Genomic DNA, 227,998 nt, shown 5'->3' with positions numbered 1-227,998 from the left:
CGGCCCACAGAGGTAGACAGGCCCGGCGGCAGAGACAAGCAGACGCAGGTAGGCCTGCGGCGGCGGCCCTCGGAGGTAGACGGGCCCAGCAGCAGCCCGCTGAGGTAGACGGGCCCAGCGGCGGCAGCCGACAGAGATATTCAGGCCCGGCGGCAGCCGGCAGAGACATTCAGGCCCAGCGGCGGTCCACAGAGGTAGACAGGCCCGACGGCGAAGACAAGCAGACGCAGGTAGGCCTGCGGCGGCGGCCCTCGGAGGTAGACGGGCCCAGCAGCAGCCCGCTGAGGTAGACGGGCCCAGCGGCGGCAGCCGACAGAGATATTCAGGCCCGGCGGCAGCCGGCAGAGACATTCAGGCCCAGCGGCGGTCCACAGAGGTAGACAGGCCCGACGGCGAAGACAAGCAGACGCAGGTAGGCCTGTGGCGGCGGCCTGTGGAGGAAGACGGGCCCAGCGGCAGCCCGCTGAGGTAGACGTGCAGCGGCCGACAGGGACATTCAGGCCCGGTGGCGGCCCCCAGAGGCAGACAGACCCAGCGGCAGCTGACAGGGACATACAGGCCCAGCGGCGGACCGCAGAGGTAAACAGGCCCAGGGACGGAGACAAGCAGACACAGCTTGGAACAGGGACGCCCCTAACCCCAACATCTGGGGAAGAAGCTATCTCCGTGGGTCATTACCAGAACGAATCTGAACACTCCGTCTGAGGACAACCCAGGGCCCAGCTGCTGATCCTGTGAAACCCAACAACTTGGAGGTGTTGGTGAGACTACCCTGCTCAGCTGAAACCCATCTGGGAGAGGATTCAGATGCCTACAGTTTAAAGTCTGAAGAAACAAGATCAGCTGAGGAGTTGACAAATGAACAAAAAGTGACCTGAGAACACAGAAGAAGGCGCTACCCAGACACCAAACCAGATCACCAGAATCATAAGTATATAATTCACCAATCGAAATCAGCAGCCCCTGAAGAAATAGCCCAAAAGCACCAATTTAACCAAGAACCCCTACTAAACCAAGACTAAAAATTAGAACAAGAGAGGCACTCTCAGACACAGACACCACCTGCACCTCACAGAGGAAGAGATGAGTAGGCGCCAGTGCAAAAATACAGGCAACAACATAAAGACCTATATGGCAACATCAGAACCTAGTGATTCTACACCTGCAAGACCTAAACATACCATGACAGAAGAAACAGAAGAAATCAACCCTAAAAATGACATTAAGAAGATGATAGAGGCCCTTAAAGAAGAAATAAAACATTCCCTCAATGAGGAAATAAAAACTTTCCTTAAAGAGGAATTGAAAAACTACCTTAAAGAGGAAATAAAAACTTTCCTTAAAGAGGAAATAAAAAACTCCCTTAAAGAGGAAATAAAAACTTCCCTTAAAGAGGAAATGAAGAACTCCATTAAAGAGGAAATAAAAAACTCCCTTAAAGAAATGGAAGAAAAAACGAACAAAAAATGGGAAGAAATCAAAGAAAGCCAAGAAAAAGCAATTAAACAGATGAAAGAAACATTCCAAGATCTGAAAAATGAATTTGAGACAATAAAGAAAACACATGCTGAGGGAATGCTGGAAATAGAAATCCTGACAAAACGAACAGGAACTACAGAAACAAGCATAACCAACCGATTGCAAGAGATGGAACAGAGAATCTCTGACACTGAAGACACGATAGAGAAAATAGATTCGTCAGTCAAAGAAAACAATAAAGACAAAAAAGTCCTAACACAAAACGTCCAGGAAATTTGGGACACCATGAAAAGACCAAACCTAAGAATAATAGGGATAGAAGAAGGAGAAGAATACCAACTCAAAGGCACAGAAAATATATTCAACAAAATCATAGAAGAAAACTTTCCTAACCTAAAGAAAGAAATACCTATGAAGATACAAGAAGCTTACAGAACACCGAATAGGCTGGATCCAAAAAAAAAGTCCCCTCGCCACATAATAATCAAAACACTAAACACACAGAATAAAGAAAAAATATTAAGAGCTGCAAAGGAAAAGGACCAAGTAACATATAAAGGCAAACCCATCAGAATAACACCAGACTACTCAATAGAGACTATGAAAGATAGAAGATCATGGACAAACCTCATGCAGACACTAAGAGACCATGGATGCCAACCCAGACTATTATACCCAGCAAAACTCTTAATCACCATAGGCGGAGTAAACAAAATATTCCAGGATAAAACCAGATTTAATCAATACCTGTCCACAAACCCAGCCCTACAGAAAGCACTAGAAGGGAAAATTCAACCCAAAGAAGCTAAACACATCCATGAAAAATCAAGCAATAGATAATCCTACACCAACATACACCACAGAAGGACAACACAACACAACCAAAAAAATAACAGGAATTAACAATCACTGGTCATTAATATCCATCAATATCAATGGTCTCAACTCACCTATAAAAAGACACAGACTAACAGAATGGATTAGAAAACAGGACCCATCCATATGCTGCATACAAGAAACACACCTTAACTCCAAAGACAGACACTACCTCCGAGTAAAGGGCTGGGAAAAGGTTTTCCAAGCAAATGGACCTAAGAAACAAGCTGGTGTAGCTATCCTAATATCTAATAAAATAGACTTCAAACTAAAATCAATCAAAAGAGACCAGGATGGACATTACATATTCATCACAGGAAAAATCCACCAAGATGAAGTCTCGATTCTAAACATTTATGCTCCAAATACAAAAGCACCCACATTCATAAAAGAAACACTACTAAAGTTTAAAACGCACATCAAACCCCACACATTAGTAGTGGGAGATTTTAACACACCACTCTCACCAAAAGATAGATCTACCAGACTGAAACTTAACAAAGAAATAAAGGACCTAACAGATGTTATGACTCAAATGGACCTAATAGATATCTACAGAATATTCCATCCTAACACAAAAGAATATACCTTCTTCTCAGCACCCCATGGAACCTTCTCAAAAATTGACCACATGCTTGGACACAAAACAAATCTCAACAGATACAAAAAAATTGGAATAACCTCCTGTATTTTATCAGACCACCAAGCCTTAAAGTTAGAACTCAATAACAACAAAAATTATAGAAAACCCACAAACTCATGGAAACTGAATAATACCCACCTGAAACATCAATGGGTCAAGGAAGAAATAAAGACAGAAATTAAAGAGTTCCTAGAATTCAATGAAAATGAAAGTACAACATACCCAAACTTATGGGACACTATGAAAGCAGTGCTAAGAGGAAAATTCATAGCTCTAAATGCACACATAAAGAAGATGGAGCAATCCCATACCAATGAATTAACAGCACAACTGAAAGCTCTAGAACAAAAAGAAACAAACTCACCCAGGAGAAATAGATGCCAGGAAATAATCAAATTGAGGGCTGAAATCAACGAAATAGAAAACAAGAGAACAATACAAAAAATCAATGAAACAAAGAGTTGGTTCTTTGAAAAAATCAACAAGATAGACAAACCACTAGCCAAATTAACCAAAAGGCAAAGAGAGAACACCCAAATTCACAAAATCAGAAATGAAAAGGGAGACATAACAACAGACAATGAGGAAATCCAGAGAATCATCAGATCATACTTCAAAAACCTGTACTCCACAAAAATGGAAAACCAGGAAGAAATGGACAATTTTCTGGATAAATACCAAATACCAAAATTAAATCAAGACCAGATAAACCATTTAAATAGACCAATAACCCCTAAAGAAATAGAAACAGTCATCAAAAGTCTCCCAACTAAAAAAAGCCCAGGACCAGATGGTTTCAGTGCAGAATTCTACCTGACTTTCAAAGAAGAACTAATACCAATCCTCTTCAAAGTGTTCCACACAATAGAAACAGAAGGAACACTACCAAACTCTTTTTATGAGGCTACAATTACCCTGATACCCAAACCACACAAAGATGCAACAAAGAAAGAGAACTACAGACCAATCTCCCTCATGAACATTGATGCAAAAATACTCAACAAAATATTGGCAAACCGAATCCAAGAATACATCAAAACAATCATCCATCACGACCAAGTAGGATTCATCCCAGGGATGCAAGGATGGTTCAACATACGGAAATCAGTCAATGTAATACACCATATAAACAAACTGAAAGAAAAAAACCACATGATCATCTCCCTAGATGCTGAAAAAGCCTTTGACAAAATCCAACACCCCTTCATGATAAAGGTCTTAGAAAGAATAGGAATACAAGGAACATTTCTAAACATAATAAAAGCAATTTATAGCAAGCCAACAGCAAACATCAAATTAAATGGAGAGAAACTCAAAGCGATACCACTAAATTCAGGAACAAGACAAGGCTGTCCACTCTCCCCATATTTATTCAATATAGTACTAGAAGTTCTAGCTAGAGCAATAAGACAACAAAAGGAGATCAAAGGGATACAAATTGGCAAGGAAGAAGTCAAACTTTCACTATTTGCAGATGATATGATAGTATACATAAGTGACCCCAAAAACTCTACCAGGGAACTTCTACAGCTGATAAACTCCTTCAGTAAAGTGGCAGGATACAAGATCAACTCAAAAAAATCAGTAGCCCTCCTATACACAAATGATAAAAGGGCTGAGAAAGAAGTCAGAGAAACATCACCCTTTACAATAGCCACAAATAATATAAAATATCTTGGGATAACACTAACTAAACAAGTGAAAGACCTTTTTGATAAGAACTTTAAATCTCTAAAGAAAGAAATTGAAGAAGATATCAGAAAATGGAAGGATCTCCCATGCTCATGGATAGGTAGGATTAACATAGTAAAAATGGCAATCTTACCAAAAGCAATCTACAGATTCAATGCAATCCCCATCAAAATCCCAACACAATTCTTCACAGACTTGGAAAGAAAAATACTCAACTTTATATGGAAAAACAAAAGACCCAGGATAGCTAAAAGAATCCTATACGATAAAGCAACCCTTGGAGGCATCACCATCCCGGACCTCAAACTCTACTATAGAGCTATAGTAATAAAAACAGCTTGGTACTGGTATAAAAACCGACATACGGACCAATGGAATCGAATTGAAGACCCTGACATTAATCCATGCACATATGAACACCTGGTTTTTGACAAAGGAGCCAAAACTATACAATGGAACAAAGAAAGTATCTTCAACAAATGGTGCTGGCATAACTGGATGTCAATATGTAAAAGATTACAAATAGATCCATATCTGTCACCATGCACAAAACTCAAGTCCAAGTGGATCAAAGACCTAAACATAAATCCAGTTACACTAAACTTAATAGAAAAGAAGATAGGAAGCACTCTTGAACGCATTGGCACTGGAGACCATTTCCTAAATAAAACACCAACAGCACAGACCCTGAGCACAACCATTAATAAATGGGACCTCTCAAAACTGAGAAGCTTTTGCAGGGCAAAAGACACAGTCAATAAGACAAAAAGACAGCCAACAGATTGGGAAAAGATCTTCACCAACCCCACATCTGACAGAGGATTGATCTCCACAATATATAAAGAACTCAAGAAACTAGACATCAAAGCACTGAACAGTCCAATTAAAAAATGGGCTAAAGAGCTAAACAGAGAATTCACAAAACAAGAACTACAAATGGCTGAAAGACATTTAAAGAAATGCGCAACATCCTTAATCATCAGAGAAATGCAAATCAAAACGACTCTGAGATACCACCTTACACCTGTTAGAATGGCTAAGATCAAAAACACCAACGACAACCAATGTTGGAGAGGATGTGGAGCAAAGGGAACACTCCTCCACTGTTGGTGGGAATGTAAACTTGTACAACCACTATGTAAATCAGTATGGCGGTTTCTCAGAAAATTAGGAATCAAACTACCTCAAGACCCAGCCATCCCACTCTTGGGCATATACCCAAAGAATGCTGATACATACCATAAAGATACATGCTCAGCTATGTTCATAGCAGCACTATTTGTAATAGCCAGAACCTGGAAACAACCTAGATGCCCATCAACGGAAGAATGGATGAAAAAAATGTGGTACATATACACAATGGAGTACTACTCAGCAGAGAAAAACAATGAAAGCATGAAATTTGCAGGCAAATGGATGGAACTAGAAAATATCATCCTGAGTGAGGTAACCCAAACCCAGAAAGACAGTTATGGTATGTACTCACTCATTGGTGGATTCTAGATATAAAATGAACAATCAGACCACAACCCACAGAACCATAGAGGCTATATATATATAGCATGGAGGTCCGTAGGACGACTGTGGCATATAATAAATTTCAGTCTTACTCAAAAAAAAAAAAAAAAGAAAAAAAGAAAATACAGGATGCACATATGGATTACATGGATACAAAGCTTGATTGTGTTTTGTTTATTTTACCCTCTAAGCATTCTCCTAGAGGATTTTTTATGCAGAGGGAAGATATTACATTGTAATAGATGTTGCTACCAAATAAACAGAGTAAAAAATTGAAAACTTATGTGGAAAAGATCTCTGACTTGATTTTTAAAAGGAAAATTGAGAATTCATCAATTAGCAGAAATAGACCCAGCAGGAATTGTTGTAACTCTAACTAATGATGAAATTGACAAAAAAGTAAACCTTGGCAAAGCGCTTGCAGTAATTTTTGGGGGGAGATTAACAACAAATATCCCAAAGTGATAGAATTTAACTAATAAAGAGAACTGATTGGATTGTGCCTCACATTGTATGGGAAACACCCATAGCTGGAGCTTGTACATTTTATATAGATGCAAACAAACAAGGAAAGTCAGGTTATAAATCAGAAAATTTAAGTAATGTGGCTCAAAGTTCTTATTATTCAGTTCAAAAATCAGATTATGTGCTATTCTGATGGTATTAATGGGTTTTTCAGAAACTCTCAACATAGTTACTGACTCTCAGTATGCTGAAAGAGTAGTCTTACATATTGAGACTGCAGAATTTATCCCTGATGAGTCAGAATTAACTTTGTTATTTATTCAGCTACAAGATATAATCAGATATAGGAAGCATCCTTTATACATAACTCACATCCGATTCCATATGGGTTTGTCAGCCCCTCTAGCACAAGGTAATGACAAGATCAATAAACTATTGATAGGAAAGGTGCTGAAGGCCTCAAATCTTATAAAAATTCATGTCAATTGTCAGAGTTTTAAAAAGGATTTTTCCATAACCTGGCAACAAGCCAAGGAAATTGTAAGGAAATGTCCTACTTGTCCTTTTTACAGTCAGAATCCAATACTAGCAGGATGTAACTCAGAGGGCACTTGGAAGAATGAAATCTGGCAGATGGATGTGTTTCATTTTGCAGAATTTGGAAAATTGAAGTATGCACACCACACCATTGCTATCTATTCTGGATTTTAATGGGTAAAAGCTCTGAGTTCTGAAAAGGCTGATTCTGTAATTATACATTTTCTACAAGTTATACCCATCCTGGGTATACCTGTACAAATTAAAACTGACAGTGCTCCAGCATATATCTCTGGTAAAATAAGACAGTTTTTTCTGTTTGTTTGTTTGTTTGTTTTTTTTTTTTTGCTTATTACAATATAAAACATACTACAGAAATATAACACCATCCTACAGGCCAGGCAGTCACAGAAAGATCAAATTGAACTCTGAAGGATATGCTAAATAAATAGAAAGAGGTAGCAACAACTCCCAGAAATAGATTACATAATGCTCTATTAACTTTAAATTATCTCAGTGCTAATGAGAAAGGAACAACAGCTGCAGAGAGACGTTGGATAATAGAAAAAAAACTACAGAGTTAAATCAGCCTGTATACTTTAAAGATGTGCTGACCTCAGAATGGAAACCAGGATATATATTACACTGGGGACAAGATTTTGCATTTGTTTATACAGGAGAAGAAGAGCTATGGATACCATCAAAATTGATAAAGGACAAATTGAACAAGAAAGACATCTTAATTAGAAGAAGAGATACTTCATCAACCAGCATGACCATCCAATTTAAACTAACTTATACAACTAACAAGTGCTTTTCATTTAATCAGATATAACTTGCTGAAAGTGAACCTCCCCATAGTTATTGTTGGGGAAGGGTTTTTTGTTTTTATCTTTCAGGAGAATAAAGGCTAAGGAATCTGAAGAACACTGTATATATCAGACATCTGAAGAATGTTGAAATCATCCTGAAAAAAACCCATTAGATAGAGACTGAACAACAAATGATAAAGCTCCCTCTCCTAGGACTTGACAACTAAACCAAAATTTTTCTTTTCAGTATCCACTAAAGATGCCTTTACCCCCAGATGTCAGAAAGTAATTCTAAGAAAACCACACACACGTTCCCAAGAGGTTAGGTGGGTAGTTTTTGGCTATTCAATGGGTTATGGATAATTGTCATTGATTAGGATGGTTAGTTACAAGTTGTTATTTGTTAATGGTTAGGAAAAAGACTAAACAAAGGAGATTAGTTTCAGAGTTCTTGTTTGGAAAAAAAAAAGAAAAAGAGGACTTAAAAGGTAGATTATTGAATCTATTCTGAAAAGAAAAAAGAGAAAATATAGATATGATAAGATAAAAAGGTAGATATTAAATCTACTTTTTTTTATTATTTTACAACACCATTCAGTTCAACATAATAGCCACAGATTCCCCTGTTCTCCCCCTCTCGCCCACCCCTCCCCCCAGCCCACCCCCCATTCCCACCTCCTCCAGATCAAGGTCTCCCCCGAGGACCAGGGTTGACCTGGTAGACTCAGTCCAGGCTAAATCTACTTTTAAAGGCAACTATGAGTTTTAAATATTTTCATTGTATTGGATTTTTATATATTGTATACAAATTATGTTTATTGCTACAAATTTGAGATTGATTTATATAGATATGATAAAATAAAAAGGTAAATGATTGAATCTACTTTAGAAGGCAACTACTAGTTTTAAATATTTTACATTGGATTGGATTTTTGTATACTCTTTATAAATTTTGTATATTGATAAAAATTTGAGATTAATTTTGTTAGAAAATATTGAACATATATTTTTAATCTTGTTCAAGGTATTGTAACAAGATTAATGTAACTTGTAACATATAACAATTAATGCAAATTGCTAGTCCTTGAAAGTTATTATTACCAACTAATTAGGATATAAATAAAGGAAAGTTAGAGGTTAGTCATTACAATCAAACTTGTAGTCATATTAGGTATGTTTTCCAGGTCAAGCAGAGATATATTTAGATAGACAGATAAGGTTCAAAACTACCTGAATTTGGACTGTGTTTTGTGGCCCAATTTCTGAGTGCAACCATCTAAGCCCTCCCAAACAGGAAAAATGCAACCTCAACCAATTCCAGAAAAAACATGTTGGGGCTAGTAATGCTTGGCCTAGGAAGCCAATACTGACTTCATTCATCCATGAAAGATGACCCAGTAACGCGGTTTGGGCATGTAGGTGTCCACCTCTGTGGACCTCAGAGAAATAATATCTGGTCCTTTTAAGAATGCAAATAGAAGCTGACTCTGAAAAAAATTTAAAAGGGGATGGAGGCTGGAGAGATGGCTCAGTGGTTGGAACCAATGGCTGCTCTTAAAGAGGACACTGGTTCAATTCCCTGCATCCATGTGGCAGCTCACACCTGTATGAAAATTCAATCCAGGGCTTCAGACAACCTCACACAGACATACATGCAGGCAAAACACCAATTAACATAAAATAATAATAATTTTTAAAAAACACACTGGCCCCTGATCCTCATACTAAGAGACTGCCACCTCTGTGGATCCTATAGTAGAAACCAAGCAACAGCTATAATAACCTAGAAAAGAGTTGGCCAATAACTCCATCCAGGTACAGGGCCTCCCTCCTTCCCAGGTTCCAGAACTGGAGGAGTTAGTTCTGCTTGTCTGGGGAGGTGAAGCAGTGGGTCCCCTCAACTTGAAATGTTGTGCAACAGCTCCACCACAACAGTTACATTCCAACTCTGCATACAGTAGAGAAGAAGCCAGCTTCAGTTTACTTGGGAAATCAGACAAACACTCAGTTAGGCTGAAATGCACCACACAGCTCTGCCCCAGAAGGAAGGCAATCAACTGTTCACAGATAGAGTCTGGTCCTTTGCAGGTCTGGTGCTGTGGAGAAATGACTCTGAGCAGGATACTCTACCTCAGAGACGAGTCTGCAGCTTTGCTCAGTGTCAGGTACAGTTTGAGAAATTGCCTGACCAGAGAAGTTAACTTGTGACTCCCTGGACCAGATGCTGCTGTAATATCCAGCCAGCTACTTTGACAGTGTTGTCACTGGACAGTAGTGATTGGCCATCTGATAACCATTCAAAAGCAGAGGCCCATCCAAGTAGAGAAGTCAACATGAGCTCTGCCTCCTTGAGGTTGTCACTATTTGGTCTTTCTAGAATAACAGGTTAGTATACTTAGGTGTATCTCTGTCAAAAAAACAAACAATCACTTGAGAAAAACCAGAAGAAGTTGAATCCTGAAATGCCTGGAACACAAAGCAGGGCCACAGGTGTTAGAAAAGCTATAGTGGGCCTGCTCAAAAAAGGTACAAAAAGTCCTTGTTGTTGTATGGAATCCTACTGTATTACACAGGTTTACCGACTCCATTGATGGGAGACAATACCATATATGTCTGGAGTCCCCAGCAGGAGTCAGTGGGTGAGCTCCCACCAATATTGCTGAATAGTCCTCATCAGGAAGACAATATGGTTCATTGAAGCACAGCAATTCTGAAAGCTCCTGCCTGTGAAGATGTCAGTGATCTGTTACCAATCAAAGTACAAGATAAGTAGCAGTATGCTACACCAATAACTAGATATAATTTTAACCAAGTAAATAGAAAATAATGCGTCACTTACATACATCTATTAAAAATAATTTCAAAAAATTTCTAAAAGGTTCAGACTTGTCTCCTGGAGCACTTTTGTAGGCAAAGATCCTAAGGATGGAATAACAGAGTGGTTTGAAGGGATGGATATGAAACTAGTATTTTTTAAACAACCTGAAAATTATAAATAACAAATTTGGCTGAACACACAACACACAAGTGGAGAGGTGTAAAGCTTCCTAAGGAAATTGGCAAGAAATATTTCACTGGATCAGACACAAACACAAATGACAAAAAGTTTAATAAAAAACCGTTTTCCCTCTAACATCCAAATCAGGCCTCCCTTCCTGTGCTAAGGGACAGATAACACACTTGGGAAAGTGACTAGCCCTGGTGGCCCTTGATCTCACCAGGGAGACCAAGTTGAATATCACAGGATGGGATGGTCAAAAGTAAAGTCAGTGCCTGACACCAAATGGAAATGTCCCTGTAGAGACCATTGTCACAGGGAGTTGGAGAAATTCAGAGGTGATCTCCATGAGAAAATAATTGCTTAACCAAAAAATGAAAATAATTCCCACTCTGACAGTCAGGGTATGTGGGAGGCGGTGCAGAAGATGGGGCACACGGGAAAGGGACTGGAGCCCTGAGTGCTTCCTTCAACATTACAGCAAGACATCACTCTGCTGACCATCCGACCATCTCACGTGGACGGGAAAGATATTTGGTAACAACTAAGTTGCACACATCCAAAGGGTCCACAAAAGCCTAAAACAAAAACAACACAAAAACAGAACACTCTGCTGTGGGTAAGATATTAACTGCCTTTTGCTAAACAGACTCCTCCACAGTGAAAGATGATGTCATAGAGAAAGCATAATGACCTCCAGAGTTTCCCACTGAGTGTCAGCAACAACCCAGACTCTCAGTCAAAACCCTCCCGAGAGTGAGAAGCTGAGTGACTGTTCCTCATATAATACAGTCTCTTGATGAAGAAATACCATGACCAAGGCAACTCTTACAAAGGAAAACATTTAATAGGGGTGGCTTAGTGTTTCAAAAGGTTAGTCCATTATCATCATGGCTGGACATGGCAGCACACAGGCAGGCATGGTGCTGAAGAACCTGAGAGTTCTACAACTTGATCAGCAGGAACCAGGTTGTAAACAGACACTGAGATTGGCTTAAGCATAAGAATCCTCAAAGCCCAGTCCCACAATGACACTCTTCCTCCAACAAAGCCACACCCACTCCAGCAAGGTCACACCTCCTAATACTGTTGGTCCTTTTGGGGGCCATTTTATTTCAAACTACCATATTCAGTGATCTTCCCCATTGCCCTCCCACTTCTGACAACATCACCACTAACTCAAGGCCTCTGTGGTACAGTTCATACAAAACAGATTTTTATGGTGAACCAGTGGCTCCCATCCACAGTCAACACCAGCAGCCTACCAGCCTGGACAAAGCCAGAGGGCAGCGCACACACACACACACACACACACACACACACACACACACACACATACACATACAAATACAGAGAGAGAGAGAGAGAGAGAGAGAGAGAGAGAGAGAGAGAGAGAGAGAGAGAGAGAGAGAGAGAGAGAGAGGAAAAACTACAGGAGATGACAGGACAAGTCTATCTCAGAGCAATCCTGCCAGTCAGGCTCTACCTCTCTAACAAGACAGCAGGGAAGGTACAGGTACCAAGGCTACCTCAATGGAGACATGTGTTTATATATTCATAGATGAAGTTACACTCAGTACCAATGATTCATCCAGAAGAATAATTAGTGAAATGGTTTTGCTGACTACCTAGTTGTGTGTTTTCCACAAAAGGAAAGCTTGTGACCTTTATCTTGGGATGATCACACCCTCTATTGCATGATAGATTTCACACAGTCATCAAGTGATGTGCTTGAATTTTAGAATTCAGAAAAATGAAGAAACCGTCCATAAATAGTCTCTGCCTCTGTAATGTGCTTGCTTGTTTGCACATCCTAATGTGGACTAAGGAGGGTGGGTGGAGAGAAGTGAAAGTTAGTTGGCAGGGAGAAGGAATGAATGCTAGAGATGGTCACAGAAAAGCAGGCCCCTCACTAAAGGACACCTAGTGTAGGGAAGGGCTGGTGCAGAGCCAAACCAACTCTGAGTTACTCCTGTGGCTATGACACCTCCATGGAGTCACCATTGCTGTATGATTTAATTAATCCTGTGTAATGAAATCTCCAGGGAAACTTCTCAGTGTTGTGTAATAACCATCATCAAAGTCTCTATGCCCGAAGTCTGCACGCATATACATGCCCAGACACACAGTTTCTCATCAGTGTTTTCTTCTCAACACACAGGTTTTACTCCACCCATAACATCTATTCCCTGGCAGCACACTGTATGGGAAACATGGCTGCAATATGAAATAATAGGATAGAGACAAACATGTCATAGGGTTGTTTTTATTTTGGATGTGTGATTGTGCTGTTTATAAGTTCTTTATCAACAGCCCTGCATGACCATATATCTGTTTGTATGTGGTCGTGCATGGTATGTGTGATTTAGTGTGTTGTGTGTGAGACTGAGGGTAGTGGTGGTGCTGCGTGTGTGTGTGTGTGTGTGTGTGTGTGTGTGTGTGTGTGTGTGTGACTAAGTATGTGGGATGTGAATGAGTGTGACATGTGCCCAGGCATATGACCCAAGAACTCAACTTCTTGCTGGTGGGATTACAGAACAAGAAGGTATTAAAGAATGGTCAGCACAGTCTTGTTCACAAAAATAAAAGTGGGTAAGCTAGTAGATATCACTAATGATCACTGAAAATATGAGGACAATCAGTGAAAATACTGTAATGTTATCTGCCATGGTCCATGGCATATTGTAGCAGATGACAACTAATAATTCAGATGTCAACCTAGCAGATGAATAACTCTCTGCTATTATCCTGTTCCAAGCAAGGTTTTCGGGGGCACTGACACTGAAAACTGATTCCTTTTGTCTGTCATTTCACATGTGCAAAAACAGCTGTGGAATCTCCTATTACCGTGCATTTTCATGTAATGTGTACCTGTAATCTCATGATTACATCTCAACCTAAAGAGTACTTATTCTGTGGACTGTCTAAAGATGATTTGTTCTTAAGCTGTATACTTTTGATGAATAGAAATAATACCAGGATATTTTTCATAGCTCAGGATGGCATAGGAAAATAGTATTCTCAGCTTCAAAGATAGTTTTTTACACAATTAGCTGATTGAAGACCTCAGAGCAAATTCAAAGTAGACTATTTGCCCCCTGCAAATAAACCACAAAACGACGGATTCCCAGGTGTCTTGTTTGAACCAAGGTGAGGCATAAAGCAACTTTGGTGCCAGTTTCCCAATAGCTCAACTCTGGCTGCTAACATTAAAGACATAACTCCCTGCACAAATTCTCTCAGTGTCTGACTCCTAGATGCACCATCTCCTAATATATGGTTTTATGAGACTAGATTCAAGGTTCAACTAATTTGTTTTGGTCTTGGGGTACTTTTAAGGTCACTGTCCCTCCAGAAACTGGGGAGCACTTGAGCACTACAGGCCTTCTGCCTGTTCACCAGGGAGCTTGGCTGACAGCCATTCCCAGCCATGCTGGCTGCCTGGTTGGTCAGAATAACATTCCAAGTCCTAGAGACCCTGTGATTGCATATGTGTTATCAGAATGGCTCTGCTTCTTATTGTATTCTCAAAAAATGCAAAGTGACCCTCAAAATGTAACATACATTATCCAGGGATTTCTGATGGATATATATATATATATATATATATATATATATATATATATATATATATGAGAGAGACAGAGAGACAGAGAGACAGAGAGGGAGACAGAGACAGAGACAGAGAGACAGATAGATAGATAGATAGATAGATAGATAGATAGATAGATAGATAGATAGATAGATAGATATAGATATAGATATATAACTATATAAAGAAAAACGTGGTAAGAAAGAGATGTTCAAGATGGAGGAATAAAGAAAGTTAGCATCAAAATGGGTGTGTTCCTTCCCTACCTCTCAGACAGAAAAGTTTTGTTCTCATTGATATCATAGATTATTTTGCATACCCTAGATGTGATCTTGGAACAAGCACTCAAAAGACCATGATAGTTACCAATAAAGGAAGATGTCAAACCTGTTAATTTTTGGTTTTGACTGTGTCTAACTTAATGGCAAGTGAAATGCAAGGAAAAGAACTTCGTTTATCTTTATGACTTACAGATTGTCCACTCTTCCAACACCTATTCTATATAGTACTTGAAGTCTTAGCTAGAGCAATAAGGCAACTGAAAAAGATCAAGGGGATACCAATTGGAAAGGAAGAAGTCAAATGCTCTTTATTTGCAGATGATATGATAGTGTACATACGTTACCCTAAAAATTCCACCAGGGAACACTTACAGCTGAATAACACATCCAGCAAAGGAGCTGGATACACAGTCAACTCAGAAAAATCAATAGTCCTGTTGTATATATATAAATGACAAACAGACTGAGAAAGAAATCAGCAGAACAGCTAGCTCCCTTCAAAATAGCCTCAAACAATATAAAATATCTTGTGGATAATTCCAACCAAGTAAATGAATGAGTGATATGATAAAGACTTCAAGTCTGTGAAGAAACAAACTAAAGAAAATAACAAATGGAAGATCTCCCATGCTCAGGGATTTGCAGGATTAACACAATAAAAATGCCCATCCTATTAGAAGCAATCTGATTCAATGCTTTCCCCATTAAAATGATAAAAACAACTCTTCCCAGACCTTGAAAGGACAATTCGCAACTTCATATGGAAACACACACAGAAACATGCACGCACACGCGCGCGTGCCCGCACACACACACACAAATGAAAATTAAAAAAAAAAAACCACAGGATAGCTGAAAGAGTCCTGAACAATAATAGAACTACAAGAGCTCTTACCATTCTTGACCTCAAATTATACTACAAAGCCATTGTAAGAAAAACAACATGGTATTGGTTTAAAAAAAAATAGACACATTGGTCAGTGAAATCAAATTGAAGATCTGGACATAAAACTCCAAACCTATAAATACCAGGTATCTGATAAATAAGCCAGAAATATTGACTGAAAAAAATTCACAGTATCATCCAGACATTGTGCATGTAGAATAATGAAAATAGATTCATACCTATCACCCTGCACAAAACTCAACTCCAAATGGATAAAAGATTTCAACATAAAAGGTGATATATTGGACCTCCTAGAAGAGAAGGTGGGGAATAGCCTTGAGTACCTTGGCTCAGGAACAGACTTCCTGAACAGAACCTAGTGCAGAGCAGTTTATATTCCTGTAATATATGAAGGCAATCCTAAAGGAGTCTCCAAATAATGAGGGAGAGGGAACCTCTACTGGCCATATCCTGTTATGAAACAAAGGTTCCTTTTTGGGAAGGGTGCCAATCCAATTCAGTTGTTGGTCAAAGGGGTCCCATGGAAATTCCCAAACAACACAGGCTGTGGCCAAGACAACAAGTTGATCTCCACAAACTTTCAAGACCCCATTGCTGAAGACAACACCTGCACTACTCATTGAACATGGAGAGGTTGAGCTGGTGCCTACATCAAACCTTCACCCCATGTTCTAGTGTCTATGACATGGAAATGTCTTCAAGTTACCAAAAGAGAACAAGAAACACCAACCCAACCACAAATCCTGTGACCTACAATCTGTCTTGTCTGCAAAACACACCAGGGCAATGGAGACACAAACCTTGTGGGAGTAACCAAATAATGCCTGATTTGAATTAAGGCCATCATCATGAATGGAACCCATACCTGCACTGATTGGGTGACCAAGAACCAGAGTCAATAAGTCCAGATAGCTAGGATAAAATCAAATACTCCTGTTCTTAAGGGGGAAAGTAACAAGTAAATGACTCAAAATGATATTCTGCTATATTCATGGATCAGTGCCTTAGTCAGCCATCATCAGAGATATTTTGCTGGGGGCCTCATGCAACAGATGGGAACAAGTACAGAGACACACAGAAAGTCATTACATAGAGAGGCCTTGGAGCACACAGCTCTAAATGAGACGGCTCTGCCAAATCCCCTCCCTCAGAGCTCAGTGAACCCCAAAAAAGAGAGGCAGAAAGAAAAAGGGAGAAAGAAGGGATGGAGGACACCCTGAGAACAAGGTCCTCTAAAACTACTCAGCAATGCTCATAGGAACTCACAGAGACTGAAGCTGTATGCCCAGGGCCTGCACGGGTCTGCATCAGGCCCTCTGAATATACACCATAGCTTTCTGTTTTAGTGCTTTTATGGGACTCCTGACTGTGTTAACAAGTGAGTCTCTGATTCTTGTGACTTCCTTTCATGACCATCTTTCTCTGTTGACTTATCTTGACCCATTTTTATATGGTGGTTTTTATTTTATCTTATTATACTTTATTTTGTTATAAAACAAATGTACCTTCCTTGCATCCTATATATCATATCAGTAATTTTGCAATTTGGAAAAACTACATATGCACTCATATAGAGCAACTGACACATAATGAGGTCTGCTTCATGGTTTGATGTGTATGTAAACATCTCCAAAGAATAGTAAAATGAAGCTTCGAGGGTGTGTGTGTGTGTGTGTGTGTGAGTGTGTGTGTGTGTGTGTGTGTGTGTGTGTGTGTGTGTTTTCAAATATCTTTCCTAAGTTAGCATACAACTTATTTGGCGGCATTATGGCATTTTTCAGATATGGTGTATTTTCTCCTTTTTATTCCATTCTCTTTCTAGCCAGCCTTACACTCCATATGTTCTCTTCCTACTCCCGAATATTCCCCTCTCTGTTTTCATGTGACATGTCTATCAGGACCATTTTGTTCCTCCTCAGCAAACTTTTCTTTGTCCCCTCCCCTTTCTAATGTAATGATCCTGACCAACACACACAAATAGGAAGGCACACAAATATATTTAAATTTAGATTGTATCTTAGAAGGTATATGCAATTATGAAACAGGTGTACACATGCATATCAATAGGGACATCTCTATAGATTTTTCTAATTAGTGAATTGTCACAAAACAATTCTATAACCAGGAAAAAATATGTATTATATAATGAATTGATGCCAAAGGTAAATCACAACTCAGTAAAGAATATTCTTTTAATGGCCTAAACCTAGGCCTGTCTTCATGTGCTAAAGAAGAGACAACATACCTTGGAAATCGGCTTTCTTTGTTGGCAGTTGATCCCACCAATGAACACCATGTTGGGCATCACAGGTCTGGGGAAATCTAACACAAAGTCTGTGCATAACAACCAAATAGACACTTGGCTGAAGAGGTCATCCATAGTCACTGGGGTCTGGAGAACTTCAGAGGCAATGTCTGTAGCAGCTTTGAACAAGTAGTGACAAATTGCCCACTCTTCCATGTAGAAAACAAAGTTTGACACTCTCTCTGTGAAAGTCATGGTGTCTGTGAATTTTGAGAAGAGTCTAGGAACATAAGACAGTGGACTTGGGCACTGATTGCCCACTTCAAGATGGTGGCAATAGAAATACCTTGAAAAGACCACTGAAGGGAGCGACAAATACTTGGCCAGAGTTAAGCCACACACCTCGAAAGGATCCAGAAACACAGCATCAAAAGAACTTTGCTTCAAGTACTCCACTAACTTCTTGTCGTTAAACAAACTCCTACAGTGTGAAGCTCTTAATTCAAATAACACTTTGACTGAGCCTATTATTAAAGAAAGTATACGTTGTTCTGGAGTTATCCATTGAGTGTCAGAAAAATAATTGAACATATGATTGAATTCCTCCAGAGTATAAGGAGTTGAATATGTCTTCTCTGTCAAATTCAGGGATTTTCCCAGTTGCCAACTCACCTCTGGCACAACTGCCACCACATCATGCCCTCTGTGGATGAGTTTCTCCACAACCATCTGCATGGTGAACCAGTGGCTCCCATCCATGGGCACCACCAGGAGCCTGCCTGCCTGGGCAAAGCCAGAGGCCAGCAGCAGACACACACACAGAGGAAGGGAGGCTGGGAGACCTGCAGGAGCCATGGGAGAAGTGGAGCCCGGGACAGTCCAGCTGCTGAGACTCTCAGCTCTTCTTATAGAGCTGACTGAGCAGAGGCAGAAGACCTTGCTCAGTGGACACATGTATTTATATGTTTCCAAGAGAAGTTAAATTTAGTGCTAATGATTTACGTAAAAGAACAATAATTAATGAATTTCATTGGCTGAAATCACTAGTTTTGTGCCTTCCAGATTAAAAAAAAAATGTATGACTTTGTTTCAGAAAGATCATGACCTCTATTGCAGACATAGTTTTGCAGAGTTGTCAAACAATATGTTTTGTTTTTTAAATTAAGAAAAATTAAGAAGCTGCCTATAAGGATCCTCTACATTCATCACATGCTCATTTATACTTCATAAGAAGGGAAATTAAGAAGGATGGACAGTGAAAGTCACCAAGAAGAGGTAGATAGAGAAAGCTAGAGGTCACAGAAAAGCTGGTCCTGCCCTAAAGAGCACATTATGGTACATAGGACAGGCCAGGGTCAAATCAATTATATTTTGCAGTGATTTAATGGATCTGAGGGTGTAGGAGTCTTGACTGCCAGGCACTGAGCCTTGGGACTCTGCCCTGCTGTAGGATTCCAGTAAACCAGTATTACACAGCCACAGTATTCCCCATCAAAATGGAAACATTCTCTGTGTTAAATCAGTTTCTGTTATTTCAGTATCCTTTCTAAGACAGGATGCCTTTCTTTCTGAGCCTGGCTTTTAGACAGACATCCAGACAGAAGACAGAAGATGAAGAGCTAAGCCTCTGAAAGCTTGTTGCCTCCAATGAAGATGATCACATTAATTTACTCCAGCCACAATGGCCAGGGGCTCTGCTTTCCTACGAACAAAGTGATCAGAACTTAGGACTTGTATCTTTCACCACAATTCCAGGAAGAGACTCATGTTGAACCTAGTCCTGGCATTAAATAATGAGTCAGGACATGACAGTGTATCCAGTGAGTTTGTAAACAATCCCCTAATGACTTACTGCTTCTGACAAACATTAGTCAAGGGAACCATTCGACTTGGGTCCACAACAGTGATGCCCAGTGTAGGCACAGTGTTCCATCTCAACATACAGGCACCAGACAACGTGACCTCTTTGCAGAGACTCTGAGAGCAGGTTAATGACGATTTAACCAGATATTGTAAGTTTTGTGGTGTTAACTTTTCTATACCATCATGCATCATCTTGAAGCTAATTTCTCTGTGTGGTGTAAAGGTATAATTTTATGTCTTCTCTTGTGTAGAAACAGGCCTGACATTTCTGTACCTCTCTCGTGCTACATCCACAAATCACACAGAACAGCAACAGATGGGGTGAGTGTCCCAGGCCTATGATGTCAATAAGAAAAAAACAGAGGCACTTGTAAACTTTTCCTACCCTTTCAAGACCCTTCCCAGAAGGTCCTCTTTGGGAAGTAGAGTGGTAATGGATTAATGATTCCACCTGGGGGAGGACATGAACAAAAAGGCAGTGATCATAGTGACCAGCCTCCATGTCTCAGTGGTATCTCACTGTGGCTGCCACATATGCCAACTCCACAGGCTATCCCTGAAGCTGAGCTGATTGCCTTCTCTATCAGGAGAGGAGGTTCAAAACTACCTGGAGTCCTTGGACTGCTTCTTCTAGCCCAACTTCTGAGTTACCCTACTAAACCTACCCAAATAGGAGAAGTCCCACTCAACCATTCCAGAAATATGTTGGAGCTAGCAATGCTTGGTCAAGGAAGCCGATAGTGGCTTCTTTATCCATGAAAGATGACCCAGCAACCTGGTCTGGTATGTAGGTGTCCACCTCTGTGTACATTAGATGAGCAAATTTTGGTTCTTTTAAGAAGGCAAATAGAAGCAGAACTCTGAAAAAAGTTTAAAAGTGGGCATGGGAGCTAGAGAGATGGCTCAGTGGTTGGAAGCACTGGCTGTTCTTTCAGAGGACCCAGGTTCAATTCCCAGTATCTCCCTGGCAGCTCACACCTATATGTAAATCCAATTCCAGGGTTTCTGACACCCTCACAGACACATACATGTATGGAAAACACCAATAACATAAACTAAAAATAATTTATTTAAAAATATGCTGGCCATGATCCTCATACTAAGAGACTGCCACCTCCATGGTAAGAGACTCCATGGTAAGAGACATACTAAGAGACTGCCACCTCTCCTATTAGTAAAAAAAAAAGAAGAAAGAAAGAAAAGAAAAGAAAGGAAGAAAGAAAGAACAAAACAAACAAACAAAAAAACACAAGCAACAGCTATAATAATCTAGAAAAGAGTTGGTCAATAACTCAATCTGGAATCAGAGCCTCCCTCCTTCCCAGGTTCCAGAACTGGAGGACTTAGTCCTGCTTGTGTGGGGAAGTCAAGCAGTGGGTCCCCTCAACTTGAAAGGTTGTACAACAGCTCCACCCTGACAGCTAAATTCCACTTCTGCTTACTTTAGAGAAGGAGCCAGGCTTGATTTATTGGGAATTCAGACAAACAGTTTAGGCAGAAATCCACCATACAGCTCTGCCCCCAGAAGACAGGCAATCCGCTGTGCATACACGCGGTTGGTTTTATTGGGGGTGCCCACCACTCAGCTCCCTAATAAATACACCGAGTCTTATTCTTATTTATGAATGCCCAGTCTTAGCTTAGTTTGTTTGTAGTCAGCTCTACTAATTTAACTTAAATTAACCCATTTCTCTTCTTCTACATTTTGCCTCTGGACTTTTACCTTTCTCTATTCTATATCCTTTCATTTTTTTTCTTATTCCATGGCTGGTTGTTTCCTGGGTAGCTGGCCTCCGGCGTCCTCCTCTCCTTCTCCTTTTCTTGCTCCTCCCGCTTCTCCTGAACCTAGATTTCTCTTCCTATTTATTCTCTCTGACTTGTAGTTCCACCTATCCCTCTCCTGGCCATTCAGCTCTTTATTAGACAAATCAGGTGTTTTAGACAGGCAAAGTAACACACCTTCACAGAGTTAAACAAATGCAACATAAATGAGTGCAACATAAGTTTGCATCATTAAACACATATTCCACAGCATAAATGAATGAAACACATCTTAAGCCAAAAGTCCACAACACATAGATAGTGTCTGATCCTGTGCAGATCGGCACTGTGAAGATCTGACTCTGAGCAGGATACTCTAACCTCAGAGACTAGTCTGCAGCTTTGCTCAGTGTCAGATACAGTTTGAGAAATTGCCTGACCAGAGAAGATAACTCGTGACTCCCTGGACCAGACACCACTGCAAGAGCCATCCATCTACTTTGACAGTGATGTTTCTAGATAGCAAAGACAGACCATCCAATAACCAGACAGGGGCAGTGGCCCATCCGGGTAGAGAAGTCAATGTGAGCTCTGCCTCCTTGAGGTTACACTACTTGGTCCATGCAGAATTACAAGCTAGTATACAGAGGTGTAACTCTGCCAAAAAAAAAAAAAACAAAAAAAAAAACACCAAAAAAACAAAAAACAAACAATCACTTGAGAAAAACCAGAAGAAAAAGCTGAATCCTGAAATGCCTGGAACACAAAGCAGGGCCAAAGGTGTTAGAAGAGCTATAGTGGGCCTGCTCAAAAAAGGTACAAAAAATCCTTGTTGTTGCATGGAATCCCACTGTATTACACAGGTTTACCGACTCCATTGATGGGAGACAATACGATATATGTCTGGAGTCCTGAGGAGGAGTCAGTGGGTGAGCTCCCACCAATATTGCTGAATAGTCCTCATCAGGAAGACAATATGGTTCATTGAAGCACAGCAATTCTGAAAGCTGCTGCCTGTGAAGATGTCAGTGATCTGTTACCAAGCAAAGTACAAGACAAGGAGCAGTATGCTACACCAATAAGTAGATATATTTTTAATCAAGTAAATACTGCATCACTTATATACATCTATTACAAAATAATTTCAAAAAATTGTGAAAGCTTCAGACTTGTCTCCTGAAGCACTTCCGTGGGCAAAGATCCTAAGGATGGAATAACGGAGTGGTTCGAAGGGATGGATATGAAACTAGTATTTTTTAAACAACCTGAAAATTATAAATAACCAATTCTGCTGAACACACACACAAGTGAAGATGTGTAAAGCTTCCTAAGGAAATTGGCAAGAAATATTTCACTGGACCAGAAACTATAAATGTTACAAACACAAATGACAAAAAGTTTAATAAAAAACCGTTTTCCCTCTAACATCCAAATCAGGCCTCCCTTCCTGTGCTAAGGGACACTTAGGAAACACACTTGGATAACACACTTGGGAAAGTGACTAGCCCTGGTGGCCATTGATCTCACCAGGGAGACCAAGTTGAATATCACAGGATGGGATGGTCAAAAGTAAAGTCAGTGCCTGACACCAAATGGAAATGTCCCAGTGGAGACCATTGTCTCAGGGAGTTGGAGAAATTCAGAGGTGATCTCCATGAGAAAATAATTGCTTAACCAAAAAATGAAAATAATTCCCACTCTGACAGTCAGGGTATGTGGGAGGCGGTGCAGAAGATGAGGCACACGGGAAAGGGACTGGAGCCCTGAGTGCTTCCTTCAACATTACAGCAAAACATGACTCTGCTGACCATCCGACCATCTCACGTGGAACGGAAAGATATTTGGTAACAACTAAGTTGCACACATCCAAAGGGTCCACAAAAGCCTAAAACAAAAACAACACAAAAACAGAACACTCTGCTGTGGGTAAGATATTAACTGCCTTTTGCTAAACAGACTCCTCCACAGTGAAAGATGATGTCATAGAGAAAGCATAATGACCTCCAGAGTTTCCCACTGAGTGTCAGCAACAACCTTGACTCTCAGTCAAAACCCGAGAGTGAGAAGCTGAGTGACTGTTCCTCATATAATACAGTCTCTTGGTGAAGAAATACCATGACCAAGGCAACCCTTACAAAGGAAAACATTTAACAGGGGTGGCTTAGTGTTTCAAAAGGTTAGTCCATTATCATCATGGCTGGACATGGCAGCACACAGGCAGGCATGGTGCTGAAGAACCTGAGAGTTCTACAACTTGATCAGCAGGAACCAGGTTGTAAACAGACACTGAGATTGGCTTAAGCATAAGAGTCCTCAAAGCCCAGTCCCACAGTGACACTCTCCCTCCAACAAAGCCACACCCACTCCAGCAAGGTCACACCTCCTAATACTGTTGGTCCTTTTGGGGGCCATTTTATTTCAAACTACCATATTCAGTGATCTTCCCCATTGCCCTCCCACTTCTGACAACATCACCACTAACTCAAGGCCTCTGTGGTACAGTTCATACAAAACAGATTTTTATGGTGAACCAGTGGCTCCCATCCATAGTCAACACCAGCAGCCCACTTGCCTGGACAAAGCCAGAGGGCAGCACACACACCACACACACACACACACACACACACACACACACACACACACACACACACATCACAGGGGGGGGGGAGGAAGGGAGGCTGGAATAACTGTAGGGGCTGACAGGACAAGCCTATCTCAGAGCAATCCTGCCAGTCAGGCTCTACCTCTCTAACAAGACAGCAGGGAAGGTACAGGTACCAAGGCTACCTCAATGGAGACATGTGTTTATATATTCATAGATGAAGTTACACTCAGTACCAATGATTTATCCAGAAGAATAATTAGTGAAATGGTTTTGCTGACTACCTAGTTGTGTGTTTTCCAGAACAGAAAAGCTTGTGACCTTTGCCTTGGGAACATCTCGCCCTCTATTGCAGTGCCAGTTTCCAAACACAGTCATCAAGTGATGTGCTTGAATTTAAGAATTAAGAAAAATGAAGAAACCGTCCATAAATAGTCTCTGCCTCTGTAATGTGCTTGCTTGTTTGCACATCCTAATGTGGACTAAGGAGGGTGGGTGGAGAGAAGTGAAAGTTAGTTGGCAGGGAGAAGGAATGAATGCTAGAGACGGTCACAGAAAAGCAGGCCCCTCACTAAAGGACCACTTGTGTAGGGAAGGGCTGGTGCAGAGCCAAACCAACTCTGAGTTACTCCTGTGGCTATGACACCTCTATGGAGTCACCATTGCTGTATGATTTAATTAATCCTGTGTAATGAAATCTCCAGGGAAACCCCTCGGTGTTGTGTAATAACCATCATCAAAGTCTCTATGCCCGAAGACTGCACACATATACATGCCCAGACACACAGTTTCTTTTCTCAGTGTTTCTTTCTCAACACACAGGTTTAACTCCACCCATAACATCTATTCCCTGGCAGCACACTGTGTGTGAAACATGGCTGCCATATGAAATAATAGGATAGACACATACAAGGTCATAGGGTTGTTTTTATTTTAGATGTGTGGCTGTGCTGTTTACAAGCTCTATATCAAGAGACCTGCATGACCACATATGTGTTTGTATGTGGCTAAGCATGCTGTATGTGTATTAGTGTGTGGTGTGTGAGACTAAAGGTAGTGGTGGTGCTGTGTATGTCTGTGTATGTATGTGTGTGTGACTAATGTGTGGGATGTGAATGAGTGTGACATGTGCCCAGGTATATGACCCAACAACTCAACTTCTTGCTGGTGGGATTACAGAACAAGAAGGTATTAAAGAATGGTCAGCACAGTCATGTTCACAAAAATAAAAGTGGATAAGCTAGTAGATATCACTAATGATCACTGAAAATATGAGGACAATCAGTGAAAATACTGTAATGTTATCTGCCATGGTCCATGTTATATTGTAGCAGATGACAACTAATAATTCAGATGTCAACCTAGCAGGTTCCAAACAAGGTTTACGGGGCCACCGACACTGAAAACTGGTTGCTTCTGTCTGTCATTTCACATGTGCAAAAACAGCTGTGGAATCTCCCTATTACCATGCATTTTCATCTAATGTGTACCTGTAATCTCATGATTACATCTCAACCTTATGGGTATTTGTTCTGTGGACTGTCTAAAGATGATTTCTTCTTAAGCTGTATAATTTTGATGAATAGAAATAATACCAGGATATTTTTCATAGCTCAAGCTAACATAGGAAAATATGTCAGCTACAAAGATAGGTTTTTACACAATTAGCTGATTTAAGACCCCTGAGAAAATTCAAAGTAGACTATTTGCCCCTGCAAATAAACTGTAAAAGGAAAGATTCCCAGGTGTCTTGTTTGAACCAATGTCAGGCCTAAGAAACTTTGGTGCCAGTTCCCCAGTAGCTCAACTCTGGCTGATAACATTAAAGACATAACTCCCTGCAAAAAATCTCTCAGTATCTGATTCTTAGATGCACGAACTCCTAATCTAAGTTTTATGATACAAGAGTTAAGGTTCAACCAAATAATTATTTATGTTTAGGTCCTGGGGTAATTTTAAGGTAACGGTTCCTCCAGAAACTGGGGAGCACTTGAGCACTACTTGTTTCTGCCTGTTCTCCAGGGAGCTTAGCTGACAGCCATTCCCAGCCAAGCTGGCTGCCTGGTCAGTCAGCATAACATTCCATGTCCTAGAGTAACCCTGTGATTTCACATGTGTTATCAGAATGGCTCTGATTCTTATTGTATTTTCAAAAAAATGCAATGTGACCCTCAAAATGTAACTCTTACATTATCCAGGGATTTCTGTTGGGAAATATATATATATATTTCCCAAATATATATATATATATATATATATATATATATATATATATATATTTCCCAAATATATATATATATATATTTCCCAAATATATATATATATATTTCCCAAATATATATATATATATATATATATTTCCCAAATATATATATATATATATTCTGTTGGAAAATATATATATTTGTAAATAGTTATATATATAACTTTTAAAGACAAACAAGGAAAGATATTTTCAAGATAGAGGAATAAAGAAAGTTAGCATCAAAATAGGTGTGTTCCTTCCTTACCTCTCAGATAGAAAAAGTTTGTTCTCATTGATATCATGGATTATTTTGCATACCTGATGTGATCTTGGAGCAGGCACTCTAAAGACCATGATAGTTACCAATAAAGGAAGATGTCAAATGTGTTAATTTTTGGTTTTGACTGTATCTAACTTAATGACAAGTGAAACACTATGAAAAGAACTTCGTTTATCTTTATGACTTACAGATTGTCCACTCTTCCAACACCTATTCAATGTAGTACTTGAAGTCTTATCTAGAGCAATAAGGTAACTGAACAAGATCAAGGGGATACCAATCAGAAAGGAAGAAGTCAAATGGTCTTTATTTGCAGATGATATGATAGTGTACATAAGTGACCCTAAAAATTCCACCAGGGAACACTTACAACTGAAGAACACATCCAGCAAAGGAGCTGGATACACAATCAGAAAATCAGCAGTCCTCATATTTACAAATGGCAAACACCCTGAGAATGAAAACAGCAGAACAGCACCATTCATAATAGCCTCAAACAGCCAGGCGGTGGTGGCGCTTGCTTTTAATCACAGCACTTGGGAGGTAGAGGCAGGCAGATCGTTGTGAGTTCCAGGCCAGTCTGGACTACAGAGTGAGTTCCAGGAAAGGATAAAAGCTACACAAAGAAACCCTGTCTCAAAAAACCAAAAAGGACAAAATGAAAGGTCACAACAGCCTCAAACAATATAAAATGTCTTGTGGGTAACTCCAACCAAGTAAATGAATGACTGATAGGATAAACACTTCAAGTCTTCAAAGAAACAAACTAAAGAAAATAACAAATGGAAAAATCTCCCATGTTCATGGATTTGAAGGATTAACACAGTAAAAATGACCATCCTACCAGAAGCAATCTCCTGATTCAATGCAACCCCCTATAAATTATAAAACACATTTCTTCACAGACCTTAAAAGGACAACTCACAACTTCATATGGAAACACACACACACACACACACACACACACACACACACACACACACAACAGCATAGTTGAAACAATCCTGAACAATAATGGAACTACAAGAGCTCTTACCATTCTTGATCTCAAATTATACTACTAAATCATAGTGGGAAAAACATCATGGTATTGGTTTTTAAAAAAATAAATATATAAACACATTGGTCAGTAAAATCAAATTGAAGACCTGGACAAACAACCACACACCTATGAACACCAGGATTTTGATAAATAAATCAGAAATACACACTGAAAAAAATCACAATATCTTCCAGAAATGGTGCTAGTTAAACTGGATGACTGCATGTAGAATAATGAAAATAGATTCATACTTATCACCCTGCACAAAACTCAACTCCAAATGGATGAAAAACTTCAACATAAAAAGAGATATATTGGACCTCCTAGAAGAGAAAATGAGGAATAGCCTTGAGTACCTTGGCTTAGGAACAGACTTCCTGAACAGAACCTAGTGCAGAGCAGTTTATACTTCCTGTAATATATGAAGGCAATCCTAAAGAAGTCTCCAAATAATAAGGTAGAGAGAACCCTTACTGGCCATATCTTGTTACCAAACTAAGCTTCCTTTTTGGGAAGAGTGCCAATCCAATTCAGTTGTGCATCAAAAAGCTCCCATGGAAAATCCCAAACAACTCAGGCTGTTGCCAAGACAATAGGTTGATCTCCCCAAACTTCCAAGACCCCATTGTTAAAGACAATACCCACACAACTCAATGAACATGGAAAGGTTGAGCTGGTGCCTATATGAAACCTTCACCCCATGTTCTAGTATCTATGACATGGAAATGTACTCTGCAAGTCACTAAAAGAGAACAGAAAACACCAACCCTACCACAAATCCTTTGTTCTATAATCTGTCTTACCTGCAAACACACTAGGTGTGGTGGTGCACACCTTTAATTCCAGCACATGGGAGGCAGAGGCAAGTGGTTCTCTGAGTTCAAGGCCAGTCTAGTCTACAGAGTGAGTTCCAGGACAGGCTCCAATGCTATGCAGAGAAATCTCATCTCTAAAAACAAAACAAAACAAACAAACAAAAAATACACCAGGGAAATGGAGGCACAAACCTTGTGGGAGTAACCAATTGGTATCTGATTTGAATTAAGGCCCACATTATGAATGGAACCCATACCTGACAGTGATTGGGTGACAAACATCAGAGTCTGTAAGTACAGACAGCTAGAGTAAAAACAAATTCTCCTGTTCTTAAAGAAAAGATAACAATTAAATGACTCATAATGATATTCTGCTAGACTCATGGATCAGTGCCTTAGTCAGCCATCATCAGAGATGCCTTGCCAGGGGCCTCATGCAACAGATGGGAGCAAGTACAGAGACACACAGCAAGAGACACTTCATAGAGAGACCATGGAGAACACAGCTCTAAATGAGACGGCTCTCTCAAATCCCTCCCATCAGAGCTCAGGTAACCATGAGGAAGAGAGGCAGAAAGAGGTGGAGAGAAAAAAGGGATGGAGGACACCCCGAGAACAAGGTCCTCTAAAACAACTTAGCAATGCTCATATCATATCAATGATTTTTTAAAATTTGGAAAAATCACATGTGCACTCCTATAGAGTGCAGCCGACAAATAAGGACTGCTTCATGGCTTGAAAATTCTCAAAAATTTCTAAAAAATAGTATAATGTAGCTTGAAAGTTTTTGTCTCTTCAAATCACTTTTTAAAGTTAGCATACAGAGTATTCAGTGGCATTAATCCATTTTCCAGGCATTTTGTCTTTTCTGTTTACCCCACTCTTTTCTAGTTACCCTTACTTTCCATATGTTCTCTTCTACCTCTGAGTGCTCCCTTTTCTGTTTTCATGGGACATGTGTACCATTATTGTCTCTTTCACTCCACAGGAAAGTTTTCTTTGTCCCCTCCACTACCTAATTGCATTGCCCCTGCCACACACACACACACAAATAGGAAGGCATACATAGATATTTAAATTTAGATTGTAGCTTGGAACGTATATGCACTATTGCCACAGGTGTACATGGACATATGAATAGGGCACCTATATAGAATTGTTTCCTAATTAGTGAATAGGCACAAAACAATTCTACAACCCAGGAAGAAATTCCATATGCAGTGATATAAACAATAAATTACAGCTCAGTAAAGAATTTCTTTTTTATTGTCGAAACCCAGGGCACTCTTCATGTGCTAAACAACAAATAACATACCTTAGAAATTGGCTTTCTTTGTTGGCAGTTGATCCCACCAATGAACACCATGTTGGGCATCACAGGTCTGGGGAAATCTAACACAAAGTCTGTGCGTAACAACCAAATAGACACTTGGCTGAAGAGGTCATCCATAGTCACCAAAGTCTGGAGAACTTCAGAGGCAATGTCTGTAGCAGTTTTTAAAAAATGGGGGCAAAATGCACGCTCCCCCATGTAGGAGAGGTGGTTCCACACTCTCTCCTTGAAAGTCATGGTGTCTGTGAATTTCGAGAGACCTCTGGGAACATAAGACAGTGGACTAGGGCACTGGGCACCTTCTCCCAGATAGTGACAAAATATATCTCTTGCGATGATCACCGAAGGGAGCGACAAATACTTGGCCACAGTTAAGCCGCACACATCAAGAGGGTCCGTAAACACAGCATCAAAAGAACTCTGCTTCAAGTACTCCACTAACTTCTTGTCATTAAACAAATCTCTACAATGTGAAAATAATAATTCAAAGAAATGTTTGGCTGAGCCTGTCAGAAAAGAAAACATACTTTGTTCTGAAGTTTTCCATTGAGTGTCAGAAAAATACTTGAACTCACGGTTCTTATCTTCCAGAGTGTAAGAAGTTGAGTATGTCTTCACTGTCAAATTCAGGGATTTTCCCAGCTGCCAACTCACCTCTGGCATAACTGCCACCACATCATGCCCCCTGTGGATGAGTTTCTCCACAACCGACTGCATGGTGAACCAGTGGCTCCCATCCATGGGCACCACCAGGAGCCTGCCTGCCTGGGCAAAGCCAGAGGCCAGCAGCAGACACACACACAGAGGAAGGGAGGCTGGGAGACCTGCAGGAGCCATAGGAGAAGCGGAGCCTGGGACAGTCCAGCTGCTGAGACTCTGAGTTCCTCTACTAGAGCTGGTTGAGTAGAGGCAGAAGACTTTGCTCAGTGGACACATGTATTTATATGTTTCCAAGTGATGTTAAATTTAATGCTAATGATTTACTCAAAAGAGCAATAATTATCGATCCTTAGTGACTGAAATGATTACTTTTGTTCCTTCAAAACAGTTCTGGAACCTGGGAAGGAGGGAGGCTCTGATTCCGTCTTGAGTTATTGACCAACTCTTTTCTAGATTATTATGGCTGTTGCTTGTGGGGTTTTTTTTTTTTTTTAAATAGGATCCATGGAGGTGGCAGTCTCTTAGTATGAGGATCATGGCCAGTATATTTTTAAATAAATCATTTTCATTTTATGTTATTGGTGTTGTCCCTGCATATATGTCTGTGTGAGGGTGTCAGAAACCCTGGAATTGGCCGGGTGGTGGTGGCGCATGCCTTTAATCCCAGCACTCGGGAGGCAGAGGCAGGCGGATCTCTGTGAGTTGGAGGCCAGCCTGGGCTACCAAGTGAGTTCCAGGAAAGGCACAAAGCTACACAGATAAACCCTGTCTCAAAAAAACCAAACCAAAAAAAAAAGAAAAGAAACCCTGGAATTGGATTTACATACAGGTGTGATCTGCCAGGGAGATACTGGAAATTGAACCTGGGTCCTCTGAAAGAACAGCCAGTGCTTCCGATCACCAAACCATCTCTCTAGCTCCCATGCCCACTTTTAAATTTTTTTCAGAGTTCTGCTTCCATTTGCCATCTTCAAAGAATCAGACTTTGCTCATGTGAGGTCCACAGAGGTGGACACCTAAATGCCAGACCAGGTTGCTGGGTCATCTTTCATGGATAAATGAAGCCACTATTGGCTTCCTAGACCAAGCATTACTAGCTCCATCATATTTCTGGAATTGGTTGAGTGGGACTTCTCCTATTTGGGAAGGCTTAGTAGGGTAACTCAGAAGTTGGGCTAGAAGAAACAGCCCAAGGACTCCAGGTAGTTTTGAACCTCCTCTCCTGATAGAGAAGGCAATCAGCTCAGCTTCAGGGATGGTCTGTGGAGTTGGCATATGTGGCAGCCACACTGAGATACCACTGAGACACGGAGGCTGGTCCCTATGGTCACTGCCTTTTGGTTCATGTCCTCCCCCAGGTGGAATCACTAAGCCATTACCACTCTACTTTCCAAAGAGGACCTTCTGGGAAGGGTCTTGAAGGCTAGGAAAAGTTTACAAGTGCCTCTGGTTTCTCTTTTTCTTATTGACATCATAGGCCTGGGACACTCACCCCATCTGTTGCTGTGTTGTGTGATTTGTGGATGTAGCACGAGAGAGGTACAGAAATGTCAGGCCTGTTTCTACACAAGAGAAGACTTAAAATTATACCTTTACACCACACAGAGAAATTAGCTTCAAGATGATGCATGATGGTATAGAAAAGTTAACACCACAAAACTTACAATATCTGGTTAAATCGTCATTAACCTGCTCTCAGAGTCTCTGCACAAAGGTCATGTTGTCTGGTGCCTGCATGTTGAGATGGAACACTGTGCCTAAACTGTATGTGGAGAGCAGACTCTGGGCATCACTGTTGTAGATACAAGTCAAATGGTTCCCTTGACTAATGTTTGTCAGAAACAGTAAGTCATTAGGGGATTGTTTACGAACTCACTGGATACACTGTCATGTCCTGACTCATTATTTAATGCCAGGACTAGGTTCAATATCAGCCCCTTCCTGGAATTGTGGTGAAAGGTGGAAGTACTAAGTTCTGATCCCTTTGTTCCTAGGAAAGCAGAGCCCCTGGCCATTGTGGCTGGAGTAATTTAATCTGACCATCATCAAGGAGGCAACAAGCTTTCAGAGGCTCAGCTCTTCATCTTCTGTCTTCTGTCTGGATGTCTGTCTAAAAGCCAGGTTCAGAAAGAAAGGCATCCTGTCTTAGAAAGGTTGCAGAAATAACAGAAACTGATCTAACACAGAGAATGTTTCCATTTTGATGGGGACAGTGGCTGTGTAACATTGGTTTACTGGAGTCCTACAGCAGGGCAGAGTCCCAAGGCTCAGTGTCTGTCAGTCAATGTGATGAATGTAGAGGATCCTTATAGGCAGCTTCTTATTTTTTCTGAATTTAAAAGTCAAAACATTTTATTTGATAACTCTTCAAACCTGGGTCTGCAATAGAGGTCATGATTTCTCTGAAACAACGTCATAAATGGTTTTTTTTTTTTTAATCTGGCAATCCCCTCAGCTTGAAAGGTTGTGCAACAGCTCCACCCTGACAGCTAAATTCCACTTCTGCATACTTTAGAGAAGGAGCCAGGCTTGATTTATTGGGAATTCAGACAAACAGTTTAGGCAGAAATCCACCATACAGCTCTGCCCCCAGAAGACAGGCAATCCACTGTGCATACACGTAGTTGGTTTTATTGGGGGTGCCCACCACTCAGCTCCCTAATAAATACACCGAGTCTTATTCTTATTTATGAATGCCCAGTCTTAGCTTAGTTTGTTTGTAGTCAGCTTTACTAATTTAACTTAAATTAACCCATTTCTCTTCTTCTACATTTTGCCTCTAGACTTTTACCTTTCTCTATTCTATATCCTTTCTTTTTTTTCTTATTCCATGGCTGGTTGTTTGGCTGGGTAGCTGGCCTCCGGCGTCCTCCTCTCCTTCTCCTTTTCTTGCTCCTCCCCCTTCTCCTGAACCTAGATTTCTCCTCCTATTTATTCTCTCAGACTTGTAGTTCCACCTATCCCTCTCCTGGCCATTCAGCTCTTTATTAGACAAATCAGGTGTTTTAGACAGGCAAAGTAACACACCTTCACAGAGTTAAACAAATGCAACATAAATGAGTGCAACATAAGTTTGCATCATTAAACACATATTCCACAGCATAAATGAATGAAACACATCTTAAGCCAATAGTCCACAACACATAGATAGTGTCTGATCCTGTGCGGATCTGGCACTGTGAAGATCTGACTCTGAGCAGGATACTCTAACCTCAGAGACTAGTCTGCAGCTTTGCTCAGTGTCAGATACAGTTTGAGAAACTGCCTGACCAGGAAGATAACTTGTGACTCCCTGGACCAGACACTGCTGCAATAGCCATCCAGCTACTTTGACGGTGTTGTCACTGGACAGCAAAGACAGACCATCCGATAACCAGACGGGGGCAGTGGCCCATCCGGGTAGAGAAGTCAATGTGAGCTCTGGCTCCTTGAGGTTGTCACTATTTGGTCCTTGCAGAATTACAAGCTAGTATACAGAGGTGTAACTCTGCCAAAAAAAAATCATTTGAGAAAAAACAGACTAGGAAGCTGAATCCTCAAGCTCCTAGAAGACAAAGCATAGCCACAGGTGTCAGGACAGCTATAGTGGGCCTGCACAGAGAAAGGACACAAGAAAACCTGTGGTGTCTCATGTGATCCCGCTGCATTACAGAGTTTCCAGATGCTCTCAATGGGAAACCGTGTGATGTGTGTCAGGAAACCTGAGGAGGAGTCAGGGAGGGGTTCAACAGGCAATATTGCTACCCAATCCTTATTAGGAAGACAATACCATTCATTTAAGGAACCTAAACGTTACAAGACCTTGTCCTAGGCACCAAGTGGCACTTTCCATCATTGTCTTTAAAAATCAAAACTAAGGACAGTGATTTCAGCAATTGGTACAATCTGAGTTCTCACATTCCTCCTGCTCACGATATACTCCTTAACTGAATTACTCAGAGACCAGGACGACTTTGCCTCTCATACACTTAGACAGAAGCCTCAGCTAGCTTCACGGACCACAGAACTGAATGAAATTCAACTGAGAACCATCAGAGGAACATCTCAAGCATGTCAATCTACTCTCTTCCCCAGAGCCATACACCAATATTTAGGGATGGGGCAGGGAGGGGGAGTGTTCTTGGCTGGTAGTTTTCTCTCTTAACATTCTGAGATACTTCTGAGGCACTCTCTCTTGTCACTGTCCAGGGAACACTCATTTAAGCACCACAGCTATGCAGCTAATAGAAAGAAGAAAGGACATGGTGTTCACAGTGGGCAGCACCCACAGCTCAGCAGTATGTCAGGGTTGTTCCTGTGTGGTGCCTGCCCAGTTGTCTGTCAACTCCAAAAAAGTCAGGGCAGAAAGGTCAACCTAGCCTTTGTCCCTGTGTGGTTTTTCTCCCCACCTAACCTCAGACCCCATGACAATAATTTCTGCAAAGCTAACAAGAAGAAGAAACACATCACACACCAAGTGTGGCCTCAATGACTTAGAGCAGATTTTTTTTCAGCCTAATCTCTTGAAGACTATGAAATGTGAATGAAGGAATTTAAAGGAAAGCATAAATGCAAGATATCTTCTGCTCACTAGTAAGATAAATCAGTACTGTTGAGATGTCTGTAGTTCTCTGTGCTGGTTGGTTTTTGTCAACTTGACACAAATTAGAGTCACCCAAAAAGAGGGAAACATCAGTTGAGGAATTGCCTCTATGCTTCATAGGTAGTCTGTGGGGCATTCTCTAGATGAAATGATTGATGGAAGAGGACCTAGCAGCATCACCCCTGGGCAGAGGTCTTAGGTTGCATAAGAAAGAAAGCTGAGCAAGTCATAAAAAGCTGGCCTAAGAGGCTTGCCATGGGCTCTGCTTCAGTTCCTGCCCCCAGAGTTCCTACCCTGCTTGAGTTCCTGCCCTGACTTCCATTCATGATGGACTGCCATCTGAAAGTATAATAAACCTTCCACCTACAGCTGCTTTTGGTCATGTGGTTATTCGACCAACAGAAACCTCACTAGGACATCCCCATAGCAGTCTACAGATTTAATGTCATCCCTATTAGAATACCAATGGACATGCTTCACACAAAAGGAGAAAAATCCTACAGTTCATAAAGATCCACAAAGGACTCTAGTTGGTGAAAGAGAAAGAACAAGACTGCGCTGTTCCATTTCTGCTTTCCAACTACATCACAAACATATGGCAACTAAGTAGCGTAGCACTGGTGTTATGAATTATTATGTGAAGGGGAACCCCAGAGGGTATCCCTAGTGTGCAGGAAAACATGCTGGGCAGATGCATGCCATTCTGGCAATGTGGTGACGGCAGCCGTGATGGCCAGTAATTGATAACCAAGACGCTGCGTCCACATGGAGAAGTTATTATAATAGAGACATGAAGAGAAAAATAGGAGAGAAAGACAGAGAGAAAGAAAGAGAAGAAGAGGAAGAGGGTGAGGGTGAGCACCTCGTGTGAGGAAAAGCAGAAGAGAGAGGAGAGGGAGTTTTTCCTTAGAATGGAGCAGGGCTGCACCAAGAGGGTGGGATTTCAAGGGGCCGGTCAGAATACTAACAACTGGCAAAATGTACTCACAATCACTAGGACCAATAGCAAGTGGAGCTTTTGCCCTTGGGCATTAGTATGACTCCCTGATCCTAAGCAATGACCTGGATATGAAGAGAAGCCAACCTTGAAATATGTAGACATATTTCACATCCCACTTGCTCATGGCTCCAGAGACATGGGACTCCTTTGAATGTCAGTGGACCCAAGATCCTACTTGTGACAACCAGCAAGGTTGGCTGTACCTTCTGGCTGATGATGAATGGAATACCATTGTGCAGGAGGTGATCTCTTTGTGGAGCCAGGCAGGTCTGAGATGAAAGAGTGAGCCAAGAGAGCAGAGTACTCTCTCACAGCCCACAGTCACTCAGGGCTTCTGATGATAAATCATCATCATCATCATCATCACCACCACCACCACCACCACCACCACCACCACCACCACCACCATCATCATCATCATCATCATCATCATCTCACTGCACTAAACACACAAGATTGCCTGGGCTATGCGTGCCACATACCTTTAATCCCATCACTTAAGAGGAGGAAGCAGGAAGATCAGGAGTTCAAGGCCACCCTGGGCTATATGAGATTTATCCATTCTAAAAGAGAAACAGAGCCAGGCTGTGGAAGTTCACACCTTTAATCCCAGCACTAGGGAAGTGGAGACAGTAATATAAGGCAGGAGGAGACATGAGCTTGCACCCCTTTTGGTCTGAGGATTCGGTAGAGGTAAGAAGTCTCTCTAGTGGCTGGTGCCTTTACTTCTCTGCTCTTTCAGCATTTACCCTGATGTCTGATCCAAGATTTTATTATTAAGACTAATTAGAATTCATGCTACATCTGGCATCCAACTTTTGGGGGCACAAATTCACGAAAAAGCCGCTCCCTGTGGCTTTGCAGCCACCGGCACAGGCCGGAGCTGCATGTTTCCCGAGTCACTACCTTGCCGGCTAAGTTTTTGTTGCAGCCTCTCTGCAATAAACTCCACAGGCGTGTGGGCTCAATATGCTGCCAGAGTTAGCCCCTCCCCACCAGCCAGCTCGGCCTTTTAGGCAGCTCCTGCCACATGTGTTTCTTCCCCATGATCTCCTGTGTGCATTTTTCAGTCAGTGGGTCCCTCTCCTGGTGGGTTATGGACTTTCCCTGGCCCCCCTCCTCAGGCTGCTGCCACACTAGGTACTTGCCTTGACAACTGCTCAGGCTTCTACAGTTCTATGCAGCGGCAGTCAGCCTCACATCTTCACCATCATTGTCACATTAGCACCAGATTTGGTGAGATAATTGGGATTTCCTAAAGGGGTAAATTAGTTAAAAAAAAAAAAGACGAGAGAGAGAGAGAGAGAGAGAGAGAGAGAGAGAGAGAGAGAGAGAGAGAGAGAGAGTTTCCCACATTAAGAAATGGGAAACACTATTACAATGGAGGGATTTAGTTCTCTGTATGATAATATGCTGGATGGTTTGAAAATAGAGCAATTAAATGAGAGGATAATTAATTTAGATGGGATTTATGTAATGTAAACTATCAGTTTTATCATTTTTGTTTTATTACTAAAGAGGTTGGTTAATATGAGTGCTAAGATATAAAAACTTATTAGAACAGATCATAAAGATATTCAGACCCAGACAGAGGAATTTGAAGTAGAACTAATCTCAACATTGCATTATAAGGTTAGAGAGGAACAGCTTAAAGTTTTCAAGCAACCAACTTTAACTTATCCAGTCACCTCACAGGAACTGCCAAGTGATAGATATCCCCAAGGCTGCGTAAGAGCTGTATGGACTCCTGTAGAAATGTTAGATTTAAGGAGATTAAAGGAAGCTATAGTCACATATGGCATGCATTTACCTTTTGTGAAGCAGATGTTAAACTCATGGTCAACTTGTAATAGAAGTATCCCTCAAGACTGCAGAAACTTGGTTACAGCAGTCTTAGAGGCTGGTCCTCAATTACAATAGAGGAACTGGTGGAAAGATGAGGCTAAGACCATTGAACAACAAAGTAGGGCTAGAGGTATGGAAATATCTCAAGACCAATTTGTTGGAGAGGGAGATTATGCTAATGTACAAGATGACCACACCCTGGTACAATGGCCTTAAATGCTTGGGACAGAAATGAAGAAGTAGGAAAGAGAACTGAGTCATTTACTAAAGTTATACAGGGCCCAACAAAAACCTTCAGCAGAAAAAATTTTAAGATATATATATATATATATATATATATATATATATTCATATATTTTAAACTTTTTGTCATAATATTAATGGTCATATAGAGTACTAATTCTAGAAAAAGGCTTCATCTAGCTTCCTGTACATGATTTCAGGTTTAAATGTCTATCAGGTAACTAGGAATTACGTTTTTGAACTTTTAATGTATATAACAAATTATGGTCCTTTTAACCTATTTGAGATCTGCTACATATCACATTTAAAATGTTTAAGTTTTCTGCAGTAAACCATGACCATACCTAACAGAGACTTTTGAAGTCTCCAAAAGGAAGATGAGGCTACACAATGATTCCACCACAGCTATGATAATGCCACTAAGCTGACAAACACCACCCAAAGATTAGCCTTGGACTACAAACTGTTGAGGACAATTTGGATGTGACTAGTTGAGATGGTGAATCCTCACAGACTACTCTAGCCAGGACTTGAGACAAGTCCTGCACTTTCCCATTACGTAGAGACTGGATAACAAATGATACAGATATCTCTCCCAAGACTTGACAATTAACCCAAATTTTTCTTTTCAGGATCCCCTAAAGATGTTGTTACCCCCAGACAGCAGGAAGTAATTTTAAGAACATAATACCCACATTCCCAAGTGGCTTTTGGTCTTTCAGTGGGTTATGGATATTTATCATTTTTTTAGTGTGGTTGGTTATAAGTTGTTATTGGTAATGGTTTTTAAAAAGCTGGACAAAGGAGATAAGATTCGGGGTTCTTGTTTTGAAAAGAAAAAAAGGGGATATAGAAATGATAGGATAAAAGGGCAGATTATTGAATCTACCTTTAAAAACCAACTACTTGTTTTAAATATTTTACATTGATATGGATCTTTGCATATTGATACAAATTTGAGGTTATTTTTGTTAGAACATACTGTACATACATTTCTACTCTTGTTCAAGGTATTGTACCTATACAACTCATTTAACAACATAATGCAAATTTCTAGTCTTTAAAGTTATTATTACCAACTAATTAGGATATAAAGAAATGCAAGTTAGTAGTTAGTCATTACAATCTAACTTGTAGTCATATTAGGTATGTTTTCAAGGTCAAGCAGAGATATATTTTTAGATAGACAGGCCGTCTTCAAATACTTCAGAGATCTACAGAATACAACATATAAGATGTTTTAATAACATAGGTTCATTTGCTTTTTTTTTAATGACAATGAGACATGTCTGCTCCTGGAAGCACCAATCTACTTCAGAGAAGATGATGGGCATTGAAGAAACTCCATATGGAGTTTACTTTCATTGTGGCAAAAGTGCCCTTGCCTCAACTGCTGACAGTATGCTGTCCAAATTGGACAAGCAGGAAACAAAAGAAAAGACTGCAGAAGTTTGCCAAGACAAGATAGGACAGCCATTCAGAATATCCTGCTTCACAGTAAAGTGTGTCAGATAAGCTAGGCCTGTAGGCCAAAGATGGATGCCCCAACATTGCAGAGGAATCTCGGGTGACTATCCAGGAAACCAGCTGTGTCTGTCATTTCTCACATTTTTTGGAAATTGCTTTCTTGTACTTCCTTCTTACTCAGGGAATATTATTTCCTTCTCAGGTCTCTCTCTGAGTGAGTTGAAGACTAGATAGTTATACATTTCCTTGTTAACAAATTAGGAAAAGAAACTCACTAAAGAGATGTAAAGTGTATAGGGTTGAGAGATATCAAAAGATAGTTTGAGGTTGGTAATGTAAATTAGGATAGAATGTGAATTAAGTACAACCCTTTGGACTCACCAAGATAGGATAGACAATGGAGTATTTTCTCTGAATTTGTCAAATATTAATGGACTAGACATTGTTGATTATTTATTGCCTGTATATATTTATATATAGTTGTTGTACTTATTGTATAGATTTTCTTATATTAGCTATATAACCTTTTTTTGTTTTAGACAAAAATGTGGTAATATTTTGTTAGTGTTGTAACAAATACAGCTTGCCTGAGGATCAGAGGGTGGAGCTAGCCATTATTTAACTATAGAGGTCTGAAGGTCTATACAGACAGGAGACAAGAAGTGATATGGCTGGGTGGAGAGAAGAAAGTCATAAGGTGGGCAGAGACAGGAGCTCAGCCCCTTTTTCAGAATGAGAAGTCATTGAGGTAAGAGGTGACTATGCTTCTCCTTTATTTCTCTAATATTTCAGCATTTACCCTGATATCTGACTCTGGGTTTTTATTATTAAGATTAACTAGGATTGTGCCACATCAAGATCCAGCCAAACCACTCTTGGGCATATACCCAAAGGTTGCCTCATCCTACCACAGGGACACTTGCTCAACCATGTTTGTTGCTGTTCTATTGACCAGAAATTAGAAAAAAAAAACAACCCTAGATGTCCCTAAAAGAAGAATGGATCAAGAAAGTGTGATACATTTATATAATGGGGTAATTACTCAGCTCTTTAAAAATGCGACAACAGGACATTTGTAGGCAAATGTATAGAACTAGAAAAAAATCATCGTGTGTGAAGTAACCCAGATCAGAAGATAAATATGATATGCATTGATTGATATTTATGATATCAATATTTATGATATTGATAAATATGATTGCATTTGAACATTATAGAAATCATAACCAAGCTGCACTCCAAAGACACAAAGAGGTTAGGCATAGAGGAAGACACTGGGGGGACACATGGATCTCACTGGGAGGGGGAAATAGAATGGATTTTACAAGTGGGCGGAGCAGGGGAAGGGAACAAGAGCAGGAGTATCAGGCGGGAAGGAGGAAGGATGGAGGGATTGAGGGAAGCAATGAGGGGAGAGATGGCTAGAATAAAGAACCTTTGAGTGGCAGTAAGGAAACCCAGTGCCGCGCAGTGGAAACTTCCTGTAATATATAAAGGCAATCCTACAGAAGTCTCCAAATAATGAGGGAGAGGGAACCGCTACTGGCTATATCTTGACACCAAACTAAGCTTCCTTTTTGGGAATGGTTCTCATCCAATTCAGTTGTTGGTCAAAGGGGTCCCATGAAAATTCCCAAGCAACCCAGGCTGTAGCCAAGACAATAGGTTGATCTCCACAAACTGACAAGACCCCATTGCTGAAGACAATACCTGCACTACTCATTGAACATGGAGAAGTTGAGCTGGTGCCTACATCAAACCTTCACCCCATGTTCTAGTGTCTATGACATGGAAATGTCTTCAAGTTACCAAAAGAGAAAAAAAACCAACCCAACCACAAATCCTGTGACCTACAATCTGTCTTGTCTGCAAAACACACCAGGGCGATGGAGGCACAAACCTTGTGGGAGTAACCAAACAATGTCCGACTTGAATTAAGGCCCACATCATGAACAGAACTTATACCTGACACTGATTGGGTGACAAAGAACCAGAGTCAATAAGTCCAGACAGCTAGAGTAAAAACAAATAATCCTGTTCTTAAGGGGAACGTTAACAATTAAATGACTCATGATATTCTGCTATACTCATGGATTGGTGCAGTGCCTTAGTCAGCCATCATCAGAGATGCTTTGCCAGGGGCCTCACGCAACAGATGGGAGCAAGTACAGAGACACACAGAAAGACATTACATAGAGAGACCTTGGAGCACACAGCTCTAAATGAGTTGTCTCCCTCAAATCCCTCCCCTCAGAGCTCAGGAAACCCCAAGGAAGAGAGGCAGAAGGAGTTGGAGGGGCAGAGGAAGAAGGGATGGAGGACACCCCAAGAACAAGATCCTCTAAAACAACTCAGCAATGCTCACAGGAACTCACAGAGACTGAAGCAGTATGCCCAGGGCCTGCATGGGTCTGCACCAGGCCCTCTGAATATACACCATAGCTTTCTGTTTAGTACTTTTATGGGATTCCTGAATGTGTTAACAAGAGAGTCTCTGATTTTTGTCACTTCCTTTCATGATCTTCTTTCTCTGTTGACTTATCTTGACCAGTCTTGGTATGGCGGTTTTTTTTTTTTTATCATATTATATTTTATTTTGTTAAAAAAAAAATGCACCTTCCTTGCATCCTACATATCATATCAATAATTTTTGCAACTTGGAAAAACTGCACATGCACTCATATAGAGCAGTTGACAAATAATAAGGACTGCTTTGTGGCTTCATGTGTTTGTTAAACATCTCCAAAAAAAAAAAAAAACAGTAAAATGTAGCTTGAAGTGTTTTTGTCTCTTTAAATCACTTTTTAAAGTTAGCATACAGAGTATTCAGTGGCACTTTGGCATTTTTCAGACATTTTGTCTTTTCTGTTTACCCCAATCTTCTCTAGTCAGCCTTACTCTCCATGTGTTCTCTTCCTACCCGTGAATGATCCGCTTTTCTGTTTTCATGGGACATGCCTACCATTACTATCTCTTTTCCTCCTCGGGAAACTTCTCTTTGTCCCCTCCCCTTCCTAATTTCATGGCCCTTGCCACACACACAAATAGGAAGGCATAAATAGATATATAAAATTAGATTGTAACTTGGAATGTATATGCACTATTGCCACAGGTGTACATGGACATATGAATAGGGCACCTATATAGAATTGTTTCCTAATTAGTGACTAGGCACAAAACAATTCTACAACCCAGGAAGAAATTCCATATGGAGTGATATTTACAATAAAACCCAGGTCAATAGAGAATTTCATTTTATTGTCCAAACAAGCTCTCGTCATGTGCTAAAGAAGAAATAATATACCTTGGAAAGTAGCCTTCCCTGGTGACAGTTGATCCCACCAACGAAGACCATGTTGGGCATCAAAGGTCTAGGGAAATTCAATGCAAAATCTATGTGGAACAATGAAATGGCCACCTGGCTGAAGAGGTCATTCATAGTCACTGGAGTCTGGAGAACTTCAGAGGCAATGTCTGTAGCAGTTTTGAAAAATTAGGGGCAAAATGCACGCTCCCCCATGTAGAAGAGATGGTTCCACACTCTCTCTGTGAAAGTCATGGTGTCTGTGAGTTTTGAGAGAACTCTGGGAATGTAAGGCAGTGGACTGGGGCATTGGCCCAGAAAACCCATAAAACAAGAAGCGTGACAATGGCTAGCTAACATCACTAGGCTGTAGGAGCGCTAAGGCTCTGAGAGGCTGCCAGTCGAAGCACGCAGTTGTTCAGGATTTACAAAACGTTTTCTCTAACTGATTAAAGTCCTGCATGAACCATTTGACTCAGAAACTCTACTTTATACCTGGTACTCAGATAATGCAAAGAATATAGACACATACTCATGTAAAAGAAATGTCAAAGAATGGGTAGCACAGACTTGTTCACAAAAAAAATTATAAAAGGGCTAACCAATGTAAAGATTTTGATGTGATTAGTAAAGTATTGTACTTATTAGTTTATCACAGACATGGTGTTTGTCTGTGATCATTGTCAAATGCCAATGCATAGTAAATAAAATTGTGTGTGTTGTTGTTGTTATTTTATGTAATGGAATGAATGTGCCAATTTGGTTTATGTGCAATTTCTGAAAACTGGAAAAATTTATAAATACAGCTAAGAGTGCTTTCTTATGGAGGGTAGACTGGAACTAGGAAAACGAAAACTTTCATGACTTGAAGTGTATGTCAGTGATTCTTAAAACAATATCAAAATGTAGCTTGAAAGTGTTTTGTGCCATTTTAGAATTAAATTTAAAGTTAGCATACAAAGTAATGGGTGGCACTGTGCCCTTTTCATGCATATGTGTGTCCGATGTGTCCTCATCTATCCCAGTCCTCACCCATCCTACTATGTCCTTTGCATCTATTTGCTTATCCCCTTCCTTCCAACCAGCTACCCCCCCCCCTTCTGCTTCATGTTACGTGTATCTTACTCCTGTCTCTTTTCCCTACCCCTCCCCTTCAGGTCACTCCCTCCACTTTCAAGGTACCTTTTTTATTTTCATGTTCTACACAAACGTACATACACATGGGGCAAAGAAGAGGAGATACACACACACACACACACACACACACACACACACACACACACACACACAAATTTAAACCCAGACCATAGTTTGGAAGTTACATGCAATTATGCCATAGGTATACACATCCATATTAACAGGACACCTGTATAGAATTTTCTATTAACCAGCAAGAGAATCCAGATGCAGCTAGTGTAAATATGAAATCACAGCTCAGTAAAGAATTTCTTTTTTGTTGTCCAAAGGTGGACCTCTCTTCATGTGCTAACAGAGAGACATCATACCTTGGAAAGTGGCCTTCCCTGGTGACAATTGATCCCGCCAACAAAGACTATGTTAGGCATCACAGGTCTGGGGAACTCCAAGACAAAATCAGTGCGTAACAACCAAATGGACACCTGGCTGAAGAGATCATCCATAGTCACTGGGGTCTGGAGAACTTCAGAGGCAATTTCTATGGCAGATTTGTAAACAAAAGGGCAAACTGAATGCTCCGCCATATAAAGAAGATGGTTCCACACTCTCTCCTTGAAAGTCATGGTGTCTGTGAGTTTCAAGACACCTCTGGGAACATAAGAAAGAGGACTGGGGCACTGAGCACCATCATCAAGAAAATAACAAATACTCCTCTAGTGAAGATCACCGATGGGAGTGACAAATACTTGGCCACAGTTAAGCCGCACACATCAAGAGGATCCAGAAACACAGCATCAAAAGAACTCTGCTTCAAGTACTCCACTAACTTCTTGTCATTAAACAAGCTCCAACACTGTGAAAATAATAATTCGAGATACTTGCTGGCTTTGTTGTGTAATATAGAATAGAAGGTTTCTTCCCAAGATCTCCACTGGGAATCACTAAAAACCTTGAACTCGCGGTCCAGATCTTCCAGAGTGTGAGAAGTTGAGTACGTCTTCACTGTCAAATTCAGGGATTTTCCCAGTTGCCAACTCACCTCTGGCATAACTGCCACCACCTCATGCCCCCTGTGGATGAGTTTCTCCACAACCATCTGCATAGTGAACCAGTGGCTCCCATCCATGGGCACCACCAGCAGCCTGCCTGCCTGGGCAAAGCCAGAGGCCAGCAGCAGACACACACACAGAGGAAGGGAGGCTGGGAGACCTGCAGGAGCCATGGGAGAAGTGTAGCACAGGACAGTCCAGCTGCTGATACTCTGGACTGTTACAACACAGACAGAAAAGCAACCAGCAGCTAAAAGTGTCTGTATATGCATAATGAAAGTTAAATTCAGTGATAACGATTCACACAAAAGAATATTAATTAATGACTTTCACTGGCTGAAATATGTACTTGTATGTTTTTCTGATAATGACAGTATGATCTTTGCCTTGGAAAGATTATGTCCTCTATTGCAAAACCAGTTTTGAAAGAGTAATAGAACAATTTGTTTGGATTTTCAGAATTCAGAATTTGCTACCTGTAAGGAGTCTCTGTATATATCATGTGTTTGTTTTAACATCGTAAGAAAGTAGGCTAAGAAGAATAGACAGTGAGAAATGAGTTAGTCAAGAGGAAGAGGTGTAAAATGCTAGAGAAGGTCACAGGAAAGCCAGTCCCTCACTAAAGGACACTGTGTTAGGAAGGGCTGGGACAGAGCCAAAACAACTCTGCATTGCTCTTGCAGGTATGGCAACTTCACGGATCTGAGATTGCAAGAGACTTGGCTGATCAGCACCGAGTTTGGGAACACTGTCCTACTTACTGCAGGACTCTTGTAAACCATTAAATAGGCACGACATGTGCTAAAAGCAGCATCTCTGAAATACTGGCTACTTGGTAGTCATGGAAAGATTCCTTTCTCTCCTTCAAGGAAAGGATGACTATTTCTGAGCCTGGTTTCTGGATCGTCACCTAGACGGAAGGTGGAAGAGTGTTGAGCCTCTGAACTCTGATAAGCCTCTGAGCCCTCCAATGATCATGGCCAGGTTTCTTTGCTCCAGGTACAACAGCCAAGGACTCTTTTTTGCTGAAGACCTTAAGATCCCTCTAACTTAGAACTTTGAGATGTCACCACAGATTCAAAACAGAAATGTTGCCAGGTGCCCAAACAGGTAATGAGAACAAACCTGGATAGATACCAGACTTTGTCCTACTGTTGAGTCATTAGTCAGGACATTTGGCAATGTACTAGCGTGTTTAACTAAGAACTCTAATCTCTCTTACCTCTGCCTGAACAGTAGTCATGCAAACTCTTTTGCTTGAGTCCAAAACAGTGCTGCTCTGGGTCTTCTCCCAGCACACAGTGTGGGTTCAGCTACCAGGGCAGGCGATGCAGCACTTGTGGTGAGGACCTCAGAGCAGCGAGCAGTGAGTGCTGCCTGGTCAACTAAGTCCATCACCTGCCTGGTCAACTAAGTCCATCACCTGCCTGGTCAACTAAGTCCATCACCTGCCTGGTCAACTAAGTCCATCACCGGCCATCTCATATTTTCTATCTTCTGTATTTTCTATTCTATAGGCGCTCTATTATCTGTGATAAAATAATAATAGCCGGGCGGTGGTGGCACACGCCTTTAATCCCAGCACTTGGGAGGCAGAGCCAGGCCGATCTCTGCAAGTTCGAGGCCAGCCTGGGCTAGAGTGAGTTCCAGGAAAGGTGCAAAGCTACACAGAGAAACCCTGTCTCAAAAAAACAAAATAAATAAATAAATAAATAAATAAATAAATAAATAAATAAATAATGAATTTTGAGTTGCTCTTGATTTTCCTTAACCCAGGTAGCTTTGTGAAGCACTGGTGTAAAGCACTGGATAAGATCATGGTCCTCTTTTCTGTTACAGGATGTGCTGACAGATGAGATGCCATGTCTGGCTAGAGTCTTTTCAAGGATTAGCTATTCTGAATCCTCTTCTAAGTTTCCTGGTGGTAACATCCTCCTCCCCTCTGGCTACTGCATTACTGACTCCATACCCCAACTTGGAGCTAACTGATATCACAGGAGAGGGCATCTGCACACAGCCTATCATAAGCATTTTATGACTGGGTCTCGCACATTCCCAGTGGAAATTTGGACCTTTCATCCCAACAAAAGACCAAAATGGGATGAGGCAGATACTTCTTTATGGTGACCCCTATGCATCCACTGTATGATCATCAGGCTGACGAAAATGGCTTTGGAAAAGAAGCCCTTGCTCCCCATCCCTCCTTGTGATAAACAAACTCACCTATTTACCATTCACCCCTTTCCCTCTTCAAACATTAATGAAGCACCTGAGCACCCATCTCTACTTGCATTGATCTTTATGTTCTCTTACCAACAAAGTTATGATCATATTTAAAAATGTTCCCACCTCTTTCCTTTGGTTATAAGGAAGAGGAGAATATAGAATTCTTATCACAGGAATTTTTCTGTTAACTTTAAACATCACTGATTAAGCCCACCCCTAACCAGGATGTAAAAACTCAAAGTGGGACTGTTGTCTTTATGGACTGGAAAGAGATAACACCTCCCACCTTGACAGCCCTACAAACTGTGGAGATACCCCTGCTCCTGTTCCTCACACTAGGGTCTTTGGAGTAGAAATATGAGTTTTGAGGATGTAAGACAGGGGATGGGAGCACTGAGTACTATCATCAGTATAGAGGCTAAGACTCGGCTGAAGCCCATGGACAGGAGTGGAAAGTACTTGGCCACAGTTAAGCCGCACATTTGAAAGGATCCAGAAACACAGCACCCAAAAAACTCCGCTCCAGGTGCTCTAATAACTTCTTGGGTCCCAGAAATTCTATTTATAAAAAGTCAGATTTGTAGTTATGCCATATCCATGCTGTGTACCAAAGGGTCTTCATTTGTGCATGTATCCATTTCTAAATTTAGGGTGAGGAGGCACATTCATATGTGTGTTGGGGTACACTTAAGGTCACTGACTAAAAGACTGGACATCTACCACCAGCAGCATTTCTTCTCTAACCCAGGAAGAAATCCAAGATGCAACTAATATAACAACAAATCACAGTTCAGTAAGAAATTTTTTATTATCCAAAGCCAGGCCTATCTTCATGTGCTAAAGGAGAGATAATATAACTTGGAAGGTGGCTTTCAGTAATCAGATATTTTTTGTCTCAACCATCCAGTCCCAAATAACCAACTCAGAGGCTGAATATGAATTATAAATAAATGATCAGCCAATAGCTCAGGCTTGTTACTAGCTAACTCTCACACTTAAATTAACCCATAATTCTTATTTATGCTTTTCTATGAGGTGGAACCTTTATTAGAATGGCACCTTCATCCCCTGCTTCCTCTGTGTTTGGCTGGAGACTCCTGACTCCCACCCTTCTCCTTCTCATCATCCTTAGTTTGGTTGCCCTGCCTATACTTCCTGCCTGGCTACTGGCCAATCAGTGTTTTATTAAACCAATTCGAGTGACAAATCTTTACAGTATACAAGAGGATTATCCCACAGCAGCTTTCCCTGGTGGCAGTTGATCCTGCCAATGAAGACTATGTCGGGCATCACAGGTCTGGGGAACTCCAACACAAAGTCAATTTATAACAGCCAAATGGACACTTGACTGAAGAAGTCATTCACAGTCACTTGGGTCTGGGGAACTTCAGAGGCAATTTCTACAGCAGTTTTGAAAAAGCTGGGTAAAATGCATGCTCTGCCATGTAAGAAAGGTGGTTCCACACACTCTCCTTGAAAGTCATGGTGTCTGTGAGTTTCAAGAGAACTCTGGGAGCATAAGAAAGGGGGCTAGGACATTGGGCACCATCTTCAAGATTGTGACAAAATATTCCCCTGCTGAAGACCATGGATGAGAATGAAAAATACTTGGCAGCATTTAAGCCACACATACCGAAAGGATCCAGAAACACAGCACCAAAAGGACTCTGCTTCAAGTACTCCTCTAGCTCTTGTCATTAAACAAACTCCTTCAGTGTGAAAAACACAATTCAAAAAAAACCACTGGATGATTGTTGTAATAGAGAAAATATGCTACTAGTTTTCCAGTGAGCATCCAGAAAAACATTGAACTCTTCATCCAGATCCTCCAGAGTGTGAGAAGTTGAGTACGTCTTCACTGTCAAATTCAGGGATTTTCCCAGTTGCCAACTCACCTCTGGCACAACTGTCACCACCTCATGCCCCCTGTGGATGAGTTTCTCCACAACCATCTGCATGGTGAACCAGTGGTTCCCATCCATGGGCACCACCAGCAGCCTGCCTGCCTGGGCAAAGCCAGAGGCCAGCAGCAGACACACACACAGAGGAAGAGATCTGCAGGAGCCATGGGAGAAGCAGAGCCCAGGACAGTCCAGCTGCTGAGACTCTGAGCTCTTCTTACACAAATGGACAAGTACAAGTATAAATGCCCCCAAGGGGAGTGATTTCATATTTGCATATTAATAAAAAATGTAATACCCACTGCCAGTGATTGAACTCAGAAGATCAATGATTAATAAATTGTAATTGCTAAGATACTTATGTGTTCCTGATAAGAATAGCATATGCTCTTAGCTACAGAGAGAATTATGTTTGCCTTTTTGGAGGTTCTCCAGAGTAGTTATTGGACAGTGTGTTCAGAGTGATGAAAACTCTCTGCTCAGAAACAAGTTGGCAAACAGCTTCCAAGGAAGCTGTGGGGGATGTTCCTTCCTGACCTGCCTGGCAGTGGCATTGTTTGCCATAAGCAGCTCTGCCATGGAGAGGCACTGCTGCTTGCTCTGGCCTGTTTGCAGCAGGATTCTTCTATTCTTTCCAGATGCCATCCTCTCTTCATGGTAATGGAACAGTAACTAATGCACCTGGCATATGCAGCAGGGAACAATGAAAGACCCTGTCACAAAAGGGGTGGATGATGAAGATGGACACTCAAACTGCCAGGGAGGAAAAATGTACCAGGGTTCCAACACCCCACTTGAATTTGTCCTGTCACCACCGGCATCCTGTGGTCCCCATTGTAGTTTGGGTCTCATCATCATTACTTCATGTGATAGATGCTCAGAGCCTCCAAATAGAAAATCTAACCTTGCTGTACCTTGCCTGGTCTCAGCAGCTTTCTTGAGCCTTGGTGCAAACCTCCAGGATCCTCACTCTTGCACCTTTTTTTCCCCAAAAAACAACAAACAAACAAACTAAATACTACCTTGTAGACGATGTCATCAAGTTGCTCAAGATGTAGCCTGACCCCTCTGGACCATGTTGATCAGCTTCTGTGTACTGACCCAGAGGTTTCCTTTAAAGGTGAGAGAGAGAGAGAGAGAGAGAGAGAGAGAGAGAGAGAGAGAGAGAGAGAGAGAGAGAGGGAGAGAGAGAAAGGGAGAGAATACTTTCAATACTTTCAAACATCTTTCATTACACTGATACCAACTCAGAAGAAACAGAAAATTAAAGGCCCATATTCTTGGTGAACACAAATGCAATTCTCCCCAATGAAATAAAAATTCAACAATACATCAAAAAAATCATCCACTGTAATGGTTCATTTTGATTGTTCAATTTGGCTGGATTTGTTAAAATCAACAAGGAAATATGCCTTTGGATGTGTCTACAAGGGTGTTACCAGAAAGGCTTATCTAGGAAGGAAGCCCCACTCTGAATGTAAATGGCACCTTCAAATGGGCTGGGGTTTGGGACTGAATAAAAAAGAGGAAGTGAGCTGAGCATCGGCATCCGTCTTTCTCTGCTTCCTCATTGCAGACACAGAGTGGGCTAGCTGCCTCACATGCCTGCCTTCGCAGCTAGAATTGCCCTGACCACTAAGTCTTTTCCATGATGATGGACTATCCCTCCAACTATGAGCAAAAAAGAAACTCTACTTTCCTTAAGTAGCTTTGGTTAAGTATTTAACGCAATAATGAAAAAAAATAATTAATCCAAAAGTTAGTATCAAGAAGGGGGCCATTGCTGTGACTGACTAGGAAAGCCTTTGGAAGCAGTTTGAGACAAGAATTTGGAAGCAGGGGCATCATACTCTACATTGCTCTCAGTATCACTGTCTTCCACCCTCCTACAAATAAGGCCCATTCTTCCATTTGATTCCTGTTCGTCAGCTCTCAGGCTCTCAGCTGAAATAAAAATTAGGTTTCTCTACTTCCTTCATTCATGACTTGATAGGGGTTGGGTGACCAGGAAGATACAAGCAGGGCCTATACAGAGGCTGGGAAGTAGCCTCCCATCCAAGTGCTCAGGCAGGATAGACCATTTTGAAGGAAATATGTGTGCACACATGCTTGCATGCTTATATATAAACTGCTTAAGGTTGATAGAGATTAAATAACGATTGAGGACGATGTAAGGTTCACGGGACGTACAATATTTTTCACAAGTTTTGTATTGGATATATGCTTGAAGGAAAAATGGTTTTTAAGGTCCCTTTGAATATTCTAGAGCACAGGATACACATTGCATTTAATTGGTGAAAGCACTAGAAACATATGGCCCCAATGCGTTAGTCTTTAATTTTTGCAGGTTGTAATAAACGTAACTTACAAGCTGACTGGAAAGAGCAAAGCCTCCCGGCCCCATCCACAATCTCTTTAGCAATAACTACATTGCCCATAAATCTCCGCGTGGCGCGAAGCATCCTGGGAAATGTAGTCCTCACATGGGGGGGTGGAATCATTTTCCAGAGACCCGCCCTCGCCGGCATGGCGGTACCCGATCGGAGCGAGTTCGTTTCCTCTGTGTTGTGGCCGGGGCGGGGGTCTGGGCTATAGGCAGTAAGTGGGGCTGGGGAGCGGGGGGCGCAGGGAGGGACGACGCCGGCGGCCTGAGGCAAGACGCCCGGCCTCTCCTGGCGGCGCGTCAGGGGCCGGGCCACGGGGACGCGCGCCTGGTTGCGCTCCTGGGCCCTGGGCGTCTTGGTGGGCGGGAAGGCCTCCGTGAAGGGCATGACGGGAGTCCAGCTCGCGAGCTCGAGGCCTGACTCGCGGGTTCCATTTCTTGAGCTTTTCTTCAGGGGACCTTGTGGAAAAGGGCAAAAACTGCATTTCGGCCCTTCCTGTCACTTAGAAAGTGTCCTCAGCGTCTTACCTCAGTTTCCCCTCTACCACAGGAGACACAGAGCAGGCTCCCGCAGCTCCCCAGTACTAACACTGGGCTCTAATGGCCGGAGTGTGTCTTCCTTCAGGTACCTACTCCAGACTCTAGTTGGGGGCCGAAGTGCTGAGACTGCCATCGAGATGATTAACGCGATAGGTTTAAATCACTGAAACTGTGGTCTGATACAGCATGTGACGAGATGGGGGAAGCTGAGATTTCAGAGTTATTGATGATCCTAAGGTTGCTGTCAACTTGCTTTTTTTCTCATTTAGTGGCGTGGAATCCAAGAATAGTTATCGGTTCCTGTGGACCATGCCCTTTGTACCTAGTACTGGTTAAACTACCCTATAAAACATGTGCAGCCACAGTTTACATAGAAGTAAATATTAGCTAAATTACTTGTCCAGGGTCATACAGGGTAATTAGGACCCCTGTAGGTATGAAAGAGAAGTCAGATCTTGCTATCTCCAAACACAAACTACTGTATTTTTCTGAAGAAGAGTTTAACAGAACAAGGAAGATTAGGGGTTGGGGGTTCATTTTAAGAATAAAAGCATTTATGTAACATGTCATTTTTTTTAAAGGATAGTATTTGGTTCCACAATGTTTGGGAACCTATTTGAAGAGGATTATTCCAGTGTGTCAAACAGTCAGTATGGAAAAGGGAAGAAATTAAAGACTAAAGGGTTGGAGCCACCTGCCCCTAGAGAATTCACCAATTTAAGTGGAATCAGAAATCAGGGTGGAACCTGTTACCTCAATTCCCTTCTTCAGACTCTTCATTTCACACCTGAATTCAGAGGTATGCTATGTTACATGCATTTGAATAATAATATATACCATGGATTTTATATGTAATTAATTATGTAGAAAACATAAAAGAGAAAGTATTTTAAAGGTGGATTCACCAATATGTGTTCATTGTCACAAAGTAAGACATGCACTGACAGTTCTCAAAAGAAAATTGTGAAGCTTAAATTTAAAAAATCTATTCTGTGTAGTGATTGTAATGTTTCATAACAAAAAAAAATAAGGCAAAGTTTTTCTAATTCCCATAATTTAAAAGACAACATAATGACAGTTCTCTCATCTTTCTCCAATGTAACTAACACAAGTCATGGTTACACAAAAAACCTTGACTTCTGCAGTGGGAAGTTGTGACATTATTTATATATATCAGTACTTATTTGCATTTCTGAAATTCAGAGAACTCTGATTCTGAGCTGATCTGTCCTGAATTTGTTTGGCCTCAGAACCTGACCTGGGTGAAGCTTCTTGGGAGTTTTAGTTCTCTCAGAAGGGTGACTATATTCATTATATTCATTAATTAACCAGTATTGTCTGTCCAAGACCGTGGTGGGAATGAAAAGTAATGTACAAATTCCTCCATCATTCTAAAATCTAGAAATTAAGAATTTCAAAGACCCAAAAGAAACATAAACCCACTCAGATAGCTCTATTAAATGGGTGTGGGGAGTTACTGTGATGAAAGACTATTTCTCCGGAAACCAAATGCTGGAAGGCAGCCAGTCTGCACTACAGCCTGATTTCTTGCCCTTGTTTCTCAATACATTGTTTCATTCCCCTCTCTCTACTCCAGCTACCTTCATTAGGGTCTCAGCGCCTGTTCTTGATTCCAGCATGAGCCTTGTTTGGCCTCTGCATGATCCTGATTGGGGGGCCCAGTGTACATGAATATGTAGCTCATGTCTCCACAGGTTCTCTCGAGGACAATCTAGTTTGTCTTGTATTTGAATGCCAAGTTCCCACTACCACTCAGCTTATCAGATCTTTGGAAGATTCTTCTGTTGGTCTAAGCTTTGAAAGGCTTCTTTCTACAAAGATCTAGGAAATATTTACTATTGTCCACTTCTAGTGGGCCATTCTAGTGGAGTGAGCTGACACTTCAGAGTGGTATCTTGTGCCCTTGACTTCAACCTCTACACAAAGTTGCCTCCCAGCCCTTAGAAGTTTTCAGCATTACTAAGCAGATAACTAAGAGGGATAAAGATCTTCCAGGTTTTAATATGGTTGAAGTTAAAAGGCAGCTTGAAGCAGAAAATAGCCTTAAGAACAGACTGAGAACATTTGGGAGATGAAGGCAAGAGGAGGATCAGAAGTTCAAGGTCACATGAGTCACTCTAAACAAAATGAAAAAAAAAACTGAGTAGTCAGCTGTATGGCCCACACCTGTAGTCCCAGCACTCAGGAGGTTAAGGCAGGAAGATTAAAAGTTTAAGGCTAGCCTGGGCTATATAGTGAGACCTTCTTCAAAAACCCAAGAAAGAAAAAGAGAAAGGTGAGGGACAGGGCTGATCGTGGAGAATACCAGGAACTTGAGAGCTGCAGGCCAGCTTCCTCTTGTCTGTTCAAGCATGTAGTTTGACATTGTAGTGTGCACTGTGCACTCTACTGGGACTCTAGAAAAGACATTTACACATCAAAAAGCAAAGGATAGGATATCAAGATAAAAGACACCCAGTCTGGCCCTTGACTTGGAAGATTGCGTAGCAGCCTCACATGGGAAAATATTCACCTGTGACATTTTTCTATTTTCTGAGACTCCTCATAACTTTTGAGTCCCATAGCCAAAGGAAGTTGAAACCAATCATTTTTTGTTTGTTTGTTTTATGTTTATAGAGGTTTTGTTTGTTTGGGGGCAGTACCAGGTCTTTGCTCTTGTTAGATAGGCACCTACCTTTGAGCTATGTCCTCTTAGTCTGTGGATTTTAAAGGCAAGGTCTTGTTATATAGACCAAGTAGGCCTTGAACTTGAGATCTTCCTGCCTCTGCTCCAGGAATTCTAGGATTAAAGGATGTCCCATAGTGCTTTGCCTGCTTATATTTTTATGTCCTATGGATCTGTCATACTGATGGTCACATGCTCATTCATCACTTGATGTTCTTCGATCCAGTGGACAACAATGTTAAGACTGCAAAATGTGTACAAATATTGACTTAGTAATTTCTAAATCTTTTGCTGATGCTGCTTAATGGAGGTCTTGGCTTCCTAAACAATTTTCTAAGATGAAATCATATCATTTACATATCTGACTCTACTTTTTTTGTTTAGAAGCTTTATTTTCTCTTGGTCCAGAAGAGCTTGGTTCTTTAGAGGATAAGGATAAGCCTGATGCAAAGGTACTAAATCTATAATTTATTGAGTCTTTGAATATTCAGGAAATGTTTGGTTTTTTTTTTTTGCATGTGTACATGTGTGTTGTGTGCATTCCTGTGCATTTGCATGTTTGCTTGTTGTGGGAGTGTGCATGTATATGCATGTGAGCATACATGTGTGCATATGTGCATGTCAGAGGTTGACATCCTCCATCACTTTCCACCTTATTCATTGAGGCAGGGTCTCTCACTTGTATTCTCACTCCAGCTAATTTACCTAGCCCACTTGTCCAGGGACCCTGGCTCTGCCTTCTGAAAGCAGAGATTAAGGCTTGTCATCACACTCAGCCAGCCTGTAAATGGGTGCTAGGGATTTGAACTCCAGTGCTCATTCTTGTGTGGCAAGCACATCTCCCTAGCCTAGGAAATGGTTCTTAAGGAAGGAATTAAGGTCCTTATCCATAGAAAACAAAGTTATTTATTACAAAGTATTGTCTTTATTGACAGAAAGTGACTTGCCTCATACTAAAATTAGAAATTTTCCTCCAAGAAAGAATGGTTTTTCAAAATACCATGCTGCTGCTGCTATCACAAACATGTCTCACTTTGCTGTGCTTATTTTCAAGGCAAAGGAGAAGCTTGGAATCTATCCATGCTAGCTAACCAGAACATCCATTCAGCGCACTTATTTGCAGTAATAAATACATGGGGGAAACCCTAGAGACCAGTATTTTCTCACTTTAGTGTTCTGGAAATACATTAAGGAGAAATTAGTACATTGTCTTGTACGTTGCTGTGGTGAAGTTGTTTAAAACACAGCTCTAATTGTGTTCTTCCTGCTGGAACCTCACTCAGAAGCCCCTCATCACACGCAGGCTCAGGTCTGCGAAGAATGGTGATTTGTCTCATGCTTCAAAACCAACTTTATGGCAAGAATGACTTTAGTGGGTGTCAATTTCTTTCCAATCTGTTGCAGAGCAGTGCTTTTGAAGTATATATTTTTAATGTCATGGGAGTATAGAATTGTCACAGGACTTCCTGAATGCTTACTCTTTCTTTGAGTCTTTAAAGTTGGCCTGCACACTGGACTGTGAGAGGTCCTGCTCACTGGCCTGGAGCTAGCAGAAAGGGAGGCAGGGTGTAGCCTAGCTTCTGAAGTTTCAGAACTCCATACTGAGATCTGTGTGCCTAAAACCTGCCTGCATTCACCTGGATATGTGTGTATGGAGATATTGTAGAGGACAAATGAACTATGGGAATTGTATGTCTGTGATCATTTGTGTGGTTCGTTAGGACCCATTTGAATTTTTAATATTGATCTGAACTGTGTCATGGGAGAAAACTCCAGATCACTAAAACCTTTTGGACTGAATTAGAATTTTCAAAGAACTGAATCTTAATTAGTTCTCCCTGTGTAATGAGGGATTTTCTACTTGGTGAGCCAGGAGATAGGAGAAAACCAGTCTACAGCTTTTGAAGCTTCACTCCACACATGAATGCTCATCTGGGAATTTTCACTGTCTCCCCAGGTTCGGATCATACCTTTGCAGTTACAGCGCTTGTTTGCTCAGTTACTGCTCTTAGACCAGGAGGCTGCATCCACCATAGACCTCACTGACAGCTTCGGATGGACCAGCGAGGAGGTATGAAGGTGCCAGCAGGGAGGCTTCCTGTTCTGTCTCATGTCCTTTAATTTTGTCTCAGCAGCTCAGCCTGTTGGGAAGTCTTTACACATGAATAATAACAAGGCACACGTGGATGTTTAGATGCTTACTGAATATAGGCTGTTACAACTGCCTATGCCTTGGGGTTGGGAAGAATGTTGTTAATACAGGGAGAGATACAGGAACTGATTTTTGAAATTTGTACTCCATAATTTTTATATAGTTTAGTTGAGCTTTAACACCTGTTATATCAATGTTATTTACTGTGTAGATGTCAGACTGCTCATCAACTTTTCAGTCGTCAGTGATAGTCCATAAACTATTGGATGTTCAGAGTGTTTCCTACCTTTGGGATGGGCTTCTTGCTTGATCTGAGCACCCTGATGAGAATGCACTGCAGCCAGATCAGTGCTTTGCCTGATTTTTTCATTTTCCTGTCCTGACCCCTGAGTTTTAATTTCCTCCACCCTGACTCCTAACTTTTCATTTTCTTCCTGTATCTGCTGTAGGGCATGACTCATTTTTCTGTTTGTATTCCTAAAAGGCATTCTACCACATACGGACAAACATCTGTAGCAACAACTGAGGATCTTGTTGTCAGTACTGATGGGTTGTCAGTATATCAATTCAGACAACACAAGGTCTTATTTGCAGAATAGGTACATTCCTGTAAAGCTCTCACCTGTGGCCTTCTAACTAGGAACACTCCTTAATCCAGTGGTACTGCCCTATGGTATTAAAGAAGTAGGGCTTGGACTTTGAAGCAGGTAATAGCACATTCTCTACAAAGCATGTTACATTTCAGGCATAGGACTGATGCGTGGGGTGTATTCCTGTACCCTTCCCTTTAAAATTATAACCACTTCATTGAGGTTTGTATGCCATAAAATCCACTCTTTTAAAGGTATAGTTCAGTGGCTTTTAGTATTTTCACAGAATTGGGCAACCGTCACTACTACCGTCAATTTTAAATTGTAGGAATAGAGTTATACATTATGTTATCTTTTGTAACTGATATGTTTCACTTAATGTCAAGGTTCATTCCTTCTTACTGCCCAGTGAGCCTCTGCTGTGTGGATATGCCACGTTTCAGTGAAGGCTTCTCTTTGTTTTTGAGTTTCTACTAAGTTGCTGGCTTCATAATATTTTTTTTGAAAATTTAATTTATTTATTGAGTCTTTGTGAGTTTCACATCATGCACCCCAATTCTGCTTACCTCCTGGTCCCCCATATCCTCCCCTTAACCCCTGCAGTGCCTCCCCACAAAAGAAAATTTAAAAAAAAAAATCAAAACAAAATGAAGCAAGCAAGCAAACAAAAACAAAAAACAAACAAAACAAAAAACAAAAACCCTCTTCATTTCTCCTTTTTTTCCACCTCTCCAACACCTCTTCATTCATCCTGGTGGCATTGGGAGCCTCAATGTATAATATAGCATACCCTTTTGTCCGATAAGCTTTATTAGCAAATGTTAATTGCAGTGAGTCATACTGAGCCCACCCTGCCCTTTCCTGGCCCAGGGAAAGATGGCATTGCCTCTCTCTGGATACTGCAGCAAGAGAGCTGGCCCTGACCCTTACAGGAGTGCTAGCCCCTGCACTCAGGAGAGATGGCCCCACCTCTCACCACAGACAAGGGTGAACTGACCTTGAGTGCCCCCTTGCCTGAGGTAGGTGGCCCCAGTGGCCCAGACTGACCCAAGGTTTCTTTGTGTAGCCCTGTCTTGGAACTCACTTTGTAGACCAGGCTATCTTAGAACTCACAGAAATCTGCCTGCCTCTGCCTCCTGAGCTGGGATTTAAGATGTACACCACCACCACCTGGCTGAAACACTTTTCTTAATTCTTTTATGTTTTGTAAGTAAAGAACCGAACCTGGGTGGTAGAAGGTCTTTGAGGTACCTTTGCCAGATAAATGGTTGCTCAGAAACAGACCTTGAAGTTTTTCTTCCCTTTCAAACCAGTGATATAGGACAGATTTACATCCCCTGGTATCTTATACTTTAATGGGCAAGAAAAAGATCACCAGTCTCACAATGCTTCAGCTTTCATCCCCTTGACCTGCCACCTGTCACATAAACTTATTGTTATATCGTTCCCCTGGCTGCCTCTCTTTCTACACCTGAATTGTTCCTCTGCCTCCTTTTGGCTTTCTTCAGTGAAGGCAACAGGGACATCAAATGTGCCAAGACTGAAAGGCACTTTGCGGTGTCTGTGACACTCTTATGTCAGTGGGGTGGCTCAGTAGCACTTGCTGTTCTGGTGAAGGCCCCCACTCCTCCTGGTGCCTTGGACTTGGCCCTTCTCTGCCTGCCAGTGGTAGAGCATGTCTCGGAGGTACAGCTTATTCTGAAAGACTAGTTCACACATGGCCAATGACTCCAAATAGACTCATGTTAAGAGGCAGTTTGAAGTTTTCTCAGCAACACTACAGTACTCTTGTTTTTGTTGGTTTATGCTTTGAAATACTCATTTCTGATTTCTGCTGTCTCCAGCTGTTGTGATCTAAGTGAGGTTTACCTGTGCACACACTGCTGGCTTACACACTGTCTAAACCTGTCCTGCTCTTTCCTTCTGTCCTCCTGTGACATGGGCAGGTGGGTGCTCTCTCATAATTCAGAGTGCACTTCACAGTCACTGAGGGAGCTGAATTGTGTGTACACACTAAACACTGCCTAGCTATATTTTTATTTTGTATAAATAAAAATAGGTGGTATTTTAACCTACTTAGTCATCTATACATCTATCCAAAGTTTTTCTTATATGTTTAATTGATAGTATTCTTAAAAATCCGTTCTTACAAATTTGAAGTAAAAGTTATATTTAAAAGTCAGCTGTTTTAGCTGGACATTGTACCTGTAATACCAGCAGCACTCAGACTCAAGCAGGAAGATTGTAAATTCAGGGCCAGCCTTGACAACCCAAAGACCTTTTCTTCAAAACAAAAACCATTTCTGGTTTTTAGGAAATGAGACAACATGATGTACAGGAACTGAACCGAATTCTCTTCAGTGCTTTGGAAACTTCTTTAGTTGGGACCTCTGGCCATGACCTCATTAATCGTCTATACCATGGCACCATTGTGAACCAGATTATTTGCAAAGAGTGTAAGAACATCAGTGAGAAGCAGGTGAGTGGACAAGAGTTCCTCTGCTAACAAGTTTTTGTAAATTATAATCCATACAATGAAATCTGCTATGCTTCTTCCACCACACAGGTCCTAGGGATTGAACTCAGATTGTCAGGCTTGGTGGTAGGGACCTTTACCTCCTGAACCTTCTTACCAGCCTGCAAATTCTTGAAAAAAGCAGTTTGGGGAGATGTTTGCACATAGACATCTCATGAAAGAAGCTAGTGTAAAGACAGTTCACTAGGGAGCTTGAAAGATGCCTCAGTGGTTGAGAATGGTTGCTGCTACTCTTCCAAAGGACCAGTGTTCCATTCTCAGCACCCATGGAGGGCTGCTCACAGCTGCCTGTAGCTCCAGCTCCCAGGGATCTTCTGGGCCCTGCAGGCTCTGGCACACACATGACCTACACACACACAGAAAAGAAAATTAATTGGGGAGGTAATAAAGTCAGGATACCAAAAAAATATTTAATTAACAAATCTCTAATTAAATAGGTTTAGTGTGTTAATATCCTTTGGGAAGTGTATTTGCAGTGTGTGCTTATATTTATATGATATATAAACTGTCATTTAGAGCTGGTACAGTTCTGTTTGAATTATGACTTTAATTTCTTTGTGATAATACAGATTGCTGTAGCTAGAGTTTTCCTGCCTGGCCCACAGTCAGGACAAATCTCTGTCACCTGCCAGTCCCATAGCTGTTCAGACCCAACCAAGTCAACACAGAGACTTATATTGCTTACAAACTGTATGGCCATGGCAGGCTTCTTGCTAACTGTTCTTATAGCTTAAATTAATCCATTTCTATAAATCTATACCTTGCCACATGGCTCATGGCTTACCAGCATCTTCACATGCTGCTTGTCATGGCAGCAGCTGGCAGTGACTCCTTCTTCCTTCCTGTTCCCTCAGTTCTCCTCTCTGTTAGTCCCGCCTCTATTTCCTGCCTGGCCACTGGCCAATCAGTGTTTTATTTATTGACCAATCAGAGCAACACATACAGACCATCCCAGAGCAGATTGCCAATTCAGTTTGACAGGGAATTTGTTTATGTCAATGAAATCATCTCTTGCTTTTCAAGTCCTACTCAGCAAATGGGTTCATTACTGAACATTTAATGAAAATCTCCTGTTATTATGGTAGGAGTTGTAGGAAGTTTCTGTATCTGACTGAATAGAAAATTTAATACCATTTCCCAAATGCATTTGTTGCTTTTTTTAGAAATAGATACAAATATATATTAATAAATATGTGTTAAATATATCTATGGTTTTTACATTTATTTATTTATGTGGGTCTGTGAGTTTGAGCCCAGGGCCTTACATAGTTACAAATGCTGGGCAGAAACACTGCTGTAAGGTACAACTCCAGTCTTTTTTATTTTGTAAGGAAGAGTTGGGGATAAAAAACGGTATATCTGGCTGGCCCTTATTATCTGTGCTAGTAGAAGCTGTCTTGGTTAGCCTAGTTTGAAAATACCTAAGGTGTCCTCCATGTCTTTGATTGACTGAGCTCTAATGCAGTGATTAACAAAGCAGTGGTAAAACATGAAATACAAAAAGCATATTGAAACTATAAACAGTAACTTTCCATGTAAACAGCATATTGTTAACATAAAGTATTAGTTCTATTACTTAAGAATTTTGACATAAAGTAAACTTATGCTCTGCTACTTTTCAGTCTCCATAATCCCTTTAAAAAATTGTAGTACATGCATAAACAGAATTAGAAATGTGATTTAAACTTGCAAAATTATAACAGCATTTATTGCTAGAAATACAATTCAGATGTAGTTTCAGTAGATTGTGGAATGCCAAGGAGTGGAGCAAAGACCTACCCCTAGCTCAGCCAGGTGTAGACCCTTCCAATCACCTAGTAACCATGCACATGGCCAAGCAGTCCTCTAATGCAGCTCTGCTGGGTAAAGCAAGCTCAGATCTCACTAGGAAAACTTTGTGGGCCTCCACAACTCCCCCTTCTTGATATAATAAAGAGTCCCTCCCCCCCCAGGCCCCTCAGAGAGACTGTGCCTGTCTTCGGTAATTCTTCATTACTTTTACATAAGCATGTTTAGGAAACTATCAAGAAGAAAGTTGTCCATCTTTGGCTACCAGCCCCTGGCAGGAGTGGGTACAGAGCCTAACTCAGCTCTGACTCAGCTCCCTGCTAAGACTTGCAAACATCCACAGTGATCTTTATAGCTGCCACACTTCCCTGTAAAGGAGTAGAGGATAATAAAGATGGAATATCCTTATTGGAATGGGTCTAAGGTGACTACAGCAGTCTTAGCTGCACTAAGCCCTTTTTAAATCAAAACTCTCTCCTAACAGATGTTCAATAAAATTTTCAAGAGGCTATTTTAATTCCCAGAAGAAAACAGTCATTTCAAATCACTTCAAAGTATCCACTCAAGTAAACAAAAACCCATGCTAATTATAAAGACACTTTTACAAACTAAGTTGAGTGTGGGAAGCTTATCCCTTTGTGGGAGGCCTACCCCTTTCTAAACAAAAACAGAAGGAGTAGAAACTTCTAGAAAGAAGACAGAAAAGCTCTAATTATGACACCTTCACTTAAGTTTTCCAGAGGCTACTGAGACCATAAGATTATATTTTAAGCTATCATAAAAAGTATTCAAATATATGAGGGTAAAAGAGTAATAAAAACTTCAAGATGCCTCTAATTTGATTTGGTTTATCTTTTAAAAATTAGTGTTACCTAACTTGTCCAGACTAGACAGATATTAATGGAGTAATAAAAATAATTCTAATATGAACATCACTATACACTTTTTATAAATTTACATTCAACATTTACACTTTTTACATTCAACATTTACACTTTTTACATTCAATGTTTACACTTTTTACAAACATATTCAAGAGGAAACTTTATAAACCTATTTTACAAACTTATTTAGAAGAATCTCTTAACAGAACTAACTTATACTAGAAAGAATCTCTTTTTTTAAAGATTTATTTATTTATTATGTACACAGAAGAGAGCGCCAGACCTCATTACAGATGGTTGTGAGCCACCATGTGGTTGCTGGGAATGGAACTCAGGTCCTCTGGAAGAGCAGTCAGTGCTCTTAACCTCTGAGCCATTTCTCCAGCCCCTAGAAAGAATCTATTAATATAACTTACATTCAAAAGCAAACTCTATAGCAAACATCTAGAAAATATTTCTTAACAGAACTATTAACAAGACAGGAAGTACACAAATCATTTCTAAAGTTCAGAGTTTATAGTCTGCTTTGATATCATTCTAAAAGTTTTCCTGACAGTTTGAAGTCAGAGCCTAATTCATCAGTGGCTCTAAGTTTGACTGAGGGTAAAATTTCCTCTTAATTTTTGAAAGCTGCCTTTTAAGATTATCGTGAGCGTTTCAGTGATGCCAATGTTTCTCTCTTGGATTTCAAGCACAACCCAAGTTTCTTATTTTTTTTTTTTTTATTAGCCTGTAAGTTTTCTCTTTTTTCACACCCAAAGCAATTTCCCAGTGTATGGTCCTCTTTCCCTAGTTTTCTAAAGGGTTTCAAAGTGACTTGTTGACAAATGGTATTAGCATTTTAATTGCCTACCTGTTTGTAGTTCTTGAGAGGCAAGCTAACAAAGCTTGTGGAAAAAATAGCATTTTGAGCTGGGGAAAAAAACAACAACCAGAGTTTGGGGTCAGTGCAGTACCAGTATCTTTTTTACGGACTACATTTCCCAAGCTGCCTTTCTTTATATCGTCATACTGTTATGAACTAATTACATTTCCCATACTGCCTTTCTGGTCCACCACACTCCCGTTTCCGTTTACACGGTTTGTGTTCAAGCTTTTGCTTTTACTACGGGAGGTTTCTGAGTCAAGATTTTGCTCTTTTACTACGGGAGATTTCTGTTCTCCCTGAGCTGGCACTGATAGGTGTATTTCCTTTACCTGACACTTTGCCTAGAGCAGGTCACGTTGGTCTGCCCATGCTCATTCAGACAGGAGCTTTGGTGCCAGAAGCAAAGACCCATCGGGGCTTGCTCCCCTGTCTTACCAGGTCAGTGAAAGAAGATGAAAGTACTTGAAATAAAAGCTTTTTCATCCTTTTCAGAGAGATTCCCTCCGGGATAGATCTTTGTCTTGTTCTGGCTTGTCTCCTCCCGCAGATGAAGTCCCTGTCACTGACGCAATGCTCAGGCTCTGCTAACTGCTTTGTCCACACCAGCAGCCCCTCCCCGGGTCCTGCACTGCCTCTGCTGCAGCCCTCCTCAGCTTTCTGCCTGCATTTTCTTGGGCATAGCTCTGGCTGCAGGGTATTCTGGCGGCTGTTTTTCTACTACTGGCTTGAAGGAGAGACAGGACTAGCAGAGAGGATTTGTCATATTCCAAGAGGTTTTTTGTTTTTTTCTAGAGCAATTACAGGTGATTTTTCTCATTCTGATAGATTTTCCAGGTGAGTTTAATTCTGCCCTTACAGGAAGAAAAAAAACCTGAAAATGAAAGACCTGAAAAGCTTTCAATTTTTTAGAGAAAGATTACTAAGTTTTTCCCAAGAAAGCGGTCAGTTTTTGAGAGAAAGATTACTAAGTTTTCCCCAAGACTTCTGTTCCCTAAACTTGGCTTCATGGCCAAGGAAACTTAATTCTGATGGTATGATGTTTTCATACAATTAACAATGTCAGTGGAGTGAAGGGTTTTATTTCACTCATATCCACCTCAGGGAAGATTCTTTCCTCTGCTGCTCAGGACTGAAATCTAAGCTGTTCACAGGCCAAAAGCTTCCACAGGAATCTTTTTCTGCCCGTTTTTTCTCATCTTTGATATATTTTATCTGATTCTTCCCCAGGAGTTTGCATTCATAGACCCAGAGCTGGAAATTCAAGGACATAGTTCCTCTATCCTGTTGCTTATCTTATCCTAAGTTTTTTCTTACACTATATTCTACCTTATTTTTTTTCTTCTTGCCCTAAGTTTTTTTTCTATACTATATCCCTACATTCTACCTTATTTTTCTTTCTTTTCATAGGTAGAAACTAAGAGAGAAAAGGAAGAAACCTAGATAGAGAGAAATATTCACTGCAGCCTCACTTTTCAACTTTGGCATTCAGCCGCCTCACTTTCACTCCTGACAATAAAATACTATCGCCTTTATTTTTAATTCCTTATCAGGCATGCTCCCCTTACACCCATGATGCCCCTTCTCTCCCTTTGCAAAGTCCCCTGTCTCTGTTCCTGGCACCATTTGTGGGAACCCAGCTGGGAGACTAACTCCCACATTTTATGACAGGGAACTCTTGAGCAGAGAGGGATAAGAGATATTAGATAGAAGGATGGAAGGGAGAAAAACAGAAATACAGGATAGCCTGAGGAGGGCCTGGATCATTATCCACCAGCCCCTTCTGTTTCTTCTAAAGTGCTATTTATAGGAATGCCAAGGGGTGGAGCAAAGACCTCCCCCTAGCTCAGCCAGGTGTAGACCCTTCCAATCACCTAGTAACCATACACATGGCCAAGCAATCCTCTAATGCAGCTCTGCTGGGTAAAGCAAGCTCAGATCTCACTAGGAAAACTTCATGGGTTCCCACAGTAGATTTAGGAGATTTCCTTTTTACAAAGTGCCATCTTTTTAATTTTCATAGAAATACCTGTTTAATCTGTATCAAGATATTTTTTCTTGTCATTTTCTCGGCATATTTTAAACCAATCTTAGCAAAAGAAAATGAGGAAGTTTACATTAGAAAAATTCAACTCTGCCTAGGGGTTGCTGTTATCATTTTAAAGATTAAAGCAACACTAACCAACTGTGTGTATGTGTGCATGTGTGTGAATATGTGTGTGTGTGTGTGTGTGTGTGTGTACATACGCATATGCGTTATGTGTTGTGTGTGTGTGTTGCTTAAACTCAGGTTTTACAGTTTATTTCCTGGGGAAACATGAGGTTTATTGCATCTACATTTAAACTCATAAACCTTTTTCTTATAAACTATTTTCTTAATGTACTTGAAATGAAATTATAGTTTGACTTAGAAAGAATAATAATTTAGTGATAAGAATTTACAATATATAACCATGGCATATATGTCTTCTTATGTGCAAATAGAAGAATATATATATTTGATCGTTCCAAATATATATTTCAGTTGTAAACTTCTGTGAAATCATTTGTTCTCTCAGTATAATATTCTTTTATATTTCAGGAAGACTTCTTGGATCTGACAGTAGCAGTCAAAAACGTATCTGGTTTAGAAGATGCACTCTGGAACATGTATGTGGAAGAGGAAGTTTTCGACTGTGATAACCTGTACCACTGTGGAACCTGTGACCGGCTGGTTAAAGCAGCAAAGGTAACCATGCCTTCCTTCCGTCCTTCGTGCCTATAGACAAGAAGATATACCAGCTGAAGTCATCTGTGTGAAGTCAGGAAGATACACTTAATTGCTACAGATGGCAACACCTCAGAATCTGAAAACTGGCCTCATGCTAGTGTGTTATGCCAGTTAGGGGAAGAGTTCTGTGTCCTACATGAATTTACCTACTTATTCTCCAGGAGTCTGGCCTATGAATGGCTGTCTTCAGAAGACAGATTTGGAAAACCTTTTTGAGTTTGTTTTTCCCTCCTTTATCTCCTCTAGCAACCAAGTTTATTTTTTTTCCAACATACTTGCACAGCTGTTTCTGATTTCTATGTGAAATGGGTTTTTAATGTTTTTTACATGGTTAATTTCCAACAAAACCTAGTGTTAGCTGATCTGCTAAGTATTAGTAATTCTTTAATATTAATATAAAATTATTATTAGAGGTTGTGTGTGTGTGTGTGTGTGTGTGTGTGTGTGTGTGTGTGTGTGAGAGAGAGAGAGAGAGAGAGAGAGAGAGAGAGAGAGAGAGAGAGAGAGAGAGAGAGAGAGATATTAGTATATTTTCCATTCGTCTGACTTGGATGTGCCATTTGCTGTACCTCTCTAGCCTTCCTCTCAGCTCCTTCTCTACCTGTGACCACTGTGGCACTCTTTTCTAGCCATATTAGAGTTGAGTTACTTGTTTATTTTAGGTGCGTCTTTGGAATAAGTTTAGAAATCTTTCATGTTATAATGATTACTTTTTTTTCTTTTGTTGTTTTTAGATTGTCTTTCTGTGTAACCCAGGCTGGCCAGGAACTTGCTATATAGCCCAGGTTATCTTCAGACTCTCATTCTTCCTCCTTCTAAATCCTGGGATTATAAGTATACACTACTATTCCTAGCCTTATTTCACCTTTTTTAACCCATAGGATATATGAAATTGTAACTTTAAGTATGTATTTAGTAATGTTAAACATATATAATTATTGATTTCTGCAGAGAAGTATTTTTCTTCCCTAAGGCCACCAGTGCAAGAACATTGGGGACAGCTGATGACTCTTAAAAAGCAACTTAATTAGTATTTTGTTTTAAAGTGAAGAATTAAAACAGCAATAAGATGTCTGCTTTTGAACTTAGGAAACAACAGATAGGGGCTGGTTAGGTGGCTCAGTGGTTAAGAGCACTGGCTACTCTTCCAGAGGACCGGAATAGATTCCCAGCACCCACCACTCTCAACCATTTGTAACTTCAGTCCCAGGGAATCAGACAAAACACCCATACACAAAATAAAAATAAATCTTAAAAGAACAACAAGCCATCTAATGACAACTATGAATCTTCTCTCCAGAAAAAAATATGTATACATGTACAACTTTGAATCATTCAGAGTTCTGCTTCTTCACTGAATAAGACTATGTGTTTGCTAGGTAAAGCAAAGGAGCAAGGAGCAAGGTGAAAGGCCAAGGGCTAGGCAGGAAATGAGTTATGACAGAGAGGGAGCACCCATTTAGGACACACCCATCAAATAGTAATTTTGGATAGCAACCCCAAAAGCATAAAACTGGGGCTTGTAAATGTTTTTTCTGTAAGCGTAATTGCACAATACCATCCTTCGTTCTATAAAGTAAATGAATTTATATTGAATTCAGAATCTGCTTGTGTGATTTAAGTTTATATTGAATTCAGTATGTATTTGTATGATTTAAGGACATATTTATGTCATTTTTTACTATTTTATGTAGCATTGTGTATCCTTTCATTTTTAAAACTTTGTTATTTTTTCTTTTTACAGTCTGCCAAATTATGTAAGCTGCCTCCTTTTCTTACTATTTCATTACTAAGATTTAATTTTGATTTTGTGAAATGTGAACGCTACAAGGAAACGAGCTGTTATACGTTCCCCCTCCGGATCAATCTCAAGCCTTTTTGTGAACAGGTTTGAACTTTTATTTTTGAATTCTTTCTCCTTTCTTCCTTCCCAAGATTAAAATACTCAGTTTATTATAGGATTTCTCAACCATGGTCCTATTAATATCTTGAGTTAAATAATTCTTTGTCATGGTGACTGCCCCCTGAATCGTATAATGTGTATGCATACCTACTCAACAGATAAGGCAGAACATCTTCAGACATGGCCGAAAGTTCACGTCTCCAAGGAGGAGAAAGTGGTCCAAATTGGTTTTCTTGCACTCTTTTTGAATTTCTCCTTTTGTTCTTTTTTTTCTTTGAAACAGGATCTTTTACAGCCCAGGTTGGCCTTGAACTCAACCTCTATCTTACGGGTTAAGATTACAGGCCCATGGTACCATGCCTGACAGTCCTTTTGAATGTCTAAAGTATCTCAGTTTTCTTTGTTAAATTCTTCTTGAGAAATCTTTAAGATGAAAATTTATAAATCAAACTATAAATTACCTGCTTTTAGAAAAATGACCAGTAATTTTGTTACTTTGCTGTTTAGATTTAGTGTAATTTGAGTGTAGTAATGAGTTCATATCTAGAACTTGCACAGGCAAATGGAACTTTCCTAGAGTTTGCAAGGCCAGGGTACAGCTACTATAGAGCACTTGCCTGGCAAGGCAAGAACATGGCTTCATCTGCAGTGCCACCAAACGGTAGCAGCAGAACAGTAGAATCCTTAAGATGCAGGAAAGAAAATATTTTGAAATCAAATTAATTATGAAATTAGCCTACTTTATAAGGCATTTTAAAATATTTTATGTCACTCTTATATATACCAAAATCAGAGTGAGGACTCGTGCATTTCTTTTTTTAAAATAAACTTTATTATTAAAAAAAAGTTGCAAATAAAAAAGTCATACACTGAAATTAACCAGACCCCCCAAGTGTTTAGAGCTCAGTGAACTTCTATACAGATAGCCATTCTAAAGCTGTGGAGCTTTGCATTGATTTTACACTTTCACGATCAAATATACTTTTATGAACCTGCCCACCACCAAAAATGAAAAGCCCATGGCAAAGTTAAAACTAGAAAAATAATAAACCTTATATCCTCTTTCATAACTCATAGCCATTGCCTACATTCAGTTCTTCTTCATCCTATTATATCTTCCTCATCCTATTATATTTAGCCTTTCTTCTTCTCTTTCCCACTTGTTATACTGTACCCACATATGAGGTATATATCCACATATGAGGGATACCATGTGGGATTTTTCACGCAAATTTTGTTATTATATTTTTTAGAGCTGCTTAATATTCATGTATATATATGAATATATACACATATTTATATATATATTTGGTATGTATATATACACACCAAATTTCCATTATCCACTTGTCTGTTGACATCTTGGTTGATTGATTCCAATTCTTTGTTATAGTGAAAAAAGCAGTAATAAACATGGGGGTGCAAATATCTCAATAATAAATGTTCTAGCTAGTTTTTATGTCACCTTCATACCTGCTAATATCATCTGAGAGGAAGCAAGTTCAACTGAGAAAATACCTCCATAAGATCTGACTGCCGGCAAGCCTGTAGAGTGTTTTCTTAGTTAGTGATTGATCTTGAAGGACCCAGCTCATTGTGGGTGTTGCCACCCATGGGGTGGTGGTGGTCCTAAGTTCTATGTGAAAGCAGGCTGAATAAGACATGAGCAAATAAGTAAGCAGTACTCCTCCATGCCTCTGCATCAGCTTCTGCCTCCAGGTTCCCATCAGGTTCAAGTTCCTGCCTTGGCTTCCCTCAGTGGACCATGCCTCCAGATATGTAAGCCAAATAAACACTTTACCACCCAAGATGCTTTTGGTTATGGTGTTTCATCAGAGCAGCAGTAACCCTAAGATGGAAATTGATGCCAAGATTGTAGGGTATTGCTGTGGCAAACCTGACCATGTTGTTTTGGGGAGGACTTTGGAACTTGGGCTAAAAAAGTCTTTGAGCGTTGAGATCTCTGTGGGTTTTCTGTTGGAGCTCGGAAGATAATACTGAGAACAGTGCAGATGGCGGCCTGGCTTATGAAGTTCTGGGGGACGTTTAAAGACTCTTTCTTGGCTATTTGCTATTTTGAATTAAGTCAGTGATTGTGGTCAGCTGGGGCTGAAGACTCAGCATGATTAACAAAAGACCAGAACCACTAAAGTGAAACCCTTGCTTTACTGGGACAATTGATGCTGGTCAGCTAGAGCTGAGTAATTAGCAGTGATTAAGAAGAGAGCAGAATCATTGAGGCGAAATCTTCTGGGGGCTTTTTCCTTGGGGTCAACACACAGAGGCAGCCAAGGTTGTACCTTGAGCTGGCAGGTGAACTGGTATTATGTAAGAGTCTCCCAGATAGTACTTGTTTTGAAAGCATGAAAGGGTCATAGAGACCAGCTGAGGCTTGGTACTCTGAGAGGTCAAGAAAGGTCATTGGTGAAAGTGCAGCCTCTGGGACTTCAGTAGCATTTGGAGCCCCATCTTTGAAAGGGTCATGGAGGATAGTTAAGGCATAGTGCCATGAAGAGAGCCCATGAAAGGCTATTAGAGAAAGTGCAACCCAGTTGCAGCATTGTGGAGATGCCAGTACCATGAGAAGATCACCAAAGACAGCAGGAGCCATGGAGTGGGACTGACCTGAGCCTAGAAGACAATCTGTGTGAGCTGAAGAAGGTAGAGCTGGAGAGGTGACCCAGGCCCTTTGCGGGAGCCTAGATCATGAGTGAATCCCAGACATTGAACACTGAGTTATTTATACTGTTCAAGTTGGTTTAGCTTGGTTCAGATTGTGAATGTGCCCTGGTTCTTCCCTCTCAAAGTAAAGTGTTTAACTTATTTCTTATTTTATAGGAGCCCACAGTTGAGAGCCTCTGAACTCTTAAAAATACCTTGGATCTTTAGAGTTTGAATATTTTAAAGACACTGAAGTTTTAAGTGTTATTTATTAAGCAGTGTTTTTTACCATTCGAGAAAAGCCACAAGGCACAACAAAACCCACCATAAGAGTTTATTAAGAGAAGGGAACAGAAGGGGTGTGCAGAGGCCTATGGAATGATCATTCAGGAACAGAGGGGAGGAATAAGTGAAACCTGCTTTTATAGGTTCCCCCCTCCCACACACATGCGCATATGGGCTTACGTAGCTATGCCACGTATGTGCATAAACTACATGATCACGCTGGGCACAAATTATGTGATCATGCAGTGCATGAATTACGTAGGACATAAGGCCCTAGGATGACTAAGCATCTTGCCTGGCTAGTGGACAGCGCATGTGCAGTCATGTAGCTGGGGGAGTGGCTGGGAATTCTAACATGAAGTGTTTGAATTTTTAAAGGTTGTGGGACTTTTAAAAGTTGGAATGTTTTATATTAATGTGTGATCTTGGGGATGAACAAGAAAGAGTATGGCTAAACAGTGTTATATTGGTATGTCAAATTGACAAGGGGTTAATTGTCCTGTCTAGTTTTTATGTCAACTTGACACAGCTAGTGTTATCTGAGAGAAAGGAACCTCAATTGAGAAAATGCCTCCATCAGATCTTGCTGCAGGCAAGCCTGTAGGGCAGTTTCTTAATTAGTGGTTGATTTGGAAGAACCCAGCCCATTATGGGTGGTTCCATCTGTGGGCTGGTAGTCCTGGGTTCTATAAGAAAGCAGGCAGAGCAAAACCTAAGCAGCATTCCTCCATGGCCTTTGCATCAGCTCCTGCCTTAGGGTCCCTCCCTGTTTGAGTTCCTGCCCAGGCTTCCCTCTGTGGGCTGTGACTCCAAATAAGTAAGCCAAATAAATTCTTTCCTCCCCAAATTGTTTATGGTGTTTCATCACAGCAGTAGGAACTCTAACTAAGACAATAAGGTACGGAGTTCTCTGGGTATATTATATCCCCAGGAGTGAAGTAGCTGGGTTGTATGGTAGTTATAGTTTGAATTTTTTGAGAAATCTCCAAACTGATTTCCACAATGGCTGTATTAACTTAAACCTCCAACAACAGTGGCTAAGGGTTCGTTTCTCTCCACATCCACACCTGTATTGGTTGTCACATTTGTTGATGAGAGCCGTTCTGATTGTGGTCAGGTGGAGCATCTCAAAGTATTTGGCTAGGGATTTGAGCACTTTTAAAGTAGTTATTGGCCATTTGTGTTTCTTTAGTTATTTTATTGAAAATTAACTGTCTATTAAATTTGTCTGTCTTTCTGTTGACTGGCAGTTTTATTTCCTTGGCATTTAATGTCTGCATTTCTTGGTAAATTCTGATATCAGCCTCTTGTCTGAAGTGTGGCTGTGAAAGCCTTTCTCCTATCCTGTGTACTGTCTGTTAATTCTGTTGATTGTTTCTTTGCTGTACAGAATCTTTATTTTTGTGTAGTCCCATTTTTTGATAGTGGGTTAGTTCCTGTGTATTAGTATTCTATTCAAAAAGTTTTTGCCTTCTCCATTATCTTGAAAGATATCCCCTTATGTTCTAGACATTTCAGGGTTGCAGGCTTTAAATTAAGGTCTGTGATACATTTTGAATAGATTTTTGTACAAGGTGAAAGATAAAAATCTAACTTCATCTTCTACAAGTAGGCTAGAGCCGTTGTTGAATTGGCTGCCTTTTATCCAATGTATGTCAGAAATTAAGTGGGCATAGTTTTGTCATTTATTTCCAGGTTCTCTATTTTTTCCGTCATTCTACCTATTTCTTATTACAGGTAATTGTTTTGTTTACGAACATCCAGCTGTCGAATTTCTGTGTTAAAATATATGTAAATAATTTTTTTTAACTTCATAGCTGAGCCTCCCTCTATTTTGGGCCTCACTGCTGAGCTCTGTGCTATTTATTTGTTTTGTTACATGAATTACCATCCCTCGAATCTAGTAGTGCCTGCTGGCTCTAAGCCTGTTACTGAAACACTCAAAAAATGATTTTCCTAGAGCTACTAATATACTTGTTTCTCCTTTTACAAAAGGCAGTTTGTCACATAATTCTAACATATTTTAATATATCAAAAACAGGCACTTATGTAGAAACTCCACATTAATTTTACTTTTGAATTTCTATATTGAGAAAAAATGTCATTTTTTATCTTTCTGTGTCTTGTCTTTTGCCTTTTTTAAATGTTGCCCACTTAAAAACTATAGTTAAGGAAATAAATTCTTCCAGTCACTTGTATCTCCCAGGTAACACCCATGTGCACATTTTACATTGCAGATGACACTGAGTTCAAAGCCAGAAGAGACCTCATATCTTATGTCCTGTGGTTCACGCTCCTAGAATGAAAAGACTAAGGCTTCATTGCCTCCTTTCCTCCCTTCCCTTGCTCTCTCCCCCATCTCTCTTTTCTTTCTCTGTCTTTTCTTCTTCCTTTTCGTTGTTGTTTTTATAGACAGGGCCTCATGTAGCCCAGGCTAGCATAAAACCTTCTGTGTAGCTAAGGATGGTTTCCTAAGTACTGGAATTACAGAGGTGTGCCACCATGGCTGGCTTTTCCTTTTCCTTCTGCATCTGGAATTTAAAGTATCTCTTAAATATAATATAATTTTTTCATTGTTACTGTAGGAGTTTACTGTTGGGTTACTTGTAATTGATTGCATAGTATATTATAGAAGAGGTTGATCATAGAGGAACCTGTTCATTCCAGTAAAGTAACCGTCTCTGAACAAGACCAGGTGATGTTTACAATTGCTGAGTTCCTATTCTGTGCAGGGAACTAACATGCCAGGAGAGCCTTGACTTGAAGGTACACAGCATCCTTCTTGGGATATCAGGCAGTTTGGGTAGGAAAAGAGCATGTGTCCTAAACAGCATGATGGGCATAATACAAAGATGGCTTTCTTTACTAACAGTCTCTAACACAGACTCATTAACTTAGTGAATGCCAGTAAAAATAACATCTTCAGATGCATGTGCTCAGTGTGGCATGATTGGCAATAAATCTATAAGTTAAGACTTAAAATTCAGCTGTGCATAGTGGTTCATGCCTATAATCATAACACATAAGAAGCCAAGGAAGGAAGATCTCCAAGAATTTGAGGCCATCCTCCAACACAAGAAAAAATTTTAATTTAAGCCCAATTATTTAAAATGTATGTTTATTTATCCTTAAACACAGTGATAGCATTCTAATCATTATGAGACTCAGCAGCAAAGGGGCATTACAGTGAAATGTGAATACTACAAGGATGTTTCTTACTAGTTTCAGGGGTGGGGGGTTCTCTTCCCTTTGATTATGTATCTCACCTTATTAAACTGTATCATTGTTTATTTTTCTTTTAGAGTGAACTGGATGATACAGAATATATGTATGACCTCTTCTCCGTCATTATCCACAAAGGTGGCTGCTATGGAGGTCATTACCATGTGTACATTAAAGATGTTGATCATCTAGGAAACTGGCAATGTCAAGTAAGCTTACAAATTTGTTTAGAAATAAGTAATTTTGTTACATTTCTGTTCCTGTTACAGTATTCTGTTGATCATTTTGCCTTTAGTATATACCCCTCCTTTAGAAAACTTGGATAGTCCTGAAGGTTCATTTTACATGTACAGCTCCTGTGTACCCTCTACCTAGAATCTCCAGTTGTTTACCTTTGTCATATTTGTGCACGTAGCATAGACTCCTACACACTAGTAGCCTCACTCTGGTGAACAATTTGGATTAAAGTTGAGAGTGTCTGGCCCCTTTGCTTGTAAATGCTTTGTGTTTGCCTACTAAACACAAGGATATTTTCTTGCCTAGCCCCCCATCAAATCCACAGACCTTTAACATGGTCTGTTTCAGCCTTTTTCAGCAGCCCAAGGCCCTGCTCTGGACTTGAAAGGCGCACCTGCCTCTGAGCCAGTCCAGCCTGAGGGCGCTTCTCTCTGCTGTCCCCTGTAGTTTTGCTCGGCTGCTGTCAGGGTGTGTCATTTTTCCCGCTGGCAGCCTATTAACTCCTGAAACAGTCACATGGTATTTTATTTTCAGGTTTAATGATTCTTCTGTCTTCCCTTAGGGTTGTGGGTTCTAGATCTCTTTGAAATTTTGTGTTCATCTCTTAAGCAGTGACTTGCTCTTCTCTAGAAGTGTTAGAATCTTCTGCTGTTAGTGTGACTTGAAGGAACAGGCTTTGTGTTCTCTCATTGCCTATCGGGTGGTTTGATTTTGTGTTTTCTGTTAGTCTGTCTATTTGACACTGTCTTACTTTGCAGTCTATGGTGTCTTGTCGCTGACACTCATCCTGCCTGTCCCAAGCGCTGGGACTCCAGGCATAGGGGTGGGCTGTCACACCCAGTTGCTTATCTATTAAAGTCCCGTCTCCTCACAAAATCAAGGGTACTCTGAAGAAAGTGGGCATAGTGGCACACACCTATAAGTCTAGCACTTGGAAGGCTGAGTCAAAAGAATCACCATGAATGAGTTTGAGGCCAATCTGGGCTACAGAGAGTTTCAAGCAAGCCTAGTCAACAGAGTAAGACCCTGATTCAATACAAACAGAAGAGAATAAGTAGAATAAGGATTTTTGTGTGAGCTTGATATATTTTCTTTTCTTTTTTTCTGTGGGTTTTGTTGTTTTTTTGTTTTTTGTTTTTTTTTTTTGAGATGGTGTTTCTCTGTGTAGCCCTAGCTCACTCTGTAGACCAGGACCAATCTTTTGAGACTGACTCCTCAACAGGTGGGATCTATTACCACATAGCTAGTGTCAGAATTGAGTGGAGATGTAGGACATTCAGTTGGTGCCAAAGATTGGAGAATTGGTTGTTTCTCCCTGATTTGAGTCCGCCCTAGGCTTCCCTCCCTGAAGCTGTTCTGTATGAGCATTGAAATGGATACTGTCAGCAAGGCGGGGCTTAGTTACTGCCTTGTTACTGTGCTAAAGGAGGAAGGGTGCATCATGGCAGGAAAGTCATGGGGTCAAGAGCTCGAGGATGCAGCTGCTCACAGTACATCTTTGGTCAGAAAGCAGAGGGAGATGAATGCTTGTATTCAGTGCACATTCTCTTTTATACAGTCTGGGATCTCAGCCCAGGGAATGGTGCCACCCATAGTGAATGAGTCATCCCACCTCACTTAACCCAATCAAGATAATTCCCCACAGGCACGCCCAGAGGCCTACCTCCCAGGTGATTTTAGAATTTGTCAAGTTGACAATGAAAATTATTGTTTTGTATACTTACTAAGAAAAATCAGCTTAAAAAGAAAAAGATGCTTTTGTTTTGTCTGCTTTATCATTTTTAATGAGTTGCCAAAGATGATAGATCCGGTCTGCCATAATCTGTTATTTCTTAACTACTTTTTTCTTAATGTTATCAATTAGCAGTTAGCTAGTTTTAAAATACTTTTTAGCTAGTTTAAAATACTTTTTCAATGGACTGGAGAAAAAGCTCAGCTTGCTGCTCTGGAAAAGAACCTGGGCTCAGGTCCCAGCACTTCCATGGGAACACACAACCATCTCTAACTCTAGTTCCAAGGGATATAATACCATCTTCAGGCCTCTGAGGGCACCAACGACACATGAACTATAAGCACTAATACATAAAATAAATAAATCTTTCTTAAAAATCAGAAATCTAAGAAAGTTATAATTTACAAAGACAAAATAAAGCAAAAAACTTGTAGAGCTAATGCCTTTGATCCCAGCACTCTGAAAGCAAAAGAAGCAGGTGGATCTGAGTTCAAGACCATCTCAAAACAGAAACAAAACAAAAAATACTTTTGCAAAGTGTTATATGTATTTTTGGTTTTGTTTTGTTTTTGAGACAAGGTTTCTCTGTATAACCCTGGCTGTCCTGGAACTAGAGATCTACCTGTCTCTGCTTAGTGCTGAGATTAGAGTATGCCACCACCGCCCAACTATATGTATGTTTTTTAAAGTCAACAAAATTTGCCTAGCAAGGGATATGTGCCACAGTGCACAACCTGGGCTGTTAACTTTTTGAATGATAAGGAAATAGAAGTCAATGTTTAAGGTGAGCCTACAAAAATGGGTAGGATTTCCTTAAACCAAAATAAGAAACTGTAAACATACTAGTGAAGACCAAAAAATATTTTTAAATGAATGATAATGAACACAAATTTTATGAGCCACCACGTTTCTTAGCTGGAAAATGTTGGAACCTACTCTGTATTGTACTATGTCTTAGTCACTGTTCTGTTGCTGTGATAAGACACTGTAATAAGGCAAAAGAAAGCATTTGATTGGAGGCTTGCTATAGTTCAGAGGTTTAGTCCGTCATCATGGCAGAGAGCATGGAGCAAAAAGAGAAAGGCACACTGGGCCTGGTATGAGCTTTCTGAAACCTCAGAGCCCACCCCCAGTTATATACTTCAGTCAACAAAGCCACACCTATTCCAACAAGGTCACATCTCCTAGTCCTTCTCACATAGTCCACTCCCTAGTGACTAAGCATTTAAATATATGAGCTGATAGAGGCCATTCTTACACAACCACAAGCTAGAGTCTTTCTTTGTCTCATAGTCCTAATTTGTATATAAAACCAGAGAGACTAAGTAAATTGTGTAAAATTGCCTGATAGTTTTACCTTTCATCCTCCAGTGGCTTAAACATTTTTATTTGGATATTTCCTTTAAACTGGCATCTGTGAAACACTATTTTCCTTCTTAGGAAGAGATAAATTATACGGATGTGCATTTGAAAGATCTTCAGAATGAAGAAGAGGTTGATGACCCATTGATGATTCTAAAAACAATCTTATTGCAGGTAAAGTGGGTCTTTGTACATATTTATGTGCAAATAAGTATTATATATACATGTGTGTGTTGTGTTTGTGTATGTGATGTAATTTATATGAGGATATCTAAATTGAAATATGATTTCCTTTTAACTTTTTTTTTTTTAAGACAAGGTCTCACTGCTTTGTAGACCAAGCTGGCCTTGAACTCACAGAGATCTGCCTGCCTATCCCTCCTCAGTGCTGGGATTAAAGGTGTGTGCCACGACACCCTGATTCATTTGAACTTACTCATTAGGTATGGTGGCTCTTTCCTTTAATCTCTCATTTTGAGAGGCTGAAGCAGAAGAAACATCTTGAATTTGGGGCCAGCCTGGGCTACAGAATCTATTTGTCCTGATACTGGAAGCACTTGCAAAAAAGACAAGTACCAGGAATGTGGCCCAGTTGGTAAAATGCTTGTCTAGCATATACAAGACCCAGGTTTAAAATTTAGTACCACATAAAGTAGTGTATGAAGTGCCACATAATCCCAGAACTTGGGAGGTAAGAGGGTCAGAAGTTCAGAGTCATTCTCAGTTACAAAGCTAGCCTGGGCAACATAAGACCCTATCTCCAAATAAACCAAAGAGCGTTTTAACCTGCGTCTTTGGAGTCCTTATTTCTAAGCACATCCTATTCTGAAGTATTGGGGGCTAAAGGTACAGCCTATTAATCTTAGGAAGATATAAAACCTGTGTCAGCAACATCTTCCTTCTTCCTTGCTTGTTCTTCCAAATCATAAATAATGTTAGGAGTGTGGCAAACTGCAGAACTCCCTCTGCATGGTGCTCTTTGAATTTCTGTCTGAGACCCTTGGCAAATGGGTTTTCAAATTGAAGGTCTTCTAAACTGGCACTTAAGGTTACTTTAAAAACATAGAGTCTGATTGATCTCATTATAAGTTGTGCTCTAGGGAAGAGAAGCAGGTGCACTCCTTTTGATCCCTCTGAATTTGTAGTGTCGTCATTTCTCATGAGATGTTAACTGACTGTATTTCTTTCATAAGGAGGAGACCAATCAAATTCCTGTTGATCAGCTGGGCCAGAAACTCTTGAAAAAGACAGGAATATCTTGGAACAAGAAGTACAGAAAACAGCATGGACCATTGCGAAAGGTAGTGCTGGTGTCAACATAGGCAGTCCTCATCCCAGGAACCATATGATCCTAGCAACTTGAGTTTAGTTCCTATGTAAAAGGAGCTTTAAAACAGATAAAAAGTAATCAGTCTTTTTGTTTAGTGGTTAGAATTTGCTGGTAGGTTACAGATCACATACATTGTATTTAGGTTATTTACGAAGACATAAGCAGGAAAAGAAGCTGTTAATCACTAGGAAGTTACTCTAAAGCTCAAGGGAGTAGTCAAGCCAGGCATTTGGTTCCTGGGTTTAAATCAGACTCAAGAACTAGTGTTACAAGAAATGCAGCAACTTCACAGAGAACAAAGCATTGACCTGCTCTTCTGAGTGTTAAGTGAGTAATTCAGCCATCAGAAAGGCTCACTTTCCACTGCTTGAATTTGTTTGTAATGATGTTGTTTTAGAGACTCTGTCTGTGAGCTCTAATTTCCTGGCATAAAATTGGTTCAAACTGTCCCATATTGTCTTTTTCGTGTCTTTAGAACTTGAAGTTTTGGTTTCTTTTTCACTTCTCATGAATAAGATTTATATCCTTGCTTCTTTCTTCTCATCAGTGTTCATAGGGGGTTATTGAGATTGTTGTGGAAAGGCTTTTCAAAAAAGCCAACCTTTGCTTTTGATGCAATTAAATATAGCTGTTGATGTTCTCTGTTATCTGTTTTCTATTTTATTATTTATGTTCTCACTTTTAATTGTTTCTACTTTAAGAAATTTAATTTAGCACCTTTCTGTAGTTAAGTCTTCTGATACATGCTTGTAAAGTTAAGACTTCTTGCTAAGCACTAACTTACCTGTAACTTCACCTTATCACTCAGTTTAAAATTGTGTAATTTCCCATGTGTGAAAGTGTGGTGCTTAATTTCCAAATATTTGGAGATTTCTAGTAACTTTTAATTTTATCTACAAACCAATTTTTTTTTTTTTGGTTAATACTATTGTGCTCTAAGAACTTATTAGATGTGACCTCATTGAGACTTGTTTCATGACTCAGTTTTTGAGACATTGTTTTCTGCAGTTGGTGATGTCATATTTCATGAATATCAATGAGGGGGCTGTAGAGATGGCTCAGCCATTAAAGGCTAGGCTCACAACCAAAGAGAAATATCAGTGAGATCAATTGCTTAAAAGTGGTTTTTATTCTCTGCCTTTACTAATTTTTTTCTTTTTGTCCTATAAATTATTAAAAGAGGTATTTTTATGTCTTCCAGTTATAATTATGGGCTTGTCCCTTCCTTCTTTAGTTATGACTATTCTTTGTATATCTTGAAGCTGTATTACTAAGAATATGGACATTTAATATTGTTACAGCCAACTGACATCAAATGTCCTTCTTAATCTCTGCTTATACCTGTCCTGTGAGGTATATTGGTCTGGTATGAATATAGCTACTCAAGATTCTTATGCATGTCTGTTTCTTTTTGCAGGGTGGAATAAGGTTTTTAATTAACTTTTTATGGTTGTTATATTTGTTGTCATAATGCTATTTGAAAAATTACCATGTTATCCTTTTAAGTGTTGAAGGCCTGGAATTATGTCTCCTTTCCATTTATGTATTGATAATGTATACTATTGAGTTCTTTTTCATTGGTCTTGCTAGAAGTTTACATGCTTTTAAACTTTTTAAGAAAACAACTTTTTCCTGATTCTCATCACTTCCATTCTGTTTGCTGTCAGATGAGAGTTTGTCAACATCTTTCTATGTTTATTATTTATTCATTTGCATTTAATGTAATAATTGATAGGATTGTCCTTGAATCTTCTAGATCACTAATTTTTCTATTTTCTATCTTGTTTTTCCTCCTCACTTTCCTTTGTAGTTAAGCAAGTAATTTTAGTTTATTTTAATTTTTTTACCTGTCTGTTTAATTTTTAGTGACTGATGTCTAGATTACATTTTACATTTTATTACTAATTATCGATGAGCAACTGAATCTGTCCTGTGTAAGATGCTAGTAACCATCTTACATCTCACCACTGCATGTGATGTCAGTTCTGCTACACATACTAATTTTACTTTTAATATTTAGGGGACTTTTAAAGAAATTAGAGGGAAAGTTATTTTATATGTTCAATCTTGTTGTTCAGTGCTTTTTCTGTTTGTCCAGGTTTATTTTTAGTATCCTACCCTGCAGCAGTTCTTAAGACTCCAGACTGTAGTGGGAAACATACTCAGCCTTTGTTTATCAGAAAGTTTAAATATATATAATAATCTTACAAATTTTAAAATAATATTTATACCTTAAGAAAAGTTGTTGTTTTTGGGGGGTTTTGTTTTGTTTTGTTTTGTTTTTCGAGACAGGGATTTTCTGTGTAGCTTTGGAGCCTGTCCTGGAACTCACTCTGTAGCCCAGGCTGGCCTCGAACTCATAGAGATCCACCTGCCTCTGCCTCCTGAGTGCTGGGATTAAAGGCGTGTGCCACCACCACCGGGCAAGAAAAGTTTTAAAGAGTCAAAATTAAACCAAAGAAAAGTTTTAAAGAGTCAAAATAAAACCAAAGGATTATGAAATTAGTGACAATGGAATAGTCCCTTAAGGAATGTTTAATCATACCACAAAGAAACATGCTCAACTATGTTCATAGCAGCATTATTCATAATAGCCAGAACATGGAAACAACCTAGATGCCCATCAACTGAAGAATGGATTAAGAAAATGTGATACATATATACAATGGAGTACTACTCAGCAGAGAAAAACAATGACATCATGAAATTTGCAGGCAAATGGATGGAACCAGAAAATATCATCCTGAGTGAGGTAACCCAAACTCAGAAGGACAAACATGTTATGTACTCACTCATAAGTGGATACTAGATGTAAAGCAAAGGACAATCAGACTGCAACCCACAGATTCAGGGAGGCTACCTAGCAGGGTAGTAGGTAGGTAGCCCCTAGGATGACTGTGGCTTATAAGTTTTGGTTTTACCCAATCACAGGGCAAGCTTTAATGAAACATTTCACTACTAGAATAAGAATTTGTACTGTATCAAGCTGATGAAAGAAAATGCTGGCTGTTCTTTCAGGAGGGGAGGCTAAAATCTTTTTAGAATATGGATTAGCCTATAGAAAAATGTCTGCCGTAAATCAAACAGTGAAGGGGAAGATGAATAGGAAGCTCACTTACACAACTTAAGTAAAATGTAGCTCTCTGAACAGATGAAGATAGGTTTCTTCTGTATCCCAGAATCTAATCAATATTTATATGTACAATTCAGCTATCATTTGGCTTAAAAGGGCCTATTGGAAAATATTATAATTTATACTGTTTTCTACAGAGAAAATATTTTACTGCTTAAAATAACTGTGCTGCTCAAAACCTAAATGCTTAACCAGCCAAATGCTTAACTAGGCCAAATGCTTCTAGTTTCTGGTCCTCAAGCCTTATATACCTTTCTGCTTTCTACCTCCACTCCCTGGGATTAAAGGCTCGCTTTCTGGGATTAAAGGGGTGTGTCACCATGCTTGGCTGTATCCTTGAACACATGGATTTCTGCCTCTGGAATGCTAGGATTAAAGGCGTGTGCTACCACTGCCTAACCTTTATGTTTAATATTGTGGCTGTTCTGTCTCTGACCCCAAATAAATTTATTAGGGTGAATAATATTTCGGGGAACACAATACCACCACATTGGGATTAAAAAAAAAAAAAAAAAAAACCTGATAGATCCAAAGAACAGTAGAGAAATGATGAGCTGACCCTAGCTTTCACAATACACAGATCAAAAAAGCCATGAATCATTTTAAGCCCCTTCCTATATCTTCCTGTGCCCCTATATCTGGGTCCTCCAAACCCATATATATTAATATGACTAAAATTAATATTTATTAATATTGACTGACTCACTGACTTCACCCTCTGTGGGCAGAGTTTTTCTATATCAGAAGCCGCTCTTGAATAACCATTCAGAGTCTTAATATTAATTGTAAATGATCAGCTAATAGCTCAGGCTTGTTACTAGCTATCTTTTACATTTAAATTAACCCATATTTTTTATCTATGCTTTGCCACTTGGCTCAGGACCTTTTCTCAATATGGCATGCCCATCTTGCTTCTCTCTGCCTCTGCTGGCAACTCCTCTGATTCTACCCTTCTTCTTTCTATCATTCTCCATTTGGCTCTCCTGCCTAATTTTATCCTGTTCAGTTATTGGCCAGTCAGCTTCTTTATTAAACCAATCATAGCGATATATATTCACACAGTATAAAGGAATATTCCACAGCCCTCTGATTCAAGGAAAACTTTATTGGTAGTCAAGGAGTGTCAGTGTGAACAAATGTCCTGCAACAATGGTTTCCTTTCTTCCTCCTATTATTCCCAACTTCCATTTCTTATTGCATATATTCTTTACCATCTCTATTTCCCACTGCCTTTAAGATCACTTGCTCCTTGCTCATGACCATGTATAAATATGCATATAAATACATACCTATTAATATATGGAGATATATATATATATATGTATATATATATATATATATTTAAACCTAGATTCCACATATGAGAGGAAGCATATATTATCTGTCTTCCTAAGACAAAACTTACTTTGCTTAATGTAATGATTTCCAGTTATATTCATTTTCCTACAGATGTCATGACTCCATTTTTCTTTATGGCTATATAAAAATTTATTGTATATATGTTCCACATTTTCTGTTCATCTCTTGACAAACATCTACTCTGGTTCCCTTGGCTATTGTGAATGAACATGGATGGGCAAGTGACTGTGGTGTGCTAGAGTCCTTCCAATATATGCTCAGAGTTGGCATAGCTGTCATTTTTAGAGGAACATCCATACTTATTTCCATAGTGGCTGTAAATGGTTACTTACACCTCTTCCCAAGGATCCTCCAGCATTTGTTGTCTTATTTTCTTGATGACAACCATTCTGACTGGGGTTAAGATCAAATGAAGTGGTTTTCATTTGCATTTCCCTGATGACTAATATGTTGATTACTTTTTAAAGCTTTTATTGGTGTTTATGCTTTTTCTAGTGAGAACTTTCTGTTCATATCATTAGATCATTTATTGATTGGTTGATTTGGTGGGGTTTTGTTTGTTTGTTTGTTTTGGCTATTCTTCTTACATGCTCAATATTAATCCCCTGTCCGATTTGTAGTTGGCAAAGATTTTTTTCCTTTAGACTTTTTCACTTTGGTTATTGCTCCTTTGTTTTGTGGAAGCTTTTTAATTGAAAACACTTCAACATATAGGTGTGGGCAAGAGTTTTCTGAGAACTCCAAGAACACAAGACTCAATCTCAAGAATCAGCAAATGTGAATCTGTAGTTAGATGGCTTCTGGATAGTTGAGAAACGTTTGTTCTTCCCCATTGAAGCACTAGTTGAAACACAGTGGTGATAAATGAAGTGCTTTCCCACTGTGGCTTGTCACTTTTTCCCTCAGCAGAACTGTTAACGTGTGACAGTGTGCTCAGATTTCATCATGCCCGGATGAGTATCCCTGCACACACCCAAGGCTAGCAAAAAAGAAAGGGAAAGTTAAAAACATCTAAACACACTATCTTATCTAGTTAAAAACCTTTTTATTAAAACTTTTTTAATAAACCTAATTTTTGTTTTTGTTTGTTCTGAATAGTTCTTACAGCTCCATCCTCAGATGTTTCTGCTCAGCACAGATGAAAGTACAGTTAGTCTCCTGAAGAGCCATTTTACTCAGGCCCCGTCTGATCTCCAAAGGAACCAGGAACAGATTCTACATACACTTGCTTCAGAACCCCCAGGGTTAAGTGATAACACCAGCTGCCCCCACTGGTTTGATATCAATGATTCCAAAGTCCAGCCAATCAGAGAGAATGCTATCGCACAGCAGTTCCAGGGTAAAGAAAGTGCCTACATGCTGTTTTATCGGAAAGCCAAGCTGCAGAGGCCCTCCGAAGGTACGAGAGAGAAGTGTTCTGATTTTTCTTATTAGTAACTCCAGCTGACAAGCTTCCAGTGCTGCCTTACGTTGTGTCTTTTGAAGAGATGGGTTTGCCTGGGTGTCTTTACATATTTTAAAACTAACACTGGGAAGTCTAGTATGCCAAATGAAATCTATCAGCTTGTCATTTAAGTTTTCCTTACTTGTGCATTTCTTTCTTTAAGCAGGAAATCATATGTTAATTTTCAGTTTGTCATTTTATGAGAAAATGTCTTACATTTTTCTCCTCTTGGTCATAGTTCCATTTTTCAAAATTGAATGTTGTTGGATGGCATATGTTGTTATTGTGGTGGCAAACTTGAGAACAGTTGCCCGGGTTTGCACTTGGCTCTCATTCCGCCACGTGTTGCTCTTGAGTTGAACGTGGTCTGTTTCCTTACTTTCCTTTTCACACTCTGGTCCCTTCCGTTTCCTCCGAGTATGTGTTCTTGAGCAGCTGAAATATACTTGAAGCACTCTGTTAACCTTCTGAGAGAGCTCCTACCTTATAGTTTAACCATCCCAACCTCATCACAATAAATAATATTTATAATAGAAACTATTACCAGGAGTAAATCAGTAAGATGGTTTGATCCCTTGCCAGAGTTCTCTCTCTCTCTCTCTTTTTTTTTGGTTTTTTGAGACAGAGTTTCTCTGTGTAGTTTTATGCCTTTCCTGGAACTCACTTTATAGACCAGGCTGGCCTTGAACTCACAGAGATCCACCTGCCTCTGCCTCCCGAGTGCTGGGATTAAAGGCGTGCGCCATCACCGCCCAGCCAGAGTTCTCTTAAAAGTTAAAAAAAAAAAAAAACTGCTGCTGAAGGTGGTGGTTTACACCTTCAATCACTGGACTTGGGAGGCAGAAGCAGGCAGATCTCTCTGTGAGTTCAAGGCTAGCCTGATTTCATAGCAAATTTCTAGCCACCCAGGGTTATTTAATGAGACCCTGTTTCAAAAAAAAAGAAAAAGAAAAAGCTTCATAGATTGGCAGATATGATTAGCAGTTAAGATAATGTTCTTAGAAAATGGAAATAGTGATCCTTTTTATAAATAATAAAATAGTTATTAATTTGCATGAGAATTAAAGAAAAATTAATTTTCTAGATCTTGAATATACATGACAGCTGCTAACCAGAAAGCTTTTGTCTTTGAAAGAAGGAAAGAGATCCCAACCTAGTGGCATAGACCTGTAATCCCAGCTACTCAGAAAGTGAGGCAGGAGGATTACAGTCCAAGGCCTGACTGGGTGATAGAATGAGTTCAAAGCCAGCCTGGGCAACCTAGTCACTCTGCAGCGTAGTGGGCTGCAGATCAAAGTGCAGCAAGAGAGAGGAAGAGGTCAGATCAGTGGATGAGTACTTAATGTTTAAAGGTGTCTGTTGCCATCTTTATAATCTTTTATATATCTTTATACTCATGACTAGCTAGAAATCACCTTCATCTGTCTTAATTATTGCTGTGAAGACACGTGACCACAGCAGCTCCCATAAAGGAAAACATTTCATTGGGGCTGGCTTACAGTTCAGAGTTTAGTCCGTTATCATCATGGTGGAAAGCATGGTGTCATTCAGGCAGACATGATGTTGGAGAGGTAAACTGAGAGTTCTGTATCCGGATAGGCAGGCTGCAGGAAGAGAGAGTGACACAGGGCCTGGCTTGAGCCTTTGAAACCTCAGAGTCCACCCCAGTGACACATTTCTTCCAACAAAGCCACATATACACTAACAAGTCCACACCTCCTAATATGCTGTTCCCTGGGGACCAAGCATTCAAATCTGAGTCTGTGGGAGCCATTCTAATTCAAACCACCACACTATCTAAGAGAAAAAGGTTAGGGACTGGACGGGTGGCTCAGTGGTTAAGCTTACTGGCTGCTCATCAGAGGATCTGGGTTTTGATTCCCAGCACTCACATGACTCAAAACTGTCTGCAACTCTAGGGAATCTAATACCCTCTTCTGGCCTCCAAGAGCACCAGATATGCAGGTGGTACAGAGGCATACATGCAGGCAAAAAAACTCATGCACATTAAGTAATTTTTTTCAAAATAAAGAAAAATATTAGACTAATTAGGCTACTTCCTAAGTACACAACTGTTTAGTCACATATTTAAGCCTGTGGGAATACGAAGTGAAAAAGCAATCTACCAGTTTGCTGACTACATTTCAGTTTTTATAAAATGTATGTGTGGGTGATGTCTTGGGGGTGATGTCTTGGGGGTGAGACTCCAGGTCATCCCCTAATATACTTTGAAAATAACTTTCACACTAGTCATGGTGATTCATACATATAACCCAGCACCTGGGAGGCTCAGGCAAGAAGATTGTAGTGAATTCAAGACCAACCCAAGTTAAATAGTTTCAGGCTAGCCCAGGCTATAGTGGGATCCTCTATCAAAAAAATAAAATAAATAAAATAAAATAAATGATTTCTGGAATTAAAAAGATTTATGTATTTTAAGTGTGTGAGTGTTTTGCCTTGTGTGTATATGCACCATGTGTGTGCCTGGGGGCCCTGGAGGCCAGAAGAGAGCATTGGATCCCTTAGAACTTGAGTTACAGAGAGTTGTTGGATGCCATGTGGGTGTTGAAAGCCAAACCTGGGTCTCCTGGAAGAGAAGCTCTTAACTGCTGAGCTACCTCCAGCCCTAATTTCTGGGTTTTTACAGTAACCAACTGTTATATTTATAATAAGGACAAAACTAGCGAGTGTCCTTTAAATGACAACAACAGAATGCTCAGAGAGAGTTGAAACAATGGGATTCTTCTAGATCAGCTTAAAACAAGTTATTCTCATCTTTTGGTTGGTGGTGGTGCTTATCCAGCAAAACTAAGATTGAGAGAAAAATCTATTTTCATTTAACTAGTCAATGATAGTGCCCCTGGCTTCCAGCACAGTTGTGGGTGTGTATGTCTGCTTGCATGCACATATGCATGCATGTATCTGAGGGCATCAGACCCCTGGAATTATAGGCAGTTGAAGCTGCCTGAAGTGATAAGAACCAAACCCCAGTCCTATGCAAAAGCATCAAGTGCACCTAACTTCTAAGCCATCTCTCTAGCCCCTCATATTTATTTGAGAGAATGTCTTTCAGTGTATCCCAGGTTGGCCTCCAACTCCTTGTGTCTCAGCTTTCCCAGTGCTGGAATCACAGGTGTGTATTATCACATCTGACCTCAGATTTTCATCCTGCCTTTTAGCAACCCAATTTTGTTCAGTCAAAACAAATTAATGGACAGTTCTGTTCACAGCTCGAGCCAATCCAAGATACAGGGTTCCATGTCATTTGCTGAAGGAAATGGATGCAGCCAACATTCAACTGCACATGAGAAGGTAGTTTGAATACATTTGGTGTTTGCAAAGTGTTTCTGGAAAATACTCATCAGTTTGGGACATAAGCATTAAGTATGAAAGTTTACCAAAATATGTATACCTATCAACTAGTTATAGTAAAGATACTATTTATCCATATGTAAGTATGAGTAATAACATACAGTAACTGTTGCTAAGTAGCGGTCAGAGCCTAGGAAGTCTAGAGACATGATCACAAGCTTGCAGTTGTGCTACAAGAATTGTGCTCTGCCTGGCCAAATGATTCCCTCAGTTTTAAGTAGTTGTAAGAACTAACACATAGTGACTGAAGACTAGAGGTTGATCGATTGCAAAGGGGCTTAATATCAGTCTAGGGTAGGTGGGTGGGTAGATGAGGACTCAGTGGTTAAGACCACTGGCTGCTCTTCCAGAGGAATCTTGTTTCCAATACCCACACTATGCACACAACTGTAACTCCTGTTCTCTGGGATCTATGCTCTCTTCTGGCCTCTGAAGGTACTGCACACATATGGCCATGCATATGTGTGTGTGTGTATATATATATATATATATATATATATGCGCACATGTGTACATATAAGCAAAATACCCAAAATAAAAATAAAGGCTTAAAATAACTGAAAGCATGACTTGAGAGTATGGCTAACCTTGGGCTTTGGAGACTGTTCTGCTGCTGTATTTGCTTTCCAAGAGTGTCAGCAGAGTATTAGGGGAGGGAAATGGATGTTTCTGTGATCCTCCTGGGTGTTGAAGGGGCAGATAATGTAGCAAGCTGTGTTCAGAAATTTTATCTTGGACTTGTAGCTGGGAGTGAATATAGCAGATCCAGCAAATGAGACACCAAGATCAATGGAACTCTTAATAAAAGCTAAAACATTGAAACATGTTAAATGCAGAAAAAAACCTGTTAGGTTAGCAGTTACAACTTAAGAAATAAAAACAAAACAGCAAAAGCTAAAACTAAAGTCCTTGGTGTGGCTTTATTAATGTTCCTCTTGATCAGAATAGAATGCATCTAAAGTACTGAGTCTTGGTGGCAGCCTCATTCCAGCCCAGCACTGGTCATTCTGCCTAGGAGGATGAGTTTGGTGCCAGGCTTTGAGTCAACTGAGTGTAGGCAGAGAGAAGCAGGAAACAGCTTGTCACTCAGGATTTCAGCCTGGAAATAAATGCTGGGAAGAATCTTCTAACAGTTGTTGGCATCTTCTGGAAAAGCCTCGGGAGCCTAGTGGAAGTTGGGAATCCACCTCTGAACATGTGTGTGGGCATTCAGCATTCTGTCTGTCAGTGTTTGTGACAAGGCTGGAGATGGCTAACAGTGTGCAATTTCCATGGAAACAGTTTTCTCTTAGAATTCATGATGCACTTCCAACTGAATGTATGCTTTGTGTTGAAAGCCAAAATGAATCATTTTGGCAGGCAGAAGAAAAAGATGTTACCAAAGTAGAATGGAGAACTTGCTTGTATTGGTAAGACAACTATTTTTGGTTTGAGATAGTGTGTTACAAAAACATAGTAGATGTATGTTTTTTATGTCCTAAAGGGCAGAATGTGACTCTGCAAACAACAATTTTGAATTGCATCTCCATCTGGGTCCTCACTACCGTTTCTTCAATGGGGCTCTGCACCCTGAAATCTCTCAGACAGAGAGTGTGTGGGATTTAACCTTTGATAAAAGAAAAACTTTAGGAGATCTCCGTCAGTCAATATTTCAGGTAATTCTTATTTTTCTCTTAACAGAAACATTGAGGTCTAAACATTGAGGTCTATTTCAGGCTGACTGTATCTGCCGGTGCATAAATGAACCAAACCTTCTCTTACTTGGAAGTCTGGGGTTTTGTTGTTGTTCTTTGTTCGATTGGTTGCGTAGTTGGTTTGATTTGTTTTTAGATAGTATCTCACTATATAGCCCAGGCTGGACGTGAAATCACAGTTCTCCCACATCAGCCCCCTAAGTACTGGGATCACAGGTTTGTGCTACCATTGCTGGTATTTGTAAGTCTTCAGAAATGCATTTCTGTGTATTTTCTCAGCAGCTTTTGAGGTGACTGATGGAGCCTGGTAGATGACAAGGTAAAATTGTCTCTGCTTTTGCAAAACAGAGGAAAGATAATTGCTTTTCAAAGAAATGAGAGGAAAAGTTGAGCTTAATACTTAAAACAAGAACCACTGAACAAATGAAGATAACTAGCTTTGTATTGTCTGGTGTTAAGTCACTTGACTGCTAATATTCGTATTTGTTGTTCTGGTGTGAACATACTAGGCAAGCCCTTAGTAGATCCTTTTGTTTGATATTTAGCTCTTGTTTCTGTGTTTTTGAGATGGTGTCACTCTATAGCCCATGCTAGCCTCCGACTCACAGTAATCCTCCTGCTTCAGCCTCCCGAGTGTTGGATTTACAGATGTGATTGACTAGACAGGGAGTTTCATCTAGTGTTCATCTCCAAGTCATTGATTTGCCTGTACTTGAGTCACAGGACAGTGGAGAGGATTCTCATTTTTACTCATGATGCTTTCATAAACATCATTTCATTTGGCTCTTCAGCCTCACCATGGCAAGCCAGCTCGATTTTGAAAATAAATTATATCTGAAAGCATCCAGTGTTGCACATGCACAGACATCTAGTTAGTATGGTAGTGCCAGGACCTCAGCCCTGGTCTCTCCTCCTTCTACTTGGTGTCCTGTCCCTTAGCCCCACTTCCTCACCCCTCACTACTTCCTGATCAGAGGATTTAGAAATGGAAACTCTGGCCAGGCTTAGTCACACGTGTCTATTATCCTAACATTTTCAAGGTACAGGCAGATCAGGAGTTCAAGGTCAGCCTCAGCTACACAATAAGTTTGAGACTCCATGTCAAAAAAGAGGAGAAAAAAGAAGAAAATGTAAACTTGGGGCAAGAGTGCCCCAGAATAAATTTAAATGAATTCTCTAAATATTTGTATCTATCACCAAAAGTATCAGCTTTTTCTTTTATTTTCTCCTAAGAAAAGCAAACTAGTATCTTTTTTGTTGTTGTTTTGTTTTTGTTTTTTCGAGACAGGGTTTCTCTCTGTAGCTTTGGAGCCTGTCCTGGAACTCGATCTGTAGACCAGGCTGGCCTCAAACTCAGAGATCTGCCTGCTTCTACCTCCCGAGTGCTGGGATTAAAGGCATGGGCCACCACCGCCTGGCTAAACTAGTATCTTTTTTACTTTACATGTAGTGTACATGCTGCTCCAGTGACAAGCTCCTTAGAATCCCATAGCTGTCTTAACTTCTGAGTTAAGTTCTGGCAGAGTTAAAGCCCAGAGACTTGGGGCTCTGAGCTTGTGGAGGGCATTTCACATTGAAAAGGACTGACTTGTCTCTTAAGTATTGTGCTCTCTTTTCTCTGTTGTCTATCTAGTATTTCAAGCACACATCTCTGCATACTGTTACCTCAGATATAAGCCACTGGCAAGAGATCAGGAAATCAACACAGTAAATGACTCTTACAAAGGTCTTCTAAAACAAAATGTCTTGGCTTTTTATGAGAAATATCTTACAATGTTATGAAGAAAGTCTAGAGTAGAAATATCGTTCTGATATTATTTCAGTGCAGTTCCTACCATCCTCAGGCTCAGGTGTAAAAACTTAGCAAACCTCTGGCCATCCAGTATATAACAGATCCTGTGCTTGTGTGTGGTGCTGGTATAAAATTTGGTTCCTCATGCAAGCTAGGCAAATACTGTACCACTGAGCTACACTCCAGCCCAAAGTAAAAACTCCTTTTGAAATTTAGAGCAGGGCCTTCCTCTCTAGCATCCCAGGAGCATCCGTGTGGGCTGCAGCCAGTGTTGCTTTTCTAAGCAAAGCCATAGCTCTTTGGGGCAGAAATTCCTCGGCCGGCTTGGTCTTTATACTGAATAAGATGGTTTAGATGGCTATTGGGGTTTCTCCTTATGCAGCTAAATTCTTCAGTCTGTAATAGATGCAGTCAACATCTTCAGACTTGAATAATTTATCAAATGATGTTTCTTTCTAAAATGCTGGTGTTGGTCGGAACAGGAGTATTCATTTGCTGTTCTTCCTGAGTCAGGGCTTGTGCTACTCATATATTATAGCTCATTGTTTCTCCACTCTTAATGTTCTTTAGCTATTGGAATTCTGGGAAGGAGACATGGTTCTTAGTGTTGCGAAGCGTGTGCCAGCAGGACTCCATGTGTACCATACCCTCGATGGTAAGATCAGTAAGGAACATAGCAACTCATTTTATGTGTTTATCTTGGGAACTTATCTGTAATTTTCTTTGTCAGTCTTTTCTGCCTCCTACCTTCTTTTTAAAATTGCATTTATCTGTGTGCGTGTGTGTGTGTGTGTTTACACACCAGCACAAGGGTGTGCACATGGAGACACAGGAGCCATTGGAAGTCAGAGGACAACTTTCAGGAGTGGATTCTTTGCTTCCACCATATGGGAACTGAGGTCATCAGACCGTCAGCAAGTACCTTCCCACTGAGCCATCTCGGTAGCCTTTCCATCTTTTGATTGCATAGATTAGGGTAGCATGGTGAGTTTTAAAGAAGCAATCTGTCTATCTTCCCAATATGGAATGTTTTATACATTTTGAAACTTAAGGCCACCATTCTACCAAAACTTGTAAATTATATATATATATATATAATTTACATATGTATATATAACCACAAATGATTGAACAAAATGGTTTAAAACCCTTAGAATTTTATTTATGTGACTTTGCATTTCCCACTCAGCTTCAGTTTTTGTAACAGACAAAAACAACTCTTGAGAGTCTAAAGGCACTTACTTCTCTGAAAGAACAACAAACCAATGTGAGAATGACAGAGCAGTAACATACATTTGGGACCCTGCCAGATATTGTGACAACTAACCCCACAGCAGATTGGTGGTGATCTGCTGCCATTTGGAGTCTATGCCTAATCTCAGGTGACATGGGCCTGACTGTTGACCTCTGTGTACCCTCCTGTCCTGCTGCTGTGCTAACAAAACCATAGAATGGTCCAGATAAAAGCAATATAAAAAACATAAATAATAAAATAATTGCTGCTTTTTGTGGTTTCCTTAATAAGTGCCTTTTCAAATACACATTGGAGAGTTGCAGCTCTCTCTTTAGCTTAGCTGCATTTGGTGGTCATGGGGAATGAATTGACTGTCTCATCATCTAGGAGATGAACTGACACTGTGTGAAGCTGAAATTGCTGATGGGGAAGACATCTTTGTATGGAATGGAGTAGAGGTAAGAAAAATGGCTGAAGAAATATTCATGGTAATTTAGGGTGTTTGAAAATTCCATTGCAGGGCTATCCTGGTTGGTAGAGTGCTTGCCTAGCATACAGGAAGCCTTGGACCCAACCCAGTCTCCAGCCCAATCCCCAGCGCTACATAAAACCAAGTATGATGGTGGCACACACTTGTAATCTCAGCACTCAGGAAGTAGAGGCAAGAAGATCAAAGTTCAAGGTCATCCTCAGCTACATAGCAAGTTCAAAGCCAACCTGGGCAACATGAGACTAAGTCTCATTCCAAACAAAAAAGTCATTACAATGAAATTTTATTCAGCATGCAGTTAGTCATTAGAAAATTACTGTAATGAACAGGATGTAATGAACACATGTGATCGCAGCACCAGGGAAGCCTGAGACAGAACTGCTCAAGTTGAAGGGCAGCCTTAATTACACAGTGAGTTCTAGGCCAGCCTAAGATATGTGTCTTAGAAACTGAAAAAGAGGTGCAAGAGAGGAAAGGAAATTGCTTCAATGTTCAGTACTTTTGAGGTCCAGTCAGCAGTAGTTGTTAGATTAAAGAAATATTTTGATGGCAGATGAGATTGTTCCTAGGTAAAGTGCTTGAAGACCTGAGATAGATCCCCTGACCCCAGGTTAAAAAGCCAGGCATGATGACATGCTCTTGTAATCCCCGCTGGGGAGGTAGAAATGAGCATATTGCTGGGGCTACTGGCCAGCCGGCTTAGCCTACTTGATGAGTTCTAGGTCATTGAGAGACTCTGTCTCAACAAAAAGAAAGGACACCCAAGACTGTCACCTTGGCTGCACACACATGTGCATATATGCATGTGTTCATGCACACCTGTACACACAAATGCACACCCATAACAGTAATTTATTGAGAACCTCCGTTTTACCAGACTGTATGTCACATGCTAGATGCAGAGATAGGTTAGTCAGCAATGGCCTTCGTGTGCAAATAACTGCACCATAGGCTATAGGGGTGTGTGTGTGACAGCTGTAAGGATGAGGAAGGGCGTGACCAGCACTGCTGAGGTAGGGATGACAGAGGAGTGAACACTATCTCAGAGAGGAGTGAACACTATCTCAGAGAGGAGTGATCACTATCTCAGGAGTGCACACTATCTCAGAGAGAGAGGAGTGAACACTATCTCAGAGAGGAGTGAACACTATCTCAGAGAGAGAGGAGTGAACACTATCTCAGAGAGGAGTGAGGCGCATCTCTGCTGCTCTGTGGCCTATTCTTACCCTTTGACTTTCCAGTGGCTCATCACCACCATTTGGCAGCTCACAAATCTCTCCTTTCAAGTCAGAAAAGATGGATAAGAGAAATTTTCAACATAAAATCCAAAGTTGTTCTTTCAGTACTTAAAAGGCAGTATGAAAAAACTATTAACTATTTCAGTTGGAAAGATGTGGGTTGTGCTACCAGAAGAGGCTTTTGTTGTGGTAGAGTGTTGTTTTAATTTGGCAATCACACTTCCCTAGTGGTTGCGTTGATGTTGTTGCAGGTTGGTGGAGTCCAGATTCAGACTGGCTCTGATTGTGAGCCTCTGCTGTTGCACATTCTTCATCTCGAAATGAGTGGTGAAGGCTCAGAGTGTGAGCAGTTGGTGGAGTCGCCACACGTCTTTCCAGCTAACGCAGAAGTGGGCACTGTGTTCACAGCCTTGGCCGTTCCTGTAGGCGTCCTCCTTACAAACAGTGTGGAGTCTGCAGAGGAAGAGGGTTGGACTGCTATTCCCAAGGAGGACATGAAGAAGACATTCAGAGAACAAGGTCTCAGAAATGGAAGCTTAATTTTGGTTCAGGATGCAGACAGTGATGATAACAGGTAACTCACTGAAAAGAGAAAGGGGAGAACTTTCTTTTTATTTATTCTGTGTGTCTTTTACATCATGTATCTTTCATTTCCCCATCCCTTTGCATCTGCCTCCACTTCTGTAACCCGCCCCCCCAATAAAACAAAATTTAAGAGAAAAAAGGTAAAAAATTAAAAATCTCATCATGGAAGCTGCAGTGTGGTACAGTGAATCACAGCGTGAACCCCTTTGTCCACATATCTTTACTTGCAAGTGTTCCTCGCAAAGAATCATTGGTCTGGCTCGAGGGCTCCGGTTTCTATTACACTGTCAGTGCTGGGTCCTCACTGGGACTCTTCTTGGATATCCTGTTGTTGCCCTGTGTTGTGGAGATCCTGCAGCTTTGGGCCTGCAGGTCAGGTTCCTTTATGTTCTCCAGCAGATCATAGATGGGGTAGATGTGGGGGCAGGCTAAGTCATAACCCTGATTCTGGGCCTAGGCAGCTTCAGGGTTGGTCCTCCCACCAGGGAGAGAACTTGCAAAGTAATCCTAATTACAGCACTACCCAGTAGAACTCAGGAGATTTACTTTAGTGGTAATAACGAAATGTTCCTTTATTTCTAGCCATTGTTCCAAATACTGTCTTTTGTTTATTTTCAAAAAATGATGTGTGTATGTGTGCATGGCATGCATGCATAGGTGTATGTGCATGGCATGTATGCATAGGCGCCTATATAAGTCAGGACAACTCTGGCATTGGTCTCTCATTCCACCTCTTATGTAGGTTACAGGGACCAAACTCAGGTCTTCAGGCTTGTGTCACTGGTACCTTTATCCATTCCTGCTGCACCATCCCCTGTTGATCACTTCTGAGATCAGAGCTCGTGTCATCCAGACTGGCCTCAAACTCTTTTTTTATCTGAGGCTAGCCTTTAACTCCTGGTCCACCTGTCTCTACATCCCAGGTGCTGGCTGCGTCAGGTCTAGCTTCTCAATACTGTATTGAATACTTGAGTTGTAAAACTTTATATATATAATGTAATATATATAATATCTATTATATATATAAAACTGTTTTAGAGATGTCCCTGCGTAGTAGATACGGTCTCAATTAGTTGTCTATAAGACAAAATCCTGCCAGGTGAATTCTGATTGAGTTATAAAACTAAAAGCCCATTCTCATAAGGAAAAAGAGATTCGTGGGACAATTCAGACTTTCCTTGTGGTCTTCTCCATGACTTCTGGGAGCCGCCTACCCTTCCCAAAGGGACAGTTGCCTGGGGAAATGCCCCTGAATCCTGTAGCCATGTCTGAGACGCTGAAGCACTGCACCTGTTGCTCCCATGTCTGTGTCGGTGCATTTTTATAGTCGGTGGGAGCTGCTGAGCAGCAGAGCCTGTGGCTTTTGTGATCCATTTTATCTGTTACCTCTCAGGAAAGGGGTTCCACTTCTCTGCCTCACTTATAGGAGAGTGAATCATGTGCTCTTTATAAAAGACAGACTTCATTTAGTAGGCCTCGGGAGATAAAGCAAGAACATGGGAGATCCTGACCCTCTGTTGATCATGCAGTTTTGCTCACTGTCTGGTGGCTTTGCTTTTCTTCTAACCTGAAATCATTGTTGGGAGGTTTTTCTCTTTTTAAGCATACTAATGATTATCTTTTTGATAAATAGCTGTGTCTTGCTTGCTCTCCCCACCCATGTTTGTAGATTCTGTAAGCTTCCTCCTAATGGATGTGGGAATCATCATTTGCCCAACTGTTCCTGAGTGAGGTGGTATGACCCAGTGATAAGGACAAGTACTCAGCCAGCTGCCTGGATTATTTCCCACTTTAATGTGTGACCAACAGTGTGAACTTAGACAAGTTAATCTCACCTCTCTGCTCAGTTTCTTCCTTAAGATGACGTGATTACTAGTACCTGCTTAGAGTGTAAGGACTGAAGAGTTAAGTGGTCACACATAGCAAGTGCTAAGTGGAGTGACATCTTGCCATCCTCCTCCTCCTCCTCCAGTTGTCCACTACTGTGAGATAGTCTTCAGAAAACATCTTCTCCTAAAACTCTGTTTTATCTTCTGAGGTAGGGTATCAGAATGGGATAACTGCAATAATGCGTAGAATGTGTTGGGGGTGATAAGGTACCATGGCCAAGGCAACTTATAAAAGAAAGTGCTTAATTTGAGGTTCATGGTTCCAGAGAGTTAGAGTCCATGACCAGCATGGCAGGCAGGCAGGCAGGCATGACCCTGGAGCAGCAGCTGACAGCTTACAATCTTATCCACAAGGAGGCAGAGAGAAAGACGGAGACTGGGAACTATGTGGGCTTTTACAATCTCAAACCTGTCCCCAGTGATGCACTTCCTCTAACAAGGCCAAACTCCCTAATCCTCCCCAAACATTTCCACCTATAGGGGCCATTCTCATTCAAACCACTATATTCCCCAAAAGGCCTTCTGCTAGCCCATATTTTTCTTCTGTCCATAAGAAGGTTTTGTTAGGCTAAGATACTTTACTGCAAGTTGCTAAAAAAACAAACATAACATAAAAAACAAAACTCACTGGGCAGTGGTGGCACATGCCTTTAATCCCAGTGCTTGGGAGGCAGAAGCAGGCAGAGCTCCAAGTTCGAAGACAGCCAGGGCTACTCAGAGAAACTCTGTCTAAAACAAAACAACTCTTCAGTGAAATACCAGATATATGATGTATATGACTACATAAGTATGACACTTTTATTGCACTGTAGATCTGCACATGTGTACACAGCTGCCCTGCTGTTAAATTCAGATCCCAATGGGTAGGCTTTAATAATCTTCTAAAGCCACCTTAGTGATTCCTGTGCAGGCAGACAGCAGTTGGCCATTCCTTTTTAGACGTGTCCCTTGAAGCCGGGTGTAGTACTACATGTAGTAGTACATGTCTGTCATCCCAGCACTTGAGAGTTTTAGGCCAGTCTTGGCTACATGGTGAGTTGAAGGTCAGCCTGGGCTGCATAAGACCTTATCCCAAAAAAAATAAAAAATCCCCTTGAAAACAAGCACCAATTATTTAAATGGGGATTACCCTAAAAAGGTAGCTGGTATTGTGCAGTGAGTCAGTAGAGTGTGGCCCCTTTTCTTTAGTCACTTTAAGAGATACATGCCTGGTTTAGAAAAGTGATGCCCAAGGAAAGTGGAAGGACTCATTCTTTCAATGTCCTTCTTTACTTACAGTCTGTTGCCCAGACAAGGGAGATGGACCTCCAGTGTGGATGAGCTGAACTGGCTCCAAGTGAAAAACTTGTGCCAGTTAGAATCTGAAGAGGAGCAGGTTCAGATAGCCGCGACCATGCACACAGTGAGTAGATGGCCATTAGCCTGGCCGGCAGTGTCTGGCAACAGAATTTATATTTACAAAACAGAGTCAGTCTTTCAGAACAGCGGTGTCAATAGACATCTGAAGTCTTACTGCCTTTATTACTGCTTATTTACTTACATCAACCAGTGGCCTGTTGCAAAGCAGTCTGTACTCTTACACTCCTAACCCTAGAAGCCTACCCTGGAATGTGGGACTCATTGGTGGCTCATGGAGTCCTCTGGATTTTATAAACACGAAGATCTGTTGTCAAGGATCTTCTCTGCATTGTTTAAAGTGCACATATGCATGTGCAAATGTATATTTGTTATTTTGGTTTTTGTGTTGCCAAGTTTTTGCTTTTATCCTAAATTACTCTTTCTATATATATACTGTGTCCTACCAACTGCCCTTAGAAGGAATTCCTCCAGCTCCATTTGAAGACTATAATTCTAATTTTCTTAAAAATCTCAGGTAATTTTTTTTCTTTTTCTTTTTTTTTTTTTTTTTTTGTATGTGTGTGATTTGGGGGGCGGTGTTTGGGTTTTTGAGACAGAGTCGCTCTATGTAGTTCTAGCTGTCCTGGAACTTCCTATATAGACCAGGTTGTCCTTAAACTCGCAGAGATCTACCTGCCTCTGTCTCCTAAGTGCTGATATTAAAGCCATGTGTTGCCATACCTGGTTAGGAGACATCTTTTTATATTTTCTTGTTACTAGCTCATTAAATGATTTTTTTTCTATAGCAAATTAAACTAAGTTGTTTTCTTTTATACCATTTTATAATTTCTTTAAATTTTTTCCTTTGCATTTGTTTATTTGTGGGAACAGGCGTGCATGTGGAGGTCAGAGAACAGCCTAGAAGTTGGTTCTATCTCTCCACTATGCAGGTTCCAAGGATCGAAATCAGGTCATTAGGCTTGGCAGCATAAACTGTCTCCCTGGAGCCATCTTTTCGATCCTTGACGTTACAATTTCTTAAGGAGCATGATAGTCGTTGGTTGTCTTAGAAGAACAGTAGGACCAGTGCACACTAGTACCTGATCCTAAGTGGAAAGTGCTGGGGATGCCCTTTGTCACTTGAGTCTGCTGCTGCTCGGCACCCTGTGGGTTCTGGTGGAGGACCAGGTGTATGCTTTCTGACATCACTTTCACCTCTCAGTTCTACTAGCATTTGATCCCTAGAGAATATTGCCCTAAAGTGAGCTAAAAAGAAAAAGAATCTAAAAGTTACTTAAGTGGAAGCCATAGTCATCTTGGATTGCTGTTATGCGCTTTTATCCTCTGTTCTGGGGGCCCAGCTCCATTGTCCCCATTGTGAGGAATGGGCCTGTCCACTATTTCTTTCCTTGACTTTTACAGGTGAGTGGTCGTCAGTTGATTGCTTTCCAGTGAGACTTGTTTCTTTCATTTCCCATGGTATCCTTTGGTCCCCGTTACCATCAGTTTGGTGAAGACAGTTAGAATCTCTCCTGAGCTTTTGCTTTCAGTCTTACAGAATGATGTCAGGGGTGGCTAAAAATTCTGTAGACAAAAACAAATGTCAGGTAATATGTCAAATGATCTCTGCGTGTACACACCCGTAATCTTCATTTTCATCTCCATCCATTGAACCTATACACAGTCATTAGTTTATTTCTCTATTTTAGGTGGTGTTTGATATTCGAATTAAAGCCATAAAGGAATTAAAATTAATGAAGGAACTAGGTAATCATTTCTATTTGCTTTTTGGTTTTTAGCTTAATTTAATTTTGTTTTTTTTTATTGAAAAATATGGAAGAGTACAAAAAATAAGGAAATCTCTCATACCTACCACCCAAAATGGACAAATGTTAATATTTTTTCATGTGTTTGTTTTTAATTGAACCATTAAAAGTTTTCTGTGTCCTTCTCAAACTTACCCCTTTCTCCCCAAGACAATGAGATACCTGACTCAAATGTATTCATAATGTACTGTATATTATATACTTAGGTCTACTTTTATGTTTATATAAATTTTATAGTGGGAAGTCTACAGATTCACTGCTCATTCAGAGTTAGATTTTAATGGCTTCACTGAGATACAATGTAGATATCATAAAATCCATTCATCTTGAGTGTGTAATTTAGTGACAGTCAGGAATGTATGGATATAGAAGATCACAGTCCAGTCTTAGAACATCTCTATCACTCCAGAAACATCCATGGGCTTTCTGTCTCTGTCAGTTCATTTTCTGAACATTTCATATAAATGGAGCCACGTCGTTTGTAGACTTTTGTGTCTGGCTTCTTGCTTAGCACACTAGTCTTTGAAGTCTGTCCATTAGTTAGAACTTTCCAACAGTTTATCCTCTTTTAGTTTTGACTACCATTCAGTTGTAGGATGTTCACATTTTCATTAGCCTTTTGGAGTAGTGATGTTGTACACATTTGGATGTGAATCTTCATGTAGACATGTGCTTTCAAGGCTCTTGGTTAGACTTAAAACATTATAATACTGTGAGTCACCTGCAAATTTATGTTTATTTTTATTAGAAACTGCCATACAGTTTCCAAAGTGGCTGAAGTATTTACCATTAGTAAATTAGTTTAGCTAATTTTCAAAACATTAGTAGTGTGTCAGGGTTGCAGTTTCTCCAAGTCCTTGCTAATGTTTGTGATGGTTCCTTCTCATTATCATTTTAGTGAATATAAATGAGTATCTCATTAAATGCAAGAATTCAAAATCAGTATACAGGAATCCATTAAACTTTTATCTATCAACAGCAAAAAACAAAATGGACATTAAAATGGAGGAAACTGTATTTATTTATCTGGGTTTTGTTTTGTTTTGGATAGGGTCTTACTATATAGCTCAAGATGACCTGGAACTAAAAAAATCCTCCTATCTCAGCCTCCCTAAGTATTAGAATTACAAGTGTTTGCCCTGGTGTGCCTAACCAGAAAACAGTAATAATGTCATAAAGTATCAAAGATGTGTTTGGAAAGATGTATGCAGAATCTATACCATGAGGACTAGGAAACTAAAGAAAAATGCGAGTAACTGGAATAGTGTGCCACGTTCACAAATCCAAAGACACACTATTGTGAAGAACTTATCTCCCTAGAGTCAGTGTGTTCTCACTCAAAACCATTAGCAGGTTTATTTTTAGAAGATAACACCATTCTAAAATTTGCATGAAAATATAAAGAATTGAAAGTAACCAGGTATGGTTAGTCTCAGCACTTGGGAGACAGAGGCAGGCAGATCTCTGTGAGTGCATGGTCAACCTGGTCTACATATAGCAAGTTCCAAACCAGCCAGGACTTCATAGTGAGACATTGTCTGGAAAACTGCAGCAACAACAAAAACCTTAAAGTAGCCAGGACAGCTTTTGAGGAAGTGCTACCATGTACGGCTTCAAGACTTCCTCTTTGTCCCGCCTGTTGGTATCTGGGAAGAAGCATAGAGCATGTAGAAGTACAACTTTTATGTACAAAGGACAAAGAATAGTTTTTGCACCTTTAAGACTTTAAGGCTTTCAAGAAGAAGCCAGTGTACCATAGACAAGTTATGGATCATTTGACTTCTGTATGTGCAGATATGGACTTCATCTTTACCCTCCTTCTTATAAAATATTAACAAAATCAATATAGAACTAAATGCTAAAACTAAAAAGAATAAAATTTCTTGGAGAAAATCTTGGTGACTTTACCATATGGAAAGGATTTTTTTTTTAAGCATACTCAAACCATGAAAGAATATTTAAAAAAAAAAAAAAAAAAGTAAATTACCCAGAGTAGCCATGACAAGTTCTCTTCAAAGGACATTTGAAAAAGCAAGCTACAAACTAGGAGAAAAACTTATAAAAACACGTGTTTAGACGTGGATAAAGAGTTTACAGAAAGTACGTGTAACCCAGACAGAAGATATCCCAGCCCAAATTAGCAAGGCCTGCCTGTGCAGGAAGAATAGTGTCAGGAGCCTCTAGAGGGAAGTCACAGACCTATCCCTAGGTAAACACCCAATCCCAAGAAAACCAATTGTGGAGTTGCTGTGTGCAGGGACTAGGAAGTGCTATATTCTCTTCGGAAAACTTAGATTTGGTTTTTGTTTGGTTTGTTTAAACGTAAATATTTACTTACCAATTATATTCCTAGATATTTACTGGAGAAAGGTAAAACATACAACCTTATAAAAACATAAATGAGTGTGGTGGCGGTGCACACCTTTAATCCCAGCACTGGGAAGGCAGAGGCAGGAGGATCTCTGAGTTCGAGGCCAGCCTGGTCTATAGAGCGAGTTCCAGGACAGCCAGGGCTACACAGAGAAACCCTGTCTCTTAGACCGGATATGTATTACTCTAAGTAAAAATACACCAGTCACGTTTATCAAAGGCATATGGTTTATAAAGAACACTGGTTGATACTGTGCCCAGTAACTGATTTCCTCCTCTCGACACCTGTTTTCCCTCCACACCATGTCTCGGGCAGGCAGCAAGGGATCCTCTCCACTTTCGGAGCTAGATCCTGCCCTCTGTCCACGCTCCTCCTGCTTTTCCACTACCCTAAAGCTGTCTACCTGTGGTCTTGCAGTCAGGGCCTGCCTGTCTATGACCTATTGCCAGCACTCTGCTTATTCACAGCAGACTGCAGACTGCCGTGGTGAGTCCTTGCACAAGCTCTCGGCTCCCTGGAGACTCCATGCTCCGTTCTCTGAACTTTCTTGCCTTTGCACCCTATCTTCTAGCTTGAGCTGTTCCTTGGCTCTTAACTCACACATTCTCTGTTGTTCTGACCACGGAGTCTCAGTCTTCTGCTTTACTCATAGCACCTTGGACTCTGCAAACTGCCTTTTGATTTGTGCCACTGCCATTCACCTCCCATTAGATGAGGCTCTGTGAGGGCGGAGGCCATGCTGTCAGGCTTAACCTCTCTACCATAGCTTCTAGCCCAGTGCCCTGGCACAGAAGACACAGAAAAGACTTGTTGAGGGAAAAGGAAAGTTGGTTTTCTTTGTTTATAACTGAGGTAAGAGGTTGTTTTGTTATATTGCCCTGCCTCAACCTTGTACTTCTGGGCTTAAACAACCCTCCTGCAGTAGTAGGCCAAGTAGCTGGCATGTAGTATCATACCCAGCTGGGACTGAAACAAATGATTTTGAAAACACAGTATTTAAAACCTACTTTTTAAATTAGGGAAGTACTTTTATCTACTTCTTTAACAAGAAATGTGTACTTAAAATGTATGCCAGCTTCATAACAGCATGATATATGAGACAGAACTCTGGAGTCTCAGGAAGAAAGTCTATTTCACTCTAATAAAGTTAGATCATTTTAAGCTTGTGTCATTCTTGCCCGTTGAGACATCTTGGCACTCCTTCCTTCCAAGTTCATGCTTGGCTTTGTAAGAATTCATTTTGGACTGAAAACTTAGTGTGCTCCTTCCCTGAGGTCAGGAGTCTGCATCCTCAGCAGCACATGCTGGCCTCATCCATTTGCTAAGTATATTTGAAATGCAGGTGCTCTGCTTTGCACACTTGCAGTTTGCTTGTTCAGACTTCAGTGCGTCTTTGACTAAAGCATGTCCATAGTTACTACTCCTTGGTGCGCAGATGAGACCAGTCACATCCCTTCCTTCAAGCCCAGTGGTGATTGGCTAGTGCATGTCTCATGCATTTCCGCACACAGAAAGCAAAGCCTGTGTAGGTCTGCTGTCTCTTCTCCCAGCTATAAGCCTACCTGACATCATACAAAAATGGATCATGAAAGAAAGGACCCAAAGAAACTGAAATCACAGTATAGAAGCAGCTGCTGTCCACAGGAATGGTGACATAGCTGTCACTCAGGAGGCCCCAGACATGTAGCAGAAGAACTTGCTGAAGGCACACTCAGTGACCTAAGTGAGGATGGCAGTTGTGACAAGAAGTGCAAAAATAGCCCAGGGGACGTGATGTTGGAGAAAGACTTCAGACTAGAAGAGCTCTCCGAGATGTCTCCTGACACTAAACACAGAAATAGAGTCCTGGGAGCCAAGCTCAACTCCGAAGTACGAGCACTTGCCAAGGAGCAGGACAGCTGCTCATGCCTCACCACCAGCTGTCCTGGGAGTGGAAGACAGTCCTTGTCCACATTCTGGACCTATTTCCTTGTTTTTGTTTTGGAGACAAGGTCTCACTGTGTAGTCCTGGCTGGCCTGGAATTCACTATGTGGAGCAGGCTGACTTCAGATTTTTAGCTGTAGTTCCAAATGCTTATAGTAGGGTGTAGACCACCATACCCTGCTTTAGATCAGTGTTCTGCAAGACATAAATATAAATATTCGGCTGTTTCTATTGTTCTAAATGCACATGTATTCATTTCACTTTTTTCTTTTCCTAATATCTGTGTAACCTTAGAATTTGTAATGTTTGGGGGAACATGCTAAAGTCATTGGCTAGTTGTGATTTTTCCCACTGAACCATTTCAGCTGTTTATACAGTTCTGCATGACAGCAGAGTGAAGGATAGCCCCCAGAGCTGGCCTTGAATCCATGGCGCTTCTTCCTCGGCCTCCTGAGTGAGCGCTGAGATTACAGACACAGTATAGAGCCACTGTGTTCATCCGGAGTTTTGCTTTTTGGGGGCTGGGGGCTTGCTTATTGTACTTCCTGTGATTAATGTAGTGAAGTATTGCTTTGGAGCTCTTTGTTTAGTAATTAACCACCTTCTTTTCATTCACAGCTGAGAACAGCTGTTTGAGACCCATTGATAGAAACGGGAAGCTTCTTTGTCCAGGTAAATCTTGGCAGCTTTCAAAGACTAGCAGGTTCTCATTCAGAACATGTGGACAATAAATAATGGCTTCGATATCTCACATTCCTAAGTTACCTTTGGGAAACTGACTTATGGACATATTTCCATCCAGGTATCTTATTTGTTATAGAAAGCCTTACACCATTTCTGTTTTCTTGAGGAAAACTCTTTCTGATGCTGCAGTCCTTGCTGTAGTCATGGTGTCGTCTAAGGATCTTCATAACTTGACTTGTTAGTCTCTGTGTGTTTAGTCCATTGTGACACCAGTTATGAATAGTCTCTGTTTCCTGACACCTCTTGTCATCAGACCTGGTTCAGCCATAGATAATCGAATGACTGATGGTGCTCCCTCTCACAACTTTAAATGTGGGTGAAGCCAGTCCATCGTGCAGACTTTTTAATGCATATAAACAGGTCTTTGGCCAAGTTATGTTAAGTATGAATCATGTTTCTTGACATTGTGGTACAAGATAATGAGACTGCTGTAGGAATGTGGAAACTAAACATAGCCCCTGTACATGTGATACTTTCACATGAAGCACAACTCACCTTTTTCTCCCAATAATCTATTCTTTAGAGTGTGTATAAAAATCTAGTAATGGTGTAGTGGTACTGGCTGGAACTAAGGGCCTTGCCCAGGAAAAGGACAGAATCTCCTGCTAAGCTACAGCCCATCCTTGATCCTCTTAGGTTTTCAAAGAAAATAATGTCATTTTGCTAAGAGAGGTAGGAATTCAGAATATTCACTTGGTTATCAAATTCCCTCATAGTGCCAGATGCTTGGACTTTGGAGGAAGCAGAGGTGAAGATGGGGAGTTCCTTGGGACTTTGTCTGGGAAAAGCACCAACTTCCTCTCAGGTACAGTAAAGCCCAGCAGAAGAGAGTTTTGCTAGAAAGTCTTTATTTTGTTACTGATAGATTAAATGCTCCAGGAGTGCTATTTTTCTGTAAAAAGTTACTTTCAAATTTCCTTAAAATTTTTATGTTCTTAGACTATGTATATATTTTCCTGTTGAAACCAAAAATACTGTTCCAAAGGATATTTCTAAGGTTCCTTTGTGGTTGGGGGGACTGTGTAAGGTTGAGTGGCCACCAGTTTGAACAAGTAGATGTTATAAACACCGACTGGGCTTAAGTGAGTCTTGCAGGGATGTGATAGCCGTATACCGACTTCCCTCAGCCTTGTCCTCTTCAGCAGCCCACAAAGTGGGCCCCTTGCCAGAAACTGCCTGATAAAGAGCTGTCATTGCCATAGCTTCATTCCTACCTGAATCAGGGCAGCCTGGACTTTGGTCCTGTTCCCCGTGACTCCTGAATCCATGTAATTACTTTCCCAGTCACTGTCCTTCAGTCCGCTTTCCTTGGAATGCTAGCAAGTATCAGGCATGACAAGCTGTGACAAGTGAGGTCGATTCAAATGATGGGGACATTTGTTAGGTGTCCTGTGCTCATGAGTAGCAGTGTATTTCTGCTTTCAGAAAAGTGAATTGTTACTTAAATGATAATGTGAAATTATTCAATATGATCTTTTTGTTGTTGTTTTCTTTTCTTTTTTTTTTTTCCTTTTATTTTATTTTACAATACCATTCAGTTCTACATATCAGCCACAGATTCCCTTGTTCTCCCCCCTCCTGCCCCCCTCCCCTTCGCCCCAGCCATTCCCACCTCCTCCAGGACAAAGCCTCCCCCGAGGACTGAGATCAACCTGGTAGACTCAGTCCAGGCAGGTCCAGTCCCCTCCCCCCAGACTCAATATGATCTTGGTTTCACAAAATCTGGTGCTTGCTTTGTCTGCCTGACTGCATGTTTTTGCAACATTGGGTTAAACCTCGGGCCTTAAGAATGCTGGGCAAGCACTCTGCTCCCACCACTGAGCTTTGTATTAATGCTCTATGGACATTTAGCTCTGCTTGTTTGGAAATAAACAACAGGCTGTAGGATATTTCAATTCAGGGGAAATTATTTTCACACTTCTGTCTTGCTCATAGCTGTTCCTGTTTTTCGCTCTGGCAAGTGACATTCATCCTGGGGCGGAGATGGAAGTCATAGTAGAAGAGACACTCTCTGTGAGAGATGTAAGTGATGACTTTGGGCTTGGGGGCCATGCTGTCCTCAGCCGGGATCTGGAAGTGATAAGCTGAGGGCTTACACAGTATACTTCCAGGATTTGTTTGTGCTCATTAGAAGGCAATTCAGAAGGCTGGTGAACCAACTAGAACTTTCAAGTAAGATTATTATTGTTCTTTTTACTTTTCTGATTATCAGCAATACTATAGAAATCTGAGCTATGCAGACAGGGTGGCACACCCCTGCATTCCCAGCACTTGGAAGGTGGAAGAGGCATCTTCATCTATATGGGAGTTCCGGGCCAGCCTGAGTGACCGAAAACCCTGTTTCAAAACAGCAAGAAATGAATTTAAAAGAAAAATATTAAAATCCTTCATTGTTTCTTATCCCACTACTATTAACATTTTGATATATTTCCTACTTAATATACATAAAAATATCACACAGCAGGGTTGAATGTTTTTGTATGTTTAAGTGTATTGAGAAAACAAATGAATTATGTTGTTGTCATTAAGAACTGGGATTTTCAGTAAACTAGGAGAGTCTGAATGGACTGCATCTATTTGCTCTTAAAACTTTCATATATATATATATATATATATATATATATATATAGTTTGTTTGTTTGTTTGTTTGTTTGTTTGTTTTCATCTCCTGTCACAGTTTACAATCCCTGAGCAACTTGGTAGCAGCAAGCAGCCCCACCATCCAGGACATAGCTGCTAGGCTTAGCTACTTGGTTCTAGGAGGAGGAGCCAGGGCATCCTGTAGTAAGTGCTGGTTCCCTGTCTAGGACAGGAAAGTGTAGGCCAGGCTGCACCGTCTTCACAAAAGACAGTAAAGCTACCGTGGAGACTGAAGTCCACTTATCAAAGTGGGATGATTGAACTTCAGGAAGAAGAACTAAAATCCTATGGAAGGAAGCTTACAAATTTTCAGAAAGGTGTTTGAAGAACAAACAATTAAACATGGTGTGCTATAATCCAGACACTCAGGAGGCTGAAGTGGGACTATTACAAGTCTGAGCAGCCTGAGCTACATAGTGAGGGACAGGCTAGACAGGGTTACACAAGCAAGAACTTGCTGCCTGTGTAGGCACCTGGAGTCCACGTATATGCCCTCATCCACCTGCTTACATAATGCAAACTACAAGAAAAGAACTGGTTACCTGGCCTGCAGTAGATGCTAGGGATCTTTCCTTCTTAAACTATACCTCAAGTCACTGACAGACAATAAGAGGCTGGGTTTTGCTTCTCTTTGCTCTTAAGTAATTTTATTCACACTTTGATCTTCTGGATGAGTTTGGTTTAGGAATGTTTTTCCTGAGGAAGTTGGGTGTTGTTAATTATGCTTTTGTTTTCTTTAATCTTTGGCAAGTGTCTGGTATTTTACGTTGTGCTGTGAGGTCACAACTTCCACTGTTCTTTCTTGTGAGTTTGTATGGGACTTCCTGGGTGTTAGTTCAGGCTGGAGGATTCCTAAGGGATTGTGTATGTGAAACTGGGTCATGTGTACCCTGTTTGTCGTTTTTTAAGAAGTCAGTGAATTAAATGTCTGGTTTGGTCTGTGTTGCTGGTTATTTAACCTTTAGTGGCTGAAATTACAAGTACGTGCCACCCACAGGGCCTCGTATTGTTAACAGAACTCTAAACTCAGCCCTGGTTGCAAGTGACAGGGACTGTTTCTCTGTCTAGATTGGCCTACTTTGCCCCTAGAGGAGAGCTAGCTTGTGAATAATCAAAATTCTGTGTGTCTTTATCCAAGAACAACGAAGTAGATAATCAGACTTTAATTAGTCCTAGGCTTAGAATCCAAGTGTCTCCTCACACTATGTAGATCAGAAGCAGAAAACTAACACTGAGGGTAATTTTTTTTTTTTTTTTTACAGTGTTTAAAGATAATGCTGGAGAAATCAGGTCAGCAAGGTAAGCTATTTACCCTGATAATATAATCTTATCCACATGCTTTAAAACAGTTATCTGGAAGCTTCTTGATGAATTCTCAAGCTTTCTTCCTTTTGTGGGAGTTATGGAAAAATACTTGACAGAGTGTGAGGAAAAAATAATAGCTTCAATCTTGTGACTACATAACAAATTCTCCTGGTTCTTACTTACATACTAAAAATAATGGCAAATTAGTGCTGAGTAAAGATAACTAACATTGGATCCAGCAAAGTTGTAACAGAAAGAAAGCTAAGGTTTCTACCACCTGGGACTGTTCTGGCAGGTCTTTTACTGAGTTTTTTAAAAATCACAGTAATTCATAATTTAATTACACCCTGTTTATTTCAGTATTTTGTGTTATAAATTAGAAAATATAATGCAAATGAAGAAAATAAGTTGAGGATAATTGAACGTGCTTCCCACCCAGAACCGTGTCAGTAAGCTTAGCGGGCACCATACTGACCTGCTAGAGTGCTCTCCTGTTCTCAAGCCTCCTATAGGCAGAAGTCCTGACTCTGTCTCAGGAGGGAAGTTAATATACTCTCAAGGCAAGGCACTCCTGCTGTGTATGCATATGCACTGTATATGCGGTGTGTGTATGTGCGGTATGTGTATGTGCGGTGTGTGTATATGCAGTGTATATGCAGTGCTTTGTTCATCCTCAGCAGCAGCCCTCTGGCATAAGGATCTCCACCTAGTTCCAGTTTGTGATGAGGAAGCTTTAAATAGGCTTCAAATAGTTAGAAGACATTCCAAGACAGCCAGTGGGGAGCATTTCTCTGCTTTTAGAACCCAGCTTCTTGTCATTGTACAGTACAGTGAAGAGATGCTATTCATTTGTAACTCATTAGTGACTTTTTTTTTTGAGACAGGATTTCTCTGTATAGCCCTGGCTGTCCTAGAACTCACTCTGTAGCCCAGGCTGGCCTCAAACTCACAGAGATCTGCCTGCCTCTGCCTCCTGAGTGCTGGGATTAAAGGCCTGTGCTACTATTGTGAAACTCATTAGCTATTTTTTAAAAAATACTTAGATTAATTTTAAAAAAATATAAGGACCCAGGGTGCTGCCCCATCCCCATAATCCCAGCCTTTGAAAGCAGACACAAGAAGATCAAAAGTTGTGTGGCACAGACCTTTAATCCCAGCACTCAGGAGGTAGAGGCAGGCAGATCTCTGCGAGTCCCAGGCCAGCCTGGTCTACAGAGTGAATTCCAGGACAGCCAGGGATGTGTAGAGAGACCCTGACTCAAAAAACAAACACAAGTTCTAAGCTAGACTGGCAGCATAGCAAAGCCCTGTCTCAAAACAAAACAGTATCTGATGACAGATCTCAGTGGTGGAGTACTTCCCTAGCATGTCCCTTGATTTGATCCCCTCCAGCCTCCTGCCCCCCCCATAACCCCTAAAAAAAAATAAGGAAAGGAAGAAGGAAGTAAGTTGACAAATCTTAACTGTGTTTAAACCAGTACTAATAGCTAATCAGGTTCTTACAAGAAAAGGGAACTGTGGAGAGTCAAACTGGGACGTTCTTATTTACCTAAAGGTAAATAAGAAATCATATCCTCTGCCTGTTAGGTGTATTTACTTATCAACATTGCTAGTCTTTTAATAATCAGGGTTTTTAACTTCCCCCATTCAACACTTTTCCCACAGAAAAGAAACAACTTTTTAAAAAGCAAAGTGTCATTTCACCAGTGTAGCTAGTCTCCTGAAAATCAGAACTCTAATCAAACTGCATTTAACATTTGTGAATGCTCACATTCCCTTGATGAGCATGCCTTCAGGAAGTATTGTCTTCCTTAGATTAACTGCTAAGGGGGCGGGGGGTAGTTTCCTGTACACCTTAGAAACTTCCCAGGTGTGACAGCAAAATCGAATTCAGCTTCTTGAGGATTTCAGAAGAGGTTCTGTACTTGGCGGGGGCGGGGCAGGCACTGACATGTGATCTGGCATGCATGTATTCGTAAGGCATGAAGGGAACACCGCAGCGTGGCAGCGAGTGCACTCTGCCCAGTGCTCTGTCAGTGTTCTGTGTGCCCGGCTGTGCGGTGTGGGTGGGCCAGGAGCTTGCACTTGGCAGCTCAGTGTTACTCCTGAACATATCCCCAGTAAGTATGTGGCTTTGATTTACAAGTTCCTGCTGGGAGAAAAGCAAACGAGAGCTGAAGGAACAACTTAGTATTTTTCATATTGTAGAGGACATAATTTCAACACAAATGATCTGTGACTGGATGGGGCCGCACTGGCTGCCTTTTTTCTCTAGAAGCTGCTCCTGCACACTCGTAGAGCTTCTCCTCTAGAGTTCTTCATCTTGCTGCTGGTTCCCTCCTAGGAGAGCGGTGGCACTTGAGGAAGATGGATTGGTGCTATGAAGCTGGGGAGCCTTTGTGTGAAGAAGTAAGATCCTCCTTTCTCCTCATTTTCAGAACACTTGGTTTTCATATTGTGTGTGTGATGGGGAGCTGGGACATGCCGCATGTGCCACAGCAGGCCTTAGAGGCCGAAGGACAGCTGCATGCAGTCACTTCTCTCCTTCCATCTTACCTGGGTTCAAGTTCACCTGGCTTGGGTGGCCGGCTCCCTCACCCACTGAACCATCTTGCTAGCCCACTTTTTCAACAATTGGCTTTTTAAAATGGTTAAGCTTACTTCATATTTTCATACATAATTTCTTCTTCCCTTATAGGAAGCAATTCTAAAGAAAGCTTTTATTCTTTAGAATACAAAAAAAAAAAATCTGTGTATGTGTCTGTCTATGTTCACTTTTTCCAACTGGTTTTCTGATAAATGACAAGTCTGGGCTAGGTAAAAGCATTTCTGACATGAGTGATGATTCCCTCTGATGAGCAGGCATTCCTGAGGAGTAGTTCACAGAAAGTGAGAACTTCAGAGAGCAAATGCTATGTGGATGTGGGAAAGCCTTTGAAGACACTCAGAAATTCCATCCCCCAAATGCTTTAATTTCAGAATTTCTCTGTAAATAAATACCCCTACCACCAACCACTTGGTCCAGCAGCAGGAAGAATTATGTTTAGTTAGTTGGAATCCAATTAGTCCATTTGTTGGTCTTAAATTGCATTAGACCTCCTCACCCACATTCTTAGCAGGTGGCCAAATGAAGCTCTACCTTAGATATATCGCTGTGGTCAGCACTGTCCCCTCTTCCCCGCCGGCCTTCCTGCTGTCTTGTGGTCGGCACAGCTCTGTGTGCCTCCTACTGTCTAGGAATCAGCAGTGGTTTACAGTAGAACACTTTCAAACAGGCATACCAGGGCTTCCACTGGGATACCCTTTACCAGTCAGTAAAGTCCACTGAGTCTTGGTGGAATTGGATGACAGAGGAAGAAACAGGCCTCAGAGAATCCTGAAGTCTTAAAACTAGGTAGCCTCTTCACTTTTCTGTTGTTTTTCCAAAGACAGTATTACTACACACCCCAGGCTGGCCTCAAACTTCCATCCTCCTGCCTCTGCCTGCCAAGTTCTGGGCTTATGGGCATCCACCATCATGCCTGGACATTTTCTTCATAATCAGTTCCCAAATCAGTATCAAACAATGTATCTCAAAGCAAATACATTGCCTTCAGAGCAGTGCCCTTCCGAGCTTTACAGTCTCCCCGCCCTAGTCTTCATACTCTGTCTCCCTCTTTCCCTGACTTAGTCCAGGCCTTCAAAGGCGGCTGGCCTTCTATACTCTCCTTGACCCTTTGCACCGACAGTCACTTGAGCCTTTTCCTCTTAACTAAATACTTCAACGGCTTCCCTAGCCACCAGGTGTTCCTCCGCAGCATCATCCACAGTGGCCAAACTGTCCTAGTGGCTGTTTGTACCCACACCTCAGCCAGGGTCCATTCTTGTACTCACTTCCAGCGCTTGCCACCTGGCGCTGTCCACTCCGATCCTTCCCGTCTCTCAGCTCTGAACCGAAATAGGCTGCTCTGCCACCCCTGACTGCCTTTGTTCTTTTTTCCACCACAAAATTCCTTCTCTTCTTTCCTCTCATTTTCCAAATCCAGCCTTTTTCCCCAGAATTACTTAGATCTCACACTCCACAAATCATCCTGTCTTCCCTGAGATCTCACGGTCCGCATGGTTTGTACCCACAGTTTAACACATAATGCTGCTATGACTGTGTGGTGTTTTATCTCTTGGTCTTTGGGGTCTGCTGCATTGTCTACTTCTTGAGAGGGTGATAGAAGCATGAGACTTTAAAAGACCCAATGGTCTCTTTGTTCCTTTCAGAAGTCATAAGTGACAACAAGAATTTCTGTGTTCCCAGGATGCAACACTGAAAGAGCTTATGATATGTTCTGGGGATACTTTACTTTTAACTGAAGGAAAACTTCCTCCTCCGGTAAGATATTGTTTCTAAATAGCATTCTTAAGTAATGGTTACTGTTTTCTGATTACTGTGATGATGGGGAAATGAGAAAATATAGCAGTCATAAAAAAAAAACACAGACAACTTTGCCAAAATCTTAACTAGTCAGGCAAATTTCCTCCCTAACTTTTAGATAAAATAGCTATATGTAAAATAAAATTAAAATCATTATCTATTAAAATGTCTATATACAACTAAGTTTAAATTATATGTAAAATCAATTATATAGAGAATTTTATTTCCTCCATTTTTATATTTAACTTATTTTTTAGAGGGAGTCTCACTATATACCTTTGGCTGCCCTGAAGCTAGCTTTGTAGACCAGGCTGGCCTTGAACCCAAGGACACCCACCAGCCTCTGCCTCCTAAGTACTGGGATTAAAGGCATGCGCCACAATACCAGGCTTTATAGTTACTATTTTAACCTTATCAAAAGTCCAGAAATTACCATTACATCCAAACTAGTCATTCACTGCTGCTTAATTTCTTATATTTCCAGTGTTATAAATTCAGCTTGTTTTTAAGTTTTGCTTTTGTATGTATTTTTATTTTGCCTATATGTTTTTCTGTGTGCCATGTGTGTACTTGGTACCCACAGAGGCCAGAAGAGAGCTCCAGATCCCCTGGAACTGGAGTTAGAGTTGTGAGCTGCTGTGTGGGTCCTGACACTGGTCCTCTGAAAGGGCACTGAGCCATCTTTCCAGATTTTGTAATTTTGTTCTTACAATTAGTACTGAAACTCTCTCTAGGATAGGATTATTAAATCATAGGTATGCATGTTTTTAAAAGACTTTTTTGCTCTGTATTGCCAAATTGTTTTTCTGACACATTCCGAATGACAGTCCTCTCAGAAAATAAAAAGGCCATTTTGCTGCCCCCGCACGCGTTGTGATTTTTGTTTGTTTGTTTGTTTTTACAAGCATTGCACATCACTGCTTTTAAGACCAGTGTTTATTCATTTCTAAGGCAAAAAGATAAAAATAAAAATGTCCAAATTCCAATATCCGGATAAATGACATTCACTTATTAGAACACTCAGACAGCATAGAAAGCTGTTTGTCAAATGATGAAAACGGAAAGCAGGAGTCACAGCCATGTCTTTCCCCTCGTTTCCCATGTGTCCTTCTGAGAAAATGGACAGTAGCCAAGCTTTAGAGTCCGTCCGGTGAGGGAGAAGCAGGAGGATGGTGAGGAAAAGAAAGGAGGGGGAGGGAGTTCAGAATGTGCATCTTCATAAGCTGCGAGGTAATGCTCATGTGCATCCTTTGCACTGTCCACTGAAGGGTCACATCTCTTCATTATTTTAATGTTCTGTCTTTAAATTCACTTAACCATGTCTTGAGGATCACATATCAAATCTGCTCTTTTCTTTTTCATAATTTCATAGACTCTTATTTGACTTTGCACAAACATTAAAGTAAATGTTTGAATAGATCTATGATATAAAATTCCAAATACCTAAAATGTTGGACCAGGAAAAATTGGAATGTCTCCTCTTCCCAGCCCTCACCATCCCAGTACTCCACACAGGCATCCAATTTTTTCTGTAGCCTGCAGAGGTTTACACTTTGGTGTGTGTACACTCAGGTATGTGTCCTGTATGTATACAGTGTACATGTACATGCATGTGCATATTTTCCCATTGCACAAATGATTATATGCTGCATACCATATTTTGTATAGAGTCCATGCTAACTTTGAATTCATGGCAGTCCTGCCCCAGCTTCCCAAGTAGTAAGATTAAAGGCATGAGCCACCTTGCCTGACTTTTACCTAGTTTTTTCATTGTATTTTGTCTCTAAGTATGTGTTGTGTCAGTAGATATGAAGTTTCTCATTCTCTTAGTAACTGCATGGTTGTCCCCTTCGTGAAAGGACTCGTGTTGTGTGTCCTAGGGATGGAAGGGAGGACCTTGCCTGTGCTCGTCTCTCACTCTGCCACTGCACTGCATCCCTAGACCTATGATTTATTTGGCCAGTCTCTTCTCAAAGAACGTTGTAGAAATGTACATAGGAAGGCTGGAGAGATGACTCGGCAATCAGCATGTACTGCTTTTACAGAGGACCCCAGTTTGGTTCCCAGCACAACAGCAGGCAGCTCACAACAGCCTGTAACTCGCTAGCAGTGAAAGTGAAGACTTGAAGACTCAGTCTTAAAACACTCTGTTCTTCAGGGTTTCTTGAAGGTGCCCATCTGGTGGTACCAGCCTGCAAGACTGTCAGGACACTGGGAGAGTCGGGACCACTCCAGCTGTGCCTCTCCTCTGGGTAGCAGCTGGGGATCTGCTCCCAGCCAAGGTAAGAACAGTGCCCTGGGAGTCAGCCCAGTACTTACATAGAGAATGCCAGGGTGAGGGGCTGGAGCAGGACCTCCGCAGTGAAGAGCACTGGCTGCTCTTCCAGAGGACCTGGATTCAGTTCCCAGCACCCACATGGCGGCTCACAACCATCTGTAACTCCTCTCCATGGTATCTGACACCCTCTTCTTGCCTCCTCAGGCACTGCCTGCACATGGTGCACAGACTACTTGCAGGCAAAACACCATACACATAAAGTAAAAGAATAGATATATACATATATATGCATATATATACGTGTGTGTGTGTGTGTGTGTGTGTGTGTGTGTGTGTGTGTGTAAGTATATATGTATGTTGCACGAATCTTAAAAGGTCTTATTAATAAAAACAAACCCTGAGCCAGGTATTGGGGTGAATGCTGAAAGATCAGAGAAACAGAGCAAGCCACATCCAACCTCACCTTGCCAACTTCTCAGCTGAACTTGTTTCCTCAAGCTGGAAGCCTCTGAGTCCTCATCTGAATAGATCTCAGCTGAACTGCTGCTAAAAGCCTAAGAGCTTAAAAAGCCTAAAAAGCCTCTAGTTCCTGGTTCTCATACCTCGCCTTATATACTTTTCTGCTTCCTGCCATCATTTCCTGGGATTAAAGGCATGTGTTTTTTTCCAAGCAGGACATTTGATCCCAAGTCCTGGGATTAAAGGTGTATACCACCTTGCCTGGCTTCTATGTCTGTCTAGTGGCTGTTCTGTTCTCTGATCCCGGATAAGTTTATTAGGCTGCACAATATATTGGGGGACACAATATCACCACATTTCCCCTTTTTTGTCTAAAATAATAAAAAGTTTATGACTAATATAAGCTATATTCAATAAGTATATACAATATATACAGTCAAGAATTGCATTAACAATGTTTAGTCCATTAACATTTGACAGATTCAGACAAATAACTCCATTATATATATTAACAATGTCCACTCCATTAACATTTGACAAAATCAGACAAAAAAATTCATTATTTATCGTATTTAAAACAAGTAGTTCCTTTTTAAAAGTAGATTCAATAATCTACCTTTTATCTTATATGTACATATATACATATGTATATATGGCAAGTTGAAAATCAAAAGCTAGTCATTCCTTATAACATCTTCCATACTAACATCCATTTGTGAGAAGTGCTTTGTGAGCTCTGGGAAGCTCTGGGATCTTAGCAGTTGCCCTAGTTTGCTTTCTGTTGTTACGGTAAAACACCTTGACCAAAAGGAACTTGGGAAGGAAAGGCAAATAAGCCTCATAGTTCACATGATTATCCATCATTGAGGGAAGTCAGGATAGGAACTCTAGCAGGAACCTGGAGGTAAGAGCAGAGGTAACTGAAACAGAGACCATGGAGGAAATCTGCTTACTGACTTGCTTTTCAGGCTCACATTCAGATAACTTCTTGCAGAACTATCTGCCCAGTGGTAGCACTGCCCACAGTGGGCTGGGCTCTCCCACATCAATCAATAAAATGTCCCACATGCTTGCTTGCCTACAGGCAATCTGATGGAGACATTTTTCTCAATTGAGTTTACCTTTTCCCAGATGACGCTAGTTTGTATCCAGTTGACCAAAACATGAACCAGCATGGAGATCTTGAGTATTACTAATGCCTGGTACTTTTCCAAAGACCTTTTATGTGGCAGCACTCAAGGGCCTCAGGGCAACAGTCCCACTTACTGTCATGGGCCTACATAATTGTGGTTTCACCATTCCCATGACTACAAGGGTAAGAGCCAGAGCTGGAGCCCAGGCACATCCTGCATAGTTCCAGACCTTTTGGAGTCTTTACCAAAGCACCTAGGGGCTGCGTCTTGGGTGTCATCCAGCTGACTTGTTTGAAATAGAGGCAGCAGAAACTTGCTGTCGAATTCAGACTGCAGCTCATGCATCATGGTGGACACAGCCCCCAGCAGGAAGGGAGCTGCCTTTGCAGAGTCCCGCTTCACTACAGCAAGTGTGCTTCATGTCTGGAGGCCTGAGTAGAGGGAATGCATGTGTTTTAGCAGGCCCAGCGCTTTAGGGATGTGGTGTGGTTGCTGTATCTTTTACTTAACCTTGAGCTGTTTTGGTGCTTTGAAGAACAAATGGTATTTGTTCTTGTTTTAAACCTTCATAAGGAAATCAATGTAAATAAGTCAAATTCTTCTCTATGTGTCAGCTGTGGCATTTGCAGAGAATTATTCTGATTAGATTATATGAGTTCCTTGTCAATAGTTCTGAAGATATCTAGGTGCTAGAAATCATGATTACATATAGAGAAGGGACAGGTTTAGAAAGCATGTTTAACCTGTTTCTCCTTGAAAGTAAAGAGAAAGATTCACCTTGGGTAGTGCTTCTGTGTCACAGTGGGAACTCTTCATTTAGAATTTTTGAGTGTTTGGGGGACATAAGAACCACTGGTAAGCTGGTAGTAGTAGATGCACTTGTCCTCCCCATTCTCAGAAGGCTGAAGCAGGAAGATTAAGAGTTCAAGGCCAGCCAAACAACTTACCAAAACCCACTTAAGGAAGAGAACTTCATTTAATTATGTAGAATCAACCTGCAATTTCTTCGTATGTATTAGCAGGGTGCTCCACAGTAATCGAGAAATATAATTTTTAAAAAATGAGTGTGGATATCCTGAACTTAAATTTTAGTTATTATTTTCCATGAGAGAACATTTGACATGTTCCCCCATCGTATCGTGTTTGTGTGTGTGTGTGTGTGTGTGTGTGTGTGTGTGTGTGTGTGTGTGTGTGTGTGTGTGTTCGTATGTGTTCGTTCTTGGGGCATATGTGAAAGTTGTAGATCAACTTTGTGGAGTTGGTTCCTCTTTCTACCTTTACATGGATTTAGGAACTTGAACCCAGGTCACCAGTTTTTCCCAGAAAAGGACCTTTATCTGCTGTGCCACTTCACCAGCCACCATATTTACGTTTTGAGACAGGGGAGCCCTGACTGGCCCAGTCAGTAGATCAGAGTGACCCAGACATCAGTGATCTTCCTATACCTGCCTCCAAATACTGGATCTGTGTGCTTGGCACCCAGGCACTGTCTTTTGGTGGGTTTTATTTGTAAGCAGACATAGATCCTCTTGTTAAGATTTGCTTCTTCCATGAATATTTGTTTACTGGGCCTTCACTGTATAGCATCCAGCACAGCAGACACTGGTGGACAAAAACCATAACTGCCTGCCTCCTCTTGAAAATCTTACTCATAAATATCACACACACAGGAAAATGAAAAGTTCAGGTAAGTGTTCTGAGAAAGAAAGAGAACAGAGTATTTGGCCAACGGTCTTCCGTGAGGCAGGAAGGAATGGGGGAAAGCAGCCAGAGGGAGACAGCATTGAGTGTAAGCCGGGCTGCTGCATGGCCATCAGTGAAGTCCTGAGCAGTGTGAAGGGCTCAGGTCAGGGTCAGACGGCACTCTAGTGAGCCTGGTTACAGTCTTGAGAACGTGCAGAGCACTTGAGAAACATGAAGTCAGTAAGGTTAGGTTCTTCCCAAACATGCATCTCTGTCCTTTTGAAGGTGCTCCTGGCCCTGAGCCTGCAGACATTACCCTCCTCTACTTGGGAGATGTGGAGATCTCAGAAGAGGCCACATTGGTGGAACTGAAGTCAAAGGTCAGGCCCCTTCCTGAAGTATTCTTTGGTGTTGATATGGCTTCTTCCAGGGAGATATTAATTAATGTATTCTTCTATTTCCTCTTCCCCCAATTACAGTCTGTCCTGATATGGCATGTGTTATATGCCATGGTCAGGGGTAAGTATCAGCAGGCAGCCCACGCTCAACATAGACACCGTGGTATCTGTTGGTGCCATTGCTCTCGTGGTTTCCACTCACCCAGTCCTCACAGGCATGCTGTGCTTGTGTTTGGATCTGTCCTCGGGGACTTGTGGCCTATGTTCATTTTGACTTTTTAGGAAACATGGCTTCTTGAACCATCTGTAAAACATTCCCTTTAGCTCATCATTGATATTGTTTGTACATTGTGTCCACTTGTTGAATGTCATTAGTTCTGAGCTGTGTGCTATGGGTTTCCCTTGGTCAGCTGAGAGCTGATACGAGGATGCTGACCTGGACGTTGGTTGTCTGATGGGGAGGATGGATGATCCTACAGCACACCGTGATGAGACAGCGGCTGGTGCTGTTAGACTGCCATGAACACTGCTTCTGCTACTGCAGAGAGATACAGTGTCTAGTGTAGCCTACAGTGGGCATCTTTTGTGTCCCCAGGAAATGAAATAACCCTCCTTGAGAAAAGCAATGGCTCCATTCCCTTGAAAACAAGTGGGAAAACCTTTTTATTCCTGGTACTCAGTTGAAAGATTCAAGATGGCCATTTTTAGGCAAAAAACTAATGCACAATGGCTGTTTTCCATGCTTTATCCCCATATGAAAGGCGCTTAAAGTTTCCTGCCTCTGTGGAATTAGATCACGCAGTTTGGGCTTGCCTGTTAGAGCCAAAGTCTTTTAACTATTTCAAAACCAAAAGTTCTGTAACTGAAGAGCAGATGAGTTTGCATACTTGTGTTCATGTAAATGAACAGGCTCTGTGTGTGTAAGTTGCACCCATGTAGAATTAATTCTTAAGTGGCTTTATAAAAACATGACTAGGAAGTTTTTCAATTTGAGTGCAATGACACATGCCTTTAATTCTAGCACTTGGGAAGCAGAGGCAGGTGGATCTCTGTGAGTTCATGGTCAGCCTGATCTATATAGTGAATGCTAGGACAGCCAGGACTACATAGAGAGACCCTGTCTCAAAACAACAAACAGCAACAGCAAAAAATTTCAGCCATGAGTACTACTAGTACATACCTGTAATTACGTAAGAGGCTAGGCAGGAGGATTATCTAAACTGGGTTGCAGAGCAGAAGCCTGTCTCAAATTTTAAAAATAATATTTTTTAACTTGGATTTAGAAATAGAAAGCTCATTTTTCTGGTCTGTTTCAGCAAAAGGAATATAAAAAGTACCAGGATATACTTCATTTAAGACAGATATTCCTATAATGTTATGGGTTTTTTTTTTTTTTTTTTGAGGCAGATATGATATATCCCAGGCTGACCTGGAATACAAACATGTAGCCAAGGATGACCTTGAAATCCTAATCCTCCTGTCTCCACCTCCCAAGACTGTGGTTGTGGGCATGTCCTACCACACCAGACTCTTGTGGTCTCTGACACTGAAGTGCCCGTCCCTTGGAGTTATGTAGTGTTTCGTTCAGATGCTTTGGAGTGCTTTTAAAATCAGAGACAAACGTCTGTTTCTTTTTCTAGGCCATGGCCTTGACCTCTGTCTCAAAGCTTGCAGTCCCGTCTGCAGCCCTTCTTAGAGTTTGGACAGTGGAGAGCAAACGGCCCAGCAGGCTCTTGCGTGTCGACTGGCGGCAGCTCAAGTCAGTATCTCAGTGGATTCCTGGCCAATTTCCTGCTGCCACTGTGGGGCTAGGGGCAAGCAGGGTCCAGGAGGGAAGCTGTGCCATGTGGATCTGGAGAGTTTTCTCTCCAGTCCTGCCAAGCCCAGGCAGTCCCCTAGCCCACTTATAAAATAAACATACAGATGCTTATATTATTTAAACTGCTTGGCCATTAGCTCAGGCCTGTCATTGTCTAGCTCTTACTCTTATATTCAGCCCATTTCTATTAATCTATACTTGGCCACGTGGCTTGTGGCTTACCGGTACCTTACATCTTTCTTGTCCTGGCGGTGGCTTCAGGCGGTCTCCTCCTTCCCTTCCTGTTCCTTTAATTCTCCTCTCTGTTAGTCCCGCCTATACTTCCTCTCTGGATACTGGCCAATCAGTGTTTTATTTATTAACATATTTGCCATACAGAACATCCCACAGCAGCCATGAGTCAGATTATCCCAGAAAACCCATCCCTAAGAACTTACAGTTAGATAAGCTTCTTGTCCCAAGTTAACTCGGGGGTAATATCAGCCTCCATGGTAAGATCAGACATAGCATTATGCCCTAGAGACCATAAGATCATAACTTAAAGGAGTTCAGAGTGACTCAAGAAATAGAGCTCTGGGATATTCAGGGCACACACATGACCAGCTGCTCCACCTCTAGAACCCTAGTGGGAATGTTTGGAGCATTTAATTTTAGTTTCCTTTAGCAAAAGCAGCCCTAACATGTCCTTTCATGTCTGCCCAATTATCAACCAAAAAGCACCCCAGGCAACCTTGGCCAGAGGGGTGTTTGATTGGCATCTGGCCGTCTTCCCAGAACTGGGTCTCCATGTGCAGTGAGGAACGACCCAGTGTCCTCGAAGCAACCACCGCAGTGTAGATGCTCTGCTCTCTGAAAGCCTGGCTCCTCAAGTGCAGCACTCAGACAGCACCCCCTTTGTTCAGGAAAGTGTTAGAATTGGGGCCTGGGCTCAGAGAAAACCTACTGACTTACTCTGGTGCTCTGTTTGAATTCCCAGGGAGTACAGACTGGGCCGGAGAGCAGAGCTCTGCTTAGAGCGTCTTCAAAAAGAGGAGGACTTGGGGTAAGGAGACCCGTTGCACACCTCCCCCAGGGTGGCAGCTTCCCTGAAAATAGAGGGGCCTGATCAGAAGTGTGGTTTTCTCACTGCGTCTGAATAGCCCAACAACTCCAACTGTAACTGGGGGTGGCTGAAGCAGGAGTCCCACAAGTTCAATGCCAGCCTAGACTACGTAGAACCTGCCTCAAAAACTGTAGATTGTGTTCTAGAGATCTGTGTGGCTTTCTTATAGCTCACTTTAGTGTCAATTGCAGCAAGTGTTAGTTTGTCTGTCATCCCCAAGGAGTTACTGAGCTCTTGGCAACCTGAGGCATTAAGGGATGCACGCCCACAACTCTCCCCAGGGCGTGTGATTTAGAGTGGTTCCCGTCACTCTGCCCCTGCTGACACACGGCATGCTGAGTGATGCATTTGCAGGTGTCTGTCTCCTGGTCTGTTATAGAAGTGCTATGAGAGCAAACTGTTCGTTTTTTCATTGCTCTAGCCCCAAGACCTGCAATAGTATGCGCGATGTAGTAATTATTTATATACTAAAGAAGTACTCCAAATCATCTACACTCAAAGCATTTTGTGCTTTTTGCACATGAGGAAAATGTTTATGTGACCTTTATGCATATCAGTGAGTACTGTCTTCCTTCTCCCCATTGCAGTGAAATTGCTCTTATGTCAGCCTGTTCTGAAAAAGTGCCCTTCTATCCAGGCCTGACCTTCCCTCAACCCCAGTCTCTTTCTAAGAGTACGTGTGTGGACAGGGAGTTTAGGACCAATTCATGTGAACACTTTGAGTCTCTTAAATGCTTTCATCTCCTTGAAAGTGAGGTCATGGTGGTTTCTGGTCCCATAAGCAGAGCTCATGACTATTGATTTCTCCCTCGATATTTATCCTTGAATATTTATGCTTTAGATGCCTCCTGAATTGACAAGTGAAAACAGGTCCTCTGTTTGTGACTTTTCCAGTACTGTAATTACTACTCAGCCTTTTCCCAACAAACTTATGAACCTGTATTTTATGAGCATGGGTGATGTATTTTTCATGTTTCTCCAGAAGTTTCTTAGCAGACAATCTGATTGGTTTGAACCCTTTATCTAGAGTGACCAGACTCTGACAATGTCTTTCACATTAGTGGTAGCCTTGTGCCACACAGCTGTTTTCCATGTGCCCCTTGTCACGCTGCTGCAGGACCTCTGTCCTGCTGCACACCGGAGGTGGGGAGCCTTGTCCATCATGCCCTGCAGCATCCATCTTTTCTGTGCTTTTGCCTGGTGCCCACTTTGCTCTCCTGCAGCCCGCGGGATGTGCTGCTGAGGACACAGCTACGCATCCCTGGTGAGAGAGCCTACACCCTGGCCATGGACCTGGTATGGGACACCACCCGAGGATGGACTGCTGGCTCCTTGAGGCAGAGAGTGGCTGATTTCTATTCTCTTCCTGTGGAGAAGATTGAAATTGCCAAATATTTTCCTGAAAAGTTTGAGTGGCTTCCAATATCTAGCTGGGTGAGTTGGGCTTTCTCAGAGAAAGCAGAGCTGGTTGACCTGACATTAGAACCAAGTTTCTCACAGCGGCAGAGAGTCCAGAGAAAACTCCAAGTTGAATTTTATTGATATTTGATTTTCCAATAGAATCAGCAAGTTGCCAAAAGGAAAAAGAAGAAAAACCAAGATACTTTGCAAGGGGGACCATATTACTTGAAAGATGGAGACACTATTGGCATTAAGGTGGGTTAAAAGTGAATTTACCATTTTGAAACACAAAGATCAAATATTTTGTAGAGGAACTTAGTAGATAATCTTGTTTTATACAAATTGTTTCAGAGAATGAATGAGAAAGAGAGGAAAGACAGATAATTCATTATGAGGGAGGCAGAGCCTTGAGACCAACCCTGCCAAGGACAATAACAAAAGACTTAGGCCAGCTTGCTTATGGCCCTTGTCCTAGCTTCTCTGCCTGTCCCTCTGATAAAATACCCTGACAAAAGCAACCTACGAGAGAAGGGGCGTGGTGGAGCTCACAGTGCCAGGGTAGAGCCTGTCATGGGGAAGTCCCAGGGACAAGGGCCTGAGAAACCTTGTCACATCACAACCAGAGTCAGGAAAGGTGGTGAGTGCATGCTTGTTGCTCAGTGTCTCCATTTTACAGTCCAGGATCGTGTGTCCAGAGAGCAACTTGTAGTAGGCAGGTCTCCCCTCAATTCAGGCAGCCAGGACATCCCCACAGGCAGGCCTCTCCCAAGTGATTCTAGATTCTGTCAAGTTGACAGGTAATGCGAACCATCACACCCAATAAACATAAAAACCTAACTCTAAATAAAATAGTAGCAAACAGCATGGTGCCTTTACCTGTAATCACAGCACTTGGGAGTTGGAGGCAGGAGGATTATAAGTTTCAGGCCAGTCTGGACTTTAAGTTTATTTTATTCATTTGTGTGTATGTGTAGTTATGCATGCACAGAGGCCAGGAGAGGACGCTGGGTACCCTGCTGCAGCATTTTGCTTTTGCTGAACCTGGAACTAATCTGGTGGCCAGCAAGCCCTGGTGGTCCTCCTGTCTTCACCCCTCTAGTGCAGAGGTGGCCAGCATGAGTAGACATGCCTGACTTTTCCCACATAGTTGCTGGAGATTTGAATTCAGGTTCTCAGACTTGAGACACGCACCTCAGACACACACACGCAAATAAATATAAATACTGACTGAAAAAAAATCTAGTTTTTCAAAACCCAGTTACGTCTGAGTATCTTGTCAGTTTGAATAGTTTACTACAAGCCTGTTGTAAATGTAGGCCAGACTGAAAATTTGGTCTTTATTGTTTTGAAATGTAGAATCTCCTGTTTGATGATGATGATGACTTCAGCACAATCAGAGATGACATTGGGAAGGAAAACCAGAAGCAGCTGGCTTTGGAGAAAAAGAAAAGGTAACTCTGAGGCTTGGCCAGGCCCTACTCAAGGCCACCAGGAATGAAACGTGGCATTCTTGCTACCCTTTCAGACATCTCATCTGATCTTCTGCAGGGCCCTAGTTGTCACCCGGCAGTGTTCCATGTCAGGCCCTGTCATGATCTTCCCCATGAAGAGCTGGAACATTGTGTATTGCTGCTACTCCTGTGTGCAGCCAGGCACACCCCCTTTGCGTGTCCTTACCAGCCAGCACTGCTTCCCACTCTTTTCCATCTTATTTTCTGAGACCTAATGTTGTTATAGACTTCCAGATTCAAAAGCCACCAATGGGGCTCATTATAGGCTCACCTTCTCAAAGGACCAGCATCTCCGTTCCCTACATACCCTCTCAGGGAGCATGCTTGCCCTTCACTGACACCCTTCACAGATGGTGAAGTACGGCACTCTGCTGCCATTCACAGGTGAAGCTCAGAGTGACTGGTGGCACAGATACTGGTTCATCTGTAGAGCATGTGTCTGGGTGATGGCTCGGTCAAAAGCTAGGACTACTAGTATAAACATACCTGCTAGTAGAAAGGCCAACGAGCTAATAAAAACATAGAGTTTGAGCAGACAGTTCACAGAGGGAAATGCAGACAGCTTGTCAGCATACAGAAAATGCTCAACTAAGTTCATTCATCAAAATGTCAGTTCAAACTACTACACATTCACTAGCATTGCTGAAATGATGCCACCTTGGTAAGAAGGCAGTGCCTGGGACAGTGGCCCAGCTGGTAGGTGTAGAGATGGAACAACACTTGGGAGGTGCTTCGCACTACTGAGGAGTACACACCTGTACTACTCACACAGCAGTACCCTCAGAAACAGTAGAGTGCACAGTAGCCTGAGCTCAGCCTTCCATGAGTCTGTCCTAGGAGTCCTCTGCAGAGGGCACTGTGCAGTGTGAATGCCAGGCCAGCAGCCACAGTGCCATGATTGTGTTTGGGAGTCACAGTGAAGACTGGTCTGCTAAGTGGTGAGTGGGAGTGGTGGTTACTTGGGGACAGAGACTGAGGAAGCAAAATGGAGCTGACTGAACTGTCACCTAGGTGTGTGGCTATGATTTGGGTACACTGTGAATGTTAACTTTGAGTTTAAAATGTGAAGGAGAGAAGGGTTACACTGTTGAATGTGCAGCCAGGATGTGGCAAACCCCTTCTTACAGGGATGGCATGAGAGTGAACTGGGGCCCTCCGATGGGCAGTTTGAAACATCTGTCCGACTTGCAAACCCTGTTCTACGTTGAGCCCTAGTATCAGGAATGCATTTGGGAGCCATTCTAAGTACCCTTGGCACAGGGCCTGGAGAGATGGCTCTTGCTGCTTTTGCAGAGAGAGGACCTAGCTTCAGTTCCTAGCACCCACATGGTGGCTCACACCATTTATAACTCCTGTTCCAGGATATCTAGTGCCCTCTTCTGACCTCCATAGGCACCAGGCATGCAGGCAAAACACACGTACACATGAAAGTAAATCTTAAAAAAAGAAAAAAACTAAATAAGCCCCTCACCCATGCCTGAGTATCAGTGTCACCCTCTGTCTCCCACAGCCGAGAAGTCCTGCGTGCACAGAGCAGCGATGTGTTCTCCAGTGCAGAGATGCGCACTCGGCCCCGGGGACCAGAAGCTTCTCTGTCCATCCATGTTGCAAGCTTCAGATAGCCCCTGCAGCCATATGTACTGTGTTCCAGATAGAACCACCCACCAGTCCCGTGACCGCTGCCTTGTGGGTTTATGGTGGACAATCTGGTTGCCTCCATAGCCAGTGATACCAAGTCTTCAGCTTTGTGACAAAGGGATGACACTTCTCAGGCCAAGCAGGTACACCTGATGACCAGCTCTGCAACACAGCAGCCACAGAGCTGGTCAGACCCAGACACTGTGCCAATCAGTACAGACCTCCCAAGCCTGGCCCCAGCGGCCTCTTTCCATAAAGTGTGCTCCTGGACAGTGGCAAGTTGTTCAAGGAGGACAGATCTGATAGCTAAGACACACGGTCAGTTGCTTACACTGTTGAGGTGACCAGTTAGCCATCTAAAGCTGAAGCTGCAAGGAAAGGTGTGTGTGTCCTGAGTTCATCCCCGGTTCCAGCCCTCACTTACAGCACGTGCCTCTTCTTGGACAAGTTCAAGGTAGGACTCTAAGACAGCTCAGGCTGACGTTCCCTTGGTGTGATTGACCATCTACAGCCTGGCAAGAGGCAGGAAATCATAGAAGCCTAGCACAACAAATCCAGGTTCCCAGTTGTCCTGGGCAGACTGGCCTTTACCTTCTCAGTCAGCACATGTAACTGACTTAAGAGATTTGGTATTTATGCACTGTCACTAATACACTATCAACACAGTATCTATTACTGAACTGGCAGGTTTAGGACCCCGGACTGACTTAGTCTAAGACAGCACTCCTAAGAGAAGTTGTCAGGTCTCAGTTTCTCATTAGCTTTTACATGTCTTCATGTAACAGAACTAAGGTAGGGAGAGACAGGGGGAAAGTAACTCTGGCCTGGGCTTCAGCTGTCTCCTGCTGGCTAAAGCGTCCCACATTCTGGTGTTGCTATGCTGACTTCTCTGTGGAGCTGACACTCAGCAGGTAATCCTGTTCTTCCTTTGTCTTCTCAACACCATTTTGCCAGAGTTGGTGTCATTTTAGGTGACTGTTTCTGTGGAAGCACATGGATCTTAAGATGTTGGATCTGGACTCGTGAGTGATCTTTAGGCCATGTCCTTATGGCTACACACCAAGGGGTCCAGGAGACCCACACAGTAAACATTACTTGACTACAACTGAGTCCTGGGTAATGGCTACTGTTTGTTGCACTGTAACTGACGTGGCTCCTCAGTTTGCCCTTTCACCCCAGCTTCTGGCAGCAGAGCTGATGGACGGGCTGAGACACCGCTTTCAGAAGATGTGCCTCGAGGGCTGGCTGCAGCCCAGGCCTGTTGACAGGCCTTCCTATCTGGTTTTTGTTTGTTTTTTAATTGGGAGATAGAACAGACTAAACAGGGGGACGGGGGACGGGGACGACACACTAAGATTGTATTAAAGAAAAAATAAACCATTTTTAAAGTTGCAGCCCTTGGTTCTGTCATACACTGACTGCTTTGTGTCCTGCTGCTTGAAGAGTACAGCCTTTTCTCCAGGCATACTTCAGACACTCAACAAACATGGCTTATAGTAGAAATACTACTTTGGCAGTAAGTGTATTTTGGCTTCAAGTAAATCTAGACTCATGGAAAAGTATTTTGGAAGAAACTGGCTGTCACATAGCTCCATTCACTATTCTGGGGAACAGGATCTGGCCAGGGCCAAGGTGGTACCAAGAATTTCCTGTCAATCCAAAACTGTGGTTTCAAAGCAGCTACCTTCCCTCTAGATCAGACCTAACTATGAGGATCTCAACTATGGCAGAATCTTCTCACTACCTAAGGGAGCACAAGCAGCTCCCTCTTTGAAGTTCAGTAAGCCAAACATCAGTGTATGGAGGTGATTCACGGCACCTTGACAAGAAGCATGAACGGCAGCTACAGTCCACCAGTTGAGGCTCCTGCACCGGCTTGACCTTTTTGGTTGCTAGTGACTAATCCAGGGCTGTGCTGGCTGAACTGCCCATCTGACAGACAGACAGACAGACAGACAGACACACACACACACACACACACACACACACACACACACACACACACACCCCAGATTACAATGACTGTTTTGCTTTACAGCCACCAAGTCTTCAGAGCAGCTAGCAACTGTCAGAGCACAGGAATGAGGACAGGAATGCTGAACGGAAGATCAAAAACAGGCTGGTTTTTATTATACAGAGAAGAACTTATTTACAACCCTCTGATGCGGACTATGTACATAACAATACAAGAGGCATCGGCTCCAGGTGGTCACTATAAATTAAGATTATAAATATGAGGGTTAGCCCCACCTGCAGGCACAAAACCTTTTCTCCAATTCCTCAGGGCTCCTTCCTTCCCCCCCCCTCTGACAGGCCCCGCCAGCACTCAGACTGGATTCTCATTTCTTGTTGACTGTATAAACAGTGCTGTGTCAGTCATAGACAACACTGATTTCCAGCACCCCTCACCCAAATGCAATGCTTTCTCAAGAGGCCACTGAGGACTTGAGTGTTGCCCTCAGTTGCTTCTCCTCCTCCTCGGGTTCCTCCTCACCTAAGTTTCTGTTGGTCTGTCACAGGCTCTGTGACTTCTCCTAGGCCAGATGATCCCTGCCTTCACATTCAGGTCTCAACTGACTGCTCAATGAGAACAGAACAGACGGAAAAGTGACAGCTGTTTCCATTCAGGGTTGCTTTCATGGAGGCAGGGAAGCCCACATGTGATAGGCAGCGGGTCCCACAGAGACAGGCAGTTGCTGTGGCGGAACTCTAGGCCTGGGGCACAGCGCACCAGCGATTGCGCTGTAGGCTCTCCATACACCACTCTACTGGCCAGGGCTCTCAGATCTGCCTGTGACTGACAGGGAAGGGAAGATGCCCAGGGCGTCTGTCTGCAGAACAAACAGCACGTCAACCCTGCCTCCTCAGCTGGGGCTGCTGGAGGCCCCCCCACCAGAGTCCAAGCTCAGCACTTCCTTCATGTCAGATAGGAAAGCATTGGCAGAGTCCACGGCACTGTCCTCTCTGGGTAAGGACCACAGCCCAGCAGCCTCCTGCCAAGGCTGAGCTAAAGCCCTTTCCAGCTGGTCTACAAGTCCCTGTGGGAAAGTGGGGAAAAGGGAAGGTCAGGGGCATCCTCACCTGGGAACTGCCCCCCCACAGCGTGTAGTCTGGGCCTTGTGGAGCTGCTGCTACCCACAGTGCCACCTGCTGTTTGAGAACCAGTGCTGCCCAGCAGATGGTGGCAGGGCAGCAGCATCGTGGGCTGTGGTTAGAGTCCTCACAGCAGATGAGAAGTCACTACAGAGCCTGAGACTCGGGGCCACCTGAGATGGACCCAGACTGCCCCTGCTGACTAGTCATTCTCCCGTGGCATACGTCGTCTCCAGCACCCAGGAAGCTTGGTCTCCACAGTAACACTGAGCTAGTGTAAACTCATCCTTGTCTGCCTGCCCCAGACTAGACTGCAGGCGCCTGTAGCATCCTGAAGAGATACATGGACTGTCCACATGCTTAGAGCCCCGTGGAGAGCCCAGTGCCCTAAGGCCTGGCCTAAGCAGGAGGGCTTTCCTGTCCACCTTCACAGATTCTAATAAGCCTGGAAACACATCCATGTCACTTTCAAACCAGGAAAGTACATAACTTTTGTTTCTAAAAATTAAAACTCATGAACAAAGGGGGCAATAGCAGTGGGCGGCCTTTGTGGGGCTGCTGTGAAGAATCACAGAGTGGCTGACAGGCACAGAGAACATTCTGGTGAGGACCACTGAGGCTGGACCCAACTCTGCTTCTGAGACCCAGTAGAGGTGGAGATGGTACTGCCCAGTGTGACCAATAAAGGACACTGAAAAGGAGTACACAGGACAATCCGAGCATGTGGCCCAGGTAAGGAGGTTCTGCAGGGGTGCCAGGTGCTGGGAGGTCAGGCTTCACCATATTCTCTGTGGCCCACCAGGTGGGTCAGCGAGAGCCACAAGTGGGACTGCCACAGTCTGCCCCATGACTGCAGCTCGGAAAGGGATTCTCAAAGGTAGCTGTGTTGGTAATGTTCAAGACTTCAAAGCTGTTACCAAGGGGCATCAGGCTTCCTGTCATTAACAAAGGGAATAGCACCATGAGAAAGGCCAGGGGCTGAGTGGTGGCAGTGTCCTCCCTGGGCCTCAGTCTCGGGAGGAGCGGAAGATGCAGGCAGAGAATGCAGAGGCTAGGCCTCGGCGGCAGGGGAGCTCCGGCTCAGCTCCTTGATCCCACAAAGGATCCTCTTCATGTGGCCCACTTTGGTCACGCCGAGGTCCTGCAACAGAGAAGATAGGCACCATGGATATCAGGCCAGAGGCTTTACAAATTGGCTGCCACCAATGTTTTCTGTCTCTTTTTCTAATACAAATGAGGAAAATACCAGTGGATGAAATAGGAAGGAATCGGCACAAACATCAGTCATGCAGATATCCAACACATGGCTCCTGTAGCCTACAAAGACTGCTGTCATGAAGGACAGCCAGCAGACAAAAGAAAAGAGGCCTGACAGCAAGTGGGTGGCAGCCTTGGAAGAGCCACCTGTCAAGGAAGTCCCCATGGCCTTTTGCCGCCTTGGGACAAAACCAGAAACAATGCCCAAAAGACAGCTCTTCAAGGCCAAGCAGGCCAGGGCTTAGCTATGTAATGCAATGGGTGCAGACCTGACCACACATGTTCCCAGGCTTGAGAAAGCAGACTCTTCCGTCTTGGCTCATAGGGAGCACAGCAGGGCCCACTGGGACTTAGAGCTTGTCAGCTGAACCTGTCCCACAGGGCTGCATTCCCTGGTTTCTAAACTTAGGATATTACCTTCTTATGTGGCTAAGAAAACCACCGCTTCCCCCATTGTGTCTGCACTTGGCCTTGCTTATCTGTCAGAGAAAGTCACCACTGATAAAAGCAAGGACCATAGTCAACCTGAGGTACACAAAAAGGTCCAAGAACCAAGAACTGTGTGATGACTGGTGATGCTAGGATGCGGCAAGGTCAGGGAAGAGAACAGAGCGGAAAGGAGTGTGTAAAAGCCCAGGTGTGGGTTCTAGAAGACACCTGTGAAGTACCTTGAGGTCCCTCCGCTCCAGGTGCAGGAGCTCAGAGCCCCGGATGTCGTGCCTCGTGAAGATGTCCTTATACTCACAGAGACTGAGGTGCTCCAGCCAGGCAGCAACCTCCTCTGTCCCCCAGAGGTGAACTGTCAGAGACGGAAAAGCACGAGTGCAGTGAATGCTCAGAGCCCAGCAGCCAACACCAAGACACCCAGCAGTGGCACCCAAGATGCCTCCAGCAACCAGCAACCAGCACCCAGCACCCAGCAGTGCTACCCAAGATGCCTCCAGCAACCAGCACCCAGCAGTGGCACCCAAGATGTCCCCAGAAGCCAGAACCCATCACCTAGCCACAGGCACTGTGCTCCAGCAGTGCAAAGGACACAGAGCCGCCCTCCTCTGAGGGGTGCACTGCAGGAGTGCTGGCTACTCCGCCAGGTGTCACCAGCCTTTTGGATGCCTCTGTGTTCCAGAGACATTAAATATACCAAACACAAAGGGAACATCTTTGTGACTAAAGCCAGCCTTTCCTCCAGCTTCCAGAGGAGCTCACAGCTGGAGCACTACAGGGAGACATGCAGAGACTTAGGCCATGCAGAGTCAGATCCATCATTCACATAAACCGAATTCTAGACAAACATGCAAAGATGAGAAATCAAACAGGAGCTGCCCTGAGTGGTGGCAGATGCCACACCAAATCCAGCCCTGGGCCCCAAAGGTGCCAGACACAGCCACAGTGCTCTGGGCCGACCACTGAGATACATTTTAAGCCCCAATTTACTGATCCAAGGGGAGAAAAATGTCCTTTAGCACCATTTCCTATTGATTTCTTCACCCGCAATCACTGGTGGCCTGGAGTGCCAGGCTTAGAAACCTTGATCAGGGAGTCAATTAAATGGGAATCGGCAGCCTGACAGAAGGCGCAGGCACAGAGGACCCCAGCACAATCCGAGTTTTGTGTCTCCAAGTTTGTCTGTCATTTCTATTGTCGTCCTCCCTACCTCAAGCCCCCAAATTCAGGGTAGGCAGGTCAGCTCAGTTGCCCATCACCCCACAGTCTCCATGGAAAGTGTATTTGAGCAGGGCATTACATCAGTCAGTACCCAGACCGAGAAAGGAAGCAAGCAAGGTTTAGTCTTGTAGGTACAAGACAGACTAGTGCAGCCAGTGTGACTAGGGATCACAGCACAAGGACCAAGGGGAGAAGCCTCAAGGATAAGAAGGAAAGCAGAGACCAGGAGAACTGAGCCAGGACAGCTGGCATTGACAGCCAGAGAGACAGATGCAGGAGAGCGGCAGGTACCAGGGGCTCCTAGGCTACTGTGAACTTCTTTGTTCTTATTATTTTTCTCCTTTTTAAACTTGGTCACGAGGCGGAATTTACCACTGCGGCTGCGTTTAGAAAGATCCAGCATCACATTCTGTTGGAGAAAGTAGGAAACACTGAGAATAAGGAACTCATTTGCTAAGACCTAATCTAGCCTTGGGGATTGGGGGTAGGAAGAAACACATTCACTAAATGTTTGATTCTCTTATTCTTACACATTTGTTTGGGTTTATTTATTTGTGTGTAAGCCATGTATGCGTGGGTGCCCAGGGAGGCCAGAAATGGGCATTGGATCCCATGGAAGTGGAGTTGCATGTAGTTGTGAGCTGCCCGATGTAGGTGATGGGAACCAAACTCGGGTCGTCTGGAAGGGGTACTTGGGTTCTTAAACTCTGAGCCCCAACATCCTCATCCTTAGTTTCACATCCTGCTGCCAAAGGTTCCAACAGACTAAGCTGGGCAGAGGTGCTATTTCGTATCATTTACCTCCTGTACTATGTTAAAGAGGACATTGTCTCCTGTGTTATAGGAGGCCAAGATGACTTTTTTCTCTTGGCTCCTTCTGTTCCCATCTCTAAGATACCAGAAGCCTAGAGGCAGCCTAGGGCTTGTCCTTGCCAGATACCTCCCTCTTCTGCCTCCTTCAGCTTGCTCTTCCTGCTGTAGGTGGATTCTATCCCAGGTACAGTATGCCCTGGAGCCCCGCCTATCCAAACTATTAGATATGCACCCAGTTGGAATCTCTTTAAGTACCCATAGATGCAAACTGTGAATGGGGAATGGACACACCAGCTATCAAATAAATACACAGAGGCTTTTTCTTACTTATGAATACCCAGCCTTATCTTGGCTTAGTTTCTAGCCAGCTTTCCTTAATTTATCCCGTCTGCCTTTTGCCTCTGGGTTTTTCTCGGTCTCTTCTGTAAATCTTACTCTTAATCCGTGGCTTGCAGTGTAGCTGGGTGGCTGGCCCCTGGAGTCCTCCTCCTTCTCTGGCTGCTAGTCTCTCTCTTCCCAGATTTCTCCCTCTATTTATTCTTTCTGCCTGCCAGCCCCGCCTGTCCTTTCTCCTGCCTTGCTATTGGCCAGTTCTTTTTAGACCATCCGGTGTTTTACACAAGCACAGTAATGCAGCTTCAGTGTTAAACAAAAGGAACACCCCTTCCACTAATATTCCACCACACCGCATCCCTGTCGGCAGCCTCCAAGAAGCTGCAGTGGACTAGTCACAGCGGCAGGCTGGCTCCACAGCTTGCTGCTTCCTTCACCCCCAGTCCCGCTTGTTTCAGAGGCAGTGGGGATCCATTCTTCAAGGGTCACTCTTCATCCCCAACCCTTAACTCCTTCCTTCATGCCTAAACCTCTCCTGGCCTTGAGGGCCATTTTAGTAGAGAAGTCTCCAGACCAAAGCTGCCTCAAGGACTGTATTGCACACAGGGACTAACAGCATGAGCCATTAAACTCAGGACCAACATACCTCTTCCTCACCAAGCTCCATAGGCTGGCAGAGCCAGGGTGTGTCTGTCAGCTTCCTGAGCTGCTGGTCCATCTCGACTAGGGCAGCTCCAAGTCTTTCCTTCTGAGGGGGATCCAACTGCTGCTCCAAAAGAAGGGAGAAAGAAATGGAGTTGTGAACCACAGCAAGCCTGGACCAGCCACGTCAGGTGGGTAAGGCTTATCAAGCTCCGTAGGCACTGCTGTAATAACTCTGTAGAACTGAAGCTACAGGTAAGGAAGGCTTGAGCCCAGAACCTCCCTTCCTGAGGGAATAGGTGAGGATGGGTGAACCTCTGCCCTGGCTTTGGGGAGCCACATGCAGCAGCCCTGGCACCTGGCCAGCTGTAGCCCTTTTAGGTTCTTCTGTCACCAAGCAGGCAGGTCCTGCTCTTCCTGCACAAGCATGGGAGGCAGCTAAGACAGCAGCTAGAGCATTCAGGACAGCACCACTTTGGAGTGTGAGTCTCCAGTAAGGCCCTTCCACGTCCTCCTCAGGCTAGTGGCCAGCATCACAGCAAACTGGAGCTGGCAGCACTCCACCCCACCCAACAGACTGAGGGGTTCACATGCTGAGTGGAGACAGGATGGCACAGCCCGCCTGATGTGACTGGCACCTAGCTCAGGAAGAGGGACAAACACGATTCACCCACTACACAGATACTGTTAAGAGGGGTCTTTAACATCTAACAACACCCTGGCTGAAATGTTGCCAAAGAGTGTGGCCACAACCCAATGGCCACACTACATGGTTTTCAGTCCCCTTCCTTCAGGCTCAGGACCCTGAACTGAAAACTGCTGCCCTTCAGTGTCCAACACCCTGGTGACAAGGGTCATCTCACGCACAGCCAGAGCCCTCCTGTCACTTATCTGCTCACCAGGGCCATCTTCCCAGCCAGCAGCAGCTCTGTCTCACTGCGCAGCGCTCTGATGTTATTCACCATCTCCAGAACAAAGCTGCAGTTCAACCCCTGAGAAGAACAAATGCATCTATGTGGAAGGCCAAGAGCTGCAAAAGTGAGGAGGTACCAGATCCAAAAAGGCAACGTACCTCTGCAGTTCTGGGCTTGCCGTATACTCGCTCCATGGCTTTGGAGCTGGCGTTGACAGCGTGTGCGAGTTCTTGTTCCATGTCTCTGTGGGACTGTGCTATTTCCCGAATGCTGAAGAAGGGAGGAGACACGGGTCAGGCCTTTACACACTGCTTATGAACACACTCAGAGGACAGATGCACAGACCATCACCACCTCAGTCATAGCCACTGGCATATCACATTCTGATCAGTAACAAACAGTGGACTTCGGTGGGAAATCTATTATCAAATCCTAGCTTTTCCGGGCAAGAAAATGTATAAAATGAAACTCTCTTATAAAATGAAAAGGAGGCAAGCAGCTTTGCAGACAGGCTGGCCATCAAAAAACTCAGAGACACAGACTGTGCACTAGGCCAAGTCATTCTGCAATCTGAAGTTAGACCCACCTCTGACTGGAACCTGGTATGATGATGAGCTCTGGGCCAGAACAGCCTGGGCAAAACCAAGAGCCAACCACAGGGTAGTTCAGAGAGCTGGGTAAGGTGAGGTAGGATGGGACAGAGCATACTGAGTGAGAAGCTTGGGAGCAACTTGCATATACTGTGGGAAGCATCGGACTACTGATGGCTCTCAGAAGGCTGACCTAGTAAACACACCTTCCAGGCAGGCTTCCTAGGCTACCAGGGACTACAAAGCGATAGGACCATGGCCCTTGCAAAACAAGGAACTAGACGCACATAGCGGACAGAGAAGGGAGCAGAATGAATGTAGCGCCAGTGTCAGCTACTTGCCAAGAGACAACAGCGTGGAGGCAGAGGCACCTAGAGAGACCCACAAAGACCAAAGAGAAACTGACCTGCTAAGCAGCCTGAAGCCTCTGCCCACCACAGCACATGGCTGGGAAACACACAGCACACCCATAGCCAGAGCCAAAGAAAAAGCTCAAGAGAAACGAGAAATGTCCAGCCAAGGGCACTAACTGGTTTGCAGCTTCACAGAAGAGGGAGGCTAAGCTGTGGAAAGGACAAGAACTTCTGGAGAAAGCCCCGGTAAGCAGGGAGGAGCCTGCAATGGCCATACCACAAGAGCAACAGCAGCTCTAGGAGCCACTTGTCAAGGACAGCTAACAGAAGAAAAGGCCTGGTGATTTTCCTCAGTAAATACCAGAGCAGGAAGCACACCACTCTCCAGGGCAACTGAGACCTTTCTCAGAAACCCAACATAGAATTTAAAGATTTAGTGGCTCTGAAAATCCTTGTGGATCTGACATTTTCACTGTGCAAACCCGAATAACCAAGAAGACTAGGGAAGCAAACCAAGCCAGAGGAGTCAGGCTTAAGCCCCTCAGTGAAGCAGAGCCAGCAAATGGGACCTGGAAAAGCCCCAAGCCTGCCATGTCTCAAGAAGTACAGCAGAGCCTACCTGTGAATGAGGACCCCTGCTGCTTGCCCAAACTGGTCCATCTGGGTAGCTTCCTCCTCAGACAGGATCTCAGGGTACAGGGAAAAGGATGGTGGGCGGGGCAGCTCACACTTCTGTTTGTCCTCCCAAGACTTCAGAGTGTTCTCAAAGGCCTAAACCGTGAGAACCAGAGTCAAGACTTCTCCTGTGCCCTCCCCTCCAGAGGGTGAGCAACCCCTGCCCACAACACACTCTAAGGGTTCAGCAAGGTAACCGTTGCTTTTCATGGAAGGGATGTTAGCTTCATCTTTGTGTCTTGTGAAACCTGTCTCACTATATAACCTTGGCTGGCCTCCTGTCTCTGGATTACTGAGCCTATAGGACACGCCACTACGTCAACTAATCTCTGTATCGTGAAGAGAAATCCACCAACAAAGCATGAAGCATCTTTGCCTCTTATGAATGTACAAGGGAGCCCATGGGCAAGCCACTGGTAGCCCCACCCCACCCACCCCTCTGGCAGCTGCTCTTACCCTGTCTCTGGTCAGCGTCTGTGCCCTATTCTTGTGCACAATCCGAATGTACCCAGGGGGCTGGATCCAGGCTTCTCCATCCACCTGTACAGGCACACCCTCGTCCCCCAGGATGGAGATCTTCACTGTGCGACACTAAGCAGATGGCAGTAACAGTTATTCAGGTGCCAAGGGCTTTAAAGCACCCACAGTGTCTACACTCCCACCCTCTCACCCACAGCCATGTACTTGGCTGTTGACCTGAGGCCCTCCTTTTTTATACTCTGCTCTATTGCCCCACCTGCCGCTACTGTTCCTTCCCCAAATATAAAGTAAATAGATGTAGAAGATGTTCGGATAGAGATAGATATCAAAGTGTAAAGGAGTCAGTCATGATCCATGCTATGTGTAAACATCCCCACTGCAGGGCAAAGTCCAACAGCAGGTGATGAAGTCCAGCAACTCTTTTTACTAAATGTGCCCAAGAACAAAATGGTAAACATTAAACAGCTGGCTGTTGGAGACAAAGTGCAAGAAGACACCAGCAAATCTCACTCAATAGATTTTATCAGCACTCCACTGTATGTATAGTCACTTCCTCCCTGCCCCCCATGGGTGGACCTATACCAGCCCATCAATGCTGTCAGAATTAAAGCTAGCCTCAGAGTCGTGTGCCAGACCCTGGTGGGCTCACGCACTGTCACTGACAGCTCCATGCCCACTGTGCACGACTTCTGCAGCAGACACGGCTCAGCTGGGCCTTGTCCACCCCAGCGAGGCTCACAGCACTCAGTGGGAGAGGGAACAGTGGGGCTCCCTTAGGTCCTAGGAAGACACCTGCATTCCTTGGGTCTGTGCTGTGAGTAAATCCAGGGAGTCCTAGGCCAGGCCCTACCTCTCCAAACAGGGATGAGCCCCAGAAGGGGGTGGGCTAGACCCCTGGAGCAGCACGGCCAGTACCTGGGCAATCCGATGATGCTGTAGCTTAATTACACGAGACACAGCCATTTGCATGCTGCCGAACACAGCGACCACCTCCAGAATCTTATCATCGAATGATGGAGCTGCAAAAGTCTGAAAGGGCCAGCTTGAAAGCTGTCTGTCCCACTTCCCCAAACACCCCCCCCTACCCCCCGCTTATTTTGCTTCCTGCTCTGGGGGTTCTGGTGAGGCAGACAGGCCCACACCCACAGGTGGTGCAGAGATGGTCGTAAATGCAGCACAGGGTGGGGTATCCTGGAACTAGCTCTCACACTTACTACTTATTAGCTATGAGACCTCAGGCAAGTTCTTCATGCCCTTCTTTCTTCAGAGGGAGATTGACACTGCTAGCTCCTTAGGGGCAGGTATGTGAAATGAATGTGCTAACCGATGCTTAGAACAGTGGCCCACTCTTAAGTCTGCAGTAAGTGCTAGTTGTTTTCTTTTTAGTTACATGCAAAGATGCCACCCCCCCACCCCCCTTTAAAGCCTGTTGATATCTTCCTATATTCTCAGCATAAATTCCATACTTCTGCCCTTGGCTTCTACAGCCCCATGCAATCCAAGCCCTATAGACTTCTCCCTTCTCCGTCTGTAGTTGGGGAACCTTTCTCTCTGCTCTCTGCCCCTTATTCTCAGCTTTTACATCTTGTTTTTACTACCAACGCGATGCACTCCCCCCATCTGGTACCAGCCAACTTGGCCAGGCTAAGTTCTCCTTCAAGTCTCAGCTTCCTCTCACTTGATCTCTCACTTGATCATATGCTAGACCTGCCTTCTAGATAGCAGGCCAGTCAGTGAGGGAGCCTGTCTATCTGGTCTTCCACCATGCCCACTGCCAGGACCAGGAAAATATTACATCTAGTCACAAATGCCCAACCTTGCTAAGCCCAGCCCACCCACCTCAAAGCCCATACGTACATCATCTTCCTTGGTGCCCCCCCAGAAGTTGGTCCCTCCGGCATAGCTGGGAATGTTGAGAACAGCAATTCCCTGAAGACTCGGGAGGGGAATCGGGCGCCCATCACACTGAGCCACAAAAAGGTGGAGAGAAAAGAACAATACTCAGCATGTACCAACCCTTCCCCAGCACTAGCTGGAGACCTGGGGCGAGGCAGGAGCTCCTCAGGGAGTCCAACAGGAATGTCTATAGCCAAGGATGGGAGATCACCCAGGAGGCTACCACTCACCTCCAGCAGGACCTTTTGCTCCAGGTTCCTATAGGTTCTGTGCAGCAGTTCTTTGGTGCCCAGGACACCGTACCACATCATGTTCTTAGTCCGACTCCTGGAAAAAGAAGTGTTCCTTTGGGAAGGGCTTCTCTTACAATAACCTGAATTACTGCTTTGAAGCTTGGGAACTCAGCAACTGTGTATAGCAGGACACCATAACAAGACACTCTGGGCTTCTCAGACATGCAAAAGAGTAAATTTACCAATGAGGAAGTATGTCACAAACTAACACTCTACCAAGAGCAATCACAACCTGAAAAGCAAGTAAGTGATCCTTAAAAAATTTATGTCATGACTTCTGGCTATAAAATTATGCTGGGGAGATGACTAGTGGATAAATTGCTTGCTGTGCAAGTGTGAGGCCTGGAGTCTGAATCTCCAGAACCCACATACAACGGGATGCAATCGAGCACATCCATAATCCCAAGGCATACTAGCTTGATGGGGAAGCAAGAAAATCCCCAGAAGACCATGGACCAGCCAGGTACACAGCAATGAAAAATAGAAAACTTTCAAAAAAGAGTGGCAAGCAAGGAGCACATGACACCTTGTGGTGGTCTTCTGACCTCCACACATGCACTGTAGCATGTGCTCATCCACATCCACACAAGTGAGTCAGTCAAATTATGCTTGCCACAGAGAATCTAGAAAGCACACAAAAGCACATGGGGAAAAAATAAATTTCCAATCCCCAGCCTCTACACACGCCATCCCGACCACAACTGGGAAGGGACCAGGCAGTCTGTAGATGAGCAGAGCCCTCCCTACACAGTACTGGGACAGCGACTGTGCAGCACACCCATCACCTGCCTCTAATGCACCGTCACAGACTCTGATGCTAGGTAAGAAACAACCTATCCCAGTCTGCCCAAGCTGGCCAACCCCAGGGGTGGAGCCCTTCCCCTTCTAGGCTGGCTTCTTGGGCTGCCTGCTTCCCACACCTGACAATGAGGACTACCTACCTGCATTTCTCTGGGTGCTCATCACGTTTGTTGTTAAAGTCCAGAGATATCTTCGCATCCAAGCCGATGCCAAAATAGTTGTTCATGACACACTTCTCTGTGTAGTACTCTCTGCAAAGGTGAGTTTAAAGTCTCATAACAGCACTGCCTGCCAGGTTCCTCCAGACTGACCTGCTGCCATTTCTCCCACAGAGCAAAACTCATCACTTCTTCCATGTTTTGCTGTTGTTTCACTTTGGTGTTTTATTTTCCTGTGTTTTTAGAGTTTGAACCCAGGGCCCTGTTCAAGGTTTGTTTGGGGTATTTGTTTGTTTTGGTAAGAGCTCTACTGAGACATAATTCACATACAATGTCACTATCACTTTAACGTACATGATTCAACAGTTTTAGTACATTCAGAGTCCTTGCATCTCTACAATCAAATTTCAGAACCACCATCACTTGCACTGGCTCCTACCACTCTGACCCTGGAATGTGTGTACCCAGGATCTGTCAAATCAATGGAACGAAACAGTGTGGCCTGGGTATCTGGCTCCTTCCCCTCATCCACAGTTTATATTTATTGCAAAGCAATCTTCCACTGTGTGGGCACACCATAGCTTTGTCTATCATTAACTGATGGACATTCAAACTGTTCTGTTTTCTAATGACGACTTGGGAGTGTTCGTGCCCAGTGTTGCTGTAGGCATGTGTTTTAGAATCTCTAGAGTTTGTACCATGGGCAGAACTACTGGGACACATAGCTTCTGATGTGCCCTTCAGAGGCACTGCCAGCCTGTTTCCAAGATCATCATGGCATGCTTCTCTAACTTCCCTGCTGCCCAAGCAGGCTCTGAAGTGAAAGGGCAGTGACTGAAAACTCCTGTACCAATGTCAAAAGCCTCCCTCCCCAGAGCACTGCCGGGGACTTGTCCTTGGCACTGTCTCTGCATTCACCCACTCCTCCAGAGCCATGGTGTGTCCTACCCCGTGCTCTTCCCTAGTGCCAGGGAAGGGAGGCGCTGTGAGGAAGGTAAATTCTGAAAACTCCCATGGACACTGGACATGAAGAAGAGTCCACAAAGCTTGCTCCAGAATTCTAATACATTTTAGCCTAAGTTTCTTACAATCTGATGAGAACCAATCTCTACAGCAGGAATCCTTCCTGATCACACACCTAATTCAAGTGCCTTGTAATTGCTCAGAAAAGCTCTGAGGCCAAACTATATTATAAGCCCCAAGAGTGCTGTCCCAGAGGGACTACAACGCTGGCCCTGCTGAGGGAAACCATCAGGATCTGAGCACAAGACCAGACCAGGAGCAGAGATCCAGCTGAAGAGCCAGCTTACCAAAACAGGGCCTCTGTGAACCACACAAGTACTCCGTCATACCACACCAGACAGTAAGAGCAGGCAACTTATAGGCAGCTGTCACCAGCCTCTAGCTGCCCAGGCTGTAATCAGCAGTAATTAAAAAAAAATCTCTAGACGATTGTCTTCTTTGGTTTGAGGAAAACCATCTACAGTGAGCTCTAATATACACAAGGGATCCATTAAACCACTATGCAAAGGTCCTCAAGGCCTTAGAACACAGCAGAAGAGGCCACACCCCACTGTAACACAGCAGAGAGCAGCAATCAGACTTTCTCTCTAAAATCCCCGAAGTAAGACATTGTCTCCTGGGAACCCTAAGACCAGGGAACAGCCACCTGGAGGACGGATCTTTCAGTCTTGGAATGCTACATCACTGAAGGGTGGCAGACATCATAGGAAGTCAAGAGACAAGGACAAAAACAATGTAATGAGTAAAGAGATGTCAACACAGTAAGTGCTGGCCTGGCCTGTTGTGGAGCCTGGGAAAGGACAGTGAACAGGTCTGTCCTCTGCTGCCCTACAGTAGCCTATGGGGAAGGCCCTCAGATACACATCTGAGGCTGCCAATCTTCCTCATTTAAGAACAGCCAAAAGAGAGCTCACTACTCAGCTGTCCACTGATGGCTCTGTCTCATTTTTGAATCAGACCTCTGCACTCGTCATCCTAACAAAATGTCCCAGTGGTGTTGCCTCATACTCACAGGTTTTCAGGTTCAGCATTAAAGGGATCAGCATTAATTAGCAAGCGACTGATGACTGAGCCCCCCGGCAAGGAGCCAGACATCCCTGCCCGAACACCTGAAAGGGAAGAGGAAAAGGGTACTGGCCGGGAGCTCTAGACAGAGCAAATCAAATCTCCAAGGTTGACGCCGCCACATATTCTACAGGACAACGTTATGAACAAGTGCTCCAATGTGACTAACAATTCAAAATCACCACTACCATCCCATATTTATGCAACAAAAGTAGGTTATATTAGCCAGTAGAATTTAACACCCAGAAGATACCTAAAAACTGTCTTCTTAGCTATATACCTGGGCATTATTTGGGCACTACATGCCCTTTATTTAAACAGGTACCTTTCCAGGCTTGAGATCCTACCCTATAAGTTATTGGTCAAGGGAGGCCCCAGGAGCTCCCAAAACAACATGCACTATCGACACTGCTCTGGTTGTCTGTAATGGTATGTTCCTCCTCCTGCGCCGAGGTCCTGCAGCCCTATATAAAATAATCACTCAGAGGCTTAAAAAGGGGGGAAGTGCTGTGGGATGTCTTTCTGTAGCTGTGAATATGTGTTGCTCCCATTGGCTAATAAATAAAGCTGTTTTGGCCTATGGCAAGGCAGCTTAGAGGCAGGTGGGAAATCCAAGCAGAGATACAGAGAGAAGAAAGAGTAGGGAGAGAGGCCTAGCCACCACCCAAGGAGCAACAAGATGCCAACAGACCAGTAACGCCACAGCCATGTGGCAAAACATAGATTTAATAGAAATGGGCTAATATAAGATGAAAGAGCTAGCTGGCAAGAAGCCTGCCATAGGCCATACAGTTTGTAAATAATATTAAGTCTCTAAATGATTGTTTTATAATCAGCTACAGGACCACAAGGCCAGGCAGGACTGGAGAAACGTACCACTACAGTTGTCCACCATAACTACATGGTAAACCTCTCTTGCTAAAGACACAGCACACCTGACTTTCAGAGCAGAGAGAAATCAATCTGGAGCTCTCTCCCTCTTGGCTAGCTTTCATGGAGCTGAAATGTGCTTTGTGGACTGCTGGGAGAAAAAATACCAATGGTCTTACCCAGCACTGGACCCTGCATGCTGCAATACTGAACTGCCAGGCAAGAGGTGCCCACGGTACAATAGTGGTATGACCGTTATGGGATATCTAACTACTTCCTGCCTGGATTTGTGGCCTGTACCACAAGAGGGGAAGTCATGCCTAGTGCTACAAGCCTGGCCAATAGTCCATGCCTGGGAAGAGTATGGGTCCTAAGAAAGAACCTTCTGTTTTGCTAAACAATTACGATGTCAAGTTGTAATCTAAATATTTGTTTCTACCTATAGATTAGTGCTATCCTCCACCTTGGTCAGAGATGCTTCTCCAGTGGGCAGTGGTTAGTGCAGAGAATCTTAGTTGGTCTAAGTGCCAAGAATGAATGAGTGTTGAGTATTCTACCCTAAATAGGACATCTATATCAACCCCTCCCAAAGGCTCAGGGAACACTGAAGAAAACAGGACAGAGGATGGGAAGAGAGCTGTGACAGGCTGTCTTGTGGACACAACATGGCGACTGCACTCTTGACGCACAGCAGCACTGACTACCTGCACAAGATCAAGCCAGTCAGAATTCAGACAGACAGGGAAGGGCTCCTTCTAAGGCCTTGGGCCCAGCTAAGGAGCTACTTACTGGCAGTTGATAGCTTTTAGGGAAGATAGGGTCATTTTTGTTAGGTGTGTGGCTGCTCATAAGTTGCCCATGTTGCAGTGGGCGGAGCATATTAATTAGACTATGTGGATTATAAAAAATTAAAAAATTTTAAGAGGAGACATAAAGTAGGAAAAACACATTGGAAGGCCATAGGGGGGATCTAGAGGGGAGTGTTGGGAATAGATATGATCAAAATGCATTATATACATGTATGAAATTGCTAAAGAATAAAAAACTAATGAAACAAAAAGGCACTTTTCATAGAGTCACATAAACTACAGAGTTCTGTCTGTATTTCCATGAGCATACAAGCTCTCCAAGGATAGCAATACTCTTATTCCAAGACCCAGGGTGCCACAAGCCCAGCCATGGCCAGCAAGCACCTCTAGCCTCCTTGATACCCCACCCCCAACCTGAGACCTCCAGTGGGAAGTGCCTCACTCACTTGGATACAGGATCTTGGTGTTCAGAGCAGGCAGGCCATCCCGGCTTCCTGTCTGGGGAGGGAGTGAGGCAGAGCTGCCAAGGGACAGACCTTTGCTCATTAGCTTTTCACAAGGGGCTCTGGATGCTGTAAAACAGGATGACACACTTGAAACTGTCCGAAGTCAAACACAGCTGGAGGAAGTCACAACAAAATGAACAGACAAGAGGGCTGTGGGAAGGAGGGCTGTAAGCCACTCATCAGCCAGTAGTGTGTGAGATGAACAGTCCCTGGGGAAAGGGAGAGGTCCTCACACAGACACTGGGGGTCTGGATTCCTAGTGAACAGACACAGACATGGAAAGCAATGTAAGGATGGAGAGGGGTTGATCCCTAATCACAGTCTGGGTGTAGAAGGCACAGAGTTCTGATGCTAATCAACACTATGTCTACTCTGGAAGAGCCCCCTCCCCAACAGCGGCAGGATGGGCTTTTGAAAACCTTTGCTGGGGTCCATTGCAAGAGGGACCAAAGTCTCAGTTTTACCAGACACATATGGGTAGCCATAAGAAGGCTCTGAGGAAACTCAGGGAAGACAGGCCCAGATGCTCCTGCAGGTCCTACGGTGCACATGTCTCCACTGAACACATCTCAGTGACATGAAGGAGGTACAGAGATGTAGGCCACAGGTGGGAATGTTGGTTTACTCATGTGGCCAGAGCAATAAGAAAAAGCACCCTAAAATGCCCATGACAAGCTCACCAAGTATCACCCAAACCAAAGCCCAGTCATACCTTTGCGGTTGCTCCTCCCCTTGGCAACTACACAGCTCTCACTATGGGCAGATGTTGGGCACACCCTATTATCAGTTTTCAGGTCCTTCTTCTCAGATTCAGAGAGGCCCAGTCCGAACCCCTGCTGCTCCTGGGTCTGGGCGTTCTGCTCATCCACCGCTGGTAAGAAAGAATATTCTCGCTAAGACCGTGCCAGCAGGACTACCCGTGCTTTAGGCCCTCTCTTCTCAAGGCTCAGACCCAAAATCTTCACCATACCACACCTTAGCCCAGTGCCTAGCTCAGTTAATGTAACAGGACCTGGGCATCCCAGCTAAGAGGCTGGGGAGAAGGACTCTGAGACAGGAGGATTTGGAGGTGAAAAGAGTTAGAGCGAGGCCCTAGCAGGAGAGTGACATGGTAGTGTGTGACCAGAGTCTGGAGTGAGGGGAGGGCCTGGTGGGAAGTGATGTCTGAGGGAAGTGAGAGAAGACAGGAGGGTGGGGTGGAGACAAGGGTGGGAGTGTCCTATGTAAGGGTGAAGGTGAGGAAGCCCTTGGACCAGAACGAGTGTTTCCCCGGTGCTGGGTCTAGTGCCACATCCAGGGAGCATGGGAATTCTAGTGCCACCTAGTGACTGAGAGATCCATTACCTTTTTCTGTGTGCTCTATGATCTGGCGAATTGCTTTCTTCAGGCTGTTCGCTCTCAGCATTAGCTGCTCCCGAGGCCGGAAGATCTGTGGCCGGGAGGGGCACGCCGAGCCCATCAGCCGGTCCCCAGCAGAGTTACAGATGTTGCCTGATCCGTCCCCATCCTCAGCCTCCTCAGCAATGGTTGGAGGTGGGTTGGACAGAGAGGATGAAGCCTGAGACTCATCGTCCAAGGTCTTGAGGAGAGAGTCTAGCTTCTCTTTCAAGACAGAGCACTATATGGAAGAAAAAGTGGCATGGAGAGCAAGCTCTTCTACACCTGCTGCCCCACCTACCCTGTGCCCAGGAACCCACCTTCTTGGCCATGACCTCCGACTCCTGTGAGCTCTCTGTCGTCTTCTCATAGGCCTTGCCCACACGAGCTACAAAGTCCTTCACTGTCTCACAGAGCACTCTGCAGGAAACAGAAGGCAGCTGGGGTGGGATCCTGGGTGGCACACTCGGCTGCCTCTCTGAACCCCTGAAGCCCGGGCACTCACTTGGCTGATGAGATCACCACAGAATGCTGGTCTGAAGTCAAGATTTTAGAAAGATGGGCTGCAACCGAGTCTTCATAGAAGAGAATTTGTTGCACCTATAATCACACCAAAACAGGGGCGCTTAGTCTCACAGTTGACTGAGAGCCATCCGTCTCCAGCTCAGGTTTTCTCGGGCCTTTCTGGTCTAACCTCTAACAGAGCAGACCATCTCCAAACACTGTCAGTGCTGTCCACTGCTAAGGGAACAAGGGCAAAAGCTTCACCAACCTGTGAACAGACTAAAACAATGGGTCTGAACGAAACCAAACCTGTCAGAGGTAACAGACAGTCAGGACCGTGAAACAAGCCTGGAGGCCCTCGCATGTAACCCCAGTCTATCTTCAGTGATATACTAGTGGCCAGTCAGAGCAGAAGCTGCCTTTTCTACCTTACCAGGAACTCTGCCAATGGGGTGTAAACCAGCCCACACACCTCTACCCACCAATGGGAGAGCTCCACTGTTCTCTGTCCTCCCCATGGCCAGCAAGCTTTCCCATGGGCCAAAAAAGACCACCTGGGCTGGACTCGCCAAGATTTTTCTGGGCAATTCTCAGGCTCTGAACAAATATTTATTGGGTTGTTTCTGATACAGGGTTTCTCTGTGTAGGCTTGGCTGTCCTAGAACTTGCTCTATAGACCAGGCTGGTCTGGAACTCACAGAGATCCTCCTGCCTCTGCCTCCCAAGTGCTGGGATTAAAGGCATGCCCTACCATGCCCAGCATCTGCAAAATATTCTTCTCAAAACCAAAGCACAGACCAATCTCTGCCTGTGAAGCCATGCAAAGCAGTCTGGCTTTGCTTGCTGACTGCTGCTGCCCTTGACCCCTTGCTTGACAGACCAACCAACACTCAGGTAGACAGGAGGGGCTGGTAGAAAGGAACAGCAGATTGCAATAGGTGCTGAGCTATAGTCAGGAGCACAGGATGTCACAGGGGATTGGAAGCCCCTCAAATCCTAGTGACAACTTAGGAAACCCCCATACAGTTATGAAGCCCTAGGATTGAGCCTGCTTAGCCCGAGGTTCATCCTTGAGGACCACACAAGGGGCAGGGGTGCAGTCAAACAGCTGAGTACATGAAGATCACCATGTGGGGCTTATACAGCAGGTGATGGGCTAGGGTGCATCTCAGTGTCAAGTGAGATCCTAAGTGCCATGCCCAGCACTATAAAAGAGAAAGAGCAAGTAGGTAGTGGTACCTCTGAGTCCTCGCCGAAGTCTTCAGTGACTGTGGAGGAGGAGGCCTGCCGAGGAAGCTTGGTCTCATACGCCATGACACTCCACCTGCACAGGTCCAAAGACAGCTCAGTTGCAGACTGCCCACCAGCACTCGGGGACCTGAAGACCCCCAGAACCATCCCTCATTGCTCCAATGTTCTGGTTCTTATACCTTAACCTTAGACTATTCTGACTTCTTTTTCTGTTTTTGTTTGTTTGTTTGTTTGTCTGTTTTGAGACATGGGCTAGTGTGACCCCGGTTAGTCTTGAACTCACTCTGTAACAGAAACAGAATGACTTGAGCAGAGCTCTGCCCCCCTCTTAAGTGCTAGGTCTGTGGCCTTCCACAGCACCTGCAGTCTGGCTTCACTGTTAAGATTCATCTTGACTTTACATCTGTGATTTAGCTCATCACCTGTCTGAGAGAAAAATCTCATCTCCACAACCCACAGATCACCACAGCTCTGTTGGAAGAGACTGGAAATGTTTCCCACCTTGACATCAGATACAGTTTCAAGAGCTTCACACTGCTCAGTGTGCCCAGAGGAGATAAGCATCTCACAACAGCTGACACATGGACCCCCTCACTAAGAGGGGCCCAAATGGGAAGTATATAAAAATCATTCTGGCCATCAGCTCCTGAATCCTAAGCGCCAAGGAACACTTTCACCAAAAAAAATTATAGAGTCTTGGGGGAGTGGGGGACCTGCCCTCTGGCTCAGAAATAGGAACACTCCATTCAAGGAGGCCAAAGTAGTTATGGGTTGTGACCCCTTTGAGGTCCAATGACCCTTTCACAGGGGTCACCTAAGACCATCAGAAAACACAGATATTTACATTACGACTCCTAACAGTAGCAAAATTACAGTTGTGAAGTAGCTATGAAAATAATTGTATGGTTGGGGTCACCACAACATGAGGAACTATATTAAAGGGTCAGAGAATTAGGAAGGTTGAGAACCAGTGCTCTAGAGGATAACTACCCATGCTCATTCTGGGAACAGAAAAGTGAGACAATGGTATTGCTCAAGTATGAGGATCATTTTGCAGATCATTACTAGACCCTGAACCAAGACGGTCAGACTATAGTCACCTTCTCTGCAACCCTAAAGGATGCAAGAAAGGCCTCAGAAGATGGCCTGAAAGTCTAAGTCATATTTTCTCTTTACTTGCTTTTATCCTTTTCAGAATCCATTCAAAAATCATCAGAAAAAAATATATACTCAACTCCAATTTGTACAAGTCATGTCAGAAGACCCACGCTCCTGGTTCTTACTGGTTTCAGACTAAGAAGCCTGGCCACAGCTGCCATTCACACAGTGCTGGCCACCCCACTCACCTGTCCAGCATCTTAGTGCTGGCTCTCTCCAGCTTCGCCAAGATCTGAGGGAGCTGGGTGTCATCATCACAGGCAGAGCCCCAGCCGAGAACACGGGCCAGGTCATTCCCTGTCCCCAGGGGCAGCACACCTAGCTGACACTGGTGGAAAACAGTGGGAAAAACATGTCCTTAGACACCAGGTCTAAGAATCATTCCCATCCAGGACTCACCCTACTGATGTCATCAATGGCCACAGGAAGTGCAGGAGGTCTGATCTGAAGTATGTGGCCTGTACCTTCTCAGCAGACACCACCAGAGGGGACACATAGGCTCTGGAGTCAATAGCAGATACCAGGAGCACCAGCCTTTCCTCACTTATTCACATGTCTTGACAATGAACCCTTAAGGACTCTGGTTTCTACAACCCCTTCCTTCCCAAATATACTGCAGTACCACACCTGAAGAGTCAGTCTGTAACTTCCCAAACATCTCTCCACCCACTATGCGGCTCACTCACTGATGCCAAATTCACTTTCCCAAAGCTGTCACTGGTATCACTCCACACTGCTAAAATCACCCCCACTGACTTCCAGGATCCTATCAAAAAGCATGCTAAGGCAGTATGAACATACCAGGCCTAGTCTGCTCCCACTAAACTATGGGTGGGTGGCTTCCCCAAACTGACCCCAACCCTGCTCTCTATCTTAGACTGAGCAGGGCTTCTACTTGGGCCCTGGATGCATGGAGACATATGAGCAAGGTAAGAGCTGAGTGACAGGTAGGGTTGGAAACCTGCGGCACTACAACACCCAAAAACCCCAGAGTGTCCCCAAAGTTGACATGGCACCAAACTCCAGCAAGTCACAAAGCTTTACCCTAAGGAAGAGTGTGAAGGATGAGGATGGACCCATGAGGTCCATCCACACAGCATGGACTAGAAGCCAGGAGAAGGAACACCACCACATACAGGGCGGGGGGAACCAGAGGTGCAGGAGAGAGTTGACAGAGCTCCGAGGAACACAAAGGAACCACAGGAAACAAATGTTCACAGAACATGACTAAGTAGAAGAACCACATTCACAGCCTTCCTAGCAAGCAACAGTAAGCTCAATCACAAAACTAACTGTCCTACCATAATCCCACCACTGGGAGGCGGTACTTCTTTTCCTAGAGTTACTGGTGGCTGTCAGTAACTAGGACACTAGGACACACAAAGTATCTACCACTTGATGAGCAGGACTGGACAGAACACACAATCACTGAAAACTATTCAAGTCAGGGATTCATTAGACAATATATAATGCAACACAGATTAATGTTTTTATGTAAGGGCAAGTAACTCAAGAAAAACAAAAAATATGAAGGAAGAGGAAAATAACAAACCAAAAAACTAGGAAAAATGATCTTGAATGACAAGTGAGATGCTGATATAACAATGATCGTGAATCATCAAGTTTTTTTTTAAATGTGATTACCTCAATAAAAATTAAGACCAAACCCATGAACAGGGATCTATTTAAAACATCAGTCCAATAAGGCTATGATTGACTTTATCATTACTCAAAAATAAGACTGTTGCTGGGCGACAGTGGTGCAGGCCTTTAATCCCAGCACTCGGGAGGCAGAGCCAGGAGGATCTCTGTGAGTTCAAGGCCAGCCTGGTCTACAGAGAGAGATCCAGGACAGGCACCAAAACTACACAGAGAAACCCTGTCTCGAAAAACCCAAAAAAAGACTGTTTACATAGTTGGGCAAAACAAAGTGAATTCGCCACAAAAGAAGAATGGGAACTGGAGTGGTCCTGACAAGGGCAGTGTGGCACTACAAATATTTAAACAAGGGCTCCTCAAAAGAGAAGACAGTGGAACATGTACAGGATTTTGCCAGGGTTGTCTCAGCCACCCAGCCCCTGCTCTAGGGAGCAGCACTACTCGGGGAGAACATCCCCTGCAGAAAGAACTGCCACTCCGAGTGCCCAGGGAGCAAAGTATGGAAGTGCACACACGCTGCTCTTTCCACGGCACGGTGACAACCAGCAGGTGAGTGACAGATGAACTGTGCGCATTTTGATGCAAACAATCTGAGTGATGGTCATGACAGTGTACACACTGGCTAGTGACCAAGGGAGTGGGCTGGGAGTGAACATTCAATGAACACAAAAAACAATTAGGATAATCTATTTTTATTTTAGTGTAAAAACTCTAACTTGTTAAATATTCTCTTCCTTTCCTCTCAAGCCTGAGGCATCCAGCAATTAGGAAACAGTTGGAGCTTAGGTGACTACAGCCCCCACACTCATTCCCCACATAAAGCCTGATGCCATGTTGTTTTTACAGCTCCCTTGACCTAAATGGCCCTCCGTCCCTCTCTTCTCTCTCTCTCCTCTCTTCCCTCCCTCCCTTCTACCGCCTCTCTCTCCTCTCTCCTCTCTCTCTCTCTCTCTCTCTCTCTCTCTCTCTCTCTCTCTCTCTCTCTCACACACACACACACACACACACACACACACACACACACACACACACACACACACACACACACGTAAAGCATCTAGTACTTTCACTGCTACATCTTGGACACAGACACATTGAAACAGCACAGTACCCAGACTTCATGGCCCCTTTCTGACCTTAGCTCTTGCCTGGAGCTGGGATGTCCCTCAACCCAGGTACCTGTTTGTGAAGGTTGAGACTGTCGATTTCAGAGAGGACCCAGCCAACACTGCCATCCCCGCCACAAACCAGAATCCGGAAGGTGTCAAACTTCTGAAATAACCGTAAGCTGTAGAGACAAATAATGGGTTTGTCTGTCCTGAGCTGAGAGGAGCGCCCTATTCCATGTGGCTGAATCTGCACCCAGGCCAAGCCCAGGTGTACAGAGGGTCTACAAGGCAACATTAGGTGTCTGTCCAGCCCCTCTGCTCAGGGCCCATTTTTGTCTATGTGGGTGATCCCAGCACCTCTTTCGGCCAGGGCCAAGGAGGGGACAATATACACATTTCAGAGTATCAAGACAGTCTCACTTGATGCCAGCGCCTCAGAGGACTTATGAGCACAGTCTTCCACATCCCGGCCAAATCCTGGACCCAAGAATCCCCACCCTCAATATTCCTCATTCATGTGCTATCCAACCTGCCTTCCTGGTGGCTTGGCACTGAGCCTTGACACCGCTCACCCAGGCTACAGAGATGCACAGTATGCCAGCCCCTCTACAGCACTTAAGCCCAGACCAGACACACAGCCCTCCTAGCCATGTAATTCAGGCCTTCTCCCCTTAACTTCCGTCTCCCGTATGGGCTCCTGCTGGTTCTATGGCCCCTCCCACTCATAAGCCACCACAGCCTCTGCTCGCTCGCTCGCTCGCTCGCTCGCTCGCTCCTCACACTCTTCCTGAAGATTTCATCCTTGCTTTCAATTCAAGAACCGTACAGGTGCTAATGACTGATTCCACACATTGTACACCCCTGAAGCTTCATGCTCATATCTCCAACAGGATGCACATCCCTAGTGTCCTACAGTGCCTCCACCAGGATATGTTCCTCCTTGGACATGCCCAGCTTTTGGACAGGCCCCCTAGCATCCTCCTCCTCTTTCGCTCAATAAGCTCTGCTAGGCTCAGCCTCTGTTGCTGCTCTGAGTCCTCAGGGAGCCTCCAACAAAACCCTTCTCAAACACGAGGTCTGTCATATGTTTTGTCTAATGAGTTGATAACTAAGAGGCTGTTGTCCTTCCTGTTCAGGAAAGAGTCAAATATCAGCAAACAATCGCAGCCCTCTCTGACAAGCATCTGATGCCCTCAGCTCTCCCATGGTCTGAACGGTCCCCACCATACATGTAGGAGAAGATGAAGGTTCTCCTCCAAGGCTAGCACATTGGAGATACAAAGACACTGGCTTCACATAGGTACCCTTACAGGAGGTTCCAAAGAATCAGTGTCTTCCTCCATTCAAGTGGCACAGGGTCCTACCATGTGACCCTAACTATCAACATATGTTGCCTTCCCACCTAGGGGGCTTGCAGATTCTGTCTCTAGCAGAGCTAGCCACAGAGGACATGCTTAGAACACAAGCTAGGATAGTTAGGCACAAGACATGGCCTCAGATCTGAACCTAAGTTCTGAGCAGAAAGGCTGCATGTGACCGCCAAGAGGCGAGAGAAATGTTTACATGTGTCCTTTAAATATTCACATGCTATGGAGATCCTTGCTCTCTGGTGAAGCAGTGCTCAGTCAAGGCCAGAACTCAGGAATGTTACGAACTGTATGATGTCAGGTGCTTCTCATAAACAGGAAGTGAGTAAACCAATTCCCATGCCACCTCAACTGGACCCCTTGTGTCACCTCAGCCTGTGCCCAGCTGTAAATCATGGAGCTCTTGCACATCAAAATCCAGTTCTACCATGCAGCTTCCCTAGCAGAGTAGAGTGGAGCCTTCATGCAGTGTCCCTGGCAGCACCTTCACAGCCACCTGAACCTGTTTGATGTAGTGCCGCCTCCAGATGACACTTTCAATCTCCCTACTGCTGAACTGAGACTAGTTCCTCACCAACCTCAGAAAGAATGGGTCAGTGCCATTCAGAAAACAGTTATCTGCAGGATTCTAGGAAGGCTGCCTTTGGGCAAGCAGTCTGAGGGAGGAGGAGGCCACTTGTGACTGTCTTCCAGCAAGCTGTGCAGCAAGTTCGCAAGAAGAGCAAAAAGAAGCTGAAGGAAGAGTACCCAGGAGTGATGGGAAGGAAGCATGAGCCCCACAGCACGTCAGCTAAAGACAGAGAAGCAGCCCCGGCTCGTGTTATAGCAGCATCTGGCTCCAAAAGAACCCCCTCCTGGGTTCCTCCCAGAACTCACACTGAAGTACGGCTGCAAGCACCTTCCACCTCAATCTCTCCAAATGCTAGCATGTCCTCTGAGTCCTACCTTGCAAAAACAAATGTTTCCTACAAACCTGTGGAAAATACAAACCCAAAAGGGAAAAGCACCATCTCCCTGGCTAGGAGATGAGAAGCTTTAGACTCTAATGCCCCTCAGGTCTCATTACACCTGCATGAAGATACTACTGTGTTCTCGAGATGGAAAAGCCCCCTTGGTTTTGCTGGAGAAACCAAGGAACTAAGCAGGCAGTAGAGAGAGCAAGGCAGGTCTGTAAGTACTGACACGGAAAGACCCCAAGCACAGGAGCTGATGCATGTGAACATGCTGCACATAGCAGCTAGTGTAGGTGTTTGGTACATGTTTACAGACATGTGCTTTTACAGTGGAAGCTCAAAGGGGGCAAATATCTACCAGCTATTAGGAGCATTGTCCTTCATAAGTGGGGATTTGGGCAGGTGAACTTCTTTGCTGTTTAAAATTTTCTTTATAAAGATTTATTTTTATTTTATGTATATTGATGTTTTGCTGCCATGTAAGATCATGCACCACATGTGTGCAGTGTCTACAGAGGCAAGAAGAGGGTGTCAGATCCCCTGGAAATAGACTTATAAACAGTTGTGAGCTGCCATGTGGGTGCTAGGAATCAAACTTGGGTCCTCTACAAGAGCAGCTAGTGCTCAGATGCACTAGCTAAAAATTTCTTATCTTTGATCCTTTTGAAACAAGCGTGTCTTAACTACAAAACATTGTAAGAACAGCACATCTCACACAATCCCTACCCAAGGTGTGGTCCTCCATTCATGAGGTCAAAAACTTGGGCAGGGTTCAGCAGCTGCTTGAATCTTCTGAGAAACTTCACACCTTGGTTGTCTCCACTTTTGGAGTTGACGAAGACCAGCAAGGGGCTTGTGCAAGACGGGGGACAGGTGGCCTTCCAGAACCCTGGAAGTGAAGGTGGAACAGGAAGAACCCTTACAAGCTGTTGAGGTGCTGTGGACTCGATAAGCAGCAACAGTCAGCACAAGAGGCACAGAATTCAGAGTGAGCCATGAGTCTGTGAGGGGCAAGCCCAGCTGTGAGGGGTTGAGCCCACCTCATCTCACCTCACATCTTCTAATCACCTTCACCAATCCTTCCAGCATGCTTCTTCACTGTCCAGATGGACATGGAGAGAGGCTCTGGCCAGCACGCTAGGCTCTGCCACAGAGGGTGACAGGCACAGCCCTCCAGCCCATGGCAGACCAGGACACTTTACATTTGGTCTCCACTCAATAGCCAAAGGTCTCTATCAACCCTTCCAGAAAAGTGCTGGCTCATTCAAGCTGTGAGTCGTATGGCAATTCCCAGGATGCCAACTGTGGCCCCTGACCATTCCACAGCTGAGCCTAGCCTCCAGCTGACCATGTCTCAAAATTGCCAAGTCACCCATCTCCAGAGCTGGTAGGGGAAGGCAGCATGGAGAAAGGGTGTGTATGTGCACACAGCATGTATGTGAACACAAGCGTGTATGTGAACATGCAGCACCTACCATCAGAGTCAATACTGTTGAGTGCTGTGGGAGGGATGACAGACACCTTACACAGTCCAAGTGGGCACTTTGTCACCAAGGACTCTTTGCACGAGGTGTGAACCTAAAATAAAAATCCACATGTCACCAGGAGTCAGTCTCCTCAGACATACCAGAGACTCTCTGGCCAGCAGCTGGAAAGTCCTCTCAAGAAGAGGCAAACACCATCAGAGTAGGCCAACCTGTGTTCTGAGCACCGTTTCCTGGCCTTGCACCATGGAAGTGAGAATCAGATACATCCAATAGGAGCCAGACATGGAACTGAACAGCAGCCCCCAGCTTCTGCCATAGCTACCCTTAACTTTCAGGGCTCCTAGACAACCTGCCTCATGTGACTAGGCTCCTTTCTGGTCAGTCACATGCTCAAAACCAGGTACATGCCACAGAAACCACAGCTGTCTAGTCACTGACCCAACGTTAGACACCTTGAGCTCTGTGTTTGAGAGGCCCCAGCCATGCGGTGCCTCCTCCTTACATGAGGGCCTTGATCACTGTAATTATTGTACGAGAGCAAACTTCTCTCAGAAGACCCTCAAAAGTGTTCCTGCTCTCTCTCTCAGGAAAGGCCCATGAACCTGTCCCAAAAGACCCCTTCACAACCTGCTGAGACGCCGTATGGAGCAGACAGGATAATTTCCATGTACAAGGCAGGATCAAAGTCCCAGGAAGGCATTACAAAACTGTGGAGGATGAGCGTGGCCAGCCGCACATGGGATGTCAAGGCTCTGGGCTTTTGGAGAGCCTCTGGGGTAGATGTACAGGAGTCAGGAAGGAGAGAACCAAAGCCGGCGCCCAGGCGTCTCCACACACCCGCAGGCCGAGCAGGCGGAGCAGGCAGGGCAGGCGGGCCCACTCACCATGGCCTTGCACCAGAGGCAGCGCCAGTCCTGCAGGCGCAGCACGCTGCCACAGGTCTTGTCGCACACAGTGCACTTGGCACTCACAGGCAGGTTTCCTTCCAGCCACTGGTGGGGCATGGCAATCTGCAGACCAAGCAGGAGCATGCTAGAGACAGCCCAGAGTCCCAGCCAGGGTCAGCTGGGCACCCTGGGGCAGAAGTGCTCTTTTTGAGACACTGCTTCCCACCCAGGGCTCACATCACAGCACCTACTGGGAAGGAGACACCCAGACTTATGGGGATGAGGGCAGAGTTGAGAGTACAGTAACCACAAAGGGACACCTGATCCCAGTGTGACATCTCAAATGACAAGTGTAAGGGGAAAACGAGATAGTGGGTGCTGTGCAAGTCACAGGCAGAATCCCCCTGGACGTACCCCATCCTCATCCTCAATGATATCCTTCCCAATCGAAGCCAATGTGGTCCACTTGCAGTTACTGGTTGCACGCACAGCACACCGTTTGTGAGCCTTAAACTTACACACTGTGGAGAAGGAAGACACAACCACATAAGCTTCACCCTCAGCAGGAGCCTCCCGGTGGGACAGATGACTGTTTAGTAAACTTGGGATGGATAAAGAGCTCTGGAGGGACGTCACTTGGGGCTGCAGGACATGCTGGCCACTGTCATCCCAGCACCTAGCCTCTGCCCAGCAGACAAGCAAACTTAGAAAGCACTACAGAAATGAAATCTGAAGTTCATCTAACTCCATAATTACAAAATACTCTTCTTTTGGGTTGTCTTCATCCACTGAAAATAAATGTAAAACAAGCCATATTCACAAGCTATGCAAAATAAATGGAGGACAGGCCTGGCCTTGAGTCAGAGCTTGCAGCCCCTATGTGACCCCTGCTCTGCCCCCAGAACCCTCCCATGACCCTGTACTCCGTGAAGCATCTTCTCTCCTGCATCCACGACACAGAACCCAGAAAGGGCCCACACCTCCCTCCTCACTGCTGCTTTCCTTGTTCCCTCTAGAGACTCTGTGATCAATGACCCTCAAGGACTGAGTCTCCTATGGGAAGATCAAGAAGAAGGCAGTGGTGGGAACCACTTCTCCCTTGACCACCCTCGGTCACAGCAATACCCATTTATTATGACTGCATTGGGATGTCAAACAGTTTATCAATCCTTAGTTCACCTTTCACACAAAGTAACAAATGCAGCTTTCCTACCTTCACAGGACAGCCCATGGGATGTGACTCCAGACAGAACTTCACGACACACATTGCAATAGGTTGGCCGTGCATGGGAACAGGCATACCAGTTGTGCGTCCCTGAGAAATGGTCCATACTGTATTGGGTAGGCTGGAAGAATGATATATAAAGAGGGCAAAGATAAGATTTCTCTTTGGCAGGCTGGAGAGATGGCTCAGCAGTTAACAGCACTGGCTATTCTTCCAGAGGTCCTGAGTTCAATTCCCAGCAACCACATGGCAGCTCCCAACCATCTGTAATGACATCTGGCACCCTCTTCTGGCATGCAGGCAGAACACTGTATACATAATACATAAATCTTAAAAAAAAAAAAAAAATCTCTTTGGAATTCTTTCATGCAACAAATAAAGAGAATTTCATAAAGTACCCCAGAGAAGAAGTCAGATTCATGAAGGACAGGACCACAGTTTTGACAGGTCCATGGAAAGAAAGAGCCCTGGGCCTCAGTTTTATAAGATATATACTGGAGTCCACTCAGAAGATACTGGGGAAGGGGGACCCATGAGAGCAAGAGCAAGAGAGGCAACAACAGGCACCCATAGAAAACATGTGTCTCTTTTAACCTCAAAATGCTCCCTGTTCTGGACAGTCTTGAGTGCTGCAATCCAATCTTCCATTTCTTTCCTGTTGTCGGCACACAAGATGAGCTTCCTACAGGGAGTGATGACCTGAAAGAAGAACACATTCCATGTACTATGAACATGGCCAAGGCTGGCAGCTACACAAGCTATATCTGTGTGTGTGTGTGTGTGTGTGTGTGTGTGTGTGTGTGTGTGTGTACTCATGGGGAAAATATTTCACTCAGTTATTCACACTGAACAGAACATAAAAGTAGTTATCAAGTTTCACTATAAATTAAGATCAATCAATCTCAGGCAGGCGGTGGTGCATGCCTTTAATCCCAGCACTCAGGAGGCAGAGGCAGGCAGATCTCTGTGAGTTCGAGGCCAGGCTGGTCTACAGATGGAGTTCCAGGACAGCCAGGGCTACACAGAGAAACCCTGTCTCGAGAAACCAAAACCAAAAACAATCAGTCTCACTCTCAAGCCAAACGGCCAATGGCATTTCATTAGCTATCCACCAGCTAACAACTTGAATGAACACTGAGGACTCACTGCTCAGGCATAAAAAAGAAGCCCTAGAAAACTGAAAAAGAGAAGCAAACACAGGACCATCGAGCTGCTGCTCCAGAGAGCTTTCACTTAATGGCCAGCACTTAAATGGCATAGGATCTGCTGTGGGACGGTCTGTATGTCAAATGCTCTGATTGGTCAATAAGTAAAACACTGATTGGCCAGTGGCCAGGCAGGAAGTATAGGCGGGACTAACAGAGAGGAGAACTGAGAGAACAGGAAGGTGGGAGGAGACACTGCCAGCCGCCGCCATGACTAGCAGCATGTGAAGATGCCAGTAAACCACATGGCTCGTGGCAAGGTATAGATTTATAGAAATGGATTAATTTAAGATGTAAGAACTGGACAACTAGAAGCCTGAGCCATTAGGCCAAACAATTTAAACAATATAAGTCTCTGTGTGTTTACTCAGTTGGGTCAAAGTGGCTGTGGGACTGGCAGGTGAGAGAGATTTGTCCTGACTGTGGACCAGGCAGGACTGGAGAAAACTCCAGCTACAGAGGTCTGCTCCAGCAACACTAAACTAACATGAGCATGTGTCCCACATGCGACAACCAGCTTCTACAATTAGGGACTAAGCAAGTTGGCTGGAATGATATACAACTGGTGCTATCCAGCAAATGGGAAAGGAATGCAGGGAGAGTTTATAAACTAGTGAGAAGCCACCTTCTGAAGAAGAAAGACTACAAACTCACAGAAGAGAAAACACTAACAATGGATGCAGGGATGCTGCATCAGCATAACCACGGAAGGGAAGAAGCAGCCTCTTTCCCTACCCATTTTGTACAGTCAAGAAGATGACATCTAGACTTGTCAAAAGTGTGTTTAAAAAAAAGAGTTCTCAAATACTGATGGGAAGCAAACAGGTACAAACATTTAAAAACAATAAGGTTTATTAAAATTGCCATAACCTCTTAATTTTATTGTATCATGATACAGGACCAACAAGCTCAGCAGGTACAGGCTCTCACTACCAAACCTATGACCTGAGTTCAAGCCCCAGGACCTGCACAACGGAAGCAGAGAACCAACTCCTGCAAGTTGTCCTCTGACCTTCACACATGTACAATATGAGTGCATACACATAAACAAATAAATGTAATATTCCACATCAAATCTATACAAAACAAAGTTTGGGTAGAAGTCTGTTTTTTATGTCTTTTCCCCTCTATTTAGATTCCTTTATGGAGAAAAGAAACAAGAAAAGCTTCCTTCCATTTATAAGCTACATGCAAACAAAAAAGTTATTTATATTCGCTCTCTAAGCAGCAGCATACTACAGACTTCACTTCCCACCTTTGCTTTCTCTCCTAATTGTATATCCTAGCCTTCATGCTTCACAGCACATAGCCCCTGGTCCTTCCTTAGAGGAGCACAGCAATCCATGATGCAGACCCACCAGCTGCTCAGGCAGTCCTGTTTGCCACTGGGAACTCTGCACTGTTTAAAATCATTTGCTAGTTCATAGAGTGACATAGTGAATGATCTTTTACTATTTTTACAGTGTATCTCTGGGCCAAATTCCTAGAAGTGGAATTTCCCTGAGAGAGAATAAATGCATATGTAACTTTGTTAATATTGCCAAATTCCCTTCTGCAAGTGCTGGACCATTTTTTGATTCCCACCAACGGGTTTAGAAAAATGCCTATTTCCAGGGAGGCTTCACAATCAAAGAATTTCAACTTTTGGATTTCTACCCATCTTAGCTATTTAAACTTCTAAGAAGACCCAATTCAGGAAGATGACGTTCAAGTGGCTATGAGTCTGTCTGGGACTCAAAACATACAGAAGCAGCGCTCTTTCCAGCAACTGAGGTTCAATCCACAGAGAATGAGCAGAACTGGATTTCCACTGAAAGCTTTGTTCGCTCTCAGGTCCCCAGGGTTCTGAGAATGAAGAATCTGAGGGTACACTGGGCACAGGCACGGGAAAAGCCAAGAGCATGCTAAAGTGAGGACAGAGACAGCAGGGGAGGAGCATGGCTTTCCTGAGACGAGAGACTCTGAAGGGCTTCCCTCCCATCACCCACACGCTCTGGCTTGCTGATGTCTGCTCCAGAGCTGAGTTTCCAAGGACACGAAAGTGAAGCTGCCACCCAGAGAAAACTCACATTGGAGAAACACAGACCTACAACCACCTCAGATGCTCACCTGGCCACAAGGACTACAATATGAGGCCCAGAAGTGGGATTGGCAAGTGAGAGAAGATGGCAGGAACTGAAATAACCCTACTTATTATTCTTGGTCTTCTGCAAAGTCTGCAACCTCTTCCTTAATGATTCACTCTAGGACGGGCTCAACAGATGAACATTTTCATCAGCATAATAAAACACAGTCAAAGAAAGAATATGTACTTGACACTGCATAGCTCAGCGATAACAGGGCAGCAAGATACTCCAGAGGTGAGCTATGAGGAGTTTACATCCCCTTCTATATCAATGCTATGTCTACTTCTTCCACAGCTCTAAGAGGAACTCTAAGAGCTGCATTATTCCAGACTCAGCATGCATTGGAAAAGGGATCTTTGCCCCCTCCCCTAATCTAGCCCTGCACATACTGAAATGGGCAGTACCCACTGCAAAAGTGTTATGCTTAAAGCCAGTGAGTTAACAAACCAAACAATCAATGAGATGTCATTTTCTTGGCCTGAATAGCAGAGGAAAGGCTAAGCTAGCAGAGAAATGTCAAGGAACTTTCCTTTAAACCTGCATGTGTTCCACAGTAAAGAAACCCAAAACAGACACTGATGCAAACCTCACTTGGCCTCATGGTTGAATGTGGTATGTCTCTGTTTCTCTTTTGGAAAGGGGTGGTCAGACCCTTAAGAGGGACCCAATCTGCCTAAGACCAATACCACATTTTGGCCCCTGTACCCAAAGCTGCATAACTTGCAGCAGGTGCTTTTCCAACCTGTGTCTCCATTCCCGCATCTAAAAACAGTTACTGATGGCGCCACTACATCTGAGCCTTGTCAGGGTATGTCAGCAGCACCTTGCAAAGCACTGTCCCAGTACTCTGCACCTAAGCCTTCCCAGTCACTGTCAGCATTTCAGTCCCCCACCTCCAGTACTGCCCATGTGATATGACCAAAAGGCAGTCTACGACTGCATTCCTTGAAACGGTTCTAGCATAAACAGCCCAGCCAATGAAATGAGATCATCACAGCAAAGTCCTGTAGTGGGTAGCTATTCCAGCTTTGATCTGGAAGTTCCAACCTCCCACTGAGGCTTCGGTAACTGTCACGCCTACAAGGCAGGGCCAAGAGAGGACCCTGAAGACCCGAGATCCAGATGGGCCCCCTCTCTTGCTTGGTTCCTGGACCCTGGACGCTGGAGGTAGACCGAGCAGAGTTCTCCAGAGAACACCGCCTGACTGCGTTATGTCTTTCCCAGACCCTGCAACCTACCTATCCCTTCATCTGTAAGTTATGCCAGTAAATAAACCTCCCTTTTAACTACGTGGAGTGGCCTTAATAAATTCACCAATAAAGTCTTGTCAAATAAAATTATCCCCCTGCTCCTCTCCAGTCAGTTTATTTCTGAACTGCCCCCAGACCTGAACCCTCATGACTGACACCCCAAGTGGTGTGGCTGGCTCAGCCCCACAGTCCTCACCTCCCTGGAGAAACCCTCCCAGCAAGCCAGGCCGCCTGCCAACAGCTACCACAGAGACAAGAAGTGCCTTTTTCCCATGTGAGTATGCTGAACTTTAGAAGGAATACAGAGGCTGGAATTCTTAAAAACATTAATTGGAAAAACAAAAACAAAAACAAAAAAACAACACGTGTAGCCAAGCACAGTATGGCACACCTTTAAGTCCAGCACCCTAAGACTTAAGAGGCAGGAGGCTAGCCTAGTCTACACACCAAGTTCCAGGCCAGCCAGAGCTACATAGTGAGACCCTGTTTCAACAACAACAAAGAAAGGAAGAAGGAAGGAGGGAGAGAGGGGAAGGAATCGGGGGACAGACAGAAAAAAAAGAAAACCTACATATCTGCCCATGTTTGAGGACTGGCAAGATAGCTGAACAGGTAAAGCATGACAACCTGAGTCTGATCCCAGAAAGTCACATCTAGGAGGAAAGAACTGACTCCCATCACCCATGTGCTATGACACACACAAGATGAATAAACAAGTGTAAAAAAATTAAAGAAAGAAAAGTACATGCACAAGAGACAGCAGGAGACAGACATCCAGCAATGAACATGAAAGGCCATTGGGGTTGTAATGATTCAGGGTTAGACACAGATCTTAACTATATAGAAATATTTGCTTGGTATTCTTCCCAAGAGAAATGCAAATTGAAATTCTAGAGTTAAAAGTTTATTTTATTTGCATTTGTTTATTATGTGTGGAAAGGTTCATGTAACAACACACATGAAGAGGTCAGAGTAAAACTTAGAGAAGTCAGTTCCTTACCCAGCATCATCTCAACAGCCCTGAGATGCTTTTTAACCTACCAGAGCTCATAGTGGGATAGCAGTTACACTGATTCTCAATGGCAGAGTATAAGTTAACACAGCCTTTATGGAGAGCATATGGTAAAACCTAGCAAGCATTCAAATACAGACTTTTAACTCAGCAGAAGCACTTCTATAAATTTACTCTACCCTTCACCTAGCTAAGAAAACACACAGTGCATCGAAAGTCAGTCAGAGCAGCACTCCTAGAGAGAAGAAATCACGAATGTGCTGACAGATACAAAGACGGCAGGAGACTGGCTACAGTAATTATTGTGTGTTTATATAGTAGACATCCACACTGCCACTGAGAAGCTGGAACCTCTGCAGCACAGCTCCCATGACATACAAACAACAAAAGCAAGCACAGCAACTGTGTGGTGCGGAGGGAAACGCAGTGGCAGTTAGGGGAGGCTGAGAAGCTGGGAAATACTTCACAGCTGTTTCTTACCATTTCTGCACCATTTACTGCCAACCCAAAGGACCCGTTAAGAAACAGCCTGAAGTTTACAATACACACTATGGCTCCAGAAAAGTGACTATGGACAAGAATTCTATTTGACTTAGGAATGGTGGTACAAGCCTTTAATTCTAGCATTCTTTAATGCCTGCAAAGGCAAGGAGTTCCAGGTCAGTCTAGTCTACATGAGACCCTGTTTCCAAAAAAAAAAAATCTGTTTGTCTAAAAGAACTTTTGCTTCTACCTCTTCAGACAAGTGCATAATTTCCCACGAGATAAGGAGAAACTTGCAGCAGCTGCAGCCCTGCCAACAGGAACACAAGAAGAATCTTCCTCCTAGGACACAAAGGGCAATCTGGTGTCTCTCCTCTCAGCAGATCCCACCTAGGCACTGCTCCACGTGGACTCAAGACATTCAAGGTATCAAAAGAGCTGCCGTTATGCTGGGAAAACTGGCTAAGGAGATGACTGAACTACAGGCAGTGGTCTCTGGGAAACCGTGGTGAAAGGGTATGAGCTACAAGGGTGGACGGTGTGGCTCAGAGGTAGAGTACTTGTCTAGTACAAGGCCCTGGGATCCAAACAAAGGAGCTACCCTGACACACGATGACTGTGTCTAAAAGTCAGAACTAAGCGCGGTCCCACCTGCTGTGGCTGGCGGACAGTGGAGGTGTCAGATGGCAACACTGGCTAGCTAACACAGATGAACCCTGCAAGCTCGGGTGACCACGGGGTGTTTTACTTACAGTGTTTGCCCAGCGAGCCTTCTTCACGCCCTAAACAAGTCCTCACTCTCTCCAGAGGAGACCCAGTGCGGCCAGATGGGGCTGCGCCAAGTCCTACAGCAAATGAGGAAGCTGTGGGGCAGCACCAGGCAGGCCAGGTTCACCGCGGCCCTCCACCCACAGCTGCTTCTTGTTTGGCAGAGGGAAGACTGCAAAGCTCCTAGTTCCAGAGCAGCAGGCAGTGGGCAAGGAGAGAACAAGAATGAATCTCAAGCTCTTCTGGGCTCACACAGCACAGTGGGACAGCTCATCTCATTCCCTTCTTGCAGGGTGAGTGGCCTGAGGTTCAATGCACACCTCAGTAAGTCATCAACTGGCTGCCCCTCCCACCCTGACATTTTTCAAGAGTTCAAAACAGAAGGCAGAGAAGTAAGACCTGGAGGATAATGCACCATCAGGGTGAAACAACCACTAAAACCATTTCAGGAAACAGCCGCCTACCATTAAGGTGAGGCCCTGCACCCAGAATGTTCAAAGGCCAAAACACGTGGAGCAGGGCAAAGCCCAGAGTGGGCAGGGCAGGTGTGCAGCCTGGATGCTGAGCCACTTGCTCTTCAGATTTCATGAAGGTAAATCCAGCTAAGACAGCCTTCCTTACTCCCTAACAACAAATGAAAACCCTAGGCAACGAAAACACCGGCGATTGACAGCAAAGGCTGGTGGACCTTGGGAGCACAGGATGACCACAGTGTGCTCTCCTCAGTTCTCAACATCTGGATGTCCCGGAATGAGAGCTGAAGACAGGACCTAACATCACCGCTCATGTAGAAAAGCCCCACCACCTCCAAAGTCTCTCTCCAACCAAGGCCCAGAGGAGAGGTAGCCTGATAAGACAAACCCACCACAGCAGAACGGCCAAGAGGCTCCCTACTCCTGCCATACCCAGGGCACTCCAGCATAGACCTGTTCCCCAGCTGCCAGATGACATCCAGAGAAGGACAAGGAGGATGCAAAGCTACTTTCCTTGCACTCAGAAATAACAACCACTCTGTGGCAACAGAGGAAGTGCCAGTAGCAAATGAGTACACAGACAGCCATTCAACTCATCAGTCAAGGAAGGTGCACACAGAGGTAAGATGAAAGAACACTGGACACCATGAAGAAGGCTACAATAAAAACAAACAAGGGGAACTGGGAGGTGGTTTAGTCAGTAAAACTACTCAAGCACTAGGACCTGAGTCCTAGGCAGAATCTACATAAAAATTTGGGCATAGTGGCACACTTGTAATCTCAGAGCTGAGAAGACAGAAAGCCTAACTCCAGCTCTAGGTAAGAGACCACCCTGTCTCAAAAAACAAGGAATGAAACCCAAGGATGACCTCTGGCCTCTACACAAACACATATCTATGCACAACCCTACCCACACCCACACACACACAGCAACACCTCCAAAAGCTGGACACGAGGTGGAGAAACTGGGTCACACTGTCAGTTAGAATATAACACAGCATGACCACTCTGAAGATAGTGGATTCTTTAAAAAATTAAACATGCAGGCTGCTGATACAGCTCAACAGGTAAAGGCTCTTGTACCAATCCTGACTACCCCAAGTTCAACCCAGACACACACACACACACACACACACACACACACACACACACAACGGAGACAGCTGAGTCCTCCAAGTTGTCCTCTAACCTCCGTAACTACACCATGATACATGCCACCACCACCCCTAATAAATAAGTGTAGCAAAATCATTTTTAAAAAACTAAACATGCAACATCCATAAGACCCAGCAATCACACTCTTCAGCATTCATTATGGAAGAACATACAACCCATCCAATAGCCATGATGGTCACAGCAACCTTATTCATAATCACTGAACACAACTCTGAAGCTCTCCTTCCATAAATATAAGCACCGTGGCACATCCATACCATGGAATATACTCAGCAAAAAAAAAAAAAAAAAAAAAGAACAGTGACTAATGCACACAACTTAAGTCAAACTCCAGGAAACTATGCTGGGCAGAAACGGCCAATCCCAAGAGTTATGTGCCATATAAGTCTATTTGTACAACATTCCCCAAATGATAAGGTTATAAGCATGGCAAGTAGGCCAGTGGCTACAAGGGTTGCAGAAGAAAGTCTTGAGCAGAAACAAAGGAGAGCAGGAACGTGCCTGAGAGAGAAGGCAATCCGCTAGGTCTAGATGGTTTCAATGCTAGCATATCTGCAGGACACATTCTGGAGTGTATAAGAGCTCTCCACTGAGGCAAGCTAGTAAAGGGTACAAAGGCACTCAAAATGAAAAGGTTATTTACAAGAAGCCATGATCAACAGCAATGAAGTCTGACATGGGAACACTGAGAAGTGACCTTACAGTAGACCACATTTCTTAAGAGGTCTGACTCAGCACTTATAAAAGTGCACCCTTATCTTGCTAAGACTCCCAGCTTGCCAAGGAAACAATCCCAGACACACCTTCAGCACATATCCAAAGGAAAGGTGCCCTGTACCAGGGCTAGGCACCAAGGGGAGCACTCAGTAAGCCTCTTAGCATAGTTGCTCTGTGGCCCACGCCCTCTGGCTCAGATGCTGTAACAAATGGCCAGGCACTTGGCCTGTCCCAGCAGAGTACTACCAAGAAAGGTCTGGGATAAGTGGAGCTGAGGAATTCATGAATGAAGACAGTTGGCAGAGCCCTCCCCAGAGAGTCGTCTGCCCAGCATCCACTTCAACAGGAATGCTCGGAACAGCATGAGACAGCAAACCAATGGCCAGGTAGGTGCCTCAGGAGTCCCATGTATACACCAAAGGAGGGTTGAAGTCTTCCTGCCAACTGCCCTCAGAAGCTAGTGACTGCCTCCAGCCACTCAGCACCCCAAGTTAGAAACCACCTCCAAATCCCACCTCCTCTCTAACTCCTTTCCTCCTCAGAAATAAATCTAGGCAGTATTTTCTATTTGAACAAACAGGTAAAACCCGTTTGTAGACAAACACTCGAACACAAAAGTGAGTCTCACAGAACATAATGTGATGTATAAGAAAAGGAGTCGGGTGGTGGTGGCGGCGGCGGCGGCGGCGGCGGCGGCGGCGGCGGCGGCGGCGGCGGCGGCGGCGGCGGCGGCGGCGGCGGCGGCGGCGGCGGCGGCGGCGGCGGCGGCGGCGGCGGCGGCGGCGGCGCACGCCTTTAATCCCAGCACTCGGGAGGCGGAGTCAGGTGGATCTCTGTGAGTTCGAGGCCAGCCTGGGCTACCAAGTGAGTTCCAGGAAAGGCGCAAAGCTACACAGAGAAACCCTGTCTCGAAAAAAAACAAAAAAACAAAAAACAAAAAAAAAAAAAAGAAAAAGAAAAGAAAAGGAGACCAGAAAAAAAAAGAAGAAGAAGAAAGAAAGAAACCCCACAGGGAGCGGTACCCAGGTGACTCAAGAGCAAAGATGGAATGGGTGATGAGTTCCAAAAGGTGAACTAAATGAGGCAAGACAGAGATGGTGGACCATGCAGGCCCCATAAAACAGTAACTTCTACTGCAGATGAAATGATAAAATCCAACAGCTTCTTCACAGAGGCTGGCTTCTGACTCATGTCTCCAGCAATATTCTGCATACCCCACTGAAAACCAACAGGCAGCAGTCAAGAAACCTTTGGGAGACAGCTTAGCAATCCAGCACCAGGGCAGAGAGAAGAGGGCTGGGCCCTAATGTGCTCTGAAGCCCACAGGAGTTGTGGACAAGCCAGATGGGTAATAGAAAGTCAACAGGCCCCCTCGGGCAGTGGGTAAGGCCAGCTTCCATGTTGAGACCAGGGCCCCAGGGGTGAAGGAGGCTGGGTTGAGAGGCAGGGATCAGTAGTTCTGCTTTAGACATGGTGATTCAAAGTGTCTATATTAAAGTTGTGGCCAATGTCTTGTCACATCCATAAAGTCGTCATCTTACCACCAGTGTGGTACATTATGAATGAAACTACTCATTAGCACCTCACATGCCATCTCCATCAATGGCAGACACCAGGTACAAGTTGGGCTGTTGAAGAGATCCTGCTACCTGTTATTTTTACTTGTTGTGTGATATTTTGATTGCATTCTGACAATAAAGTTTGTTTTGAATCAGAGGGTGGAGCTAGCCACTAGCAGACCAAAGTTAACCATAGAGTTATTTGGAAGACTGAGGACAGATAGAGAAACAGAAGTAGTAAGGCGGGGCTTAGAAAGGATCTCAGTGCTGTGGGATGTTCTGTATGTCCTGTGGGAGCCCATTCTCGGGTTCCTCATGGCTTTACCCAGCAGGTCCGCATAGAGGATGATTAGGATCATGGGCCTGAGTGCAGGTGTCTGCAATGGTCTGCACTTGGCTGTGCTGGGGGATGGTCTGTATGTCAAATGTGTTGCTCTGATTGGTCAATAAATAAAACCTGATTGGCCATGGCTAGGCAGGAAGTATAGGCGGGACTAACAGAGAGGAGAAATAAAAGAACAAGAAGGCAGGAGTCACTGCCAGCCCCCCCCCCCCCCCGCCAGGAAAAGCAGCATAAAAAGATGCTGGTAAGCCACGAGCTGCGTGGCAGGGTATAGATTTATGGAAGTGGATTAATTTAAGCTATAAGAACAGTTAGCAAGAAGCCTGCCACGGCCATACAGCTTGTAAGCAATATAAGTCTCTGTGTTTACTTGGTTGGGTCTGAGCGGCTGTGGGACTGGCGGGTGACAAAGAATTGTCCTGACTGTGGGCCAGGCAGGAACACTCTAGCTACATCTCAGTCCTTTTTTGGATGGAGGAACGGACGTGATAGGAGGTCACTGGTTGCTTCCCCACAGCTTCTCTGATCATTCAGGTTCTTACTACAATATTTGACTCCTGATTTCTTATTAATAAAGAATAATATGATAAACACATCATTTACTGTTCTTTCCTGGCCAGATAAACAAATACTTACCACCATGTGACAAGTTTCTACAGTATTCACGACAGCAATATGTTCTACAGGTTGGCAGCCCAGAAGTAACCAGCCATGCCATCTATACCTGTGTAAGTACACACCATGATATTTGTGCATGATCTTGAAGCAGATTCTATTACTAAGCAGCACATGCATCACAGTTTGGGGGAGCAATGTAATAGTATCTGGTCTAACTGAAGATGTGCAGACCTGGTCATTCTATCCCTAGAAACACATGCCCGAGACTGCTGCCTATATGCCAGGAACACAAAGATACTTATATCCTTGGCACCACAGCTAATAGTAGCAAAATCTAGGGAAACCTACTGTCAGTGGGTTGGAGCATTCCAAAAGTTCTGGAACATTATGGAACCTATGAAAACCAACTTTGTGGTCTTTACCCTGGGCTGCAGTTGTAAACAGAACTCTATAAGAATTCACATTTAACTCCAGGAATTAGGAAGAGGCCATACCTGAGCTACTTAATGAAAGGCCCACATTAATAAATTCACACTCATAAACCTAGGAAACACGGGGCTATACAAGCATGATGCCACTAATTCAAGTTTTAAACCAGCTGGGCAGCACTTCCTAGTGTTCCACCTATATATACCTACAGAAGAGCCAGCAAAGCATGATGAACACCCAACTCAAGCACTAGCAGAACAGAATTGAGACTGGGGAGGGAAGACTATCCAAGAGCTTCCTTCAGTGAATACCCACGTGTCTTTGGCTAGGAAGCAGAGTGACTTTGTGAATGCCTTAAATGTTTCAGCATAAAAAATAGAGATGCAGAACCGAAATAATAATACAACTCTGGTTTATATTCAAAGCTCAGAAATATAAGAGGCTAGCTGGTGGGCTGAAGAGATGACTCAGCAGTTAAGAGCACTGGCTGCTCTTCCAGAAGACTTGGGTTCAATTCCCATGGCAGCTCACAACTGTCTGTAACTCCAGTTCCAGAGGATCTGACATTGTCACATGGACAAATGTACACATAAAATAAAGACAAATAAAAATTAAAAAAAGAAAAAAGAGGCTAGTTGGCAACCACACACCAGTGGACTCTTTGGCTGAGGAAATGGGAGGGGTCTCCTGAGGCCACAGTTGAAGGACCTCTCTTGGGCCATCTTCCTGGGCCAGAAGCTATATTTAGGGGGTCTCCTAAGTCTACAGCAGACAACTAGTTTCAGAGAGCCTCTCAGATGCCATTCTACTGTGTAGCTGCCTGAATCCTCAGAGTGGCTAAGGTCTCAGAAGCACAGCTGATGCTTTAGGCATGGAAGGGGAAGGCATCATCTAAACCTCTCCGAGGACGTTTTCAGAAGAGACCAAAAAAAAAACACCTTAACCCCAAACATTCAATCAGTGACTTCAAAGGATGTCCACCACCGCAAACTGAGACTCTTCCCTAACTATGGACACATGTGCCATATGGCTGAGGGTGTGAACAGATGCCTTAGGGTGAAAACCTAGCTCTACGTAGATCAGAACATGGCAGGACAGGTGTGGTCTACACATTGCACCGTCTACACTGGGACCACAGGGAAATCATCCCTTTCACCACAGCTTGGAACCTTTGGGATGAATCAGAGAGATCTGCAGCATTTCTTCTGGCAGGTAAGAACAGAAGGATGTTTCTAGCATGTACATGAAGTCAGAAGTTTTAAAGACCTTCCTCTTTTCAGAAACAGTCTTCTCAATCTCCAGGAAAGCCTTACCTCTTACCCCGAGACCCTAACAGTCTCCCACGAGCTCTGTCTCTGGCCCATTGCTCTCCACTCTGCAGCTGCTTCAAGTGTTTCTGCATCCAAGAGAACCGGCACAAGTGGGAAGAAGTTTTACAGTCAACAGCAACCTGTGGGTCACATGGCTAGACCAGGGACACAGAACTGTAACACTGGAACTGTAACACTAGAACTGTACCATCCAGTCACTGACTGGGGAGGTGGCAGGCAGTGTCTGCACAGAACAGGATTGGGAAATGCTCTGCTAAATATAGCTCCTGGCTCAGGAAGGTGGCCCAGAAAGGGTCCGGCGCCCAGGGCAATTCCTGTCACTTCCTGTTACTCACATCCTGCTGTTCTGGTGCAGCTCTGGCCCCTGGGTACCCATGCACTGTTCCCTAACTGGAAGCACCCCAGACAGACCACTCACAGCAGCTGGGATATGTGTAGACCGTGGAACACAAAACAGACACCACCACCACCACCACCACCACCACCACCACCACCACCACCACCACCACTACCACCACCCACCCGCCAAGCCCCACCTGGTAGAAAAAGCTCAAGACAGGTCTAGGCCTCCACAGGGTCCCACAAGTTACCACCATCCAGTCCATAGCCATGACAGGAAATCTTGGCAGGACAGCTGCCACATGCTTCCTCCAATCCCCCAGTAGAACTGGGAGTAAGAAACACTGAAAGGGGGACATGGACATTGGCTCCTACCCCTAATCAAGAAGCTATCTGCAACCAACACCCACTTACAAAGGAAAAATTGGTTTTCTCCAATGGAGTCTTATTGGTTATATTAACCACACTTATGGACAGGCCACATGCCCAGAAGTAGCCGGCAGCACATAATGAACCCAATGGTATTTTGTGGACTTTTTGTCGAGTATTATTACTTTGTTTTGTTTTGGTGTTTGTTTTTTTTGTTTTTGTTTTTGTTTTTTGTTTTACTTGTATATTATGGGTTTCTGTTTTTGTGTTTTTATGGGTTGTGAGTATAGGTGTTTCTTTTTCTATTCTGATTGTTTGGTTTGGAGTTTTGTTTTTTTATTGTTGTTTGCCTGTTTGCTCTCTAAAGAGAGAAGGAAAGAAAGGACACCTGAGAAGAGTCAGAGAAGAAGAAACCATGATCAGAATATATTGTATGAAAAACTGTGATAAAGAAAGAAAGAACTGGAGACAGGGAAGGGCTGCATCACAGCTGGCAGGTGCCACCAAAGCAAAGCCATCTGCCCATCCTACCCTTCCAGTCCAGGTGCCACCAAAGCAAAGCCATCTGCCCCTTCCACCCTTCCAGTCCAGGTGCCACCAAAGCAAAGCCATCTGCCCCTTCCACCCTTCCAGTCCAGGTGCCACCAAAGTTAAGCCATCTGCCCATCCTACCCTTCCAGTCCAGGTGCCACCAAAGCAAAGCCATCTGCCCCTTCCACCCTTCCAGTCCAGGTGCCACCAAAGCAAAGCCATCTGCCCACACTACCCTTCCAGTCCAGGAAGCCCAGGCATGCAGCACACAGCCCAGCATGTGATCTATCCAAAAGTCTTTTGTTAAAGAAACAAAAAGTAGGGGCTGGAGAGATGGCTCAGAGGTTAAGAGCACTGCTTGCTCTTCCAGGGGTCCTGAGTTCAATTCCCAGCAACCACATGGTGGCTCACAACCATCTGTAATGAGATCTGGTGCCCTCTTCTGGCCTGTGGGGATACGTACAGACAGAACAATGTATACATAATAAATAAATAAATCTTTAAAAAAAAAAAAGAAAAAAAAAAAGAAACAAAAAGTAAAATAAAGCAAAAAGAGAAAGTTCTATCTAAAAAGGAAAAATGATGAACATTTGGCTATCTTTTTCATATCTGCTGCTGCTTCATTAAATTCAGTTGTGTTCAGCTGTGGGAAACTGTCTGCGTTGACCTTGGCTGAGTGAGTGGGATGTGCCTCCGGGAGGAAAGGAAGCGTCTACAGAAGGAACCTCTGGTTCAGGAGCTGAAACCCAGTGGAACATCTCCTGCAGCCATCTGTGACAGCTGACCAGCATGCAGGAGTCAAAACACAAACAGGCTCTATCCAGGAGGTCTGAGAACTACTCTAGATGTCTAAACCAGAGAGGTTATGAGTGTTCCATGATGGACATACACGGCAGACTATTAAGAGATGACGACAAGCACATTGGCGGCACAGAAAGAGCCTCCTGGTGCAATAGTATCAAAAGCAAATCAAAGAGTGTATAACTGATAGGCTTCATAAACCTACATTCTCATGTACCCTTCATTACAGGACATGACCTGAAAACCACTGGTTTGTATCAGGACCTCCCAACCTTGACATTACTATATTTTGAGCCAAATAATTCTCTGTAACAGGGCTGTCCCCACAGCCCTGTAGTAGTAGTTGGGTATAATGGCACACACCTGTAAACCCAGCACTCCGAATGCAGAAATCAGGTCTCTGAGTTCAAGGCCAGCTTGGTCTATACATACTAACTTTCAGGCCAGCCAAAGTTATAGATAGTGAGACTGTGTTTCCAAAACTCAAAATGAAACAAAAACAACAGCAATAACAACAACAACCAAAAAAAAAAATCTGTAGAGTTGAGGGGCTGTGTAACAAGCATCCTGCACTTCATCCTGCAGAGGCCAGCAGCACACAACAGTCAATTTGTCTCCAAATGTCCCTTTCAGGAGCATGCACCCCAACTCTTCCTCCCCATTGACGCTTCAGAACCCATGTTTGAGATCTGCGTAACACTGCTCATTTCTAGACTCTCAGCTATAATACTTACAGAAAAGGGGATAGAAATGAAATAGCATAATGGATACACTCCATGGTCTTTTGCTATGATACACTAGATTCCTAAAACCTCTCTCATTATGCACAAATATACAGTGAAAATCATCAGAAGTCTGGGGCAGCCATTTAGACCCTACATAACTGTAATCAAGGAAATGGCAGAAATCCTGTATTTGTTAATATATAAATTTTAAACCCATAAGGAAACATATCTCAGTAAGTTTAGGTCTTTACCTCTTTTTGTTTGTTTGTTTGTTTGTTTGTTTGTCTGTTTTGGTTTTGGTTTTTCAAGACAGAGTTTCTCTGTATGTAGTAGCCCTGGCTGTCCTGGAACTCACTCTGTAGACCAGGCTATCCTGGAACTCAGAGAGATCTACCTGCCTCTGCCTCCCTAGTGCTGAGATTAAAGGCGTGCGCCACCACTAACTAGCTAGGTCTTTACTTCATATAAAAGCTTAACAGATAGAAGTCACTGTGAGTAAGTTCCAGAAACAAGGGCAAAGACAAGAGAAGCAGTTCCAAGCAGAGCTTGCAGCTATACTGTGGGGAGGGTGTTCTCAATCCTGAGAACCTTGCTAGAGAAAGCTGGGACAGCAGAAAGGCAAGTACTCCTGCTGTGGGCTACAAGGGATAGTGAGGGGAGAGGGGAATGGAAAGACTTTGGCCTCAATTCTGACAGCTACCAAACCATATTTATCCACTTTTCTCTGCCAATATTTATCTGATGGAATTTATCTGATGGTATATGCCCAAGTTCACCACTGACAACAGTACAATTAAGTTGCTCTTAGGCAACCATCATAGCTCAAAGTCTGTGTGCAGTCCTCTGACCACTGGAAGTGGACCTGACTAAGCAGTGACCCTGCCCAGAGCAGAGAAGCAAGGGCAGTAGTGGACCTTTACTCATAAGTCAGTCTTGGGGATGTTTCTAAGTTCAATGCTTGCAGGAGTTAAATAAACCAGCACAGCAGCATGGGATGCAAACCGAAAGCAAGAGGCTGTACAGGATCCACAGGGAATCGGTGAAGGGGTATATTCAGAGCACACACATCTAACAACTGAGACAGCAATCAATGTACTTTATCACAATAAAAAGGCTTGGATGAACATAGAGCATGACATATGTATATTATACAACGTTTTTTTTTAAGACCCATTAAAGGCAAGGCATACAATGCCTAGAAGTTCACATCTCATGAGACGACTGTATCATTTTTTCCTCTTTCTTCTGATCTTCTATATTTTTCAGTCTACAGCAAACGGTATTTGCATTAACTACTTTTCTACTTTTCATGGTGAGGAAGCATGGCATTAGGTAGGCAGGGCGGCAGGAACAGCTGAGAGCTCATCTCTTAAATAAGCAGCAAGCAAAGAGAGAGGACTTGAAATGAGTGGCACCTTTAACCTCGCAAAGCCCCCAGTGACTACTTCCTCTAGCAAGGCCACACACCCTAAACCTCCCACAATGAGAAGCAAGGATTCCAATACCAAAGACTATGGGGACATTTCATTCAACCACCACAGCACTCAAACAAACTGTCCATACAGAACCACTCTCTGAGGGCCAGGGAGACAGCGCAGCAAGTGAAGGCACTGAGGCCAAGTATGACAACCTACGTTCAATCCCCAAGACCCACATGATGGAAAGAGAGAACTGATCTCCACACACATCATGGTATGCATGTGTAAACACACACACACACACACATTAACAATCAAAGTTTAAAAAACAAACAAACAAACCCCTGCACCTGAGGCAGCCCTCCTCAAACACAGCTCTCCAGCTGGTGAAGCCCAGGCCTAGACGAAACACTACACAGCTGGGGTAGCAAAGGAAGAGTTAGGCTGACACCGCCAGGTGGGCCTCCAGCACCATCGCACAGGAGACTAAGCAGCAGCCACCCACTGGCCCTTGCTTGATCCCTGCAGCAGGCATCTTGCTTCCAAAGGAAACCTTGATGGGGACTCCTCATCCTAAGAATAGTGGAAACAGAAAAAACAGCAGGGAGCTGAGTTTCCACCCTCCACTGGGATGTTAAACCAGTCCTTCCTATGGAAGAAAAAGAAACCTCTAACTCTTCAGCTAAATATCCAAATATAATCTTAGCTGAGATACCATCTTCATCATCACAGGAAGCAAAGGAATGGAATCGTCTAGTTATCTCCCAGTTGTCAAAAATAAATTAACTCACTGCCTCAGTAGTGACACTCTAACCTCAAACAGGCAGGAATATCAAGGAACCTGACAACAATACAGTAAAGCTGAAGAAAAGAACCTCTTTTGAGTTGTTAGGTCTCCTAGGGTCCCCAAACATTACATTGCCATTGCTCTTGGTTACCCTCCAGAACTTGCCAATAAGACCCTATTACTGAAAATACCACACACTTGAGTCATAAAACCTGGAGAAAATCAAGTGGGTACTGACCTGGAAGCTCCATCCCTACTGGCTAGATTTTACAGTGCTAGAGGGTGCTATGCACACTACCAGACAAAGAAAAGTAATCCATCTTACCTAAGATGAACCTGTGATCTATATTTGTCTTGGCTAGATATGCCCGCTAGTACATGAATTAACACTAGCGGGCATATCTAGCCAAGAAGTTACCACACACTTTCTGATTGGATTTAAGACCCACTCCATGAGATAGAACCCTTATCTGGCACAGTTTTCAGGACCAAAACTCCATGACAAAACAGATCATAGGACCTAGGAGAAAACCTACTATTATTCTACTAAATGGACATAGTATTATAACAATTCCTAATGAACTGCTGCTATGCCCATAGATTAGTGCATCTCTCAGCCCTCATCAGAAAAGCTTCTTGCACCAGATGAGGAGGAGCACAGAAACACCCAAGTGCCTAACATGCGGACAGTAAGAGTGTAAAGGGCTCAAGCCTAACGGGACAGCTCACCCCTCCCACCAAATCTCAGGGACCTTCCTAGAAAATGGGTCAGGGCCAGGCAGTGGTGGTGCATATCTTTAATCACAATACTCTGGAAGCAGAAGCAGGCAGATTTCTGTGAGTTCAAGGCCAGCCTGGTCTATGGAGCAAGTTCCAGGACAGCCAAAGCTACAGAGAGAAATCCCATCTCCAAAAACCAAAAACCACCAAAAAAAAAAAAACAAGTTGCAGAAAATAAGAAAGATTTTAAGAGCCAGAAGTGGTTGATGACAGGTAAACAGAGCTTTCCAAACACAAGAGGGCAGCTGCACATATGAACTCATAGTGGCTACACTCTACCATGTTCCCCGCCATGACGATAATAGACTGAACCTCTGAACTGTAAGTGAGCCACCCAAATTAAATGTTTTCGTTTATAAGAGTTGCCATGGTCATGCTGTCTCTTCACAGCAATAAAAGCCCTAACTAAGACAAATTGTTACCAGGGACTGGGGTATTGCTGTGATAGGCCTGGCCATGTTTTTGTTTGGAGCAATTTGGACTTTGGTACTTTGGGTTAGGAAAGCAGTGGAATGCATTAAGCACTGCTTAGTGGGCCGTACTAATAGGAGCATGGAAGACAAGGGTACTGAGAATGATTTGAACTGTGGGGATCAAGAAGTTTCCGAGTAGAAAAATGTCAGTATGTGGCCTAGAGACTAGTCTTGTGATATTTTGGTGAAAAAAGTGGCTGCTTTTTGCCCTTGTCTGAAGAGTCTGCCTAAAGATAAAGTGCAGAGGGAATCTCAAAACAGCCTACTACAGACTCTGTTGTGTGGTTATTAGTGTTAACTCTGATAAAGATTTATTATGAAAAGGAGCAAGCTGAGCAAGGAAAAATATTTGAGGAGAAAAACATCATGACTACATTCCTTTGAGCACACATGCCATCAAAGTCTCAAACATTGTCACGGTAGAGCCAAGCTAAAGGACTAAAGAGACAAGGCCAGGACGTTCACATTGAGACAGTCCTCTTCACGGTCACAAAGTCATCATGTAGGTCCTCTCAGGACCAGTCTGAACTGAACTCAAAGAATCACAGCAAGTGCCTCTTGCTGGAAGTCCATCTGTGCTTATCTCCTTTCACACAAATAAAATGGATATTCAAGGTAGAGCGAATATTCAAGGTAGGTTTGTGGGGCTTCTCCTGGAGGGACTGAGTGCCTGCCAATAAACCCTGTGACAGATGTAATAGCACACAAACTTGAAACTGACTCTAACACAGCTATCCTTCAAATCCCGATGAGAAAGGGAACGTTCGGAACCTGAGAAGCACAACTGTCCTTCTAAGTTGCCAGCCCTGACAAGGAAACCCTAATCCTAGGCCCAAGATCCTGGCTGCAAATACATGAATACCTCAGGCCCCTTAAGATGCAAAGGGTACATGAGTGCCTCTTATAGATGCCAAGAACCTGCATGCAATAAGTTGCTGTGCAGTGTCCTAAGAGAAAAAAGTCCTACCAATCTAGCTGCCTGTCCTCTGTAAGTCCTTGATGGAATCACACACTTGGTCCAGGGGCTGTCACTTGTCAAATACCCAGAAAAGGCCAGTTTAGACCACATCCCAAGGCAGGGAAGTCACCACATACAAGAACAAGTACCAAAGAATGACACTTCCTCTTCTACAGGCACCCGTTCCTCATGTGATTCAGGTATCACAGAGGTAGTGCATCTTTTCCTTCTGACCAAACTTATAATTGCTTCCTTATTCCTCTTGGTGTGTCAAAAAGACTAAAGAAGGAGGAGAGGGGGAAGGGAGAGGAGGGGAGGGGAGGGGAGGGGAGGGGAGGGGAGGGGAGGGGAGGGGAGGGGAGGGAAGGGGAGGAAGGCATTCTAACTATAGGATTTAAGATTTGAAAAGACCTGAAAACAGTTCAAAACCTCTTTCCCCGTGGTGAACCCTGCCTCAGAGGCCTTGTGTACCAGGTCATGAACGTATCAGCAGGATGTGAGCCACCACAGTGAGAAGGCCTGGCTTGCAGGTGGCTGAAGCAGCCAGAGTGACCGAGGAGCCACCTCCCCTGACCATGCACAGCCACGACACTGTCCCACATCCGTGAAAACAGAGCAGCTTCCCAGAAATCCCAAAGGGTAGACCTAGAAAACAATAAAGCAGTTAACCCAGCTTTGTTTAGGCATGATCTAGAAAGAGATAACACATCTGAGAACCCTCTCATAAAGCTCACACTTCTCCCTCCAACAGACACAGCTGGAGGAAGAAGATACAGTAACAAAGTCTGAATAGACGATGCTCATTTCTAAAACCTGAATTCATTGTCAGAAATATCAAAAGGTAAGGTTATAAATCTGAGTAGTAGAACACTCACCTAACAGAAAAGACCCTGGGTTCATCCAATATGTAAGAAAAGAAAAAGGAGACTATAAAGATGTATTATCAAAAACTGTACCCAAAAGGAAACTCTAACACTTCATGTTTCACTAGTAAATTATAGTAAACATTTAAGAAGGAAATAACACAAACTTACATAAAGTTTATCAGAAAACAACAGGTAACCACTGACTCTCCTTTTTTCTTTCTTTCTTTCTTTTTTTTTTTTTTTTTTTTTTGGTTTTTTGGTTTTTTGAGACAGGGTTTCTCTGTGTAGTTTTGGTGGCTGTCCTGGATCTCCCTCTGTAGACCAGGCTGGCCTCAAACTCACAGAGATGAGTTCCACCTGGCTCTGCCTCCCGAGCGCAGGGACCGCCCAGCCTGACTCTCCACTTTTAAAGATGTTATGAAGCCAGCTAAACCAGTGCCAACATTCGACAAAGATAAAAAGACAGAGAGACAATGGAAGAAAATAAGTGGGGCGGAGGACACAAGTCAATATACTGCATCTATAGAGAGGCAAAATTCCTAACAAAATAGGAGTGCCATGTCCAAGGACTACAATGCTCCATTAAAACATCCCATTTCCTGGGCATGGTAGCGCTTGCTATTAATTCCAGCCCTCAGGAGGCAGAGACAGGCAGATCTCTGTGAGTTCAAGGCTAGCTTGATCTACACAGCAAGCTTCAGGCCGTCCAAGACTACATAGTGACAATCTGTCTCAAAAAATAAATAAATAAATAAAAACCAAAAAAATTAGTCTCCTGGAGCTGGAGAGATGCCTCAGTGGTTTAGAGAATTTGCTGCTCTTCCAGAGGACCCCGGTTCAGTTCCCAGTACTGACATGGTGGCTCACAACCACTAGTAACTCAAGCTCCAAGGATATGAAGGCCTCTTCCAGCTTCCACAGATACCACCAATGCCATATGCACGTGGCACACTGACATACACTCACATGAAGCATATATACATATCAAATAAGTAATAAAGCATGAGCCTAGGATATGGGCAGACACACAGACCAGAGAAGCAGAATAAGAATCTAGAGAGTTGGGTGGGTAGCTTATGCCTCTATTCCTAACTTGTAAGGCTAAATGGGAAGATCATTATGGAATCAAGGCTAGTCTGAGCTACACAGTTTGAAGCAAGCCTGAGCTACTTAGTGAGATCTTGTCTCAAAGTGCATACATGCATGCACAAACTGAAAATAGACTCATAAATACAATGTCACTGGACTTTTGACCAAGGAGTCATAGATAACTAAATAGAATGGAATGTTTCTCCCATTAATGCTTCAGGGGAAAAGCTGACATCCATGTAGAAAACATCAACTCTGTACCTCACGACAAACATAAAATCATTTGTGTACAGATCTAAGGCTACAAAACTTCTAGTGAAAAAAAAAAAAAGATCTCTTAGGTAGAACTTTAAAAAGTTGACAAATTCTGCCGGGCGGTGGTGGCGCAGGCCTTTAATCCCAGCACTCGGGAGGCAGAGTCAGGCGGATCTCTGTGAGTTCGAGGCCAGCCTGGGCTACCAAGTGAGCTCCAGGAAAGGCGCAAAGCTACGCAGAGAAACCCTGTCTCGAAAAAAAAAAACAAAAAAACCAAAAAAAACAAAAAAAAAAAGTTGACAAATTCAATTCCACAAAAGACTTATTCTAAAAATGCCATTAAGAAAAGTTGGATGACAGACTGTGGAGAACAGTCACAAAAAGGCTACCAGACAAAAGACATCCAGAATATATCAAGAAAATAATCTCACAGAAAAACAAATTATTCCAGCATTCACTTCACAAAGTAAGATGCACAAAAGCACATTCAGAGCTGTCCCTGAGGCTAGAATGTAACTTGTGGGTTAGGAAAGGGGCTACCTAGCATGAGTGAGGTCCTGGTAAACCCCATGCAGTGGTGTACACCTGTAATCCCAGCACTTGGGAGAGGGAGAGACAAGAATCGGAGGTCTCAAGGTTATCCCCATCTACATAGTAAGTCTGTGGACAAACCAGGCTACATGACACAAGATAGAAAATTTAACACACACACACACACACACACACACACACACACACACACACACACACGGCATCATTATATATGCATCAGGATACCAACTCTGATCAGATGGACAACTAGAGGGACCTTGCATCCACTACTGGAAAATATGTAAATACAACCTCTCCAGAAGACAGCAGATTGTTTTATTGTTTTAATTTTATCTTAATTTTTATTTCTAACCATTTGTATATGTGTATGTCTGTGTAGGAGTTTGTGTACATGAGTGCAGGGCCTTTTTCTTCCAGAAGGCACTGGATCCCCTGGAGCTGGAGTTGCAGACAATTGTAAGCTGCATTATTAGTCCTGGAACCTGAACTCAAGCCAGACTCTGTAAGAACAGCCAGCACTTTTAACAGCCAAGCCATCTCTCCAGCCCCTAAGTAAAATTTTATTTATTTATTTATTTATTTACTTGCTTATTTTTTTTTTTCCCCAACAGGGTTTCTCTGTGTAGTGCTGACTGTCCTGGAACTCACTTTATAGACCAGGCTTTCCTTGAACTCTGAGATTCCCCTGCCTCTGCCCCAAGTGCTGGGATTAAAAGTGTGTGCTACCATGCCCAGCTTAATAATTTTTAAAAGACAGGAAAACTTACTTTGGAAGTGATGGAAATATTTAGTATCTTGATTATGACAAGTTTCAATATGCGTGTGCCTGAGCAAGTGTTCATGAAAATTCACACACCTTAAATACTGCACTGAATGATGCATTTCTGTATCAATTAAGCCATAAAAATGTTTTACTCTCAGCATGCACTAGCACACTGATGCATTCATTAAAGAACATTATGAACCTTTCTGATGACCAATGTGACCATGTAGCTTATCATCCAAGCCAGGAAGTATATGCAAATCAAAGCGGGATCTAAAAAGAAGTAATGGTGTTATGGCATCTACAGCCAGCTGTGTGAACTGGACAAATCGGCAAGCTGGCTATGGATACAACGGCCAATCTAGTTTGGGTATAATTAGATTTTGTCATGGCTAGGGCAGGCCCTAAAGTTCACCCCTCAGAAGGCAGCACAAGGCTGGCAGCAGAATGAGCATGCCCTTGACACCTGAGACACAGGCCAGCAGGGCTGGGTGCAGGGCAGACACCAAGGCCCACCTCCAAGGTCGATGTTATTTCATTATTTCAGCCTGTTTGTTTGTTTGTTTGTTTGTTTGTTTGGATGAAGACGTCAAAGAAGGTGCAGAGCCACCCCCACCACTAATTATCCTCCAAATGTTGGACTGTCCTGATCCTCCCTTAATAATCTTTGTGGCCATGAACAATGAGCCCATAGAAAAAGCTGTGCCAACTTCTCTAAAGCAAAGTCCATCAGGGCGGGAGTGGGCTGGACCTAGCCCTGCACAGGGTGTAGCCCTGCACAGGGTGTAGCCCTGCACAGGGCACCTTACACAGCAGCTGTGTGGAGGACGCCCTCACATCTCTCTGAAAGCCAGCACCAACAGCTCCTACAGTGCTGTCTGAACATGGAACTCACAGACTTCATTGCGAGTTTTCTTCAGATGGGAGGGAAGACGAGTCAACAAACAGTGCTGAGAATTGTATTATTAACTCGTTAACAAGCAATCACACCACTGTACTCTGAAATACTAGGCACTCTGGGACAGATAGGTAGGATTTCTTTCCACATTAATTTTCTAAATAATGACACCATATTTCTAAGGTCAAAAACAACACAGACAGGACTTGGTTCCATCACACCATAGGCACATTTATCAAAAAACACTTAGTAAAACAACTAGTTATTAATATCATAGGCACTAAGAAAGACTCAATCAGATCCAAGACCTTTCCACCTGTCATTTATCAAAAATTCCTTCATAAAACTATTAAGGGTTTTGACTAGACTCAAACAGCAGTTATTCAACTGTCTGCTTTTGTTTTCTCTGCCATTTGTAAAGAAAGGCAAGTGAATATTAATAATAAACACACATTTTCATACACAAGTACACACAACAACAATCTGGTAAACAGCGCAGATTTTTGCCCGTGACAACCCTCCTGATAACATAACCACACAGCATACCCAGACTCCAACCCACCCCACAGCCACAACGCACTCTCTGCTCACCAAGCCACGGGCTGCCAGGGAGACCTGTGTCCTCTCTGCCTAGAGTGACTAGGAGAACTGGCCTAAGCCTGGCTTTTGAACCAGTTATGGCCCAGGCATGGGTACTGCCTCCAACAAAGCCACACACTTGGTAAATACATGGCCACCAACCTGGCACAAGGCCTGGCCTTCTTCCGGCTTCTAGATCTGGAGAACACAGAATGAATTCTAAAGCATGGAATATGTTGAGTAAAAGTCCCTCTACATGGTTCTCACAAGCTCCTGCCACTGACCAAGGTGGGCCTTAACCATGTCCAAGAACAGGTAACCTCAGGCCCAACACTGTACTGGGCATGACCATACCAGTGTAAAGCTGCAGGTACCTGAGAAGGTGGCGGAGAGGTACCTGATATCTCAGCTGAGGTATGGTGGCATGTGGGGCCATGGTTAGGAGTCCTGGAGCCTGAGCTGAGCACAAAGAAGGATCCACTCCCAGTGGAGAGGCAAGGGCTCCTGACTGTAGGACAACATTTGGCACACAAGATGACTCCAAGGACCCTCAAATGCAGCTCTGCCTACCTCAGGCCAAGGCCAACAGTCACAGGAACCAGGGAGTCTTGCCTAAGGGGGAAATCTGCCAAGTATGGACAGTTTTTCCTTTCTCCAAGCCAAAGTGACTGGCTAGGGGCTTTGCCCAGAAAAGAAGAGAAATCTAAACAAGCTGAGAAGGAAAACCTATGTTGAAATCTGGATAAAGGTCACAGTTCCTCACAAAGGAGCGGCCCTGATCACCCACAGGCTGACATCTGCTGGGAACAGATGAGAAACTCAGGGTCACCAGGGAGTTACCACTCACCCATAATCCTAAAGGCCAAACACACAGAGAACTACTGAACAATTCTTCCAATCCATTACAAAGCTCCTTTATCACTCAGCAATTAAACAAAGGTATCTCCTAGGTACTTACACAGCTCAGATTGGTCTCAGATTGATAATCACAATGCCTCAGCCTCCGGGTACAAGCCTACTTATCTCTTACTAAGCATGGGTGGTTCTTTTTTTTTTTTAAGTTTTTTTTTTTTTTTAAGTTTTTTTTTTTTTTTTTGCTCCTGTCATCTCTGTACAGATCAGATTCCAGATTCTTTAGGCTTTGTGCTTTGTTTGTTTGTGAATGTATGCACATGTGTGTGTGAGGTGCATGCTCCCATGTGCACGAGTAGAGACTAGAAAAGGTTCTGTGGTATGTATATCCTTGACTATCTATCACTCTTCTGTTCCTTTGAGGCCAGGTCTCTCTCTGAACCTGTGGTTCATGTTTTCTCAGCTAGGTAGGAAGCTAGCAAACCTCAGAGAGCCTCCTCCTCCTCTTCCTCCTCTTCCTCCTCCTCCTCAGAGCTGGGGTGACTTGTACCAGTGACTGTCCAGCAGGCTTCCAGGCCTTCAGCCTCAGACTGGGGTTGCATCCACTGCTGGTCCCTCGTACTGACATGTCTAGCTTTTTGCACTGCACAGCTACTAGTCTGACTGGCTTTCCAGCCGTCCACCACTGCGAGACAAGTCATATTCGGATCATATAAGCTAATTGTACAGTGACCCATCCTCCATCAGCTCTGCTCCTCGGGAGAACCCTGACATTCATAAAACTAAGAAGAACTGCTTTCCCGACATCCACTCTGACCATAGGTGCTACTGTTTAGCTCTATCTACAGTCTGCCTCTTTTGGAATTCCAATACATCAGACCAAGTGCTTAGTATCAGCATGTTAAACCCTATTACTTTCCTGCTCGGCAGAGGGTGAGTAGTGGTGGAAATGAAAGGCAGCAAATGTGCAGAGTATGCTTTAAACCAACCTAACCCCATGGAAGGATCCTAGGATTACTCCCATCTCACAGATAAGAAAACCTAAAAAGATAAATACTCTTGCTCTAGGGCACAGAGCTAGCAAGGAAGATCTTAGGTGGGATGTTGTGACACCTAACCTGTAATCTCAGCGCTCAAGTGGCTGAGATAGGGAGATCACAAGTTCGAAGCTAGCCTGGGCTACATAGTGAGGCCATGCTTCAAAAACCAAATAAACAAGGAAGATCTCATAAGATTTATGGATACTGTTCACGTCTTCCACAGCATTTCCTGGAAGTTTCTTAACTTTCCTATGAAGGAAGTCTTAAGCCCACTGTGAGAACTCACTCCTTGGTGTGTGCAGTGGGGTTCCTCTGACCAGGCTACTTCAGAGAAATTACCACAAGGATATTAATACCCACCAGGTCTCTACCACAACAGCTATACAGTGTGGCCTTAGGACCAGGTGCTGGCTCACGGTGTAGTGGAGGTAGCAACCAGAAATAGCAAGCCATATTCTGAGGATATCACATAAGAGTTTTACCAAGGGCTCCTCTTAGAAGTCTGGTGACACAGAAGGAAGCTGTCTCTACTCAGCCTGCAGGATGGGTGGTGGGAAGGAGGACCAAGGTCAACAGAAGCTGCACATCTTCTGAGCAGAAAAGGCAGAGAGAGGGAGCCACTCTGCAGGGGAAGCCACACGAACTGCCACACATGGTCCTTCCTTGATGTGAGACACTTTTCTAACAATAACTTAAATGACTAGTCAGGCACCCTCAGTTCTAGCACTAGAAGGAGTAACTGGGCAACTATAACACCTGACATGGTAAAAAGACTTAACACTATAGATAGCACATGTTACAGAAGCTCATGACAGGGACATGTTTATCACAAACTGGTAAATAAAGCAGAATACAGAACAACACCTGTATGACATAATACATCATACAGTAAATATCATAAAGCAAAACAATGTTTCCCTTTGAAAAACTAAGGGGGAAAAAAACAAAGCTGCTGAATTACAGCAATGGCGTTTCCTTTTATTTGAAACTTGTTTTAAAATCATTACTCTGATCTAAACACTTTAAGAAAAGTGAATGACTAACCCACTCATAGAACCTAGCACCTAAGAGACACAACTATGGTTTCCGGAGTGAACAAATGCTCCCAGGTTCCTCCCCCAACTGTGCTGGTTTGGTAGGAAATGCCCCTCTAAGCTCACAGAGAGTGGCACTATCAGGAGGTGTGGCTTTGTTGGAGGAGGTGTGTCACTAGGGGGTGGGCTGTGAGGTCTCCGATGCTCAAGCCAGGTCTAGTGTGTGACATTCACTTCCTGCTGCCTGGTGATCCGGATATAAAACTCTCAACTCCTTTTCCAGCACCATGTTGGCCAGTACACTACCACACTTTCCACCATGATGATAATGGACTAAATCTCTGAAATGTAAGCCAGCCCACAATCAAATGTTTTCCTTATATGTAGTAGGGCGCTGTTCCAGCTTTGACCTGGAAGTACTACCCCCAGTGAGGCTTCTGGTAACTGTCATGCCTGCCTATGATCTGCCCCTGAGGCAGGGCCAAGACGGGGAGCCCTTAAAACCCGAGATCTGGATGTGCTGCCTCTCTTTGTTCCTGGTGATCCTGGATGCTGGATGGTAGGCCGAGCGGAGTTCTCCAGAGAACACCACTGGACTGCACCTCACCTCTCCCAGATCCTGTAACCAACCCCTTTACTAGCTGTAAGTTACCCCAAAATAAGCCTTTTTAACTATGTGGAGTTGCCTTAATAAACCCCCCAATACTTATAAGTATTGTTGTGGTCATGATGTCTCTTCACACAATAGGAACCCTAACTAAGACACTCACTGACTCTTCCTACATCTCTCTGCCTGCAGAAAGGACCCACATTTTCAGCGTGCACGCAAACACACACACACAGTGCCTGGTTGTGTTTGGGCTTTCTCCGAGCATGCTTACTATTGATTCTATGGCTAGTTCTTTCATATCTCATATGAGACACCTTTCAGAACAGAGTGAACATTTATTCACCCAATATTTCTTTCAGGTTTCTAATACAGAGTTTGCTACAATGTAAGACTGTTGGGGAAAAAAAGTAAAATCAAGTTTTTCTAAAATTAACATGTTTTCCAATTATTTGTTTCATTTTAGAAATCTGGTAACCAGCCTTCCTTGCTGTCAAATTCTCCATAGATAAACCAGCTTTTGAATTTGCTTCTGTGCACAGACATACAGAGAGAACCAGGGCTGGTCTTGCCTGCCTCAAAACTGTCTATCCAAACATGAGGACCCTAAATCTACAAGAAAGGATCCAAGAAAGAAGCAGCCCCACATCCTCATGCCCATGTTGGACAAAGGAGCAGCAGGACCTCTGAGTAGCTGAACTCAGGCAGTCAGCCAGGAGGTGACGTGCTAGGACCCTAAGCTTCTCTTGGCCTCAAACTTGAGACATCCTAAAACAGTGTCATCAAGGACATCAATTACTAAGTGATGATTCAACCTTACATGAGTGGAATAAAGTATCCTCAAGAGAGGTCCTAAACCTGGCTGTACCTCCAAATCCTAGGCAGCCTTGAAGTATCATTTGTGAGTCAGCTTCAGAGTCCCTAGAGGTAGTGTCAGGAACGTCTAAGTTCCAAAGAAGCTCCAGCACAACCAGGCTTGGGACTACTACTCTGAAGAAGCAGAGGACAGCTTCCTAAGCATAGCATAGGAAGGAAGAGTCCACACGGGTAGCTTCACATGATCTCCAAGGAAAGGACTGGGTCTCCAGATGGTAAAGGGAGGCCCCTCCAGACACAAGACCAGCAGGCACCTGTGCATATGGCACTTCCTAAAAGCAGTGGCTGGAGCAAGATCATGCTAGGACACATTAGGGCATGCGAAGATGGGGGAGAGGAGGACAGCCCCTTCAGCTGCATCAAGAAAGAACCAAGGAGCCACTCAAAGATGTACACACTTCTTAAAATGAGCAGAACACAATTCTTCCCAAAGATTTTCTATTTCAGGAACATTTTAGCAAAACTTGTCTTTCCTCTTTAAGGTTCAACCCAAATGACACTGCTTCTATGACCTAACGGGTCAAATGATATGGCTATATGGCCTTAGGCCTGGTAAAATTGAGAATAAGCTACAGCAATTATGTTCAGTGACATGTTACTTAGCAAATATAAAAACTGTGATATTTCAGAAATGTAATGATACCAAAGAAGAAGAAGCTCCAGTTAGGAGCCAAATGATATAATCAATTAATTTAGTGTTCCTGTTTCACCACTGACTACTCAGTGGGTACCTAGCATCCCGATACTAACAGTAACCATTTTACCAAGCCTTCACTGTACTCATTAATTGGGAGCTCCTAGCAACCCCAAAGGCTTCATTCCTTGGATGAAGAACCTGACGTTCAGAGCCACATGACTCACTCAAGGTCATCAGCTAGTAAGGCTGAGACAGGACTTCCTCCCACTTTCACAGTCTAAACGTCAAACACTATGTTTTATTGTTTCAAACTGACAAAATCTCTGTGTTGTCCTACAATGAGGTTCTGTGTTTTCACAGATTAAGAAAACAAGAGAAGTGGTTATGGAGACACAAGGCTGTAATACCAACAACTGGAAGGTAGAGGAGCAAGAAGATTGGGACTTCAAGGTCATCCTCAGCTATAGAGCAAGTTTGAGGTCAGCCTGAGTTACATGAGACTGTCTCAGAAAGGGAAGAAGAGAGGCTGGAGACATGGCTCAGTGGTTAAGAACACTTGCTGCTCTTGAAGAGAACCCAAGTTCTGTTCCCAGCACCCACATCCATCTGTAATTCCAGTTCCAGGGGAGCCAGTGCCCTCCTCTGGCCACCATGGGAACCAAGGACCCACATGGTATACAGATCAACACCCGTACACCTAATAAATGAACAATCTTTGTTAAAGGAGAGCAGGAAAGCAACACAGGGAGAGGGAGAAGGAGAAGACGGAGGAGAGAAACATAGCCTGCTATCTAGGCCTTCATCTGGGGAAGGGAACAGCCAAAGGCAGAGTCTCAGGTTCCTCTGGGGACTCACTCAGGTTTTATTTTCCCAAATCTCCACAAGGATGCAAGTTTAATAAAAAGAACTCCTCTCCCCGTCTGCTGAACTTTGGCCCTCAAATATGTGGCCCAGGGAAGCTCTGAAAGATCACCTGTTGAACCAATGACCAAGCAAAGTTCTCAAAGAACAAGACAAAGTCTATGACCAAGCAGAAACAGAAACAAAGTCACAAGAAGACTTGAGCAACAATACTCCTAAGTTACAATAGATTAACAACAACACTGCCCTTCCAATTTCTCATATTTACAATGAGTAATCTTGAATAACAGATGCTTATAAATACAATGGAATGATAAAGACATGGAGAAAATTAAAACAGTGACAAATACTGACTTCTAAGTAGGATCGAGAGAGGTCTAGAAGCTGGTCAGAGCTGGTATGTTATACACAGAAACCCATGAAATGACTCATGCATGAAGACACCAGTGAATCAAAAGTGAAAACTAGCAAGGAGAAAAAGTAAAACCATCCTTGTGGTGACTTGAACAAGAATGACCCCCACAGACTCATATTTGAATGCTTGGCCACCAGGGAGTGGAACTGTTTGAAAGGATTAGGAGGTGTGGTCTTACTAGGAGGAGCTGTGCCTTGATGTAGGCAGGGTGTCACTGGGGGTGGGCTTTAATGTGTCAAAAGCCCATGCCACACTCTGCTGTGGGATGGTCTTTCTGTATGTGTGAATAAGTGTTGCTACCCTTCGTTAATAAAGAGGCTGCCAGCTGGGTGGTGGCAGCGGCGTACACCTTTAATCCCAGCACTCCGGAGGCAGAGGCAGGTGGATCTCTATGAGTTTGAGGCCAGCCTGGTTTACAAAGTGAGCTCCAGAACAGGTTCCAAAGCTACACAGAGAAACCCTGTCTCAAAAATAAAATAAAATATAAATAAATAAAGAGGCTGCCTTGGTCTATGGCAAGACAGGTTATAGCCAGGCAGGAAATCCAAACAAAGATACAAGGAGAAGAAAGGAGGAGTCGGGGGAGATGCTGGGAGAAGCCAGAGAAGCAAGATGTAACAAAGCACAGGTAAAGCCACGAGACACATGGCAATACACAGATTAATAGAAATGGTTTAATTTAAGATGTAAGAGCTAGTTAATAATAAGCCTGAGCCACAGGGCCAAGCAGTCTATAATTAATATTAAGCCTCTGGGTGGTTATTTTATAAGCTGCTTCGGGATCAATCGGGACAGAGAAAAGGCTCTGGCTACAAGGCTCAGCATTGCTCTGTCTGTCTCTGTCTCTGTCTCTGTCTTTCTCTCTCTGTGTCATGCATGTCTCTCTCTCCCTACCTCAGCTTGTGGATCAGGATATAGCTCTCAGCTACTGTTCCAGTACTATGTGTACTGACATGCTTCCCACCACGATGATAATGCACTAAGACTCTGTGGTGCTTTGAAAGAAAATGGCCCCCAAAGAGAGTGGACTATTAGGAGGTATAACTTTGTTGGAGTAGGTGGTGGCCTTGTGGGAGGAAGGGTGTCACTGTGGGGGCAGGCTTTGAGGTTTCCTATGCTCAAGATACCGCCCAATGAAACAGACCACTTCCTGTTGCCTGCAAAATGTAGAACTCTCAGCTACATTTCCAGCACCATGTCTGCCTGCATGCTGCCATGTCCCACTATGATGATAATGGACTGAACCTCTAAAACCATAAGCCGCTATCTCAATTAAACATTTTCCTTATAAGAATTGCTGTGGTCATAGTGACTCTTCACAGCAACAGAAACCCTAGCTAAGAGAGCCTCTGAAACTGTAAGCAAGCCCCCAATTAAATGCTTTCTTTCAAAAGAGTTGTCTTGGTTGTAGTGTCTCTTCACAGCAAAGGAACAGTAACTAAGACAATCCTCAAACTGCCTCTACCTCAGCCTGGACTTCAGCAGATCTGCTGCTTCCTTTCTGCCTTTGGGGGTCTTAAGAACAAATCCTTTCAAAAGAGAGCAAGAGCCTAAACTCATCCTGTCAACTTCTACTAGACAATGTCAACCAAAATTACCTGACACAGCAGCAGGAAAGGCCGAAGGATAAGAGCCAAGAGAAAAAACTAAACAGAAAAGATACACAAAATTCCCATATACCTGAGTTTTCTGACACAGACTCTAAAATAAATGCACTGAGTAAATTTAAAAAACAAAAAACAAAAACCCACCTGGGACTTTGCAACCTTGAAAAGTCAGGGCCAATGAGATGGCTCAGCAGGTAAAGTCAAGTTCCACGAAGTCTGACAAACTGAATGCTATCCTCAGAATCCACAATGGAAGGAGAGAGCTGACTCCTCAAAATTGTCTTCTGACCACCACATTTATGCCATTTCAAATGCACGCGCACACACACACACACACACACACACACACACACACAATTTTTTTTTTTTATTTTTTTAAGATATCTTTAAATAAATAAAACTAGAAACCCAGCCAGGTATGGTGAGTCATAACTATCATTTCAGCACTTGGAAGCTACAGCTGAAGGATCACCAGTTATGAGCTAGTTTAGGCTACACAGCAAGACCTTATCTGAGATGATACAGAAAGACAGACCCTATCTCAGATAGATAAGACAGACAGACAGACAGACAGACACACACACACACACACACACACACACACACACGCACAGATTATTGACAGATGATAGGTGCATACATACATACATATATATACATCAATGATAGACAAACAGAATTTTAAAAGGGAAAGAGGAAAGAGCAAAAGGATGGTTAAATGTACTGCTTTGCATTGGACCATTCAGCCCTCAGCACCCACATCAGGCAGCTCACAGCCACCTGGATCTCCAGTTCTAGGGAGAATCTAAGGCCTCTGGCCTCTTATAGCACCTACACATATATACATGCAATTAAAAATAAAACATTTGCGGGGGGAGGGGGGGGGGACATGCCTTTAATCCCAGCACTCAGAAGGCAGAGGCAAGCGGATCTCTGAGTTCAAGGACAGCCTAGTCTACAGAGTGAGTTCAGGACAGCCAGGGCTACACAGAGAAACCTTGTCTGAAAAAACAAAAAACAAAAACAAACAAAGGTTCCAGTGCCACCAGCCGAGCAACCCCCGATACTGTTAAAGAGCCCGTGGCTGTATAAAGTCTTAACAGAAAGCGCTACATAAATAATGTGAATATTTAGATCAACAGTGAGGGGAAAGAGTCACCAAAAGTTTTCAAGAGAAAAAAAAAACACGTGAAAGAAATTCACCAGTCTGATTTCAAGACGGATGCAGAAAAAGCCTGAACCAATATGACACCAGATTGGGTGGTTGGCTGACTCTGAGGTCTTAGAACTTTTGCAAAAAAAAAAAAAAAAAAAAAGTACTACATAATTGTTACAAATTTGGAAAAGGGTTCAAATACATAAAAAAGTATATCAAAATATTAATATTCTATCTTGTGAGATGGGTGAATTGTGGTTGCTTTCAATTGTCTTAACATAAGCTTTTCTGGCTTTCCCAAATTATCACAAAAATAAGCCAGGTGTGATGGCATGCCCCTTTATACACCTTTAATCCCAGCACTTGGGAGGAGACAGGCAGATCTCTGTGAGTTCAAAGTCAGCTTGCTATACAGCTGGTTCCAGGGAAGCGAGGGATACATAGAGGAAACCCTGCCTCAGAAATCAAATAAACAAATAAATAAACAAGCTTCTGAACAAAAAGTATTAATAAATAAGCAGCAACACTTTAAAAACATCTCATTTAGATCGTCTTGCTTTGTGCTTACATTATCAAGTTCTGTTATTCTCCAGCCACAGCCACGGTACTGCCTTCATGTTGAAATTCAACATTTCCCAGGAATCCCTCCACTCAGAAAGGGGATGAGAAAGTCTGAACTACTTCATGCCACGCTCCAATGAGAAACCTTGGAGAAGGATGTGACCTAGAATCTTACCGTGAAACTGTTGTTGACATTTTTGGTGCTAGATTCTGCCACACTGGCGTCAGTCAGGTCTACCTCGTCGAATATGATCGACTGGAGAGAGATAAAAACAGAGGATCTCAGGCAAGCCAGGGCATGCATTATTCCAAGCACTCATGGTGCTACTCTCCCTACCCACCCCTACAAGCCCAGGTTCCTTGAAACCTCAACATCTGATCAATCCACCATGTGAAATTCCTGCAACCACCTGCCTGCCTGTCTCTCCCAAAGAGCATGGATCACAGGTAGCTTGTGACTTTCCATCTACAGAGTTCATCAATGGGCACATTACAATAGCAATGCTGATATTTCTTTCTACACTCGTTCTTTGTAGCAAATAATACCAATAATACCAGTGCTTCCCTTTTAAATGTGAGATAGCCAGTCAGGGTCCAGAGTCAGAGGATCTTTCTGGTTTGGATTTCTCCAGCGAGCACATTTAGGAGAAAAGTTCCAACTAAAACAAACACTGTAGGGGGAAGTGGCAGGCCCTAATAAGAGGAACCCAGCCATAAGGAAATCAGGGAATGGAACAGAGGAATTTAGTCCTAGTGAGGCCCCGCCAGATCTAAGGATGCCCTGTGTTCCTCTCCTCTCCCCACTAAGGTCCAAGCCACAGCCCCTCCTCCTGTTTACCTTACTGTTCCCTCTGTTCTAAGATGCCTCTATATGGAACCCCTGGAGAAAAGACTTGCAACTAAGAAAACCTTCCCCACCCCCACCAACAGGACCAAAATAACCATGGCTGCGGTCAGAACCCTTTCTAAACATGTTGCCTTGTTCCATTTCTAATTTCAGCAAACTAACTCCCCTAGGGATGCTTTGCAAAATGATTCCAGATTTTTCTTAATGCCCAAATATCAGAACTGCCACCAACACTGAGACAAAAGCACAGGTGTTAGGACTGCCAGCCTGCACACTGGGGTTTGAAGTCTGACAGCATTCACTGGACCTGGACCAGAGCAGCAGCAGCCCAGCTGCTCCTCTGACAGCACCTGCCTGGGGAGTTCGGCTTTGAGTCTTAACATAGCTGGGAACTTACCACCCAGGGCCAGCTGCTGGGAAGCTTAGAGATAAACAGCTGCATATTTCTGTTCACACACTAAGATGCCCAATGACAAGAGGAACTCTAAGCCCATAAGAGATCCATGAGCCTGTGGTTCCTATCTTTCTGAAGAAAACTAACTGAAATATAGTTAGTTCTGTGACCATTTTTCCATTTTTAGGGAAGAGGAAAATGAACAAAAATAATTTTTACAAGAAATAAAGCATGCTTAGTGACAAATAAAAGCTGACACCAAGCATTATTACAAGCCAGATAAGATGGGACTGTAGTTCAGTGGTAGAATCTGCCTAAGCACATCCAAGGCCTTGGGTTCAATTCCAGCATGACTAAAACAAATAAACAAAAGAACAACAAACAAATAAAATAAACAAACAAACAAACTCAGCTAGAATTAACTGATTTGCAAGTATTCATCTTGTGCATGAGAACTCAGTCCCTAAATGGTGGCTCTTGAATTTGATCCTCTCACGGTGCCTTACCTTTGCAGTTTTAGCATAGTACAGTGTTCGTCCTCGAAGCTTAAAGTACCTCCTTTTGGATCGTTGGAACGAGTTGTTCTGTTTGGTCAGCATGCCCTCTTTGAGGATGGTCTGAAAGCACAGAAGTACATTGTGAGCTTACATTCGGAGGTGCCCATCGCCCTGAAACACCCTATCATGACTGATGAGCAAAGTGTGCCTCTAAAGGGCTAGGCAGCCTACCAGAAGAACAGTTCTCACTCCCTCACAGACCTTGACCTCTACGCAGGCTAAAGCACTGTGATGCAAGGCAAGGGGCATACCATTTTTCTAAGGGACCACAGAGTACCTGTGTTAGAGACCCAAGGTCTGTCCTAGCTGTGCCCAGCAGATTAGCAAAGGGGAAACGGGTTCAAGGACTCCAGGAAGCAGCAGCTGGGGACAACTGGGACACAGGACCAGCACATTCTCCAGCTTAGCATTTGGTATTTTTCAGCTATTCTTGGCCCTGCCTTCATGTTCTCTGGCCTCTTGCCATTTCTCAGGATTCTGTTGCCAAAACTGTCCACGTTCATTGCTCTGGGTTTCAGTGTGGCTCCAGGCCTGTGTTCTGCTCAGCCCTCTGCATGGTTCTGAGGTCAGTATAAGCATCTGACATTCATCCTCCCTGTGATACAGATAAGCCATTATAATACAGGAAATATTCCTTTTTCCCCAGAGAACTTCCCCTGCTCAGTTAACAGTAAGTCAGAGTTGTCTTCCTTCATTTGCCCCATGGACGTGGCTCCTAGTGGACACTGAGTCCTACATAACACTGGGAAATCAAATGATCAAGAATGGCCAGATGCCCTGTACACATTAGTGTACAGATGTCACTAATACAGTCAACACTAATAAAAAGGCCGGGTATAGCTCAGTATAGAATGTTTGTCTAGCACACTCGAAGCCCCGGGTTCCATTCCCAGCACCACAAACAAAAGATAATAATAATAAACAGTGTCCAGGAGAACATCCAGCACTTACACTACAGCAAACAGCTGAGCAACCCCATGCAGGTTTGCCCTTGAAGCAACTTTTCAAACAGTGTATGTATGAAGCACCTAGACATTTGAGGATACTTAAAACTTCCTAACACAAAACCAGAGTGAACAAGACACAGAAACCTCGGGTCATCCAAACGTGCCAAAATACAAAGACAGCACATTTATGTAAACAAGTCTGTTTATCATAGGGGAGAGAGGTAGAGGGACAGAGAATGTTAAACCAAACCCCAGCTCCCTCACCCTCTAAACACACAAAGCCAAGTTCAGGGCCCACAGCCCAGCAGCACACAGGCCATTATATGGTGCCTGAGATTTCCTCATCTCCTCCTGACAAGGCACCTTCCTGAGGCACCTTCTGGGCTGGGTGTGATGCATGTGCCCATACTTACCCACAGGCTCACTGGAATGGACTCTGCTCTAGTACCTACCTGGTACTACATCAGCTGCCCTCTTGAGACCAACCCAGGGGAAAACTGTTGATGAGCACACTTCCTCATGTCTCGTGTCTATACCTTCACCTCTTACTTCTGAAGGAGTCACTCCCCCTATCTATCTCCCAGGAGTTAGAGGGTGCCAAGGGCAAAAGAACATGATGGCACAATCCAAGAAGAAACACAGCCAGCTGTCACTCACACTCAGGCCCCGTACTATGACAGAGGACTGCCAAAAGGACCTAAGACCAGGGCACAAGCCAATCTGTAGCATGGAAGAGCTGTAACAACTTTGATTTACAGGTCCAAGTTCGCATGGATGGCACTATTGTTAGAAACATCTGTACACAACACTACCAGTCCATGGATGCCTAGAGCACAAAGAGAGAACCTTTCCTGTAGACCTTAAAGGGCTCACCTATAGAGATACCTCCTCACCCCAATTCAGTTTCCTTACCTTTGAAGGGGAAGAAACTTCTTCCACTTCTTTCCTATGTGCAAATTTTAAAATAAAAATAAGGCAACAAAACCAATATGCTGAACCAAAAAAAGTTTCAAATTATCCTTAAAGTATAGATAAGAGTTTTTTTTTTTCCGAATATGCTGCTAGTATCTCATACAAAAGAGGGAAAGCAAAATTAAAGCACACTCCCCACCACCACCCATATACACAAACACACAAATATCTTTCAGAAAGTAGACCACAGCCTGCAAGCTTCGGCTGCCCAAAGAGACCTGCTATTCTATTTATAGAACAAGCATGCTCAGAAGGAGACCCTAGTGGGTTGCAGCGGAAAAGGATGGAGAAAGATAAAAACTGGTATTTCTTTGAAGCTTTCTCAGAAACTATATTTTCTCTCCTCATTCGTGCTCCTAAATACTACAGATATGCTACAGGATATTTTTAAACACTCAGTCCAAGCCAGTTGACTTTTAAAAGTGGTCAAGAAAACTGCACCCTGAAACTATGTGCTGAGCTTTGCAATGGAAGGCTGCAAGAGGCACCAAAGGAAATGCTGCTGGTCTGGCAGACCCTCTCCACCACAGACCAGTGAGAGTCAGGGACAGCCACAGACAGGGTCCTGGCTCATGTGTGAGAATATATTCTCTTTCCTGTCTCCCCTCTTCAAACACAGAGCAGACAATAGCTCAGATAGCAGCTCAGGCCACAGAGCAAAGAGGTATACTGGCGTCCAACTGTGGAAGTATAGGCGGGATAAACAGACAAGAATTCTGGGAAGAAGAAGACTGAGTCAGGAGATGCCAGCCCGCCGTCCAGGGGACAGCATGTAATGGCACATGGGTAAAGTCACGGAACACGTGGCAACATTCAGATTAACAGAAATGGGATGAGTTTAAATGTAAGAGTTGGGCAGTAGTAAGCCTGAGCTAATGGCCGAGCAGTATTTTATTAAACCAGTATACAACATTATCCCACAGCTTATATACATAATTAAAAATTAAATATGAATCAGGCAGAGGAAGAAGAGAAGAGGGTTTATGGAATGTCCAGTCAGTAAAGTGCTTACAGCACAATACAAGGACCCAAGTTCAATCCACAGAGCCCATGAAAATAAAATTGTAAATTTTGTAATTACATTTGTAATCAAAACATTGGGGAAAGCAGAGATTAGCAGATCACCAGGGCTCACTGACCAGTCAAGTTAGCCTAATCTATGAAACCTCCAGTCCTATCAAAAAATAAGGTGGGATGCCTAAAGTACAACATTCAAAATTGTCCCCTGGCTTCCACATACCCAACCACACACATACCCCTGCACAAACATGCACATCCACAATATCCTGATTTAGATCAAGTGGATACAGGTAAATTCCTTCCTCTGCTCCAACACCATAAGCAAATTCATGTGCTTCAGAGCTATGTGCACCTGGCCTTTACCTGTTCTCATCACAGTCCACCAGGACACTAAGGAGATGCACAACTAGGGACACACAATGTTCTACTGAGTGTCTCATGGCCAGAGAGTGTAGACTAAAATACACCAGGGCATCCACCATCCTGGAGAATTCTCAACTCCACAGAGCCAGGACCCCACATACCGTCAGTGTAACAAAAGGAACACTACACAGATTTTTTTTTCTCCTAAAGACCTCTAAAATACCGACTTGGGAAAAGTGTCAACAGCTTTATTTTCTTACCAACGAGAATTAATTTCAAATACCAATGCCCTGGTTTCTCTCCAACAGCACCAATATTAAAAGTGACCCATGTTCTCAAACCCCCTATACCATAAAAGTTTACACAAAGAGCAGGGGAGATGTCTCATTCCTATCTTCACTAATGTGAGGAAGGACTGAATCAGAAAGGAACCAAAAGAGGTAACATCCAAATCCCCAAGAGCTGTTCAGGGGCCTGTCCTTCATCTGGGGTTCACAGCACATACCCACCAGCACAGCCAAGCAGATTCTCTCCTGGCACTGCTAACAACATTATCAGTTGTGCAGTGATGTTGCAAGGAGCATCATCACCATGATGCTCACTAGCACTTCCTCAGTCCTGGTCAAAGACGTAGAGTTGGTACAGGAAGATGGCTCCCTTGTCTCTGACATACGGGAACACAAGGAGCTTCAACACTCCCTCATTTCTGACTTGAAGAAACACAATGCCTAGTGCTACAGCAGCCACACCAAGAACCTGAAATAAATGAGCAATCGGGCGCATTTCTGCAAATAAAGGTCACTGTCCACTCTACCTAGTACTGAATGTGGTGTCACCAGGGTCCAAGCCACAGCACATGAAATAGACTTCCTCTCAGCCATTCTCTTCACTGACCTATGCCATGTCACTCACTCTTAGCCCTGCATTTCCTGTGTTTAGAATCAATGGCATCAAAGCTAAAAGACGTATCAGAGCCAGTGAGACAGTTCGGCAGATAAAGGCCCTTGCGGCCAAGCTTGACAACCTGAGTTCACTCTCTAGGACTGACATGGTAGAAGAAGAAAACTGACTCTCACAAGTTGTCCTCTGACCTCCACATGTGTGCTGTGGCACATCCTCCACCCTCCACAACACACACACACACACACACACACACACACACACACACACACACAAATAAATGTTAATAATTTTTTTAAATAAAAGAAGTAGCCCCATTTCTAAGCTGCTACCAAGTACCACTGATTCTGTCTCTCTTCCTGAGTTCAGATGCCCAGTTAGAGCTAAAATTTTGATCAATCTCAACCAATCCCTCTCTCCTTCTCTCCCTCTCCCTCCCTCCCCCACTCTCTTTTTTCCTGTCTTTTTTTTTTACTTTTTTTTTCTTTGATAGAGAGATAGAGATTGGAGAGATAGAGGGATAGACATTAGAGAGATAAAGATTGGAGAGATAGAGATTGGAGATATATACATATGAGTATATAATCTCCAATTGTCTTTTTTTTGAGATATGAATTCATATAATTCAGACTAGCCTCAAATCACTGTGCAACTGAAGCTGTTGTCTTGAATTCCCTGCTGCCTCCACCTCCCAAATGCTAGGATTCTAGCCATGCACCCATGTTCAGTTTAAATTACTTTCTCTATGCCTCAGTTTCTCTCAAAGTGTGACCCAAGGGCTGGGGATATAGTTGCGTGATAAAAGCAAATTGCTTGGTGGAGACAGATCCCTGGGTTCCATCTCCAACACTATGCACAAGAAAAACAAGATCAAAGTATACCCCCAGATCACCTGAATTGGCTTCACAGGCACCTGTTAGAATGTAGGACTCTCCCAACCTGCCTGGGAACAAGCAGTTCTGATGAAGACCCACTTAGATAAGTTTAAGAATCCGACTTCTTCCAGACTCTCCTCGTCTCTCCTGATGCCATATTTTCTCACCCAGTGCCTCTCAACTCAGATACAACTAGAACTACCTGGCAGACAGCCTTAAGAAACACTAGCCTATGGTCTAATCCCTCCTCATCTCAGCCCTCCTGGGAAATCAGAATCAAGTAGGCAGGAACCTAAGGGGGCAGTGTTTAAAGCTCCCTGGAGGTCCCAATAACCATCCTCTCTGAGAACCCACACCCAGTCACAGACCTACCCAGGAGGTAAGTCTAATGTGGGTTGCAGGTTCTCCCCATCCCTCTTTCCTTCCTAGTCCAGCCACCCTTCACCCCTGTTCTTTTAAAGAAACTCTCCCCTGACTGTGAATCTTCAGCTCCTCTTTCCATCAGCTGAAAAACTATTATGCTTCAGACCAGAGGTAAATGGCACTGTCTCTAAGGGAAGCCTTTCCAGAACCCCCACCCTGTAGGCACAATAGCTGCTGTCTGCTCTACAAGTATACAGACTTCCATCCTAAGACTGTCTCTCTCACCATACCAACTCCTGATGATTCTATCCATCTTGGTCACCCCAATGCCTTAGGAACTGTTTCACCAAACCATAAAGGGCTAACGAACATCTCCTATCTATATAAAGAGCTTCTAAACATCAAAAACAGTCTAGGAAAGCCAGGCTTGATGGTACACCCTCTAATTCTAGCACTAGGTAGGCTGAGGCAGAATGATCATATATTCAAGACCATCCTGGGCTACATAATGATACCCTGTCTAACAAATAAATAACAAACAAACAAAAAGGAACAGACTAACAATCCAATAGAAAGGCAAAAATGTGAACAAACATTTTATAGAAAGAGAAATACAAATGGTTCTTAAACACAAGAGAAAAAGAAAGCTTAACTAAAATACCATCTTCACCATCAGCTTGACCCAAAAAATGAATAAATAAATATATATATATTTATATATATAATAAATATATATATAATATATAGGACACACACACAGCGTGTGTGTGTGTGTGTGTGTGTGTGTGTGTGTGTGTGTGTGTGTGTATGTGTGTGTGTGTGTGTGTGTGTGTGTGTGTGTGTGTGTGTGTGTGTGTGTTAGAGACTACTGCGGGCCAGGCTGTGGGAACAAAACTGCACACAGCAACATCTAACAAGATAACACTCATTTCCCTTCTATCCAAGCCTACCCCAGGCACAAACACCCTGAGTAATGGGGGGGGGGGGCACTCTGCTACCACTGCCACGGGCTACAGGCAGAAACAGGAAACGCCTGAAAGGTCCAGTACATAAGAGGCAAGGGCTGGATCAACTGTGCTGCACTAAGACCTGCACCATACAACTGCACCAGGATGAAGAAGCTCTCTAACAAGCTGCAACAAGGTCCTCAGAGCAGTAAGGAGCAAGAATGGTGAGTAACTCCCTCTGTCACAGGAAGACATGAGGGGGAGGGTGAACAGAAACAAGCAGTCTTAAATTCTCAAGAAGAAATAAACAAAAATATAAAATAATACAGGTGATTAAGTGGTCACTGGAGTGGGAAAGAAAGGATAGAAACTGAGACAATGCCATGTCTCTAGCTACAAAGGACTCTCAAGGGGTCGCTTCAGCAGCAATACTGGCGAGAACTGGCTTCAATTTCTTGCTCAACTGGCCAAGTCCACATGTGTTCACAGACCATCTATTTAGTCTACACAGAGGCCCTCTCAAGGCAGCCATGGCAAACATTTCCACTCAGCAGAAGAAAGGGCAAACAATGCAGTACCTGTGAAGTGCCCACAAGAAGCCAGAAAGCCTTCATGTCAGCCTTGCCATCCTGTGAAGATGCTAAGGAAGAAATTGAGTCCAAGGGAAACACTTCCATCTAGAGAGAAGGAACAGCTGTGGGCCCTGACCCTGGATCTGTCCTATCAATCCGTGTGCCTCCATTACAGTCCGTGCGGAGGTGGGATGGGAATATGTTTTGAGTAGAGTTACCTTCAATATTTTTGCTTTCATGGGTTCAGGAAAAAATAAACTATCATCCTACTGTTCCTGGAGGAGAATGTATATACACAGAGACACAGCTCAGCTGCACCACACATCAAGTGACAAACCTGGACCACCAGCAGTTGGAGGGACATTCTAAGACACGTGGTACTATGGGTCAGCCACAGTGGAAAGGATTCATCTGGAGTCCACAGAGTATGGTCTGTCCCCCATAAAGCTGTGGAATGAAGCTGCTGAGTTTCAGCAAATATTTACTGAGCACTCAACATGCCAAGCACTGCTGGGAACACTGTGACGGAAGGGACAGGTCTTAGGAAAGCTGCACTGGAGCAAAGGGATAGTTCACAAAGCATACAGTACCACAGAACCAGCTCTGGAACACTCAGAAAAGGTGTGGGTTAAAGATAAACCAAAACACGCTGTGGTGTAGTCAACTCAGCTCTTTCAACTTCTGTATCTGTTTGGAATGCTTCATAAAGTATGTTCAAGTGCCAGAGAGAGTCAGAGGTCAAGAAGCCTAAAGCATGCACACAAGATTAATGATCCTCCATCATTCTCTAAAACACAGCACAGAGAGCTGGAGAGATGGCTCAGAGGTTAAGAGCACTAACTATACTTCCAGAGGTCCTGAGTTCAATTCCCAGCACCCACCATGTGGCTCAAAACCATCTATAATGAGATCTGGTGCCCTCTTCTGTGTACATAATAAATAAATAAATCTTTAAAAAAAACAGCACAGAGACCTCTTAAGAAACTGCTTTTCAGGGTCCCATGGAGTGCCACTGTCATGTTCAAAGAGTGGAAGCTGGGACCCTGATCTCACTTCTTTTAAGGCCTCAGTTATAAATAAAGCACCAAGCTAAACAGCTCAACTCTTAGGCACTCTTCTGTATGGAGAGGTTGCTTCTCATTTAGTTGCCACACCCAGGGTCCAGCCACTGCTCAGATTCTCAGATAACATCCTTTCAACATTCTTTTCAAATGTGTGCATGCATAGGATAATGCAATACAACAATCACTTAAGAACCTGCTTCCCGCCAGGCGGTGGTGGCGCATGCCTTTAATCCCAGCACTTGGGAGGCAGAGCCAGGCGGATCTCTGTGAGTTTGAGGCCAGCCTGGTCTACAGAGTGAGTTCCAGGAAAGGCGCAAAGCTACACAGAGAAAAGAAAAAAAAAAGAAAAAAAGAAAAGAACCTGCTTCCCAAACAACAATACCTGGCTAGGTCTCCTTCCTGTTTTATTTCTCCATATATTATTTGAGTTCATTCAAATACTGATGGACACTGACATAATTAAAAATGTATCTATGAGAAACTGACAGTATTCATACATCAAATGGTTTGACTGTCCAGCTAAAACAGATCCTATTTATATCAAAAACTTCAACTAACTGATTAGACAAATTTAATTTCCAATACAAAATTTAAAAGTTTAAACAAAGGGGAACAGAGCAAAGCTGTTCCATATAATGTGCACATTATTATACTACTAGGGAATTTAAACCCTATGTTTCTATAAGTCGTGCCTTTTTGTAGGCTTGTTCCTTGTTATGGCAAGGCATGACGGTGTAGAGATTGCTCCATCATATATTCTTGCTGAGGCCATTTAGGTTTAACTAGAATATGATCTCCTTGATGGAATCTTGTGGAAAATTACCTAACTCTAGTCTAGGAACCCAAGGTCAAGATGCCCCAGCTAACTAATCTTAGCTTCTATTAAACTGCTGCATGTACAAACCTCCCCCTCCAGTTGACCACTTAGCTTCTGTTACACTGCTTGCTTGCATAAAACCTCCCCCTGCAGCTGCTGAGTGAGATACCAGAGTGTGGTTTTTGCCTTTAAACACCCCTTACTCAGCCAGGCTGTGGTGGCACACGCCTTTAATCCCAGCACTCAGGAGGCAGAGGTAGGTGGATCTCTGTGAGTTTGAGGCCAGCTCTTCCAGGAAGAGCTTCAAAGCTACACAGAGAAACCCTGTCTCAAAAAAAACAAAAACAAAAACAAAAACAAAACTCACTCAGCGGGGCTATGGTGGCAGACTCTTTAATCCCAGCACTTGGGAGGCAGAGGCAGGTGGATCTCTCAGTTCAAGGCCATCCTGGTTTACAGAGTGAGTTTCAGGACTGTCAGAGTTACATAGAGAAACCCTGTCTTGGGGGGAGGGGGTAACTCAGCAACCTTACCCCTGATTAGACCTGAAACCTGGGCCAAAGAAAAACACCCTGACCCTGACTTGACCCTAAGACCAGGGTTTGAAATCCAACCAATCCTTGAGCACAGAATCCAACCAATCCCTGAGCTTGCCCCAGAATAATGCCACAAAAATCCCAAGTCACCCTGAAAAGCTCCATCCCCCAAAAGAAACCCTATATAAGCTCTGTATCATGTTTGGTTTGCTACTGCTTCTCACCCTAGAGGCAGCCACCCTCCTGGATTCTTCCTTCCCAATGAATCTCTTGAATAAGGTTTGTTATGCAGTGTGACATTTTTGCTCAGCTGTAACAACTTTTGCTGGAGCTGGTGTAGAGCTGTAGAGCGAAGTGAAACAGAACTGTAACACTTTTGTTGGGGAATCTTTCCCCCAGCAAAGCAGAGTTGTTACACTCCAGGGGACCTAAGCAGAGCTGTAACACTTCTCTGGAGCAGAGCTGTAACACTTCTCTGGAGCAGAGCTGTAACACTTCTCTGGAGTAGAGCTGTAACAACTTCACTGGGAAAACCCTCCCCTGCTGGAGCAGAGTTGTTACATTTGCATTGGGAACCTTTCACTGGAGCAGAGCCATAAGCTGCTACACTTACAGTGACTCTGGTATTCCTCTGGTCCAGACTGCCAGGATACCTTTCCATCTGAGCTGCAATGCTTACACTTACTCTAAAAACTTGGGTCCTTAATACCTGAGTGTAGTACCAGCCAGCTGGAATAAAAGACTTCCAATTGGCTGTAAACTGTGTCCTGAATGGTAGTCTCTCCTGGGCTCCTCTTAATATTTTGGAGGCCCCAGCGAGATCTCCAGAGACAACCCCCTTCCCCCAACACTTAGGAGCAGCAGTAACCCCAGGAATGGAGGAAGAGTACACTGGCTGGTGAGGACTCATAGGGGGCAACCTAAAACGTCCCAGGGCCCCCCAAAAATCCTGACTAACTGTCATCAAGTGCTCCAGAGGCACCAAGCTGACATCCCCAAAGGGGGGGGGGAGGAAACAGTAAATCAAAAGTCACCTGGTCTGAACACCTCCAGAGGTAAGTATGGTCTATAGGAAACACCATTTGGTTAGGACACAAGAGGGGAAGTCAGAAGCAACCTTAGATCCTATGTCTTTCTGTGTGTTTCTGTCAGTTCTATCAGCTGGAGAAACAGATCTAAAATGGAAAGGACAGGGAGCCCAAGAGCAGAACTGCTGTGGCACTCCCCACTTCCTGCTGGCAGCCTGCTGCTGCTGTTGCTATGGCTACACTGGTATTCTGAGCAAGCCATCAGTTTCCCTGTAATAACAAAAGCTTTCTCTGGTATGAGACATCCCACACACACCACACTCCACACACCTACAACCCCAGCTTAAGACCTATGGCCTCTTGTTGGGGATCAGAATCTTTTTGGCTTGGCCAAGTCACATAGAGAAATCCAAAACCTCCCCCTGCAGAGGAAATTGACCTTCCCTGTCCTCTTGCTCTGGAGCACTAGCCTTTGGCTTGTTTAGTCCCTTGACTCTGCTCAAGGTCCTGGAATCCTGGTCCTGTTCCCTCTGTGAAGGTGAGGAAGGGCCCAACCTCTCCCATGGGAGGTAGGGAGCACTGCCTTCTAAGCAGAGTGCATGCAGGAAGGAGGAAATAGTTTCCTGAGGAGAATGCGCGCTCTCTCTCTCTCTCTCTCTCTCTCTCTCTCTCTCTCTCTCTCTCTCTCTCTCTCTCTCTCTCTCTTCCCTCCCCTGCTTGCTCTAAGCACCTGGTTTCACTAGGAGAAGGGAGAAGCAATTCCCCCAAGTGGGCAGGGGAGGGGGAGTGGAAGTTCAACTACTTCCCTGTTCATGGTTTATGATGTTTCCTTATCTACCAGTGACTCACTTGTATGATTGGAAGACCCAAAACCCTCCATTTCTTCAGAGAGGCCACAGTCCCTTATCAGCTGCTTTAAGAGGGTGTTGGATGCTTTTTTGCCAAATATTGGGAAGATTAAAAGCAGCAGACAAAAAACTACCAACTTACCCAAGGTAAGTCAAGTTACTCAAGGACCTGATGAATCATCTGCTGGGTTTTTCTCTGTGAGATTAATGGGGTATTTACTCTCATAGACCCAGATGCCACCAAAAACCAGCGAGCCACTAATATGCCCTTTGTCATGCAGCTGGCCCCAAGAAAAAAGCTCCAGAAATAAGAAAGGTTTGCAGGCTGGAGAGATGGCTCAGCAGTTAAGAGCACTGGCTGCTCTTCCAAAGGACACGGTTCAATTCCCAGCACGCACATGGCAGCTCACAAACTGTCTGTACTCCAGCTCCAAGTGATTTGACACCCTCACACAGACATATATGTAAGCAAAACACCAATGCACATAAAATAAAATCATTAAAAAAAGAGAGGTTTGAAAGGATGAATAGATTTCAACTTTTGAAAACTGCTCAGAAAGTTTATAACAGCCAAGATTCAGCTGAAGACAGACAGGGAAAGAAACTGCCATGTGGTGATCGCTGCTTAGACCATGAGAAAGGGTTCAAAAACTTACCAACATTGTTTTTTGAAGCCCTGAGTGCAGATCTGTTGGAATTCAGGCAACAAGTCTACAAAGCACCCTTCTCCAGTATGTAGATAACCTCTTCATAGCTTCAAACACTGAGGATGAATGCAGAAAGGTGACAGAAGCCCTTTTAGAAACCCTCCAAGTCCTGGAGTACAGAATGTGAGCCAAGAAGGCTCAACTGTGAAGTCCCTCAGATCACATACCTAGGCTACAACCTAGAGGATAAGTGGACAATTTCCCATGATTGTATTTCAGCTATCCTGCATATCCCTGCTCCCACATTGAAGAAAAAAAAAAAAAAAAAAAAGATTTTCTGAAGGCAGTTGGATACTGCAGGATATGGATAATGGGATTTATTGAAACAGCCAAGCCCCTCTATGGCAATACCAGGGATATACAGCCTTTGAACGAACTGACATTAATCAGAGGAACTCTGAAGCCTTGAAAAAGACCATGGTATCTGTCTCAACCCTGGCCCTCCCACACATCCACTTGTATGTGGATGAGGCCAGAGGCATTGCCTAAAGGGTCCTCATATAAACCCTGGGACCCTGGAAAAGACCAGTGGTATATCTTTCCAAGAGACTTGACCCAGTCACAGCTGGATGTCTGTATATAAGGTCCATAGCTACCACCACCCTGCTGGTAAAAGCAGCTGACAAATTAACTTTTAGGGTACTAACTTCTGACAGCCCCACACTCTGTTGAGGCCTTCTTGAGGGGGCACCTGAGAGATATATATCTAACACCCAGGTGACCCAATACCAAGCCCTGCTTCTCAAATCAAGCCAGAATTTGGTTTGACAAGACATCACCCCAGTCAGTCTCCTGCTGGATGATGGCCCTGAAGAACCCCTGAATGACTATCTTGAAGTGACTGACCTAATCTAGTCCATCAGGACTGATCTGACCGATGCCCTGTTAGTGACACAACACAAGGTATTGTTTACAGACAGAAGCAGTTTCATCCAAGACAGATCAGGTATAAATCTTTAAGCAGGGGAACCTCAGCTCAATGAGTGGAGCTTTTAGCTTTGATTCAAGCACTCTACTGGAGGAAAGACCAGGCTAGCACCATATACACTGACAGACAATATGCTTTTGCCATGGCTCATGTCCATGGGACTCTACACAAGGAAAAGAGGATGTGCTAACCCAAGCAGGAAAAGAAATCGAAAATAGAGAAGAAATCTTGGCCCTAATGCTAGCTATCTGGTTACCTAAAAGGGTGGCCGTTGTTCACTGCAAAGGAAAGGATACCAAAACAGATTCCCAGAAGCCCGAGGCAACTGAGTAGCTAACTTGGCCACCCAGGAAGTGGCCCTAGAACCAGTGGGGCCTCTCAAAGGATAATCAAGGATGGTGGTTGCTGCTGGACGGCAGACCATCCTTCTCTCAAGTCTAGGAAGACAACTAGTTATGGATCTCCACCAAGCCATCCACCTAGGGGCCATGAAAACTGAACTCTCAGATGCAAGTATTATGTTCCAAGTTCAGAAAGCCTGATTAAAACACCACTTTTAGATGTGCTTTAGATGTGCTACCTATGCTCAGATAAACCTGAAAGGAGAAAGGAAGACCCTACATGGGATCCAGGCTCAAGGAAATGGGCCAGGGAAAATTGAGTGTTAGACTTTACTGAAATCAGGCCTACTGTTTTTGGCTATAAATATTTGCTGGTGTTTGTATACATCTTCTCAGGATTGGTATAGGCCTACACCACCAGAATACCAATAGTTACTAAAAAATTTCTTCAGGAAATAATCCCTAAATTTGGACTGCCTCTAGCTTCAGGGTCAAACAATGGTCTAGTCTTCATGGCCAAAGTGTTGCTGTGAGTTCAAGGCCAGCCTGGTCTACAGAGCTAATTCCAGGACAGTCAAGGCTACACAAAGAAACCCCATCTCAAAAAAAAAAAAAATCTGACAAAGGTATTAAATATTAATTGGGAATTACATTGTGTATACAGGCCACAGAGCTCAGGTCAAATAGTAAGGATGAATAGAACTCTTAGGAGACTGACCACATTGACCCTGAAAAGTAGCAAAATAAAAAAGTGTCACGTCCCCTTTGCTTAGGATCTGGTGTATTACTTACCTGGGGTGGGGCTTACTCCTTTTGAAATTATGTTTGGGAGACGACCTCCCATCCCATCCCAAACTGCAAGAAATTCCCCAGACAGAAATATCTAAATCATTTTTCAAGCCCTTGCAGGCTTTGCAGGAAGCTCACTAGACCATTGACTGAACTATGGAGGGAATCCTATCCATCTCCTACCTCTGAACCCACCATCAGTTCCAGCCAGGAGAGTTGGTTTGGATATAGAGGATCCCTGTCCAGACCTTGGAACCTGTCTGGAAGGGACCCACCTAGTTATTCTCAACAACCCAACTGAAGTCTAACTAGTTGGTGGCATCCTTTGAGAGAAGAAAAAAAGCCACTGAGGACAGATGGACCATCACTTGGACCTTAAAGATAAGACTGACCAGAGTTTACTACCCAGGATAAATACCATCATTCCCAAACCTGGACATGGGAACTCAGAAAAACTAGGGATGGAAAATCCTATCTTTCAAGTGGACCTCTGCTCTCTCATGTCCCTTCCAGGGATGGAACAATATGGGTCTAGGGGAGGGATGGGGAATCAGTAAATCAGATTGTGGGGAAGACTACCTAAAAATGAACCTTCAGGGATCACAGTTTTATGTGTGCCTTGCCAATGGTGAGCCGTTCTGCCATGGACAAGGTACCTGTATCATTTTCTCAAGTTACCTGGCTTGCTTGTATTAACAGTTTGACAAAATGTGCCTCCTCCAACTCACTGGAAAATCACACTCCCACTCTATGTATACAGGTCTATGTTATCTCCCAGGTATGTGCACATAATAGAGAAGAGAGGAGAACTCATATTGGCCTTGACTTAATGTTAATGACCCCAATTCTGGTCCTGATTCTAGTAGGGGCAGGAATAGCCAGTGCAACTGCCATAGGCACTTCAGCCTTAATTGTTGGAAACCAAAACTTTACAGAACTCAGTTCCCAGACAGACTTAGGCCTAGACCATTTAGAGAATTCTCTTTCCAGGCTGGAGAGCTAAGTTGACTCCCTTGCAGTGGTAGTCCTACAGAACTAAAGGAGGTTATACCTGCTTTTTATAAAACAGGGAGGACTTTGAATGGTCTTAGGAGAAACTTGCTGTTTCTATGCCAACCAATCAGGGTAACTAGGAAAAACCTTGCCACAGTCAGAGAAAACATAAAGGAAAGGGGGAAAAAAGGAAGACAAAGATCAGATAATAGGTATCATAGACTATTGATTTTTTTTTTTTTTTTGTCTTTTTTTTTTTCAAGACAGGGTTTATCTGTGTTGTTTTGGTGCCTGTCCTGGAACTCACTCTGTAGGACCAGGCTGGTCTTGAACTCACAGAGATCTGCCTGCTTCTGCCTCCCAAGTGCTGGGATTAAAGGCACGCCCCAACACTGCCTGGCGACCATTCTTATACTGATCAAGCTAACAATGGGACCCTGCATCTTCAACTACAAGGCCAACTACATCAAACAGAATAAACAGTTAAGCTACCGGTCCTTAGGACCAACTATGTCCCCTTAGAACAGGACAAGTCAATAATTTGATTCATGCCCATAGAACTAGCTATAGTGGTATTTGCTCCACCCATGACCTTGAACTAAAGGTCTTGAAGGAGGCAGTGCTTTCTGCCATTGTACATGACCACTTATAAGAGAGGAGAGAAAGGTCCGGTGGTCCCTTCTTCCTTTTATTTATTTATTTTTTATCCTGGTGTGATCAGACTCTGGACAACCTGGGAATTGAACCGGTTCCTCTGGAACATCAGTGAGTGCTCTTAACACTGAGCCCCATGTTGGGCTCCACTTACTATGATCAATCCATGTGAGTCTATTAAATGGGTAACAGAATTTATTAAGATAGAAATTAAGGAAATACACTCACGAATACAGAACGGAGTAGACAGCTGAAGGTGACCAGATAGAATCTACTTCACAGGCAGTAGCAGGGAGCAGGGGCATGTGACCCTTCTCCCTTCCCTTATAAGAGGTCACAACAGCAGGAAGCACCACTTCCTTCGGGCCCTATAGCCCAAGGTCATGGGCGGAGCAAATACCACAACTAGTGGAGAATGTGACCAGGCAAAACAGTGCAGCGGTTCCTCCATCTTGTATTCTTGCTAAAGCCATTTTAGGTTTAACTAGAATCTGATCTACTTGATGGAGAGCCCCAAGGAAAATTATCCAACTCTATTCTAGGAACCTAAGGTCAAGATGCCCCAGCTAACTTATCTTAGCTTCTGTTAAACTACCTGCTTATGCAAATTCTCTCCTTCAGCTAACTTCTTATCTCAGCTTTTGTTAAACTGCTTGCTTGTGCAAACCTCCCCTTGTAGATGCTGAGTGAGATACCGGGATGTGGTTTTTAAGTTTAAAAACCCCCTACTTTAAACACTCAACACTACACTTGGGTCCTGAATACCTAAGTATAGTCCTAGCCAGCTGGAATAAAGACCTTCAATTGCTTGTGTTTGAGTGGTCATCTCTGGTGGGTTACACTTGGATTCATCCTGCTTTAATCTACCAGGTCTGGTTGTGTTTTAGAAAGTTCCAGAAAAGAGGATAAGGACAGGCCTCTCTCCATCTCCTACAATAGTATACTACCCTCTAGAGCCAAACCCAGAACACTCACTACCAGGCTCCACTTCAGATCTTCACTGAAGGACAGCACCCTTGTTCTCTAGTATAAAATAATACTTGTCCCTGTGAGAAAACAATTTATGTGAACTAAAAATACTCCAAATTCACACACACACACACACACACACACACAAACACACACATACAACAGAAGCCCTAATATCATCTTCACTCTGAATGCTGTTTTCACATAGCTAAAATACATTCTGTAAACATGACTTTGCCTTGATGTTTCCCAACAGCACAAAGCTGTGTCTGATAATATTCTGATCCTGCCCCTTGGGGCCCACCCTGTGTCCTGACATAGAAGCCTCTTCTTAAAGAAAAAATCCACCCCTTTCTCTCTCCCTCCACTCCCATGAGGTATGCACCCCTTGGCCCCCCTCTCTCTTTCCCTCTCTTTTTCTCTCTTCTTTCCTATCTTCTTTTTGTCTATTATAATAAACCATTTCTGTGCAGATGTAGCATCTGGGTTGTGAATGCCCACCCGACACCCCACTGCCTTGCACAAAGTGCATCACCTGCCAGCCCACCGCTTCATCTGGAGCTAGAATTACAAGCAGTTGTGAGGTAACTGACGTGAGTCCTGGGTACAATATGTACTCAAGCCACAGCCATCTCTACAGCCCTTGACATGTTTTTGTTGTTGTTGTTGTTGTGTTTGTTTGTTTAAGACAAGGTCTCACTGTGGAGACCAAGCTGGCCTTGAACTCAGAGAGACCTACCTGCCTCAGTCTCCCAAGTACTAGAACTAAAGATATACACCACCACACCTAGCTTGACTTGGTATTTTAATGTGAGGCTGTTTGCAACTTTGATTTGGTCTGGTTTGATGCTAGAGATAGAGCCCACAGCTTCAACAGGTGCTAAGCATGTGCATATTTAACAGTCTTGACAACCCTGGGTTCTACTTGTCCACTCAAAGCATGAAACCACCCAGCCATACACAGAAAGGAGACCAGGAGCACTCCCAGATTCCCTTTGCTCAAAAGATTTTCATCAAGATCTCAAATGTAGACATGACCAAAAGGGAAAATGAGGGTGGGGTGCATCCCTAGGTCTAATGACATCAATGTTATTTCAGGGCTATAGATCAAGACCCTGTCTCAACACCACCACCACCCAAAAACACCTCCACTGAGAGCCTGATGGGGTGTCACTCAGGAGGTGGAGGCAGGGAATCATCAGGAGTTGAGAGCCCAGGTGAGCCACAGGGAGAACCTGTACCAAAACAAAGGAAGAAAACAAAAAACTCCAAAAGTACCAAGACAACAAATTCTTCCTAAAAGGCACTTTCACTGGGACACCTGCACTTGAGACTGCAGCTGCAGAGCTATGGCAACTAAATACCCCATGGACTTTACACCAGATAAGAAAAACAACTCCAAACAGTCAGACTGAAGATAAGAGCTATAACAATAAAGCTTCACAAGTCCTAGGACTGTATCGTCTTGACCTTGCGTTTGGCAATGGCTTCTTAAAATATAACACCAAAAGAACAAGCAACAAAAGGGGGAGAAAACAAGAGCCTTCTCTAAAGAGTGACAGCACAGGCTTGGGACTCCAGCACTTGATGGGCTTAAACATAAGATAGAGAGCTTGAGGCCGGACAGGTCTTAGTAAGACCCAAGAGAGAAAGAGGGAGAGAGGGACCCTTTTTGATATTTCCAAAAATACAAAGTTCCACTTATCAGGGAATCTGAGCAGAGTTCAAACTTGGAGGCAAGGGATTCCTCTCCATCATGACCACAACCCACTCTTCACCTGGGATGCAACAGGGAACAGCCAGTCGATGGTGGGTGGTAGGAGACTGCTAAATACCCACAAATGAAGGACATAATCCACAATGGACACTGAAAATGGACCCACACAAGTGTGGCTGCACAGCTAGGGTTAGTCTGATGGCATTCAGCATTTCTTCCAGCAGCCACACACATGGTGGTACTAACTAGTTAGCTGAAACAAAATGGAGAACGTAGGTAGACTGAAGAAAATATATGCCATAAAGCGTTATGGGATGTCTTTCTGTACGCCATGAATAGGTGTGGCTCCCACTGGATAATAAATAAAGCTGTTTTGGCCTATGGCAAGAAAGCTTTAAGTCAGGCAGGAAATCCAAGCAGAGACACAGAGAGAAGAGTGGAGCCGGGAGAGACGCCAGCCTGCCAGCTGCTGAAGGAGAAACAAGATGTCAGCAGACTGTTAACCCATGGCCATGTGGCAACATATAGATTTATAGAAATGGGTTAATTGGAGATGAAAGATCTAGCTAACCAGAAGCTAAAGCCATAGGCCATACAGTTTGTAATTAATGTAAGCCTCTGAGTGATTATTTTGTAAGCAGCTGTAAGAGTGTGGGTGGGAGAGATTCGTCCCGACTGCAGGGCCAGGCAGGACTGGAGAAATTTCTGTCTATAATAAAGTATGTGCGTGACTATGAAATGAATTATTATAGAAAGTAGAAGGTTGTTTTAGAAATTCACGCTGTTGGGTTGGAGGAGTGACTTGGAAGTAGATAGTTTGCCAAACATGGGAGTGACGTGGATTTCATTTGAGAAAGAGGGATAGGGGAGAGAAGAAGGCAAGAAAAGAGAAAGAGAGGGAAGACAGGCACATGTGCTTCTTCTTTTCATTTGTAAGATCCATGAAGGCACTGCCTTTATTAAAAAATAAAATGAAGCATTTTTCAAAGGACAGGGAACATCAAAATGAGAACAGGATAAAATTTAAGACAACAAGCTAAGATACAAGCAAAGATTAGAAAAAACAAGGAAAATTCATCACTCAACAGCAGAATTAAAATCCAACTTGAAGAGCTAATGGGGAAAATATACAATACACAAAGATATCAGCAATATAAAACAAACTGACGCTCCCTGAATGCTACTGGTTAAATCAAGAGAGGATACATGACCATGGGCACAGTGGTCAGACCATCCAGCCTGCAAACAGTAAAAACTGTCCAAAATAATACAAGGAGATACAATAGGAGACCAAAGACGACTTGCTAAAGAGAAGGCTGCCAGACTCTTTCAGGAGGCAAACTCAATCCTAAACCTAATCCAGTACATAAAGGGTGGGCAAAGGCCTACAAGCCTAAAGTGCGAGGCCCACTAGGCACTCCTACCCTAGACCCAGGAGGGAGATGTCCAGTGTCGTAACAGCACACCACCTCTGCTACAGGATGCACCTGTGCCCCATCAGCCATACAACCAGAACTCTGAGACTCAATCCTCACGGTGAAGACATGGTAATACTGCACGCAGACCTGCAAAGACTGCAGATGAGGGCCTGACTCAGAAAAAGAGAGATAATGAACGCATCAAAATCAACAACTGCCAACCTGGTCTCCACACCAAGTTCTGGATGGTCTGGGCTACATAATAGAGACCCTGTATTTAAAAATTTTTAAAATGAACTCTCAGGTCAACAACATGGTTCAGTGGGTAAAAGTACTCATCCCTGTAACTTATGGTAGGAGAGTACTAACTACCAAAAGTCATCTTCTAGCTTATGTGTACAAGCAAATGCACACATACACATAAAATAATAAGTAAAAATTTTGAATTAAAAATAGCTAAGTATGGTGATGCACACCTTTGATCTCAGTGCTCAGGAGACAGAGGCAGCATCTTGCTGTGAATTCAAGGCCAGCCTGATCTATGTAGTGAGTTCCAGTCCAGCTAGAGCTAGTGAAACCCTGTCTGAAAATCAAAAAATAATAAAGCCGGGCGGTGGTGGCGCATGCCTTTAATCCCAGCACTCGGGAGGCAGAGGCAGTGAGTTCGAGGCCAGCCTGGGCTACCAAGTGAGTCCCAGGAAAAGCGCAAAGCTACACAGAGAAACCCTGTCTCGAAAAATTAAAAAAAAAAAAAAAATCAAAAAATAATAAAAAATTTAAACAAAAACCATGATTGGCCAGGTGCTGTGTCAATGCCTACAGTCCCAGCATTTAGGAGACTAAGGTAGAAGGATGTCAATTTGAAGCTAGCCTGGACTGCTTACATAGTAAAGCAACAACAACATAAATGTGAGCCAGGCAGTGGTGGCACACACCTTTAATCCCAGCACTTAGGAAGCAGAGGCACATCTGAGTTCGAGGCCAGCCTGGTCTACAGAGGGAGTTCCAGGACAGCCAGAGCTACATAGAGAACCCGTGTCCATATATATATATATATATATATATATATATATATATATATATATGGAATAAGTGGCAGATTCAAGTAGTCTCCATTCTATATACTCAGACAAGTATTGCACTTAAAGGCTAAAATCTAGTGTGTAAAAGCTGGAAAAAAATTTAAAAAAAAATTTTGCGTAATGCCTAGGAAGCACCACTCAGATAAGTTACTAACACAAAGGAACCCATGTCTCCATGAAAACATCTAGTGACAATTCCTCAGAGGGACAAGATAACAGAACATAGCTTCTGTGGAATGCATGACAGAGTTCAGAGCTTTCCCAAATGCCAGCCTGAATCTTAAGGAGTCTCTGAGACCTCTCACTTCCAAGTTACAGGAAACAGAGGATAAAAGAACAATGTGAAAAGACCCATTAGGAAGCAATCAGACAGAGCTCTTACAAGACAGCTGCCCTTACCTCTCAAGCCTTTACTGTCATGGTGGGGAGAAAGGGAGGGAGGGAGCTGTTCTGGCTTAAAAAAACTAGAGCCAAGATAACCAGCTCAACGCATGAATTGACTAGTACCTGTCCTAAGAGGGAAGCCATAGAAGACACTTGGGCTCTGTCAGGGAGATGTAAAAATTATCTGGATATGTGATGTTAGTGTGTTTTAGGTGCAAAGACTTGATGTGATAGAGGAAAAGCTATGGTGTGCTTCGGAGGCACTTGCTGGGGTCTTTGGGGATGGCCTGCAGACCACTCTTCCGCTGAACCTTCCCCAGCCTGCACTGTGGCTCCTCTCCTTCTCTCCCCACCTCTCTTCCCGGCCCTCCCTCCTGTCTCTGAACATCCTAATCTCACCCTGACTGTCTCTATAGCTGCCACATGGTGATTTGGGGTTGGGTAGAGAGAAGGAAACAGCTTAATCCAGGATAGAACACAGGGGTGGAGATGATCAGAACAAAACCCCCAAGCTGGTCCTTATTCACTTATGGCATTTGCCTCAGAAAAGGGCCTCAATGCCTCATGAGAGTCATCAACCTCCTCTTCCCCAGCACCTATACAAGCCAGCAGAGTCCTTTTAGGATGCTCTCAAACCCAGCTAACTCCATCCACCCTGGTGCAGGCTGCCATCACTCCTACCCATGGGGACTGGCAGCATCCTCTCAAGCAACCATGACATGACCAGTGCTATCTTGTCAATCTGGATCTTATTAAGAGACTTCTTACCATTTTTTGTTTTTGTTTTTATTTTGTTTTGTTTTGTTTTGTTTCGAGACAGGGTTTCTCTGTGTAGCTTTGCGCCTTTCCTGGAACTCACTTTGGAGACCAGGCTGGCCTCGAACTCACAGAGATCCGCCTGCCTCTGCCTCCCGAGTGCCGGGATTAAAGGCGTGCGCCACCACCGCCTGGCGACTTCTTACTTCTTAATGTGGCTTCCAACACAGCTCTCCAGCCTCCTTTTCCCTGTGCCTATTAACTGCTTTTAGCTGATTTCCTCAGTTCCCTTCTGCTATGGCACTTATGCATACTCTTTATCAGCCCCCTTCTTCTTTAAACAAAGTGTTCTATTTTCTTTGGATTCAGTGTGTTGCTTCTTGAATTTCATGCCTTTCCAACATGTCTTCTTTCCTAGTGCTTATAGTAATTGATGGAAATTTTCTTCTAGATGTGACTCCAGCTATATCCTACTTGATGTTGTGCTTGCTTGTTTGGCTAGTTGGCTGGTTCAGTTGGTTTGGGTTTGTTTTTTTGTTGGTGGTTGGTTGGTTGGTAGTTGGTTAGTTATTGGTTGGTTGTTTGATGGCTGGTTAACTGGTTGTTGGTTGGTTGGTTTGGTTAGTAGTTGGTTGTTAGGTAGGTAGTTGGCTGGTATTTGGTTGGTTGGTTGGTTGGTTGGTTGGTTGGTGGTTGGTTGGTGGCTGTTGTTTGGTAGTTGGTTGGTTGTTGGTTGGTTGGTTGGTTGGTTGGTTGGTAGTTGGCTGGTTGGTTGGCTATTGGTGTTTGGGGCTTTGTTTTTAGAGGAAGAGTTTCAGCCTGTGGACCCACGTGTCCTCACACTCACATTCCTGCCTCAGCCTCCTGATTGCTGGAATTACAGCTACATAGGTATTTTTTGCCATCATTCTACTCAAAAAGTATTTCTATCTTTCTTTGGCCCATAAATTACTTAAAAATAGACTCCTAAATTTCCATATCCACTCTCAGGATTTTCTTTGTATTAATTCCTGTCTTATTTAATTCCACTGTTATTAGAAAACACATTCTGGGGCTGAAGAGATGGCTCAGTGGTTAAGAGCACTGCTTGCTCTTCCAAAGGTCCTGAGTTCAATTCCCAGCAACCACATGGTGGCTCACAACCATCTGTAATGAGATCTGGTGCCCTCTTCTGGCCTGCAGTCATATATGCTGTATACATAATAAATAAATAAATAAATAAATAAATAAATAAATAAATAAATAAATAAATAAATAAATAAATTTTAAAAAGAAAACACATCCTGTACAGTTGCATTCTTGAGAACACTGCTGAAACTTGCCTTGTAGCCAGCACATGAATAATCTTGACAAATGTGTCCATAAACCTGATAACTAAATTCTCTGGTTGTTAGGTACAGTATTCTATCCATGTGTCATGTTATTGGATTCTGCTACATTCTTACATTTTTTTTCTGGTCTGGTTTGTCCTACCACCACCTGAGAAACATACATTAAAATGCTCCACTATGAAGCTGTGTACGGTGATGAATAACCTGTAATACCAACACTCAGGAGACTGAGGCAGGAAGGCTGCTGTGAATTTGAAGCCAACAAGGGCCTTATAACAAGACACTGCACCTCAAAAAAGTAAATCCTGCTGTGATCTTAGGGAGGAAGAAGAGGATGTTGTGTTTTGTTTTGTTTTGTTTTGAAATAGGTCTCAAGTATCATAGGCTAGCCTAAAACTCACTATGCAGCAGAAGGTGACCTTAACTTTCCGATCCTCCTGCCTCTCTCTCTCCTGGGAGTGTTAAGGGTGGTATGCCTCCAGACTGTGGATACTTGAGATCCATGTTATACTTGTGTTAATTTTTCTTTTACAACTTTCTTACAAGTTTTTAATTCTTGAATCTGAAATCTTTTATAAACTCATTTTTTTAATATAATACCTTTACATTGATAACCTTGGCTTTGACCATTTTATTGGATATTAAAGCTAATACATCAATTTTCTTTTGGTTAGTCCTTGCATTACTTTCTCCACTGCTTTATTTTTAATCTCTTCATATCTGTGTTTTAAATTTATCATTTTAAATAGCTTAGATAAGTTTAGTTTACGTACTCTCTCTTAGCTGGAACTTAAATCCACTTACATTTATATGATGCTGGACTCAAAACCCAGGACTTCACACACGCTAGGCAAATGAGTACTTACTCTACTGTGCCACCTTCCCCCAACTTAATCCAAATAAGTCTATGGAAAGAACACTGGGACTTTAGACTCCTGACTTACTGTTTGCTTTCTTTGTCACACTTGTTCAGTGTCCCTTTTTTTCTCTCTCTTTTCTTGCCTTCTTTCCTAGAGTTTATTATATCACTTTTGTTACGTTTCAAACCCAGGAAAACTGGCTTTTGAGGTGCCTATTTAACAAATCAAAGCGGGCCTCCAGGTTTTCTCAGCATCCCTCAGTCTCTATCCCTTACAAAGAATGGCTGGCATACACCACCCTCTACCCTGAACTCTCCAGCCCAGGGGCTGCGCTGCCCTTCCCCCAGGGGCTCTTCCCTATATCATCCAGACATTTTGGTTCCCCATCGTTTTTTGGTCCTTTGGCCTCCAGACTGCTACACCTTGTTCCCCCCTTTCTCCTCTTCCTTCCCCTCTCCCTCTCCCCACGTAGCCCAGTTCAGTCTGGTCATGTCCACTTTGGACTCTCCCATATGTCCCTGTCTCTCCCTACACTCTCCCTTTTATCTAAAATAAACTTTCTCTTCTATCATACCTAGGAGCAGTCATGTCCTCTCTCTCTCTCTCTCTCTCTCTCTCTCTCTCTCTCTCTCTCTCTCTCTCTCTCTCTCTCTCTCTCATTTCCCAGTCCTTGACTTATGGCATCACACAGCCCATGGTTATTTTAGAGCTACTGCAAGATTAGGACTCATATCCTAAACTAGTTTAACATTAAATAACTTTTTAAAAACAGTTTTACTGTTTATCTTTCTTTCATGATGTTACTGTATTTAACCTATATGTGTTTTAAACCCAAAGACAGAGTTAATATACACAGTCAATAACTACCTGGTCTTTTCCACACAAACACCCTACATAGTGTGCATACTGTTCTTCATCCCTTCTAACTTCTAACCTTTCACTTGAGGTCATTTTCCTTTAGATAAAACAAACAATCTCCCTGGATGTTTTCTTTACAAAATACTGTTTACTTGGGTTCGTATTACTTGGGGTCAGCTCATTGTTAGAGGATGGTTTTCCTCCATAAAGAATCCTTGGATTCAGCTTCTCCCAGAACTTAAATTTCAACTGAATTCTGGGTCCTGCGGTGTCTGTTAAGAGGGCAGCAAGACCTGGAGACCTTACTGAGACCACCCAGAACAGCTTGGTATAGCAGCTACTGTTTTCCCGGTTTGCACCTTGAACATCCCACTGATAGGAGGGAGGGTCTTTCCATCTAGGGGTTGGTGGCCTAGTGGAGAGATGACACTAGTACCTGTGACATTATAACACAGTAAATGCTGTGGAAGATATGAACATTTATGGGGGCTAGAAGTGCAGCTCAATGGTACAGCACTTCCCTAGCCCATATGAGGCCCTGGCTTCATCTCTAGCACAAGAAAAAGAAAAGAAAAGAAAAATGAGAAAAAAAAAAATCTTACCACTTCACACCTACTAGAAGGGCTGTAATAAAAAAGATAAGTATGAGCAAGGATGCAGAGACCTGGAGACGACTCCTCACACAATGCTGTTGAAAATGTAAAATGGAACCACTCATAAGACATCCCAACAGTTCCTCAAAAAGTTAAACAGTGTTTCCATATAGCCCCAAAATTCTATGTATATACCCAAAAGAAATGAGGACATGTCTACACAAAAAATGTACACAAATGTTCATAGGGGTGTTTTAGAAAGGCCAAAAAGCAGAAGATATAGTACCGATACATGCTATAACTTGGAAGAATCCTGAAAATATACTGAATATTAGTGCAATGATAATATATATGTATGAGTACTCTAATAAAGCCCTATCAGTTTACATGCTAACTTTTAAAAAATTTAAATAGCTGAATGAAAGAAACAAAACACAAAAGCCAGCATACTAAATGACTCTAGTTCTAGAAAGTCATCAGCATGGGCAAGCATAGAGACAGAAAGTACAGGAGTGGCTGCCTAGGGTTGGGGGAGCTGAGAGGAAACTGGTGATGAGAATGTTCTAAAACTGGCTGTGGTGACGGTTGCACAACTGTGACTATACTAAAAGCCACCCAACTACACAGTGTTTGCTTTGTTTTCTTAAGACAGGATCTTGTTACAGAGCCCAGGCTACTCCAGACCCTCCTGCCTCAGTCTCCAGGGCCCCTGGATTACAGATGTGTGCCACTACGCTCAACTGAACTATACTGTTTAGATGGATAAACTAATGACATGTGAGTTCTCATCCCCACCCCCACCTCGCTTTTTTAAAGCAAGGCCCTGTACTCCAGGCTGGTTTCCAAGGATGACCCTAAACTGATTCGCCCGCTCCCATCTCCAGTGACTAGGATTACAGGCATGCCCCTATCACACCTTGTTTATGTGGTGCAGGGCTTCACACATGCTAGGTAAGCATTCTACCCACCTTCCCAGCCAAAGTTGTTTCATAAACCGGAGTTTTTCAAGTCTTTTAAACTTGAGAGCTGGGAATATAGCTCAGTTGGTAGACAGCTTATCTAGCTTTGAGGCCCTGAATTCAATTTCCAGAACTGCAAAAACTAGTAGTGGTAGGCATGTGGTACACAATGAGGTGGGACAAAAGGACCGGAAGTTCAAGGTCATCCTCAACTATGTAGTCAGTTCAAGACTAGCCTGGACTACATGAGACCCTGTCCCTTCAAACAGTAAAATAAAAAATAAAACTTGAACCCTTTACTTAATTTCTACTAGTTTTCATTTCACAAAGAAAAAAAAGCTTTACATTTGAAAACAGAAATACAAACATTTCTTTTGAGTGTGGCGCACGCCTTTAATCCCAGCACTCAGAGGCAGAGGAAGTCAAATATCTGAGTTTGAGGCCAGCTTGGTCTACAAAGCGAGTTCCAGGACAGCCATGGCTACACAGAGAAACCCTGGCTCAAAGAAGAAGGAAAAAAAAAAAAAGAAGAAATACAAACATTTCTATATTCAAATTTTTTTAAAGTTAACTTTTTAAAAACTTATAACAAAATTCTGTCTTAAATAATAGCTTCAAAGAATTACACTGCTCTTTACTCAAATTTCAAAATATGCTCCAAAGCACTGATGAGCTCACTGCTCAGTGCATTACCTGTTTTCTCTTTCCACCCTAGCTATGTAGTCCTGGAGTTGTTATTGTGTACTGTGGTCAGAAAGCACAAATGAAGCCATGTGTTTTCTGGGAGCAGTTTCAACTGCAAAGAATTCAAATTGGGGGGGGGGGGGGGGACACCAATCAAACATGTCATAAATAGCCACCCCAAATCTACACACATCAAATTTTCAGGAGAGGATTACAGGAAAACATTCCAAACTCCTTAGGACCAGAAGATGTACACAGAGATTGGTAAGGCGTCCTTCTCTACAGGACCACCCTAGGGTCTTGCTTCTCAAAGCATGCTTCCTGGACAGCAGTATCAATGACTGTGGGAGCCTGCTAAAAATACACATTCCAAGGCCCCAGTCCTCCTCACCCAGCATCATCGAGTTAACAGTGTCCCCAGGGATGTATCTGCACACTAAAATCTGAAGACCACTACCAATTCTCCCCTAAATTAAGACGACTAGAGGCTGCAGTAGACTAATATCTTTGAAAACCTGTCATACATACAGCTCCGATTCTCGGCCAGTTGGTCCTCAGATCCATCTCTGGTTCTTCTGATGTGTTTCAAATTGCAGCGGAGGTAACCTTTACAGGCAGGATGTCCAGGCAGAAGGGGCTTAGTACATGTGCAGCTGCAGCTCTGCCCTCCCAGAGCTGGGCCAGGTGGGACTCCACAGTTCCAGTTTCTGGGGGAGCCCCACTACCCCTGGAGCCTGATGGGGTCTCCTTCCTTCGACTTCTGTCCCTGCGCTCTGGTGGCGGTGGCTTCCTGTGTGTTGCTTCATCTCTGAGTTGCATCACTGCCTTCAGCTTCCATGCTCTGTTCTCCAGCACCTGGGCCACAGCTCCCCTGAACTAAACTCCTCTACTCAAACAGTAAGAGGGGGTTCTGATCACATCATTTGGAAATCTGCACTATGTACCACACACATATATACAAAAAAAAAAAAAAAATTCGTGAATGGCCTCTCTGCCGCAAAAGGGAGGTATTGCACACAGTAAACCTCACATTTCCCACATCCTGACAAGCTCTAGCAAACCAGAAGAAAAATCGGCCCTGAGCTATCTGTACAGCAGATGTGCATGTATTCTGAACGCGTGTCCTCGGATGTATTTTTAACACCATAACCACCGCTCCCCCCAGACGACCAGAACAGCTGGTACAGCAGCTATTGTTTTCACCCTGAGGAAAGGCAGGGAGACACCTCCTGACCAACAAAGTCTGGACTCACTTGAATCTCCCAGGAGTCCATCCTCTCCACCATGATCTTAGCCCTCATTCATCACTCCCTTCTGTCACAAGATCTGATCGCCTCACACCAGTACCTACCTTAAGGACCAGCACTAGGAAAGGGCATTCCTGTCAGTATCAGGGCTTCCTAAACTAGTTCCTGGGGCACATCTGATCGTCACTCCCATGACGAATGGCCTTCACTGGTGCTCTCTTGCAGCCTGGCCCTGAATGATCTTTCCGGCCTCTTCCACTCCACCTGAGCCACTGACCATTTCCAGGTGTGTCTAAACTTTCAGACGCCACGTTCAAATCTCCCACAGCATTTACCATGTTATGACGAGTACAGGGGTCCTCTCCCTACCTGACAGGTAACCCCTAGATGGAGAAACTGCCTCCCATCAGTGAGATCCTCATCAAGGTTCAAACCCAGACCCATGTTTCACTACTTCTGCCACGCTGGGCAAGTCACTTAACTGCTCCACTTCAGTTTCCAATCCACAAGAGCACAATGACAGATACTAGTAACCATTACCTCCAAATAAATTAACCCAACTGAAGCTCTCAAAGCTAACCCAAAAGAAACTGGAGAATCGTTACACCCAATGGCTCTATCCTCCCTGGCGCTGTTAGACTAGCCCAGGTGTTCAATCCCATGTGCTGAATGACTGAGGTACCTCACCACAGTGTAACACAGCAGCAGCACTTAATGCATCCCCCACCCTCGATCGCAAGTAACAGAGGCGGACAGATGATAAAGCAAGAAATGGCTCTTCCAGTAAAGGGTAACTAACTGGCCTCGGAGGAAAGGCGCACTGCAGCAGGATGAGCAAGCCCGTGCCAGCCGGAACTGCCAGGGATGCCCCACGGTGGCAACCTGTTCTCCGCCACCTGTCCAGCCACCTGCCCGAGGAAGCCCTTCCAACAAGGAGGGCTCACCTCAGCAAGGAACCATACGCAGTTTTCACGAGGAACAAGAAAGGGAAAGCAAAGGGTGCAACTTTATTCTTCGGGCAAGAAAACAAAAAGGCATGCGTCTCTCTGCACTGCATCCCGGGCGGCTGGAGTTCTCCACGAAGAGTTCTGCGCCCAGCGGGTGAGGAGTCCCGGCTTTCCCGGGGACGGAGGGAGAAGCGGCCACTACACGCGCATCCCTTCCCTTTCGGGACCCGGGGGTGGGTGAGGACCCCGCAGCCGGGTGGGCACTGGAGGGTGAGGCCAACACAGGTGAGTCCGGGGAGCGGCGCCCGGTTCTCAAACGTACAGACCCCCGGGCCTCGGGGAGAGCGCGCCTGGGGTCCCCGCAGCGACCCGGCAGCACGCCGGGCCTCGGTCTCCGCAGCGGCGGCGCCCACCTGCGCCCGGTCCCCGCGGCCCCGGCCCCGCGGCCCGGTCCCCGCGGCCCGTTAGGCGGCGGCGCGCTCGGCCCGGCGGCAGCGACCGCGGGACCTCGGCCGGGCAGGGCCTGGGCGGCCGCTCGCACACGGTCACGGGCCTCGGCAGGGACCGCGGCGTGAGGGGCGCGCGCCCGGCCGACGCCGCGGGCTCACCTTCTGCCGGATCTGGCCCGACGTGGACACCTTACGGATAAGCTTCTGTGGGGAGCCGGGCTCGGCCTCGGGTTCGCTGTCGGACGACTCCTCAGGCGGCGGCGGCGGAGGCGGCTGCGGAGGACCCGGCGGAGGGGCGCCCGCCGCCGCCGCCATGCTGCCCGGCCAGCGCGCGCGCCGCGGGGGGGGGCGGGGCGGGGCGGGGAGGGGATGGGCCGAGCGCCCGGGGCGGGGCCTGGGGCGGGGCGGGGCCTCGAGGCCGGCCGCCCCACCCCACCGCGTCCCCGTCGGCAGTGGGCGCAGACGCAGGCTTGTCCGGCCCTCGCTGGTTATTTCTGCCCCGACCCATCTCTTTCCTTGTTCTGTCTTGTGTCGTTTTCTTCTTGGAACACAGTTTCTGTTTCTTGTTTCTAAGCACACTTTTCTTTTTTTTCACACCCGAGTAAGTGACCTCTAGGAGGCCGTTGGACTATGTTGGTAAAGTTTGCAGAGTGGATGCGTGCGTGCATGTACACCGGGAGAGAGAGAAGATAGAACTTGTTAAGGCCACTCTGTAAGGGAGAGATGGAGAAAGGAAGCTGGACTTGCCCCTAACCTGGGAACCGTGTTCTAGGCGGAAGCCAGATCTGTGCAAAAGCCCAGCAGCGAGAAAGAAAAGAAGCTGTGGCTTAGAGGGAGGAAAATGGCATAAGATAAAAACTGGAGCGCTGTGGGGTCAAATGAGGCTATGAGGACCAGATTAAGGACTGGCCTTTTCTGCTGAGGCCTGAGGGCAGCAAGTAGCTCCCGGGTGGGGGATGAGGGGTGGAGGTGGTTTAAGCTGGCCCTAGCTGGGTCACAAAGCTGGGTGGGACTTATGATCCAGGCTTTGACGTATTGAGCAAGTAGGCAACCTGAATTACTGGGTGAGGCTGAGAGATAGAGAAGGGAACTGAGATTCATAAGGGAATGATGGGGCACTAAAGGGAGGCAGAAGTGATCAGCATGAACTCCACACTGGGGCAAAAGAGGAAGGCTATGCAGTTGGAGAAGGAGTCACTTGAGTTTGGGGTGTTTGGGGCACATGAATGGAAAAGGACTCAGTGCCATCCAGGAGAATGTGCTAGCCTTCTACTGTGCCTGGCTGGAAGGGCCAAGTCAGCAGGGGACTGCCTAGCTATCCCCTCCCGCTTTCAGAAGGCTGCTGCTGGAGACCAGGGGCCTCTGTCCTGACCACCAGTCAGCAAGCTCTGGGCCTCACTGCCCTGGGCAACTCTTTCCAGAGGCAATACAAGCCAAACACCACCAGGAGCCACGGGATGCCATCTGGCACAAAGATGAGGCCAGGACACTGACCTCACAGCCAGCACAGAGGATGACCAGGCCCGAGGCAGGAATGTCGTAGAAAAGATCTGAGACCCCTGGGTGAACTAGGACACTCTGCTATACCCTCTAGCTACATGCAAATATTTATATGTAAATCACAATTAACTAGCATTAGAGAGTTCATGGCCAGCCTAAGCTCTGGAATGGCATTTTTAAAAAGAACCAAAAGTAAATAAAAACTCCAATTAACTAAAAAACAAACTTCAGTTCCTCGGTGGCACTCGTCACATTCCCAGCACTCCGTAGCCACAGTGGCTTTAACAGCTATCAGAGTGGGTGTCCCTCGGGTGTACCTCCACCACAGGCATGTTCTACCGCACTTCATAGTGACAACTCCGAACTATAGATCACCTGCACATGCTGAATGAGACATAGCCCTCAGCCACACCCCCAGAACCAGTGGGAAAGAAAGACCCTGACACGCAAGTCTCAGGCATCACTCTCTAGGTGTGTCAAGGAGGCAGGATGTAAACTCAGACCAGCTGATTCCTGAGTTTGGGTGCTGCAGGGTTGGTCTCCCAGGAAGCCAAGTCCTGGGGGACGTTCATATCATTGGTAGAGCATGGACAGAAAGACAGAATATGGGGTAGAAGGAAGTTCACCATAATTCAGTACTGAAGTCTTGACCCTCGTCAAAGAATGAGGCTGTAAGTGACAGTATTTGTAGAGCCGGTCTTTAAAAGGTAATTGTGGTC

The 227,998-nt window shown here is 43.5% G+C and overlaps 2 protein-coding genes and 4 pseudogenes across 20 annotated transcripts; 1 reads left to right on the top strand and 5 right to left on the bottom strand.

Moving 5' to 3' along the window:
• Positions 1-15,704: 15,704 nt before the first annotated feature.
• Positions 15,705-22,280, bottom strand: LOC102910369 (UDP-glucuronosyltransferase 1A8 pseudogene; annotated as a pseudogene).
• A 4,807-nt stretch (positions 22,281-27,087) lies between these two features.
• On the bottom strand, positions 27,088-30,971 carry LOC121821977 (UDP-glucuronosyltransferase 1A8 pseudogene; annotated as a pseudogene). Its single transcript, XR_013043967.1, has one exon. The product of XR_013043967.1 is annotated as a UDP-glucuronosyltransferase 1A8 pseudogene (transcript).
• Positions 30,972-44,492: 13,521 nt separating this feature from the next.
• Positions 44,493-45,511, bottom strand: LOC102909719 (UDP-glucuronosyltransferase 1A7 pseudogene; annotated as a pseudogene).
• A 3,038-nt stretch (positions 45,512-48,549) lies between these two features.
• On the bottom strand, positions 48,550-50,045 carry LOC102909408 (UDP-glucuronosyltransferase 1A7 pseudogene; annotated as a pseudogene).
• A 1,820-nt stretch (positions 50,046-51,865) lies between these two features.
• Usp40 (ubiquitin specific peptidase 40) lies at positions 51,866-128,925 on the top strand. 8 transcript variants are annotated; one of them, XR_013043962.1, is made up of 33 exons: positions 51,881-51,998; positions 52,905-53,122; positions 55,394-55,461; positions 56,967-57,080; positions 60,066-60,230; positions 66,406-66,552; positions 68,339-68,482; positions 74,746-74,874; positions 78,075-78,170; positions 79,190-79,297; positions 84,917-85,217; positions 88,493-88,574; positions 90,118-90,289; positions 92,691-92,775; positions 93,742-93,812; positions 95,334-95,656; positions 98,835-98,958; positions 100,604-100,661; positions 105,634-105,687; positions 106,476-106,564; positions 107,695-107,781; positions 109,662-109,698; positions 112,049-112,113; positions 113,993-114,067; positions 116,268-116,391; positions 119,948-120,042; positions 120,142-120,181; positions 121,701-121,819; positions 122,856-122,921; positions 124,205-124,415; positions 124,542-124,637; positions 125,739-125,833; positions 127,404-128,925. XR_013043962.1 is itself a non-coding variant. In XM_042259788.2 (33 exons), the coding sequence occupies exons 3-33, from the start codon at positions 52,924-52,926 to the stop codon at positions 127,513-127,515; spliced, it is 3,711 nt and encodes a 1,236-aa protein (XP_042115722.2). In that variant the 5' UTR covers positions 51,886-51,998; positions 52,334-52,408; positions 52,905-52,923; the 3' UTR covers positions 127,516-128,925. The 8 variants fall into 8 exon arrangements, 5 of the variants coding, with proteins under 5 accessions (XP_006984301.2, XP_042115722.2, XP_076405643.1 ...); XM_042259788.2 differs by lacking the exon at positions 120,142-120,181 and adding an exon at positions 52,334-52,408 and having other exon boundaries at positions 51,886-51,998; XM_006984239.4 differs by lacking the exon at positions 120,142-120,181 and having other exon boundaries at positions 51,866-51,998.
• A 709-nt stretch (positions 128,926-129,634) lies between these two features.
• On the bottom strand, positions 129,635-226,114 carry Dgkd (diacylglycerol kinase delta). Of its 11 annotated transcripts, none has more exons than XR_013043965.1 (31): positions 225,939-226,114; positions 195,811-195,921; positions 194,239-194,319; positions 159,339-159,443; positions 158,733-158,865; positions 157,934-158,040; positions 157,517-157,642; positions 156,621-156,723; positions 155,872-156,034; positions 152,896-153,004; positions 150,246-150,385; positions 148,888-148,972; positions 147,650-147,744; positions 147,465-147,564; positions 147,112-147,385; positions 146,480-146,638; positions 145,708-145,833; positions 143,530-143,626; positions 141,477-141,587; positions 140,473-140,569; positions 140,204-140,311; positions 139,262-139,375; positions 138,323-138,457; positions 137,811-137,962; positions 136,407-136,518; positions 136,234-136,326; positions 135,339-135,458; positions 133,838-133,955; positions 132,550-132,680; positions 130,026-131,765; positions 129,635-129,743 (listed from the first exon to the last, which is right to left on the bottom strand). XR_013043965.1 is itself a non-coding variant. In XM_076549536.1 (31 exons), exons 3-31 carry the CDS (start codon positions 195,901-195,903, stop codon positions 131,676-131,678), a joined length of 3,477 nt encoding a protein of 1,158 aa, XP_076405651.1. In that variant the 5' UTR covers positions 195,904-195,921; positions 205,462-205,579; positions 206,272-206,499; the 3' UTR covers positions 129,635-131,675. The 11 variants fall into 11 exon arrangements, 9 of the variants coding, with proteins under 9 accessions (XP_076405651.1, XP_076405645.1, XP_076405648.1 ...); XM_076549536.1 differs by lacking the exon at positions 225,939-226,114 and adding exons at positions 205,462-205,579; positions 206,272-206,499 and having other exon boundaries at positions 129,635-131,765; XR_013043966.1 differs by lacking the exon at positions 132,550-132,680.
• Between the last annotated feature and the right edge of the window lie 1,884 nt (positions 226,115-227,998).

This window comes from Peromyscus maniculatus, chromosome 13 (genome assembly GCF_049852395.1).
Source record: "Peromyscus maniculatus bairdii isolate BWxNUB_F1_BW_parent chromosome 13, HU_Pman_BW_mat_3.1, whole genome shotgun sequence".
In the NCBI taxonomy this organism is placed as follows: Eukaryota; Metazoa; Chordata; class Mammalia; order Rodentia; family Cricetidae; genus Peromyscus; species Peromyscus maniculatus.
Note: the sequence above shows the minus strand (reverse complement) of the source record. Positions and strands in the feature narration are given on the sequence as shown.

Excerpts from the sequence above, each read along its gene's own strand:
- Dgkd (XM_076549530.1), bottom strand. The coding sequence starts at position 226,094 with ATGGCGGCGGCGGCGGGCGCCCCTCCGCCGGGTCCTCCGCAGCCGCCT. Across the intron at positions 147,565-147,649 it reads GTGGTGATCTCATCAGCCAA|AGTGCTCTGTGAGACAGTGA; the intron begins GTGAGTGCCCGG and ends TGTTTCCTGCAG. Across the intron at positions 136,519-137,810 it reads GCAGGGGTCCTCATTCACAG|CATTCGGGAAATAGCACAGT; the intron begins GTAGGCTCTGCT and ends TCCCTTCTTCAG.
- Usp40 (XM_006984239.4), top strand. The coding sequence starts at position 52,924 with ATGTTTGGGAACCTATTTGAAGAGGATTATTCCAGTGTGTCAAACAGT. Across the intron at positions 53,123-55,393 it reads TTTCACACCTGAATTCAGAG|AAGCTTTATTTTCTCTTGGT; the intron begins GTATGCTATGTT and ends TTTTTTGTTTAG. Across the intron at positions 125,834-127,403 it reads GCTTTGGAGAAAAAGAAAAG|CCGAGAAGTCCTGCGTGCAC; the intron begins GTAACTCTGAGG and ends TGTCTCCCACAG.